This window comes from Macaca thibetana, chromosome 7, assembly GCF_024542745.1.
Source record: "Macaca thibetana thibetana isolate TM-01 chromosome 7, ASM2454274v1, whole genome shotgun sequence".
Taxonomy (NCBI): Eukaryota; Metazoa; Chordata; class Mammalia; order Primates; family Cercopithecidae; genus Macaca; species Macaca thibetana.
In genome coordinates this window covers 166143589-166431946 of record NC_065584.1, presented here as the reverse complement: position 1 = coordinate 166431946, position 288358 = coordinate 166143589, and the positions used below count along the sequence as shown (strand labels likewise).

General features: G+C 42.5%; 5 protein-coding genes across 17 annotated transcripts; 3 read left to right on the top strand and 2 right to left on the bottom strand.

The window, feature by feature from the left end:
• Positions 1 to 24739: 24739 nt before the first annotated feature.
• On the top strand, positions 24740 to 65897 carry TMC3 (transmembrane channel like 3). Its single transcript, XM_050798566.1, has 22 exons — positions 24740 to 24863; positions 26095 to 26241; positions 30463 to 30538; positions 35175 to 35256; positions 38060 to 38166; positions 39039 to 39137; positions 39248 to 39390; positions 40873 to 41020; positions 41702 to 41745; positions 45591 to 45738; positions 47875 to 47984; positions 50977 to 51055; positions 52406 to 52651; positions 53400 to 53528; positions 54087 to 54154; positions 56334 to 56462; positions 58318 to 58428; positions 59041 to 59166; positions 59906 to 59984; positions 61194 to 61236; positions 62816 to 63071; positions 64847 to 65897. The coding sequence occupies exons 1-22, from the start codon at positions 24775 to 24777 to the stop codon at positions 65688 to 65690; spliced, it is 3303 nt and encodes a 1100-aa protein (XP_050654523.1). The 5' UTR covers positions 24740 to 24774; the 3' UTR covers positions 65691 to 65897.
• Positions 65898 to 73728: 7831 nt separating this feature from the next.
• On the top strand, positions 73729 to 84833 carry STARD5 (StAR related lipid transfer domain containing 5). The gene is made up of 6 exons (XM_050798574.1): positions 73729 to 73907; positions 74573 to 74622; positions 74983 to 75115; positions 78078 to 78195; positions 79029 to 79122; positions 84098 to 84833. Exons 1-6 carry the CDS (start codon positions 73809 to 73811, stop codon positions 84243 to 84245), a joined length of 642 nt encoding a protein of 213 aa, XP_050654531.1. The 5' UTR covers positions 73729 to 73808; the 3' UTR covers positions 84246 to 84833.
• A 2449-nt stretch (positions 84834 to 87282) lies between these two features.
• Positions 87283 to 216914, bottom strand: IL16 (interleukin 16). Of its 12 annotated transcripts, XM_050798553.1 has the most exons (20): positions 202327 to 202610; positions 185650 to 185815; positions 175185 to 175597; positions 134803 to 134911; positions 128860 to 129002; positions 126754 to 126864; positions 123232 to 123346; positions 117884 to 117957; positions 116239 to 116455; positions 113239 to 113356; positions 109977 to 110109; positions 104962 to 105049; positions 102459 to 102940; positions 98117 to 98267; positions 94792 to 95884; positions 93741 to 93909; positions 91647 to 91748; positions 90193 to 90451; positions 89814 to 89939; positions 87283 to 87760 (listed from the first exon to the last, which is right to left on the bottom strand). In XM_050798553.1, the coding sequence occupies exons 3-20, from the start codon at positions 175494 to 175496 to the stop codon at positions 87567 to 87569; spliced, it is 3996 nt and encodes a 1331-aa protein (XP_050654510.1). In that variant the 5' UTR covers positions 175497 to 175597; positions 185650 to 185815; positions 202327 to 202610; the 3' UTR covers positions 87283 to 87566. The 12 variants fall into 12 exon arrangements, with proteins under 12 accessions (XP_050654510.1, XP_050654506.1, XP_050654507.1 ...); XM_050798549.1 differs by lacking the exons at positions 185650 to 185815; positions 202327 to 202610 and adding an exon at positions 216465 to 216914; XM_050798550.1 differs by lacking the exons at positions 185650 to 185815; positions 202327 to 202610 and adding an exon at positions 216465 to 216914 and having other exon boundaries at positions 89814 to 89936.
• Positions 216915 to 250819: 33905 nt separating this feature from the next.
• CFAP161 (cilia and flagella associated protein 161) lies at positions 250820 to 265689 on the bottom strand. Of its 2 annotated transcripts, none has more exons than XM_050798570.1 (7): positions 265538 to 265689; positions 264557 to 264646; positions 263823 to 264055; positions 262439 to 262523; positions 256152 to 256310; positions 252062 to 252135; positions 250820 to 251655 (listed from the first exon to the last, which is right to left on the bottom strand). In XM_050798570.1, exons 1-7 carry the CDS (start codon positions 265604 to 265606, stop codon positions 251460 to 251462), a joined length of 906 nt encoding a protein of 301 aa, XP_050654527.1. In that variant the 5' UTR covers positions 265607 to 265689; the 3' UTR covers positions 250820 to 251459. The 2 variants fall into 2 exon arrangements, with proteins under 2 accessions (XP_050654527.1, XP_050654528.1); XM_050798571.1 differs by having other exon boundaries at positions 263823 to 264007; positions 265538 to 265676.
• LOC126959323 (uncharacterized) lies at positions 265670 to 282273 on the top strand. The gene is given in 5 exon segments (XM_050798199.1): positions 265670 to 265700; positions 281188 to 281634; positions 281668 to 281953; positions 281955 to 282101; positions 282103 to 282273. Coding segments are annotated over 5 exon segments (981 nt in total). The 3' UTR covers positions 282173 to 282273.
• The last annotated feature ends 6085 nt before the right edge of the window (positions 282274 to 288358 follow it).

The following is a 288358-nucleotide window of genomic DNA, read 5'->3' as shown; positions in this document are numbered from 1 at the left end:
TTGTGGTTTTCTTCTCTCCCTGTTGCTATTTATCAGGCAGATAACTTATTTAAAATCATTTCACATTGCTGTCTACATTGGCCTATGCATTGCTAACCTCATGAGAGGAGAAAACTCAATTCAAACTAAATAATTCCACCTGTAGCTACCACAGAATGTTCCGCTGGGGTCTTGGGGTGTTTGGGTGAATCAAACATAGTCTTCACCTTCAAGGAGTTCTGAGTTAAATGGATGAGGAAGAGAAGCAAATGAGATGATTGCCTTAAGAGAGGTATACTACTCTTTCTATTAACAGAGAAGAGGAGGATATCCCATTCAACTGGAAACTGGAGATCCTTGGGAAGGAGATGACATTTAGAATAGACCATGAAAGTCAGATGAAATAGTATAAGCCATAAATAAGGTAAAGGAGTGTGTAGATGACAGACAGCTTGGACAAATTATGCAGCCAGGAAAGGAAGTAGAAATTTGGGGAGTAGGAATTCTGTTAATCAGGATATGCTCTGTTATGTAGTTGTAACAGATTACCCCAAATGGTCAGTGGCTTAACTAAGGCTTATTTGTTACTCATGGTCATGTCTAACAAGTGTCGGCAGAGCTTTATTCCACACAGTCACTCAGGGACCCAGGCTGAGTAGGAACCATCATCTTGCAACTCCATTATCTGGTTCACACAACTCAAATTGCCGTAGTAGAGGAAAGAAAACTAAAATATTGCTCATACATTTTTCACTGCGTCTGTCAGAAGGGGCATGTATCACTCACACACATATATTATTGGCCAGAACTAGTTGCATGGCTCTAACTCAACACAAGCCTGGACTATTTGGTGCAAGTTACTTTCTCTGCCACAAGAGTATTCCAAAATTGTCTGTAATTCAGAATATTTATAAGGGAGGAGCTTGGATATTAACGTAGAAAGCCTTTCAAGTTTTGGTGAAAGACTAACAATTTGCCCCAACTCTGAGAATATCAGAACTCTGTTTTAATATAAAGAACATTACATATTTACCAATGAGCCAAGCTTTCCCATAAGTCAAGTAGAGGGAGCAAAGCTTTGCTATTACTGTTCATAAGATTTTTTATTAATTCTGCAAAGGGACCACTGGCAAGAACAGATTCTAAGGACCTCTCATAGCTCCAGGCTACATCAGGACAATCAGATCTGGGAGTTGCCAGTGTCAGTATAACAAAGGAAATACATTCCTGGGTATGGCGATAGAGAGTGGGAGGTAGATTCACCGATATCTTCCAGTGTTTCATGTCTGAGAACCTTCCGAAATAGCTGTCTTTTTCCTGCTTTGACATCTAATGAAGATAAGTATTCAGATGATCACCACAACTTTAAGAGAATCACCCTTGATTTGTGTGATAACATGAAACACACTAAATAGCTGAAGGAATTGGGTAGTTTTGTGCTAGGACACTGGAGCCCTAAATCTGTCCAATCCCATTAAATACTTTGGAATCTGTTTACTATCTATCTCTGTTTATTACTTGGCTTCCCCCCATGACATTGCAGAGAAAAAAAGTACAACCAGGAACTACACCAGAAGAAGGCAGGTACAGAAAGCTTTGTTAACCTCCTATTGAAATGAACTAAATTTGTTTGCAGGCCAAACTGTGCTAGAAAACTTTTGAAAGCGTTGCAATTTGACTAAGGAAAAGGTCTGAAGTCTTTCCAGCTGTCCCAAGATATTTCTCAAATTATCGCTAATGGAATCAGATTATTTGGAAAATATTAATCCATTCAGACTCAGATACTGAGCTAAGGAATTCAAATAGTATTCCTACATGGATCTGGTTAGTGATAAGTTACAGATTCAGGCATGTTCTGGGTGTCACATTGCCCAGGTCATGCCAGGGCTATGGAGAGGACAAACAGGTGTCTGGAAAGGGGCATATTTCTCAGGCAAATAGGAGTCTAGTTAGAGCAGGGCTGGCTAAAAAGTATAAACCAAAGGCGGGCCAAACTCATTCAGGAGTTTGGCATGGACTTGGAGAAATTCAAACCAAGTAGTTCCTTACAGGACAAATGTGGTAGCATCATTCCGTCTCTTTAACAAGGTAACTCAACACCTCCTCATTGTTGGGAAGGATGGGATGGGGGTAAAGAGCTGAGTAGTAGGGCCAACATGCAGGAAAATGACAAGAGCATAACCTTTCTTTCTGGTCTTGAAGGTAATGTCTTCAGGATGGGATTCCCTGAAAGCTGCCATTATTATCTCCAGGTTTCCCTCCTACCCATCCATTGCTGCTGAGTAGGGCAAGGCCTGGGGCCAGTTAATTATCACAGGGAAAGATCTTTCCCAATCAGGGATTGAAAGGGTGGAGGGGAAAATTCTCGCTTCAGTATTCTAAGATGAATCTCTTCAAGTCCAAGATGGCAGCAGTTGTCCTAGTGTGGCCTTGCTCAATTCACTTATCACTGGGTCTCGGAGTCTCAAAAGTAAAATAGGGCTGTGCACGTCACACACACACACACACACACACACACACACACACACTTTAGCATCATATAATGTCATCACTGGTATCCTGGAGTCTTTACTACCTACCTGTATCCTCTTGCCTCCACAAAGTCAATGAAACACCAATCATCCAATGCAGAACTAGAAAAGAAAGGCTGCAGGTACTTGATGGTTACATTGAAAAGCTGAATGGCAAGAAGATGGGCAACTGGTTTAAGTTTAAGATAGAAAGAGTTGAAATGTCCTGCCTTTGGATATCAGGAGCTGGGGAGATTATAGAAGGAAGGGACAAGGTAGATAATAGAGAATAAGAACCAAAGATCTGCAGCAATGAGGGGAGCAGGTATCGTGAGTCACCATCATCTTAGAGTCCAGTTGTATTTCTTTTTGCCATCATGGGGAAACCAAAAGTAGAAAGTGGTCACCACTGTTTTTAAATTGTCCAGAGAAAATAATATTTGTCTATGTCATGCAAATTCACTCAAGCCTCCGTCCAACCCACACCATGTGGATGTCCTCCATTCCGTGGTCCAGGATACATTTTGGCTATGCCAGAAACACAGGATGGACCCTGAACTCCTACAGAATTGTGAGTCTTTGAAGGAAAGTCTTTCATTCAAGGGAATAATTAAGGAACAGGTAGAATTTATGGGGCACAGGGACCCTGTAGATATCTACTAAATATGATGCATACATCGGTGAATTTCATATCTATAATAGGACAAGAACTATCCTGCCCAACTATATAAGGTTGTTCTGAAGTTCACATGTGCTGTATCTGGTTGTCTGGATGTATCATATGCCTGTTCATTTTCTCCAGGTTACATCTTTCTGTGAGACCTAGGAATTGGTGCAGACAGGAAGGTAGAGAAAGGGAGAATAATAATAGTCTATCTGTTCTGCCTTTTTTCTTTCCTTTCCATTTTCAACACATTTTGTCTCTATTTTTCTTTATCTCTGTCTCTTCGTCTTGTTCAAATGCTACCATGGCTGTACTATTTTCATTCCTACCAGTATTGTATGAAAGTTCCAGTGGTTCAGCATCTTCTCCAGCATTTGCAATTGTTTTTTTCCTTTGTTTTAATAAATGTACAGTGTCATCTTGTTGTTGTTTTAGTTTGATTTTAGTGACTAATAATATTGAACTTCTTTTCATGTACTTATTTGCCGTTCATAGACCTTCTTTGGTGAAGTAACTATTCACAGTTTTGGCCCATGTTTAATTGGATGAATTGTTTTCTTATCATTGAATCTTAAGAGTTTTCTGTGTATTCTGGATGCAAGATCTTTCTTAGGTATGTGTTTCACAGATATTTCTCCTAGACTCTGCCTTATCTTTTCATTTTCTTAATGATGTCTTTCAATGGGCAGACATTATCAATTTAAATGAAGCCAAATTTATCAAATTTTTAATTTTATGGAGCATGCTTTTGGGTTTGTATTTAAGAAATCTTTGCCTAACACCACATCACAAGGATTTTCTGTTTTCTTCTAACAGTATTAAATTTTTAGGCTTTATGTTAGGCCTATGATCTATTTTGAATACTTTTTTATAGTGTGTGGTATAGTTCAAGGTTTATCTTTTGCATATGAATGTCCAATTTTTCTAGCACAATGTGCTGGGAAAAAAACCTCTTTCTTTATTGAATTGTCTTTGCACCTTTGTTGAAAATCAATTGACTATATACTATTTCTAGACTCTCTGTTCAGTTCCATTGAACAGAGAGTCCATCATGTGCCTATCATTTGTCTGATATCACATTGTCTTGGTTAGAAAAACTTTATAGTAAATCTTGAAATCATATAGGATGAGTCCTCTGGCTTTGTTTTTCATTTTCAAAGTTATTTTGGCTATTTTTTGCTTTGCCTTTCCATGCAAATTTCAAAATTAGCTTGTCAAGTTATACAAAAGAAATATAGACTGTTGATTGACATTGGGCTGAATACCTGCATTTGAACAAGAATTGCCACTTTTGCAACATCGAGTTTTAAATCCATGAGCATAGCATATCTCTCCATTAATATTTGAGATTTATTTCTTTCATCAGTGTTTTACAGTTTTTAGCCTAAGATAATGGGGTAGATTTTCTATCACTTGAAATAAAGACTATCAATTAATATAGCATACTTGAATGATTTTAAACAGATGTCCAGCAATTCAGGTGTGAGAAGGGCTCAGGCACATGTTAGGATTAATTCTGAATTATGGTTTTGTATGACAAGTGTCCAGAAAGTCAAGAGTGACAGAAGATCAAGAATACTTGTAAAAGGTTAATTTAAGAGATCACTTATGGAGTTCAGTTTGAACAGGAAAGATAATGAGAAAGACAAAAGCTGATATATGAAAAAGTTAACAGTTCAAATGTCTCATTGTGGTTAAAGGATATATGCAAAGAGAGAAATGGTTTGATAACTGGGATAGGCCATTGTATGATCAAAGAGTAGAATATTATTCATAAGTAGAGAAGATAGATGTGTAAAAGGAGATAATAAGAACCAAAGATCTGCAGCAATGAAGGGAGCAGGCATCATGAGTCACCATCATCTTAGAGTCCAATTGTATTTCTTTTTGCCATCATAGGGAATAAGAACCAAAGTAGAGAAGATAGATGTGTAAAGGAACTCAGTGAGGCCTTGGAAGCATGTGACTGACGTGGAAAGGGTGTGAATGTCCATGAGTTCTAATTATGCCTAGTTTCACTGACTTTTGACACCAGTTACCAAGTTGAGCCAAACTTTGCAGGTTAAGGACACAGTTTTCCACAAGACTACGCAAACTAAACACACCGGACACAAGTTCAAAGGCTCACAGGTCACCCTTACACCTGACCAGCTTGCTACAAATTTGGTGGTTCCCATAACCCCATCAGGATTAATAATTCACTAAAATGACTCATGGAACTCAAGAATGTCCTATAAATTACAGTTGTTGTGTTATTACAGCAAAAGGATACACAGCAGAACGAACCAAAGGGAAAGAGATACACACATAATGAGGTCTAGGGGAGTTCAACACAAAGCTTCTGTTGTTCTATCCCCAAAGAGTAAGGATGCATTACCTTCCTGGCATATCAATGTGTGACATTATCAGAATATTAACAACCTGTAAAGCTCAACTGAACTTTGGTGCCCAGAGTTTTTATTGAGGTATCATTACACAATCATGACTGATGGAATCATTGGCCTTGCAGTTGAATTCAATCTCTAGCTTCCCCTGGCTCCCTGGAGACTGAGCTGGTATCACCCAGCTCAAAGGCCCCACCCTTTAATCACATGGTTGGTCTTTCTGGCAGGAGCAGCCAGCTCCTGTCCTGAGTCATCTCTTTAGCACAGACTCTCAAGTTCGATCCCAGGGGTTCACCATGAATAATAAAGACACTCCTACCACTTAAGAAATTCTAAAGGTTTTTATGCTACTTCCCAGAAACCAGGGACAAAGTCAGGCATATTCTTTATTACATATCAGTTAATATGTAAAAGTAACAAGAATAGTGACCAGAATTGGCTGTGGAAGATGCCAGTTTTAAATTTCATATCACTATAATAAGGATAAGGGTTGATGAAGTCAGAGTGTCTAACCATCCAAGGGTCCAGAGGCAGGTGTGGGGAACAGAGGGCTAATGCACAGTAAAGTCTGAAAGTGTGAACAGACATGGAGGAGAATCTGTCTTCTGGTTCAAGAAATTAGAATCTTGAGCTCTTTCAAAAGCTGTCATCTTCTGTGTTCCAGTGTGTCCACCTGGCCTGTACATCCTACATTAGGTCTCTAGCTTCTCTTGAGGCACCTCAGTCCCCAAGTGCTGAGTGTGCCCTACAAATGTACCTTAAAACAGTTATTTGCATATGGGAAAATTCCTTTTCCTATTCCCATTGTGTCAAGGCTAAAGACAATAGGGAAAACCTTTTCTCCACCTGCATTTTATCCTAGGATAGGTCAAAGAAGGGTATTGCTTTTATTCTCGTATTATCAAGCAAAAACTGTAAGAAAAAAAGAAGTTAGTCTATTTACTCTTTATTACAACTTCTCCTTTGAAACCTACAAACTATAGAATTAAGAAAGGGGTTGGGGGTCTGATTTGGAAGGGCCAGAACTCTGCTTCAAACCATCTAATCTTTATTTTCTCACCTAGGTAAATCTCTGACTGGCTTATGTAACCAGCTCTTTCAATATGCCTGGTTATAACTCTATGGTCTGAAGGGACAGATGCATGGGCTGGAGCTAAGTCTTCTGTGGTCTGACGATCCACAGATATTCACTTAGGAGTCAGAATTCTCGTAGGAATTTACAACGGCTCTGTTCCAAAAGATGCTTGGTTGGTATTGACTCATATGTTCATTTGAAATGGGTTTTTCATGATCCTTGTTTTCCAGGAGCTAATGATATCATTGGAACAAATCAGCACTGTAATTTACGGCCTATTTCTTTCTGCTGTAAGTGAAAGACATCGAAGGCTAGCCTGGGGAGACACTTGGCCAGACTCCTACCTATTTATCTGCATCAGGGCTGGCAGATACTGTAATTACATTTGCTTCATTTCCCATACAATTTATAGAAAGATCATTAAGCAGCAGGAAATAACAGAGGTCAGAATACGTGAGATTACACCAAAAGGTTTAGGCTGGCTATTGGGATTAGAAACAACCAGAAAGATCGGCTTCAAGGATTTGCAAAAAGTGTTAAACAAAGCTGTAATCCTTTTGTGATTGTTATTCCTTGGAGCCAATGTTCTTTCAGAGATTTTTTTTTATAAAACTGAGATAAATCATTAATCATATCAATAAAGACTACATAAATATATTATCATTATACAGCATATATTATGCAGTATATATTATGTCTTAGGCCTGTAGGAGACAGCATTGAATTAGGTTCAAGTCGGCATGATCAAGATTAATATCTAGTTCACATCAGATTCCAGTGATGCTACAGGGAAGCTCTCCTCCAGGTGGTGACCTAGAAATCCAGCATACTTCCATCTCGTGGTTCTGCCATCTCAATTCATAGCTTCCATGTTCACTTCCAAAGGAGACAAAACATGTGGATGGGTTATATCAGTTCTTATGGTCTTGGCCTGTACATGACACATTTCATTTTGCCTAACATGTCATTAGAACTAGTCATGGGATGTGGCTTAATCAAAAAGGCGCTGGTTGTGGAGTATCGTTTTCCCATGTGTCCAGGGAGGAGACAGAAATCAGATATGGGTGAACCCTTCTTGTCCTTTCCTTGATGCCTCAACTGTTGTTATCATCAGGGTTATATTAGAGCTGTGCTAGTATAGTTAACAGATATAAATAGCACACAGCAGGTACTCAGTAAATGCTAACTTTTGCTGTTATTATTTATTATATTCCAAGTCATTAAAGTAAACATGTACTTTATACAAAAGAAATATCATAAACCCCAAAAGGGTCTGAGATGATATTTGGAAAGACAGCTGAAAGCTTTTTGTTCATTTTTTTATGTGTTTGACATTATATTTTTGAAATAGTCTTGTATTTAGAATAGTTTTAGATTGACATAAAAATTGTGAAGATAATGTTGGCCAGGCTGGTCTCAAACTCCTGACCTCAGGTGATCCACCCACCTCAGCCTCCCAAAGTGCTGCGATTACAGGCATAAGCCACCGTGCCTGGCTCAGTATGTGGCCATTTGAGACTGGCTTCTTTCACTTATCAGTGGGGATTTGGAATAAAAGGCTCTAAGGTTTTTTCCTAGCCAAAAGACTCTCTAAGCCTATTGGGATGTGGAGAGGAAGCTAGGGTAGAAAAGAAGGGAGTTCCTACTGAAGACATTAGACCACTTCCAGATGTCTGCTTTCAGACAAGATGGTATTGATAATTGATGAAGAAGTGTTCATATATTTTAATAAGATCAAGGAAACTGACGCTCTTCTAACTTCCTCATCCCAATGAGACTTCAAGCTCAACCTCTGGAAAAGACTAAAGACTTTATACTTTCTCCTCTATCCATTATTACAGTAACACCTGGAGATACCTCATCAAAGAGCTTCTGTGTCTGCAGCAATCTTCCTGTGACTCCAGAAATCTTCCAACAGGTAAGGCTGGGACAGGGGTTGACTAGTAAGGCTGAGGTTCTAAGCCTGCATGACTGAAGCAAGTGAAGCCAGAGAAGCAGGAAAGTCAGAAGGAGGGGCAACTCGAGGAGTAACAAGGAGAGAAGAGATGAAGTTATAGACACGGTGTTGGACCTGCTGAGGTTGACAAGTTCAGAGAAGGCTGACGTAGGAGGCATCTCGTGGTTGTGGATGACTTCTGGGGAGAATGCTGAGACCTGGATCAGCAAATAGAAGATGAAAGCATGTTCTGAGGAGGGAGAATCAGACAATGGGGGTGAGGCAGCAGTGAATAGGGCAGCTTCTTTGTAAGGAAGGTCCACACTGCATAGACAGGGAGATGGGTTTGGAGACTCACAGGAGGACAGGTGAAGGCAGTCCTTGAATTCTACACTGAAGATAGAAGTAGGTGCAGTCTTCTTGCAATGATGGGTGGTAGAGGCAGGGGAGGTCACTAAAGTTTTATTAGGAGAAGTGTTAACAGGACATAACAGTGTTATGGCCACTGGTTGATCAGAGCTATGATACAGGGTCCTCAGAAGATCCCAGTACTGGGTGCCTGGGATGGTGTCCCCAGAAACTAGCCAAGGGGCTGGCACATTGTGGGTGTCAGTAAATATTGATCAATTAATGAATTATTGAATGAATGATATTACACTTAATGAATGAATGAGTAGAGCCCACTTCAAGGCTTGATAAAAACTTTCATTTGGCTTTGATCCAGTAATGTCTCCTAGGTCTTAGGGACCCATTTAACCACAAGGCTCTCAGGGTCTGGGCTCCCTGCACTGCCCTAAGCTAAGCCTTGGATTCTGCTTCCTTAGATCTGTGTCTTCTCTGTGTCCAGTATCCAAATGTATGTACCCCATTACCTGCAGCCGCTTCTTTGGCAACTCTCTCCCTTGTGCCCTGCAGGTGAGGCTGGAAGGTACGTGGATAGACTGTTGCAGTTGTGGTTTAGGGCCTGAGTGACTGGAGGAGGGTGGCAGTTCCCACTTGTCCCCACAGGCCATTGCAGCTTTCTGTCTTGAATGGTCCACCTGTACCCCTCAACAGTATACTACTGTAGTTTCAGAACAGTAACTTATCTTTCAAGACCCAAACTAAGCAATACTCCTTCTCTCTCCTCTTCTACCCCTCCCTAGCTCTAAGCAGTCACCCATCACAGCAGTCACTTCACTCTGTTTCAATTCTTGCTTTGTCTGTCATTCCACCAAGCATCAAGTTGCTTTAAGGAGAAGGCCATGTATTTTTTTTTTATTCCATTCCCTAAGGAAGTGCATAGGGTCAGGCACAAACCAGACAGCCAGTAAATGCTTGATGGCAGAATAAATGAAAGAGTGTACAAACTCATTCCTTACCAATTGGGAATATTTACACAGGCTCCTTGTCCCAGCCATGTCAGCTTTTCTCAGAATAGGCCAAGTTCGAGAATTCTACTTTGGTCTTGATTTTAGGATGAATTGGAGGACACAGAGTAGAAAGGCTCTGGGCAGTAGAGGAGGAATAAAAATGTTAAAAAAGAGAGTGGCAAAAGATTTGTGCAGAAAGCTGATGGAAGGGAGAAAGAACGGAAGTGGGTCACACAGCTTTAAAATCAAATGAATCCTAGATTTTAACAAACAAAATCTTGTTAATTTTTTTTCTTCTGCATCTCTGTTGACTGCATCTCTATTTTATGGCCATTTGGAGATCATTTGAAGTCCATCCCATAATTGTTTTCTTGCTAAGCTTCCTTTATGCAGAAAAAAAACGATAATGCAGTTAGGATGCTTTCAAAAGTCCCGGAGGAAATTAATTTGTTTACAGGATTGTGTATCATATGGTTAAACCAACAAAGAGGAACAGACGGTCCTCTTTCTCAGCCGAGCTAAGCCACTGCTGTGTGAAGTCAATAGACAGGGAATGTATGCAGGGTTCCAGTGAGCTCCAAGAGGGGCCATCTAGACGCAGGTCACTGTTCTCAAACCATCCCCACTGAGGAGCCGTTCTCAGTTACAGTAGCTCAGCTCTCTGCTCCTGGATTTTGTTGTTCTTTTGTGGGGCTGATGTGTGCAGCATGGACTGCCACTATTTTGCAGTTCATCCCTGCTGCCTCCCTCTGTGGGTTCTTCAGAAACACAGCCCTCATGATCCTCCTCACTCCGTTTTGCAAACACCCAAGTGGTTTAGCTGGCACTCGGATATTATTTCTGCACTCTGAGCTTTATACTGAAAGTGAACCAGGACAACGCTCAAGCAGATGGCAACTAAGGGTTAAAAATAGATACACAGAATTGAAACAAAATAAACTTAAATCAACAACCGGCCCTAGCATCTAGGGGTGCACCATAATATAAAATTTCCAAGTGTCAGCATTTAATTGCACTTTTTTTGTTCTGTATCATATATGCCAAGTCTGGATTATCACAGTTTCCAAATTAGTAGGGCAGAAATTTAATAAGATCCTATCATAACCAGTGACAGTTTGTCTTCCTTTTTTAATCTCATGAAAGATACCACTTAACAAATTTCATCCTTCCTGCAGTTGGGCTGGGAGCACATGTTCAATTACACAGTGCGTTCACCAATCAGCCAGCTTCCCATGAGCTCTGGGATTAAACCCTGCATCTCTGGGCCTTGGAAGGCTGCTTCTCCCATCCATGGGCAACTACAGTAAATTCAGACACCCTGAGTTAAATTCTATATATGTATTTGGCTACTGTTTGGGCTTGTTTCTTAGACAGGGAGGGCATTTTTAAATTTTTATTTGCATTTGGAGCTGGATTAAAGAGCACACATAGTATGTATGTTATGTCGTTAATCAATATATTGGCAAAATATTTTGTTTGCAGTTCTCTACATGAATCAGGTCAGTTTGCAAAAAATAATTCATCTCAAAGCATTCTCACCAAATTTTAATGCTGATTTTAAAATAATGTCAAGAATGATGATAATAATGGCTATCACATATTTCATATGAAATTACTTAAACCATTCTGGCCATGCCTTCATGGTGGGATTTAAATGACACTACTATCATAGACACAAGAATAAAACATCCCTCTCAGCTTTTAGGTTCCTACTACACCCTATGCACTGTGCTAGGCCTTTCCTATACAATTTTGTTAATCTTTACAACAACGTTGCAAAGTTATTTCTGTTTTACAGATAAGGAAATAATGACTCAGGGACAGTCAGTAAAAGCTTTCACTGTGAAAGTACCCTAGCTAGCAAGCAGTAGAACTCGCATTTGATGCCTGGAGTATTTGACCCCCAAGCCTCTTAAAAATCTAATTTATCAACCAAAAGAATCTACATGGGATGATGCAATGTGTTTATGTGTGCAGCATAGTGTTCATTGCATCACCTCAGGAAGATTATTTTGGTTGATAAATGAGATTCTTAGGAGACACAGAACAAGTGATAGGCTCAGTTTTCATTTATTCACCCAAATAGAGTAAGTTCTGCTTTTTTTAAAAGAAAGATATAATGTGTAAACTGTGTTTTGTTTGTTTGTTTTTTACTTTCATGTAAAAGTATAGTACTGAACAGATAGACTAGCAAGGTGTAAATATGTATATATTTAATATCCAGTGGGGATAAATGCTATAAACAAAAATGAAGCATGATAGGCAGCCAACGAGGGCTGGTGGTTTGCTCTGGTAGGTAGGGGGGCCAAAAAGATCCTCTGAATAAGGCAACATTTGAGAAGAGACTTGAAGGAGGAAAGCGAGCAGGTAACTGAACATACACGGAAAAACATTCCAACCAGGGCAAAAGACACATGTAAAGCCCCCAAGGCCACAGGCCTGCTGTATTTGGGCACAGCAAGGAGGCCAGTGTGGCCAGAGCGAGTAAGCAAGACAGTCAAATTACAGGAGAAGAGCTCCAGGGTGCAGCACGGGGTCCCTCCTGTTGGGCCGTGTAGCTCTGGGTAAGGGTGTGGCTTTTACTCTGACTGAGAAAAGGAGTCACTGGAGGTTTCTAGAAGGGAAGGCACCTGATTTGACTTACATTTTTTACAAAAAAAAAAAAAAAAAAAAAAAAAAACTCTCTGGCTGCTGTGAGGAGAATGGGATGCAGCTGGGAGGGAAATAGTCTTTGGAAGTTGTCAAAAGAAACAGGATAATGATGAGGAGTCCTCTGCGACAGTCCAGGCAAGGTGTGATGGTGGCTTGAACTGGGTAGTAGTCACAGAGGCAGATGGAACACACAGACTCTGATGACTGCATTATTTTAGGTAAAAGGTTATATTTCATTAGCATTCTTGTTACTTCACTTTTGATGTTGGAAATTTGGGTGGCCCAATGTTTTAAATAAACCAATCACAATCAAACATTTTGAACACTTATTACATCAAACACTATTCTGAGCTTTCTACAGGTATTTATTTTCATTCTCACAGAAACACTTCAAAAAGTCCTAGCTTTTCTACATATGGGGTGGACAGCCTTGGAGAGTTGCATCTCTTGAGGTCTTTGACCTGTCTTTTGTAGAATAGGGGATTGAGTCAGGTGACTAGAGCCTTTCTAGCACTACAATTCTATAACTCTGTGCCTTTCTACAGAATGAAGTCTCAATTTCTCAGAGGCCATCTGTGAAGTTTCTATTTTAGATCATTTCAAAACCAATCACATTCTCATCTCCCTTCTCTCACAGGCCCCCGACAGCTGGTTTCATACAGTCCCACACCGCTTCTGGTGTCCCATATACACTGCCTTCTCCTCAGTACCTGGAGCACAAAAAGGAATTTGACCCCAGGGTATCAATCAAACTTGTTTATCTTGGCTTTCTATCTAAGGACTAGAAGGTGGACCATGCCCGACAGCCAGCTTCACACAGTCCCACACCTCTTCCAGTGTCCCATATACAATGCCTTCTCCTCAGTACCTGGAGCACAAAAAGGAATTTGACCCCAGGTAATCAATTAAACTTGTTTATCTTGGCTTTATATCTAAGGACTAGAAGGTGGACCATGCCATGTCTGTCACTGCTGTTTAAAGCATGCTTGCAGAGAAGGGGCTGAGACTTACTAGCCCTACCTCCCTTCATGCCTACAGAAATGAACAGTAAGCTTTCACAAGAATATGGTTTGCTGGAAATGATTTAGTTAAAAAACAGAAGTTAATCCTTTTCTGAAAGACAGTTGGAAAGTTGATCACCGGGTGCAAGGGTTGATTGGAATCTTAGGAAGCAAACCCACAGAGACAACAGGAAGGATGCAGCATCTCTAGTAAGCTTGGAACAAGGCATGCACTTACAGGTTCCCTCTTATTAACCTCGTTTTGGACATAAAGTGGCTGGATTAGTTTCCTGTGGCTGCTGTAACAAATCACCATAAACGTAGTAGTTTAAAATGACAGAAATTTGTTTTCTAGGAGTTTTGAAGGCCAGAAGTCTGAAGTTTGATAGTATCACTGGGCCCAAATAAAGGTGTTGTTGGGGCACTCCCTCTGTAGGTTCTATGGAAGAAGAAGACATTCCTTGCCTCTTTCAGCTTCTGGTGAGAGCAGGCACTCCTTGGCTTGTGGCTGCATCCCTGCAGTCTTCAATGCCAGCATTTTCAGGTCTCTCTCTGCTCCATCTTCACATCACCTTCTCCTCTGTATGCAGTAAAATCTCCTCCTTCATCCCTCTTATAAGGTACACGTGATTACCTGTAGTGCCTACCCAGATAATCTAGGATAATCTCCCTATCTCAGAATACTTAATCACATCTGCAAGGACCTCCCTCCCTTTTTGCCATATCAGGAAATATGCAGAGGTTTCATGGGTTAAGATGTAGATGGATTTGGGGGGATCATTCTTCTGCCTATCTCAATGACACAGAATAGTCTCTGAATTTAAACATTAGCATGCTAATATTCAAATCTCATTAGTAGATGCTAATAAGATCTACTCAAGTGCATCACACCATAAATACTGACTCTCCAGGTCAGACCCATTTTATCTAAATAAGCCTGAACAAGCCTGCTTGGGATTCAGCGAAACTGCCTAGCATTTTTCCAAAACCCATAGACCTTGTCTGGTGAAAATGTTGTAGCATATGATTTAATGCTATAACACAACACAGCACAGGTACTTAGTAAGTATTTATGTAATGAATGAGTGAAAGAATAAACTCGGAGGCCCTCACAAGCAGAGAGAGGAAGGGGAAAGAAAGTGGTGTGGATATGGGAATTCCACCCACCAGAAATGGAGAATATTACATTTATTATTTTTAAATGATTAGGGGCAAATCTGCACCAATTCTAGAAACTAGAAAAAAAGAGCCTGAACTTACTAAATGCTTTGTATTAAGTTCTTTGTATTAATGCTTTGTATTAGTCTGTTCTCATGCTGCTGATAAAGACATACCCAAGACTGGGTAATTTATAAAGAAACAGGGCCGGGTGCAGTGGCTCACACCTGTAATCCCAGCACTTTGGGAGACCGAGGCAGGCAGATCACCTGAGGTCAGAATTTGAGACCAGCCTGCCCAACATGGAAAAACCCTGTCCCTACTAAAAATACAAAAAATTAGCTGGGTGTGGTGGCAGGCACCTGTAGTCCCAGTTACTTGGGAGGCTGAGGCAGGCGAATAACTTGAACCCGGGAGGCGGAGGTTGCAGTGAGCCAAGATCATGCCACTGCACTCCAGCCTGGGCAACAAGAGCCAAACTCTGTCCAAAAAAAAAAAAAGAAAGAAAGAAAAAGAAAAAGAGGTTTAATGGACTGACAGTTCAATGTGACTGGGGAGGCCTCACAATCATGGTGGAAGACAAAAGGCACATTTTACATGGCGGCAGACAAGACAGAATGAGAGCCAAGTGAAAGGGGTTTCCCCTTATAAAACCATCAGATCTCATGAGACTTATTCACTAGCACAAGAACAGTATGGGGGAAACTGCCCCCAGGATTCCATTATCTCCCAAAAGGTCCCTCCCGCAACACATGGGAATTATGGGAGCTACAGTTCAAGATGAGATTTGGATGGGGACACAGCCAAACCATATCATGTTTCAAGAAGTTTCCAGGAGACTTGGTGAAATGGAAGGAGATTAAAGAAAGTTCCCTCAGTCAGAACCCTCATCTACAGAGAATTTGCAGCCCATTTAACAGGAAGTATCTAGAGCCCTACCAACACTACCATTTCAGAGGTGCATGGGCTAGACATGAAGATGGACTGTGGGAGAGATAGGGACCATTTATTGTTCCATGCCTTTTCTTGCTATAGCTTAAAAACATTTAAATGATAAACAAAATGTGGAATATGCCTACAGTGAGATAGTATTCAGCCTTAAAAAGGAAGGAATTTCTGACACATGCCACAACATGAATGGACCTCAAAGACATTATGCTGAGTGAAATCAGCCAGTCACAAAAACAAATACTGTATAACTCCACCCTCATAGGTACCTAGAGTAATCAGCTTCATAGAGACAGAAAGAATGGCAGCTGTCAGGGACTGGAGGGGCAGGGGAAAATGAGGTCTTGTTGTTGAGTGGGTATGGGGGCCTCCATTTAGGAAGATGAATAAAGTCCTGAATATGAATACTGGTGATGATTGCCAAACAATGTGCATGTTCTTAATGCCACTGAACTGGACACTTAAAAACTGTAGCATGTAAGTTTGTGTTATGTGTACTATGCCACCATAAAGAAAAAACATTCAGAATTAGATTGAGGAATCAAAACAAGAGTGGCCGTTCTAAACAAGAAGTCTCCAGGCATGGGTGTTTTTCACTGATTCTGATTCTCTCTGCTGTGGTGAGATCCTGTCCTTGTCGTGGAAAAGTTCTTGAGAGGGACACTAAGCCACATCGAAGACCTGAGGAAGAGGCCATGCTAAACAAAGGAATACAAGAAGTGACCGGCGCGGTTGCTCACGCCTGTAATCCCAGCACTTTGGGAGGCTGAGATGGGCAGATCATTTAAGGGCCAGTTTGAGACCAGTCTGGCCAACATGGTGAAAATCCGGCTGTACTAAAAATACAAAATTATTCGGGTGTTGTGGTGCACACCTGTATTCCCAGCTACTCTGGAGGCTGAGGCAGGAGAATCGCTTGAACCCCGGAGGAGGCAGTTGCAGTGAGCCAGGATGGCACCACTGCACTCCAGCCTGGACAACAGAGCAAGACTTTGTGTCAAAATAAACAAAAAACAAACACACAAACAACACACCAGAAATAAAGGAATACAAGAAGAGAACTGTCATCCTGTATAAGGAGGAAGGAGTCAACAGAAGAAACAGCTAATTCTTCTTTTTAGAGTGCTCCCAGCCTCACCTTTTTCTCCACTCCCTTAGCCTACAAAGTAATCATGCAGCAGCCTCCACCAGTAAGCATATGAAAGGTAAAGTTCCACAGCATTCTTGGGAATAGCAAGGGAAGCCGGACAACACTCACCCACAGGATGGGGGCGCAAACACAGAAATTCTGCAGCATTCTTCAGAAAATGCTAGAGGTGGAGAAAAATGCAGATTTTAGAAAGGAACTTTCTACAGAAAGCAAAATGTAAATTTTAGATGTTTGCTTCTCTCACTCAGTGAAATAAAATGAAATCATTGTCTCTGAAATAAGAGATGCAGATTAAGAGAATAAGAAGAGATAGTGACTTTATAAAGGAAACCGGAAGAGTTAAAAAAAATGTAAGTAGAGATTGACATGGTAAAATGAAAACCTGGATTAGCATAATCCCAAGAAATACGGCAACAGTAATCTAATCCCCTCAGTAGCTTTAAATAAAAGGCTAAGGTCAAGGGCCATAAAAATAAGGGAACACTAAATAACACTGGAGAAAAGGAAGTATGTCATTATATAAGACATTTCAATGAGCTTCTCTAAGATGCAATTCAGACAGACCAAACTACCAACTGCAGTAGGTCATCAATGATTGAATCACAATCCACACTTTACCATTTACGCTTTCTGTTCAGGAAGTCAAACAGTCTTGGCAGAGCAGTATAACCATCTACGAATTCAAGAGATAAAATTTGCAGGCAAGAGTAGCCATGAAGAGCTTTTTCAGTCAGGGTTCAATTGGAGAAACAGAACCAATATATAGAATTTATAACAGGGATTAGGATCTGCACAATGGTGAGACTGGTTGTGAAATCTCTGTAAAGTATTGGTTTTGTATCTGATACTGGGCTGAATTTGTTCTATGTCGCCTGGACTGGGAGTTAGGAAGGATTGGGTGTGAAATTGAGGAAATAGAGGACAAAAGGTATTTTCCCATTTCCCCTCAAAAGGATGAAATAGAGCCCACCTCTCTTTCTTACCACCTCTAACCCAAAAGATGCAGATGACCTACTGGAAAAGTTGGTGGCTTTCACCATGGAGCTGAACACACATCTGGCCCAGGGCTCAGAGGAGCTGAAGGAAGAGATCCAGTGGGAGCTGAAGTTGTACGAGGCTCAGGATACAGCCCCACCCGCAAAGCAAGGCTAGCAAATGACAGACCTGTGTGAGCTGCCACAGCATCTGGTGCCCTTTATCCACCTCAGAGCACACAAAATGGCAGCTCCTTCTCTTCCACCTTCCAAGATTTACACACACAAGTCTCTGTGACTAGTACCACACAGAGAACGGAATATTGGAAAACACATTTCCAGCTTAGCTATGTTAGCCCAGTAAAAAGCACCCCCAGGAGATACGAAGACTGTTTATTTACAATCTCTTTTACCACTCCAGAGCCACAACATTCGTTTATGTCTGCTCCAGGAGATTCAATGCAATGTGTCACTATGAAATAGCAAAAGGGTGGTTGGGCTTCTTTCTGATATACAGGGTTCAACCCCATGAGGGAAGCTCACCTCAACAAAGAAGCACTCAACCTACTCCCTCATGTTTGCAGTGGAAACCCCCAAGCCCCCTCATCCCTCAAAGGCTGCCAGAGGTATCAATAGAAGGGAAGCCAGACAGCCACAGCCATACCCTAGAAGCTGCTGGAATGAAAGTGAGGCTGGAAACAAGAGGTGATGCAGAATGTTGGCAAAAGGAAGAAAAAATAAATTTACTTTCACCTGCTGTTTCTCTGGTTTCAGCTGTTCCTTCGTCAGGCTTTTAAATCTCTAAACAAGCAATATAAAATTATGAGTAATACAAAATTATGAGTAATATAAAATCCCAGATGATTTGTAAAGATCATCATGGCATTCATATATACGATGAGATTTAAGGTGGGAATATAATTTATGCATGAAGACTATTTCTGGATATACACATGCCACAACAGAACTCTCCTTCTTCAAAAATCATCAAATGTAGAGGCAGAAATGCAGTGTCAATTAGACCTATGAAAATATTATTTTTTAAAAAAGGCAAAGTACTAAAAGCGAAAAAAGAGGGCATGAATAGCTTAATTTTTAAAAGACCTTGCCTTGGGGAATTAAATTGGTTTGCACGTGAAGGCAAAGGATTTTGAAAGATCTTTACAAAACAAGAAATGAAAAGATATGTCAAAAATACATGTTAATTAATTTGATTGTGGTAATCATTACAAAACGTATACATATATAAAATCATCACATTGTATACCTCAATCGCTATTTGACCATTAATTATTTTAAAATGAAAACATAAGATGAAAAGAGATGTGAGGAGAAGATGAAGATAATTTTCTAAAAGAAGGGGTTTTAAAATATCACATCAAGAACAAAGCAAAACATGATAAACTTCGTATTTTTGTAGTAGATCAACATATCATAAATACTGTTTTGTCTGGAATCTGCTCTGTTCTGTTGTCTCAGCTGATCCCAGATGCTGTTTGGCTTCCATCTGCTGATGGAGACATAGCATTTCTATAAGGACGTGAAGAAATGCTGAGAGGAGGAGATCATCCCTCCTGAGAGACGTTGGCTATGCTGTCTAATATTCCCCAAATACTTGGGAAAATACAAACGGTCTAAAAATCATTCAAGAAAACTCTCAGCCAATTCCTAAATAGTTGATTGACAAGGAATTCAGCTGCTTTCCTTTACCCCCGTTTTTTAGAAACTTCAATTTTTTCTTTCTCCTAGGACAGATTATGTGTTTAGATATACTCATATATGAAAAGGAATCTCATTCCTTGAGGAAGCTTAACAGCTGATGGGACAGGGCAGCATTATAATTGTATCCCAACTGCAACCTATCTGATGATCCGTTCCTCTTTTTAAAAGATTCTATTGTAGTGATGACAGTCTATCTTCACTTAACGCAAGGGGCCATGTAGCAAAGGACAACACCCCCCACCCCCACCAACCCATCTATGAATCTCAGACTACTTTCTAAAAGTGTAACAGAGTTACAGAGTATCACAGGACCCAAAGGGAAATCTCAGAGGGTCTGCACAGTTTCAAACTTATTTGCCACTAATGATTTCATGTGGAATCCAAAAATAAAAATAAAAATGGTTCTCATGCTTCAACAAATTCAGCTGCTACTCAGATAATTGAAAACAATCTCTTCTTGAGAATCTTCCCTAAAAAATATTCTCCAAACCCAAAACATATTTCTAAACTTCAAGCAAATGCTTTTGGAGTTGCTAAAACAATATAACAGACGTGTAAATATATCCCAGAAATGGGACAGGTTGTCTTGCAAAATCCAGAGCTAAAAATTTGATAACTAAGATAAGAGACCTTGGCTTTGCTGATGGAACACACTGGACTCACACATAAATTTTAGGATGTGGCCAGGGATATTAATTTCTCAGAATAGAATTCACTTAGCAGGAAAACAACTCTTTAATTGATGACGTAGGAAATAAATGTTTTTGTCCCTGTAAGCTAAGCCATTGGATCACTTCTGATTAAACCTTCTGGGATTTATAACTCAATTTTATTGTTGTTTTGTTTTGTTTTTAGAACTGAATGAGATTCATATGTTATACAATTAGGCCTTTACTTGCTATGTCTATCTCTCTCACTATCTTCTTTCTCTCACCCCACGGATCCTGTAAGCAGTGGGTCTAGGAAATGATCATTTTAGCCCATTTTGACACTATTTGGAACCTTTTGATTTTTGGATTTTTAGTCATTTTATCTACATACAAATTCTGGCTTAACTTAAATGTATCCAGCACATCTAAAACCTTTAATCAAATTGTCAGAGGAAGTCAATGCATGTGGAGTAATTAATCTCCTTGCATTCAGAAAGCAACATCCTCTCTATGTTCTCTTTCTGCCTGGCCCTTCAGCATCCAGAGGAGCAGCAGTCTGGAGAGGAAATGGGGAGGGGCATCCAAGTCCCTCCTGCTGGAGAATGAGAGGCTGCAATCACAGCCTCGCCTTGAACACACTGCCCACATGAATGCCTGGGGGTGCTTAGAGGGAGTTTGTAAAAACCAGACCAAGGAAACCGTAAACAGACCATAGACAAATGCGAACGTTTGATTAAAAACTCATTTTACCAATAATAATAAAAGCACACTAAATCAATATAAATGTAAAGGGAGCAACATTCATTTGACAACATTGAATTTTCTTAAATAATATTCTTTTTGATCTAGTAATTTCACTTCTAAAAAACTAATTCTATAGAAATGATGCAAAAAGCAGAAAATATCAATCGCCAAAAAAAAAAAAAAAAAGGTGGGCGGGAGCTAGGTTCACGCCAGTAATCCCAGCACTTTGGGAGACCGAGGTGGGTGGATCACCTGAGGTCAGGAGTTTGAGACCAGCCTGGCCAACATGGTGAAAACCCGTCTGTACTAAAAAAAATTTTAGTGTGGTGTGGTGGTGCACACCTGTAACCCCAGCTACTTGGGAGGCTGAGGCAGGGAATCACTTGAACCTGGGAGGTGGAGTTTGCAGTGAGCCAAAATGGTGCCACTGTACTCCAGCCTGGGTGACAGAGTGAGACTCTGTCTCAAAAAAATAACTGAACAAACAAACAAACAAAAAAGGTACTAGGGAGAACAAAATGGATGTTTGAGAAATGGGGCAGTGTTAAATGCTTCACATCCTAGACAGAATATACTACTTAATTAGCCTATTGGTAAAATATGCCCACAGAAAGTTTTTTAAAAACATGGAAATTGCTTTAAATATAAAATCAATGGAAAAGGTAAGAGAAATACACATATACAGCACAGCCACAAAATATATAAATATAAAGAAAAATATGCACTTCTAAAAAGCTGAAAAGATTAATAGTTAATATCATTGAGCAATATTGTTCTAGGTGGTTTTTGCTATTTCTAATTTTCCTATTGTTTCCATTTTGTTTGATGATTATGCATTAACTTCATAATAAAAATGTTTAGAAATCAACATTTCCTTAAAATCAGGCAAAAAACAAAGACAATTGATTCATATCAAAAGCTGCAATTCTTATTTAGTTATCTCAGTTAATTTATGATTTGGATCCTAAAAATAGAGTTAAATATCTTTTATTCAACCTATCTTCATGTAGGTTCAATAAATTATTTTATTTATTTATTTATTTATTTATTTATTTATTTATTTGAGATGGAGTCTCGCTCTGTTGCCAGGCTGGAGTGCTGTGGTGAGATCTCAGCTCACTGTAACCTCTGACTCCCTGGTTCAAGTGATTCTTCTGCCTCAGCCTCCTGAGTAGCTGGGATTACAGGCACACACCACCGCGTCCAGCTAATTTTTGTATTTTTAGTAGAGACAGAGTTTCACCATGTTAGCCAGAGTGGTCTCAATCTCCTGACCTTGTGATCTGCCTGCCTCGGCCTCCAAAAGTGCTGGGATTACAGGCATGAACCACCGCGCCCCGCTAATAAATTACTTAATTATTAAAATTAATTTAAACTTAATGCTGTTGGAACTTGAAATTATTCTAAGCCTTGAGAAGAATGTGACTTTGCAACCTGAGTCATGTGGCACACAGCTGCAACTTCTGCCTTTTCTTCCCTGTAAATAATTAGAAAGGCCAAATGGCATCAGAGATGAGACCCCTCTACCCAGATCACTACCCCTTCTCACAGAGTAATAAAGTCATCTTCCTTGGAATGCAGTAATCTATAACCACAGGCACTGGTGTCATATAGAAACATATGCACTGGTCTCATATAGAAAATGCAATCCGGCTAAAATTTCTGTCTCTGCCTATATAAGTAAAACCTTAACTTCTCCACTTTGGAATGCTGATCCCATTTATTTGGAGTTGGTGGTTCCCGGGTGGCTACCCTCAAGTTCTGTATTCGAATAAACTCTATTCTTAATCTCTGAATTAATTTTCTGAATCTCATTATTTATTTATTTATCTCGCCTATAGTACCAGAGAGAATTACCTGAATGAATATGAAATTTTAAAAAGATTGATTTTGCTCTAATTTGTTTTAATGAATCCCTGTGTACTGAAAAATTTGCTACTACCTTTCCTTACCTCCCCCTGCAATATGCATGTATATATAACATCAAAAGGAAACAAAAATGCTCAAAATACTTAATTGAATGAGATTAATATAAAATATTTTAAATTTTTGAGTAAATATTTCAAAATAAGGCAGGGGGCTTTGGAAAAAGTAGGATGAAAAAAATCTTTGAAATGTTCAGGAATGATTGAGATAAGTAAAGATCTCTGAAAGAATGCAAAAAATCCCAGTGGGGCTAGCAGTAATCCATATAAACCATTTCTCCATTTGATAAGCACACATTTTATCTAATGTTACCAGATAGAGCATCAGGCCAAATGGCCTCAAGCAAATTGGCAGACAGATGACCTGGTCCCAGAGGCTCCGGATCCATCTCTGACCCAAGGCCAGCTCTGGCACTCAGCCTTCCACTTCGTTCCCATGCTTTCAACCCTAGGTCTGAACACTTGCCTGATGGTCCCTGGACCCCTGCGCTAGGGCTCTTGCTTACATTTGCCAATTTAGTGTGTGGTAAGAGCTTTCCAATTATTTGCTAATGAATTAGTAGAGGATTGAATGGACAAATGAATGAAGTTTCTCTCCAAAGCCCCACATCTGAACTTGCTGATGGATTTTCTTTCTGCTCTGTTGTCTGGTGTCCACTTCAGTTATTTATTCACCCATTTATTGAGTCTTGAGTATGCAGTAGGTAATGTTACACAGAAAGGGTCACGTCTATTCCAGTCCTGCACCTTCCCATTCAGTTAATACAAAGGTGCAATTAACCTCACTGTAGTCAAACCATTTCTTTTGTTACGTAGCAAATAGAGGTTTACACTGTGAAACTGGTCAAGTCTTAGATTTGGGAAAGAGGTTCTTGGCAGAGAATCCCAACACATGGCTAACAGTGAGAGTCTGCAGGTGACAAAGGAACCGGGCTCTATTCTGCTGATGGCTGGGGAAGGAGAGGAGAAGCTGCTGACCTTTGCTGAAGGACTAGGATGAGCTACTCATCCCATTTTACAGCTGGCAACCTATTTTCAGAATATCGAGGTGAGAGTCCAATCTCTATCAAAGTCCTCCTTTCTTACCAAATGCTATAGGAAGTCTTTTCATTTCTTTTAGTCTCAGTCTCAGAGTTATCGTGCTGATTAATATGACCATGTATGGTAAAAGTAAAATGTGTTAAGACGTTAATTTGATTATTATGAATATCATGCTGAAAGTACTTGGGGTTGATGTGTTATTATTTCTGCAATCTACTTTCAAATGGTGTGTGGTGGGGGAAGGATACAAACAGAAATAAAGCAATTGTGGCAAAATGTGGCAGTTGGTAAATCTAGGTTAAGAGTGTACAGATATTCCTGGTATTGTTCCATCAGCATTTCTCAGGGTTTGACTTTTTTCAAAATAGAAACTATGTTGAGAAAAAAGTAAATAAGAAAAAAATAAAATGTGATGGCTGTGCCTCCCTTCAACTCCACTGTGAACACAAGCAAGGTCCTTACTGTCTCTAAGCCTCTTCGATGAGAGTAAAAAACTGGGGAAATTAAGCCTTGCCTTTTGTACTCCCTCAGTGTTTTGTGAACAGCAGCCATGGTCAAAGATGTAAAGTGTTTTGCAAACCATCCAGGATTGTCAGGGCATAAGGGGTTAACGGATGTGATCATTTGTGCCGCACCAAGCGATCTGTAGATCACCAGGTCAAACCTTTGGCTGTCTAGACTCCAGCCAATCTGTGCAGCTACAGCCACCTTAACATTGCATATGCATGACTGGCCTCCTGGATTCTTCCCTACTCAGAGCACCAGCTGCAAGCACACAGTCTTGTTCCTGAGAACCGGCGGGCAGAGGAAACTCCGCTGCTTCTGTTCAGAAACCTCAGAACAGACCCTTGCCTGCTAACTTCCCAGCTCTCTGGCCAGCTTCTGATCGTTAGCAGTCTGTTGACTCCCATGAAAACCTCAAAGGCATCCCAGCGCTATAGAGGCATCCGGAGAAATGCCAGTCAGTGCTACCTCTACCAGGAATCTCTGCTGCTCAGGTGAGCTAGCCCCATTCATCAGCTGGGCAGAGGAGTCAGGTGTGTGAGGAAGGAATGCATGGGTCACCAGAGCCAGGGAAAAAGTCCCTGTCCTGCTCAGTTGTCCTTCAGAATGAACTCAGAATCTCACTTCTTCAGGTTGTGGTACAACTAGGATGGCAACCTCAGCAATGGGCATGGAGGGAAATGGTTCTTCTGGCTGCTTCTTGACCAGGAGGTCAGAATCCGAAAGCTTGCATCCCAACCTGGCTTTATGGCTGGCCAAACCCACAGATATGTTTCCGTGTTTTCTCTATGTTCACTCAATCAGCAACGTCAAGAGAGAGTGGATAATATGTCTATCATGATAAATAAAGTGTTTATTGGAAAAGCCTTCAGGCTAGTTAGAAGTGGATGAGAGTGCTATTCGAATTTGTTAAATATTTATAAAGGTCTAGTACAGCTGCCCTTTAATTTGACGAAATTGAAAAAAAATTCTCCTCTTAATGGGTAAAAACAATATGAATTAGAAAATGACAAAGGAAATCTTTTATTTCTAATAGTCATAGATGAATACTCTTAACTCCTCTCAAAAAGTTGCATTAGGATAAAGCATATTAAGTGTAACTGGGAGTAAATGTTGCTACATGTTGGAAAATTGTTCCTCTTGAGAGTATCTATGTCCCTGAAATATCTCACCCATGTAAATTTATTTAGCTAATCTTTCGCTGGTAGAAAGATTCTGGTTCTGCCTTGGTTATCTCAGGTTTAAAATGAATTGACTGGAAAGGGTGAAGAGGGGTTTCTGAGTGGCAGAAGTTTTGATTGTATTTTATGTTACCTTTAGAATTGGGGAACAGGAGTCCTGCCTCTAAAATTAGCTGATTATTTCAATGAGCCTGAAAAAGAAATTATTTTGCCTACCCGAATTGCTGCTACTCAGGAATCCAAGAGTACATAAGTACCCTCTTGTCTCATCTTGTGTTTTCTGATAATATCATGCACCCTGAGAAATCATTATCTTCTAATGACCCAGTGGAAGTAATTGAATCCAATAAATGTTTCAACAGGCTACTGACACTACCAAATTATCTGTCTCTTTGGGTCCCTCCCTTTACACAAACACACACAATCATGCACAAACACATACACATTTCATACAGATGACCTGAACTTGTGCCCAGGGCAAGATGATCTTTGCTGGAAACAATTCTTCTAATCAGATTTCCTCCTTAATGCCCTGATCATTCAGCAACTTGGATGACAGCTTTAGTGCTGATGAAACAGGGGACAGCAATGATCCGGAACAAATCTTCCAGAATATACAGTTCCAGAAAGATCTCATGGCAAACATTCGCTGCAGACCCTGGACTATGGGACAGAAGCTGAGGGCATTGAGGTAAGGGCCTCAATGGCCATTATTGATCATTACAAGTATGCTTTCCGATAAACCACTTTGCCCTGCCCATGGGAACGAGGATAAAGACTCAGGTGAGAGAGGTGGCTCAGTCACTCTTGACCTGACTTAGCAAAGTCACAAAGGTATCTGAGAGGTCTAGCTGGTCCAGAAGCCAGTTCCTCTGTGTGTGCATGTGTGTTTGTGTGTGACAGACAGAAAGACAGAGAGACGCAGAGAAAGAGAGAGTATAAAGAGTTGTGTGTCTGTGTTGGGTGTGTGTGTGTTGGTGGAGAGTCTTTTATCTTCTGCCTCCTTTCTAAACACTAGATTTTAATATTCTCTCCAAGCTCGTCTCGCTCACTAGAGACAGAGCAGTAAGCCAATATGAAAAGAGATACTCATTTTAGCTGCTTGGCTATTACCACCCTCTGAGTAAAAAAATAATTGAAAAAAAAAAAACCTTTATAGGAAGCCAGATTATTATGATACTTAGAGTCATATTAAACAGTCTGTCTATACAATAAAGTGCTAAAGATTTAAAAACAGATTCCCTGATTCAACTACCTTTACCAATTTCTATCTACGTGACATTAATTTTCTTAATGTCTCTGAATACCAGTTCTTTTCTTTTTTAAAGTTGAAGCGATGGTGAGGAACAGCCATTAACTTCCTGCAGTCCATTTCCAAAAATGTCGACCACTAAGGTCTCCGGGTGTTGTTAAAAACTCAAAATCCCTGATTGCTCTCAGACCTATTGAATCAAACCATGGGAGAGGGTCCTTGTATTTTTAACATGCATTTAGGTTGATACTTTTGCACATTCAAGTTTGAGATCCACTGATAGCAGTTTGTTGAAGGAATACATGGAATGAACTCTGTGAGTGCTTAGCATTGTATCTGGTATATAACAGTCACTCACTAAGAGTGAGTAAGGAATAGTGATTCTGATGCCTGGGGTCACAGCAAAGGGAGTTAGCAGAGTAGCTTTCATGGCCTGTACCACTGAGCTACTGTGACCTGTGCTGTGGAGCTTCCTGGCAAAGCAGACACTACGCCTGATCATCAGACCCCTGCTGTGTAGACAGAATCACTGCCCTATCTTCATCTTCATTGCTCTTTTCTAGATGCCAAGCAGATATCTCTTTACCTCCATATCAACCATGTATTAGGCTTGCATTTCTTTCCCATCAAATCATTTCTTCCTTAGATTTGCATTCCAGGTGATGTTCTTCCAGTCTGACCAGACTGCTCTTCAGGTGACTGTGAAAGATAGCTAAAGTCATCCGTAGTTTTGGTCCTCAGAAGGTTCCAATTAATTCTCCTTCATGTGCCTTTCATGTCTGTTATCAGCTGCTGTTGTTTCCATTTCTTTGAGTAAGGATGGCATTATATCCATTTTTCAGACAACAAAGTTGATACTCAGAGATGTTAAGAGACTAACCCAAGCTACACAGTTTCTGAGTGCTAGAATTAAGCTTTAAATCTAGAATTTCTGATTCCAAGTCCAGTGTTTTCTTGTATTGAAACATAGTAATTTCACCAAAGTAATCATTGGAGCAATTACTCTTTAAAAAGAAAAGATATAGGTTCTTGGCCGGGTGCGGTGGCTCACGCCTGTAATCCCAGAACTGTGGGAGGCTGAGGCAGGCGGATCACAAGGTCAGGAGATTGAGACCAGTCTGGCCAATATGGTGAAACCCTGTCTCCACTAAAAATACAAAAGTTAGTCGGGCGTGGTGGTGGGCACCTGTAGTCCCAGCTACTCGGGAGGCTGAGGCAGGAGAATTGCTTGAACCCGGGAGGCAGAGGTTGCAGTGAGCCGACATTGTGCCACTGCACTCCAGCCTGGGTGACAGAGTGAGACTCTGTCTCAAAAAAAAAAAAAAAAATGACATAGGTTCTATTAGAATTTTGCTAAATCATTCCAAAATGATGATGATCAATTGTTATCTGAATAATAGGTGGTTAAGTCTCTTTAACTTTGAGGGCAGAGCAGAACAAATGGTAACTTTTCTGTCAAGGCACTTCAGAAACCAAAGAATAAGCCAGGCCTTCTGCCATGTTGCTTGGCCCATGTGACACATCCAGAGCCCCAAGATGGCTGACACCGGCCATGTGTTCAGCCAGCAGCCAGGGTCTCAGGGTGCAGCTGGCCCTCTGAGCACCTCCGCTATCTCCTTGCCACACATATCTCCTCTCCATCACCTTGAGAAACTACTGGAGCAACACTTCCCTCATTGGACTTGCTGAGGCTTATCACAGTGCTTTTGTGGAAAGTGCAAAAAAGCACCGAACCCTGTCTGCTTGGGAATCAAGGGAGCGTAGCGGGATGCAGATGAAAACAGAATGAGATAACCCTGAGTCTGGAGCAAGAGCCACCTGTCTAAGAGGATACAGGACATGCTTGTTTCCCCTGTAGGGAAGCAAGTGGTCAGTTCCTATGAAATCAGCATAGGTCTATGACTGGGCCTTGGTTTGGGCTGCCCCTCCCTGCTACCTCCACACCCGATCACCCCTCCCTCTGTTATAGCTCTTGTCACACCCACTCTCCCTCAGTCATTGTCTTTAAAGATCTCTGTCATCCCTATTAGGTAGTGAACTCTTCCAGGGCAGAGACTCTGGTTTTTTGTTGTTGTTTGTTTTGAAACAGGATGTCACTCTCACCCAGGCTGGAGTGCAGTGGCTGGATCACAGCTCACCACAGCCTCAAACTCCTGGGCTCAAGTGATCTTCCCACCATGGCCTTCCAAGTAGCTGGGACTACAGGCATGTGCCACCACACTCAGCTAATTTTTTTATATTTTTGCAGAGATGGGATCTCACTGTGTTGCCCAGGATGGTCTTGAACTCCTAGGCTCAAGTAATCCTCCCACCTCAGCCCCCCAAAGTGCTGAGATTGCAGGTGTGAACCACCCCACCTGACTGAAACTCTGTTTTAGGCAACTCTGTATTCCACTATGCTTGACCCAAAATAGATGTGCATAAAATGTTTAAATGCTTTCAGAAAAAATAAAAAATAAGATATAAAATGAATTGTTACTTGACTTTGATAGGCTTTTACTTTTTAAATACTTGCAGCAGACAGCTCTATTAAGATGACCCCAACATGGTAGTCATGGGACGTCAACCTTGCTCCTGACCTACATTTTGGTTCTGGCCAGAATGAAGTCAATGCATTGGCTGGGCTATTAAGATGAAGATGTTGCAATGGTAGGAAGAGAGATCCAAAACCAAGAACTCTGGTTAGGTAATGTTTTGGAGAGATCATCCTGTCTGTGGATAAAGGAATTGGCTTGTACCCTGTGTTTTCCAAGGAAGGACTCAGACCACTGGGTGTTATTGGGGGTTGCTGTGATGCACAGACCAGAGCACCCTCCCAAGTAAACCTGTCAAACTAGCAAAATGGCTAATTCAGAAGAACTAAGTTCTTCAACACTGAACATAATCAAGCAGAGGGCGTCCAACCATCAGATAATGAGCATCTCTACATGGGGTGGTAAATGATTAGCTTACCTTGACGGTGACATTCATCTCTCTAAGAGCCTTTGGCTTCAGTCTGTCCATGGCACTAACATTTATTTTCTAATCCTGTTGTTCATTTAAGGTGTGAATTTAACTGTCTATCCCAATGAATTTAGTCCATTTTCAGGACTGAATATTTAGGCAGAGATATCAGGTTAATTCAATACAGTGATCAATTAGTGTGTTAGAAGTTTGTTTGGGGTGACTCAGATTGTTCATGTCTATGTAGACATGACTTTTTTGCTCCCATTAATCGGACACCAACCTTTACTTAGGCAGATTCTCTGAAGCCAGGTCTGATTTGCACTTTTAAACAATTGACTGCAAGAGGAAAGTTGCTAAGTGGAGAGGTCGAGATGCAGGTGTCTGCCACCAGGATTTCCAAAGCTCAGAATCCCCAGTCAAGCACCAGAATCAGTGAAGGCCTTTAAGAAATTCAGTTGTAGCTAATTTTGGTATAATTTCATCATTTTCGATTATGCATCCATTTAAATATTAAAGAAAAAAATTTTAAGGCATTTTCTGATTACCAAAAATTAGACCATGAAGTATTTGTGTAACTCCATTCTCTCACGGCATCTCGTGCTGTATCATTTTTCAGGACAAGATGGCAACCTATTCCTGTTGCATTTTTACACATTTTGCAGAAATTGTAAGTATGATAAAATTGTGTTCACCATCAGGTTTTTCTTCTCTTAGACGAGCAAAGGACATTGTACTGAAGTTCGAAGGGAGGCTGACCAGGACCCGAGGCTACCAAGCAGCAGGTGCAGAGGTAAAGAACACACATGTAGCCGGGCGCAGTGGCTCACACCTGTAATCCCAGCACTTTGGGAGGCCAAGGGAGGTGGATCACGAGGTCAGGAGATTGAGACCATCCTGGCTAACACGGTGAAACCCTGTCTCTACTAAAATCACAAAAATTAGCTGGGTGTGGTGGCAGGCTGAGGCAGAAGAATGGCGTGAACCCGGGAGGCGGAGCTTGCAGTGAGCCTAGATCGTGCCACTGCACTCCAGCCTGGGCAACACAGCGAGACTCCGTCTCCAAAAAAAAAGAAAAAAAGCACACACACAGACACAGACACACGTGAACACTGTGGTCTCCAGAGCCAGGAAGTTGTGTTTGCCATCGCACTTGCCATGATACACAGGTTGCGAGTGCCAGTCTATAACACAGCTGTAGATCAGGATAATAGAATTGAAAAGTATGAATTTCCCAAGACTTGAATTTTAGTCCTAGATGCCTTCCCTTCCCAATTGTGTGAAACTGGGTAAGCCTAATTCATCAGGAGAAAGGATAGCAAAAGTGATCTAGCACCTTTCCTGAGTTAATCCCACCCATATTCGTAGGTTTGATTCACTGTGTCCCTGTATACAGCTGTATTTCTTACAATGAGAAAGTTGCAGGTATATGTCAATGCTCATTTTATAATACAATGTTAAGATTTTTGTTTGTTATTTTTCCCATTCAGTTACTTAAAGGAAAAGTATACATTAAAATTATCTGTTTATAAAGTCATTTCATAAATCTGTAGAAAACAAAGAAAAATAACTTATAATATCGTTTTAGAAATTTCACATCAGTCATTGCATAAATGTATTATTTTCATACCATAGTAATTGTAGTGTATATACATTTTGCTTCTTTTTTCACATAGCACCATTATATAATTTTTTTCCATGTTGCTATATAGTTTTTATATTTAATGGTTTTTGATGACTCTGTGGTATTCCATCAGATAAATGTATATTAATTTAATTAGTTATTTGACTGCTGGTGGATATTTAAAATGCTTCTAATTTTTCATTATTATTAATAGTCCTACGAAGAACATCTTTGCACATATAGATTTCTCTGTCGTTTTGAATTTTTTTCTTAGGGTGAATGCCAGAATTGCAATCACTATAGAAAAGACTGTGGTCCATTTTTTGGCTTTTGGTAAATATTTAAAGATTATTTTCTAAAAGCCTTGATGATTTATATTGCCATTATTAGTCTCATAATACCTGCACCAATGTTGATTATAATATTTTTTGTTTGTTATCTTAAGAGACAATAACTGACAGATAGACTCTTTTTAGATTCTCTGAAACAAAAATATTCTTAATATAGCTTAAATAAAAGCAGGTCATAAATTTTACATGTTTGAAAAATTATAAAATATCAAAGAATCCCTAAGGACACATCTTGTCATTCTTTCTTCTTACTCTTCACAAAAATCTTCTTTAAAATTTGAATCTGTTTTTATGACCAAATCACACATGACTCCTTATTCCTGCCATACTATGATGGAATTTATGAAATAAATTATCTTTTTGTAGACATATGAACTACCAAGCTCTTTTGTTTTCTCTAAATAAGCTGAAATGCTACAGGAAATAAAGTATTTCACATGAATTCAAATGACCTATTATATATAACAATGAAAAGCTATTGGGACTTTTAGCAATAGTAAACTCAGTATGAATTAAAGGTATAACTTGATAATGGGCTGAATTATTAGAAGCAGGGTTTTTACATTGAGTAAGGTAATCCAAACTTTTATCTTGCTCCTCTCTCCTCCATCCTCTTCTGTAAAACGCTCAGCTCATGCTAACCCACAGCTTGTACTGGCTGTTCTCCCCTTTTATAAAGCTACTCTTCCCATTTACTTTTAATTTTCCTTTTCATTCAAGTCTCAGCTCAAGTATGACCTCCTCAGCTAGACCTTCCCTAATTGTTGAAAGGGCCTTCTCCCCCAGTCCTAATAGACCGTGTCCCACTGTGGCATGGATTTGCTTGTGGCTGCCTTGTCTCTACCTGAATGCAAACTCCATACCAGCTGACATCTTGCATGTCATGCTCACTATCTGCATTCACAGGAAAACACAACCTAGGTGCTTAATACGTACTACGAATAAATATACTTTTCGTGAACTGTCGTACATATTGTTAGATCTGTATGATACATACATGCATAATGATACATGTATAAATATATATGTATGTATGATACATGCATGTACCACATATCTAACAACATGTATGACAGTTCATGTTGACATGTTGATAAGTCAACACAATCTAGGTGCTTAACACATACTATGAATAAATATACTTTTCATGAACTATCACATATGTTGTTACATATCTTCTGGGTGGATATGTAAGTCTTTCCAAAGATAGAACTTTTTCTTAGCTAGCAAAGCTCAATAATCCAAACCCACAATTAGGATCTATTCTTCCAAGTTTAGTTTTCTTTGTTTTGATTTTGCTTTGTTCTTAAATTTTGAATTATTCCTGTTTCAAGGCTTTTGCCATGGAGATTTGGTATAAATCATCAGAGAAGCATGAAACTTTTTCCCCCATGCCTTACTGAACACGTTATCAACAAATCACCTTTTTCAATCACATTTTCTTTTAAGAAGTTCCTTTGGGCCAACTTGCATAGACTCTTATTCCCAGAATGAGCAAACTTGGGCCATTCAATCCAGTGCTCTCTAACCTGAGTTGGAGGACCCTGGCTCCTCAAGCACTACTGGTGGGGTGGTGGGGGAGATTTTTTACCCCCACCTACAAAAGCTGCCCTACCTTAGGCTGTTACATGTATGAAAATTCTCATACAACTTTAAATTTAAAGAGCATTCTGAATGCCACTAATTGAATCTGACTTCTTATACAGATGGAGAAATGGAACCCAAGGAAAGAAAATAACTTCCCCAGGGACACATAGTGAGATAGATGTGAAACTACAGCTAGAACTCAGGTCTCTGGCTTTCCGCCCCGTGCTTCTTAGTCTTCAGGGATTTAAAGCGAGCCAGAGACTCAAATGCTTTCCAACACCAAACCCTTGCCAAAGGATGATGGAGCACCCCTTCCTCTGGATACTGGGGTAATAAATGATCAGAAAGCCTCCATCTCCCTCTCTAGGCTCTAGGAGACAAGCTAGGCGAACAAAATTAAGGTAATGTAAGGTAGGATATGATAAACATTATGAGAGAGACCAAAAATTATTGCTAGGGGAGTTTACAAATCGGAGAATTTCTTTTCTGGCTACAGAGATTTTGTGTTCATGGGAGTGACTGTATTTGAGTTGGCTCTCAAATCATGAACAGAAGATGAACAACTTCTGATAAACTTCTGATAAAATTCAGATTTTCATTTACAAGCAGCCATTCTGGCCTCAGCAGACATGTCCAGAATGACATTATCATACATGTCTGTACCGGGACCATGTGCAGTCTTATAGCTCAGAATGTCATAATTACATTTGTAATCCCTCTTTCTGCAATGATATCATTTACTTCCAGCACAAACCCAGATTGTGTGTGTGTAAAAATGCACAACCTGCCAACTTTGTTGGAAGCAGAACTAGTGTCAGGGCATGTCTTGTTTTATTCCCCTTTAAGAAATGTTTTTTAAACTTTTGGCAATTTCATCTTAAAAACATAAGACACCTTTTTTTTTTTTCCTTTTTTTGAGACAGTCTCACTCTGTCACCCAGGCTGCAGTGCAGTGGCATGATCTCGGCTCACTGCAACCTCCGCCTCCTGGGTTCAAGCGATTCTTCTGCCTCAGTCTCCTGAGTAGCTAGGTCTACAGGCGCATGGCACCACGCCCGACTAATTTTTGTATTTTTAGTAGAGACTGGGTTTCACTATATTGGCCAGGCTGGTCTTGAACTCCTGATGTCATGATCTGCCCACCTCGGCCTCCCAAAGTGTTAGGATTACAGGCATGAGCCACTGCACCCAGCCAAAACTACAAGACAAATTTTTAGACCTTATCCCCGACAGCTCTATCCAGGAAAGAGGCTGTAGCAGGAGGCAAGTCACACATTAGAGTGGGGCTCATTTTCAGGGTAGGCTCTAGACTCTTGGTCCTTAAACAGGGATGTGCTTGTAATCACCTGGGGAGTTTGTTAGGCATCCAGATTCCTGGGGCACATTCTCAGAACCCCCTTAGGTTTATGGCAAGATCAAGTGGATTTATTCATATATCATTCCTCAAGTAATTTCTACTGTGTGTTGTGGTTTTAAGATGTAATTGCCAAAAGTTACACTTTTTCTTTCCTCAAAGAGCAAGAGATACCCCGCATCAGGAATGGGATGGCTAATGCAAACTGCAACCCTATAGAATACGCACCTCAATACAGATACCACGGACTGGGTGGTGTCTATATTGAGGTGCATATTCTATGGGGCTGCAGCTTGCATTATTTATCCAAAGCCGGTGTCCATTCACCTGGTTAGGAGCACAGAGAAGGGAGCTACTTTGGTTCTAGTGCAGCTTAAAGGCCTATGAAGCCATAATCCATAATTAAAGGGATTACCAGAGGGAGTGTCTGGTATACTACATTTAGGTGCCTAGTACTGCACAATCATTGCCATCTTCATGAATGTGACATCTAATCCTGACCCCTCTTGTCTAGCTCTGGCGGAAATTTGCTCGTCTCGCCTGTAACTTTGTGGTCATCTTCATTCCCTGGGAAATGAGGATAAAGAAAATTGAGAGTAAGTATTTATACTTGGAGAGTGGAGCAGGAATGCAATACTAGTGGCCAATCACAGCCTAAGGAGAGTCTGCTGTGTTCTGGTCCTTATGCTGTGCAGCTGAGGGCACTCTTATAGCAGGGTCACCGGACTCCACATGGGACAACAGATCCAGAAGACAAGATACTTGTCCCCACCACCTGCCAGGATGGGAACAGTCTCGATGTAGGCCTTTCCACATTCCGCTGTGGCTCTGCTGTTCTCTCCCAGTTCATTCCTTCAGTCAGATAAAATGCAAACCCCGAAAGGATCAGGTGATAACCTATGAGAATGAATAAGAGGGTAGCTCAGGGAACTGCAAAACACAAATACAAAAATCTGCATTTTCATAGAGATAATTGTGCCCATTTAGAAAACATGCGCCAATAAATAAATAAATCATGTCCATGATCACACTGACACACACAGTATCTGGAATAGATTTAACAATAAGTCCAAAGTAAAGGAAACTGTAAAATTATACCACAGGATATAAAAGTCTTGTTAAAACACATACAAAGATTTAATATTTGGAAAATGTTAATTTTCCCAGAATTAATTTACAAGTTTGATGCAATCAAATAAAAATCTCAATGTATTGTTTCTAAGTATTTAACAAAATGATCATAAAACTTATAGGAAGAAAAATATCCAAGAGATTAGTTTAAAAAGTATAAAGAAGAATGCAAATGAAGTTGTAAGATCAAGATATTAAAATATATCATAAAGCTACAACAGCTGAAGCAGTATAGCATAGTGTGGGAATTGACTGGCAAATCAAAGGAGTAAGAAAAAATTCAGGAACAGATAGGAATACACTTAGACTTTTAGAATTTTAGCATGCAATAATTATTGAAGTCAGTCTGAATTACTGCATAAATATCACTGGAACAATTGATTCAATTGTTTTAAAGAGTAAGTTTAATTCCTTCACTTGAAATTCCATTACATATTTGAATAGACAATAGATATTATGATTGCAGAATGGAGACATATCTAATCATAAAAGTGAAGGAGGAAAAAGTACTGTTATATTTAATTAGCTAAAAAAATAAAATTTACATACATAAAAAATAAAGCTAAAAGTTAGATGACAAACTGGGAAAAACATGTTGAATATTTAAATGGATCAAACAATTTGATATGCTGGCAGAAATGTAAATTAGGACAGTATTTCTTTTTTAAAAAGTTTTAATATGTACCAAAAGTCTTCAAAATGTTACATACTTCGGTAATATGCTTCCGTTTCCTAAAAACAAAACAATAAAAAAAACAAAAACAGAGAAAACCATAATAAACTAAACAAACAAGGTTGCAGCCACTGCCATTAGTGCTGTACCCAGGTTGCCTTTCCTTGGCTGGTCTACCCTTTCCTCTGCTGCTGAGTATGGACTGCTTGTCACTCAGCTGCTCCCCTTCAGGGAATTGCCCCAGGACTACCTCCTATCACACCAATCCCACACTCACCAGCCGGAGTCTAGAGGCAGTGACCATTAACAGAGCAGGATTCAAGTCTGATCCCTTGCTCCCAGTGGGACCAACTCAGTGGTGCAATTCATGCTGCAGAGCTCCTGATGGGATAGACTCAGCTAGGCTGCAGCTAAGATGGTGCCCTTCCCTGGCTCTTTCCCCTGACCTTCCCTGACTCCTTCACATCTTCTCTATGGAGAGTGCTTCCTCAACAAATCACCTGTAGCCAAATCCCTTTCTCAAGCTCTGCTTCTAGGAAACCTTATCTTAGACAGAAATTATTTATTATAGAACTATTCACCCTGGTGAACAGTTGGAAATGTCCTAAATGTCAAGTCGTGGGGAATAGTTTAAATCAGTTATGGAAAATTCACTTAATGGAACAATAAAATTTATGTTATAGAATAGTATTTTTGGCAAGAGAAAATGCTTGTAATATATTGATAATTGAAGATGTATACTGGAGAGAAATGCCAATCTTATACAAAAACACTATTTGCATAGGATAATTGTGGAAGGTTACACTAAAAGTTTAATAGAAAGTAATTCTAATAGTGATTTTAATTTAGTGATCACAGAATGGGTAATTTTTCTTGTCCTTGTGATGTTTTGTGTTTTGCTACTCATTATGACAAACATAAACTAGATTTGAAATACAAATTTAAGAGTTTTTTTTTTTTTTAATGACATGAAACTACCTACTCCAGAATGTTGTGGAATTGTTGCCTACGTCCTCATCTAAGTTATTCTATGCTCCTGGATTTTCTCAATAGTTATAAATTTGTTTTTACTATGCTTTTTATTTTAGAATAAGTTTAGATGTATAGAAAAGTCGGAAAGAGAGTTCCTTTGTACTCTTCACCCACTGTCCACTATTGTGAGCATCTAGCAAATTGTGTTTTATCTTGAAATTAAGGCAAAAAAACCCTTAGCAAAATCCTTGAAATTCTCAAAATGATGCAAAATAGATAAGAAATATACCAAATTCTTAAAAGATGCTGATACTTGTTAACATACATGAAATATTAGAAATTTGATAAGACCATTTTAGATGAATATGTCATTAGTGAAGTGACTATCAAATAGCATTTTAGGCAAACTAGAGATTTTTCCTGCCTGTAAAACTGATAGATATTCAGGGGCATCTTGATCTGTCTAAGTTAACACTCAGGAAGGAACACCCCGATTGGTACAATAATGGCATTCTTACTCTATCTCCTGTGGATGTAAGAAAAGTTATGGTGTTCTTTTTGTAGGATTTCTTGCACTATGAGGATTTTACTTAAACTGTTCTCATTATCTTGTCTGTCTTTAGGTCATTTTGGATCTGGCGTTGCCTCCTATTTCATATTCTTGAGATGGTTATTTGGAATTAATATTGTGCTCACCATTATGACAGGTGCTTTTATTGTCATTCCAGAGGTAAGGTGTTTCAGGAGAGAAAAAAGTACCACTCGTTAAAAAGAGGAGACATTACAGCAGTCGCATAAAATGGCTCCTCTGGTTGTCATTGTGGGGAGGAACATACATGTGTTTGAGTAAAGCAGGGCTTGGCAAACTTTTTCTGTAAAGGGCCACAGAATAAATACTTTAGGCTTCGTGGGCTATTTGGTCTCCGTCACAATGACTCAAATTTGCCATGTAGCATGAAAGCACCCATAGACAGTATATCAACCAGTGGATGTGGCTGTGTTTCAATAGAATTTGATTTATGAATACTGAAATTTGAATTTTATATAAATTCTTTTGATTTTTTTCCCCAACCACTTAAAAATGCAAAACTATTCTTAGCTCTTGGGCCATACAAAAAGGCCACAGGCTGGACTTGGCCAACCAGCCAGTTTGCCAGTCCAAAGTTGAAATAATATCCAGGCCATGTACATTATTCAGGTTATGGGTACACTAAACCCCAGACGATATAGCACGATATATCCATGTAACAAAACCACACTTGTGCCTCTTACATTTATATAAATTAAAGAAATAAAATCCATTTTCAACTAAACGTTATCCTCAAAAAGTAAATGGGCCATTTCCCAACAGGGGCCTTAATAATCCACCTGTAGAAACCATGTCTAGCTGAGAGAGAGCACACCCAGGTGAGCTCTAGTCAGGCAAAAAGAAAATCTGGCCACCCAAGATTAATTTTTCATTAATGAAAATCAAGCAGAAATCCACCCCCTGGAGATCTCTTATGTGTGGCATTTTCACAAGCACATGGAGATCAATCTCTCATTTTCTCCTGGTCCCCTCCCACCCAGAGGACCACATAACAAGCCTTCTTCTCTCACCAGCTGATTGCAGGCCAGCCCTTTGGAAGCACAGCCAGAAAGACCATCCCCAAGGAGCAGGTTTCATCAGCCCAAGACCTGGACACCGTTTGGTCTCTGGGGGTGAGGTTGATGCTTGGCCACACTCTTGTCTTGAGGGAAGGGGTGGATGGGCCACAGTTCTGAGACCTGGGAATGGGAACCAGAAATGACACTGAGTGTTTTCTTTGCAGGGCTACCTCCAGTACTCAGTCCTCTTCTACGGATACTATGGCAGGGAGAGGAAGATCGGGAGAGCTGGCTACCGGCTGCCCTTGGCGTATTTCCTAGTGGGGATGGCAGTGTTTGCTTACAGCTTCATCATTCTTTTAAAAAAGTATGACTGCTCGATTTCTCAAAATACATATCAAGCATTATGATATGTGTAATGTCATCTAATCTTGTCAATAGCCCTGTAAAGTTAAGACATAGCTGTATCCATTTTACAAATGAGAAGACCAAAGCTAAAAGAGGCATGTTCATTTTAACAAGTACTTATTGAACACTTACTGCTTTGTACTAGGTCCTATATTAGGCCTGGAAATACAAGAATCATATAGATTTACCAGTTCATGTAATTTTAGACAATGCAGTAGCTGCACCAATAGGGACATAAGCAATATGATCTAGGTGGCCAGAGGTTGCAGAAAGCAAAACGTCCTCCTTTGGTTGTATGTTTGTTTGCCTGTGATCTAGCTACAAATTTTGCGAAGGCCAGGCTTGTGTGTGCTGTGATTCAGTTGGCACCTCTAGGTCATCACCGGAGGAGGCAAAATGCAAAAGAAACAATCTGGTGGGGTTAGGAGCCCTGCACCACCCTCACTGTGAAACCTGCAGGAGCTCACCTTCCTTCCCTGGGCCTCATCTGTAAAATGGGCACGTTGGCTCAGAACATCACCAGGTTCCCTTCTGGCTTACCATTCCAAGCTTCCGTGTGGGAGCTAGAGAAATGCAGACTGACAAGGAGGCTCCAAACCCCGGGAAAAGCTGGCCCCACCCACGCTGGCTCACCTGCTGCTTCTGCTTGATTGTGTAACCACCGTTCATCGCCCTACCCACTTGTGGAATGTTAGCAAAATGCAGATAGAAGTGGTTTGGGGTAAAAGAGACAATAAACAAATAAACAATACTTGAGGATGTGCATAATGACCTGGGGGCCTTCAGTTCCCCTGAAGCTTTCCAGGTTAGCTCCTGGTGGCTTCCAGGACCCACATCGAAGACTCGGCCCTTTACTAGACATACAATGTAAGAGACAGATTAGAGCAAACTTGGAAGCAAGAAATATGGATGGAAAGGAGAGCTTATTGCAGGAGAAAGGCTCTGAAAAGTAGGGAGAGTTTCACCTAAGGAGGGTTCATGACTCCTGCCTTCAAATATCTAAAGAAATGTGTGAAAGAGGGACCCAGCATGTTATGTGGAGTCCCATGGGGTAGAGTTCCCATGGGAAGGAGCTCCAAGAAGACTGATTCAAAGGAAATATTTTTATTTCACAATCACAGCTGCACAGAGATGAGAACAGCTGGCTACTGGGGCACACATACCTGCAGTGACCTGCTGGGTACCACAGTGGTGGGACCCCTTGTCAAATGAACTCATACAATAATGGGCCATCACAGTTTTCACGCTGTTCCAAACTGTTGCTGAGGTCACAAGCACAGGCTGAAATCCAGTCGGTGCTGTGCTGTCCAAGCCGTGACCTGAGGAGCTGCGTCCACCCAGAGGGGAGCAGCCTATTCTAATTCACACAGGCTCCGTGGGTGCTAGCTCCAGCCCCCTATTCCTGAGACTCCTATAACCTGTTTGTGCTCCTCTTTGGCAGGATGGCTAAGAACTCCCGCATGAGCCTTGCCAGTGCTTCCAATGAAAACTACACCTTCTGCTGGCGGGTGTTCTGTGCCTGGGATTACCTCATTGGAAACCCAGAGGCTGCAGAGAGCAAAACAGCTGCCATCGTGAACAGCATCAGGGTGAGTGAGTGGGCCTGTGCAGCCTGCGGGGGTGGGCAGCCCGGGGTCAGAGCCAGCCGCCAGTCCTCAGCTGGAAGCCAGAACCATCCTTTTCCCATTGATGTTCATTGTCCAGGGCAGTTGTTTCCAAAGTGAGGTGAACATGCTCCAGGAAATGTACCAAATGACTCAATGAAGGGAGGCAGAAACATTTTGAAACTTCTTTCTTTTTAAATTTTTCCGTTTTATCCTTTTAAAATTTCAGTTTGTATATTTTAGATAATTTACATAATGGATTATTACCATGTTCCATGTATATAACCTGAAAATGAATGAATACATATATGTGAGGGATATAGACTTTTACTTCTAACTTAGAAAATAATGCAATCAAAAATATTCAGAGACTTAGCTCTATTGAACTATACAGACAGCTAAATGGTGCACTATTTTGAGAAAAAAAATTACTTAATTTAAATTATTACAGCCATACTATCTCCCAATCCCTCTTCCCAACCGCCAATATATTTTTTCAATTGATTATTAGATCATTGATATCTAATTCCTTTACATCAATTGAATCCTTCAAAATAAAGTCCTAGACAATGAAGGTATGAGCTAAATTACTGGGTAAATTATTTCTAATGATTTATAATTAATGATGATGCTAAGCTTTTATTGCTGTATGTATTTTTCTTAAAGGAAGCTATACTGGAAGAACAGGAGAAAAAGAAAAGCAAAAACCTGTAGGTATTGAATTCATTGATAAGTTTTGTTTTTAGTTTGGTACAAAAACTACCAGATCATCTATATCTTATTTTGATAATTGTCAGGCAGCTCTTCTTTCTTCCTTTCTCATAATGTGATCTGAGGGAACTGAATGACTTTTTCCTTAGCAATATTTAGGATGACTTCCTCCTTCCATAGATCCTGTAATAAGGGTGAGAGGGTCTGAAATTGACCAGTTTCTTATTTCTTACGCTTTTACTTAGATAATAAAAGAGGTACTTTGAGCACCAACTTATGCTGTTAAGACTAGCTTTATTTAGAAACAAGTCATAAGACACAAATATTATCCAGTTGATGTTCACAAGCCTTTCAAGATGATTTCCTAGGTTCAAGATTCTTCTCGAGATCTTGAGAGCTATGCTGGTGAGGGTGAAGCCCTTCAACCAGAGAACTAATGAAAGGGAAAGCCATTCCCAGGGAAGGGCAATGGCCCTGACTTCATGGAGACAGGTAGATCTGTTCATCCCACATCCTTACTGGTTATTTAGCCCTCATGATTATTTTCTACAGTGCAGAAAGCCCTTTCAGAGGACTTGTAGAAAAGGACATGGGGAATTAAGGAAACACACCCAGCCTCTGGAATAATGACGGAGCTTAGGGAGTGGGAGAGGAGTCGAAAAGGGCTGTCCATAGGGAGTCAGAAGACATGGATTCTAGTCCTGTCTTTGTCATTAATGTCGATGACCTGGGAAATGCTTCTGAACTTCATGAACTGGAAGTTCCTCACCTACAAAATAAAAGTATGGGATTCTGCCATCTGATTCTCCCTCTGTAGTTCTCCGTAATAATAATAACGTACTGTGCCATGTTGTCATTTTTACCAAGCAAAGTGACATTTATCGTCTCATTTGGGAATGTTTCCTCACTGTGCAAATCAAGGGCCAAAACACATGTAGAGGGAGGTGTTATGACCTGCCCAAGGTCCCCAGTGGGTAGAAATTTCATGGAGAAGATGGTATACCTTGGGTGTCCCTTCAAATCCTCTTGGCCATACCTTTCTCCAGCCCTTGCTACTGGGCAGGACTGTGCAGGCTACCACCAGCTGCATGCATGTACCCCTTGCTAGTACCCACTGTTTGGTGCCCCAGGGATCTTCTGAGGCTGCTGTGTAGGGCATCCACAAGATCCCAGTCAACACACATGCACATGCAACCAAGAGGCTGGGTGCAATGCTGGGAGTGAATGCTCATGGAGCTACCCTGGACCGCTGGGAATAGAATAAATGCTTTCCTATTTCGCACTGGGCAGACAGTTCTGTCAGGCATTTCATAAGTCCCTCAGAAGGCCCTGCATTTGCCTCTAGCTGCTGCCAGCCCCACTGCATATCCTTGTACTGATGGCCCCTCTTTCCTGCTCCACTCCAGGACCTGCACTCCTGGTTTCTGGGATCACTTTCCACATAAACTACCTACAAAAAGGCCTGGGATTCCAGGCCTTAGCCAGGCTCAGACAAGCTCCAAAGTTGGCAGAAGAAGGTACCTTCAAAATAGGCCAATCGAAGTCAGACAGGGAGTTGTTCTCCAGTGTTAGAAAAAAAATGGATGTGTTTCAGTTAAAACCAGAAACATGTATGTAAGTACTAGAATCATTACTGATTCACACATCTGCCCTCACTATCAGAGGCATATGAGAAGTGAGACCAAATTAGGAAAGAGATGAGCCCCGTGTCTCCCACTAGTTGCTCCTTTATTTACTTATTCATCTAGCAAATATTTATGAAGCATCCATATATGCTAAGCCTGTTTTAAGAGCTGAAGACAACAGCATTGAAAAAGGCTAAAAAGCTTAGAGCTTTCTTCTAAAGGGAAAAGACAATTAAGAAACTACCAAAGGAATACAGTCAGATGTTGCATAGTGATGGGATTGCATTCTAAGAAACGTGTCTTAACACAATGTTGTCCTTGTGTGAACATCATAAAATGTACTTACACAAACCTAGATGGTATAGCCTACTACACACCTAGGCTATATAGTGTAGCCAATTACTCCTAGGCTGCAAACCTGAACAGCATGCCACTTGTACTAAATACTGTAGGCAATTGTAACACAATGGTATTTGTGTATGTAAACATATCTAGACATAGAAAGGTACAATAAAATGTGGTATAAAAGATTTAAAAATGGTACACCTGTATAGGGCACTTACCATGAATTAGCTTGCAGGACTGGAAGTTGCTCTGAGTGAGTCAGTGAATGAGTGATGAGTGAATGTGAAGGCCCAGGGCACAATTGCATACTAGCGTAGACTTTATAAACACTCTATATTTAGGCTACACTAAATTTATTTCTTAAGGTTTCTTTCTTTAATAGTAAATTAATCTTAGTTTACTGTCACTTGTTTATGAACTCTTAAATTTTAAAAACTGACTCTTTTGTAATACTTAAAACACAAACACATGGTACAGCTGTACAAAAAACATTTTTCTTTGTATCCTTATTCTACAAGCTTTGTCTTATTTTTATTTTTATTTTTTTTTTTACTTTTTACACTTTTTTGTTAAAAACTAAGACCAGGCCAGACATGGTGGTGTGCACCTGTAATCCCAGCACTTTGGGAGGCCGAGGTGGGCAGATCACCTGAGGTCAGGAGTTTTGAGACAAGCCTAACCAACATGGGAAAATCCCGTCTCCACTAAAAATACAAAAATTAGCCAGGCATGGTGGCAAGCGCCTGTAATCCCAGCTACTCAGGAGACTGTATCGCTTGAACCCAGGAGGCAGAGGTTGCAGTGAGCTGAGATTGCACCATCGCGCTCCAGCCTGGGCAACAAGAGCAAAATGCCATCTCAAAACAAAACAAAACAAAACAAAAACAAACAAACAAACAAAAAAACAAAAGACTAACACACACATTAGCCTAGGCCTGCACAGGGTCAGGATAATCAATATCACTGCCTTCCGCCTCCACATCTTGTCCCACTGGAAGGTCTTCAGGGGCAATAACACGCACGGAGGTGTCATCTCTTATGGTAACAGTGCCTTACCCTGGATGCCTCCTGAAGGACCTGCCTGAGGCTGTTTTACAGTTAACATTTTGTTTTAAATAAGTAGAAGTATACCCTAAAATAATGATTTTAAAAAGTATAGTAAATACCTAAGCCAGTAACAGCCACTTAATATCATTATCAAATATGTATTGTACATACTTGCATGTACTATACTTTTATACAACTGGTAGTGCAGTAGGCTTGTTTACACCAGCATCACTACAAACATGTGAGGGCAATGCATTGTGCTACAATATCCTAGGCCGTAGGAGTTTTTCAGCTCCATTATAATCTTATGGAACACCGTCATATAGCATTCCGTCATTGACCAAATTGCCATTGTGCAGCACATGACTGTACAATGTCATATTCATTATATGGGATGACAGGCAGAATCATGTGTCCTCCCTTCCTCTCTTCTTCCCTGCCTTCCTTCCTCCCTCCCTCTGCTGAACACATTTACTTGAATTCCTATATCTTTAATGTGCATACCACAAGACTCCAATTTTAAGTAGCAAAGCTAGAACTGAAACCCAAATAACTCTGTCTCTAAAACCAGAGGCGTTTATTTGTTCGTCTGTTTGTTTCAAGCCCCACTGATGCAGGCTGGTTGAATTTATGACTGGTTGTTGATCTCTTAGGAAATGAGGAATTCTAGGGTATGGGGTGAGGTGGGCTGGAAGAGCACTGATGCTTCAGGGCAGAGAATCCTCTTGGCAGTGGATGTGTTCCAGTCCCCAAGTAGTGTTGTCTTTGCATCGCGGTGCTGTGAGCAGGACCCTGTGTGCTGTCCTCATGCCTGCTTCTCTCCCCAGGGCAGTGACCATCTGCCTGAGGATTATTGCCAACATCCTGGTGCTTCTCTCATTGGCTGGAAGCATTTATCTCATCTACTTTGTGGTGGACCGGTCCCAGAAGCTGGAGCAGTCGAAGAAGGAGCTGACACTTTGGGAAAAGAATGAGGTACCAACTGCCATTACCCGCAGCACCCTAGAAAAGAGACATAGCCAGGCATGGTGGCTCATGCCTGTAATCCCAGCACTTTGGGAGGCAGGTGGATCACTTGAGGTCAGGAGTTCGAGCCCAGCCTGGCCAACATGGTGAAACCCTGTCTCTACTAAAAATACAAAAATCAGCTGGGTGTGGTGGTGCACACCTGTAGTCCCAGCTACTTGGGAGGCTGAGGCAGGAGACTCTCTTGAACCCAGGCGACAGAGGCTGCAGTGAGCCAAGATCATGCCACTGCACTCCAGTGTGGGCAACAGAGTGAGACCGTCTCAAAAAAACAAAAACAAAAATAAAAACACGAGAGAGAGAGACAGAAAAGTAGCCTGCCTCTTTGTTCCTTATGTGGGTTAGGTGGGAATACCTCTAGGAAAAAACTTTAGTCCTCTTGTCCTAGAGCATGGACTATAAGGACTTTGAGCCAGAAGGGCAATTTTATTCATCTCCTTTGGGAAAGAGTTTGATTCAAAAACGCCTTCAAGCATTCACACTGTTCTCTACCTTGAGCCCCACCGACTGTGTTTTGCCTTTTGCACATCTGTTTCTTCACATCCATGTTCCACAGATTGATTCTACCTGCAGATTGGAATTAACAACTGCACATATTCCATCGCATGGATTAAAGTTCACCAGGTGCCATTTGTGAATATTTAGGTAGTTTCTGAATATCTAAATGACAAATAATGCTTCCAGAACCAGCTCTACACAAATGGTTTATTTTTTAAACAATCATCTTCCCCCGACCTCCATTTTGTGAATATTCTCATAAATAGAAAATCACCAAGTGAATGCTTATGAATAATTTTGGAATTCTAAATATTCATTTTAAGACCATTGTCCTGAAAAGTTGGCCCAATTTATCTGTACATATTTGAAAGGCAGAAATAGCACAAAAACCACCTCTCAGATCATTTCTATGAAAATTATTACCCCCTGTTGGGATTTAAAAAGAAAGGTGTGTAAGATGGTCATCAATTTGCCATGTGCATATTTATCAATGTACAGTAATTTATCAAAATCTGAGTCTACTCTACCCTAGGTAACCTTTTCCCATGCCTCTATTTTATGCCAATTGAATTACTGTGTACTTGTATGTTTACAGATAGAAATATGAATAATTTTTTAAAGATATATTCAGAAATTATTTCTTATTTTATCTCAAACATCTGTACCAGCTAAAACTCCTCTTTCTTCTGCTGTAAGTACAGAGAAACAAAAGCCGGGCATAATTCTCTAGATAATTAATCTTCCACGTACAGAAAGAATATTACATTACCTCTCAGGCTTTCCTTTTCTATTGGTAATAGTTGCAGTTATTTCCGTCTTCCATCCAAGGTCAGGGAAGTATAAATACTGTGAGATGGTAATTGGGGAAATTGTGGCAGAAATGTTAGTGAATCCTTTTTGCTTTTTGAGTCAAGGTTTCACTCTGTTGCCCAGGCTGGAGTGCAGTGGTCCAATCACAGCTCACAGCAGCCTCGAACTTCTGGGCTCAAGAAATTCTTCTGCCACAGTTTCCCAACAAGCTGGGACCATAGGCATTTGCCCCCCCCCCCTTTTTTTTTATTGGTAGAGATGGGGTCTTGCTGTGTTGCCCAGGCTAATCTTGAATGCCTAGCCTCAAGCAATTCTCCTGCTTCAGCCTCCCAATGAGTTGGGACCATAGGCATGTGCCAGATTTTTTTCTTTTTTTTTTTTTTTTTTGGTAGAAATGGAATCCTGCTGTGTTGCCCAGGCTGGTCTTCAATGCCTGGCCTCAAGCAATTCTCCTGCAGCCTCACAAGTCTCCCAAAGTGTTGGAATTACAGGTGTGAGCCACCGCACGTGGCCTAGTGAATCCCAAATGGCGTGTATGAGTGTCCTCAGAACATTTAAGGAGAGGTCAAAAAAAAAAAAAAAAAAGGCCATGATAAAGTGGTGGCCGCCTTTTGAAAAAAGCTAATTAGCAGAGATTTGGGGAGATTTTCCATGGAGGATCCAAGGACCCTGTGGATACCCACTGATCCAATATTAGTGAAAGAGATCAAATGCACATGGTGAGGCTTGATCAGGGGTCCTGGGAATGCCTGGCTCTGGCATGTGCTCTCTCAACAGGTCAGTGTGGTGGTCTCCCTCGTCACCATGATAGCACCATCAGCCTTTGACCTCATTGCTGCCTTAGAGATGTACCACCCCAGGACCACGCTGCGCTTCCAGCTTGCAAGGTACAACAGTCCTGCCCAGAAATGCCACCTGTGGCTCACCCATGTGCCCACTCACAGTGGGAATGTAAGTGCCTCAAGAACCAGGGCTTGCTTCTTTTCTCTCAGACACTCAGCACAGAACTTTACGTATGGATGCAACTCAAGAAAAGCATAACCCAAGAGGAGGGATAGGGGAGGAGGCAGGAGAATAGAAGGAGGAAGGGAGGAGGAGGACCAGGATGACAAAGGTAGAAGAAATGGATGAAAAGGAATGAAGAAGAAGAAGAGGATGAGGAGGAGGAGGAGAAAGGAAAGGAAGAAAGGAAGAACAGGCAGAAAAAGAGGACACAAAAGGGAACCAAGGGTTGGGTGCAGTGGCTCACGCCTGTAATCCCAGCACTTTGGGAGGCCAAGGCGCGTGGATCACCTGAGGTCGGGAGTTCAAGACCAGCCTAACCAACATGGAGAAACCCTGTCTCTACTAAAAAAAAAAAAAAATAGCTGGGCGTGGTGGCACATGCCTGTAATCCCAGCTACTCAGGAGGCTGAGGCAAGAGAATCGCTTGAACCCGGAAGGCAGAGGTTGCGGTGAGCCGAGATCACGCCACTGCACTCCAGCCTGGGCAACAAAAGCAAAACTCCAAAACAAACAAACAAACAAATGAACAAAAGGGAACCAAGAAGAGGACTGGCAGTGTGTTTGGTTTTCCTCACTGTTCTGTTTTCTCCGTGGTTTAACTCTGAGTGGTGAGAGGGACGCATGTTGTTTTTCCAGATGCAATAAGAACAGTCAACGCTTTGTGGACAGTTCCCCTAAAGTATAGACTCAAAGAGTTCCTTGTGGATATGCCTGGAAGCTTTGCCAGGATGGTCAGTGGCTGTGACAGCAGGTGGTTGGGGAAGACTGGTGTACCCAAGGGAACGTCCTGGAACACCTTCTGTGGGAGTCGGAACAGCCACACTCATTTTGAGCACTGGCTTTATCAGTATTTTCCTGAAAAATCTGCCTGTCCTCCCTGGAGTATGGTCTCTTCATCTACAAATTCAGCTACTGTAGTAGGGCTGGGTGAGGCATTGTTAAACTGAATGTGGCAGAGGGAGGCAGTGAGAGCCCTTGTTACCTGCTCACACCTTCACCCTGGTCTACACTGGTTTCTCCCCGTTTCCTTTTGTAACACCTAATAACATTCTATAGAACTAATTTTCCACAGACTACTTTGGGAAGATTTGCTCTCATTCAGGAATTGGCAAACATTTCCCAAAAAGAACTAGATAGTAAATATTTGTGGTTTTGTGGGTAAGTCTGTATCACCACTACTCAACTCTAAGGTTCTAGCATGAAAGCAGCCACAGACCATAAGGCGATGAACAGGTGTGGTCGTGTTCCAATACAACTTTACTGACAAAAATAGGCAAGGGTATGGTTTGGCTTGAAAGCCGTAATTTCCAACTCCTGAAATTCAACTGTCATTTCAAAGAGAGAAAACATGACTAGGAAGAGCATGGAGTTGGTCAAACCTTCATGGCCCAGGGCAGATCTGGGATGAGCCTCTCAGCTCCCTGGCTCAGATTCCTTGTTCTTTCTGCTCCATCCAACATGTCTTTTGACCTGCAAGAGAGAAGCTCCTTCCTCACTAGCAAGTATTGGGTGGAATCAATTCCATTATTGCATTTGGTCTAAAGGCAATGCTATTATATAAATTGGCCTCATTATTCATGTTCAAAACTAGAGAAACAGAGGCATCAGAGACTTCCCCCAGACAAATTAGGGCTAATTCTGGTAATAAACATAAGACATATTATTTCAGTTCCATTAACTCACCAGCAGACTGTATTAGCTTCTATCCAAGGCATAGAGTGATGGTAATGCTGAGACAGCAGGAGAGGAAATGCATTCAATCCTTCCTTTGGCCACCACTTACTGAATACACACTGAGGGACTTGCCTTGTACTCAGTACTGTAAGTGCATTGTGCCCACGGGAATCCTTTCTCAATTCAGAGGGAGAGCCGATGTGAGCTACAATGCTACCCCCTGGAGACACCACTTTCCTGTTTCTCTGCCCACTGCCTGCACACGGGTGGTCAACTCTATACTTGAGGAGATGTGGAAGGCCTGGGGAGATGGTTTCAACTTGGAGTCTTTTCCTCAAGATAAAGATGCTTTCCCATCAACTTTCTCAATTGGTTTCATGATTCTCCCATCAATTGGTTTCATTTTTCTCTAAGGGCTACGTGTTGTCTCACTGAAGTGTGTTTAAACCTGTCATTTCCTTTCTCACTTCATTTTCCCAGACAGGTTTCCAGTAAGACCCAAGGCTGCATCCTGGAAATTCCATGATGTGTTTTCAAAACCTTCCAGCACTGGGGAAGCTGACATCAAGTCTTTGATCATTGGCTGATCCAGACTGTTGCTGGCAGATTCCATTCACTCCCAGTGGCTGACAGGGTGTAGCTGTACCCACAGCTTTTCAGTGCTTCTGAGGGGCCCAGCCTGCATTTCAGAAGTGGAGCACTGAGGTCCTGAAATTGCATTCTGCTGCTTTTTAATTGTGTGAACTTGAGCTGGTGACTTAGCTCCCTCTGTGCTTCATACACTTGTACCTTAAGTGGGGATTATTACAGAGCTGTTGTGAGGATCAAGTGAGATAACGCATGGGAAATCAATTCATAAACCAGAAAGCATGACTCATAAACCACATGTTAGGGCCCCACTTCCTAAACTCACACTTTCTGCTACACTAGTGTTTGTAAAGTACAGATCCAAGGATAGGCTATAGCAGAATCAACTGGAAAGGCTGTAAAATGATTTTCAGAGCCCTTCCAGACCTACTAAGGGTGGATTCTGGAATTCTGTCTTTTTAAAAATGCCCTTGAGGTGACTCTAAAGGAAACCAAGTGTGGCAGCCACTGCCTTAATACATCTATGACAGTCTCCAGAACCATATGGGGGCTCTAGAACCGTGGACTTGTGTGTCATGGTCTTGTCTCTCAAGGTGGGCTTGTGGCTTTCAGGGTCCTTGTGCTGTATCTGGGAAATCTCTACAGCCTGATCATTGCTCTCCTGGACAAGGTTAACAGCATGAGCATTGAGGTGAGTGTCCATTCCAGAGAGTTGTCTGCCCCACCTCTGCCCTCTCTGCTACCTCCTCCCAACACCAGGGTCATCATCGTGGAAAGGATCACTGATTGTACTTGTACTCCATAATCATGTGCAAAACTTGACTTTGCTGGAGTCTTCTCAAGGTAAGGAGAGAAAAATTATCCTTGCCTCCCATATAAAGAAATTCAGGCTACAGTGCATGGCTGGTAAGTGATGGTGCTGGGATGAGAACTCCAGAATTTTTGACTCTTTATATCATACTATCCCATTTCTTTGAATCCCATCAGGAAAAGGCTATCAACAGCTATTGCAAATGATCACAGGAAGAGCAGAAGGCCATGAGACTCACTTAGAAAGTCAGGACAGAATAATCATTTCATGGGGAACAGTTCAGAATGGACTTACTATCCCAGCCCAGCAGGAGTATCTGCTCCCAGCCTAGGGAATCTTTGATGTCCACCTTTTTTTTTTTTTTTTTCTTTCTTGAGACAGGGCCTCACTTTGTTGCCCAGGCTGGAGTGCAGTGGCACAAGCACTGCTCACTGCAGCCTCAACCTCCCTGGGCTCAAGTGGTACTCCCATTTTAGCCTCCAGAGTACCTGGGACTAGAGCTGCATGCCACCATATTTGGCTATTTTTTTTTTTAAATTTTTTTATAGAGATGGGGTTTCACCATGTTGCTCAGGCTGGTCTCAGGCTCCTGGACACAAGTGATTCCACTGCCTTGGTCTCCCAAAGTGCTGGGATTACAGGTATGAGGCATCACACCCAACCTGGTGTGCACTTTCAACCTGTCCCACCTATTAGGATATCCTGAATGGTGGAGGAAAGGGAGGAAGAGAGGGGTTGCTCTTTTAGGGTTATATGCCCAAGGCATACCACACTAACATCAAATTTCAAGGCTTATAGGCAGATGAAGCCACAGAGAGTCATTTTTCTGCATTGGGGCTTTGAGGTTACACAGACCTGGGTCTTTACCTGACACTTACTAGCAGCGTGACCTTGAGCATTAGGCTTCAACTCACTGAGTTTCAATCTTATCTGAACATGGGGTAATAATCCTTATCTAAAGCTCTTCTGAGGATAAGTAGAGTTAACATGTGTTACCTGAAACAGTTTCTGACCCTTACTAGGGATGAATAAATACTATCCATTACACCACTGTGTTCCCTTATTGGGGCCAACTCTAGTCAAGTGGTGGTCTAGAAAGAGAAAGAGGATGAATGATTACTCCCAAGCAATGCAATGACACCCTTGGGGTCCATGATGGATTCTCATTTACAAATATGTGGACCGCCATTTTTCTTTCTCACCTCCTTCCCTCTCTCTCTCTCTCCCTAGGAAATGGCTACCAAAAATAACACAAGTCATTGGATAGATTCTACCACCTTCTTTGCAACCAGGACAGCCCCTGAAGAAGAGAAATGGTCCACATCTCGGCCTGGAATGGGGCTCAGGAGAAACAGCACATGGGCCTTGGAAGAGACCAGCATTTCAGCTTACACCATGCCTCTCATAAAGGCGAACAGGACTAGCCTCTACCCTCAGAGTCCACAAGACCAGTGCTGGGAGACATACGTCGGTCAGGTGGTTCTCTTTACCCTTACAAAGTGCTGTCATATCCATCTCATCACTTAACCCCTGCAACTCTCTGAGCTGTCCACCCCTGCAACTCTCTGAGCTGTCCCTGCCCCATCTTATAGAAAAAGAAAGAAAAGTTCAGTGAGGTTTATGATTTTCCAAGTCTCAAAATTAGAAAAGAAAAATAATCAGTGCAAAGACTCAGACAATATTGACCATGTGCTGGGTCCTGTTCCAAATGCTTGGTCCTCATAAGAGTCCTATTATTGTTAACCTTATAGGCACAGATGAGGAAACTGAGGCACAGGTGGTCAAGTACTTGCCCAAGGACACAGATAGTAAAGAGCACAATGAAGTCCTAAGCCCAGGAATTTGCTCCAAAATCTGTACCCTTAACCATGTTGTACAGAAAACCTCAACACCAAGGTATTAGCCCATGGAAATGAGTCACCAGCCTCGAGTCTCCAGCAGCTCAGAACCACAGACCTTATATTCCTTCCTAGTTTCATGTGATGCTGGCCTCAGATATCAAAATTCACATTCAAATTACCCAATGTTTATTGAGCACCGTTTATGTACCAGAAGCCCAGTCCTCTGCCCACTGCAACTTACAAATATGAGAAATGAGAATGCCATTGGAGGGGCCCACTGGCTGGGGCCCACAGCAATGAACAGAGATTAGGAGCACCCCGAAGGAAGAGTGACCATGGGAAGGGTGGGGCATGGTGGCATCCAGGGACACCCTGTGTTTCAGGAGATGCTGAAGCTCTCCATCATTGACATGCTCTTCACCGTGGCGAGCATTCTGCTCATAGACTTCTTCCGAGGACTTTTCGTGCGGTACTTAAGTGACTACTGGTGTTGGGATCTGGAAAACAAGTTTGTAAGTAAAATGCTGTGTCTGTTGGGAAAGTTTATATGGCCAAATCCATCCTTTCTCATGCTGAGGCTGGGAAACAGTCCAGCATAGCTGAAGGGCACACATGGAAAGAGAATACAAGTGGGAAGAGGAGACAGGTGCAGAAAGCTGAGCTTCTACTTCCTTGTTTTTTTTTTGGTTTTTTTTTTTGAGACAGGGTCTTGCTCAAGCGATCCTCCTGCCTCAGCCTCCCAAGTAGCTGGGACTACAGGCATGTGCCACCATGCCCAGCTAGTTTTAAAATTTTTTGTAGAGACGAGGTCTCACTATGTTGCCCAGGTTGGCCTTGAACTCCTGACTTGAACTCCTGCCTCAGCCTCTCGAAGTGCTGGGGTTACAGCACAAGTTACAAGGCCCAGCCCCACCCCTTCTTAACATTTACCATTTGCTGGGAGGGCCCCACAAGCACTGATCTCTAAGTGCTCATAAAAGCAAAGAAGTCTATATAAGTGTCTGTAATAAATGGGTTCATGCAAAGAACTTTGGAACTTGTTTAATACACAAGTTTATTTTCTCTTGCAGCCTGAATATGGAGAATTCAAAATAGCTGAGAATGTGCTACATTTAGTCTACAACCAAGGAATGATTTGGTAGGTATCAAAGTTTCTTCTTGCCTTTGCTTACATCTCATCTGGGCTAAGATTTTAATTTACTTAGTCTGGATGGGGCACGGCCATAATAAACACAGTTATAAGCATTAAGAAAGGATGTTTCCAAGAGAACTATTTCACATGTATATTAATTTTATTGATGATTTCCTAAGAAATTTGCAGGAAGAAATTAAAAAGAAAATAATCCATGTTTAAGCTACTATTGGTCACAGCCAAAAAAAAAAAATCTGCACAGAAACTAGCAGAATACACTCTTAGGGAGGACTAGGGTAAGGCTGGGAGGAGAGGCTGCTTCTCCTTAGTGAGGACTTCAGGAGTGGCTGCGGGGGGACCTTGGCCAGTCTGTCCTCGCTCGCCACCCTCCCTCCATTTTCCTCCTAATTTTCACTTAGACACTGAGCCCAGGAGCACAGCCATCCCCCAGACTGCAGGCCCACCCTTGGGGAGGCAGGAAGTACGGAAGTCTGTTCACCCATGGCACCTCCCAGGCCATGGCAATCCTGTCCTTGAAGACACTGAGGAGCTGAAGGGGTCCTGTGATCCCACCCACACATATGCGTGTGTCTGTGGGCCGCAATGGAGAGCTCCTTAAATGATCCCACCATCTCTGGTTTTACCTGTTGGACCAGAAATAGTGCTATTTGTTAAAACATAAGCAAACAAAAAAGAAGAACCTGGGACGTTCCATATATCCAGAAAACACTCTCTCTCTTCATCATAATTCAGTAAAATACATGGCAATTGAGAGGTATAAAGTAATATGCCTCCTGTCAAATTCTGTGTTCTTATAGTCCGCTGTATTTTGCAAAATATCTTTACAAATACAGTATTAAAAATAATATGTGACATTGGCCGGGCGCAGTGGCTCACACCTGTAATCCCAGCATTTTGGGAGGCTGAGGCGGGTGGATCACGAGGTCAGGAGATTGAGACCATCCTGGCTAACACGCTGAAACCCTGTCTCTATTAAAAAATACAAAAAGTTAGCCAGGCATGATGGCGGGTACCTGTAGTCCCAGCTACTCCGGAGGCTGAGGCAGGAGAATGACATGAACCCGGGAGGCGGAGCTTGCAGTGAGCCGAGATCATGCCACTGCACTCTAGCCTGGGTGACAGAGCAAAACTCCATCTCAATAAATAAATAAATAAAAATAAATAATATGTGACACTTATTTAACAGTGCTAGATATCAAGTACTTTTCTACCTATAGTAACTAATTTAATCCTTATAGTAAACCCTTGAGGTAACTGCCATTACCTTCCCGTTTTTAAAGATGAGAAAACTGAAATGCAGAGAAGCTAAGTGTCTTGCCTAACATCCAACAGATAGTGACAACTGAACATTTCTTGTTAGAAACATTTTACTTATGAACATATTCTTATGTCTACGCTTATTTTCACACCACTAAACCCAAATTCCACAAGTATTAGATTGAATGCATATCCAATATAAACTGATTTAGACTGAAGTCTGAAGACATGGGTTTTGTCGCCTAGTTGACATTTCTTTTCAGGGTGACCATAAGTCCCAGCTTTCCTGGGATCATCTGGTTCTTGCCTGTGGGCTCAGTTATTTCACTCCCCAAGTCTCCCAGGTTTGGATGATACAGGGTCTGGCTTAGCAACATGTCTTTGGTTTCCCCATATCTACCCTTGTTGTCTATCAACTGGATATTTACCTCTTCTATCACTATTGCAGAAGAGTAAACAAACTGAAATATGTGAGGATGCTTAATGCCATATCCAGCAAAACTAGGTGCTCAACATATGTTGATTAAACCTGAAAGTCAGTAATTTACTAACATAGTCCTCATCATAGATAAACAAAACCAGGAGCTGGCCCCAAACAGTAGTTATCCATTATTTGCCTCCTTCCCAGATGAGGATTTTCCTTTGCTCAACTGTGAAAAGAGAGACAAACAGTTGTCCTTTGCAAAGAGAATATTTTTAAATAGGATCAACACCCACCTTCAGTGACTTGTCTTATCTTTAGAAGGTGGAGGGTTGTGGTCTCGGGACTTCAGGGGCTTCTCCAGTTCTTTAAGCATAGGGTGTAAGCCCCAAAGTCTTAGAACCATGTTCCTACATGGGGCTTCCATAGTCCTGGGAGATAGGCTGGAAGAGAACAGATGCAAACTGACCTTCCTCATGGTTCCAGGATGGGGGCCTTCTTCTCCCCATGTCTCCCAGCATTCAACGTTCTCAAACTCATTGGGCTCATGTACCTGAGGAGCTGGGCTGTGCTGACCTGCAATGTGCCCCACCAGCAAGTATTTCGAGCCTCAAGGTGAGTAAGAATAAGATCTGATTATGCAGATATCTGTATACATATAATCCATGTCTGCCTTACCCAGGGGTCCTCTAGCAAGGAGTCCCCCCAACTCTCTTCCTGTCAAAATCCTGCCTGTCCTCCAATTTTATCTCCTCCAAGAGCCATTTCCAATGCCTTACTCTTTCAATGAATCCTCACTCCTCTTGAACTCATGACACTTTTAAAACTTTTTGCCAAAGTTTAATAATCCTTTAGAAAAAAGTATACAAATCATAAATGTTCAGCCTGATGAGTTTTCAAAAACTGAACACAAGGCACTCAGATCAAAAAACAAAACACAAATGGTACCCAGAGCATGCCCACTTGCATGCGATTCCAATCACTGCCAACTTCTAATGGCATAATTAGGCTTGCCTAGCTTTTACTTGATGCAAACGTGATCACACACACACGGTATGTGCTCCTTTGTGCCCAACTGCTTCCACTCAACATTGTGTTTGTGAGATTCACCTCAGTGAGGAAATACACCCCAATTTCTTTATCCTTGGCTCCTGTTGATGGGCATGTAGGTTGCTTCCAGCTGTTAGCCATAATGAGTAATGCTGTCTTGGACATCCTAAGTGTCTTTGTTGCATATATACCTAGGAATGCAATTGCTGGGCCACAGGGCAGGCGTATGTTCACCTTTAGCAAATGGCACCAAAAGGTTTTCTAAAATGATCACCCCAGTTTACATGTCTAGCAGCATTATATGAGAGTTCCAATTGTTCTATAACCTTGCCAACACTTATTCTTTTATCTGTTTTAATTTTAGTCATTTTGGTGAATTCATAACACATTCTAAATACTTTGATTCGGTTATTTTACTTTGACATAATGGTTATGTGTGTCCGTATCAGTGGCTTTCAAACTTTTTGCTCATGACCTACTTGACAATGCATTTACATTTTATCTGGTGACAGCACACATATGTTAATACATTCAGAGATATATGTTTTGATATATTTATATATGTTGTATATATGTATATATATTTATTATATGTATGTATGTATGTGTGTCTGTGGATAGAGAAAGAGAACGAAGTTTCACAACTTACCACTTTCTTACTACATTCTGTGCTCTCTGAAATTTTCTATTCTCTTCTAGTCAAGTCTTTTTCATGAGAGAGAGACAGAGAAACAGACCAACAGAGAGTACTAGCTGAAAGTAACTAGATTGACCCCTCATTCTCTTTTCTGAACTGTGTACAGGGCCTTGCACACCAAACAGGTCTAAGCTGCCCTCAGGGGAGCCCTGGGCATCCAAACTCCCTGACACTAGCTTAGGGCTCAGGGACCAGGACTTAATCAGACATAACACATACCCTGGGCAGCCATGTGCAGAGAAGTTGAGTGCAAATCACACCCAAGTGAGAGAGTCAGGAATCATAAACAAAAGAGCCAAACCATCCCGAGACATAAGAGACAAGTTTAAGCCTGGGAATAGCAGAGGGAACCATTAGGTAAGGACCCAGATGGATGGGCAATGCTTCTAAGATTTTTCCATAAATTGGGTTTACTGTGTGGAACTCCTTGGTGCCAGGGTGAGTTCACCACTCTCATGGTTTGAGGTGAACAGGTGCTCAGCAAATGTTTATTAGATCAACAGGTTGGGTGGGAGAGGTTTGAAGTTCCTTTGAATACTGATTTCTAGGTTTCTAAGCTGCATGTGATCCTATGACAGATCCATTCACAGGTAACCCTGAGAGGAGGATTTTTAGTTTGCAAAGAGTCAGGGCAACCATTTTTGTGGCAGCTCTTTGGGCATATGCAACCCTGGCAACTGGCTATGGAGTGAACTTAATGCATGGCATTTGATTTATCTGCAGATCCAACAACTTCTACTTGTCAATGCTCCTGTTCATGCTGTTTCTGTGCATGCTGCCAACTATTTTTGCTATTGTCCGATACAAGCCATCTCTAAACTGTGGGCCATTCAGGTAAGTTTCGTTCCCAGCTCTGCCCAAAGCGACTGACAGCTATAGGGGAATTAAATCATATTGAACTGAATTGTCCTCCCGGCTGACAGAGCAGGTAAACAGGATAAAAAGATTGCAAACCCACATGTTTTACATTCAAGACCAGTTCTCTTTCCTTAATAGCAGGCTACCTTTAGTATAATCATCTCTGTGCTCATGGTAAAAAATATAATCCATTTAAAGTGAAAAAGAAAAACAGCATGGCTCTGTGCTAGAGGACATTCTACCTGGTCAAAACACAGAATGGTTTTATTAAAACACAGTGCACAGCACTTTTTTTTCTATATTATCCAGCTGTATTCAAGCAAAACCCTCTAGCATCTTCATCTAGCATTCAAGTCAGCTTTGACACATGTATGTAATATTTAGTCTACCTTAGTGTACATGATTAGAACACACACATACATGCAATGTGATTAATGACTCCATCTTCCATCCTCCGTATTAATTAGTATGAAATCATTTGAGGAATGTTATGAATTGGCTTCCAGGCATCCAGCCATTTTCTGATGTCTTGCAGCATCTTTCTGCCAAGAGCAATAAAATCTGGAGTTATGTTTTTCTTTCTCACAGTGGACAAGAGAAAATTTATGACATTGTGTCAGAAACGATTGAGAAAGACTTTCCCGTGTGGTTTGGCTCCGTGGTTGGGCACATCAGTAGCCCCGTGGTCATCCTGCCCGGGGTACTCCTGCTTTTGTGAGTACCACACCTGCCAGCTTTGGAGGGACTTCTGTGTGTTTGGCCAACAAGAAAATGCTGCTTTCCAATAATTATATAAAATTTATTAGTTCATTCAAAAATCACTTAGGCTTAGAGCCTGATGATCTCAACAGGGACTCTGAGTCATACACCAGAGTTACATGAGGCACTGTGCCATGGAGACACAGCCACTGGGTCTCAGTGAGGGGCTGTGAGGGAGCACTCCATTGCTGTCGAGGTGGTTATTGATCCATCAACACCATTTGGTCAATTACTGTGATCACTAGAATGGGGCTGAATGCCATTATTATCATCATCTCATTTTCCAGAAATTTAAATAATCCCGAAAAGGAATTTCACAACTCGGCTGAGTAGCTTTGGCTTGTTTTGGTTTAAAGGAAAAAAATAAAAGTGAGTGGATCCTGTACTCTTAGCTTGATAGACTGCAAAACTTCTCCCCCATTTTCAGGTCTTCCCTATTGCTATCACTAGCACAGAATTCCAGGTCAATGAGGGTGCTGTGGAAAGCCAGGAAAAGAAAACAAAAGCGGCCCCTTCCCAGTGCTCACTGACTTGAGAATTTGCTGATACATTTTGTCCTTAGTGGAGGGTCAGTGGGTAGCCCACATCTGGCCTGGGAGCCTCTCATTCCTGCCAACTATCTGCAGGGAATGTGGTCTGAAAAGCAGAAAAGCGAGTTGCAGTTCACTCACTGTCCTGTGTTGTTCTGTCCCAGCATGCTCATCTATTATCTCCAGAGCATCGCACGGTCGCTAAAGCTCAGCAACCACCAGCTCAAAATGCAGATCCAAAATGCAAGTATTTAATGAACTTTGCTATTATGAATGTGTGTCAACCACATGACTGATGTCCCACCAGCATGGGAATACAAGTGAGGTCACATCTTCAAGGTTCTGTGACTCTTGGCCACCCACTAAGGTGCAAGGCCACCAATCCCCAGAAGTCCAACAGTTATTTCTAAGACTACCCAAGGATGGCTCACCTTTGCTAGGAAGAAGCCTGCTCCTGTTTTTCTTCCTTCTCAAGGGAACTTGCTGCTGCCTCAAGCCTTTCAGTGCCCTCCTGTGACCACCCCAAGCCCTCAGTGTGCCGGGCACTTCTGCGAGCTCTGGTAGATTGGCAAGGGAGAGAAAGGGCCCCTTCCCAATCCTTGTCAACTTGGGCATCTGAGCCCAGCAGCACTGTTTGTCCCTAAAGCCTCACCTCTTTCATATCCTTTCATTGCGGCTGTCATTACCTTCTCTCCGCGGGGCTCAAACCCTCTCTCTCAGAGCAGTCCCAGGGAAACACACATTCCCAAAACTTCCACAATTTCTCTTCCTCCACATACCCCAGGTGTTCCCTTAGTGCCCTGGGTCCTCCAGACCCCCAGGAGGGATCCCAGGACTGGGATGAGGCCAGTGAGGCTCCCAAAGCACCACATTAAAGGAGGCTCTGTAAGTGTAATGCTAACTCTGTCCTTTCACAGCCCTGAAAATAAGTACCTCATGAAATTTGGCGCCCCAGATGCCTCCCTGACCTCACCCATGCAAAAATACTCCTTCCACTTCTATCAGGAAAAAAACAAAAAACAAAAACCAAAAAAACCTCCCACGAACATCAATTCACGCAAAGAAACACAAATTCGCTTCTAATTTGAAATTCATTTGGAGTTACAAAGGCCGTTTTGGTGGAAACATACATCTCCAGTGTTGTTGATCTATATTTTTTTCTTTGTGATTCAGGCAAACTATTACGGGCAGAATCTAAACATGGTCTATTAATTAGCTGTCCCTAAATAAAATTGGCTAGGCATAAAACTTCAGCTCTCAGGTATCTGCATTTATTCACTCAAATAACAGGCCCGAGCCCAGAGCATACTGTCCACAGGGGGCAATAGTAGTACAGTCATGGTCCAAGGTAAGAAGTATGGCATGTAAATCTTTTTTTCTTCCCCCAGGAATAATATTTGTTACTACTTCCTGCTAAAGCCAAAACAAACATGCATATCATTTGCATTTTAGGCAAGATCAGAGGATAAGAAAAAGGTTGCCCAGATGGTAGAAGGTAAGTATTTCTGCTTCTTTTTTTTGTTTGTTTTGTTTTGAGGCAGAGTCTTGCTCTGTCGCCCAGGCTGGAGTGCAGTGGCGTGATCTCGGCTCACTGCAACCTCCATCTTCCAGGTTCAAGTGATTCTCTTGCCTCAGCCTCCTGAGTAGCTGGCATTACAGGTGCATGCCATCATGCCCAGTTAATTTTTATATTTTCACCATAGTTGGTCAGGCTGGTCTCAAACTCCTGACCTCGTGATCCACCCACCTTGGCCTCCCAAAGTGCTGGGGTTACAGGTGTGAGCCACTGTGCCTGTCCTAATTTTTTTTTAAATGCAGAGATCTGCTGTCTCAGTTAGTGGGCATTTAAAAATATAGCCATTTAAGGTAGTTTGCGGTATACTACCAATAAAAATTCCTGATAACCTGTGGTTTTTCACAAGTAACTAGGCACAATAAAATAAAGTCTAGGGATAAAAATGTTGTTCTAAATCTTCAATTTTTATATCATATCCAGGCCCATGAATAATCCCAAAACATGTGTAAAACCAGAAGGAAGTATTGAAGTAGGAGAGGAAAATCAGCACATTCATGTGGATGAAAACCCGAAGAATCTCTTTGGTTCACTTTTGTGTACTTTCTCTCCGTGGCCCATCTCTTCCTTGCAATGTTCCCTCTCAGGTCCCTTCCCTGAGCCTCCTTAGGTTCTGTCCTGTCCCTGCAGAGCAGGGAGAATGGAAGCATGTGGTGTAGAAGTGTGCTGTGGCCTGAAGGGAAGAAAGTGGGCAAGGGCAGCTCGAAGGAGACGAATCTGTTTCTCAGGACCACTAGCAGAGTGCTGTGAGCCAGAAGGCTTATTGGGCACCATTAACATGGCACAGCGTACATGAATGAGAATGGGACCCAGAAGGGCTCTAGGGGCTAGCTCACACAGCTGTTGCAATACTTCACTAATTGGAAGGGACCTATTCCTCTCCAGAAAAATGCCCGAGCAAGAGCCCTAAGGCCTAAGGATTATGCTTGCTTGCTCCATCAGCTTTTCAGAGAGAAGCCTACAATTGATAATGATTACTGAAAGTGGCTGTGGCTCACGCCATAAAATGCCTCTCTAATTGTCATCACTTATTTGCCCATTAAGCATAATTAAATTTAGTTCAGGTCACCTTCAAAAGCCAGAACCCACATAGACTGTTTCAGGATAACAATAGCATTGTCCGGTGTTCATTTTTCAGCTCAAGACCACATCTTTTTTCAGAATGCATGTGAACTGTTTCCAAATAATCGTAATTGTTGTGTAAGCTTTATTATCTCCATTGAATAGATAAGGAACTGGAGCCCCATATCTGTTAAGTACTTGCTTTGCTTCATGGGAGCATCAGATGGAGCACTATAAAGCCCTGTGTTCACTTGATTCCTCCTACACTCCCAGCTCCAACTTTCAGGGATGAAATCATTTGAATTACAGAATGTTTGTTGCCCACTGGTTAGGTGTATTTGTAAGTGAACTCAATTGTTTGTGGACCAACTCTTGGATGTCATAAAACTCTTGCAACTCATGACACCTGTCTTCTCACAATGCCTCCCTCTCCCTGCAGCCCGAATCCAGACCCAGGAAGAAAGCACCAAGAAGCTTCCAAACAACAGTGATCTTACCAGCCAGCTGTCCTCAGCGCACTCGGGCACACCCCAAAACAACGGCAACGTGGTCCATTTTGACTCAGGGAGCAGCAAGGGTGGCAGGATAGAGACAGTCGCACAGTCCATGCCCCAGAGCCCCAGGCCAGGGGACAGGGCTCCTAGCTCACCTCTCCCTGGAGTCTCCAAATCCAGGCTAGAGCATGAAACTAACAGGTGAGGCTCCACTGCAGCACAGATGAAAACCTGGAAAGTGAGAGGTCTGAAGGCCTCAGCAGCTTCAGGAGGCCAAGGCCATTAAATTCTAATTCTCCCAGAAGACATGGGGTCAGGAGACTGTGACAGCTGGTACTGAGAAGAAATGGAGGCGGGCTGGGGGTGTCAAAGTTTATCAAACAGGACAAATTCTTCCTCCTAGGTTATCTGCCATTTAACTTGTAAGCAAACCTTCTAGTCAACCTAGGATAAACATTTGTCTAGGCTAAGAAAATAACTGTTTATTTTTTAGTTCCACACTGGTCGTATTATTGGCAAGATCTTCCATATTTTAGCTCTAGTCTGGTCAAGTTATTGGCAAGACCATTTATGCATTACATGGGGTCAACGAAAGCAGTAGATCCCTTCCTACTTTAATGGAGGTCGGACCCCTGGAAAGATGAAGGGGATAGACCTGCAGTGGCCCAAATTCATTTGATCTGAATGTAGCACAGCGAAAGCAATATAGATAAAATACAGGGGCTCTCTTTTTTTTTTTTTTTTTTTTTTTTGAGACGGAGTCTCGCTCTGTCGCCCAGGCTGGAGTGCAGTGGCCGGATCTCAGCTCACTGCAAGCTCCGCCTCCCGGGTTCACGCCATTCTCCTGGCTCAGCCTCCCGAGTAGCTGGGACTACAGGCGCCCGCCACCTCGCCCGGCTAGTTTTTTTTTTTTTGTATTTTTAGTAGAGACGGGGTTTCACCGTGTTAGCCAGGATGGTCTCGATCTCCTGACCTCGTGATCCACACGTCTCGGCCTCCCAAAGTGCTGGGATTACAGGCTTGAGCCACCGCGCCCGGCCAGGGGCTCTCTTTTTTAAAGATAATGACTAAGTTAGCAAAGAACTTGAAGTCTTCTTATATAAGGAGTTGTCTGCATGTCTCTGTGGGTTCTTGACAAGGAGAAAGGGTTCAAACACTCCTTGGGAGGCCACCAGTGGTCAAGCCACAGCCACCATACAGATCAAGTCTTTATCAGGAAGAACTTCTTTGTTTTTTTTTTTTTGAAAGACAGTTTCGCTCTTGTCACCCAGGTTGGAGTGCAGTGGTGCAATCTCGGCTCACTGCAACCTCCACTTCCCAGGTTCAAGCAATTCTCCTGCCTCAGCCTCCCAAGTAGCTGGGATTACAGGCACCTACCACCACACCCGGCTATTTTTTGTATTTTCAATAGAGACCGGGTTTCACCATCTTGACCAGGCTGGTCTCAAACTCCTGACCTTAAGTGATCCACCTGCCTTGGCCTCCCAAAGTGCTGGGATTGCAAGTGTGAACCACTGTACCTGGCCAGGGAAAAACTGTTTAATATGTACAACTCCCCTCCAGCCACCCGTGGAAACTCAGAGAAGTGCTTGAAAAGTCAGACAGCTGCTTCGCAGAAAGGATGAGAAACTGTGTTCCTAACATGTGCTTCACAGACACTAGTCCCACTATGTGCCTCCTGACACAAAGAGGGCTCTGTGATGAAATACACTAGCACAGTACCCCTCGCTCTGCACTCTTCATGGAGACTCACATGTACCTCACTGATTTAGGGTTCTGAAAATGCCAGTAGTAAACAAAACTGTTTAGCCCAGTCCCCCAAATGTCTCTGTGCTCACAATCCACAGAACACCCACTATCCAGTTGGAACCAGCCTCAGTGAAAATGCTCAGAGAACTGCTGACAGCTCACAGTCCTCAGGTGTGGGGCTCTGAGACCACCAAAGCCACAGCTACTTAACCGCCCCTGTCTTATAGGTATCTGCATGGTCTGTGTGCAAGCACCAGCGACCTTCACAGGAACAGATCGCGCACACCTATGACATTTACAAAGCACATCGAAGATGTACACTCAGAACCTCTTTTCCGAAAAGACTTTCAGCAAATGAACCCACCTCACCGTGGACCAGAGGCCTCGACTTTGGTGACACAGGGTCCCAAGCCCCACACCCCCAGATACTATGTCATTAATGAACGTGACTCTTACAAGAAAAAACATCTAAATGTCTGGCCAGAAAGACATTTCAAGATAGATGCTTCAGGTGACATTGTGGAGCTGTACCCTAGGAACGTGCAACAATATGCATCCTGGGTCCCCCGCCAGCCTCCCTCCCCACAGCTGAGTGAAGAAGAGGAGGAGACGCCAAGGAGAGATTGGATCAAACAGTCTCTTCCCCCACGCTCTCTGATAGACCTCCGTCGGGCTCCTCATTTTTATATTGGGGAGAGGTCCGAAAGTCAGAACCTGGCTCCCAAGCACCAGGGAAGGGTGCACTACAAGTCGTGGAAGGAAGATTTTGAGGGTCACCTTGAGAGGCCAGCCTATGTGCCCAAAAAGCCACGATCCCGGAATTTCCAATACCCACAGCCCCCTCTGAAGCCCAGAGGGAAGCCCAGGTTTGAGCCATCCCTCACGGAATCTGACTCCGTGTCGGCAGCATCCAGCAGTGACCAGCAGAACAGCAGTGCTGACCAGTACCTGCAGGTCACCCACAGCCAGGGCAGGTTCCCGAGGTCCGTGGGCCAGCCCAGCAGGAGGAAGGCCAAGTCGGGGCAGGAGCTGACCATGGATCTGGATGACTTGATTTGTTCAAATGTCTAGGCTTCCTCCAGTGTCCCGTTCCTAGAGGTCAGGCCCCTATTGGAGTGCTGGGCCAGCACATGGCATCTCCCTTTCTGGAAAAAGAGGTGAACACGTGTGTTAGAGACCTGAGGGGCATGGCCAGCCGCTGCTAGCTGAGGCTCTGAGGCTGACAGGGCTACAGGTACCTATTCTACAGCTACTGTTAGCCAAATGTATCCGAGTTAGGTGGTACCAAAGTATGTTACCAGCAGCGAATCATTACGTGTCTGCAGCAACCTCAATACTTGCCTCCTCAGAAGAATTTGGCAGAGGGGCACAAGACAGAAGGAGAGACTGAGGCAACTTTTAGAGCAGGAATGGAAGAACGTGAAATATATTTAGTAGAGGGGCAAGCAGGCGACTTGAGAGATCGAGTGCACCATTTGACCTCTGACTTGGGGTTTTACACGTTGTCATGCTTCCGGTGTCTTGCGTTACTTCTCCCCCATTTTTCCCTTTCTTCCCTTGGGGTGGTCTGTCCGCATGCGCAGTAGTGGCCTGCTAGCGCTTGGGAGGGGAGCATGCGCAGTGTGTTTACTGGCGTTGTGCACATGCTTACTCAAGGTTCTTCCCTTACCACCGGAATGCTCCATTTTGTCTTTTAGTGCGCATCCTTGAGCCCACTCACCCAACTCCTGACATTTCATCTGGAAGCTGCTGACCACCAGTTTCAGGTTTTTTCTGTCTATTGAGAGACTATCTTTCCCTGGTGCCAGCTGTGACCAATTATTATTTTAGAGAGACAACTAACAGCCACCTGACCATCACCTGATGGTCGCCTGACATTCCTGGGGGTTGTGTTGAAGAAGGAATTCATGAATTTTACAAGTATAATCAAAGACAACCAAAATTTTTTACTTTTTCCTTCAAAAGCTAAGTGTAGTGTAGCTCCCCAATAGTATAAGTTAAAGAAGAATACTAACTGCCTGTTTTTCCTTCTGTGCTCAGCAAGCCTTATCTGTACTTGCTAGTTTCACATTCCTTGAGGCTCAGTGAGTTCCTGCGTCACCTCCCTAGTGCAGCTGCAAAATTACAAGGTTGATGCAGAAACATGGCTTCCAAGGGATGTGGAACATGTAGTGTAGATAAACGTAAAAGACTGATCAACTGCCTTTGTTCTCGCTTCTGTAATACGCTTCCTGCCTCATGTAGCTCCTGGCCACTGACTGCTTAAAAGGTGGCTGCTTTCTTTGTCCAGGGCTCAGACTTTCCTGGACAATAGTCCTACTGAGCCAGGTGATCACCTTTTAATAAAGAACTTTCCTGAACTCACTCTGTTCGGTGTCTCCCATCTTTGTCCCACAACATTTCGTTGGCAGGAGCCCCCACTGTCTGCTCATGTCTGACACTACCCACTGCAACACTACCACCCATGCGTGGATTGTTTCCTTGGGGCTCTTTGCATCCAGAAGCACATCAGGCTATCATTTCAATGAAACTCAGTGCTTTGCCTCCTTTTGGGTTGACCACAAATCATAAGCAAGCCAGATATCTCATCCTGCCTGCTGAAGCCTCACCTGGGATATCGGAATGATACGAGTGAACTGTTTGTATTGCAATGCTGTCTTTCAACAGACAAAAGTCATCTTCTCTAATAAGCACCCCAAATCAGGTGGCCACCCTTAAAGATATCACAATGCTTAGTTTGTATGAATAATCAGTTTAGTAATGACAAGAGTAAATAACATTTATTGAGAACTTATTTTACTGTGCTAACTGGGCAGTATATCTGTATTAATAAATCAGGACACTTAGATTGGAAATAATCCATGATTTATCCCTAAGGTTTACTGGTTTGCTTAACTGGGAAGGATGGGAATCAAGTTAGCCTTAGGCCCAACTGGAGCCAGGGCATTAAAGCATCCTCAGGAATCTCTTTTCACCTCTCTGCTCTATTTTGATGTTTGTTGACCTCATTTTCTCCTACTGGCAACAGGCTTCCTCTATGTAGTCAATGGAGAAGGAAATCACAGCCACAGAAAATGCCGGGTTTACACCACCCAGCCAGTAAGTCCAGAGGGAAGAACAGCGCTGTTTCCCCCCACACCCCCTGTCCCCTTCACATCATCTTCACCTTTATGGGCTGATGTCCTTGGATTCTTCTATGGGCATTCTGCAGGGTTTGGGCAGCAGTGTGTTCAATCTGCCATGGTTAACCAGGAGCACACCCTGATTCAAATTTCCAGGATAACTCTCTTCACTCTAAATTGTGTCTTTTAAACATTTGTCTCTTCCACCAGATTGTGTCTTTGCAGCAAGAATGGTGTTGTATTCATTCTGCATTCTCAGTAACTAACACTTATTGTATTCGTTTTCTATTACTCTATAACAAATTTAGTAGGCTTAAAAGAATGCAGACTTAGCATCTCAGTTTCCATGGATCAGGAGTCCAGGCCCAGCTTAGGTGGATCCTGAGCTCAGGGTCTCACCAGGCTATAATCCAGGTGTATGCCAGAGCTGGCATCCCATTTGAGGTTCAGAGTCCTTTTCCAAGCTCAGGTGATTACTGGCAGAATTCATTTCTTTGAGGTCCTAGGACGGAGGCCCTCCACTCCTAGAGGCTGCCCGCAACTCCCTGCCACAAGGCCCTCTCCACAGCATGGCTGTTTGCATCCTCAAAGCCAGAAAGAGAGTGTTTCTTCAGTTTTGAATCTCTTTCCTTCCAGGGAAAGCCTGAACCCACTTTTTAAAAGGGCTCACCTGATTAGGTCAGGCCCACCCAGATACTCTCTTTTGATTAACTCAGAGTTAACTGAGTGGAGATCTCATTACATCTTCAAAATCACTTCACTTTTACTCTATCTGGGAGTAAAATATCATCATATACACAAGTGCCAGCATACTCAAGGGAAGAAGATTATATAGGGCATGTATACTAGGGAGCAGCAATCTTGGAGGCCGACCACAGATAATAAACATCTGTTGAACGTGAATGAGTGAACAAATAAATGAAAGAATTGTCCTGATGAATGAATCACAGGGTTATATTCTAAGATATATCACTAATTCTAAACAGAAAGAAAAGTCCAGTGTAAATACCAGCATTTTAAAAGTACACACAGATTAACACCTCTCCTGAAATTTAGGAAAAGGAGTGGACGTATTTTCAAATATCTTGACATGACAGATCCAAGAGGTTGCAGTCTGCTCAAGATTCAATGTTCTACAATGCCATGGAAATGTGCTTTTGAGATAGAGATGCTCATGGGAGGTTCATGATGATGGTCCCCTTTTCCAGATGCTTGGTCTGGGACTGTGGCCTCAAGCTCCCTGGGACATTAAAACATATTGTGGAAAAGGCTGGCCTTTCCTCCAGACACCTGTGGGAGCACCATTGTCTGTGTGGGAGTGGGGAGGTGCTTCTTTAGGACTTGAGGACAAGCAGGTCCTGAGACATTCCTAAGAAAATTTGAGAGTGGCCAAACAGCCTTGAAAGTATGAGTATCACTCTCCAAGGCACAACACAGCTCACATGCACTCTGGCACTTACTGTTGGGTTAGGTCTTTAATTTAATTAAATTTAAAAGACATAGAATAGTGCAAAGTCTACTGGGACAAGCACCAATATTCCTACTGTCAGGGTCAACAACTGCCAAGATTGGAATTTTATTTCCATTTAGCCATTTTGTTACTATTAATAATACAGAAAATATTACAGATACAGTCAAAGCCTACTCTAATCCCTACACAAAGTCTCATTCCCTTCACACTAGGAAGAGTTTGGAGTACAGCCATTGACCAATCGTTTATAGTTTTATATGTTGTATGTGTGAGTATGTATAAGTATCCATAAACAATGTGTAAGCACATCTTAAGAAAACAGTATTATACTGCATGTATTAATGCACATATTTATATTTTTAGCAAAAAAATAGACCAAACTCATTATGACTGTAGCAAAGTATTTCATCGTGTGAATAAACTACATAATATTGATCCTTTTTTTTTTTTTTACTGATGGACATTGAAATCATTTCTACTTCTTTGCTGCTGAAAATAATGTTGCACTAAACATCTTTTATATGTCCGTCTTCATGTATCTTCTTGGCACACACATGTGCCAGTGTTTACTTAGAAGTGAATATCGGTCCTCCAAAAAGAGAAATCCCTAGCTCATAAGAGATGAGCATGTTCATTTTCACTAGCAGCTCCTTTATTAGTCCTCACAAGTCCAGACGTCTGTGCACACTTCCTCTAGAGCATGAGAGGGCTATTTCCTTATAGCCTCACCAAGGCCTGATACTGTCACACCATCTCATTTTTGCCAATCTGATGAAAAAATTATACCAACTTATTTTAATTAAATTGCACTTTTGATTGTTATCATCTCTTCCTAAGTCAACTGGCCATTTGCATTTCCTCTTCTGAGAACTGATTGCCTAGTCAACACCTTTGTTCATTTTTCTGTAAACATCAACCATCATTGCTGTGAAAGGAGCTCATAAAGCTCCTGACAAAAGCACCACATGATAATCAGTTATCCCTTTCCCTTCCCTGAACTCTAGCCCTTGTCTAAGTTGCAGGAACAGAAAGCCACAAACCTACACTGTCAAAATGCCTTTGCATAACTGTGGTTTCACGACATTGCTTTGTATTTTAGCAACAGTCCACGGGGGTGTACGTTTCTGCCTTTGGTCAAACTATTATTGAGGACATGATCCACAGCATTATTAAAATCTCTCCTAAAAACACCTACATAACAAACTCCTCTCAGGTCTCAAAGATCAGACTATAATATCCATTAAAGAGTGAATTCCTTTCCATAAGAGTAGTTCAGTAAATATCTTAGTAACCTCAGAATGCTTCCTTTAGTCACCCCTTTTGTCTCAGAATTCACGAGTGCCAGGAAAATCAGAGCAAAGTTTTCTGCACATCTCTAAAAGACTAACTTCCCTAGCCTAAGGTAATATTTTCCAGCTACTCTGTGTGTGTGTGTTTTGCTTCTTTTTAGAGTTTGCAGGTTGTTGTTTTATCTTTGCACATTTCACACTTAACACTACATATACTCATAGGATGTAGTAGACAGTAAAGCATATGAGTAAACACGTGGCCTTTAGAAAGAGAAATCGGATGTTTGCCATAGCTCTGCCACTTCCCAGCTGTATGGCCTTGGATACCCTACTACTCCCATTGCAAAATAGTGCTGCGGTATTGTTGTGAAGTTAAATGGCCCAATACAGGTAAAGTGCTTAGGATAGTGGCTAGCAAGAAGTAAGTGCTGAGTAATGATTAGCTGTTGCTGAGTAAACAATAAACATAGACATGCTTACATTTGTAGATTCACATAGCATCTGCCCAAGCTAACTTAGTAAATATGCATGCAATTCTTCATCAGTGTCTAAGTGGAAAGCAGACACTGCACTCTATTCAGGGCCTTGTAAGATTGGAGCATGTGGACACTTGGGCCCATCTCCTCTATAGTTTGTCTGGTGGTGGTGTGAGTTAGAAGCTACTGGACTACCTACCCCCATATACACCTAATAAAAATTCAACTGGGACTTTGATGAAGTCTGGTGGACAACTGGGTGACTCAGAGGCCTCTCAGGACCTTGTGGGAAGGGCTCTGATCAACGGAATCTCCAGAGCTGTCATTCCTCCATCCCCTTCAGCTCCAAACTGCAGCCTCAGACAGACTACAAAATAGATTTCTGTCCCAGGCCCCTGGGAACCAGCTCTCTGTTCCAACCATCTGCTCACGCTGCCCCGTGCCAGCCTCCAGTGATAAAATAGATGAGTGGCCTGCTCCAAGGCTGCCCCAACCTCACCAATCTCCTACTTCCAGTTTGTCACAGGCCTCGGGGACAAACAGTTTGCTTCTCCAAATATTTTGTATATCCAGACGTTCCCATTTCCTAGGAGCAAAATAGTGCTACTATAGTCCTGCAGGGGATCTGCTTCACCCCCACTTTCCACCATCTGTGCTAGGTTATTTTGATGGCTACATAATATTCCACTAAATGGATGTTCTGTAACTTTGTTTAATATACTGTTAAATAGGTTGCTTCCAGTTGCAAGATTAATTTTATACATCTTTGTGCAGGAAGAGTCACTGGATCAAAGAACAAGTAGAGTAAAATTTTAATACATGTTGTTATTCTGTTCCCAGGAGGTTGCATACATTTATACTCTCATCCACAGTGTATAACTATTTCTCCATACCCTCACCAACATAGGGTGTAAACAAACTTCTTCATGTCTGTCCATCAATAGGTTTAAAAAAAGCCTCTCCTTGCTTTAATTTTTAATTCCCTAACAATGAGTGAGGTTCTGCATCTTTTTATAGCTTTGTTAGTCATGTCAATTAATTTTTCCACAAAGTATCTTTCCATGTCTAATGCATTCTTTTTGTCTATGGGGTTGTCTGAAAATTGCTTAATGATTTGTATGAGCCCTTGGTTCAATAAGAAAACTTATGTGTTAAAGTGTGTCCTGATTTTTCCTCATATTATCTAACTTTTTTTGAAATTTTGATGTGCTTAAATTTAATTGGGGTTAATTTACTAGTCTTTTATTTTATGGGTCCTGAGAGTATTCACATGAGTTACTTCCTTTGCTCTTCACAAGGCCATAGGGAACATTTGTTTGTTTGTTTATTTTTATTAATTTTTGAGACAGAGTCTTGCTTTGTGTAGCCCAGGCTGGAGTGCAGTGGTGCAATCACGGTTCACTGCAGCCTCTGCCTCCTGGGTTCAAGCGATCCTCCCACCTCAGTCCCCCAAGTAGATGGGATAACAGCCCCTCGTAACCATGCCTGGCTCATTTTTGTATTTTTAGTAGAGACGGGGGCTCACCATGTTGCCCAGGCTGGTCCCGAACTCCTGGGTTCAAGTGATCTCCTGCTCCGGGCTCCCAAAGTGCTGGGATTACAGGTGTGAGCCACCAGACCCCACGAGGAACATTTATGATGTGTCCCATTTCACCTTGGAGCGAACTGAAGCTCAAAGAATAATGAGTGAAACTGGGTCTAGATCTTGAGCTCCCTAATTCCCCATCCAGGCCTTCTTCACAGCCTGGCTGCCCTTCATATCTTCCAAAAAGGTCTTTCAAGTTGTCATTTTGTTTACACTACTCTTCCAAACATTTATATCCAAAGTTTAAAGGAAACAATAAGTACACAAAAAAGAAAGATAAGAAACAGACCTCAATATTGACCTTTTCAAATATTTAGTTGGTGATAGCGCAGAAGAGGGGAAAAGGGGAAACCGAGGCTGTCCTTGCTATTCACACTGGGAAGACGCGACCCTGGCTCACTCTCCGCAGCTCCAGGGAAGCTGGAAGCAGAGAACTCCCATATCTCTAATAAAGCCGGGCCTCTCGCAGATGTCAGCGCATTGCATTGACTCCTGGACACCTGTACTAGAGGCCCCTCAGGCACCTCCAACTAAATATGCCCAGAACTGAACTCGGCCTATCTCTTCGCCATCTCAGGTAAGCTGCCAGGTGGCCAAGGCTGGGAGTCATGATGCTTTCTCCTTCTGAACATCCACAGTCGGGGGCAGAGACCTTCACCTTCCATCTCCTAAATACTCTACGATGGGTCCTCTTCTCTTCACCGCCACTCCCCGCACCCCTGCCCCACACCTCTCCCACCGTTGCACGCGCCCAGTCTCCACGCGCATTTCCTCTCCCACCCTGCACCTCTAATGCAAATCGCACCACCGTCCCGCAGGCTGAAAGCTTCGGTGCACTCAGGACAAGAGTCCACGCTTCTTAAACAAACAGTCGACATTGTCTGCGACCTGGCCTGGCCCAACGGGTCTCCGTCATTGGCCATCTTAGAGTCCCGGGGCTCCAGAGCTCCTCCCACAACTGGACAAGAAGGAGGCGGATACCGCAGGACCTTACCAGGCACGCCGGAGGCTTCCGGGACCCGCCCAGGCGCTGACGCTAACTGGAGAGCCTGGCCCCGCAGTTTGTGGTGCTGCCAATCTTAGGGAGGCGGGATCCGTCTGAGGGCCTGCACCAATTCGGGCGCGGGGGCGGGGAAAGAGGCGGGGCTACGAGCTCCTCCCAGAGCTCCAGCTTTCAGGCACTCCGGATCCAGCGCCGCGGCTCAAAACACCAGCGACCCCGCGGCCAAGCGCGGTTCCCGGCGCAATGGACCCGACGCTGGCAGCCCAGACGAGCGAAGCTGTGGCCGAGAAGGTGCTCCGGTACCGGCGGGACACAGCAGGCTGGAAGATTTGCCGGGAAGGCGTGAGTGAGGAGCTGGGCGGGAAGGCGTCCCGGAGACCGCTTCGTGGAGCCCGGGTCCCCAGGAGCCCCCAAGCCACTCCTCTCCCCGTTGTTTTCTGCACCCCAATCCCCTGGACCCGATTGAGAGGGATTCCAATGGGGATTGTTTTAAAAAAAGATTGGGCCTGTTATGCTTACAGTGACTTAAGGTGGTATCTGTTCCTTTCACTCAGTGACTTACCCAAGGTCACCTGGCTGTTGAATGCTGTTTAGGACTGGAACCCTAACACCAGCCTCTAAAGCCTTTACTCTGTTCATTACAGCGTGAACCCCTCTCTTTGTCGTTGCCAGAGGGTAGCATGGGGGTAGTTTTGCTTGACACTTCTGACTTTTAACAAGTAGCCCTGGGTTGCTCAAGGAAACAGAATGCATGGTGGCTTTTAGATAATTTGAAAACCACCCACGGCTCTTGGAGTCAGCCAGTTGAGATCTTTTTCTTCATCACATTCTGCTGTGGGGACAGCTTTGCCCAAGACTAGTCCCAGCTTTTCCACGTATGGGTTGCACAGCCTTGGAGAGTCGTATCTCTTGAGGCCTCAGACCCCTCTTCTGTAAAACAGGGGATTAAGCCAGGTGACCAGAGACCTTCTAGCTCTAAAATTCTATGGTTCTGTGCCTTTTGACAGAATGGAGTTTCAGTTTCCTGGAGGCCATCTGTGGAGTTTCCAGGGAACCTGTAAGTGCATGCCTTGTTCAAAGCTTACCAGAGGTGCCGCACCCTTCCTGGTATCTTTATGGGTTTGCCTTTTAAAATATTCAGATCAACCCTACAACCCGTAATCAATTGTCCTCCAGAAAAGCCTTACTGTTTTTAATGAAATCATTTTCAGCAAACTGTATTCTTGTGAAAGCTCACTGTCCATTTCTGCAGGCCTGAAGGGAGGTGGGGCTAGTAAGTTTCAGCCCCTTCTCTGCAAGCCTGTCCCAAAAGAGTAGTGACAGACATGGCATGGTTCACCTCCTAGTCCTTAGATACAATCACAAGATAAACAAATTTGATTGATGCATTGGGGTCAAATTCCTTTTTGTGCTCCAGGTACCGAGGAGAAGGCATTGTATATGGGACACCAGAGGAGGTGTGGGACTGTGTGAAGCCAGCCGTTGGAGGCCTACGAGTGAAGTGGGATGAGAATGTGACCGGTTTTGAAATTATCCAAAGCATCACTGATGTAAATCTTCCCAAGCATGTTATCTCTAGATAGTGTCTGGGCCCTGCTATAGTAACTCCCTCCCATTTCTTCTGGAAGGGGTCCGTGATACCTTTTGTCAGGGGCATATGTCCTGCAAACACAGGCTGCCCACTGCTTGCAGGATTGGAGGCCAGCCTCAGCCCAGTTTCCTGGTGGGAAACGTCATGATTCAGATAGGCAGAGAAGCCCCAAACAGAGTCTCTGGGGGTAGCATACCTGTTCCTTGTGTGGGGCTGCTGCACTAGGCGACACAGGACCCTCAGCCCCTGGCACCCACTTCCCTGAAGCCTGGGCCAGTAGCAGCCCCATGTACCTGCATGACCCCAGTTACCCTCTGGTATGAGGGTCTTCACGCTTTTTGCTTACATGCTTCCAACAGATTTTTGGGAAATTATGCATCATCCTCACACATCCAGTTGACATCTATTAATAACATTTAGTTGACAACTAAATTTTTATAAGTTGCAAAGTGTATCATTTTCGACATGTAAATATCAGTTTTGAACAAAGCAATGACATTCTTTTAGATGTATCTAAATAATATATAAATTTTTATTTAAAATACATGAACAAAGTTTATTAAATAGTCAGAAATTGTATGTAACTGTTTTCCTAGAACTCAAATTTCCATTCCACGTAGCCCTCTGAATTTTATCCTAATTTAATACATGGTTGTTCTTGGAAGTCATCATCTTGCATCATAAATATGCATAGAAATGGAAATTTTTTTAATCATGTATTTCCTGTAATCATGAGACTAATTTTTTTTTTTTTTTTTTTTTTTTTTTTTTTGAGACAGAGTCTCACTCTGTCGCCAAGCTGGAGTGCAGTGGTACGATGTGGGCTCACTGCAGCCTCCGCCTCCCGGGTTCAAGCAATTCTGCCTCATCCTGAGTAGCTGGGACTACAGGGGCACGCCACCATGCCCAGCTAATTTTTGTATTTTTGGTAGAGACGGGGTTTCACCATGTTAGCCAGGATGGTCTTGATCTCTTGACCTCATGATACCCCCATCTCGGCCCCCCAAAGTGCTGGGATTACAGATGTGAGCCACCACACCTGGCCAAGACTAATTGTTTTTTTTTTTAATTGGATTGAGGTACAAGTGTAATTCATTAAAATAACATGATTATATTATAAATTCTGATAAAGAAATATTAAATGTGACAAGTAAAACATTTTGCATCTTTAGCTGAGATGAATGGGAGCTCTTTTTTCTAATTAACTCATAAGTCCATGAAAAGATACAAACTTTTCAATAGACAACTGCAAAGTAGAGGGGAAGCATAGGCTACTGGTGAGCTCAGGTTTACAAAAAAGTGGAGAATTACCAAGTGGTAGCTCTTTATCATTTAGTGAAACAATGAAAATATGGAGAAAGGGCTTTTCCTTGCAGACTGGCATTTTTCAGCATGCTTTTGGCAACTCTCAAATATCCTAATTCTAAAATAGATGATGGATAGATAGGTGGATGGATGGATAGGATACAGGGCCATGCCATGAGTTTGTCGCATTTATGACATGCGCTGCTGCTGTCTTCAAAATTTCTTTCCAAAGTTCTCCTCATCTTGGTTTCCAGACACTATACCTCAGGAATGATGCACCTGGGGGCAATCATCAGAGGTGGAAGCAGTATAATTTTTTTTCAAATTTTTCATCACTTCTGCCATTACTGTTACAGAATACCAGAATTTAGAAATGACAAAATTGCCTTGTTTTTAACACCAAGTTTTGGAATGTGTTTAAGAAAGGGAAAAACATGAAATTCTAACACCAGTGTATACGGCCTTGATTACATATTGCAGCCAGCACTCCTAATTGTCCCTTTGCCACCCTGGAGGATTTTACACACTGGGACAATTCATGATAGGATGATTCTAGATGAATGGGCATATGCTGTGCTTTTCTTCAAATGGGAAAGGAGACCCTGTGTGCAGGTGCAGCCTGTTCCCAGGCAGGTCGTTAAGGGATGAAGAAAACATGGAGTAGAGTCATCTGGAAATTCATCCTCATTGCACCCATTGCAAAGTGCTCAAGTGCCCCCAGGCATCTCACGCCCATTTGAAGATTAATTTCCTGAGGCCAAAAGTGTCCCTGCTGAAAAGTTTCTCAGCAACACGTGGTGCCCCAAGTCTTAATACCTGAGGGGAAAGACAAAGAGATGGAGACCTTTACCAGCCCCACTCACCTCCCCTGAGACTTCTCCCCAGGACTGTTCCATCGCAGACCTGGCCTGTCGTTCTCCATTGTGACCCCGAGAGAGGCTGGGCCCCGCTCTCTTGCAGGATGGGATGAATGGGAGAAAGCCCAGCATCCTTGGTTTATAAAATGGGAGTGTGGACTACTGGGATATGCTGAGATTGAGTGAGGTTCAAGGTATTCCCTCCTGGGGCTGGGACTAGGGTAAACCAAAGAGTTGCCCCAGGCACAACATAGGAGGCTGAGCAAGTGCAGGGTCAGCCCTAAAAAAGAGTGGCCTTTCTTCCCTGTCCCTAGCTCTGGTCCTGTTCAAATCCCATCTCCACCATGAGCTTCGTGCTGAGTTCCTTAGTCTCTCCAAGTGTCAGTTTCCTCACCTGTAGTAGGGATTAATGATACCTGTTTCTAAAGGTAAGGGACAACTGAGAGCTTTGTCCAGCCAGGCTCTTACTAGGTGCTCAATAAATGGTACCTCTTATGGTCACTTGTGAGACATGACTTCAGCATGGCACTGGTCTGCAGCTAGATAGCTGTGGGCAGCCTGTGTCACAGCCCTCATCTTACAAACTGGGTGTATTTCCATGACACCCGGTTCCTGGGAAGATTTGCTCTGGATCTTACTGTTTGTAGTGCCACCCTACTGTCAGTCCTGGTACCTCTCCCAGACCTTGAGGGATGGAGTGGGAGTTGGGAGAAGATGTCCGGCCAGCAGTCACAGCTACATGCTTCTTTGGTTTGGCAGACCCTGTGTGTAAGCAGAACCTCCACCCCCTCAGCTGCCATGAAGCTCATTTCTCCCAGAGATTTTGTGGACTTGGTGCTAGTCAAGAGATATGAGGATGGGACCATCAGTTCCAACGGTGAGTGATGCCCAGAGGAGCTGCCATGCCTTCCTACGATGCTGGGCTTTCTCTTCTGCACCTCACAGTTCCTTAAGGAGAGCCAAGCAACCAGAAATCACCAGAAACTCACACTCTGAGTCCCCTACCTCATCTGGTTGGGTTTGAGGGGATTCAGGGCCATGGGGGTCTGAGGCAAGACAGTCCACATACCAGTAATTCTATGTTTAAGTCACGGTTTTGCCAGTGCCTCCCCTTTTTTTTTTTTCCTGCCGAAGCTTATGGTGTTTGCTGTAGACATGTAGGTTAGTTGGGTGGCAAAAAACTTGTGTGAAAAATCCATGGCCATGTCTTCTTGAGAGTTTGGGTGCTGTCCACTCCCTTAATGTCCAGTGAGGAGCAGGGCTCCTGCCTCTGCACAGCCCCTGCCATTCCTCCAATTCTTCTACATGAGAGAGTTGGATGCATCCATGCCTCTCCTGGCTGGGATTTGAGAGAGGCACGTGCCTCCTCCCACTCCCAAACCTTGTGTTCTAGAATGTTCTTTTCTCTAATATTCTTGACAAGCTTGGGAAAGCTATGTGCGTGTTTATGCGTGAATGCAGATGAGTGTGTGTGAGTGCAAGTGTGTGTGCATGTGTGTGAGTTTGTGTACACGCATGTGAGAGGGTATTTGTATGTGTGAGTGTAAGGGGCAGTAGGGTGGGAGTAGGGGGACCTCACGCCAAAGGGCAGGAGTCCGTCACAGACTCCAGGGCTGCAGGTAGTCCGGTCTGTGTGTTCTATGGCATCCCAGTGGCGGTGGCCTGATCGTCTGAAGTTGTAACTCACTGACATTCTGCACTGTCTTCCAGCCACCCATGTGGAACACCCCTTGTGTCCCCCGAAGCCAGGTTTTGTGAGAGGATTTAACCATCCTTGTGGTTGCTTCTGTGAACCTCTTCCAGGGTAAGGATAATTTCCTGCATTGAGGTACATGGCTCAGACCTAACCGTGCCTTCCCTGTGGACCTTCTCTGAAAAGGGGCACTTTGACTATGATTCAAAAGAAGAAAAATGCCTTACAGCTGTTTAGATTGTGACGATACAAAATACTTTCACACACATCTGCGTAAGCAGAACCTCCTGAGAGTACCTGGCACATGGGCAAGAATTGAGGGGAGGCGTTACTCTTATTTGTGATGCAGGAAATTTTCCCTGCAGCCTCCAGGCTAAACAAATGTCATGGTCCATTTAGCAAATGAGGAAACTGAGGTTTGGGGAGATTCAGTGATGTGTTCTGACTCAAAGGCTAGGAGGTTGGCAGGGCAGGGTCTGTGCTCCGAGTCCTCCCTGAATACCCTCTGCCAGACAGGAGCAGCTTTGAAGATAGCAGTCCCCACCCCACATTTCACTCAGTGATCATCTCTCCTCGGCAAGGAATGTGGCGGAACTCAGGCCTAAAGGGCAGTTCTGAGACCACACTGTAAGTCAGCCTCAGAATTGACCCCGGGGACTCTCTATTCCCATTTGCCACAGGTCATGGCCAGGCTCTTGCCAGGACATTTCTGTGTAATGAATTACCTGTCCCTCATTGATCCTGGGAATCATGCAAGTTGACAGCGAAAGAAACTGCACCTTGCAGGTGTGTCGCAGTGTTCCCTGCAGTCTCCACACAGATGCCTGGAGGGAAGGGGTCCGTGCTTCTACCACATTGTCCCAGGAGGTGGGCCTCGGCGTCATGGGATTATACCAAGCCCAGACCTAGCACCTTTATGTTACCCTCTTTGCTAAGCTGGCTTTTCAGACATCACATGAAGACTTTTCTTAGATGTAACACAATTTTGAGTTTGAAAATAGCACAGCTGTGCTCTGCCACACACAAACATACACACCTGTGCTTAGTTTCAGTTCTCTCAATATATAGGTGCCCTAGATGCCCTGGCCTGGACTCATTTCCTTGTCCTCTCCCACCTAGTAGTCAGATGCTAGGACTCACCTTTCAATGGTGCCGGGTCTGACAGAGAGGAGTTTTCAGAATAAGAGGCAGAGTCATTTCTTCTCAGGGGCTGAATCCCATTGCTGTCTTCTTTTTGGTGGAATGCACAATATAATGGGTAGTATCATGCCCATAGCAAAGGTATCACGTGGATTTTATTTTATTTTATTTTATTTTTGAGACAGAGTTTGGCTGTCACCCAAGCCAGAGTGCAGCGGTGCAGTCTTAGCTCACTCTTGGCAACCTCTGCCTCCCAGGCTCAAGCAATTCTCCTGCCTCAGCCTCCCAAGTAGCTGGGATTACAGGTGCCTGCCACCATGCCTGGCTAATTTTTGTATTTTTAGTAGAGCGGGGGTTTCACCATGTTGTCCAGGCTGGTCTCGAGCTCCTGACCTCAAATGATCCCCCCGTCTTGGCCTCCCAGAGTGCTGTGATTACAGGCATGAGTCACTACGCCTGGCCCAACTGCATGGATTTTGCTGATAGGTTGGTTGGAGTCCCACAAAACCCTGCCTATATGAGGGTTTTAATTCAAGTGTTGACTCTTCCAACTCCTGTCTACTTGATTAAAAACATCATGTGTTCTCAGTAAAACTTTCTTCCAGAGCCTGCTCTGTGCAGTTATTCTCATGAGGCTGTGGATCTGAAATCTGTGACAATGATTATTCTCTTATTATTCTGTGAAGATAGGCCTATTCTGGACGCTAGATTCAGCTGGCATTAATAGCAGCAGCAGCAGCTGCAAACATTTAGACAGCACTACTGTGTCAGCCACTATTCTAAGCACTTTGTATAAATTAACTATTTTTATAACACCCTAAGGCATTGTTGTGATCCTGATTTTTAAGATAAGAATGGTGGGTGCACAGAGAGGTTTAGTAACTTATCCAAGGTCACATAGCCAGCAAGTAAGAGAGCCACAGTCTCATTCTGGCCATCTGGCTCCAGAATCTGGGCTCTTAACGCAGATACTGATGTCTCAAAACAGCTAGAGTATCTCTCCTCTTAGAACTTAGATTCCAATGAAGGCAGGAGGAGACAGACTAAACACAAATGTAAGTAGTTCTGTCTCATGGATGCTTTAGTAAGTATCAGATGTTAAGTGCCTTGGGGAAAACTAAACCCAGATAAAGGTGCCAGGGAAAGGTGTGAGTGGGTCGTCTAGGGGGTTTCCCTAAGAAGACATTTGAACAAAGCACAAATGCAGGGAGTCTTGGGCATGTTGGTGGAGTGAGCATTCTGGCAGGGGTATAAGCAGATGCAAAGTCTCAGAAGTAGGAGCAGGAGCCAGCGCAAAAGCAGCGCCTCTGAGGAACAGCACAGAGGGAGGTGTTGTGTTAGCAAGGGGAGAGGCTAGGACATTCGGCCCATGAGGTAGCAGGGCCCACAGCCTGTTGGGGACTTTCCTCTGAATAAAATGGGAAGCCACTGGGGAGGCCTGAGCAGGACATGCCCTGACTTCAGTCTTAACTGCTGTGATGCCCTGCTTCCCCAAAGAGGGTGAACTCCAAGGGACAGGGACTTCCTTCCATCTCAAAGCCTTAGCATCATCTGCACTGCACCCTCTCCCTCACCCACCAACCTCTGCCCATCCCACCTTTGCTAGGGCCTTCTCTCTCCTCTTGCTCTCTTGAGCAAGAGGCTGTGAGCAAGAGGGCAAGAGGACTCATCAGGGGTGAGGTGGTGTTGAGGCCAGAGGTAGTGGTGGTTGAGCTGCAAGTGACTGTGGGGGATGGGGGAAATGTGTTCTCAAGGTGGAGGAACCTGTATTTGTGGTCAAGGCAGCATTACAGTATCATTTCTGGAGCACTTGCTGGTGCTAAGTGTGCTTCACGCCTACTCTCATTAAATCCTTCTAGCAACCATAGTGGATGCCTTCATCCCAGCCTTTTCTGAGGGGAGACTGGGTGACCCACAACTCCTCTGTGCCCCCTGTTGCCCTTTCTGTTGTTGTTGTCACATAATGGTGTACATACAAGAGCTACCACTCACCAAGGCCACTGTGAGGAAGAGTTTGTCCCATCCCACACGGCCTCTCCCATGTTCCACCCACCACAAAGCCCAGTCCTCACCCAGAGGGAGACATGATCATGGAGTCTCGTTTCTCACTCACCTGTTCATGTTTCTAAAGAGGATGCTGCTGAGAGGTGATGGGGGCCAGAGGAGGCCCAGTGGGAGGAGGAGCAGGGATGAGAGAGAAGGCCCTAGCAAAGGCGGGATGGACAGGGGTTGGTGGGTGAGGGAAAGGTGGAATGTGGATGATGCTAAGGCTTTGATATGGAAGGAAGTCCCTGTCCGCTGGAGTTCACCCTCTTTGGGGAAGCAGGGCACAAGCAGAGGAGAAAAGCCACAGCGCAGAGGAGCACATGCTCTCCCGTCTTATGGATCTGTTGGCCCCCATCCTGCTCCAGGCCCGTCGTCCTTCTATATGACTTGGGGAGTGAGTTTTTTTTTTTTTTTTTTTGAGATGGAGTTTTGCTGTTGTCACTCAGGCTGGAGTGCAAAATGGTGCAATCTCAGGTCACTGCAACACCCACCTCCCAGGTTCAAGCGATTCTCCTGCCTCAGCCTCCCGAGTAGCGGGGATTACAGGCACCCACCACCATGCCCGGCTAATTTGTGTATGTTTAGTAGAGATGGGGTTTCACCATGTTGTCCAGATTGGTCTCGAACTCCTGACCTCAGGTGATACAACCGCTTCGACCTCCCAAAGTGCTAGGATTACAGGTGTGAGCCACCGTGCTTGGCCCTGAGGAGTAGGATTCTAAAAGGTCTCCAGTTCCAAACCTGTAGCCTGCATGATGTCAGGAAACATCTCGTGGGCAGGCATAGAGCTACCTGGGGTTCCTGGTGAGGCTGAGGCTGTGGACAGTTGCATTCAAATAAAATGCCAAATGAGCTCCACAAAGCCCATACTACCTTTGTTGTCCTGGCCGTTGAGAAGTTTGTCACAGTGAAGATTGCTTCATGTCCCTACCAAGTTGTGTTCCGTCTCCACATTGTGTGCCCCTTTGATTCTGGACTTCCAGTCTGCATCTGTGCCACCTGCCGTCCTCTGAGCTTCTGCCCCCCCCTCCCCGGCCAAAATCCCTTCATAAGTGCTCAAATTATTCGCCAGTTCTCTAAATAACGGTTCTCAAAATTTTGGCATAAGGCTTTATTATACCCTTAAATATATTTGAGGGCTTCATAGGGCCTTTGTTCATGGAGGTTATAGCTATCATTATTTGATGTATTGAAATTGTAACTGGGAAATTTGAGAAATGTTAAAAATATTTTAACATAAAAATTCACTACATGTTAAATAACTTTATTTTTTAAAACTGTATTTTTTTAGAAACAAAAAATACCGTGAAAAGAGTGGCATTTTTACATTTTTGCTCATCTCTTTCATGTCAGCTTAACAGAAGCTCATACCTGCTTCTGCATGCAGTCTGTTGCAATATCACACATCATGTAACCTCCAGAAAACTCCACCATATGCACGTGAGAGAAGGCGAATCACGTGTTAGTGTTGTTATGAAAATAATGTTAACATTGCAGACCCCTCGAAAGGGTCCCAGGAACCCCCAGGAGGTTGCAGACCCTAAATAGTGAAGGGCAGCATCTCTTCGTTCCTCTCAGGGCCTGGCACGAAGTGAGTTCTCCGAAAGTATTTGCTGAGTGAATCAGGCAGCAAGGTACTGCCTTTTTGGACTGGGAGTAGGGACTTCTCCCTCCCTGGAGGCTTGGAGAGGCTGTGGAATGCATCCCTGACGGGACGAGATTCCATCCTGAAAATGAGCAGGTCCAGAGAGGACCCCTGGGTAGAGGGCACAGCAAGGGATGAGACGCAATCACTGTATCATGGCCATTTCCACTGGGCTGGGCTCTGCTCACCTGCCTGGTGCTCATCCCCAGCATCTCTGCTGTAGATCGTAACACAGCTCTGCTGTTGCCTTTACAGGGAACCCACCAAGACCAACCTGGTCACATTCTTCCATACCGACCTCAGCGGTTACCTCCCACAGAACGTGGTGGACTCCTTCTTCCCCCGCAGCATGACCCGGTTTTATGCCAACCTTCAGAAAGCAGTGAAGCAGTTCCATGAGTAATGCCATCATTACTTCTTGGCAAAGAACTCCCATGACTCATCGAGGAGCTCCAGCTGTTGGGATACCAAGGAGCCCGGGAGCATGCGGAGGCCTGTGTTCACTCTTTGGAACAAGCTGACGGACTACACATCTCTGAGAATGCCAACCAGAGGCGGCAGCCCACCCTTCCTGCCTCCTGCCCCACTCAGGGTTGGCATGCGATGAGCCATTCATGTGCTCTAAACTCCATCTGCCTGTTACCCAAACATGCCTCTCCTGGCAGGGTAGACCCAGGCCTCTAACCATCTGACAGGGACTCGGGCTGGACACCGTGTGATGCACTCTGGCCCCAAGCCTTTATGTGCCCATCACTCTCAGAGACCGCGTTTCCCTGACTGTCATAGAGAATCATCATCGCCACTGAAAACCAGGCCCTGTTGCCTTTTAATCATCTACAGCTCCCTTAGTCCTGCGCTGCAGACCCTCAAATGTATTTTTCTGATACAGACCTTATATATGGCTTTACTGCCACAAAAGAGTTTTTTTCCTTAAAAAAGGTGTCAACTTGGAAAATAATGGTTTAAAAATGGGATAACCATTAAGGAAAAACACTTTCAATGTATCTTCCATTTGATGAATTTGTTTTTCTCTCTTTATCCCCTCGTGGTGGACTTCCATGCCCTCAATGAAACCAGGCAGTGTGAATCTGTTCCAGCCCAAATCTGCAGCATTAGGGATGAGTTCTTGGCAGTGATTCTGAACTGAGCATGTACTCACGTCTGCATGGGGAACTCTGGGGAGAAGAACCTTCTTTTTCTTTCCCCTGAGCATTTGCCTTTCCTTGTCTTCTTACTGAGGTGGAGGCAGGAGGTCTCTGGGTTCCAGGCCCTGGCCAGGCCATCCTGCCATCAGGAAAGATAGACGAGCATGCCTCCCTCTAGCAACCCTGGCTGGAATCTCCCCTCCAGATCCTGCTGCAAGACTGCACAAACCGACAGGGGCCATGTCCACCCAGGCACATCATCAGAACCAGTGAGCACAGCCTTGCCACCTGGAAGGGGCCGCAGCAGCCATGCAAGTTTCTTTCCCTATCTCCGATCCAGAGAGGGATCCTCTAACGTTCTCTAGCAACCTTATCTGCACCCCCGCCACCTTCCTTGTAAGAAAGACCGCGTGTGTCTGACTAAAATCCCTTCACGTTGCATTTACCCAGGTTACTATTGCGCGTGCAGGATGTTTTCAGTGTTCTCAGCCTTTGCTCCTCCAAATAGAAAACATTTCCCCTGTGTTACTGTTACTTCCCTATTTTTGAGTCCTGGGGTGACTGTCTCTTAAATGTGCCAAGATGTGAGCAAGCTTTAAAACACGACAGCTCAGTGTTAAGGGGGCAGAAAGCTTCCTCTTTCTGTGTTCTATTGCAACTACAGATTCCACAATCATGCCTTAAGATCTTTTAGCTAACACCCTTTTCAAGAAATCATCAGGCTCTTGGATTGACTTAGAATTCATTCATTCATTAAGTGCTTACTGAGTCCCCACTCTGTGGCAAGCACTGTTCTATATCAACTTCTCATGAGCTCAGCCAATTCTAGGTGCACCAGCCAAGGAAACTTCATGCCTGCCCCCTCTGAGCTCCATACTCTGAGGTGGTGGTCTAACCAAGATGGGATCGCCTTGTCCGGCCCTGTGTAGCCAAGTAGAAGGCCAAACAAGTTAACCAGCAGGACGGAAACTGCTCTAAACCCATTATTCCTTGGGATGAATAGAACAGTGAGCTGAATGCCTGCTCTAATGAAGCCATTAAAGGGGTTTACAGTAAGGTTAGGAGCCCAGCTGGGTTTTCTGAGTCTACTGCTGGGAAACAGATTCTTCACTTCCTGTGGACCCTAGAGAAGCCATCGGATTGCATTAACATGGCTCCACTGATGATGGCCTGAGAATTACTACTTTTTGTGTTCCATCTGTTGTCCTTGCCAGGTCTTCCCCCATATCCTTACTTCACAGGATCAGGGGCTGAGAAGAGGCCAATACTCTGGCCCAGGCCTGGTCAAGGGATGCTGGTTGTTGCTGATGCAAAGGCACATTGCCTGGTCCTTAGCTTGGCAATCAGGCACCCAGAGATGACCAGACCAAATATCCCTTTGGCCAGGCACTCAGGTATTCCCTATAATGTTGTGCACTTAAAGCATCTTGGGCTGACAGTCTCTACCGAATCACAGAAGGAAGGACTCAATCTGCCGCATCACTTACCAGCTGGATAATCTATTTACTGTACATTTTTGCCCTCATATCAATACATTGGCACAGAACCATACACTGTAGAAGCTGCTGTGATCACCAAAGGCAGTGTCCGTTTAGCCCTGAGCACAGTGCTTGGCATGTGGTAGGTAAGTAGTAACAATTTTATTTGATACCCTCATATACATGCTGGTTCCTTCTGTCAGCACACCTGTTCACGCTTTGAGCTTGGTGCTTCACCTGGACTCCTGTGTTTACTGGCTCCACCACCATTCCCTAGGATTACTTCTCCAATCCAAACAAAAACAATTTTGCAAATCTTTCATGTGACAAATGGTATATTTCATAAATGACCCCAGCAATATTTCCTCTCCCCTTAAGCCTAGGCAGGTTTGTGTCAGCTCTAACTGATGGAGTATAGTGGAGGTGGTGCTATGCGACATCCAAGGCAAAGGTATAAACAAGATGCAGCTTCTACATGGCTCTTGCACTCCTGAGATGCTCATCCTGGGAATCCAGACACCATGTTGTGAGGAGGCCCAGGCCACAAGGAGAGGCCACCTATAAGCATTCAGGCCACCAGCCCCAGGTGAGTTCCCAGCCAACAGCCAACATCAACGGCCAGATGTATGAGTGAGTAATCTCACATGGTCCCAGCCTTTGCATGACTTCAGCTGACGCCAAGTGAAACAGAGATCAGCTGCCCATTCCAATCTCTGCCCACATTGCAGATTCATGAGAAAAACAAATGTCACTGTCTGGGGGTGAATCATGACACAGTTACAGTACTTGAAACATTTTTCAAAGCCAGGCATGAATTTCATATGAAATCACAATCCATTTTATTTGTGGCACCACAATATTATCATTAAGCTCTCTTTTTACACGGTCTACAATTTGTATCAGCTACCCCAGTGTGACTCTGCCCTTACTTTAGGGACAACCCTTTTGCTGGGTGGTGTCCTAGAAGGTCTGGGCCCGGGCAGCAGCCACTGGGAAGCCCACCTGTGCTTTCCCCCATCTGGGTAGGGCGGCAGCAGAGACCCTGAGAATCAGCAGTTATAGGAGCTATGTGTTACTGGCTTTGGCTTCAGCATGTCCTGCCTAGGAGTCTGCAGCAGCTGTGGTTTCCTTGGGCTGGAGGCTTTTCCTCCTAATTACAATCGTGACAGGTCCATCAGGCAGGGCCTTGATGATGTTCCAGGCTTCAAACCGTGTGAGGCCCTGCATGGCAGTGCCAGCCAGCTGCAAGATTTCATCTCCAGGCTGGATTGTCTCACTTTGTTCTGAGGCTGCTCCTGAAAGGGAGAAGATAATGGGTTCCACAGATGATGGGGAACAAGAAAAGTTGCCTCCTCTCCTTGATCTCCAGGGAGCCAGGATAGCTTGGTAGAGAGTGGGGCATCATCCCGTGGGAGCTTGCTTGTTGGTGGTTCTAAAATGAGGCATCTCTTAAGATGGTGACTCAGAGGTTAGGGAACCAGGCTGCAGCTCTCCATGGCCCTTGGAAAAGGATAGCCCATGCTGTCTCCAGGGGAGGGAATCATCAGGCAGCTCCGCGCCTTAGCCTGGCTGGAGCACCGTCCATAGTTCATAGAAGACTCTGGGGAACTGAGTCCTGCCTAGACCCTGCTTTGGACACTGACCCAATATCCTATCCCCTTCACATTTCTTCTCCGCATCTGATGAGGACATCAGCAATGGGTGGTATGGGAAGAGGGCTAGTGAGACTTTTGTGCAACAATCTTTACAGGGATCTTGCCTCTGAGTGGCATGAAGTCCTCTGTGTCTACGTAAAAAAGGAAACAAACATATATGCCCCCCACTATTTCAAAGCTGCATGTGAAAACAATGCTATTTTACTTGTTTATATTAAAAGATAATTTCCCATCCATTTGACACAGTGGTCTTCACAAATCCTGAATAAGAGTAGAAGACAATACTAATCATAGTAATGAAAACATAGCTAAAGTGTATTGGGCATTTATTTTAAAAGGCATTGTGCTAACGTTTTGCATTTATGACAGTAATCCTATGAGGGATGTATTATTTGTGTTTCCTTTTAACAGTTGAGGAAACCAAGAACTCAAGTAACTGGCCCAGAGCTTCACAGCTGCTAGTGGTAGGCCCTGGGCTGGAACCCAGACTTTCTGGCTCCAGAATCTGCATCTCCCCTCCCACATCACGCTGTAGCTGGCAGTCTCATCCTAAACATTTAAGTAAATGGGTCCATGGTGGTGAAGTGACTTGTCCAAGGTCATGCTACTAAGGTCATGGGGCAGAACTAACACTAGAATCTAGTCCTCTTGACATTGAACCCAATGTTCCTTCTAAATTGACCTTCAAAAATTAGAAATATCTTTCCCAGAATTGGGGTTAACATGGATTCTGGGGGGAATGCCATGTAAGCCTCACTGTACCTTCTGGGTTTCTGCAGCTGCAGCAGAACTTCCTGTAATGAAACCAGTTGGCAACAGGAGCTTATGGTGGGTGAGGGACAGAGCTAAGAGTCCCTTTGGGTCTCAGTCCTAAGAGCCCTCAGATACACACCTGTACCTCTTTACCTCCTTTTATGGATGAGGAGCCTCAGGCCCAGAAGGGAATGGTCACTCAGCATGTTACAGGCAGAGCTGGGACTAGAACCCGGCTCACCTGCCTCCCTCTCCAGTACTCCTCTCTCTACAACCCCTTGCTCTGTGGCTTGGAGACCTCCAATTTGAGGAACACCAAAGAATCAGGGGTGGTTTTACATGGTTGCCACAGTCATTCATGATTTTCACAGGGAAATCCAAGTGACCCCCATATCAGACTGATTTGTACTCCAATCCCTGATGAACCAAATAACAAAATTTTAAATAAAGGCAGGAGCTGATGTGTCGAGTTCTAGGGTAAGGCAAATGAGGCCAAGTGTGCAGTACAAAGTCAGACTGTCTTTAAACTTTGATATTTTGTTCAACATGTTTTTCTAAAATTAACTTTAAAAAAACACACTGCATTAAAATAGTATTGATCTGGGTTACTGCATATTTTGGCACCCCTTTAAAATTTTGCACCGTAGGCCAGTGCCCCACTGCCTCACTCTAGAGTCCTGGCCCTGCCAACCCAAACCAAGCCCAGGACTTAGGTGTTTATGAGGACCCATCAAAACACACCAGGGATTCAGGGGATGTCAGAGCAAAGGAGAAAAAGTAGAAAAAGCAGAATTCAGCCCTAAAAAGACCAGCATGCCTATGAAGAGGACATGGAGTTGTGGGAAACCAACATAGCCCAGAAAGTGCCCAGAAGCCTTTTGGGGGCCTGGCCACATGCCCACAACTGGAGAACCCACAAAGAACCAGACACACCCCACACCTTTGAAAATCCTGTTAATGGTGAGAGGCTTGTCTCCATGCAGGGAGCCCTTCCCTCCTTCCAGGCTGAAGCCCAGCCCTGCAGACATCTTCTCCAGTGTCACCGTGTAGACCGTGGCCTCTGCTGCTAAGAAAAACACAAGGTGTCTGTTAGGGATCCTCTCCTCTCCCAGGCCATAGATGCCCTGGGCATCAAGTGAGCCCGGGGTGATGCTGCCCCCATGTTTGCACACAGGCACATGTAACACAGACATACATCTCAAACAGTATACTAGGCAGGCCACACATTCTTGGGGTCACAAATTACTGAGTAGCCCCATCAGGTCTGGCCACACATGGCCAAAGAGGATGTGGCCCATGTGGGAGTTGGGAGAACTTACAGGATTCTACAGAAACATCACTGGCTGCAGAGGCTGAGGCTGCAGAGTCAGTGGTGGAGTTGAGGTCGGGCATGGACTCTGCAGTCAGCTTCCTTGTGACAATCACAGCTTGCCTGGGCTCTCGAGCTTGGCGGAGAATGGCCAGGGCATCATTGTGCGTGGTCCCCTTGAGAGACTTGCCGTTGATGGAAAGAACCTCATTGCCCTTCTGAATAGTCCCTTCCTGGGAGGCCAGCCCGTTTGGAAACACTTTGTGAACCTGAGCAAACCAAAGGAAGTCAGGACCAGAAATCACTCAAGTCAAGTCCACATACTTGCTGGAGGAGGATTGAACCAGTTAGTCAATGCTAGAGGATTTTTAGGCCAACAAAGATTAAAGATAATTGTGTCCTAGATTGGAGCTGCTGGCACAGAGGCCAGCATTCCCTCCTTCTCCATCCAGAGCAGAGATCACCAGCAATAATGACCAGGTAAGCCCTCAGAATCTATCCCAACACAACGTCCTAAACTGTATCAGCACAATTCTAGTTGGGAGTCCAACTAAAATCTTTTGCCTCACCTGCCGTAGGTCAGAATTCCCCAAAGTAGTTTTATCAAAACACTGATTCGATGACATATTTATGGCTATTGTGTAAGAAAAGGGCTTTTCCTATAATTTTTTAAAAAATAGAGACAGGGTCTCCCAGTGTTGCCCAGGATGGTCTCAAACTCCTGGGCTCAAGCAGTCCTCTCACCTTGGCCCCCCACAGTGCTGGGATTACAGGTGTGAGCCACCCACCCGGCCAAGAAAATTTTTTTTTAAATCAAAGAAACTTGAGGAATACTGGGTTAAACAAAAGCTCTGAAAATGTCTACTTTTAAAAAGCAAAAGGCATTAGGGGGTCTACAGTGCAAATTTGCATGGCAGATTTCTAAGTATTGGCAGGGTATTATGGGGACTCCCAAAATGTTTCAACAAAGAATTCTTTTCTCATAGAGAAATGGTCGGTCTCATTTGGCAGAATGCATTTTGAGAAACACTCTCATAGGCAGTCTAGACATTTTTATAGCTCCTCCCCTAGAAATTCTGACTCTTTACCTCCAATCACTTCTTGGTCCCCTTTCTGCAAGATATGTGGGATAAACAAACACAAAAAAATCTCATGTCTCTGCCTCAGCCTCTTTAATGAGGTCCATTAATAATTAAGAGGACTGAGTGATAGCATGCATGGAAATCACTAAAATGTGGTACCTGTAGTTTTGCTTTTATGATGGGAGCAAAGCTCTTTGCTTCTCTAAATTGTGTTGGTGTTAGAAAAATTCTGTTACATCGTTAGAATCGCCAGGCTGTAAGATCCAAGCATGAAGCAGAACCTCCCCTCTGAACCTCTGGTTCCTCAATGCTAGAGGATTTTTAGGCCAACAAAGATTAAAGTTAATTAAAGGAGGAACCTCAGGTTCACTTGACCACTCACCGTAATCACCTTGTTTTCTAGATCTGCTCCTCCTGCCAAGCTGAACCCAAGACCAGCACCTTCCTCCTTGTGTAAGATGGTGACATGGATGCTGTCTAATTGCTGCAGGAGGAAATACATACATTCAAAAACAATTTTACTGCAAGAGGATAAACAGTTTAACATCAGACTGACATCAGACTGATTTGTTATCTCAAACCCCAGCTTGGCCAGCCTCCAAGTTACATCACCTCCTCAAACCTCAATTTCCTCATCTGTAAAGAATGGACTCTTCAGGAGTCATGGGAAGCTTAGAAGAAAAAAAATGTATGTAAAGCAGCAAGCATAATTATTTTCCTCTCTCATTCACCCCATCCACACCCGGGCAGGGGGCGTTCCATGAATCAGTCAGAAATCATAGCATGTTGGACAGTGTGAGATGAAGTCAGGTTGTAGGACTTCAGGTAAAAAAAAAACAAAACAGGGGTCAGTGCTCTTCTGCAGGAATTGGTTGCTCCTTCTTCCCTTGTACTTCTCCATGGGTCACAGCAGCAGCACTAAGGAAATCCAGCTAACATCTTGCCCCAATGCACAGTGTGCAAATGTGACACACACACACTCACACTACTACAGTACTTCCTAGCCTAGACTAGGACTCACATGGAGCCAGGACATCGTCAGAGAGTCCTATTCCAGTCTAGAGCAGGGGTCTCAAACTCAGATGCCTATAGGAATTAGGCAGGTCCCTAAAATGAGCAAAATGGGCAGATGTGAGTGACAGCAAAGAGCCAAGGAGTACATCTGCTCAAAGGGTCAGCTCTACATAGGAATACAGACCTAGCGCTACCAGATCACTTCCCTAAAAAAAGTCCAGGTTTCAATTCAGGTTTTGTCATATATAGAATTCAGTATTTTTTTAATCACCATGCAGACCAAACAAAATACACCTACAGGCTCTTGGGCCACCTGTTTGTACCTTGGCACTAAGGAGTAAATTTATATCAAAGAATTCACTTGCTCAGGGCCACTAGAGCACCTGACTTGTAGCTGTCCCTATGATCCTAAGACTTGGAGCCCCTAAGACCCAAAAGCATGGAAGGATGAATGTACGTCACTGCACCCTCACCTCCAAGCCCCAACACTAGCCCAAATCTCTCAACTCTTACCCAAGTATCAGGTTACTTGCCTTGTGGAAGGCTCTTCTCAGGTTAGAAAGCAAATACTCTCTCCAGAGCAGCTCAGGCAGAACAGCTCTTCATGTTATTTCATTTGCACTGAGTAAGGTCCTGGGGGATGATGGTCCCAGGTGATGAGTGAAAGCCACAGAGAAAGAATCTCAGCACAGCAGCACCTTGTGCTTACCAGACTCACCCACATTATTGATGTGGAAATTGCAGCTATGAGGCCTCCTTGTATGGAAAACGAGAACCTCCTTATCCTCTCATCCTAGTCTGGATCATTCTAGTGCCAAAAGCCTGCGTAGACCTGGGGCAGCACCTAGAGGGTGCAGGACCTACGAGCCCGAGCTCATCTGACTGCTGGCCCCAGCTCAGCCTGGCCACTTCCTCCCCACACCCCTTTGGGTCATGCTCAGAAAACATATGGGAAGTGAGACTCTCAGAATGACTTGACTGAAGTATGGGGGCCTTGTGAGCCCTGGGATCAGCCACCTCTCCATGCACAGTGGAAATAATGAAAGCTCCAGGTGAGAGCTCTTGTGACCCACATTGTTTACAATGGACAGCATCCCACAACAGACACATGCCAGGACAGCAGCCCATGGTTTGTGGAAACAACATTGAACTTGAACTTGGAGACAGAAAACCTAGGTTTTGTAACCTTGATTGAGCCTTACCTTTCTCATTTATAAAATGACAAAAGAAGATGCAAGAAGTCATTGAACCCTTCTTTTGAAAGCAGTTCACAAGCTAAAAGGCTCTCTTCAAATGGAAAGTCTTACTGTGGCCAAGTGCTACCATATCCAACCATCACAGGACACAACCTGGGTCTGATGTCAGCAGGCTACTCAAGCTACTTCCCCTCTGGCCCAACTAAGGTGGCCACATAGCCATAATAAGCCATTGGTTACTGCAGATGCTTACAAAGGAAACCTACCTTTAATGTTGCTTCATCCAGAACCTTCACCTCCTCGATGAGTTGTTTTAATTCTTCTGAGCTCAGCAGGGAGATAACAGACTGACCAGACTGATGGGAACTGTGGTCCCCATCATCATCTTCCTTGGCTTCCGTGAGACCCTCTGTATATTCTCTCAGCTCTGAAAGGCTTTCATAGGGAGAAACAACACACAGTATGAACAATCCTATTAAAAAGAGATAACAGTAATTGTATAATTAGTCTATCCCAGGTGTGGTGCCAAGCATTTATGTGCATATTATTTGATGCAACAAATCTATGAGTAGATACTAGCATCCCTTCACTCTACAGATATTTCCCAGCAGCATAAGAACAATAAATAAAATTAATAAATGCAGAGCTACTTTGATCAGAGGGAAGACCAAGCCCCAGCCCTACAGCAGGAACCCCATGGCATGCCTGACATCCTCTTGGTTCTGCAAAGAAGGTCTCATTCATCTCCTAATTTGAGCTGATAAGGAATCTGAGGGTGAGCATGGAAAGAACCTGCTCGTAGTCAGACTCAGTGCCTGAGCTGAGACTAGGACCCAGACATCCTAACTCCCTGACCAGGGAGTTGAACCCACGTGCAGAGTACAAGTGGATTCCATTTGGAGAGCAGTAAGAATTCCCAATGGATAATCTGGCCTCATTCTGGTCTTTCTGAGTAACCGCAGGACATTTCAGATGTGCATCAACCTTCCAAATCTCCACAGGTATGCATCAGCCCTCATGAGCAATGCACCAGAGAGCCAGTCCCACCTCCTACCTCCCAGCCTTCCTGAAGCCAGGTGTCGTGAAAACTCCTCCTTAATATGGAAGGCGGAGGTGTAATACCTACAGACAGACACACACACATACACACACACTCAGACATCTGTGCACACACACACGGAAAGAAAGAGGCAGAACAATTCTTTAATCAGTGTATCTGAGAATTTTTTAAATGATATATAGAATTATTTTTAAAAATAAAGATGAGAAAGAAAAAGATGAGAAAGATAGAGAGAAACACCAGGTGTAGAAACTCACTTGAGCGAGAACCCCGTGTCTGAGGCAGACGTTTCAGCAGAACCATTTGCAGCTGAGTCTTCATTGGATGATGATGTTGGAGAGGCCCCTTCCTTGGGGATGCAGGGAGTCTGGGCACAGGAGAGAGAAGACGGAAGGCACAGCAAGGATTTCATGACAGCCGATGACACTTGGCTGCTGATAGAGTAGAGTTTGCTGGTCTTTTCATCAAGTAACTTCGTCTCACAGGACTGGGACCTGGTCAGGGGGAAGCTCCGTGCTCGCTGGCTTGGCATCTTGAGCACTGGACCTTGAGATTTCTCAGTCTGTGTTGGCAGCAGCCTTAGAAGCGGGTCCGAGCCAGTGGGGAGAGTTTTCTGATTGGGCTGCAGCCCTGGGGGAGGGGACTCACACACACCTGGGTCTCTGGCCTCCGTGGCTGCAGGGGACCCCGAGGGCAGCACTTGCTCAGGCTGCTGGGGCACAAGAGTGGGTGCAGCCCCTCGCCCCAAGAGTCCAGAAAACCGTCCTCCCTCATGCTTCCCAAGAGGTTTTGCTGCCTCCCCAGAGGAGGGCTGGAGGCTCAGTCTCTGGGCTCCTTTGTCAGGCAGTTGAGAGGAGCCAAAGGTTTCAAAGGAGCTGATTCTCTGCTTGATGGAGGAGGAGGAGGAGGCCCGGATGTGTGGTCCCAGGTGCTCCCTGGAAGCAGGTGCTGGCTGGGTGGACGAGGCAGGATCAGGGAGCCCTCTTGGGTCTGAAGCACGATTCCTCAAACCTTTCAAGCTTTGGCGAAACCAGGCTGGCTTGGGAGCCACAGGAGGACCCTTCTTCACAGTGCTCCTGTCTGCTGACTTGTAAACTTTGGGAGTGCCATTGGCGGTGTCCAGCTTTGGTGGGTTCCCATCTGGGTGGCCCTGTGTCCCATCTTCTTCACTCAGGCTGGCATTGGGCTGTAGAGGCATGTGGCCAGGGTTCTCACTCATGATGGGGCTAAATAGGTTTTTGATGCAGTCGGAAATCCTAACCCAAGGGTCTTCGGCTGTGGTATCAAAGCTATAGTCCATCCGAGCCTGCCTCTTAAGCAGTGGGTGTTTTATCGGGGATGTTTGGGTCACTACAGTGCAGAAACAAGGCCAAAGCTGTGCATTACATCATACTGTGACTTTTCTTCCTAAATTCTAGTTTCCAAGCTGAACAGCAAGAAGTATTCAAGAGGAGGAGACTAGCAGAAGTGGGGGACACCCAGGTGGGTGAACTCCAGGTGCTATTACCTGACTGAGCTGCCAAAAGGCAGAAGTGAAGAACCAGAAGTAGGAGTTAATCTCACAGTATCGTAGTGTTTTAGGCCTAGAAGGGTGCTCAGAGAATATCTGGGCCGATCTCTGGCATTTTACATTTCAAGAAGGGTAAGGGGCCATCTGATGGCAGTGCTCGGGCAAGACCCCATGTCTCCTGACTTTTGAAGTTCATGTCCTTTCTACTGCACTAAGGAGCCTCCAAGATACTGTATTAAATGTGTAAAAGCCAAAGCAATTCTCTTGCCATTTAAACTTTTAAGACAAAGGTCATGAGTTGACAGCTGTTTGTGCTTTGGCCTACCCATGTCGTTAAAAAGCAAGGTGCCCGTGCACAACTGCCGATGGGGCCCTCCAGCTTCCCAGAGCTCTTCATGCTCCCTCTCACCCAGCCAACATTTCTCATGTATGTACCTGCCTGGCCCTGAAGCCGTGTGTTTGCTGCTCTCCCTCTACACAGGTCATTGATCAGCTTGCTCGGCAAAGGAGTGTTTTCCCTCCCTCAAAAGCTGATGAAAAGGTTCCAGGTAGAAAGAAATCTGTGAAGTAGGATTCTCAACCTTGGCTACACACTGGAATCTGGAGAGCTCTGAAAAATACTGACACCCACCCCTCGGTACTGATTGAAGATACCTGGGATGCAGCCTGGGTGTTGGTAATGTGATCAGCAGGGGATTGCAATGCTCTGTGCCAGCCAGGACCTCAGGCATGCCCTGGAGCACATAGAAGTCTTTCTCAGAAGCCAGCATTGAACCAGCATCATATCTGCATGGGTAAGGGAGACTGTGCCCCGGCTCTCTTTCTGAGGGGCAGAGGAAGGCTGGGCCTGTGTGCTTTTTGGGGATGCTTGCTACTGGAATGCAACCCAGTTTAAGGAACTCTGATCCCTCCTGTCCCTTGTCTCAATGCCAGGTTTCAAAAGAAGTGAATCATGGAGCATTACACCTTGATGATATCAAAGACAAATTCTGCACAATCTAAGAGACTGGCCTTTGGCAAGTGAGCCCAGGCCTCCAGCCTGTTTCTGCATTTTTGAATGGCTTGGCTGTAAGGGGCTGTTGAGAGAATCAGGAGGCACAGGTTCCACAGGCAAGCCCTTTGCAGACTGGAGTGACAACCTCCCATTAGTTAAACACTGAGGCGTTTGCTTTCGCTAGTATGTTCCTCAATTAGGGTGACTAAGGGAGAGGAGCCTCCACCCACAGGTCCTCTGCCCTGGGTGAGATGTGCTAGATCTTTCCAAAATGTCCCTTAGCCCTCCAAAAGTCTTTCATGAACTTTTGCTGTAGTGTTTCTCAAACAGTCATGGTTTATAGCCTATATGTTTATTTCCTGCCACTACTACTTGTTCCTTGGAGGCAGGACCTGACTACCTGGTCTCATCCCTTTCTCTCTCTCCCCAGCATCTAGCACGGGTCCTCACGAAGCCAGCATTCAATGTGCGCTTGCTGAATGCATCCCATGTGAATCTGGGCTCAGAAAGGCAAAGTAGGTTGCTCAGAATCATGCTAATGACAGACAGATCCAGGACTCCCTGACTTCAAGTCCTATGCTCTCTCTAGCAAGCAAATACATATTTGAGTCATGTCTTAGCATTGTCAGGTGTACCATGTGGACACACCCTTGCTATCCACTTCATGGAGGAGATGACCACTGGTAAATGCTATTTATACTTTTCTGGTATTGCATTCTCTGACTCAGAAATCCTGAATGCAGCAGGGCTGTTGCATCTGGAATGTTGGCATCCTAGAAGCAGCTGCCCAGGATGGCTGGGTGGGTGTGTCTTTGGACCTCTTCCAAGGGCTCCATCCTCCCGATTATCCAGAATGGCCTACATTCCTGCTGCCACCCCCACAGCATCACCCGTCCACCCAGGAGGCTCCCCACCCTGGACAGCACCTCCATGGTGCTGCTGCCTGGCACCCAGGACCCTTGACTATTGATCAGCCGGGTCCAGTGGTGGTATCAATGCAGAGCACTCTGATCCTCAGGCCAGTTTGTGCTCTTATCTTATCCCTGTACCCTTTTGGAAGATCTCAATGAAAGCTTACCTGGGCTGGCTCTTCTCCGCCCTGGCTCACCCTCTGTGGAGGACTTGGTCTGTGGGCAGATACCAGGTCCTGGGCAACTGGCAGAGGCACTAGGGCTTCTCCCTGCTGTGTCTTCCTGTGGTAGCAGCAGTGGCAGCAGCTCTCTGGCTTCCTGTGGTGTAAACAGGAAGCGAGACCATGTCAAAACGGTAGCCTCAAGCTGTGAGAAGGCGAGACACGCTTTGATTGGGATGGAAAAACGGATATTGAGCTGCTTGCAATGAGAAGTTCATCAGCAGCCATGTAAAGAGGTTTTTTTATTTTTCCTCCTTGGTGCTGACATGGCAGAGACAGAACCTCCTAGACATGAAGAGCATCCCTTGACTTCCAGCAACCTGGTGTCCAGGTCATGGGCTCATACTGTTGACATACCTGAAGACCCTGGCTCTTTATGATAGGAACAAAAGGCTTTGAGTGTAGAGGGACCAGCATTGCTTCAGTTACAACTGCATCCTGGTGAACTACCCACCCCAGGAGGGTACAGGGCAGTGTAGAAACAAGGCAGCAAAAAACCTGGCAGCTAGTGTTCCCTAAGGTTAGAGCACTCAGAAAAATACTTGTCAATTGCTGTCACTTGTTAAGCACTCTTCAAATATTTAGTAAGTGTTCTGCAAAAGATGACAGATACTCAGCACCTGTGCCATTGCTCCCCTCTGTGGCACCTAGGGTGACACATCATCAATCTGTTGCAGAATTGTTTCCACCACTGAGCATGGATGCAGCCTTGGGGTCCTTCCAGAAACAGTCTAGGGACAAGATGGACTAGGCTCTGAATAGCTATGCAATACTTGAAGAATCTGGATTATCATACAGTGTACTTAAGGTGCTGTCAGGGCCCAGAGGAAACAGAGAGACCAGTTCCATCCCAGAGGTGAAGAAGGCTTCCTAGAGAAGTGCTTTCTGTCTGCTTCATAAACAGAGTAAGAATTTTCCAGGCAGAGAGGCAGAAGAAGAGGGCTCCAGAGACATAGCCCAACCAAATGTAATACCCATCTGGAAAAAAAGATTGAGAAGGCAGACATCATCAAAATGATGCCATCTGTATTTGATCGTCTGCAAGAGAAATGCTGTGTTATACTGCAGTGGTCTCCACGTCCGGTTCATTCCAGATTTGTGTAATGATGGGCCATTTGACATGGCTGCAGGCTTCCTTCCAGAGAGGAAGGAAGGAGGAAGGAACAAATGCATCCTTTGGGACTAAAAAAGAAATGGCAAATATCCATGGCCTGAAATTTAAGATCTACATTGACAATAAACATTTTGGGGGAAGGAAAGGTCTACAAAAGTTAGAAATGTATTCACAGAGCATTGCCTCAGCTCAAGTTCCCTACTGTAGAACTGAGCTGTAGGAAAGCATTATGAAATATTGAGAGGTCAACTAATTTCAAAGGAATCATTGGGCTTCTCAAACTAGCCCTTAAAAAAGTAAGGCTGAGTCATGGCATTAGAAGCTTAAAATACTGGTCTGATGATCTCTAAGACTCTTGTCCACAAGAGAAATGACATGTGGATGAAATTTAATTTCACCCGGTTGTGAGCTGTGTAAGTTGACATCTGCTGACATTCATGAATTGTTAGTGCTTTTACAGGCAGCCACATGTGATACCAACTGCAGTCAACGCAGCTTTACATCTTGGAACAGACACAAACGTGTTTTGTCTTTTCATCAACACATCCAATATTGCATCCTCTTCATGGGAGACTTCAAAATTAGCCCCTGAAATAAATTTGATTTTACACAAATTTTTCTCTTACTAGTGTTTCCTGGAACTGTGCTTGGTGGATGAGGGAGGGAGAAGAGAAAGAAGGAAAGAGGGAGAGAGCTGATTCAGCATAGAAGGGAGAAAGTATGTTTTTGTTTGGTTTTTTGTTTGTTTTCTGAGAGAGGATTCTTAGAAAATCTGGTTGTGTGTTGGAAGTTTTTTTAAGCACAGGTGAGAGTTTAAGCTGATTTTCTATAAGAGAGATGTCAGTTTTTTGTTGAAGAAAATATCCCAAAGTTCATATTGCTTGTGAGAGTTAACTCCCCTTGAATTAGAGTAGATGGGAAAGATTTGGGGGTCATTCATAGCAGCTTGACAACAGTCTTGGGACCCTGTAGAGAAAAGACTGCAGGGAGGGAAGGTGGGGGTGGTGAGACAGTGGACACTGTGGCCACGGAAGAAAACATCCAGTGAGAAATCCCCAGGAACGGTCAAGGGAAGTTTGAGAGTGACCTCAAGCAAATTGCTTCCTGTTTTCTATTGCGTGCCATGATCCTTTCTCTGTGACCCCTGAGTGCCCAATAAAAGTATGTCAGGCTGATTGCGTTTATGGAAATGTTTGTGGGAGAAGGATCTGCTGGCCACGTGGGACAGAGCAGAGCAGACAGAGGAGGGCAGCTGCAGAACGGCCTTTGTCTCCAGGAGACTGTGCTGTTGGGGGTGGGTACAGGAGGGAGCCCTGTATTCTGCCCAGGCACACAGAGCATGAAAGATGACCTGTGGGGAAGTTCCCTGCCTGGGCTTCCCTGAGGACACCCCAGTTCCTTCTCCAGCACCTTACTTGGGAATATTTCCATACCCTATGTGGCTCTGCCGAGGGCATCACTGGGACAGACCTGCTGTGGCAACTGCACTCCTCCTTTTCTGGGCCTCCAGGAGGAAGGCAAAATGACTGACTTCTCAACTGGTTGCTCCTGATTTGCCCTTCTGGACTCGTAGGTCTCAGGCCCAAGGGAAAATGAAATATGGGCTTAAAAGAGGGGGGTGGGAGAACAGATCCATCTGAGAACTCCATCATGTGTTGCTAACCAGCCACATCCTGCCAGCACTCTGCAAAACTGCACTTCCTTTTTAGTAACCTGGCTTCCTCCTCCCTCCTTCACTTTCACCCCTCCTACTCAATATCCAGACTCCACCGCTACCCCTCCTGAAGCTAGCCAACCCTCACTGTAGATTGTTTTAGAGGATTTCCAGAGGCCCCTTCCCACCTCCCTACATTGTGCTTATGGGAAGGGCCAGGGCCCCTGCAGGGCCATTACGCCATGGGGGAGGCAGCTTCTGGGTAAGGATGGAAAACTCAGCGTGGTATAGTCGGTAACCGTGACCCACTAGTGATGTGAACTTGAGAGAGTTTCTCAGTTCCCTCTTTGCACAATTGGGACTCTCACCATCAGGTCGTGGTAAGATTTAATTGACACAATGTACATGAAAGTACTCAGTGTAATTAGCCTGTGCATAAAAATGGCTCAAGACATAGCAGCTGCCTGTCAGTCAGCCTGCCTTTTATGCAAGGGGCGGGAAGGAGGGCTTTAAGGGGCCTGATGGGGAAAGATCATGGCAATGAATGCTAATATGCCTGAGATGCTCTCAGGTACTTGCCTTAAGTGGTTACCTTTAATCCTCACAATAGCCCTTGGAAGGAGCCACTACATGCAGCCCCAATTAACGGATTGGTGGGGTCTCCCCAAGGATCCATGCCTATGGAAGTGAGGAGGCAAAGATAACTGGGGAAGAAATAGGAGCCAGTTTCTCAAAATCATATCAGTCTACTCACTTAAGAAGCAGGGTAAGCAACTCTTGTCCCTTTTTAGTTGTTTTTCGTTTGTTTTGTTTTGTTGTTGTTGTTCTGTTTTGCTTTTGTTTTGTTTTGTTTTGTTTTGTTTTTTGAGATGGAGTCTTGCTCTGTCGCCCAGACTGGAGCGCAGTGGCGCAATCTTGGCTCACTGTAACCTCCGCCTCCTGGGTTTAAGCAATTCCCTGCCTCAGCCTCCCGAGTAGCTGGGATTATAGGCACCCACTACCATGCCCGGCTAATTTTTGTATTGTTAGTAGAGACAGGATTTCACCATCTCGGCCAGGCTGGTTTTGAACTCCTGAGCTCATGATCCACCCAGCTCAGCCACCCAAAGTGCTGGGATTACAGGCATGAGCCACTGTGCCAGGCCCCTTTTTAGTTATTTAAGCCACTATTCTCCCTACAAGCAGGACACTCAAAGATCCACAGGCAAAGACTGTGGCCCTGCAGGGGCCCTGGTGTTTTTCCTTCATGGTGAGTGAAAAATGACAGAGGAAAGGAACCTTAAATTCCAGTGTGTTATGGGTGGGAACCCCGATGCCAGCAAGCAGGACTGGGACTTCAATTATCTGTCAACCTTCAAACCCATCTTTCCATGGTCAGTCCTCAGCTGAGTCCTAAGCAACAGCTTCTTTCTGGTGGAGCAAGAGAAACTTTCATTCTGGCTCTGCTAACACTAACTTGCCCATGCTCAAGATTTGAGTCTGGTCTTGGAAACAGTCCACCTGTGGACCCATCCTCTTACCTGGCCACAGGTGGGTGGGGTGTGCCCAGAAGAGCATGAGGATTTCTCTCTCTCTTCCAGACTCTTCTGAGGGTCACTGTCACTTTTAAAGTATTTTCTGGGTGGAGGCTTGGGCTTGGAGGATGTAGGCTTTCTCACCAATATCTCAAAGGGTTTCTTCAGTCTCAGTGGTGGGTGGCTGTCCTGGCTCTCTGGGACAGGCGGGCTCTCCTGGGGCAGCCTGGAGGATGCTATAGAAAGCACCACTGGCTCCCTTGCCAGGGGCAGGCTGGGGCTGTGTGTGCTGATGTCCACGTCAGAGGATGGCTTCCCAGTGCTGCCACTCCCAGGACTTCCTCCTGGGGACCCAGACATGTAGCTGCTGTCACTGCTGGAGCGGATCATGATCTTCTGAGCCCTGCGATGCGGGGGTGCTGAGTTCTTCTCTCGTTCCTTCTCCAAGGTGGGCCGCCCGTGCCAACTGCTTTCCAGCCTTTTGACACCTGTGTGGGAAGCACAAGGGAATCTTCATAGCTGAGCTTCAGAAAACAAAAGCACCCCCTGGCCTCGCCTGCGACTGCTGCGGGCAGCACGCTGCACACCAGCCATCTGCTTCTGATCTGCGCCACTCTGGATCTGGAGTGTGGCAGTCTTGGTGTTGGTCCCCGGCGAGCTGTATGACTTTGGGTTGGGAAAATCGTTCAAGCTTTCTGAGCCTGTGAGTGATGGATATGGAGATATGCCACCCAGATCACCCACTGAGGAAGGGCTTGATGTTCCAGCTGTGGGGAGTGCTGCTGGCAGACTACTTTCAACTGTGGGTCCCTCCAGGGGCTGCCATAGCTGCGGACAGCTGCCTTGTCCAAGGGGGCAGCCCATCTCCAGGGACTGCTGGAGCTGGGTTACAGGGTCCAGCTATGCTGGTAAACTCGGGACAACTCTAATGTGGACTTTAGTTGCAGAGTTCCAGGGCTTGGCTGAAGCTGTTGGGTGTGCATCTCAGCTCCATCCTCCCTCTGTCTACCCTGCCTGCTCCCCTCCCTGCCACAGGTAGTGATCCCCAGGACACTTCCTAATAAACACGCTGCAGACCAAACTCCATCTTAGAGTCGGCTTCCTGGGGGACCCAAATCCATTTCTGCATCTGTAAAATGAGGATGATAATTTTAAAGTCACTGGGGTTATTTTGAGGCTCAATAACAAAGACAGAGAAACTACCTGTCAAGGCACTTTGAATCTGACACGAAGAAGTCACCATTTCTTTCCAGTTGAGGGTGAGGTGAGGGCAGAAAGCCACTATTTCTTAGCCATTGCACCTTCCTCCCTCCCTCCCCATTAGCCCTTCTTCCTGGTTCTCAGTACCCCCTACCCTGGTTTCCAGCACTAGGGCTACCCACATATCCTTGAGAGGCCCTTCTCTCTAGTGGTAAGCTGTCAAGGGTGCCCCTTTCCTAAAATCACAGCTTGAGGGGGTGGGAGAGGATTGAAATCTAGTCCCTTGCTCAAATTCCAGCTTATTCTGAGAGACTAGGAAAGCCAGAGGAGCCCCATGAGAGAGAACCAAGGCCAGTCAAGCTCCTAACTCACTTTCTCTTTAAATAAAAAGTTTCCTTTTTTTTTTTTTCCCTGGTCATGAAATAATGCATCCTCCTTGGAGAAAACTCAGGCACAAGGAGGAAGGAATGAAAGTAAAAATTCACTTCACCTGTGTTCCTATCAGCCAGAAATAACTACTGTCAAAATTTTGGTGAGTTTCTCTGTCATGCTTTTCTGAGCATATATGCGTGTTGGGTGGGTAGAAATAATAGACCAGAGCTGAAATGAAATGTTGTGTTCTGCTCTTTTCTCTGAACATTTTCCCAGATCATTTAATTTCTTATCAATATCAGTGCCAATGGTTGCATGTTGTTCTGTCACAAGGATGTTCCATGGTAGATGTGATTAATGCCCAATGGCTAAGCATGGGAGTCAAGCCAGCTGGATTTCCATTCCAAAGCCTCTGCGCTCTAGTGGTATGACTTTGAGTAAGAGAGTCTCTGAGGACCTCCCTTTTTCTTACAAAATGTGCATAAAAATTATGTGTGAATGCATGAATTAGCACAGTCTCTGACATTACAAATATTCAATAAATGTCAGAATTATATTCCCAAATGTTAATTTTTCCAATATTCTATTATTATAGACTAGGGGCTGCAAACTCAAATGCCTATGAGGCTATTGTGTGAATGGCAACTTGGTACAGGATAAAGGGAATGGTGGGGACCATAGGGAAGCTGGAGAGAGCCTGGCACATTTGTAGCGATTTAAATTCAGATGCTTTTAAAATCTTGTGTCTTCCAAACAAAGCAAAAATATAAGCTAAATTTAGCTGGTGGCTGCTAGTTTTCAGCCTCTGTCTACATACTATACTGGTCTATGGTAACTGCTATTACTATTCCTTGGATAGAGGATGAGTTAATGGATAAATCCTAAGCTTTCTAAGAAGGCAAAGATATTTTACATCAAAGTTCACCATTTGTCTTACCTTCCAGACTCCACTGATGCCTCTCCTTTCCAAACTTGGTGTTTTCCACAGCCTGGGCCACAGCTTCTTTGAGCTGCTGTTCAGAGACCTAGAAAATATCAATCATCTCCTCAAACAAACAGTGGAAGCTCCTGCATCAGGCTTCCAGCCCTGGACCAGCTCCCAAGCTGGGCCACTGGATTCTGGATTTTTGTCTTTCAACTTACTCTGCAAATAGCTGACAAATTCCATTTCCAGAAATACCCTGGAAATCAATGGTTCCTCAGTATCTTCTAGATAAAGTCCAAAGTCTATCAATGCAGGGGTTCCCAAGGAGGCCCCCTCAACTCTCCACCCTTCTCCCCACTACTTGCTGGAAAATTCTAGGCAAAGTTACCACTTCATGGGTTATCTCTGTGAGCTAGTCCAGTCTTGGCAATGCTGTCATGACATCATCATTATCAACAATGTCATAATCATCACAATCACTGTTATACTGTCTGAGCTGTGACTCACAGTTTATTATCACTTTGGAGTAATAGTCAAGAGTATGAGTCTTAGAGTCAAAAAGGCTTATGTTCTAGTCCCAGTTCCTCTACTGTCTAGGTGTGAACACCTAGACAAGTTACTTAACCTCCTAATCCTCCATTTCTTCCTTCTGTAAAATAATAACAGTAATAAAACCCACTTCAAAATGAGGACAGGTTTTTAAAAAATAAATAATTTGACATCGAAAGTACAGGAAACAAAAAAGTAGATACATTGGACTACGTAAAAATCAAAAACTTCTGTGCATCAAAAGGATATAACCAACAGATTAAAAAGGCAACTTATAGAATTGGAGAAAATATTTGCAAATCATATTTCAGATAAATGGTTGAGTTGCAGAATATATAAAGAACTCCTACAACTCAGCAGCAACAACAACAACAAAGCAACCTGATTAAAAACTGGGCACAGAACCTGAATAGATATTTCTTCAAAGAACATATACAAACAGCCAAAAAGCAAGTGAAAAAATGCTCAACATCACTAATGATCAGTGATGCAAATCACAACCACACCAAGCTACCACCTCACACACATTAGGACATTAGGATGGCTACTGTCAACAAAAAGAAAAGAGGCTGGGCATGGTAGCTCATGCTTCTAATCCCAGCACTTTGGGAGGCTGAGGCAGGCAGATCACTTGAGGTCAGGAGTTCGAGACCAGGCTGACCAACATGGTAGAAACCCCATCTCTACTGAAAATACAAAAATTAGCCAGTGTGTTAGTGCACACCTGCAATCCCAGCTACTAAGGAAGCTGAGGCAGGAGAATCACTTGAACTCAGTGCAGTGAGCCAAGATTGTGCCACTGCACTCAAGCCTGGGTGACAGAGTGAGACTCCTTCTCAAAAAAGAAATGAAAAGAACAAAGTATTGGCAAGGATATGGAGTAATCGGGACCCTGGGACTCTGCTGATAAGAATGTAAAATGGTGTAGTCACTGTGGAAAATAGTTTGAAGGCTCCTCAAAAACTTAAAAATAGAATGACCATATGACCCAGCAATTCCACTTCTGGGTATATATCCCAAAAGAAGGGAAGTCAACATCTCAGAGGAATCTGTACTCCATGTTCATTGTAGCATTATTCACAACAGTCAAAAGGTGGAAACAATGCAAGTACCCACAAACAGATGATAAACAGCATGTGATACACACACATACGCACGCACACACATATACACACTAGAAGATTATTCAACCGTAAAAAGGAAGGAAATTCTGGCACATGCTACAACATAAATGAACCTTGAGGACATTATGCGAAGTCAAATAAGCCAGACACAAAAGGACCAATTTTATATGATTCCACCTTGATGAACATAGAGTAGTCAAAATCACAAAGACAGAAAGTAAAATGGTGGTTCCCAGGACTTGCGGGTGGGAGAACGGAGGGACTTGTTTAATGGGTAGAGTTTAAATTCTGAAAGATGGAAAGAGTTCTGGAGACGGATGGTGGCTATGGTTGTACAACAATGAGAATGTCCTTAATGCCACTGAACTGTACACTTAAAAAACTGTTAAGATGGCCAGGTGCGGTGGCTCAAGCCTGTAATCCCAGCACTTTGGGAGGCCGAGACAGGCAGATCACGAGGTCAGGAGATCGAGACCATCCTGGCTAACACGGTGAAACCCCGTCTCTACTAAAAATACAAAAAACTAGCCGGGTGAGGTGGCGGGCGCCTGTAGTCCCAGCTACTCCGGAGGCTGAGGCAGGAGAATGGCGTAAACCCAGGAGGCGGAGCTTGCAGTGAGCTGAGATCCGGCCACTGCACTCCAGCCTGGGCGACAGAGCGAGACTCCGTCTCAAAAAAAAACAAAAAAACAAAAAAAAAAAATTAAGATGGTAAATTTTATGTTATGTGTATTTTACCACAATAAACAACAATAAATAAATCATTTAAAGTCTTGGGCACAATGCCTGGCAGATGGTAAACTCTTAATAGAGGAAAGTTACCATCCACAACAGTCCTGTAAGGTAAAGACCACTCCCCTTTGTCAGAGTTGAGGAACCAGAGGCTCTTGGAGATTAAATGAGTTGCCCAAGGTCACCATAAGCAAGCAGCAGACTGGACACATACTAGGCATTCTACTGCTGGGCCTGGCTCTCTTCTCTCTGCCCTATGCCTGTGCCCCTGGATCTCCCCTGCCTGTGGTGCCTTTGCCTTTCTGCTGCTCTAAACCTTACCTGTCCTTTCTGACCTGGCTCCCTTATGTGAGCAGCTGGAACTCCAGCTCCCTCACTCTCAAGGCCCTCACCTCTGTGGCCTCTCTGTGTGTGTCCCATCTCTCTGGGAGAATACACATTCCTTAAGCCCAGGGCCACAGCATTTGCCCACAACCTGACCCCTACTCTACTGATTTTCTGCCATAGTCCTAAAAGCAGCAAGAGGAAATGATAAATTAATTGGGACCTCTTTCTTTTCTTGTAGTGTCCAGAGATTTAGGCCAATTATTTGTTTGCCTTAGTTAAGAAGTTTGCTTGTCTCTGGTGTGTTTAGCCCCAGTGTGCAATCCATAGAATGGGGCTGAGTTTGAATTCCACCACACCATTATATATTGATTTTCCTCATTACTCCACTCTGTCCAAGTGCCACTGGGAGTTTGGGAGTCAGTGAGTTCAAAGCACAGGCTTTGCTGGATTTAAACCTTAGCTTCTTTACTTAGTAGTTTTACCATTGGGAAACATATTTGTCCTTTCTAAGCCTCAGTTTCCTCATCTGTGATTTGGGGGGGAGAAATATCACACTGATTTCAGGGGACTGCACAACTAAATGCAGTTGTGTGGGTCACATCTTTGGAAAACATGCCTAGCACACACTAGGATTAAATAATTAGTGGTGGTGATTATTCCAGGTTCCCCAGAGCTCTCACCAGCAGCAGGGATTCAACCCCCAAGTCTAGCTCCAGCCTGGGTCCCTCTTATAGTTGTTATCAGCCCTAAGTCTAACCTGCCTGCTGGGGATCTTTACCTGAACACTCCATGGTACCTCCACCTCACTATGTCCTACACTAAGATCATGCTCTTCTCTCCCTCCCAAACCTGCTACCTTCTCCTCTTCTCTCTTCTGGTGGAAGACCACTGCTCAGTCTTCCAATCTAAAAATATTCAAGATATCCTTGGTTCCTCCCTCTCTTACCCCAGAGCCACTTGCCCAGCAGCTCTTGTTGAGTCTTCCCAAGCATTGCCTAATGTTGCCTAATACGATTTTTCTGTGTCCCCACCCAAATCTCATCTTGAGTTGTAGCTCCCATAATTCCCACATGTTATGGGAGGGACCTGGTGGGAGATCATTGAGTCATAGGGGCAGCTCCCCCCATTCTGTTCTCATGACAGTGAACAAGTCTCACAAGAGCTGATGATTTTATAAGGAGTTTCCCCTTTCACTTGGCTCTCATTCTCTCTTGCCTGCCACCATGTAAGACATGCCTTTCACCTTCTGCTGTGATTGTGAGACCTCCCCAGCCACATGGAACTGTGAGTCCATTAAACCTCTTTTCCTTTATAAACTACCCAGTCTCAGGTATGTCTCTATCAACAGTGTGAGAACAGACTAATACATTGCCCCTTCATTTTTCTCTTCCTATGACTGCTGTGTAGTTCAGTCTCTCACCATCTGCTTCCTTCCTCTTACAAACCCCACACTCCACCCACTCTATCCTGTCTTCTACAGTGCAATCAAAGGTTAAAAAATTAAAATATGAACACGCTCCATCTACAGCTACAGACCTCCCATAGCTCCTCACTATGCAGAATAAAATGGAAACTCTTTAGTAGCCTGTTGAAAGCCCTCTGCAGTGTAACCCCAATGCCCTGCCAACCTCTGTTCTCAGTCACGCCTACCTAGTACCCTACATTCCAGCCCCACAGAACGCACTCCTCTCCTTCATGTCAGGCCCCTTCATGACTCTAACATTAAACTTTGTGTTCCCACTGCCTGGAATGATCTTCCTTATATTCTCTGTCTGGAGAAAACTAACCTCTGGTATTTTTTTACTTTATCAACCATTCCCTGCTATATTCCTGTATTCGCATAGGACTTACCATCTCTGTTTTGCAATTATGTCTATATCAGGCTCTTTACTGATATTATGAGCTTCTGCAGGGCAGGACTACATGCTATGAACTTGTCTCTGTATCTTCAGTACCTATCTCCAGACATTCCCACAGTGGGTACCTACTAGATGCATAAATGAATAAATCTCTTGCATCTACTAGCTGGGACCCTGGGTCTCTATTTTCCTGCCCCAGAGCTGATAACTCAGCTGTAAGAGCTTCCCTAAGTTAATGTCAATTGCCTCTGATATCTAGGAGTTCTTTAATGGACCTCTGCTGCAGACAAATCTAACTACAGAAACTTGGAAGGGATTCTTGGGAATTCAGGTACAAACCCAGCCAGCAACATCTCTATTTTCATCTATTTCTTGTTGCAATTTTGGTGCTGAATGAGTGAGCCTGAGAAGAAGAGGATAACCCAGGGGGTGTTACCTGTGGGTCTGGATGTCGGCTAACAATGATGGGGACTGGACCAGGATCACAGTGACTCAGGATCGTGTAGACTTCATTGAGCGTCAGGCAGTGCACAGGGGAATCACTGATTTCCACAATCTCATCCCCACACCTGTGCAAGCATCAACAAGAAGCCATCAGTAAGTGAATCAATGAGACATTTGAACATTGCCCCAGGGGCCCACTCCTGGCTGGGCTGTTTGATGAGATCTAAAAATCACATGAATAAGTAGACTCTGCTAGTCACCAGACCAAAACTCAGAACAGGGCACACCAAAGTAGCATATCCCACACCCCCTTACTGCACAACCACAAAGCAGCACACATTTCATATTTATGGTGGGTCAATATTAACAAAAGTTCATCTGCAACTTTCCTCCTTGTTTTCACATTTAACTATGCCCATTAAAGACTGAGGGTATGGTTTAGCCAATTCAACTAAATAACCAATTCACCAGGATTTAATCCACCACATCCTCTCCTTGGGCCTCAGTGTTCCCATAAGTAGACTAGTTAGGAGGAAGGATTGGATCTAACATAGCACACACAGGATGTTGAATGTCGGACCTAACATCCCATATGTGCCATAAGGTAGAGAAAAAATAACTCAGCAGGACAGCAGTTGAGATTCTTGCAAAAAGAAATAAGGAGAAAAGGTGATGGCATTCATTCTAGTTGTGAGGTGGGAAGGGAGTTAATAGCAACCTAAACCTTAAAAAAAAAGGTAGGAAAGATGGAGTCACTTAGATACATGGAGGATTTGTATAATCCAGTCCCCTTCCTGATCTAGATAGGGAAATTGAGCTGCAGAGGTTGAATAGATTTCCCTGATCTAGGTCTGCTCAGGAATTGACAAACTTTTTCTGCAAAGGGCCAGAGATTTTTGATGTTGCATGCTTTGCCGTACTGTCTGTAATGAAACTACTCAACTCTGCTGTTATATTAATAGCATGACAGCTGTGGCCATAGACAAGGCATAAACAAATGAGCATGGCTTTGTTCCAATACAATTTTATTAAAACAACAACAACCAAAACCAAAAACAAAACAAAAAACAAAAAAAACCCCAAAACAATGATGGGCCCCAGTTTGCAGACCCCTGGCCTAGCTGTTCATCAGCAGGTCCAGGATTGGAAATCCAACCTCCTGAGCCTGATTTCCGTGTGCCCCCTGCTGTGTTCTGTGACTTCCTTCTGCTGAGTTCATCGTCCTTCACCCTTGCTGGGAGAGTATTCCTTTTTACTGCTGTAACTGAAGACCATGGTCATATAGCACCAGATGCTAAGGAAAGCAGAAGCTTCCAGAACAATCCCTATCCCACTACAGATCTGAGAAGGAGGTACTGTCTGTCTGAGGGTACTAGGACCAAGACAACCACATGGAGCCTGCAGTTATGTCCTACGAACCAGCAGAGCAGCTCAGCTAATCACCTGCCACCCTCCTGCAGATAACAGCAAATCCTTTTCTAATTCAGAAGCTCCATCAAGACAGCATCGTGAGCAGGGATGGCCTTTCCATACACTGCAATTGTAGGAAACCCTTTAAAGGGATAGCAAAACTCTCCTGATTTAGGAAAACCCAAAACCAGTGAGAGAAGATTTGCACTATACATGAATGTTAGAGTGCAAAGTATTGTAACAAATTAAATAGGATATATTTTTAAATCAAGTTCAGATCAGTTATTGAAAAAAATTTAGATTTGAACTTCTCTTAGAAATTATTTATAAAAAATATATCTGGAGTACCCAAAAATATTTTGTTTATGCCAGAAAGAACCTGTATTTCTACTACTCATGTTTTCTCTCTCCCTTTTTTTTTTTTTTTTTTTTTTGACAAGGTCTCGCTCTGTTGCCCAGGCTGGAGTGCAATGGCACGATCTTGGCTTACTGCAACCTTAGCCTCCCTGGCTCAAGTGAGCCTCCTGCCTCAGCCTCCCAAGTAGCTGGGATTATAGGAATGTGCCACCACACTCGGTAATTTTTGTATGTTTAGTAGAGATGGGTTTTGCCATGTTGCCCAGGTTGGTCTTGAACTCCTGAGCTCAGGCCATTCACTTGCCTTGGCCTCCCAAAGTGCTGGGATTATAGGTGTGAGCCATGGTGCCCAGCTTACTAATATTTTTGTCATTAAGCCACCATTTCTATATAGAATTCATAGATTCACCTCATCAAAGCTCCTATTTATGTCATTGTAAATTCGATATTAGTTAAATCTGAATTAAATGTGTTTTCTATGTTGGACTGGCGTTCTCTGAGACGATGTTTTTTTGTTGTTGTTGTTTTTTTTTTGTTTTTGTTTTTGTTTTTTTTTTGAGACGGAGTCTCGCTCTGTCGCCCAAGCTGGAATGCAGTGGCCGGAGTCTCAGCTCACTGCAAGCTCCGCCCCCTGGGTTCACGCCATTCTCCTGCCTCAGCCTCCCAAGTAGCTGGGACTACAGGCACCCGCTGTAACATGCATACACATTCATGGGGATTTTGTTAGAATGCAGGTCCTGGCTCAGCAGGTCCAGGTGGGGCGTCTGAGATCCCACATTTCTAATAAGTTCCCAGTTGATGCTGATTATGCTGGTCCAGACCACACTTTGAGGAACATGGCTCTGAGCTATGCCCAGATCATTCTCTTTTTTTTTTTTTTTCTTTTTTTTTTTTTTGAGACACCTGTGGGACTTTATTAGATAAGCAGACACCAGGTCCAGCCACAGGCTTGAACCCTCCCACGGGGTATGGCCTCAGATATTCCCACCAGGTTCTCTGCCTCCCAGCCCCGCCCTGGGATTTCTCAGGGTCACAAATGTGTGCAGGGTCAGGGGTGTGCTGGCCACAGCGGGATGTGGTATTTAGGCCACCCCACCTCAGTCTGGTCCTGGCAGGACCCACACCTGGCTCTGCTGTGGGAGCTGAGAACAAAGACCCTGCCCACCCGGCTCCTGCTAGCCCCGGGGGCTCAGTCAGCACCCATCCTCCCAGTGGCCTGGACAGGGGCTGGGGTGCAAAGCCTCACTCCCTCCCTGTGAGCCAGACTGCAAATGCATCTCCCAAGAGTGTCCTGAGGGGCAGGAAGGAAGCCTGCCCCTCCCTAGCCAGTGCCCACAACAGGGGGTGTCCTGGTGGGCAGAGTAGCCGACCTCCACCACAAGATCATTCTTTATAGCTCATCTCCAAATCAATCTCCTGACATTCTAAGGTATTTGTTTCCTGGTTGTAAGTCAGGGGTATATTCAAAAACAGAAGTGAGGACATACCGGAGACGTCCATCCAGGTGCGCCACGGATCCTGGTGACAGCGTGTGGACGAAAATGCCGGAGATGCACTGGAAGTAGGGAACGCTGCATAGACCAATGCCCAGGCCCACACCGGCCTCTGGAAGCAGAACAGGACAGGGTGGGGAGACCGGAACTGAGCTTTCCCAGAGGGCCTACCTGTCAATTGGGTGCCACAGACATGGACCCCTGGTTATTACAGCTTTCATCCCACCCGTATTCACGGAGTAGTCGCTGTGTGCAGGCACTGCTCTAGGGTCAGAACAGTGACCAAGGCAGGCAAGGAATAGTGGGGAAAGACTAGTAAGGAAGGAGGGAAGGAGGGAGGAAGGGAAGAAGGGAAGGAGGGCGCTAGATGAGAAGAGAGGACAGTATCTAAGAGTGATAAGTATTATATGGCAAGTGTATGCAGAATGTGCTGGAAAGTGAGGGATGGCTACATCAGGCCTCAGAGGAGACACTAGTTAGGCTAAAATGCAAGTGACAAGAGTTAGGAGTGAAGAGATGGGGCAGAGCATCTCAGAAGCAGAAACAGCCAACGCAAAGACCCAAGGGCAAAAGCAAGCATGCCATGTCATAGGACCAGAAAGGCCAGTGTGGTGGGGACACAGCCTGCATGGGAGAGCAGCACGTGACAGTGAGAGAGCGATCAAGTGCAGATTCAGTGGGGCTTTGCCAACAAGGGCATGTCAGTGAATGGGTTTATTCTCTACTGAGAGCGGATGCCATAGGAGAGCTGTGAACAAGGAAGTGACATGATCTCATTCCTACTTTTATAAACACATCTGGCTACTGTGAAGGGAAAGAACTATGGGTCATGGAGAATGGAAGCAAGGAGACCAGCTAAGAGGCCACTGTTGAGAGAGACAGTGGTGGCCTTGGACTTCACCTCTAGTGAAGAGAAATGGATGCCCATGGAATATATTTTGAAGATAGACTTGCTGATGGATGAAGTATAGAAACTTAGCAGATAAAATCAAAATAACTTGGAGATTTGTTTGCCTTGAGTAACTGGGCGGATGGTGATGTGATTTACCAAAGCAGGGAAGGTTATGGAGGACCGGGGTTGTGAGGGTAAGACTGGGGGGTTCAGCTTTGCCCAAATGACATGTGCAATGTGCTGGAAAGTGAGGAATGGCTGGAAAGTGAGGAATGGCTACCTCTGGCTGCACAGGGAAGGGGGTGCTGTCAGGATGTCTGGTACTATCCCAGGGACGTGTAGAGCAGATGTTTGCACAGATGAAGCCGGAACCCAGAGGAGAAAGCAGGGTGGAAGCTGAAAGTTTGAACATAGCTGCATGTAGGTGGTGTTAGGGCCATGGGACTGGATGGGATCCCCCAGGGTGTGGGAGAGGAGGGCCTGGGGCTCACCAACATAGAAACACCTGGAAAATGAGGAGCTGTCAGCAAGGAGGACCACATGGAGTGAGCACAGAGTAGGGGAAGCCCTTTACAGTTTTCTTTCGACACGTATGATTTACAGAGCACTTTGGCAAATGTTTTCACCTTCTCATGCTGGTTCTCCCAGCAGTCCCATGACGGAGGCCATGGCAATTGTTGGCAATCCCATTTTAAGGATGAAGAATTTGATAAAAGTCAGGGCCCTTCCTACAGCCCAGGTGTCCTGACTAGAGCAGTTTTTCAGTCTAATGGGCGTCCAAATTGCATTAGATACTTGTTTAGAATGTGGATCCCTTGGCCTCACCTCACCCTGTTGAGCAAACACTGTTGAAGCAAAATCTCTGGGGGTAGAGTCTAAGAAGCTGCATTATATAAAATGAGCAAACAAAAATCCTCCCTAAGGTGTTTCTGATGCCAGTGATCAGTGGAAACACCACTCCGAGGCCATGCCTTTCCCATTTTATGCCTGCTCAGCGAATGCACTGAGGGAGCCCTGAATACAGCTGTTGGGATCATGCCAGCACAGACTTATCTGCCCTTAGTCCTTATGCCAAGCATTCTGCCAGGCTTGCAGGCATACAGAGGCGTCTGAGGCCTCAGGGAGCTTCTGTTCTAGCAGGAGAGCTAAGACATCCATCAGGCAAAGCTGTATGCAAGGAATTAACTATGTATGCTTCCCTTCCACTTTGACAATTTATCTCAAGCCCATCCTCTTCTCTCCAAGTCCACTACTCCCAAGCTCTGACCCAAATGGCTGCAAGTGGTTTCTAAGCCTCTACTTTTGTCACACTATGGGCCATTCTCCAAGGAGAACCCTATTAGACATTTTTTGAAGAATAAGCTGTGTCACTCCCCTGCTTAGAAATCTTTAAAGGATTTCCAACTCCAGTTAGAAGAGAATCGAGCTGCAAAGCCCCACAGGGTCTCTCTGCCTCTGCCAAGTACCCTGATGTCAGCTCTCACTCTGCCCAACTAGCTCCAGCCATGCTGGCCTTCATTCTGCTCCTAGAAGACATGCTGGCCCCTGTGCTGCCGGCCAACTCTGTGCCTCGCTGCCTCCTCTTTATCCTCCAGGTCTCAGCTCGGTTGCATTCAGGCAGAGAGGGCTCCAAGCCCTCTGGAGTCAGCAGCCCACCTGGGGTGGCAAAGGGAATGGCTGTCTGTCCCTGAATGTCAGAGGTAGAAAGGACCTCAATTTTCTGCCACAGGTAGGGAAACAGAGGCCCAGAGAAAGGCAGGTGGCCTGCCCAGGGTGTCTTAGCATACTTACTGCTGAGCTACCACTCCTGGCCCATTGTTTCTCTCTCTCTCTCTCTCTCTCGGTATTTTTGTGTTTGAGTTTTTGTTTGCTTTGTTTTGTTTTATTTAAACCACTGACCCAGAACACATTGACTAGGTTCGAATGGTATGTCTTGAGCTTCTATAAACAGAAGACTAGACCTGGCTCCAAGCAATGGCCATAAAATGTGCTAAAAGACAACATTCTGCCCTGCCTCTGCACTGATTCCAAGTGAGGAAAGCCTGGGAGACTCAGCCAGTGCTGGGAGACCCAGGCAGGGGATGCAGCTGCAGCACTCTTACCTTTCTGCAGAGAAACCTCCACCATGATTCTGTAATTGGGCTTGGCAGTGCTGATGGGAGCCGAGGGGCTTTCCAAGGCGAGGGAGCTGCTGTCCTTGGTGATACAAGTGCTGGAGCTCAGGGAGCGGCACAGCGGGGGAGACAGGTGGCTGCACAGGGAAGGGGGTGCCATCAGGCGGGTTCTCACGGTGAGGGTGAGGAGCCCCTTTTTGGCTTGCTGAAAGGAAAGAGAGAGGGCTACAACATCCAGCAGCAATGCAGGGTGAGATGAAGAAATACTGTTTAAGGAAATGCAGCTCTGTGTGTGTGTGTATGTGTATGAAATATAAATGTGTGCACGTATTCATACATGTTACAAATTAAATTATGACATATTTGTATATATACACACAACTACTACATATATCTACATATGCCAGATATATGGATGAATAGATAGATGTAAGGATAGATAGATGGACAAATAGATAGCTAGATGGAAGGATAGATAGATGGATGGATAGATAGATGGATGAATAGAGATAGATAGATAATAGATAGATGGATGGATAGATGGATGAATAGATATAGATAGATAGATAAATAGATAATAGATAGATGGAAGGATAGATAGATGGATGAATAGATGGATGGATAGATAGATGGATGAATAGATAGATAGATGGATGAATAGATGGATGGATAGATGGATGAATAGATAGATAGATGGAAAGACAGATAGATGGATGAATAGATGGATGGAAGGATAGATGGATGAATAGATGGATGGATAGATAGATAGATGAATAGAGATAGATAGATAGATAGATAGATAGATAGATAGATAGATAATAGATGGATGGATAGATAGATGGATGAATAGATAGATAGATGGAAGGATAGATAGATGGATGAATAGATGGATGGATAGATAGATGGATGAATAGATAGATAGATGGAAGGATAGATGGATGGATGAGTAGATGGATGGATAGATAGATGGATGAATAGATAGATGGAAGGATAGACAGATGGATGAATAGACGGATGGATAGATAGATGGATGAATAGATAGATGGAAGGATGAATAGATGGAAGGATAGATGGATGAATAGATAGACAGATGGAAGGATAGATAGATGGATGAGTGGATGGATGGATAGATAGATGGATGAATAGATAGATAGATGGAAGGATAGATAGATGGATGAAGAGATGGATGGATAGATAGATGGATGAATAGATAGACAGATGGAATGATAGATAGATGGATGAATAGACACAGATAGATAGATAGACAGATAGATAGATAATGGATGGATAGACAGAGTCGTGAATTGAACTAACTAGATGGAGACATAAAAATATCTTTTAGCAATTATCTTACAAACTTAAAACAGATTTGTAAATATACCATGATAAATACATGGAGTGTTTTAAAACAATTGTATAAATAGTAAAGGGTTTTAAAATCCCCCACAACAATCCCGATCACACTATGGTTTCCGAGTCAGGTCTTCTTTTAACCCTGCGCCAAGACCCACATCAGTGAGGTGCCTCATGTGAAGGGCCCCACAGTTTGAATTTGCAGGTTTGGACGCTGAGAGCTTGGTTTCTTTGCCTGAAGGCCCCAGAGTTTAGTCACGTGTTGATAAGAAACGGTCACCTTGAATTTCTGCAAAGCATCCTGATGTGTTAGTCCAGCCATTGATTCACCATTGAGCTCCAGAATTTCATCACCTGTTGAGAGAGAGAAAGTGTAGCTAAGAAGAGTGTTGCCCAATCAAAGGGCATTATCATTACCTTGAACTCTAGTCTCCCCACCTGCCCAGCTCTTTGTATGATGCACGAAGCTCTGGAAGAACATTGTCTCATTTGGTGCTCTCCCCTTGCGAGGCAGGCAGGGCAGCAACATGGGCCTTCTCTGGCACCCCCTCTCTTCCAGGGTGAAACCTAGGGCTCTTAGCCAGGCACACAAATCCTGGTTGGATATGGTCCTTGCCCACCTCTTTGCTTCATCTCCTTCCTCCTTGCCTCCCTGACCCTCACACCATTTGCTCCCATGCAGCATTTTCTGATGCAACGCGACCTGCATTTTCCACAATGGTCTGTGCAGTTAAATGCTTGTCCATGCCATTTTCTCAAATAAAATGTACTTCTACTTTCTCCTCCTATTCCTTCTTAATCTTTAGGCCCTGCTACCTTTAGCTCCTTTGTACATTCATGTCACACTGTACCTACTGCACTTGTCACCCTGGGTGGTGATCAACGGCCTGCACCCTAAGTCACTCCCTGGCCAGGCTGGCAGCTTGTTGGGGACAGGGATTTTGTCTTATTAGATGATATATCCCCAGGACCAATGCTGGATGAGGAGTACAGATTGCTCAGTGGATGTGGTTTGGATATGATTTTCCAGAATGCAATGAAGACCCCATTTTACAATATAGAAAAGTGAACTCAGAGAAGTCCCAAATCACATGGTTAAAAAAAAAAAAAAAAAAAAAAAAGGGCTTGGATCTTTTGACTGCAAGTCCTTTTTTCACAACAGTATACTTGTAGGAGAAACATTCTTCCTGTAACCAAAAATCCATCTCTATGTGAATAGAAAACCACTTTCTTCCTTTCTTTCAATTTGTTCAATACACAAACAAGGAGCACGTTCTCTGAATTGTGCCAAGCAACTCAGATATAAATACTATGTTTACACTGACTTCTGGGCCTGGTCATTACTGATGAATCTGTTGTCACCTAATCATGGTTCCATTGTATATAATCCATCCTTTTTCTCTGGTTTCTTTTAAGGTTTCTTTTTCTAGCCAGGCACTGTGGCTCACACCTGTAATCCCAGCACTTTGTGAGGCTGAGATGGGGGCACCCCAGGCAACATGGCAAAACCCTGTCTCTACAAAACGTACAAAAATTAGCTGAATGTGGTGGCATGCACCTGTAGTCCCAGCTACTTCAGAGGCTGAGGTGGGGGAATCACTTGAGCCTGGGAGATCAAGGCTGCAGTGAGCTGTGATTGCACCACTGCACTCCAGCTTGGGCTACAGGGTGAGATCCTGTCTCAAAAAAAAAAAAAGAGAGAAAGAAAGATTTCTTTTTCCTTTGTCTTTGATATTCTGCAGTTTTACTATGATGCGCTAGAGAGAAAGGAAACATTTTGTGTTTCCTCAAGCAGAAATATCATGCCTTAAGTCAATTCTTGAAAATTATAAGCCACTATCGTTTTGCATATTATCTCTCCCCTTTCACTCTATTCTTTCTAAAATTCCTATTAAATGTATTTTGGACCCTTTCAACCCATTCTCCATATTTCTTTAGTGCTCATCTTTTTCTTCTTTGATCTGTGTGGCCTACTGGATAATTTCCAGTTCACTAATTCACCTTACAGCTGCATCTAATCTTCTGTTTAAGCCATCCATTGAGTTATTTATTGAAATAATTGCTTTTTTTGCTCATTTCCAAAAGTTATTTTTTTCACTTCCACTTATCTTTTTTACTGTGTTCTGGTCTTATCTTACAGTTTATATTCCTTTTTTTATCTTTTAAAAATGATTTTAAATATAGATATTCTATAGTCTCTTTTAGATTGTTCTGTAATCTTAAGTTGTTAAGGGCTAACACTCCTCTTTGTTACTTCTGCTGACTTTCCTCAACAGTGGACATTTCCTGATGTATTATAGTATGTAATCTTTATAAACTCATTTTCAGGACATTCTGTTTTTCTATGGGATTCCCATATACCCCAGGTCACTGCCAGTTTTTCCTTTATTTCCATTTGGCACCCCAAGGTTTTCACTGGTTTAGGAGTAGTTTTCAAGTTAATTTCTTACCTTGGCATTACTTTTGCTTTACAGGAACTATAAATGTAACCCGCATGCCTATATATGACACAATTGTGATATTCACTTTTTGGTGAGAGATGTTTTTTGCCCATTGAGGAGCCATGGGTAAACTTAAGTTTCCTTGTTGCTCCCCTGGGGCCTGTTAGCTTTATTGAGGGGAAACTCTTTCATTATCAAGGCTGTATGCAGGTTCTCAGAGCCTCACATGGACCCAAGGCTCTGTCCCCTCTGCCCATGTGGGCATTCAAATCTGAGCTCCAGCCTTTAAGGTCTATAAGCATCCAGCAGCCCTCCCAGCCACATCATCAACCCCTGAGTTTGCCATTCTTAGATTTAAAGTTGTTTCTTTGTTTCTTAGCAGCTGGGCATTTCCATGTCTTTATTTTGATTTTGGATGTGCTATATTATTTCACAAGTCTACGTATTGGAAACAGAGGCTGGAGGCAGGGTGGGGAGAGTATTCAAATTAGTTCCATCTCTTAGATTGCTGGAGCCAAAGTGAAAAATAAAAGGAACCAGTCCTTGTCATTGTGAGACTCCAAGTCTGGGAAGGAAAATAGATACATTTAAAACATCAAAATATAATTACATGTGTGCTGAAGGAAGGATAGACAACAAAAATTCAGGATGTCCATTCTTAATTACCTAAGTGGCTGGACTTCTCTTTAAGTTATTAGAATGTCCCTCTTACTGGGGCCACACAGCCCAACTCTGGGCTTTTTGGAATGTCCTCTCCTTATTTGGCTATATCTGGTAAAAGCTGGTTGATTAGGTTTTGCCAAATAAATCTTACACAGTGGTTTCTTGGAAGGGGAATAAAAGTAAAACATTAGTAGCCTTGATCTGTACACAAAACTTTTGTTAAAATTAATGTATTTGCCCTGAATTCAAGATTCAAATATTTACTTTTAAAAGAAGTTACAAAAGATGATTTGTTCAATGTTTGAGGCTAGAATCAGGGATCATACACTAGCTGAGAGTCTTGACTCATTGAAATCTTCAATTTTTGTGATTGCTGTTAACTAAGGGAGGCAAATGCTCAGAAAAAAATAAAAAGGTTGGCTCAGGCAAGCTCACATTCAGGAAAGAAAGCAAAACACAATATTCTCTTTTCTTGCCACTTCAACCCTTCCCCCACCCTTTGTTTAAACACAGAAAAGTACAAAAGATAATAAAACACACAATGGCACACTCTCCCATTTCTGATCCCACTGTTCTTTTTTCCTTTCTTTGACATTTGCTCTCCACCACCCTCTTGATTTAGCTATTCCCCTAGAACTGCATCTGGGCCCTGCCCTCCCCTCTTCTCGCCCCCCTACATCTGCTCGGTAACTTCAGCTGTTTTTCTCATGTCCATGTTTCCCAAACGTCTGCATTCACTTCTGTCTTCCTGAACGGAGAGAGAACGGATGTCATTCCCCTGCTGGACAGCGCCACCTCGTGGTCATCCAGGGACATCGCTCTCCCTTCTGCCACTCAAACCTACACATGTGGTTTGCCTTCCTTTTCCTCCTCCTCCTCCAGTGCCTCTTCCTCTAGGTAAGGCAATGTCTTTCTCTAGTTTACTAAGACCAGAAACCTTCCAGTTCTCTCTGACCTGACCCGCCCTTTGCGACCTCTGCTCAGGCGCTGTCACTTCTCTCATCTGCTCCCTTCTCCTCCCGGGGTTACTGCCTCTGGGCAGTCCTTGGAGCTGGAGCCTGGGGCTCACAATGGCCCACTTCATCCTACATTCTGCTTCCTGAAGCCTCTGAAAACCCTGGTCACAGTCCCTCCCATAGTATAAAAGCCTTCAGAGGCTCCCCATTGCCCACACCCTAAAATCTGTGTGTGTAATTCTGCATAGTGCTGGGGTTGGTAAACTTTTTCTGCAAAGACCCTGATAGTAAAGGTTTTAATCTTTGTGAGCTGCAACCACTCCACACTGTGCTGTAACATGAAAGCAGCCCTGGATGACGGGTATGTGGATGAGTATGCTTGAGTCCCCAGAAAGCTTTTTTATGGATACTAAAATTTGGATTTCATTTTGTTTCATTTTCACATATCATGAAAGAATCAAAAACACTTTTAAATGTTCAACCATTTAGAAATGTAAAAACCTTTCTTTGTTCATGAGATATTGAAAACAGTGGGTGGGCCAGATTTGGCCCACAGACTGTAGTGTGCCTACTCTGCCCTAAGCAAGTTAGATGATTAAAGGTGGTTAGGCTCCCAGCATAGCTTACAGAAACCGAACTGACAGAGAAGAGTGAAAATGCTGTGAAGTTACTTCTCTTCAGACCTCTGGTGTATGACCCAGTCCTTGGCCTGCGGTGGGTACTCTCTGCCCTGTGACTTCCAGCCCCTGAACTTTGCCTCCTGAGTTGAAACCTGGCAATCTCTTTGGGCCAAACCTGTTGCTCAATAATCCATGCATGACTTTAGGGTGGAGTTGGGGGTGGGGGGGAACCTGACTCTCTAGGACAAGAAGACGGGCAGCTGTTTCCCTGGCCCCTCACTCCCAGGATGGCTGAGGCTTCTGTACTGTGAGGATATGAAATAGTTGAGAGGGGGTGAGTCAATGGGAGAAGGGTGGGTGGGGAGTGGAAGAGAGGGTCCCTGGCTGGCAGATTATGAGCTCTTCAAAGCAGGAATCATGCCTGATTGTTTCTCTCTCTATTCCTAGACCCTAGAATTCAGTAGGCTCCTAGTGAATGTTTATCAGACTCATCTGTTACAAGGGTTGAAAGCATTGAACCTGGTTTCCCTATGGTTGTGGGTTAGGAAGGACAGGAAGAATGAAGGAGAGGGGGTGTTAACGGATCCCAACAACTGAGACAGGATCTTGGATGGAAAAGGAAAGACAGCTGAGAGAATGGGTGAGAGGAGGGGAGGGTCAGAAACAGACCCCTCAGACTTCAGTCCCACCCAGGCTAGCACCACAACCAGCTAAGGGGTAACGGTACCAGGTAACATGTGCAAACATATACAACCAACCTGCCAGTCATAATGAAGAGCCCCTCGGGGGAGCTGTGTCCCCACTGCCCGCAGACCCCAGAATCCATGCCGGCCGTATCCTGACAGCTCAAGACACATTTTGCTTTCCCAACATCTTCTATGGCCCCAGCAATTCTGGATTCTGCTTCTGTTTCCTCCACCATGGTCTGAAAAGGGCTGCGAAGCCTACCTTCCTGTAGCCTTCCATCGGCTGCTGCTGCTCCCCCTGCAAAAATGGTTTTGACGTAAATCCCAATGGGGCCATAAATGCTGTCTTTTCCCCCAACGATGCTGAAGCCCAGACCCTGGGGAAAGAAGAGAAGGTCTGATTTAGGGGTAGTAGTCCATGCTTCTCACTGGGCTGATGCTTTCTGAGGGCCTGCCTCAGCCTTGAACAAAGGGATTGGGAAGGAGAGAAGGTGCCTTTGGTCTCAAAGGTCTGAGGACTTAACAACAACAACAAAAATGGCAAGAGCAGCGGCATGAAGGCCAGCCTGGGCTGGGTAGTGTCTGGAGCTTTTGTGGGAGTCTGATGCTCCCCACACAGAGGGAGGCTGGATGGAGACCAGCACCCTGGCTCTGTCCCTCCAGTTGGCAATCCTGGGCCAATCACTTTCTGCTTCTGAGCCTCAATTTCCCTCCTTTTAAAATAATGATAATATTACCTAATTCACAGGGTTGTGTTTGAAAGTAAAATACCTAGCAACAATCATAAAAATATCAACGAGAGTAATAATAGTAGCAGCTTTACAAGGGTATCCCTTCTCCTACCAAAGGCCTCTTCAATCCCCTTCTCATGGACATCCCTCCAATCATGTGCTCTCTCTCCTGCACCTGCTCTATCTGCCATTGTCCTAGGTGATTCCCATGAGCCAACAAACATATGCTGGGATTGTGCAGGTGACCCTGGGAGGAGAAACTCATAGCTCAGCAGATAGTCCCAGCTGGGGAGAAGCCAGGAGGCAGTAGAGAGAAGGCCAGACAGGAAGAAGTCCAGGGAAAGGTTGAGTGAGCTCTACAGCAGGAAGAGAAGGGAGGGTGGGCACAGCTTCCCCTGCAAATCTGCCAGTGAGTTCACAGAACAGCCTGGCAGACCTGAAAAGCAGCATAGGAAATGCATATGGCTTGCTCAATTTTTTTGAGGACTAAGGTACCCCATGCTGCCCTCAAGGGCATAGCTTGAGTCTAATAAGCAGCTTTCTAGACTATAAGCTCTCTGAAGACAGTAAATGCGTCTTATTTCTGTGTCTGGCATCAGGCAGGCGCTCAAGAAGCACGTATTACAGGATAAAGGCATAACTGCCACCTGGAGGCCAGGTTTTGGGGTCCAACCTACAAGCACGCCAGGCAGTGGCCAGTAGCTTGGCTCCTAGACAGACCCTTTAAAGTGATGGCCACTGCTGTAACAGGCCCATTGCTCATGGGCAATTTACTCTAGGCTATAGCCGCTCTGCTAATTAGGAGCATCAACACGTGCCACAGAGACAGCAGGCTGTCCGCCATCTTCTTGACACTGTAGGGAGTCAGTGGGAGAGCTGTGGGGATGTGCAGCTATTCTAAGCCTCTGGTGAAGGTGGTGTGTGTTCCAGGATGGGCAGGACAAATGGTGTCTGGGAGTAGCACAGGTTTAGGAAAAGGTGAGGTAGGAGCCACTTCAGGGCTCCTCTATGGGCCCCTAGCCTCATCCTGGCTGAGACAGCTGCTCTAGACTCAAAGTCTCACCCACCCTAGGGACCCAGGATGGCATCATGGTTAAGAACAAGGCCCAGGGGTCAGGCAGCCTGGGGTCATTGCCTTGGTTCAGCTGCTCACTAACCAAGTAAACTTGGACGAGCCCTGCAATCTCCCACGTCCTCCATCTCCATATCGATATACAAAATATACACATAGATATTCATTAGAGATCGCGTCTCCCTCTGCTGCCCAGACTGGAGTGCAGTGGCTGTATCACAGCTCACTGTGGCCTCGAATTCCTGGACTCAAGCAATCCTCTCACTTCAGCCTCCTGGGCAGCTGGGACTATAGACATGTGCCACCACACTGGGTTAATTTTTTTTTAATTTTATTTTATTTTATTTTATTTTATTTTACTTTATTTTATTTTTGTAGAGACAGGGTCTTACTCTATTACCCAGGCTGGTCTCCAACTCCAGGACTCAAACAGAAGGCCTCCCAAAGTGCTGGGACTACAGGCGTGAGCCAGTGCACCCGGCTCCACGTCTATAAAAGGAGATAATAGGAGGGTTGTTGTGGGGATTAAAGGAATTACCATTGCAAAGCCCACAGCACAATGCCCGGGTTTCGGTGGTTGGTTTTATTGTGTGATTTGCTTTTGACTCTACCTCAAGCACTTGCTGATTCTTCTGGCTCTAAATCCTCCTCCCCCTGCTTCACTGCTACTTGTCATCCTGTTAGTGACGAGATCTTGGGGTGTAGGTTGTATCGCCAGATAGTGGGAAGCCTGCTTTATTTCTGAACTTATCATCCCTGCTCTGTACATGAGGATGTCTATATCAAATGATTCATCTTCTTCCATCCCCCGGCCTCATAAAAATTACTCATGGAATGCACATTTTGTGCACACCAAGATAACTTAAACCATTTTTGGTCATCTTTGCATGAGTTTTGGTGGCCTTTACCATTTCACCTTCTTTTGGGCACTGCAAACAATTTAAAAGTCAATTTTAAAAAAATTGCTTCTACCTAAATTCAAGGGGAAAAAGCATTGTGATTTACTAACCAGAAAATGGGGTCGTTCAGAGAAAGTCAGCATAGAAGACAGCTACTCCCTTGTGATGAGAGGAGCATTCATCCCAGCATCTCTCATGTCTGTCTTCTGTTTTATTTCCTGCTAAGCTCCCAGGAGACAGAAGGAACAGGAGATGGAGGGAAAGAGGACTGGAGGTGTGTGGTGGGGCCCCTCCCACTGGACAGACCGTAAGAAGCAATTAGGTCCTCCCCTCATACCACACACAAAAAATATATGACATAAAGAAACCGCCCTTTCATTATTTTAGCACCTGGGCTGCTCGGGCTGGCCTGAGAACTTCGCAGTCAACCTCAAGCACAGGGTGGCATGTTCTGGGAGCAGTGCAAACATGTGTACACCCCCTACCTCACCACCACCACCAATGCTTTCGGATCCCCTTTGGACATATCTCAATTGTGAAGCAGAGATCAGTACGATGCTTCATCATCTTGAGAGAGGTAGAGTTAGTTCTGACTCTTCTGGAGGCTCCAATTGACAGCCAAAAGCACTATCAACCACTGAATTTTCCACATGTAATAGGTAGCATATGTTTTTATAAATTAATATATGGGTCCCTGCTTTATTATGCCAACATCTGAATGGCAGAGGCAAACTCAGGATTCAGAAATCTATGTAAACAATTTGGATTTATGTATCAGATAAAATTAAGTCTTGGAAACTTGTGCCAGGAATGAATTAGAGAACAAGCTTTGAAAGTGCTAAGGCAGCTGGCAGGGACTGGCATCCTTTACAAGAAAATGATCACTTTGTCTAGTTAGAAAAATGGGTGCTGCTTGAACTCAGCCAGTTGTGAGTTTTGAAAGACTAGCCGCTCTGTGTTTGTCTCTTCTGATGTGCCAGGACACCCCAGTAGTCCTATTCCCATCCTTTCCTGGACACAGCAGCTCCTTGGAGACTGCTGCCGCTCCCCAGGACTTCTTGTTGGCCACAATCCCTTCTCACCTTAGCCTGGCCCTTCATCAGCACGATGTTGGAGATGACTGAAGCCTGGAGGCCCCCAGATGGCTGCACGAGCTGAGCTGTGCTCAGGGACCGTGTTGGCCTTGAAGTTCCCTGCAACAAGGAACCAGAGTGGGCAGAAGATCAGCCACATAGGACAGTAGCACCCGCCTCACCAGGAAGGGGAAAAGCCCAGCCAAAGAGAGGAACCAAGTCCTCTTTCTTCTAAGGGCAGGCAGCATAATGACCAGAATGTGGTTAGTGGGGTGTGGGCAGGATTCTGGTGGCGAGGGACTTCCTTGGTTCTAGGAGCCTGTTTTGCTGAGCCTAATGTAGATGAGCAGCCAAAAGGCTCACCAACGTTTGTCAAGGAAGTAGGCCCAGGTTAATGTCACAGAACACGCTGCCTCCAGGACAAGTCCTCATAACTGATGTCTCAGGCAGAATCTGGGAAGCCAGCTACCAAGAATGCCCTGAGACGATGTTCAATCCAAGACACCTTTACTGAGAACTCCCCTTGTGCCAGGCAGAAGGTGGTGGGCAAGGGGGCAGAACCCAAAGACTTCAAAACTCAGAATGTAATTTTGGGGTAGGCAGACAGGCAGTTAACTATTTGTGAATGAGAAGCAGAGCTTCAATTCTTTTCAACACAGCCTTCCAGGCAGCTACTACTGGCTGACATTTAGCCCATCCCTGCCGGCCAGGTAGGCTTCCTGTTTCCAAGGACCTGGATCCTAGTGCATGAGGCAGCAAAGACAAGAGGCAGCTTCCCCCAGGAAGTACCCGCTGGGCCAATCCTCAGGGACCCAGCGCTGGCTGCAGATATTGGAGGGCTCCAGTGTACTCCTGTATGACCCCAGATGTGCAGAAAACCAGGGACTGGGAAAGTTCTCAGCTCAGGGTGGCACCAGGGAACCATCTTCTTCTAACACTGGGACACCACACTCCCAGTTTGGGAATGAAAAACATATTGACTCAAGGAAAGGAAGGAAAGAGAGAAATGAAATTCACTGAGCATCTATTATGTACTATGCAGGGAAACATTGCTCAACCATAGAGCCCCCGCTCGGGAGAGTCAGTGGGTGAGATGAAATGCTAACATAAATGACACTCACAAGACAGGCTGCGCGAGCACTGTGAGAGGAGTGCAGCTGCCTCCTGATGGGCATTTGGGAAAATGTGAAGTCCACGCCTTTGGAGGGATCAGGAGCGTTCCCAGGAGAAAGGGAACCTTAGGAAGATTTTTGAAGGCTGGGGCAGTTTCTAGAAATAGAGATCAGAGAAGGAGGGGTGAGATGCTACAGACAGAGGGCGCTGTGTGACCAAAAGTGGCAGGGTGCAGCACAGCGTGCTTTGGCTGGGGCTGAAAGGCAAGCTGCGGGGGACGTGTGTAGGGTACACTGTGCTTTATACCTGCTTAGCTCTCTGCCTGCAAGCTGACACCTGTAGTGGGAAGGTCATGGACTGAGGAGCACACAGGGCAGTTTAAATTCTGGTCCCATAGGTTTTAAGATGCATAAACTCAGCTGCTCACCTTGCCAAGCCTCAGTGTCCTACTATAAAATGGGGCCAACAACATATTCCTTTCTAAGCTTGTTTTAAGAATTAGCGGCAATGTTGGCAAAGCAAGTCACTGTATTACAGGAGTGAAAAGCCTCTTTGCATAGGCTTCAGAGTCGTAAAGATCAGACTTGAAGTCCCAGCCCTGTTTTTCCTCAACAATGTGAACGTACATAAATCCCTTAACTTGTCCAAGCTGTAGCTCCCTCTTCTACCTCTTAGGAGTATGTGCAGATGAAATAAAGCGATCCACGCAAAGCCATAGTTCAGGGTCCCCCCACGTGCCGTGTTCTCTACGTGTTAGCTCTTAATAGCACACACGTGGCAGCAGTTGCAAGTGCCTGGCACAAGGGGGCGCTCAATGGATGACTATTTCTAACGCGGTTCTCGGCCCAGAGATGGTTGTACCTTCTTGTAGCTACCAAGCCAGACCCTCTCCTCTGTAGTTCTGCGGACAAAAAATTACTGGGAAGGCCTCTTCAGCCACTGTTAATGTTGCGCCCCTCCCTTCTCCCCGTCTTCTCCGAGTTTCCCTCCTTGTATTCTTACCGCAGCCTTTCCTGCTGGACAGTCCAGTTGTTGAGAGAGGGACTTCCTGTTACTACAGAGAGAATAAGGCTGCCTGTCTGTGGACGCTGCAGATTTCTTGGTCATTGGAAAATCAATTTCTCTTGTGCAATAGGGATTAACACCTAAACCAGAAGAGGAAAAACAGCAAGAAGTCATTTGTGCTCTCAAAATGCAAAGTTCAACTGAGAACAATATCAGCCCCCACCAACTGCCAGCCCCTCATTAGCCAGGGGCCAGTGTGACTGTAAACCACTTAGCACCCTGTGCCAGGTGCGTGGTGGGGAGAGGTGGCCGTGGAAGACATGAGCAGCATTTTCATGATCTCCACGCATGCTGTCTGTACTGCAGGGTGCAGGCAGAACTCTCACTTCCATTTCCTCCATTCAGTGCAACGAGAGTTGACAGGCATCTCCTGCAAGTCAATCAGTGTGCTGAGCTCTCAGAAACCACAATGCTGCATCAGATCCAGGCCCCGATGTTTTCAATCCCAAGCAAGGAGAGGAGAGAAAGGAGGAAAACACAAAGGTTTCCCAGGACAGGAACAAACAGGCGAGACCCGGCAGGAACAGGGGCAGGGGCGATCCTATCTGACTGCCTCTTACACAGGCACTCACACACAGGGATATACACACATGGAGACAACTCTTGATTCTTTGGATATCTGCAAAAATGCAAAGCGGCAGGCTTCCTCTACTTTGTGGAAACCACAGACTTCCTTTCATCCAACCGGGAACTCTACCCTACTTCTCTACCCTACCACATCCAGCTGGGAAAACCTTCACAGATGATCTGATTTAATGTGTCATTGTCTACAACAGTGCTTCCCAATTGAAATATAATGTCAGCCACCTATGTAATTAAAAAATTTCCTAGTAGCCACATTTGAAAAGTGAAAAGAAACAGGAGAGAGTAATTTTAATAATATATTTTATTTGGTCTGTTATATCTAAACTATTGTTCTTTCAACATAGAAATAATATGTAAAATTATTAGTGAGATATTTTACATCCTTTTCTTCTTGCACTTAGTCTTTGAATCCAGTGGGTCTTTGATACTTTTGGTACATCTCTATTTGAATAAGTCACATGTCAAGTGCTCAAGACTACATGTGGCTAATTGGGCAGTTCCGCTCTAGAGGCCAGGAGAGGGGCGGGGTTTGCCCAGTGTCCTGAGCGACAAGGGAGGCTTGAGTGAACGGACAGGCTTTTGTGAAAAATTCCCCTAGAGGAAAAGTTAAGATTGGTGGTAGTTCAAAGGAAACACAGGATGGAGCAGGGTTGGGTTTGCTTTTATTTTCAGGATGGGAAAGACTTAAGCTTATTTATAGGCTGAAGAGAGGAAGCCACTGCCAGGGAAGCTTGAGAAGAAAAAAGGAGTGGCATCCCTGAGGGTGTGAGATCCCTAAAGGGGGATGAGGAAAGGAAGAAAGACGAGGTGAAGAAGGGAGAGGTTTTAGTCCATCTGGGTCCGAGAGTGGCTAGGGAAATCTGCCCCTGCAAGAACATCTGCTCCCAGCAGCTGCCTCAACTGTAGGTGACCCTCTCTGAGTAGGTGGCCCTCTCTGAGTTACAGGGACCAGTTGCTGCCAGATCCTCCCCGATGGACCAGGAGGGAGAGGAAGCCAAAAGATTCAGAAAACCACACGCTGCAAAGAGACGATTCAGAATCAAGAAAGGGGGTTGAGAGGAGAGGCTAGAGATCCTCTAGTCCTAACTCTGCCTGTGCATTGTATTTATCTGGAGTGTTTAACCCAAAGGTAGATTTCAGTGCTCCACCCAACCTATTGATCCATATCTTCATGGGTCGGGTCTGGGGAAACCTGTATGTTCGTCAACCTGTGCAGGTGATGCAGGCGGCTCATCATTTGTCCTTTGGGAACCCTGCTGGAGTTACTCCTTCCTCTATCAGTGAGGAAATGGAAGCCCAGAGGGTTCCAGATCAGTGAAGAAAGAATCTGAAGATTCCGGCCTCCAGAATCCCAGTCTCCTTGCACTTCCTCCATCCACAGCAGTGCAGGAGTGACCTGTGACTTGAAGGTGAGCTGTGGTACATGGTTTGGGTTCAGAGGGAATGAGGATGAACAAACAGGCTGCCAACTTGGAATGGTTCACAAAGCAGATCAACCTGACCTCAGAGCCATAGGAGAGCCCAGTGCAACTGCTCAGGCCACACCCAGCTCCACTTGTGTGGAGGCTCCAGTTCCCACTAGGCATTCAGATCTGTGGGAATGTGGGCCAGACTCAGGACAGAGTGGGTTCCCCAAAACTCTCCCTGGTCTGGGGTCGATTTCAGTGCCCACTTCTGCCCACTGTTTCTGAACATTGCTTGTTGATGCATTCCAGCCAACTAGGAAATGTATCAAAATTATCATCTCTATTGAGGGAAGTTTAAACCAGTTAAGTGTAGAGTGTTGAGTGAGTTAATTGAAAAGCGGTTATTACAACCTAATGCAAAAAACAAAGCAAAATAGTTTTTGAAAGGGGAGCTATATATGGTCATGATTATATACAAAAAAGCTGTATTTAGAGCTATATATTGTCATGAGTTTATAATTTAAAGTTATGTTGAATTACAAAATGGAAAAATCCATGGAAAAGGGATGAATAATACCAACCTAACTTCGTCATCTTTCATGAGGGGGACAATTTGGAAAATGTTATGTCAGGTATTAATTAATTGATACAACTTAATTGGGTAATTAATTAAAACTTAAAGGAAATCAGCAGTAGAGACAAAAATTAACTAAACCTTTCAAAATCATTATAGCAAGAGGCCAAGAACAAACAAATGACAAGGAACCATCAAAATAAAAAGCATAAAAAGAGGTAAGTAAAAATAAATATGATCTACAGCACTGATTTCAACTATCTGAGCGTCTTTTCTTTTTTTAAAACAGAGTTTCGCTCTTGTTGCCCAGGCTAGAGTGCAGTTGGACAATCTCGGCTCACCACAACCTCTGCCTCCCAGGTTTAAGTGATTCTCCTGCCTCGGCCTCCTGAGTAGCTGGGATTCAGGCATGTGCCACCACGCCCGACTAATTTTGTATTTTCAGTAGAGACAGGGTTTCTCCATGTTGGTCAGGCTGGTCTCGAACTCCTGACTTCAGGTGACCTGTCCACCTAGGCCTCCCAAAGTGCTGAGATTACAGGTGTGAGCCGCCTTGCCCGGCCTCGAGCTTCTCTTCTTAAAAAAATTGCCAAATTTGCTTTCAAGGACCTAACTGCATATCATTTGCATGAGATTAACAAAGCAAACAAAAAAGGCAAAGTAAAAAGAACTGATTATAAGTAAGTGATGCTAGGATCATTCTCTATTCATTTAGAAAAAAAAATCTACCTAGATTCTTACATCATATTAAACACCAAAAATAAATTACAGATAATACAGTAAATTTGAGGGAAAAAAGATAAATCATTTACAAATTAGAAGAATATATAATCATAGACTTCATAGTTATCTGAATGTGGAAGTAACTTTCACATTAGAAAAGAAAAGATCAGGAAACTTGATTACATAAAGATTAAAACCTTAATGTTAAAAAATTAAAATAAAACAACAAACTGGAGAAAGTATTTTCAACAAGTATGATGCCAAATATTAATTTAACCAAGAGGCTTTTTATAAATTAATGATAAAAGATGATTATTCCAATAAAGAACCGGCAAACTCACCAAAAACAAAATAAATAAATGAAGGAATGTTTAACTTCACCTTTATGAAGAGGTACTCTTTTAGGAGGGCAGGACAGGCTCTCACTCTGTTGTCCAGACCACAGTGCAGTGACACAATCATGGCTCACTGCAGCCTCAACCTCCCGTGCTCAAGGGATCCTCCTACCTCAGCCTCCCGAGTAGCTGGGACCTCAGGTATGAGCCATCATGCCTGGTGGGTTTTCTTTTTTAAAAAAAAATTTTGTAGAGGTGTGGTCTCACTATATTGTCCAGGCTGATCTCAAACTCCTGGGTTCAAGCGATCCTCCCGCCTTGTCCTCCCAAAGGGCTAGAATTACAGGCATAAGCTGTGGCACCCAGCCTAGGTACTTTTTGTTCATCTATTTTTATCAGTGCATCAATCAGGGTTTGGGAAGAAACAAAAGGCACACTCAGTTGGGATTCTGAGAATTGGGTAAAGGAGCCAGACACAGAGGGACGGGAAGGGTTAGAAAAATAACAAAGGCCTATTGAGGTACCAGATGCTGTTACCACCCCAGGCTTGAAGGAGTAAGGTGGGGAAATGGTGTTACCAGAGCCCGGTGGGCACTGGAACCGACAGGCCACCCTGACACAATTTATTGTCACAGCACCAAGGTAGGGGGAGCAGGGGAAGAAACACCCTGGTGGCTGTCTGCCCCCTGCCAGTCCTCCATGGATGCCTGTCATTGACTGAGCTCAATCAGAAGCCAGAAAACCAGGGAGCCCTGGGGATGCCAGGGAGCCAGGGAGCTCTAAGGGGGTCAGCTCCCGGGGGGCAAGTGGGCCTGGCTTCAGGGGCACGTGGCCTGCACAGTCACCTGGGGCCCTGTGATTGAAGAATCCCAACTTAGTTCAAAGATTTTCTTCTACTTTTTTGAAATGATTCATATTTTTTAACAGCAATCCTGCATTTTCATTTTACACTGAACCCTACCAATTGTATAGCTGGTCTTGGGTGCAAAACAAAACAGTAAAAAAGCAAAGAATGGGTGAGGAAGAAAGGGAAAGGAGAAATACCTGTAAATCTGTAAATCACTGTAAAGCAAATATTTATTAAAAATCATAATCCTATGTGGGCTGTGATTGAAGAAATAGGTATTCATGTACATTATTGAAAGAATAGTAGCTACAGAAATTTGGCAATACAGATAAAAAGCCTTAAACTACATCTACCGTTTGACCCCAAATTCCATTTCTAGAAAATTATGCTAGAATAAGTAAAAATTTATGATTAAAAAGCAAGTAACTTTTAAAAAATATTTTTATTTCCAAAACTAGGAAATCACTAAGGATGGTGCATCGTACAGCAGAATAATATGAGACTTAGAGATTCTAAGGGACTTGCCCAAGACCACATAGGTCACTAGTTCTGGAAGCAGGACCCAGATCCAACTGCCTTAGCTCCCAAATGTGAGCTCTTAACCAGGCCACTGCCTTCTGTATTTTCTTTGAAAGATCATCACAAACTCAGACAAAATCTCATGTACACATTCATCAACTTGATTAGGCTAGTGAAAACCTGACAATGACTTAAATACCTAATAACAGGGATTTGGTTAAGTAGATTTTATAAATATCTAATAATAGGGAGTTGGTTAACTAGATTTCATAAATTCATACAATAAAATACCATGGATCCACTAAAAAATGGTGTTTTCAAAAGAGTTTCTGATAACATGAAATAGTTATATATAAATAAATGTGTGTGTGTGAAGTTTTTTATAGTATATATAAGCATAGAAGGGAAATAACTGAATATGTTAACATAGATGATCTCTAATATTAGGATTTGGTGTGATTTTAATTTCTTCAGGTTTTTCTATATTCTTGCATTCTTCATATTTTCTTGACTTTGTATTAGCACTCTTCTATTTTCAGCAAATAAAAATCATGAGATCTTCCAACCTCAACCTCCATCATATTGCAGCTGAGAGACAGAAGCCTTCCCAAGACCAAGGAGCATGTCAGGAGACAGAGCAGGAGTAAAGCCCAGTCTCTTCTTCCCCACACCCAGGTCTTTCCAGCATGGTACTTGGAGCCAAGAGGAGAGCTGGCTAGACCACACAGAGCTCTGGCTAGCCAGAGCATGCACACACCATGAAGAAAGTGAGCAGACTCCAATGCCAGTTTAGTCCACCTGGACCAGAAGAGTTCCACCCTCCTCCTGATATTCCTGCTATCCAGGAGCAGCTGAACCCTGTTCCTGAAGACGTGTTGGGGAGACACTTACTGGTTGAGTTGCTGCGTGCCCTTTGGTGGCAGGCTTTAGGAAACAGGAAGTTACTACTTTGTGCTTCTAGTTTTCCAGGCTTTTCTCGAGAGGAAGCTGTGGAAGATTCCTGCAAAACAATTGCCGTCTTTTTATTCAGCAAGTTAGAATAGAAAACTGCTCAGCAAAATTGGATTTTGACACTGATCATAGAAGTACTCAGATTGTCTGTCTCCCCTACTACATGATAAGCACCATAAGAGCCGGGATTTAGAATCACCATCATCCTTTCACTCATAGACATACATTCATTTGTTTAATTACAAATATTGAATTAATAAATTACATTAATAATAAACTAATACGACACAAATTGAATGACTCCATGAGCTATTACATGTCAAATTCTTTGCTAGACATTGTGCATACAGTTGTGACCAAGACAGACAAGGATGTTGATCTTGGGGAAAATGCATTTTAGTGAAAGATGACTGACAATAAACAAGCAAAGTAAAGGTGAAAGATAATTACAGAGAATGATAAGTGCTCTGAAGAAAAGAACTAGAGAGTGATGTGGATAGGGAGCCTGGCAGGTGTGTTTGAGAGAGAAGGATCAAGCAAGTTACATTGTTCTGGCATACCTGGCACATAATAGGCACTTACAAATACTTGTTGAATGAATGTTATATGTTATATAAATGGATTTCTTAATATTGAACTATCCATGCATTATTAAGGGTATTATGATTTTACTATATATATATGTGTGTGTATATATATATATTTATATATCTGTCCTCATCCTGGAATTTTAGGGATGGGTGTAGGGATATGGGCTAATAATGAGGATGATGGTATTAATTATTTTATCTTTCTGAAACAGTTTTCTGATTGATTGTTATTCTATTATATAACTTTGTTATCAACAATGATCTTGACTTAATTCTTGAGTTATATTGGTTTTATTACTCACTACCATAATCCTTGTGTGTGTGTGCGCACATGCTGTGTGTGTATATGCACAAATATATATATATATGGAGAGAAAGAGAGAGAGAGAGAGAGAGAGCGAGCAGGACAGGACAGGGTGGTGCTCTGTTGCCTGGCTGGAGTGCGATGGTATGATCTTGGCTCATTGCAGCCTCGACCTCCTGGGCTCCAGAGATCCTCCCATTCAGCCTCCTGAGTACCTGTTACTACAGATGCATACTAGCATGCTCAGCTAGTTTTTGTATTTGTTTTATAGAGACGGGGTTTCATGATGTTGCCCAGGCTGATCTCAAACTTCTGGGCTCAAGTGATCCTCCCAACTCAGCCCCCCAAAGTGTAAGGATTACAGGCATGAGTCATCACGTCCAGCCAATCAACTTTTCTTTGCTCTCTTTTTATACTAATAATTTAGAAAAATATTTTATAGTATTGAGTACGTAAGCAGTATATTAAACAACATACTTGGACTCATTGCCATACCAGGGTCAGTAAGGAAACAGAAAATATGACTCTCCCTCATCTAAGAAGAGATTTTGAGACAACTTTTACTTTCTTCCCTCTCCTCATCCTGAGATTTTAGGGATGGGTATAGGGATAGAAACTGATAATGAGGATGATGGTATTAATTACTTTATTTCTCTTCCTGAAGCCGTTTTCTGATTACTCCATTTTGTAACTTTGTTAGCCACAATGATCTTCACTTAATTCTTGATTTATATTGGTTTTATTACTCTACCATAATTCTTGCATGTGTGTGCACATGCTGTGTGTGTGTGTCTGTGTGTGTGTGTCTGTGTGTGTGTAGTTTCTTTCAGGAAAGCTCTCTGAATATCTGCATGGCTAGGAATGTCTTTCTGTGGTTGTCAAATGTGAATGATTGGCTGGGTATAGAATCTTTGGATATTGGTTACTCAGCCTGGAAACTAGATGGCTTAAATGCTTTCTGGGACTTAGTGATTCAGGGTACAGTTTGTTGGAGACATGGATGCTCTATTATAACTCTATCCTAACTGACTTAACTTCGTTTCTTAGAAGCCAGGCTTAGCAATGCCTGGTTAATTTCATGTGCCAAGGGTTTGCAGACCCCAGCACCTGGTGCATTTTCCAGAGCAGAGGGAGGATCTATGCTTGCCTTCTTGCTATGTCCCAAATAACCCACCCTCAGCTCCAGCCCCTGCCACTGTGAGCTGGTAGGTATTGAGGGGCTCTGCTGGAATCTGTCTCCCTCATTCCCTTGGCTTTTCTGTCTTATGTGGTCAATGGCAGGCTAATGAGCCCTTCCCTCAATCCAATCTCACCTGCACTTTGTCGTGCAGAAAGTTCTCATGAGTTTCAGAATGTGTGGGCCCTTTTCCATGGTTTCCTGTTTCTGACATGCATTTCTCCCTATTTGTATATTCCTTTTGAATTTTGATAGAACTTTCTAACAGTTGGAGGAGTTAATCAAGTGTACTCTGTCGCCATCTGGAGCCAGAAGTCCACTCAGTGTTTTTGAAAAAGATTGTTTCCAGTTCTGACACAAGGGGATCCTGCAAGAAACCACATGTGAATTCCCTTTTATTTCTTATGCAAGTCAATGTTTAAAACTAGAGAACTTATCCTGAAGGACTCCTTTTCAGCAGCAGATGGTGCTACATTAACTTGGACAAAATTACCTTCTCTAACCAGGCTAACCAGGGAATTCTTTTAAAGGGGAGAAAGCAGTGACTATATAGAAAGTAGTTGAGTTCAGTTGAATTCTTGAGATTCTGTATTGTCAGAATTTAGCATAATGACTAGTTCTCTGAATTCAGTGCTTCATAAAACACAATATTCAAAAGATATTTCTTAGTTACAATAGATTGACAAGTTAATGTCCTGATTCTGATTTCATGACCTCCCTCTGGCATTATTTTCACTTCTTTATGCAATCCAGTGAGACTATGAAAGTAAAAAATAGAATGTGATTTTAACATTTTAGGGTCCATTGAGCATAAGAAAGCCTGGTAAAACAGTCAATTGGTCTACTTATCCATGGGTAGCAAGCCTTATGTGCAAAGGATCTTTGAAATGGATATTTTATCTCAAATATCTAGCCACATGAGCATAAATAAGTAAATGATGTATACACAATACATGCAATACTAAGCACCTTTAAAAATGTTTGTAAACAGGCCGGACATGGTGGCTCACACCTGTAATCCCCACACTTTGGGAGACCAAAGTGGGGGGATCACTGGAGCTCAGGAGTTCAAGGAGTTCAAGACCACCCTGGCCAACATGGCAAAAACCACCCCGTCTCTACTAAAAATATAAACAAACTAGCTAGCATGGTGGTATGCACCTGTAGTCACAGCTACTTGTGAGGCTGAGGCAGGAGAATCGCATAAACCTGGGAGGCAGAGGTTGCAGTGAACCAAGATCCTGCCACTGTATGGATCTGCCTGGGTGAAAGAGCGAGACTCAGTCTCGAAAAAAAAAAAAAAAAAAAAAAATGTAAAGAGTTGTGACATAGATATACCTGTGTTATCAAAGTACGTTAAAAAAAAAAAAAGATACTCTGTAATGATGATGACGACTGACTACAATCATGTAAAATATACATGGGAAAGGGGCTGGAAATAAATATACCAAAACAGTGACACTCATTCATTCAACAAATGTCCATTAAGCGCTTACTCTGTACCAGGCACTGTTCCAAGTACTGAGGATGTGACAGCAGATATTAAACACAAGGTCCTGCTCTCATGAATTAGCAAGAATGTGTTTGGGTGATGGGATTATGGATACTATTATTTTCACATCTTTCTGTATTTTCTATATTTTCCATAGTGAGTATATACTACTTTTAGAATCAAACCAAAAATAAATGATTACTTTTACATTTCTTTCTTTTTTTTTTTATTATACTTTAAGTTCTAGGGTACATGTGCACAACGTGCAGGTTTGTTACATATGTATACATGTGCCATGTTTGTGTGCTGCACCCATTAACTCGTCATTTACATTAGGTATATCTCCTAATGCTATCCCGCCCCCCATCCCCTCCCCACAATAGGACCCGGTGTGTGATGTTCCCCTTCCTGTGTCCAAGTGATCTCATTGTTCATTTCCCACCTATGAGTGAGAACATGTGGTATTTGGTTTTCTGTTCTTGCGATAGTTTGCTGAGAATGATGGTTTCCAGCTGCATCCATGTCCCTACAAAGGACACGAACTCATCCTTTTTCATGGCTGCATAGTATTCCGTCATGTATATGTGCCACATTTTCTTAATCCAGTCTGTTACTCATGGACATTTGGGTTGATTCCAAGTCTTTGCTATTGTGAATAGTGCCGCAGTAAACATATGTGTGCATGTGTCTTTATAGCAGCATGACTTATAATCCCTTGGGTATACACCCAGGAATGGGATGGCTGGGTCAAATGGTATTTCTAGTTCTAGATCCTTGAGAAATTGCCACACTGTCTTCCACAATGGTTGAACTAGTTTACAGTCCCACCAACAGTGTAAAAGTGTTCTTATTTCTCCACATCCTCTCCAGCACCTGTTGTTTCCTGATTTTTTAATGATCGCCATTCTAACTGGTGTGAGATGGTATTTCATTGTGGTTTTGATTTGCATTTCTCTGACGGCGAGTGATGATGAGCATTTTTTCATGTGTCTGTTGGCTGTATGAATGTCTTCTTTTGAGAAGTGTCTGTTCATATAACCTTTGCCCACTTTTTGATGGGGTTGTTTTTTTCTTGTAAATTTGATTGAGTTCTTTGCAGGTTCTGGATATTAGCCCTTTGTCAGATGAATAGATTGCAAAAATTTTCTCCCATTCTGTAGGTTGCCTGTTCACTCTGATGGTAATTTCTTTTGCTGTGCAGAAGCTCTTTAGTTTAATTAGATCCCATTTGTCAATTTTGGCTTTTGTTGCCATTGCTTTTGGTGTTTTAGACATGAAGCTCTTACCCATGCCTATGTCCTGAATGGTATTACCTAAGTTTTCTTCTAGGGTTTTTATGGTTTTAGGTCTAACATTTAAGTCTCTAATCCATCTTGAATTAATTTTCATATAAGGAGTAAGGAAAGGATCCAGTTTCAGCTTTCTACTTATGGCTAACCAATTTTCCCAGCACCATTTATTAAATAGGGAATCCTTTCCCCATTTCTTGTTTTTGTCAGGTTTGTCAAAGATCAGATGGCTGTAGATGTGTGGTATTATTTCTGAGGGCTCTGTTCTGTTCCATTAGTCTATATCTCTATTTTGGTACCAGTACCATGCTGTTTTGGTTACTGTAGCCTTGTAGTATAGTTTGAAGTCAGGTAGCGTGATGCCTCCAGCTTTGTTCTTTTGGCTTAGGATTGTCTTGGCAATGCAGGCTCTTTTTTGGTTCCATATGAATTTTAAAGCAGTTTTTTCCAATTCTGTGAAGACACTCATTGGTAGCTTGATGGGGATGGCATTGAATCTATAAATTACCTTGGGCAGTATGGCCATTTTCACAATATTGATTCTTGGTATCCACGAGCATGGTATGTTCTTCCATTTGTTTGTGTCCTCTATTATTTCACTGAACAGTGGTTCGTAGTTCTCCTTGAAGAGGTCCTTCACATCCCTTGTAAGTTTGATTCCTAGGTATTTTATTTTCTTTGAAGCTATTGTGAATGGTAGTTCATTCATGATTTGGCTCTCTGTTTGTCTGTTACTGGTGTATAAGAATGCTTGTGATTTTTCCACATTGATTTTGTATCCTGAGACTTTGCTGAAGTTGCTTATCAGCTTAAGGAGATTTTGGGCTAAGACAATAGGGTTTTCTAAATATACAATCGTGTCATCTGCAAACAGGGACAATTTGACTTCTTCTTTTCCTAACTGAATACCCTTTATTTCTTTCTCTTGCCTGATTGCCTTAGCCAGAACTTCCAACACTATGTTGACTAGGAGTGGTGAGAGAGGGTATCCCTGTCTTGTGCCAGTTTTCAAAGGCAATGCTTCCAGTTTTTGCCTATTCAGTATGATATTGGCTGTGGGTTTGTCATAAATAGCTTTTATTATTTTGAGATATGTTCCATCAATACCGAATTTATTGAGAGTTTTTAGCATGAAGGGCTGTTGAATTTTGTCAAAGGCCTTTTCTGCATCTATTGAGATCATCGTGTGGTTTTTGTCTTTGGTTCTGTTTATATGCTGGATTACATTTACTGATTTGCATATGTTGAACCAGCCTTGCATCCCAGGGATGAAGCCCACCTTATCATGGTGGATAAGCTTTTTGATGTGCTGCTGGATTCGATTTGCCAGTATTTTATTGAGGATTTTTGCATTTATGTTCATCAGGGATATTGGTCTAAAGTTCTCTTTTTTGTTGTATCTCTGCCAGGCTTTGGTATCAGGATGATGTTGGCCTCGTAAAATGAGTTAGGGAGGATTCCCTCTTTTTCTATGGACTGGAATAGTTTCAGAAGGAATGGTACCAACTCCTCCTCGTACCTCTGGTAGAATTCAGCTGTGAAATTCGTCTGGTCCTGGACTTTTTTTGGTTGGTAGGCTATTAATTATTGCCTCAATTTTAGAGCCTGCTATTGGTCTATTCAGGGATTCAACTTCTTCCTGGTTTAGTCTTGGGAGAGTGTAAGTGTCCAGGAAATTATCCATTTCTTCCAGGTTTTTTAGTTTATTTGCGTAGAGGTGTTTATAGTATTCTCTGATGGTAGTTTGTATTTCTGTGGGGTTGGTGGTGATATCCCCTTTATCATTTTTTATTGCATCTATTTGATTCTTCTCTCTTTTCTTCCTTATTAGTCTTGCTAGTGGTCTATCAATTTTGTTATCTTTTCAAAAAACCAGCTCCCGGATTCATTGGTTTTTTGGTGGGTTTTTTGTGTCTCTATCTCCTTCAGTTCTGCTCTGATCTTAGTTATTTCTTGCCTTCTGCTAGCTTTTGAATGTGTTTGCTCTTGCTTCTCTAGTTCTTTTAATTGTGATGTTAGGGTATCAATTTTAGATCTTTCCTGCTTTCTCTTGTGGGCATTTAGTGCTATAAATTTCCCTCTACACACTGCTTTAAATGTGTCCCAGAGATTCTGGTATGTTGTATCTTTGTTCTCATTGGTTTCAAAGACCATCTTTATTTCTGTCTTCATTTTGTTATGTACCCAGTAGTCATTCAGAAGCAGGTTGTTCAATATCCATGTAGTTGAGTGGTTTTGATTGAGTTTCTTAGTCCTGAGTTCTAGTTTGATTGCACTGTGGTCTGACAGACAGTTTGTTATAATTTCTGTTCTTGTACATTTGCTGAGGAGTGCTTTACTTCCAATTATGTGGTCAATTTTGGAATAAGTGCAATGTGGTGCTAAGAAGAATGTATATTCTGTTGATTTGGGGTGGAGGGTTCTGTAGATGTCTATTAGGTCCACTTGGTGCAGAGTTGAGTTCAATTCCTGGATATCCTTGTTAACTTTCTGTCTTGTTGATCTGTCTAATGTTGACAGTGGAGTGTTGAAGTCTCCCATTATTATTGTATGGGAGTCTAAGTCTCTTTGTAAGTCTCTAAGGACTTGCTTTATGAATCTGGGTGCTCCTGTATTGGGTGCATATATATTTAGGATAGTTAGCTCTTCCTGATGAATTGATCCCTTTACCATTATGTAATGGCCTTCTTTGTCTCTTTTGACCTTTGATGGTTTAAAGTCTGTTTTATCAGAGACCAGGATTGCAATCCCTGCTTTTTTTTTATTTTCCATTTGCTTGATAGATCTTCCTCTATCCCTTTATTTTGAGCCTATGTGTGTCTCTGCATGTGAGATGGGTCTCCTGAACAGCAAACTGATGGGTCTTGACTCTATCCAATTTACCAGTCTGTGTCTTTTAATTGAACCATTTAGTCCATTTACATTTAAGGTTAATATTGTTATGTGTGAACTTGATCCTGTCATTATGATATTAACTGGTTATTTTGCTCATTAGTTGATGCAATTTCTTCCTAGCATCGATGGACTTTACATTTTGGCATGTTTTTGCATGGCTGGTACCTATTGTTCCTTTCCATGTTTAGTGCTTCCTTCAGGATCTCTTGCAGGGCAGGCCGGGTGGTGACAAAATCTCTAAGCATTTACTCGTCTGTAAAGGATTTTATTTCTCCTTCACTTAGGAAACTTAGTTTGGCTGGATATGAAATTCTGGGTTGAAAATTCTTTTCTTTAAGAATGTTGAATATTGGCCCCCACTCTCTTCTGGCTTGGAGCGTTTCTGCCGAGAGATCTGCTGTTAGTCTGATGGGCTTCCCTTTGTGGGTAACCCGACCTTTCTCTCTAGCTGCCCTTAACATTTTTTACTTCATTTCAATTTTGGTTAATCTGACAATTATGTGTCTTGGAGTTGTTCTTCTTGAGGAGTATCTTTGTGGCATTCTCTGTATTTCCTGAATTTGAATGTTGGCCTGCCTTACTAGGTTGGGAAAGTTCTCCTGGATGATATCCTGCAGAGTGTTTTCCAACTTGGTTCCATTTTCCCCTTCACTTTCAGGCACACCAATCAGATGTAGATTTGGTCTTTTCACATAATCCCATATTTCTTGGAGGCTTTGTTCATTTCTTTTTACTCTTTTTTCTCTATACTTCTCTTCTCTCTTCATTTCATTCATTTGATCTTCAATCACTGATACTCTTTCTTCCAGTTGATCAAGTTGGTTACTGAAGCCTGTGCATTTGTCACGTAGTTCTCGTGTTATGGTTTTCATCTCTATCAGTTCTTTTAAGGACTTCTCTACATTGGTTATTCCAGTTAGCCGTTCGTCAAATCTTTTTTCAAGGTTTTTAGTTTCTTTGCACTGGTTACATAGTTCCTCCTTTAGCTCTGAGAAGTTTGATAGACTGAAGCCTTCTTCTCTCAACTCATCAAAGTCATTCTCTGTCCGGCTTTGTTCAGTTGCTGGCAATGAGCTGCTTTCCTTTGGAGGGGGAGATGCACTCTGATTGTTTGAATTTCCAGCTTTTCTGCACTGCTTTTTCCCCATCTTTGTGGTTTTATCTGCCTTTGGTCTTTGATGATGGTGACGTACTGATGGGGTTTTGGTGTGGATGTCCTTTCTATTTGTTAGTTTTCCTTCTAACAGTCAGGGCACTCAGCTGCAGGTCTGTTGGAGTTTGCTTGAGGTTCACTCTAGACCCCGTTTGCCTGGGTCAGCAGCAGAGGCTGCAGAAGATAGAATATTGCTGAACAGTGAGTGTTGCTGTCTGATTCTTGCTCTGGAAGCTTCGTCTCAGGGGTGTACCCAGCCATGTGAGGTGTGAGGTGTCAGTCTGCACCTAGTGGGGGATTTCTCCCAGTTAGGCTACTCAGGGGTCAGGGACCCACTTGAGCAGGCAGTCTGTCTGTTCTCAGATCTCAACCTCCGTGCTGGGAAATTCACTGCTCTCTTCAAAGCTATCAGACAGGGACATTGACCTATGCCGAGGTTTCTGCTGCTTTTTTGTTTAGCTATGCCCTGTCCCCAGAGGTGGAGTCTACAGAGGCAGGCAGGCCTCCTTGAGTTGTGGTGGGCTCCACCCAATTCGAGCTTCCCAGGTGGTTTTGTTTACCTACTTAACCCTCAGCAATGACAGGCGCCCCTCCCCCAGCCTGGCTGCCACTTTGCAGTTTGATCTCACACTGCTGTGCTAGCAGTGAGGAAGGCTCCATGGGCGTGGGACCCTCTGGACCAGGTGTGGGATATAATCTCCTGGTGTGCTGTTTGCTAAGACCCTTGGTAAAGCACAGTATTAAGGTGAGAGTTACCCGATTTTCCAGGTGTTGTGTGTCTCAATTTCCTTTGGCTAGGAAAAGGAATTCCCTTCCCCCTTGTGCTTCCCAGGTGAGGCGATGCCTCACCCTGCTTCAGCTCTCACTGGTCGGGCTGCACCTGCAGACCAGCACCAACTGTCCGACATGCCCCAGTGAGATGAACCCAGTACCTCAGTTGAAAATGCAGAAATCACCCATCTTCTGTGTCGCTCATGCTGGGAGCTGGAGGCTGGAGCTGTTCCTATTCGGCCATCTTGGGCGTGCTCTACATTTATTTCAATTGTCACATTGGTAGACTTAAAGTCTGTTTATTTTTAAATGTCTTTCTTTTAATCCTCTTTGTAAGTCCTGAGTCCAAAGCACAACTTGGAAACTGCTTGGCCTGTAAAGCCAATTGATGCCAGGAGAATCATAGGAAGTGGAGCCTCTCCCTGCCCCGCCCACCCAGATTAGCTGTAAATACTTAATGCTTTCTCTGGGGGTTTCAATGTTGGCTATAGAAGGCCTTAACCAAAAGACACTGAACCAACTGGGTCCCCACTTGAGCCACATTTCAGTGGCTCATTCTCTTCTTTCCATGGCACCTGGGAACAGCAATCTCAGTTTCCACATGCAGGGAGGTGTAGCCTCTTGTGCATGCACAAGGCTATGCAGATGAGTCCTTCTCCTTCCTTCACAAGTCTGTATCCTCCAACCAAAGTCATCTCAGACACAGATGACAGAAGGTTGTTCCCTTCCCACTGCCATGCAGCCAGTCTCTGAAGTAGCTGGAGGCTCCAGTAAGGTGTATCTAACTAGGCTATAATCAAGTTCTTCGATAGTTGTGTGAAATTGATGTGCTTCACTTCAACATGGCTATGGTGTGAAGTGGCTCATTAAATGGCTACTATAGGAGAGAACAGAAATGTACTATCATGACCCAAGATGAGGCCTAAGTAGCAATTTTCTATCAAACACATATAAAACCATATGACTCCTAAAGGTTCTTGAAACAGCGGCAATGCACACATTTTTGGACCTTCTATTTTCTCGACACCAAAAGGGTCTAGTACTCATCTATACTCTGGGAGTATTTCAAGTTATTGTTCAAGCTAAACGGTTTCTTCATCAGAAATGAGCAGTAGAGAAAGGGTCATGAGACCAGCAGCACTAACTCTCTCATGACTCTGAGCTTGTCAATTATCTGGGCTCAGTTTCCTCTTTAGTAAAGCTGGGGGGTGAACTAAACAATCTCCATAATCACTTTTAGCTCTTTACTTTTAATAGTAACTGACGGTTATGTTTAAAGGGCACCTCTCTCAAATGATCACGTGTCAGAACATCTTACATAAGAACAAAGCATCTGGTCTCTCTCTGGCAAGTATGTCCCGGGTGGAGAGGTTTCTCATCAAAGGAGTCTCTGGAGGAGCCCCGCGAACATCTACACAGTGTGACTCCCTCCCAGCACACAGAACAGAACTCTTCTGTTCCTGCTCTCAAGGTGGGGCTGCTCTCAGAGCTGAGGATTTGTCATCGAGGTCAGGGGCTGTCAAAATCATTTCTAAACACATTTTCTCTATTCTCATCAGAGACTGTGGCCCTGAGCAGCAGTTCTGTGGGTGAAACACCCCATAATTACCTGGGTAGTAGTCTCTCCATCTGCCAGTCTCCATGGCGACTGAGTGGGAAATGGGGTCAACTGTCCAGAGAACTCTTTAAATATTTTTTCCAAAGTTAGGATTGGTCATGCAGCTGCTAGGGCTAAACAGTCAACTCCAAGAAATGGGGGAAAAAACAAAAACAGACAAGATGCAACCAGGGAAAGGACCCAGAATGAAGATGGAGAATTCTGGGGCATTGTGTCCTGCAAACAAGGTGATTCCAAAGCCTAAACAACTCCCCGAAGATTAAGACAATTCCATTGCTCTATTAGGAGTGTTTATTTTTCGTGTAGCCAGCCCTGGCTGACATCACTAGCATTACTGACAGAAGCCTGATGCTTCTGGAGTTTGCTGACTGCATTCCCCTTCCATCCAAACCTTACTGTTTTCTCTTTGAACTGAGGTGCCATAGCTGCTCCAGTCTAAGGGAACCACAAAATAGAATTCAACTGTCCTCCTGATTGAGGCTTATTTCCTGTGGTTTAATTGATCATACAGCTAAAGGCTTTGATCCTCAAGTCATGAGAATAAACAAATAGGCCCTAGCAGATTGGTTCTGGGATGGCCGCATGTCATCTGGGATGATGAGGCCACAGACCTCCTGATATGGAGGGGATGGTTGGGAACCAGAAATCTAAAACTTCTCAAGTTCTTACTCTCCGACCCATGCATCACTGTAGTTCCAAAGTCCTTATAATCTCACCTTCTCAACCTTCCCCAGCACACCCATTCCCACTGCTAATGGCATAGCTCAGGATATTTGTTTTAGATTGGACTATTATTAATACAATGCCCTAGGGGTTATAGAAGGACTATTTTAAAAATATATTTGACAAATGGTGCTGGGACAACCAGATATTCACATGCAAAAGAGTGAAGCTGGACTCCTTTCTCACACCATACACAAAAAGGACTTAAAAATATATCATAGATCTGTATGTGAGAGCCAAAACTATAAAAGTCTTAAAGAAAATATAGGAGTAAATCTTGGGTTGGGTTAGGGAGAGGCTTCTTCAATATGATACAAAAAGCACAGATGACAAAACACACATAAATGAGCTTCATCAAAATTTAAAACCTTTGTGCCTCAAAGGACACCATCAAGGAAGTGAAAAAACAACCTACAGAAATAGAGAAAATATTTGCAAATCATATATCTGATAAGGGACTTGTGTATCTAGAATATACCAAGGATGTTTACCACTCAAAAATAAAAAGACAAATAACCTAATTTTTTTTAATAGGCAAAAAATATGAATAGACATTTTTTTCGAATGATATTCAAGAAGACTAGAAGCACATAAAAAGATATTCAACATCATTAGCCATCAAGGAAATGCAAATAAAAACTGCAATGAGATACCACTCGCACGCACTAGGATGGCTATGATCACACCCACTTCATACCTGCTAGTGGAAGGAGGATATGAGAAATTGGAACACTCTTACATTGATGGTGGAAATGTAAAATGGAGCAGGGGGTTTGGAAAACAGTGTCAGCTTTTCAAGAAGTTAAATATAGAGTTACCCTATGATCCAGCAGTTTCATTCCTAGGTATATACCCAAGGGAAATGAAAACATACAACCACATAAAAACTTGTACAAAAAAGTTCAAAGCAGCATAATATTCATGATATCCAAAACATATAAACAACCCGTGTCCATTAGCTGATAAGTGGATGAGTAAAATGTGGTATATCCACATAATGGAAGATTGCCAATTAAAATGAAAGAATTGATACATTAATACATTAAAATTAATGAGCTGATACATGCTACAACATGGATGAGTCTTGAAAACATTAAATGAAACGAAAGAAGCCAGTTACGAAAGACCACATATTGTGTAATTCTATTTATATTATGTCCAGAATAAGCAAATCTATAGACAGAAAGTGGATTAATGGGTAATTAGGGATCGGACAGGAGTGAGGGGTATAAGGAGTAACAGCTAATGGGTAGGAGGTTTCTTTTTTGGCGGACAAAAATGTTCTAAAATTAGACAGTGGTGTGGTTGTACAACTCTGTAAATATACTAAAAACCATTTAACATTACACTTTAAATGGCTTAATTGTGTGGTATGTGAGTTAATATCTTAATAAAGCCATTAAAAAATAGAATATTCACTCATCTATTCCTAATTTTCCTGGCTTTAATATTTTCTCCCTTAAATTCCTCTGCACCTTGTTGCCAGCATAATTTTATAAAAATGCAAATGCTGCCCATGAAACTTTCTGATTAAAACTAATGGCTTTGTCTTTCATGAATTCAAGACCAAATCCAAACCCCTTGGCATGTCATTCAACATCCCTCCTCTTCTGACACTACCCAGAGAGCCCCAAATCTCCACTGCACCTTGTTAGTCCACTTCCTACCAGTGGATCCTGGTATTTCCTGCTCTGTTTGTGTAGTTACCCATCCATTCTCCCCTTCATCCTTCTGGAATCAATTTATAATTGATTTACAGAACCTTTGTAGTGATGTTCCCAGACAAATAGTTGTCTCCTGAAAAAACCATGGACTTCTCCACCAACCAGACCCTAGGAAGGATTAAAATATCCATGGTTGTTTACAGTTGTTTTCAAACCTGATAGGACCAGTTTTTCATTGCTCTTCATCTTGACTCATCTTACATGTTTTTCCAAACACATTACAGAATTATGTTACTTAGTTAAGAAATTATTTCTGTTAATAATTTGGGAGAAGGTCCTCTTAAAAAACACTCTAGGTAATATTAAAATAATTGGCTATTTTTTTTTTTCCAGAAACAGTGCCTATATTTTCATTTACTTAACAGAAATGACCCTCAGTAGAGTTTTCATTATGCTAGTTCCAGTGGGATTTTTGAAAGGAGTAAGCAAAGTAATATATGCAATGACTATCAAGACCCTTAGGAATCTAGTTAGTCTACAAGTAGTGCCAAGCTATTTTCCAAATATTCCTCAGTGCTCTCACTTTCTTTTTATATTCTAGAAATTTATTATAGAAACAAACTGGACAAGGTACACAAAGATGTCTATACAAAGATGTTCATCATCACATTGTTTGTAATAGAAAACATGGAGGGGGACATTCAATTATAGGAGAATGATTAGAGGTGTCATGACAGGAGACTTCCACGTCTGGTAGTATAGCGGATCCTTCTACTAAATAAAAGTAAAAGAGCCAAGGCGGGAGGATTGCTTGAGGCCAGGAGTTCAAGACCAGTCTAGGCAACAAAGTGAGATCCATCTCTACAAAAAGTTTTTAAAAATTCTGCCAGTGTGGTGGTACAAGCCCTTAGTACCAGCTACTTGGGAGGCTGAGGTGGGAGGATCACTTGATCCCAAGAGGTTGAGATTGCAGTGAGGTATAATCACAACACTGCATCCCAGCCTGGTCAACAGTGAGAACTCTGTCTCTAGAAACACAAAAACAAAAACAACAAGTAGAAGTGTTGCATGGGATGCAAATGTATCAACAAAATAGCAAATGGGTAAGGAATACCTGGAGGCCAAAAAGTAAATAAAAGCTGTACCACAGCTTTTCTGAGAAACAAGCAGAGCCCAGAAGCTGGAGGTTGCTCTGAGATAATTTGATGAACTGGTTTAACTTGAACTTTGTCTTTCATAGCCTTATGGGATATTGGGAACAGAAGAGAAATACCAGTTCCTTCCTGGGAAGGAGAGTTTAACAGGATACTTCTCTTGGATAAAAAGGGAGTCCCAAAGGATTGTATCTTTATTTTAAGTTTGAACTGGAAATAAATCAATCCCCTCCCTCAGGAAATGCATGAAAACAATTAATCTGGAAACGACCCTGAATGGAAGGAGGAAAATCTTCCCCTCAGAGGAGTAATAATTACCAGACGGCTTTTGCAAGAGTTGGCAACCCTAATTAATACATATGGACATCTTTTTAAAACCTCTAGATAAGAATTTAGTTTAAAGTGATTCCAGCCTGGTGTGCCCCACTACCTGGCAGAAACAAATTTGAATCTTCTCTGCAGGAATCAGCTTTGATTTCAGTCATAAAACTGCCCCACAAAATGAGCTGTCACAGAAAAAAAAAAATCAAAACAAAACAAAACATAAGATAAAACACACATTCAAACAAAGTCCTAGGTCAAGTGTGGTGGCTCCCATCTGTAATTGTAGCACTTTGAGAGGCTGAGGTGGGCAGATCACTTGAGGCCAAGAGTTTGAGACAACCTGACCAACATGGTGAAGCCCCATCTCTACTTAAAATAAAAAAGAAATAAACTTAGCCGGGTGTGGTGGCTCATGCCTGTAATCCCAGCTACTCATGAGGCTGAGGCATGATACTCACTTGAACTCAGGAGGCAGAGGTTGCAGTGAGCCGAGATCATGCCACTGCACTCCAGCCTGGGTGACAGAGCAAGACTTTGTCTCAAAACAAAAAACAAGGTTCTAAGAGATAGAACTACAAGGAGCAACACACCATAATCAGACCGGTGAACACTTCCAGTTATGGAGTGAGAAGACACAGTATACAAAATAAACATATTTAATATTTTTAAAACAAAAAAAGAAGTGACTGAGAAATTTAAGAAGAGAGAAAATAAGGTTTCCCAGCCAACTTGAAAAAGAAGCACAAAATTAAAAAAAAAAAAAATTATTCATATCAGGCTGGCGCGGTGGCTCATGCCTGTAATCCCAGCACTTTGGGAGGCTGAGGCAGGCGGATCACGAGGTCAGGAGATTGAGACCATCTGGCTAACACGGTGAAACCCTGTCTCTACTAAAAATACCAAAAAAAATTAGCCGGGCATGGTGGCGGGAGCCTGTAGTCCCAGCTACTCAGAAGGCTGAGGCAGCAGAATGGTGTGAACCCAGGAGGCGGAGCTTGCAGTGAGCCGAGATCATGCCACTACACTCCAGCCTGGGAGTGAAACTCTGTCTCAAAAAAAAAAAAAAAAAATTATTCAAAATTAAATAGCTGGATGAAAAGTGTATTAGACAGTGTTAAAAAGAGGATGAAAGAATTGGAATATAGATCTGACAAAATACTCAGATGGCAACATAAAGAAAACATAAAAGAGAGGTAAAGAAACACGTAAGATACAGTGACAAAGCCTAACATCTAATCAGAGTTCCACAAGAAGGGAATAGGAATAATGAGGTAGAAGTATACTTCATGTAATTATTGAAAATCTTTCAGTCCTAAAGAAATGCATCAATTCATGAAAGAAACCCAACAAATTCCAAATAAGATAAATTCAAAAAGCATACCTAGATAGTTCTTAGTGAAGCTGCAAAACACCAAAACATATAGATTTTAAAACAGCAGCCAGAGAGAAAAGACAGATTAACTTCAAAAGGGCAAAACTCAAACTTAAAGCTCACTTCTTAACAGCAATTGTATAAGTCAAATAGCAGTGTAATGATTAGTTCAGTGAAACCATCAACATAGAATTGTATACCAGCTAAAATATCTTCAAAAATGAGTAAAATAAAGGTCTTTACAGACAGGAAAAAAAAAAAAAATCCCAAGGGAGTTTGCCACCAATATACTCTCGCTAAAATAAATTCCAAAAATATTTTTTTCTTTAGAAAGAAGTCACCCAAGATGAAGGCCTGTGAGGCAAAGAATGATGATTAAAAGAAAGAGTTGATATTCAGGTAAATCTAAACAAAAAGTGACTGTCTGAAATAATAATAATACGTTATGGTTTTACAAATAAAAATAGAACAATTTACCTGTTAACAAAAGGATATGAGCCAGGAAAACATACTATTGGGGTGAACATATTCAGTGGTTTTCTGTTATTCAGGAAGAGGGTAAAAGTAAAAATTCATAAATTTTACACTTTGAAAACCTTCATATACATGCCAAATTTTCTGAGTTCACCATAAAATCACAGAAATAGGTGGGGGTGCAGTGACTCATGTCTGTCTGTAATCCCAGCACTTTGGGATGCAGAAGTGGGCAGATCACTTGAGCTCAGGAGTTCAAGACCAGCCTGGGCAACATGGCGAAATCCCAACTCTACTAAAAATACAAAAATTTGCCAGGTGTGGTGGTGGGTGCCTGTAATCCCAGCCACTTGGGAGGCTGAGGCAGGAGAATCGCTTGAACCCAGGGGGTGGAGGTTGCCGTGAATGGAGACTGCACCACTGCACTCCAGCCTGGGCAATAGAGTGAGACTCTTTCTCAAAAAAATGGAAAAAGAAAAAAAAAATCACAGAAATAGAATTAGAAACAGGATCAATAGAAGAGGAGAAAAGGAATGAGAAAATACAATCAATAAAAAGACAAGAAAGCAGAGAATAAAACAGGGAAAATGGAATAAATATTAAACATGAAATAATTTCACATATAATTTAAGAGGTTAAATATAATTTTAAAGATAATTTTCAATAATTTTCAATATAATAATAAAAAATAATTTTAAAGAGATTCATCTAAGAGACAAAGATTGTCAAGATAGATTTACATTGTAAATCCAACCATAAAGCATTTAAGAAATATACAGGTAAAACAAAAGAAGACAAAAAGTTCAAAAACAAAAGTCATTCACATACACATTCAGACATACATACATACATGTGTATGTGTAGTTGAAAACAAAATAATAAAAACTAGATAGAAGTAGATAGATATAGACATAGACAGATAAGTGGGTAGATAGATAGCTCAGACAACTGATAATAAAAATAAAGCTAGTACCATTTTATAGACAAGGTAGATTCAAACAAAAATAATAGAGATAAACTCAGGATATAAATTATAACTGCTTTCAATCATAAAGAATATATAACAACTCTAAATGTGTTCACACCTTATAATATAGCCTCATAATGCTGAAATAACTAAAAGGAAAATCTAGCATTAGATTTTTAACTGACTCCTTAAGAAACTGATAGATCAAGCAGACAAAAAGCAGTAAAGTTAATAGCTGTATACAATGTCTCTTTAAACATAAACAAAATATGAAAATAATCTTATATGGGGTCATCAAATAATTCTCAACAATTCCAAATAACTGGAATGACCCACCCCATGCTTTCTGACAACAACACAATTAATTATAAGGCACTTAAAAATGTTAACTGGGGAGATAGAAAACAGATGAGTTGCTGCTAGAGGTTAAGGATGGTGGGAAGAGGGGTGGGATGTGACTCTGAAGGGTGGCATTAGGGAGATCTTAGTGGTGAGGGAGCACTTTGGTATCTTCGCTGAAGTGGAGGTTACAAGTGATAAAATAGCATAGAACTACACACACACTATAGCAATGTCAAATTTGTGGTTTTGATGTTTTACTATAGTTGTGTAAGATGGAACCAACGGGGAAAACTGGGTGAAGGGTACATGAGACTTCTCTGTACTAGCTCTGCGACTTCTTGTGAATACGTAGTTACTAGAAAAGAAAAAGGTTTTGATTTTTGTCTTCAAGGTAACTGGAAAATAACTACATATTTGAAAATTAAGAAACATACCTCCAAATAACTCATGGGTCAAAGAAGAAATCATACTGGAAATTTAAAAGCATTTAGAACTGAATGATAATAAAATTTTACATATTAAATCTTGTGGAATGCAGCTAAAGATAAAACAGTACTTACAGGAAAAGTTATATCAAGTGCTTATATTAAAAAAGAAGAAAAGCTGAAAATAATGGGCTAATCATCAAAGAAGGTAGAGAAAATGATAAAGATATGGACAAAATGTATTAAATAAAAATACACATATAATAGGGGGGTTGACAAAATTCAAAGCTGGTTCTGTGACAAGATTTTAAAATACTGATGACACTCCAGCAAGGTCACTCAAGACCAAAAAAAAAAAAAAGAAAACACAAATAAAATGAGGGTTGAAAGGGGATACAATTACAGATACAGTAAAGATTAAAAGATGATAAGAAGATATTACAAATAACTGTATAGCATAAATGTGAACAACTGGATGAAATGAGAAAGTTCTGAGAAAAATAAACTGTATCAAAATCAACTCAAGATAGACAAGGAAACTTTTACGGGCCTGTAAAAATTAAAGAAACAGAGTGGTTTTAACTCTTTCCACAAAGAAAACACTGGTACCAGATGGTTTTAAACAGTCAGTTCTATAAATCATTGAAGAAATAAATAATTCCAAACCTAGAATACAGATTCCAGAACGTAGATAATGAGAAACCACACCTCGCATTTTAGAAAGGTGGCAAACTTAGTTACCTGGCAAGGAAAAAGAAAACGTTGATATCAGTAAAAGAGATGAGCATGGTATCAGTGTGAGGTTAGTGTAACCTTGGAACCAGTACAGGAGAAAAATTCCAAGGCCATCACACTCATGAACATAAAAATTACAAATAAAATCATAGTCAACTGAATCCAGGGATTCAAAGATTTGTTGAATACTGGAAAATAAATGAAATCATTTACCACTTTAACAGATTAAGAAGAAAAAATATCTTATAAGTTCACAAAGTATATGAATTCATTTTATACGCTATCTGGAAAAGGCAGAAAAAGAAAGAGAGAGAATAGAAAAGTGGATGCCAGGAGTTAGGGGTAGGGAGATGGTTGGAGTACAAAAGGGAAGCCTAAGTGAACTTTTGAAGGTGACAGAACCAACTCTTCTGTATCCTGATTGTGGTGGTGGTTCCATGACCCTACGTGTGTTAAAACTGATAAAACTCTACACTGAAAAACATAAAAATCATTTTTATAGTATGTTCACTTAAAAATTAAAAAAAATTAAAAGAAAGGGGGTTTGAAGAAACAAAACCATTATTATTCATAGATGATATGATTATATAGAAAATAAAATTTATAGATGAAAGATTTTCAAAGAGCCTGAAGATGCTGAATATAACAACAATGAACAAAAATAAATTGCAGTTCCACTCTGGGAAGATGAAGTAGATAGACTTTTCCCTATTTCTCCCAGTAAGTACAACTAAAAACTTTAGATATTTGACGTTAAACAAACATAAGAAGACTCTGAAAGGTAGAGAAAAGACAGATCAGATAGGAACCTTGTTACCCAAGGAATGACAAGATGACTTCTCTAGGAATACTTTTCTCATGTATTCCAGAGTTGTAGCTGGCAATCTGAAATTGCCAGCAGTACAGAAAAAAAAAAAAGAAAAAAAAAAGCCAAAACAAAAGTCTGATCTCTCTAGCCAAATGACCACGAAGGGACTGCTCAGCAAGACAGAAAACATTAGACAATAACTGCTCCACTCAACCAAAGAAAAAAAGGCCCCTTCCTACCCGTGCCAGCAGTGGCTGAAAGACTTCCATCTTTCCCAGGTGGTAACACCCTACTCCAACCGGGCTGTTGGGGTAGTGTCAGAGAAGGCTGAGTAGAATGATGGGACTTTCATCCCTGCCATAAGGTAAAAAGCCCTTTTCACCCACAATTTTAGTGTAAAGCATATGGAGAACTGTAAGTCACATCTCTATACAACATTAATGAGAAGCCCCTCACCTTGGGTGTCAATGAAGACCAAATGGGGAAGCTGGACTTCTACCTTTACCTGGCAGTAACAAAGTGGTGGCCCCTTCCCCGCACTTGCAAGAACAATGTCAAAGGCAGCTAAAATGGAAGGTTTAAATAAGATCCAGGGCCTCATAACAATTTTTAAAAGTCCAGGATTCAAATGAAAATTACTAATCATACCAAACTCCAGAAATATTTTGAACAGGATAGAAGAAAAACCATCAATAGATGCCAACACTGAGATGACAGAAAATACAGCATTATCTGACAAAGATTTTAAGGCAGCTATCATAAAATGTTTTAAATAAGCAACTGCAAACATGCTCAAAGCAATAAAAAAAGATGGAAAGTCTCAACAAATAAATAGAAGATATGAAGAATCAAGTGGAAATCTTAGCACTAAAAACTATAATTGCTAAAAAAAAAAAAAAAAAAAAGAAACTAAAGGAATAAGCTCAGGGAACAGAGGAAAGAATCAATATATTAGAATATGGAATAACAGAAATTACTCAATGTGAACAAGACAGAGAAAAATAGACTGGGAAAAAAATGAACCAAGTCTCAGGGATCTGTGAGACTATAACAAAAGAGCTAACATTTGTGTCATAGGGTTGTGGAAGGAGAGAGAAAGAAAATGGGATTCGGAAATAATAGCTGAGCATTTCACAAATTTAGGAAAAGATATGAAATTACAGATTCAAGAAGCTTAGAGCATTCCAAGCAATAAATCCAAAGAAATGTACATAAAAGCCCATTATAATTTAACTTTAAAAACTAGACACATATAATTATCTAAAAACAAGCAGAAAGAAATAACACATTAATTATAAAGGAAACTCAATTCAGATGACAGTAGATTTCTTATCTGAAAGAGGACAGAAGGATGTGGTATATTTTTAAGTAATGGAAGAAAAAAATTGTCAGCCCAAGGTCCTTTATCCAGCAAAAATATTTTTTTCTGAAATGAAAGGGAAATCAAGAGATTCTGAGATGAAGGAAAATGAAGAGAATTTGTCACCAGCAGAACTATCCTAAAAAAACAGCTAAAGGACATTCACTAAACAGAAGGAAAACAAACAAACAAACAAAAAGAATCTTAAACATCAGGAAGGAAAAACACATGGCAAACAAAATATGAGTAAATGCAATAGATTTTTCTTCTCCTCTTGAGTTTTCTAAGTTGTGTTTGATGGTTGAAGCAAAAAAAATGTTAATAACGTGATGTGGTTTTAAGTGTATGTAAAGGAAATATTTTAGACAATTATAGTATAAATGAGGGAGGTAAAGGGAAATAAGTTTTCTACACTTGAATTGGTAAAATGATCACTAGTAGACATTATGTAATGAGTTATGTCTATATAATGTAATGCCTACAACAACAACTAAAAAAGATATACAAGATTTTTTATAGAGACAGTGAAACAAACTTCTAGCAAGACTGCAAGATTAATACAACAAAAAATAGAAAAGACACAAATTACTAATATCAGAAATAAAAGAGAAGCTATCACTACAAACCCTGAAGACATCAGAAGGATAGTAATGAAATACTAGAAACAACTCTACACACAAAAATTTGATAACTAAATGAAACAGACCAATTCCTCAAAAAGCACAAACTACCATGACTCTACAAATATGAAAAATATAATTTGAATAGTTCTATAACTATTAAGGACATTGAATTTGTAATTTCAAAACTTCTAAACAATAAACCTCTAAGGTCAGATGGCTTTACCGAAGAATTCTACCAAACATTTAAAGAATTAACATAAATTGTACACAATCTTTTCCAGAAAATGGAGAAAACACATCCCAATTCATCTTATAAAGCTAATATTATCCTGGTACCAAAACCAGACAAAGATTTACAAAAAAAGAAAACTACAAGCCAATAGTCCTCATAAATGTAGATGCATGGCCAGACATGGTGGCTCATGCCTGTAACACCAGCACTTTGGGAGGCAGAGGCATGTGTATTGCTTGAGCTCAGGAGTTTGAAACCAGACTGGGCAACATGGCAAAACCCTACCTCTACAAAAAAAAAAAAAAAAAAAAAAAAAAAAAGAAAAAGTAGCCAGGCATGGTGGCACATGCCTATGGTCCCAGCTATTTGGGAGGCTGAGGTGGGAGGATTGCTTGAGCCTGGGAGGTGGAGATTGCAGTGAGTCATGATTGTGCCACTGCACTCCAGCCTGGGTGACAGAGCAAGATCCTGCCTCAAAAAATATATACAGATAATATATAAACAAAATGTTAGCAAATTGAATTCTTCAATATATGAAAAGAATTATACATGATGACCAAATGGAATTATTCTGGGAATGCAAGGATGGCTCAATATTCAAGAATCAATTGATGTTATTCACCCTACTAATAGGCTAAAGAAGAAGAATCACATGATCATATCAATGAATGCAAAAAATTTTTTGACCAAATTAAATACCCAATCATGATTAAAAGTTGTCAGTACACTAGGACTAGAGGAGAATATCTTCAACCTCATAAAGAACATCTGCAAATATCCTATGGCTAAAAATATAATTAATAATGAAAACCAAATGTTTTCGCTCTAAGACTGGGGACAAGGAAAGAGTGCCCAATCTCAATACTCTTATTCAACATACTACTGGAAGTTCTACTCACTACAATAAGGAAACAAAAGAAAATAAAAAGCATACAGATAAGAAAGGAAGAAATAAAACTGTCCTTGTTTGTGCATGATGTCATTGTCTACACAGAAAAACTCAATGCCTAGAACTAATGAGTTTCAGTAATTCACAGGATATAAAATTACCTTATAAAAATCAACTGTATTTCTATCTACTATCAATGAATATATGGACACCCAAATTAAAATGTGTACCACTTATAATCACTCAAAAGAAAGCAAAATACTTAGGCATAAATCTGACAAAACATGTACAGGACTTGTATGCTACAAACTACAAAGACACTAATGAGAGAAATCAAAGATGATCTAAATAAATACAGAGACATACCATGTTCATAGATTGAAAAACTCAGCATAGTAAAGATCAATTCTTCCCAAACCAATATGCTGGTTTAACGCAATTCCTACCAAAATTTCAGTAAGACTTTTTGTAGATATAGACAAAATTATTCATTAGCTAAAACGACTGAAATAGAAGAATAAAATGGGAGGAATCAGTCTACCCAATTTTAAGACTTAATATATAGCTACAGAATTCAGCACTGTGTGATATTTGGTAAGAGATATACATAGAATAGAGAACCCAGAAACAAGCCTGAAGCATATACCGAACTGATATATGACAAAGATGCAGCAGGAATTCAAAGGAAGAAAGATAGTTTTTTTCAACAAATGGTGCTATAAGTAATTGGATACCCACAGGAGAGGAAAAAAAAGCTTGGTTTAAGTGTCACATTTTACGCAAAAATTAACTCAAAATGGACTTACAAGTATAATGTAAGACTATAAAACTTGTAGAAAAAATAGGAGAAAAGGTGGAGATGGGGTTGGGAGGGAAGTGACTGTGGCTATAAAAAGGTAACTTGAGGGAACCTTGTAATGATGGAAATATTCTATATCCTGGCTGCATCAACATCAGTAATATTCTACTATAATTCTACAAGATGTTACCATTGGGGGAAACTGGATTATATACAGATCTCTCTGTATTGTTTTCTTATGACTTTTGGTGAATCTACCATAATTGCAAAATAAAATGTTTAATTAAAGTAACTATTTAAAAATTGCATTCCATATGCCAGCAAATAGCAGTTCATAAATAGAATTATTAAAAAGATAAGAATTACAATTGTACCAGAAAATAAGGACTGCCTGGGAACTAATCTAATGAAAGATATGTAAGCCCTTGCTGAAGAAAATTATAAAAATTACTGAAATACATTAAATAAGGCCTGAATAATGCAGCAATATATCATGTCTATTTAAATGGTGGGCTTAATAGATGTCAATTCTCTCCCAAATTTATCTACAAATTTAATATAGTATCAAACTTTCAAGTCTTTTTTTTTTTAGATTTAAGCTTATCCTTAAATACTTATCAAGAAGCAAAGGGCCTCAAATAAATAAGTGTATCTAAATAAGCACTAGGAAGGAGATACTTTCATACAAGAGAACAATACTTGTTTTAAAATATAATGATTAAGACAATGGCATATTAGCATAAAAATCTTAAAAACTGACCAAATGGAATAGAATAGAGAGCCTAGAAACAACCCCATGTTCATAAGAGGAAACCTGAATTGTGACAAAACTAATACTTTAGATCTGGGGGGAAAGAGAGACTTTTCAACAGAGGATGCTGGAACAATGGGCTAATTGTATGGAAAAAATGATAATGTACCCCTATACTTCACAGACATCAATTCCAGGTAGACTAAAAACATAAATACAAAAGGCAAAACTCTAAGATGTTTAGAAGACAACAAAAAGAATAGATGTTATAAAATAATGTTTATTACTTTAGGAAATAACAATTTTTAATAAGATACAAAAGCATAAAGTATAAAGGAAAGGATTGATAAATCCCACATTAAAGTTAGGAACTTCTACTCATTAATTAAAAGAGTAAAAATGACAAATTAAAAGCTGGGAGAAAATAGGGAAAACTGGGAAAAGAAGGAAGAAGACCAGCAAGCCAAAAGAAAAATAGAAAAAGGTTTGAATGAGCATATCACATAAAACGTTCTGTAAAATATGAAAAAGCTTTATATATGTACAACATTATTAGTAATCAGGGAAATGCAAGTTACAACTAAAATCAGAAACAATTTCATTGCCCCAAGATTGGAGAAAGTTTAAAATCTGATGTTATCAAGGATTGATGAGGAAGCAAAGGAACAAAGAAACTTACACCTGCTAATGGAAGGGTAGATTGGTATAACCACTTCAGAAAATAATTTGGCATTATCCAGTATAAATGAAAATTCCCATACCCTTTGACTCACCAGTTCCACACCTAGATTTATACTCTACTGAACTTGCACAGATGCCACTGAAGGTATGTACAAGAATGCCCATAGAAGTACAGTCTCTAATTTAAAGTAGGAGAGGGGCAAGGGGAAATATCTCAAATGTCCACCAATAGTAGAATGGATAAATTGAGTGGCTTTCAAACAATGGAAAACTCTAGAGTAGAGAAAAATCAACGAACTACAACAAAATGAAATAATATGAATGAATTCCTGGAACATAATATTGAATAACAGAAACAAATTTACCAAAGAGGAATCACAGTGCAATTACATTTATATCATGTTCACAAATAAGAAGAACTGAGACTTCCAGTTCCAGGACAAGATGGTAGAGACTGACTTTCCTCCTCTTTGCTAAATACAACTAAATACTCTGGAAATTATTTAATAGACAACAATATAAGGATTCTGAAAGTCAGAATGAACTGGTTAGGGACCTCAGGACTTGAGAAACAACAATAGGGTGAGTTCCCTGGATTTTCTTTCTATCTACTATCTACCCCAAACTAGAGACTGGAGAGGCCCGCAACCCAGAACTGCCAATAGGCAAAGCCGAAAACAAACAAACAAATAAGACAAGCCTGTTCTCTCCAGCCTGGCTAAAACACCAGGAAAGGGGGAAGACCAGCAAAGACCTAGTGGGGAATCCCTGCCTCTGTTCCACAACCAGGGTGCCAAGATGTGGTCTGAAATGTCTACTTTAGCAGCAGCAAAATCCTAGGTTAACTCAGCCCCACTCTATCACTGGGGCACTGGCAAGTGGTCCAGTTCATCTTCAGGGGCAGCATCATTTGAGTGCTTCATTTTTTCTGCTCTCCACCTAGTGGGAAAAGAGGTCCAGGTCCTGCAGGTTTTGTCTGTCCCCAAACCTAAGCAGCAGATGGTCACCCAGAGATACCAGGCAGCCCAGGAAAGGTCTTTTCACCCCAGTCGGCAGAACTGCAGGGATTGAGCAAGAGTACTGGTAGTGCCAGATAAATGAAGCATACCAGAATAGCATTGCAAGGGCTCTGAACACTGAAATGTCATTATAACAAAAGCTCATAAGAGTAGGCCAGAATTACATGCTAATCCTAAACAAAGTGGCTGCCTACTAAAACAAAAGATCTAAGTCAGATGAAGAGTCTCCTCACATAATAATCAAAATGTCCAAGATACAATTGAAAGTCACTTATAATGTCAAGAACTGAGAATTCACAAGCAAAATGAGAAAAGACAAACTAAAATAAACCCAAAGAAATCAACACCTAGATACATCATAATTAAACTCCTGAAAACTAAAGACAAAGAAGAAAATTTTTTTAAATAACAAAAAGATGACACATTACCTATAAAGAAAAAAAAAAAAAAAAGAACACCAATTCAAATGACAGCAGATTTCACATCTGAAAACATGAAGGTCAGAAGTCAGGACACATTTTTTTAAGCACAAAAAAATTCGTGTCAACCATAAATCCTATATCTATTGAAACTACCCTTCAGGAATGAGGGAAAATAAAGATATTCTCAGGTAAAAAACAAACAAACAAACAAACCTAAAAGAATTCATTGCTAGCAGGCCTACCCTTAAAGAATGGCTAAAGGAAATTCTTCAAATACAAAGAAAATGATAAAATGTCTGGAACCTTTGGAAAGGAAAGAAGAACAGTAGGGTTAGTAAAACTATAAGTAAACATAATAGATCATCTTTTCCTTTATGAGTTTTTTTACTTATATTTTATGGTTGGGGCAAAAGTCATAACAACACCTAATGAGGTGTTGGATAGATATAGAGAAAGTACTTAAAACAATAATATTTAAGAAATGAGAAGGCAAAGGGATCTAAATATAAGTAAGACTTCTACACTTTACTCGAAGTGGCAATATGTCAGTACCAATAGGCTGTGCAACAAGTTATGTGCATATATGGTAATATATACAGCAACCACTATGAAACTATAAAAAACCACCATGAAAAACTATAAGGAGTGATATACTCAAAAGCATAATAAATAAATCAAAGTGGAACTCTTTAAAATGTTCGAGGATTACACAGGATGGCAAAAGAAAATAAATGGAGAAACAAGAAATAAAGGGAACAAACAGGAAATAAAATGACAGACTTAAGTTCTAACATACAAATTATTACTTTAAATATAAATTGCTTAAATACACCAGTTAAAATACAGAGACTAGGCCAGGCGCAGTGGCTTATGCCTGTAATCCCAGCACTTTGGGAGGCTGAGGTGGGTGGATCACATGGTCAGAAGTTCAAGACCAGCCTGGCCAAGATGGTGAAACCCTGTCTCTACTAAAAATACAAAAGTTAGCCAGGTGTGGTGGCAGGTGCCTGTAATCCCAGCTACTCGGAAGGCTGAGGCTGAGAATTGCTTGAACCCGGGAAGCGGAGGTTGCAGTGAGCCAAGATTGCACCACTGCACTCCAGCCTGGGAGACAGAGCAAGACTCCATCTCAAAATAAATAAATAAATGAAAATAAATAAATAAAATTTTAAAAATAAAATACAGAGACTGGTAGAGTGAATAAAAATTTCTATGACCCAATTATATGCCATCCATAAGAAACTCACTTGAAACATAACAAGTAGGTTGAAAGTAAAAGGATAAAAAATAGACACCATGTAAATGCTGAACAAAAATAAGTGGAACTAAATACTACAACATTCAGATATACAAACAGGTATGATAAAGCATAAAGAAAAGCAAGATAATAATATACCCAAAATTAAGTGGTTACCTTAGAGAGGAGTGAGAATGGAAAGGCATCAGGTAGGAACATTCAAATAATCCCAAAGTTAATGGTAACGTTTGTTTCTTAAACTTGATAATTGACACACAGGTGTACAGGGCATCTTTATTTTTTAGAGTGTGTATACATCTTATAAATTCATTTTTATATGCTCGATATTTAATAAAATATTTTGAAGATCTTAAAATAATAAACTATGATACATGTATGTGATGTGTAGAATCTCATGCAGCCTTAAAACTTTCCTTCAGACATTCTTCTAAACTGGGGGTGGAAACACACATTGATACAGTAAATTCCTCCTACCTGCAGCTAGTTGCCATTCTTCAGTGGGAATATATAAGTTTCTTAATTGTTTGTTGTTTCAAGTAGGGTTGGTGGAAATTAAGGGTGCAGGATAAGAGGAGGATCAGAAAAAGCTTTATGGTGGATGTTCCACTGAAGCTGAGCCTTAGAGGATAACTAAGACTTGGGTTCATAAAGATGAGAGTGAGGAAGATATTCCAAGCAGAGAGAGCCACAAGGGCAAAGGCTTGGAAGCAGTAACCAGTGGGTTGTATGTGAAGAACAGGGAGAAGCCTACATGGGTTGTAATGTACAAATGAAGGGCCATATTGAGAAATAGAGTTGGAAAGGTAGATGGTTTACTACTTCTTCCCAGTTTCTTTTTTTTTTTTCTTTTTTTTTTTTTTTTTTTTTTTTTTTTTTTTTTTTTTTTTTTTTTTTTTTTGAGATGGAGTCTCCCTCTGTCACCCAGGCTGGAGTACAATGGTGCAGTCTCGGCTCACTGCAACCTCCACTTCCCAAGTTCAAGCAATTCTCCCTGCCTCAGCCTCCCAAGTAGCTAGGATTACAGGCGCCCACCACCAGGCCCGGCTAATTTTATGTATTTAGTAGAGACAGGGTTTTGCCATGTTGGCCAGGCTGGTCTCGAACTCCTGACCTCAGATGATCCACCTGACTCAGCCTCCCAAAATGTAATTACATGCAAGAGCCACCGCGCCCGGCCTTATTCTCCTCCTCTTTTCTATCTAACCTCTCTTCACTAACCAAATGATATTCTGCCAGAGCTAATGAAAATCAAAAGGCCAACTCCTAAAGCTAGCTTTCAGGAATAGTACTAAATGTCTTCTGGCAATAGAAACAACAACTAGAAATCACATGGAACTGGGGAGACAGTCAGCAAGTGAAGATTAATCATACCTGTGGGCAGCCCCTCCTTGCTTCCTGCACATGGACCACCCTTGCCTCCCTGCTCATCCTCCCACATACTCAGGGGATACAGCTGGCTCTGTGGGAGTCCTGGAGCCCCAAGCTTCCCTCTCAGTGGCTGCTCTCAGCATCCACAAGTCGCTCTTCTGTGGCAGGAAGAGGCAGGCAGCCAAAAGATTGGGTTTCCCACTTGCCAAGAAGGCCCAGGCCCCACAGGCTGAGTTGCTCATGGGCAGCAAAGCAAAGGATTTTGTCTGCTGAAGGAAGGCCTTGACCACCTTTTCTCCAACCACAGCACATGCCAGAGATTCAGACGACTGATCTGACCTCATCAAATCCTGAGTCATGCTATATGAGTGGTGACACTGTTTGACCAATTACTTTGAATTTTTAAAGCAAGCATGATTTTCCACTCTATGGAGGTCATTCTCATGTGGATAAAGCATTTCACATCTTTTTAGGAAGGCAGCTCTGAAGTGGGGACCTCCCACACTTTTGGTCTCATCTGCTGCTGTCCTTCTTCCTGATCGAGTGCCCTGTAACTCCATATCCCACCCAATGGGAATGCCCAAAGCAATATCCAGTGTAAAGCCGTGTGTTGACTCAGATAAACAAATGCAAGTTTTGGCCATGTGAATAGACTTTCTGCCTTAAGGGTGGTCTCATTATACCCATTTATGCAGCCACTCCTTTCACAGATATTTATAGAGTCATTATTATGTGCCAGTTCCCGGTCTCATTCAGTTCTGTGCTCCACCGTGTCACAAAAAGAGTACCAGCTCCAGAGTGAGTAAACATGGGGTTCCAGGTCTACTTTGTGACCTGTTAACATTCAGCTAGAGAGAAACTGAGAAATGGGAGACATCCGACTCCATCAGGAGAGCTTGTGCCCCTGATACAATTTAGATGTTTGTCTCCTCCAAATCTTATGCTGAAAGGTGATCCCCAGTGTTGGAGGTGGGGCCTAGTGGCAGGTGTTTGGGTCATTGGAGTAGATTCCTCATGAATGGCTTCGTGCTCTTTGCGGTCATGAGTTCACATGAGATCTGGTTGTTAAAAAGAGTCTGGGACCCCCACTCCTCTCGCTCCCTCTCTTGCCATGTGATACAACTGCTCTCCCTTCCTCTTCTATCATGAGTAAAATCTTCCCGAGGCCTCAACAGAAGCCGAGTAGATGCTGGTCCCATACTTGTATAGCTTGCAGAATGATAAGCCAAATAAACCTCTTTTCTTTAAAAATTACCCAGTCTCAGGTGTTCCTTTATAGAAATGCAAAATGGACTAATACAGCCCCCAACCTCATCTTTTCTCTGGGTCTGTGCTATCCATAGATAATTACACCACTGGTATGCACAGTTCAAGGCTGGAGGGGTGCCAGGGTAGCTGTTTACTGGGCATGGGGGCAGTGATTAGAGAACTACAGGTGTTCACATACATGCATCTGTGGTCCCTAGTGGTGATGAACAGTGCTGAGAGTGGTACAAGAAAGAGGATCCTAGCTGGCAGCCAGAGCCATGAAATGACTTTTCCTACACTATCACCTTCCAGTGTAAAACTCTGAGGAGTCCAAGAAGTCAGTTGAACTTGGCCATCCAAGTTCTTGCAAAGGTATATTTGTCAAGGTAGGAAGGTAGAAGGTATATTTTTAATATATTTTACCTTGACTTATAACTTTTTAGACACTTCATATTTAGATCTTATTTGTACTTTCACTCCAGGGCCTACCTGTATTAGAGGCAGCCTGCTGCAGGCAGAAAGGAAGTGATCTTACTGAGAAACACATAAATGCAGCAAGGAATGAAAAGTAATGAAAAAGGTAAACATGTAAATTAATGTACATGAATATTGACTCTATAGAATAATAATGATATAGTCTGGAGTTTAAAATATATGTAGAATTAAAATGCATGACAATAATACCAAAAAGTGGGCAAGTATAAATGGAGTTGTGTGTGCTAAGGTTTTAGCATTATTTGAGAACTAATAAAAAGTACAAGTTTATATAAGACTAATATATTAAGAGTGTATATTGTATATTTTAATGATTAAAAAGGTAAAAAAAATTATAGCTAACAAGCTAATTATAGGGAAAATGGAAGAGTAAAAATTATGTTAGTACAAAAGAGGGCAAGAAGAGAGAGAAAACAGAATATAAAACACTTGAGACAATTAGACACCAAATAATAAGAGAGTATGCACAAATCTAAACACATCTGAAATGATATTAAATGTAAATAGTTTGACTACAATTATAAAGACAAAGATTGAAGGAAGAACAACATAATTATATGATGCTTGCCTGTGATATACGTGTTAAATATGGGAACACAGATTGAAGATAAAGGAGGAAAAAGATATACCATGCAACCACTCACCAAAAGATAGTGGTGAAGCTATACTAGTATCAGAAAATTTTTCAGAAAAAAATCAGCACTAGTCAAAAGAATATTTCAAAATTTTAAGAGCATTCATCAACCAAGAAAACATTAAAAAGTTATAAAGGTCTATTCACATAAAGTATAACTTCAAAATACATAAGGCAAAAACTGCCAGAACTAAAAGGAGAAACAGACAAATCTACAATAATAATGAGAGGCTTTAACATGCTTCTTTCAGTAAATAATTGAAAGCTGGAACTGATAAAGTTAAAAAAGATTGGGAAAATAGCTAACAACCTATTCATAGGGGAAATAGGTAGACAAATATCTTCTCTATTTGTCTATTCACTCAAATTCATGGTTATTGTGGAATTTGACCTAATAGACAAATATAGAAGGTGGCACTCAACAAATATATATGTATATACAGATATGTATGTACACATATACACAGACATATATATATACATATTTGTGTGTGTATATATATTCTCAACAAATTTCCAGAGATTAAAATCATTCACAATACATTCTCTTCTTTAACTATGGAACAATTAATCTAGGACTCAGTCAAGACACACAAACACACACACACAGAGAAAGAGAAGACATATGTATCAATATTAGGAATGAAAAATGAACATCACTATGGTTTTTACCAATGCCTAAAAAATAACAAGTATACACACACATGCAAATCAATGTAAGCAAAGCTGAGAAAATGTGAGTAATATTAATGGTTTGTATCAAAATCAATATGCTGGTTGTGCTACTGTACTAGAGTTATGCAAAATGTTACTTTTGGGGAAAACTGGAAAAAGGTACACAGGATCTTTCTATTATTCTTTGCAACTTTATGTAAATCTACAACTATCTCAAAATTTGAGTAAAAATATAGGATTTTTATTAACTTCATGCTAATAAATTCGGAAATTCAGATGAAACAAATTCTCAGAAGAAAAATGCATCTTACCAAAACTGATATCCAAAGAAGTTGAAAATTTATATAGTCCTATTTCTACTAAATAAATACAATGATAATTTAAAACCTTTCCAAAAAGAAATCTCTAGTCCCAGATGGCTCATAGGTGAATTCTTCAACCATTTTAAAAATCTATAGCACAAATGTAAGTCAAAGTATTCCAGAAAATGGAAAAGAGAAAGTATTTCCTAACTCGTTTCATGAGGTCAAAATACCCATAGTTTGAAAACCAGACCAAAACATTACCAGAAAGGAAATTTTTAGGTTATCTCTCTCATAAACACAAGTGGCAACAATTACTAACAAAATATTAGCATATCAAATCCAGAGTTATATTAAAAGGACAATACATCATAGCTAAATTGAGTTTATTCCAGCAAAGTTGTTTCAACATTCAAAAAAGTCAATTGGTCCAATTCACTCCATTAACAAGTAAAGTATAAAACTCCATATGAGCATCTCAACAAATGTAGAAAAAAATCATTTCACAAAATTCAACAATTCATTTTAGGGGTGGGGGTAGGGGGCAAAATAAAACCTCTGCCAACTGTGAACAGAGGAAACTTCCTTAATCCAATGAAGGGTAGCTACAAAAAAACTACAGCAAACATCATACATACTGACATAATAATAATGAAACTTTTCCCTTGAGATTAGGAATGAGACAAGGATGCCTGTTATCACCACTTCTATTCGACATTGCACTGTAGGCCCTAACCTGTAAAATAAAGGGGAAAAAAGTACAAAAATTGGAAGGGGAGAAATAGAGTTCTGCTTATTCAAAAATGGTAGGTAATGATTGGGTATGCTGAAAAATAAACAACAACAACAGCAACAAATATCCAGTCAAACTTTGCAGAAATATATCATGTAAAGGGATTGGAATATTAAGTACTGTAAAGATGTCAGTCTTCTTCAGATTGATCTGTAAAGCCAATGCAATTCCAATAATTCCAACGGAAAAACCAAGTCTAGTTTTAAGAACAAATGTGGAGGACTTACTGACCAAATATCATAAAGCTTATTAGAAAGCTTCAGTAAATTGAACTGTGCAAAAATAGGAAAAATAAAAGACTAATAGATCAGAATAGAGAAACCACAAATAGACCTATACATATTTGATCCTTGACTTATAAAAGAGATGACACTGCTATGCAGTGGGGTGAGGACAGGATTTCCAAAAAATGGTGTTGACTTCTTTGGATATTCATGTAGGAGAAAAGTTAGCAGCTAACTCACAACATATACAAAAATTTACTTAATGTGAATTAAAGATCCAAATGTGAAAGATAAAACAACAAAGCTTCTAGAAAAAACATGAAAAAATATCTTTATGACCTTGGGGTAGGCTGAGCAGGGTGACTCACTCTTGTAATTCCAGCACTGTGGGAGGCCAAGGTGAGTGGATTGCTTGAGTGCAGAAGTTCGAGACCAGCCTGCACAATATGGTGAAACCCCACCTCTACAAAAAATACAAATATTAGCCAGACATGGTGGCTTGTGCCTGTTGTCCCAACTACTCAGGAGGCTGAAACGGGGGATCACTTGAGCCTGGGAGGTTGAGGTTGTGGTGAGCCCATGTTCATGCCATTGCATCCCAGCCTGGGTGATAAAGCAAGACTCTGTTTTAAGAGACAGAGACAGAGAGAGAGAGAGAGAGAGACCGACGTTGGGGTAATCTCCCCTCCTTTCCCTCCCCTTCCCTGCCCTCCTCTCCTCTCCCTTCCTGCCCGCCTGCTTGCCTTCCTTTTTTCAGAGACAAGGTATTGTTATGTTATGTTGCTATGTTATGTTATTGTTATATTATGTTATATTGTTATGTTGCCCAGGCTGGTCTCAAAACCTCCTTGGGTTCAAGAGATCCACCTACCCCAGCCTCCCAAAATTCTGGGATTACAGGCGTGAGCCACTGTGCCCAGCCAGAAAATGATTTATTTGTGAATCTGGGGCCAGGTTTGACTTCTGAGATGTAGGAGTGATCCCTCTCACTCCTACCTCCAGCTTTCTCTCCTCTTCCTCCACTGTCCCCTTTGCATTTTCACCTCCATCTTCACCTGCACCCCCTGTGCTCTGATGCCCTTTAACTCTCCAGGGAATCCTACCTTTGTCCACCACCCATGTATACTGAGCCTCCTGGAGGAGTGGACAGGAGATAGCTTGACCAGAGCTCATTTGCTCGTTTCTAAGATTGCTTAGATTTCACAGAAGTCTTAGCTGGACCCATTCCTTCTAGGGAAGCTCCATAATGAAGGGTGTAAATCCTACTATTGTGGAATGTTCCAGGGAAATGAGAGGTAACCTAGAAGTCTCTTTGTAGGATATAATTCTTCCATTACTCATTCTCTGGATGAGTCCTTTCCTTAAGAAAACTGAGCAAGGAATGCCATTCAGGTTGGGGAAGACACAAGGGACAGGATTAACTATGCTTACACCTGCCCCCTTCTCTAGACTGCAAGTTTCCTGAGGGTATAATATCAAATCTATTTCTTTATCTCCAGAGGATAGCACATACCAGGTGCCTGCCAATGTCTGAAAAAAAAAGAAAGAAAGAAGGAAGCAAGGAGAAGGAAGAGAGGAAAGAGGAGAGGAAGAGTTTGAGCTTTCATTCCCTCTAACTGAGCTGCCTTCCATTTGGCCTTAACAACCTACTTAAAGGGCATTTAAAAATACTCTTCCCATTTGAAAACAGACAGGGGCTGGAGTAGCCAGTGAGTCCCTGTATTCCTTCTTTCAAAGTTCTAAGTCGGATAAATTGTATTTGTTTTTGTTTGTTAACTTGGGAAGGCTGCCTTTTGACATTCTTCCGTTTGAATTCATCTTCTGGGGTCTAGAAGCTCCCCCAGAGCAAAAAGCCCTAATCAGTACTTTAATGCACAATACAGATTCAAATGAGTAATTAGGTCGAATTCTTCATGTCCATGCCCCACTTTGGCACATCCTGGGGCATTAATTTACCAGTCTTGTCTGGGCCAAATACAACCCATCCAATAAGGCTTAAAAAAAAAAAAAAAGTTGGCTGTTTATATAACTTCCTCTTCTTTAATTTTTATATTAGGCGTTTCCAGAGGAGAGGCTAACGTCACAGAGCCTCATTCCAGATGTTGTTTTGAAATCAGTGTAACCATGGCATTGCTGGAACCTGCAGAGTTCATCTGGGCCAACTGAGTCACGTCTGGGTGCAGGGCCACTCTGACAAGGGGAGGCAGGGAGGGAGGCAGTCAGGGCATGGACTAAAGTGTCCCTGTGAGAAGGGAGAAGTGAGTGGGCTATTGAGTACTCTGAGCTTCTCCAGAAAGGATATGAGGAGACCTGCTGTCGCCTTTGACCTTGCTGACCTGGCACCTTTGATCGCAGGACTTGCTTAGACAACTGAAACCCTCCCTTGCTTAGAATTCACTCTTGGATCTTTAAGGATCACTTGTGCTCCTTAAAAAAAAGAACAAGAGATCTCAGGTTCTGAACCGGACAACGCCCCTCTCTGTTGTCCCAGTTCATCCCTGCCTCAAACTTGACTCCACTGTGCTCATCACCTCTTCCGCCACTCCCGGCAAATTCTTCCAAGCCCCTGTGAGCTCCTACAAGCCCATATCCCTCTGCCCATTCCCACCTCTTACCACCATCCAGACTGGTTTCCTGGAATATCCTGCTTTCAACAGCCACCTCCCCCAGGACGCCCCTCCCCACACTGTCTGCCCTCTCCAGTGTACCCGTGATTTTCCTGACATGTCTGTGCCTGCACTTTGGCCACATCAAAGATAAGAATGATCTGGTTTGTCCCTGTCTCCATCATTATCCTCTAAGCACCATCAACTATAACTCTTGCACACTGTCTAGCACATTGAAGGGACTCCATAAATGTGATTGAATTCACTGAGTGCTTAATTCCTCAGAATTAGTGCCCTCATGCTAAAATAGAAATAATAATCATCATAATATCTATCAAGCAATTACTGTGCGAACTGTTCTGTTTTAGGTGAATTTTCTCAGGTAAGTGCCTATAATATTATCCTTATAAAATCCATATGAGATATATACTATTTTTAACATTCTCCATTTAACAGGTGAGAAAACTGAGGCACAGAGAGGTAAAGCGGATTGCCTAGGATTACACAGCTAGTCACTGAGAAACAACCTAGGCAGTGAGATTAATGAGCCCACACCACTAACCCCTGTGCCATATTGCCCTTCAGAAATAGTAATACTGCTATTATTATATTAGTATATGTATATTTGATAATATGCATCATTAACATATTCTACTACCTTCCTCCCAAGGTTTGGGGGAAAGTAAGACAATGAGATAAGAGTTGTGAAAACATTTTTAAAACCAAAATACGGACCGGGTGTGGTGGCTCATGCCAGTAATCCAAGCACTTTGGGAGGCCAATGCGGGCAGATCACTTGAGGTCAGGAGTTTGAAACCAGCTCAGCCAACATGGTGAAACCCCATCTCTACTAAAAATATTTTTAAAACTTAGCTGGGCATAGTGGCAGGCTCCTGTAGTCCCAGCTACTCTGGAGGCTGAGGCAGGAGAATCGCTTGAATCCAGGAGGCAGAGGTTGCAGTGAGCTGAGATCGCGCCACTGCACTCTAGCCTGGGTGACAGAGCAAGACTCCGTCTCAAAAAAAAAAAAAAAAAAAAAAAAAAAAGTGGTGCACATGTGAATCACAAAGAGATGAAAAGGTGAAGTTTGTTCTTTCCCCTGCCCAGGTCCCTCCCCATGCCCACTGCTTCCCCGTGCCATCTAGCCATTCCCAAGTAACTGGTCTCCTGCCGTGGAATAGGTACAAGGACAGAGTGACAGACGTGCTCACCTGTGCCCAGAGGCCCCAGCATAAGCATTCAGACTTCTCCTCTCCTGTCTTTGCAGACGCATGTCCCTTCACCTGGAATTCTCTCCCATCCACCCCTGCTTAATATAATTGCGCACCCTTAAGAGCACAACTCACCATTCTCCTGACCATTTTTCCAGCCTCTCCTGTTTTGCGGGTTGGGACAGGGCACCTCCTTCCACTACTACCCCCAGGTGCTCAAGTTGAAACTTCTACCCCCAGGTTCTCAGGCTGAAACTTGCAGTTGAAGTTTACTTCTCTCATTCTCTCACATGCTACATCCTTGCATCAACAAATCCCTACCTTGGCCATTCTCAGTGCCTCTACCCACACCACCTCAGTCCAAGTCACATCATTTCTGGCCTGGGTTATTGCTGCAGTCCCCGCAACTGGTTTCACTCCATTCTCCACTCAGTAGTCAGAGTGCTCCTTTTAAAGCACCAATCTGAGCATGTCACTTTCCTACTCAAAATCCTCCAATGGCTTCCCATCCTTCGTAGAATAAAATTCCAAGTCCTTGCCACAGCCCTTGTTCCGGTCCCTGGCTGCCACCTCAACTTGGTCTTCTACCATCCTCCTCTTTCCTCTTTACCCCAGGCATACTGGTCTCCTTGATGCTCCCAAGCACATTCTTGCTTCCTGTCTTTGCACATGCTGTTCCCACTGCCTGGAATGCCCTTCCCCAGGTGGTCATGTGACACACCCCTCCACTTCATTCAGGTCCTTGCCAAAATGTCACATCTTTAGGGAAGGCTTTGTGATTACCTTTTCCAAAAAAAAAAGCAGTAACCCCTCCTCATCACTCTCTATCCCCTTATCCTGCTTAATATTTCTTCATAGTCCTTCAGTATTTAATATAATATTATATATCAAGTTGTTATTATCTGTATCCCCAAATCAGAATAAAAGTTGCAACAGGGCAAGGACTGGGTCTGTTTTGCTCACTCCCATGCCTGGCTTAAGTATTTACTGAATGAAGGAAGGAATGACAGCACCCCCAGAGATGTGCTCCCTTTTTCCTTTGAGCTTCCCACAGCCCTCCTACACCCATTTTGTACTGTATTTTGTACTCTATTTTAAGTAAGTTATTTCAGGGCAGAGACTGGACCCCCACCGTGCCTTGCAGATAATAGGTGCCCAGGAAATACCTATGATATTAAATGGAAGCGTGTGAATAATCCATTCTAGAATTCTGCTGAGGTCTTGAAATAATTTTTGAATTTCATTTAGGTAAGTGCTAATCTAGATACATTCACAATGTCACTAATAAATTTGACTCTCAGTTGGTGGATTGGATTTTTTCACATCATTAATGGCAGCCTGGGAGCCTGGTGAGCCTCCCCCAAACCCACTGGGCTGCTGGCTTCTCCTTCTACCCTATTAAGTGAGTGCAGGACATATTAACAGAAGTCATATCATGGGTTATAGAGCACACTGGGCTGGGTGAGGCCCTTAAGGATGCTGTGCAATCCTTAAGGCCCTTAACAGAAATGTTGTTCATTATGTATATTAAATAGTGATTTCCCTCCTGAAGAAGGCAAGCTGTACAGACGTGACAGACCCCTTTCAAAGGTACTAGAATGCCTTCCCTATTTATATTCATAGCCTGGCAGTAGGCTATAGGAGAAATGTCTCTACGTTGGCTCATCACTGAGTTGGCAGCACTGACCCCATGGTTCAGGGCCATTTGGACCCTTGAGAAATCTCACCTTTCACAGAATGCACAGCACTTGATAGTGAATAGTTTGACATCAAAATCTTTTAATCAGTCTAGATTTCTGCTGTTCTGCAATCTCCATCTCATTATGATGACAAAAATTGAAATACAATATAACAGAAAGGAAAACATTCTGAATTCTGGCAGGTCCCCAAACACTGCTTATTTCCCGCTCCCTTATTGATGGCTACACTTGCCATCTTCAGCATCTACACCTATGTTGAAAATGGGAGCAGGCACCTGGAAAATGTTCACAGTCAGCATTCAGGGAACAAACTCACTCATCTGGCACCCCTTACCTTGCTTGCCAAAAGGCCTCCTCATCTGCCCAGGCCCTGTAAGTCTGTTTCTACAAGTCTACAAGAAAGATGTGATTTGACCTGCCTATGGTATGTTCTATAGTACCTGTCTAGAGATGAGAGCTTCCCAGTGTATTGACTAATGCATCTGGCATTTTCCATCAAGGATCTAGGCTCAGTTTACCTTAGAGTGAAATAGTGCTTCCCTGAACCTCTCAAGCAAGAGTGTTAACTGAGCCTGATTCACTCCCATGCTCATTGTTATAGTTCCAGTGGGCCCTACCTCAACTTTTTCCTTGCTCTCTTTCAGAATTACAACTCTGCAGCTTCCTGATTTTTGAATAAATGGATTCAAATACTTTAATTCACAGCACCAGAAACCAACTGCAGGCTCTTTCAGGCCTGCAAAGCCTAGGCATACCTTCATGAAGAATATCCTCCTACAGGTCTTGCCTCGATCATTCCCAGCTACTTGGAGTTGAGCAGCCTCAGAGGCCAGTGCTAGATCAGGAATGCTGCTGGGCCCAGCCTCCGATGTGTCTGCCAGCTGCGCAGATGAGTGGAAAATTTCCTCCTTGCCCTGGGCCAAGGAAATCTCAAAGGGATCAGGATATTTCTCATCAGGGCTAGAGCCATCATCACTGGTCTTAGCATTACAGAGAATCAGGGACCTGGAGATGGACCGAAATTTTGTGGATTTTCTGCTCTTTCCCGTGCGGCTGTGTGACTCCATCCTCAAAGAGGAAGTGAAGCTGCCTTTCTTCCTTTCCTGGTCTCTGGCCCTTGGTTGACGGGTGGCCACTAGACAGGGCTTAGCTGCCACTTCATGAGTCCCTAGAGGAAAGAGGAAATGGGAAGAAGCAATGTGACTTGCTGCTGACAAGTGGAGCTGCACGAGTCCTGGATCTGAGCCACAGGTTCTTGGTGCCCATGAAGCAGGACAGATGGGCAGATCATCCTTTAAGATCACTGGCCCTTCCAGTGTGCCAGCCAAATGGGGCTCAGTTAACCCAAGCAGTTAACACCCACTCCACTCCCAGTATCATGGAGACCTAGCCCCAGAACTTCTCATTCTACAGATGGGGGAACTGAGGTGCAGAGAGGGGAAGTACCAACACAAGGCACTAGCAGAAGTGCCAGTAATCAGTCACAGGAGACAGTTTAGGGATCATAGAGGCCAGTGCTTTGTGAAGTTTTTAAACTTGGAAGCCATTCTTTAAACAAAAGTGTACAGTGAACTCCAGTCTATAGAGCAGACCAAAGATGGGAAAACCGAAGACTAAGTTCCACTTCCCTGGTCCCCTGGTAACTCCACCCTTGGTAACTCCCATGGCATCTCCAAAGAAACCCCAGAATCCATGGAGGTGAGTCTGAAGACCACTGATGTCTTATGTCCTCCATTGACAGATGAAGAACCCAAGGCTAAGAAGGTTGGAAGTCTTACCTAACACTGACCTGCCAGAGTTGATGTGAGCATAAAAGAAGGTGACACTTGGCAAATGCCTGCCAAAGGGATGAGCACATAACAGGTTCCCAGCAAACATGAGTGCCTTTCTCCAGGCCTAAAGTCAAACACTTGGCCAGAGTCACAGTCAAGCCCAGGGGCTCCTGCTTCATCACCTACCCGCACTGGGTCAAACTCTCACAGCCAGACAGACCAAAGATAGGCTTTCCAGTCAGGCCAAGAGCCCGGCTCAGCTTTGCCAAGAGGAGCCTCCCATGGATTCAATTTCCATGAAGCAGGTGGTGAAAGAGGCCCTGATGCTGTATCCTAAAAAGTTCTGACTCAGGCCCAAGCCACAAAAGAGAGGCTGTCGCCAGAACAACAAATTGTGGGATGCTCTTGGCCCATTGGTACTGCTGTTTGTGCACATCCAGTATTGAATAAGGAATAGCAGAGACCTAATAACATTTCATTACGTCAAAACCCTTTCACATATCCTCCGAAGAGAATTTCTGCCTAACAGTAGACTGTTTTTCAACACTCACATTGCATACATTTATTGTTTTCTGTATTAGCTCTTTGATTTTATCAATTTATTCACCAACCATCCCAGCAATCAATAGCAACAAACAAAAATGAGTGAATGATTGTTGAAAGTCTACAATATATCAGGCACTGTGCTTGATGCTTTAGTATAAATTATTTCAGCGTTGATCCATTTTATTAAGCACCCTCTTATCAACATGCCTAAGTTTTTTACTGTATGTCCTTCCATCTCAAATGATAGTAAAACCCCAATCACAGACAAATCCAAGCCTCTACAGAGTTCATGCCTGACTGTGGGTCTCTAAGCCTTGAAGGAAACACTCTCACTCCTGAACAGATTGGTATCATGAAACATTCACGGCCTCCAACTGGGCCGCCAGCTCTGGTCAACAGTAGTACTGTTTCACTAATCAGCTTGATAACACATTTCCAACAATGTCTGAAAACTTCACTATGGTGTGCCAGGCATTGTTCTCATTGCTTTACTATTTAGTTCTCATAAACTCTATGGTAGGCTCCATCAATATCCTCATTTTACAGAAGAGATACTAAGGCACAGGGAGGTTAGGTGACTTTCTCAAGATCACATAGCTAGGACTCAGTAAAAGCAGGAATCAAACCAGGAAATCTGTCTCTGAAGCCTGTATGCTTTACCCTGGCTCTACCTTCTCATTGACTATTGCCTTTCTCACCTTTAGCCTCAATCACTTCCTCTGTGCTGGATCTTTATCCTCAGGACATAAACACACTCAAACCTTTTCTGTCTTTCAAACACTACATATTAACTCCATGTCCTCCCCTTGTCATTTGCTTTTCCTTTATCCCCTTCATGTCTTCTTGAGCAAATGCTCTGCACTTTGTACTTCCTCCCCTCATGCTTACCTCCTCTTCAAGCCTCAGCCCAGAGTCTGCTTCCTTTCCCTACAGCCACTGAAACTGTTGTGTCAGGTCTGCCTTTTACAAACCCCACAGCCATGAACTGAAGTCCAGAGGTCACAGTCTGTCTGCTTGGTTAAAAAACTTGCTGCATTTTAGAGGATTTGTTAACCAGTATATCAATGCTCAGATCCACTGGCAGAAGACGACATAGGTTTCAAGCTTTTAGAGTAGTTTTCTCTTTTACCTCATTATTGCCTTTAGTTCCAGATGTCGTCTTCCAAATGCAGATTGTGAATGTTCCTCTGCCCCCATCCCCAACCCAAGAGTTTCTCTGCATCCTGCCAATTCCAGTTCCCAAAACTAGTGACTCTCCACACCAATGTCGCTATAAATATTAATATATCCAAACTTCTTTCCATTTTGATCAGTTCCTTAGGAGTTCCCATAGTTCACCAGGGTTTCATGGGGAAAGATGTGTGTGTGTATGTGCGTGTGTGTGTGTGCGTGTGTGTGTGTGTTGGTCACAGCTAACACTGGTCCATTAGGCATTTGGAAATTTGTAAGATAATCATTGCTGTGTTAAAATCCTTCCGGACTTTGCTGGTGCTAAACAGGAAAGATATAAACATGGGGATGCTGAGGTCCACCTTGTAGAGGGGCTGCCTGTGAGTGAAGCCAACACAGAAGGTACAGCACTCATAGAGGTGGGGAGAGAGACAGAGATAAAGAAGGAGGACAGAGAGAAAATCTGAGAGGGACTGAGTTCAGACATGAGCATCCAGATCCAGCCATGTCTGAAACCACATCAACCTATGCAGTTATGCACACAAATAGACTCTTCTTTTTGCTTTTTAAAAAAAAACCCTCCTGGAATAGTGGCTCTTCTCACTGCCATTGCTGGCATAAAGCATGGAAAACAGTGACATCCAAGGGCCAAGAGGATTTTTGAAACTCTCCTATCCCACCCCAAGCCTAGGAGAGAAGCCAGTCATAGCCAGTGAAGGCCTCAACTCTACCCCCTCCATGCCCCAGTGCCAGGCTCTCGTATAACAGCCTCTTGCATTCTTGTCCCACCAAGAATTGCCACAGTCTGCACGGGTTCTTGGAATGCAAACCCGATTCCCTTTCTCTTCTACCTCTTCTTCCAATGTGCAATAACTGTCCCAGCAATAGCGAGGTCACTCACTGGGCATTTTCCAGGACCAAAAAAAATTTGGGGACCTTTGGGGCTAGGTGTAAGGTTGTGTGCTTCACTCAGTGGTGGAATAGTTGGCTGCATGTAGCATTTAAGAGAACAGAGGAATCAAATTCCTTGGTGGAAACTGTGCTAATCCCAATGTACCATTTGCAGGAGTGTCTGATGAGTACCGACAGCTTTGAAAAAATAAGCTATTCTGAAGAGAATCACCACTTTCATAACCTAGGCTCTCATGTGGGATGGCAGGGCCCATGGGATGGGAGATGGCAATGAACCAGGGGGCAAGGAATTAATCCTTTGGTTAAGAGTGAAGGCAGTTTTCAAAATGAGCCTTGTCATTATGGAAATTTTTTTTTTTTAAGGAAGAAGAGAACAATTGCAAAAGAGCTGTAGCGGAGAAGCCAGAATTGGACTTCTGTGGGAGATTGCCTTCCCTCCAGGCCTGGCACCGAGAGAGAGGAAGGGAGAGAGAATAATTGAAAACACAGTGCTGTGGTCACATGGTTCATCTTAGTTTCAGTAATTGAGCTCAGGACATTGGAACCAGCTATTGCTCCCTAAAGGAACCAAATGTCAGCAGAGCTTGGGGGCAAGCCTGTGCCAGTCCTCCAGTCCAGCTGCCTTCAAAAGGTTGGAACTAATGAGCTTTCCCTTATTTTTCCCCAGGCTCTATGACAACTTGTCAAACTCTTGCCAGATTTTCTCTGCCTCTGGTGGACCCTCCACAAGACAGCCTTGTGGGTCTTCTCCAGAGGATTCCAGGGCGTGGGGAGAGGATGCACAATGAAGGTTTCTAACATGGCTAAGCTAATGCGATCAGTTGCTTTTCATTCCCAGCAGAAAAACTGAGAAGTTCTGCAACTCCCTAGAAAACTGCTCTCCAACTCCCTGAAGGCTTTCCCATGTCTCCCCAACTGGGCTAGTGTATTTGCTCTTTAGTTCTATCTTCCACAGAATACTAGATCTGGAAGGGGTCTCCCCATCACATCTTATAAGGGTAAGGACACTGTGCCAAAAAAAAGTGGGACAGGACTGACTCATCATCATAGTTATCAGTATATGTTTTTACCATGGCAGAGCTGTCATTTATTTAGAAAATGCAGAGCCAAAAGGATAGAGCTGAATTGAAAATAAATGGATAGTTCCTCCCCTTTAAAGAAGTTCAAAAAATTGCAGAATATGTGCTGTGAAGCAGGATCAGTTAGTCTGTCCCTCCCTTCCTCCTCCTTCCTTCCTTCCTTCCTTCCTTTATGGGTTTATTTTATTTTATTTTATTTCATTCAGCAAGCACTTGTTGAGAAACTGTCAAGTGCCTGTTTTTGTGCTAGGTAAAGCTAACCCACCGGAGGAACGGCCACAGTATTTCCATCTGGATAAAATACATTTAACTCACTGGAGATCTTTGGGAGGGTAAATACCTATATGGAGAAAGGAGAACTAGCTGGTAAAATGTGTTTCAAATTGCTGAATTCTCCAACAGTGTCCTATATCAAAGGCAATTTTTAAAGTTTGGTCACTCTAGCCCAGGGGATAATTTTTGTCTTTGTCAATTAAAGAATAACTCAATGATAAGGAATGAAGAAATGTATTGTTCTTTCTCTTTCTAAAAGAATATCTTAGGTGGGGTACAGTGGCTCACGCCTGTAATCCCAACACTTTGGGATGCCAAGGCGGGTGATTTGCTTGAGCTCAGGAGTTCAAGGGCAGCCTGGGCAACCTGGTGAAACCCCATCTCTACCAAAAATACAAAAAAACAAAAAAAACAAAAAACAAAACTTAGCCAGCATGGCGGCATGTGCTTGTGGTCCCAGCTACTCAGGAAGCTGAGATGGAGAGATTGCTTGAGCCTGGGAGGCGGAGGTTGCAGTGAGACAAAATCACAGCACTGCACTCCAGCCTGGGCAACAATGAGACCCTGTCTCAAAAAAAAAAAAAGGAGTATCTTTAATAGGATTCCATTGGATCTGCAGCTGGGAGTAGTTCTGTGTATGTCACTATACACCGTACAGAGGACTAGGAAGACAGTGTCTCTGGGCCTCAGTTTCCCAACTGGTAATTTAAGCAAGTTGTGTTGAAGTTAGTTTCATATCTGTCGTCTTTCTTCCTCTATACTGTTACCTCCTAGAGAGGGGAGATAGATATAGTCTCATTAATTTTTGGTCCCCAAAGCTTCGATGGAGGTTGACACAAAGAAGGGGCATTCGGCATGTTCAGTGAATGAATGGCAGACGAGTGTTTCAGAGGCCCTTTCCAACAGACTTTTCCAGGACCAACAACATATGAAGTGTTCTCAAGGAAACCATCTCAACTAGGACAACAGAATGATGGACTCCAGGTAACCAACCAACATCAGAGTGACAAGGAGCCACAGTGGGCTAACCTCAGAGTAGAAGACAAGTCAAGAGTCATCAGGGAAGATTTTCAATGCTGCTCCTCAGAAAAGTCCTTGAGACCCTGGAGAAGCCCCTCACAGGGACCACTGCACTTTCAGCATCCTGGAAGGAGAACCTAACCATCAGTGCACAGGCATGAGTGGGGCATCAGGATGGCCTCAACAAGATCCAGGCCCCTGGGGCACAGGATAAGTCAGAAAAGGGATTTCCCACTCAGTATATATTACCTCCAATATGGTAAAGGCCTGCTATATAGTTAATCTCAAGAAGGAGCTAGATAAATAAAGGCGTTTCCACCCAGATAAATAAGGGTATATCCACCCATCATTGTTCTTGAGAGACTGGCTAAAGCTCATTCCTCATGGAATCCCTGTGCCCAGAGCAGGACTTCACACTTAGGATGCACTCAGTCAATGTCATTGCAGAATGAAATGAGAGGTCAACTGCACAAAGCTACAGTGTTGTTAATTAATAATTGTTAATAATTGGGAGGATGGACAAGCAGGATTATAAACATACTGCTTAAAGGCTTAGGCTCTGAAATTGACCTTGCCCTGTATGCCAGATCTGTTGCTTAGTATCTGGACAACTTAAGCAAAGTATTTAACACCTTTATGGCTTGGAGATAACAATGCTAACAACCGTGAAGGCTAAAGAAAATAATTCTGAGAGATACTTAGCTTATTGCCTTGCACATAGCATGGACTAAAAAAAAAAAAAAAAAAAAAAAAAAAAAAAATGCTACTCAGAAAACAGTAAAAGAGGAGAAAAAAATTCTAAATGTATATGAATGGGAGATTTTGTTAAATATATTATGATACATTTGTATGATGAAATACCATGCAGCCAATCACAAAAATAAAATAGATACATATATAGATTTGGAAATAAGTCTGCAATATATTGTAAAGCTGAAAAACCACAAAATAGCTGGAGTTGAGTTTTATTTACAAATAACTTACTTGCATCAATAAAATCAAACTATTAATAACTTTTTGGGAAGGTACAGCAAGGTGCTAGGGGATGATATTTACAAGGAGTCTTTCCTTTCTGTGTAATTTCCTACACTTGCTTTCTTTTTACAATAATCATGTCACAATTATGATAAGAAAAATAAAGACTTTCTATTTGCAGGAACAAAATAGAAATTTATGCTTAATTTTTTGTCAGCTAGTAATTGTGAAATAATTTTATCAGGTTCTAAAATGTCTGGTGGAAATTTTTATTGGAATTGCTTTGCATTTATAGATGAATTAGGCGAGAAAGTCTTCCCATCCAGGGACTTTTTTTTTTAATTGTTGTTTTGTTTTTATATTCCTTCAATTTTTCTTTTCAGACTTCAATAACATTTTATACTCTTCATTTGGGCTGTAAATATGATTAATTACATTTTTCCTGAACATTTTTTCTATTTTGAATTGAATTATTTGTAAAATATATTTTCTAATTGGTTAGTCTTTACATATACATAAGTGACTTTTGTATATTTACTTCATAACTTGCAAACTTGCAGATCTCATATTAATTCTAATAACCATTCAGTAGTTTATTTTGAATTTTCAATCATGTAACCTCTGAACATTAACAAACTTGCTTCATTTACAAGTATTTGGGTCACTTATTTCATTTTGTTTTCTAATTTTACTGACTAAAGTTTCTAGAACCTTAATAAATCATGATGACAATACAGGATTTTCGTTTCTCTTTCCAGACATTAATGGAAATTCCTGTAGTGTTTTCTGGTATGTAGAATATTGACCAATATATTGAGACATAATTTTTTTATCATATTAAGGAAATACACATTACCAATGATAATTTTGGCAGCATTTTCATCAAGAATGGGTGGTTGTTTATTAAATACTTGTTTAGCTCTTTGTTACTATCAGGTGTCTTTCCTCTTTTGGTTTGTCAAAATGAAGAAATATACTAGTGCCTTTCTTACAATTGAGCTACCTATATTTTGTTATTGTTTTAAGTCCCATTAGATGACAGTATGCATCTCTTTTAATAGATAAGTGGATTGAGTTTGCTAACATTTTATTTAGGACTTTTATATCTATATTCACAAATAGGAATGGTCTGCCATCTCATTTGGGTTGTCTTAGGTTTTATAAAAAGAGCAATGAGAAGCTGGACATTTCTTTTACTTTCTGAAATAGTTTAATAGTTTAAAGTACATCTAGTCCTAAAAGCTTGAAATATTTTTTCATAACATTTTTTTGTCCTGGCATCCCCTTTAGGTAGTTCTTTGAAACTTTTTCCATTACTTCCTTGGTTGGTCTATTTTAATTTCTAAAAAATTTCCTCTGTTAATTTTGATCACTTACATTGTCATAAAAGTACTCTTTCATCCAGATTTTCAGGTTTGTTAGTATAGAGCTGTCTATCACAGACTCACAATTTTAAATATTTTCTAAAATCTGTGCATATGCTCTCCTAACTAGTGTTCTGCATTTCTGTTGGCCTCCCCTTCTGTTTGCCTTGCTTTATCTTCACTGAGGGCTATCTGTTCTATTAGTCCTTTCCAAGGACTCATTCTTAGAAGCAGAGAAAACATCTACTTTTTGGGGTTTGATTTCCAACGTATTTATTTCTGCTTTAGCTACTTTTTTCCTTCTTGCTTTTATTTGTTTTGTTATTTTTTTCTATCTTCAAGAATTGAATATTTAGTTTCCTCAAACTTATTCTCTTTTAGAAATGATAGCATATCATGTAGTGGTTACATGTTGTAGCTTTACAGCCTAAGCAGACCTAGGTGTCAATCCCACTCCAACAATTTACTATACCTGACCTTGAAGAAATCTATTTAGCATGCAGTGGAGAGGAGGGAGGCTGGAAAAGGCTCGGCTGCAAGGCTTTAAGGAGGGCTGCTTGGGGTGCCAGGCACAGTAGACCAATTCAGCAGCCAGGGATGGGAGCAGCTTTGGGTTCTTCCCATAGGAAGTCCTCAGTAGGCAGCCTCATCATTGCTGTCTTCCTTCTCCTGCTGCTACTGCTGCTGCTGCTAAGACAGACAGATGTTGCCCAGCTGGATGGAGGGTGCGCACTCTTCAAAAACAGCAGGAGGGGGAAACAAGATGGCCGACTACATGCAGCCAGGAAGTGCTGCTCCCACTGAGAGAGACCAAACTATCAAGTAAGCCATCACAATTTGGGCAGCTCTTCAAAGAGAAAAAGCCAAGGGTGGGTAGAGGTGATGCTGAAGCTGAGGCTGAAGAGGGAGGAAGCTGGGAACCCTGCAGGGGTACCCAAACGCTGTTAGGGCTAGTTCCTGGCCCAAACAGTTCCCTGGGAAAGGTGTGAGTGAGGGAACTGAAGGATGCCTCACTCTTGCCACTAGCCTCTGGGATTCTAGCTACAGGGGACCCTGAATCACACAAGGATGTGGGAGCTGGAGGGGGATCTCCCCAGTGAACAGGCAAAGACAGGCCTTCAGACAGCCTGGAGCTGAGGAGTTTGTGTGCACTGGACAGGTCCAGCAGAGAGCAGTCATAGGTGGTCATCCCCCAGGACTCTCTATTCCCCTCTGGAAGGCACTGGCCCCAGCTGACCTTCCAGCCAGGAGAGAGCAGGGCTGGCTTCCCTGGGAATGATGCACACCTGTTCTGCAAGACTTCCTACATGCCAGCCATTCCCAGGGCTCATGCCTAGCCACCCTGCAGGAGCAGGTGCACAGCACAGCCTCCTCAGCCCAGCCTGAGTGCATTCCTCCACCTGAGTACTTTCTTGGTGATCTGGAGCACATAGGATCCCCAGTGCAGCCAGAATCCAACAATGGATTCTGACAGAGCCATGGGATGTCCTGGTGCCCCAGGGCTACAGTACAGCAGCTCAGGAATACAAAGCCAAGATCTGTGGTTGGCACTTGAGTGAGGGAGGATCCCCCACCCTCAGAGTGTGGCAAGGGATGAGGTTCAATCCAGAAACGGTAAAGAACATCTTCCTGTTACAACCTTTCCCAGAGGGGGCCCTGCATCCCAAAACACCTAACGAAAGAAACATGGGCACATAACTGGTGATCAAAAGGGTCTCCCCCAAGGCTCATGAGCAGACCTGGTGAAGGGGCCATTTGTCTCCACCCCCGACTGCAGAGCACACCTGTCAACATGAGGAAATACAAAAGAGTAGTGTGACTGGTTATTAGCCTAGCTATTGGCCATCACTCTTCCACATCATCTACTGGATCACAGCCTGAGCTGCAACACCAAAAATTATCTTACTAATATATGCATCTGTGAAACCAAACACAAGAACTCACCCACACATAAAGATCCTGTACAGAGCTCCGACCCTCTGAAAACATCTGGAAACAAAGCCAACTGAGTATAATCAACTTACACCACAGTTAAAGGAACACTAACCCCTGCAGATGAGAAAGAACTAGTTACAACTCTGGCAAATTAAAAAGCCAGTGTCCCCTTACCTCCAAATGAGTCCACTAGTTCCCCAGCAATGGTTTTTTGCTCAGTCTGAAATGACTGAAATGACAGACATAGAATTCAGAATCTGGATAGCAAGGAAGCTCATTGAGATTCATGAGAAAGTTGAAGCCGCATCAATCCAGGAAATCCAGTAAAATGATACAAGAGCTGAAAGACAAAATAGCCATTTTAAGAAAGAACCAAACTGAACTTCTGGAGCTGAAAGACTCACTACAAAAATTTCATACTACAATCAGAAATATCAACAGCAGAATAGATCAAGCTGAGGAAAGACTCTCAGAGCTCTAAGACTGGTTCCTTGAATCAGCTCAATCAGATAAAGGAAAAGAAAAAAGAATTAAGAAAAATGAACAAAATCTCTAAAACATATGAGAGTATGTAAAGAGATCAAATCTACAATTCATTGGTATTTCTGAGAGAAAAGGAGAGAGAATAAGCACCTTGGAAAATATATTTGAGGATATAGTCCACAAAAATTTATCCAATTTTGCTACAGAGGTTGATATGCAAATATGACAAATATAGATAATCCTGGCTAGATACTACACAAGACAACCATCACCAAGACACATAGTCATCAGATTCATCAAGGTCAATGCAAACAAAAAAATATATGTATCTTAAAGGCAAATAGAGAGTAGGGTAAATCATAAACTGAAAGAACCCTATTAGGCAGCAGCAGACCTCTCAGCAGAAACTTTACAAGTCAGAAGAGATTGGGGGCCTATTTTCAGCATTCTCAAAGCAAAGAAATTCCAACCAAGAATTTCATATCCTGCCAAACTAAGCTCCATAAGTGAAGGAAAAATAAAATCATTCTCAGACTAGCAAATGCTGAATGAATTTGTTTAAACTAGACCAGCCTTACAAGAAGTCCTTACGGGAGTGCTAAACATGGAATTAAAAGGATGACACCTGCTACCACAGAAAACACACTTAAGCACATAGCTAACTAAGCTTTATAAGTGAAGCAAACTAGGCTTCATAAGTGAAAGAGAGCTAAAATTCTTCTCAGGCAAGCAAATGCTGATGGAATTTGTTTTAACTAGACCAGCCTTACAAGAGATTCTTAAGGGAATACTAAACATGGAATCAAAAGAACAACACCTACTGCCACAAAACAAAAAGAAAAAGAAAAAAAAAAAAACCAAAAAAACAAAGCACATAGCCCACAGGCACTATAAAGCAACTACACAATCAAATCTATATAACAATCAGCTAACAACATGAGGATGGGATCAAAATCACGCATATCAATACTAACCTTGTAAATGTAAATGGGCTAAATCTTCCCACTTAAAAGGCACAGAGGGGCATGCTGGATAAAAAGACAAGACCCAACCATCTATTACTTCGAAAGACCTATCTCATGTAGCTCCCGTAGACTCAAGATGAAGAAAGATATATTATGCAAATGGAAAACAAAAAAGAACAGGAGTCACTATCTTTAAAACAGACTTTAACCCAATAAAAATTAAGGGGATAATGAAGGGCATTATATAATAATAAAGGATACAATCCAAGAAGAAAAATTAACTATCCTAAATATATACTGCACCCAACATTGGAGCACCCAGATTCATACAACAAGTCCTTCTTGCCTACAAAAAGACTTAGACAACCATACAATAAAAGTGAGAGACAACAGCACCCCACTGACAATGTTAGACAGATCATCAAGGCAGAAAACCAGTAAAGACACTCTGGACTTAAACTCAGCACTTGACCAGTTAGACCTACTAGACATCTATAGAACTCCATATAACAACCATAGAATATATATTCTTCTCCTCCACACGTGAAACATATTCTAACATAGATCACATGTTAATTCCTAAAGCAAGTCTCAATAACTTCAAATAAGTTATTGAACTCATACCAAGCACATTATCAAAGTACAGTGTAATAAAAATATAAATCAATATCAAGAAGATTTCTCAAAACTACATAAATACGTGGAAATTAAACAACTTGCTTCTGAATAACTCCTGGATGAGCACAGAAATTAAGGCAGAAATTTTAAAAACTCTTTTAAATTAATGAAAATAGGGATACAACTTACCAAAATCTCTGGGATGCAGCTAAAGTAGCATTAGGAGGAAAGTTTAGAGCCCTAAACACCTTCATCAAGAAATCAGAAAGATCTTAAATTAACAATCTGACTTTGTACCTAAAGGAATTAGAACAAAAAAAGGAACAAACTAACCCAAACACTAACAGAAGGAAAGATATAACTAAAATTAGAGAAGAACTGAATGAAATTGAGGTGCAAAAATCCATACAAAAGATCAGTGAAACCAAGAATTGTTTTTTCAAGAAAATAAATAAGATTGATAGACAGCTAGCTATATTTAAAAAGAGAAGGGCTGGGCATGGTGGCTCATGCCTGTAATCCTAGCACTTTTGGAGGCTGAAGCAGGCAGATCACTTGAGGTCAGGAGTTTAAGACCTGCCTGGCCAATATAGTGAAAACCCTGTCTCTACTAAAAATACAAAAATTAGCTAGGTGTGGTGGAGGGAGCCTGTAATCCCAGTTACTTGGGAGGCTGAAGTGGGAGAATCACCTGAGCCCAGGGAGTCAAGGCTGCAGTGAGCCAGGATTGCACCACTGCACTCCAGCCTGGGCAAGAGAGTGAGACCCTGTCTCAAAAAATAAATAAATAAAAATAATTTAAAAAAAAAATTTTTTAATTAAAAAAATCTTGACTTACAGTAAGAATTTACATTTTACATCACAGTACATAGATCACATAAACACATAGATCACATATACAGATGTATATGTATATATAAATAAATAAAGATGGCATTATAACTGATCTCAAAGACAAACAAACATTCCTCAGAGAATACTATGAACAAATCTATGCACACATATTAGAAAATCTGGAGGAAATAGAAAAATTCCTGGAAACACACAATCTCCAAAGATTGAATCAGGAAGAGATTGAAACTCTGAATAGACCAATATCAAGCACTGAAATTGAATCAGTAATAAGAAACCTATCAACCAAAAAAAAAAAAAAGCCCTAGACAAGATGGATTCACAGCCAAATTCTACCAGATGTACAAAGAACTGGTATCAATCCTACCAAAACTATTCCAAAAAATTGAGGAGGAGGCACTCCTCCCTAACTTATCCTATGAAGCCAGCATCAGTCTAATACCCAAATCGGGCAGAGACACAATGAAGTAAGAAAACTCCACTCCAATATCCCTAATGAACATAGATGCAAAAATCGTCAACAAACTGAATCCAGCATATCAAAATGTTAATCCACCATGATCAAGTAGGCTTGATTCCTAGGATGCAAGATTGGTTCAATATACTTAAATCAATCAATGTGATTTATCATATAAATAGAATTAAAAGCAAAAACCATAAGATCATCTCAATGGACACAGAAAAAAAAACTTCTGATAAAATTCAACATTGCTTAATAATAATAATAAACACCTAAACATGGCCAAGTGCAGTGGCTCATGCCTGTAATTCTAGCACTTTGGGAAGCCAAGAGGGGCAGATTGCTTAAGCACAGGAGTTAAAGGCCAGCCAACATAGTGAGACTTTGTTTTTACTAAAAATACAAAAACTAGGCCGAGCAAAGTGGCTCATGCTTGTAATCTCAGTGTTTTGGGAGGCTGAGGTGGGTGGATCACCTGAGGTCAGGAGTTTGACACCAGCCTGGCCAACATGGCAAAACCCCGTCTCTACTAAAAACTGCAAAATTAGCTGGGTGTGGTGGTGCATGTCTGTAATCCCAGCTATTTGGGAGGCTGAGGCAGGAGAATAGCCTGAAGCCAGGAAGTAGAGGTTGCAAGCAGCAGAGATTGAGCCACTGCACTCCAGCCTGGGTGACAAGAGTGAAACTCTGTCTAAAAAAAAAAAGAATTCAAAATACAGAAACTAACCAGGCATGGCACATGCCTGTAGTCCCAGCTACTAAGGAGGCTGAGGTGGGAAGACCACTCAGGCCCAGAATGTCAAGGTTGCAGTGAGCAATGATCGCATCTGCACTCCAGCCTGGATGATAGAGTGAGACCCTGTCTATGAAAACAAACAAACAAACAAACAAACAAAAAATCTCTCAACACACTAGGCATCTAAGGAAGATAAACTCAAAATAATAAGAGCCATCTATGACAAACCCATAGCCAATATCTTACTGAATGGGAAAAAGCTGGAACCATTCCCCTTGAGGATTGGAATAAGACAAGGATGCCCACTCTCACCACTCCTATTCAACATAGTACTGGAAGTCCTGGCCAGAGCAATCAGGCAAAAGAAAAATAGGAAAAGAAGAAGTCAAACTATCTCTCTTCGTTGTCAATATGAATCTATACTTAGAAAACCCTAGACTCCAACAAAAGGCTGCTAGAACTGATAAATGATTTTAGCAAGATTTCAGGATACAAAATCAATGTACAAAAATCAGTAGCATTTCTATACGCCCATAATGTCCAGGCTGAGTGTCAAATCAAGAACACAATCCCACTTACAAGAGCCACAAAGAAAATGAATAACGAAGGAGGTGAAAGATCTTTACAAGGAGAACTACAAAATACAGCTGAAAGAAATCAGAAATGAAACAAATAAGTGGAAAAATATTCCATGCTCATGGATTGGAAGAATCAATATTGTTTAAATGACCATACTGCTCAAAGTAATTTAAAGATTCAATGCTATTCCTATCAAACTATCAGTGTCCTTCTTCACAGAATTAGAAAAACTATTCTAAAATTCATACTAAATCAAAAAAGAACCCAAATAGCCAAGGCAATTCTGAGCAAAAAGAACAAACCCAGAGGCATCACATGACCCAATTTCACACTATACTATAAGGCTACAGTAACCAAAACAGCATGGCACTGGTATAGAAAATGACACATAGACCAAAGAAATGAAATACAAAACTCAGAAATAAAACTGTACCCCTACAACCATCGGATCTTCAACAATGCCAACAAAAACCGGTAATGCGGAAAGGACTCCCTATTTAATAAATGTTTCTGGATAAACTGGCTAGCCATATGCTGAAGAATGAAACCAGAACCTTACCTTTCACCATATACAAAAACTAACTCAAGATGGATTAAAGGCTTAAATATAAGATCTCAAACTATAAAAATCCTAGAGGAAAACTTAAGAAGTATCCTTATCAACATCTGCTTTGGCAAATAATTTTTGGCTAAGTCCCCAAAACCAATTGCAACAAAAACAAAACTCGACAATTCCAGATGTTGTTTTGAAATCAGTGTAACTGTGGTATTGCTAGAGGCTGCAGAGTTCATCTGCGCCAATTGAGTCATGCCTGGGTGCAGGGCCACTCTGGCGAGGGTAGGCAGGGAGGGAGGCAGTCAGGGCATGGACTAAAGTGTCCCTGTGAGAAGGGAAAAGTGAGTGGGCTATTGAGTACTCTGAGCTTCTCCAGAAAGGATATGAGGACCTGCTGACCTGGCACCTTTGATCGCAGGACTTGCTTAGACAACTGAAACCCTCCCTTGCTTAGAATTCACTCTTGGATCTTTAAGGATCACTTGTGTTCCTTAAAAAAAAAGAACAAGAGATCTCAGGTTCTGAATTGGACAATGACCCTCTCTGTTGTCCCAGTTCATCCCTGCCTCAAACTTGACTCCACTGTGCTCATCACCTCTTCCGCCACTCCCGGCAAATTCTTCCAAGCCCCTGTGAGCTCCTACAAGCTGCTGCGAGCCCATATCCCTCTGCCCATTCCCACCTCTTACCACCATCCAGACTGGTTTCCTGGAATATCCTGCTTTCAACAGCCACCTCCCCCAGGACGCCCCTCCCCACACTGTCTGCCCTCTCCAGTGTACCCGTGATTTCCCTGACATGTCTGTGCCTGCACTTTGGCCACATCAAAGATAAGAATGATCTGGTTTGTCCCTGTCTCCATCATTATCCTCTAAGCACCATCAACTATAACTCTTGCACACTGTCTAGCACATTGAAGGGACTCCATAAATGTGATTGAATTCACTGAGTGCTTAATTCCTCAGAATTAGTGGCCCCATGCTAAAATAGAGATAATAATCATCATAATATCTATCAAGCAATTACTGTGTGCACTGTTCTGTTTTAGGTGAATTTTCTCATGTAAGTGCCTATAATATTATCCTTATAAAATCTATATGAGATATATACTATTTTTAACATTCTCCATTTAACGGGTGAGAAAATTGAGGCACAGAGAAGTAAAGCGAATTGTCTAGGATTACACAGCTAGTAACTGAGAAAGTCAGACCACAACCTAGGCAGTCAGATTAATGAGCCCACACCCCTAACCCCTGTGCCATATTGCCCTTCAGAAATAGCAATACTCCTATTATTATATTAATATATGTATATTGGATAATATGCATCATTAACGTATTATACTACCTTCCTCCCAAGGTTTGGGGGAAAAGGAGACAACGAGATAAGAGTTGTGAAAACATTTTAAAACCAAAATACAGACCGGGTGCAGTGGGTGGCTCACACCAGTAATCCAAGCACTTTGGGAGGCCAAGGCGGGCAGATCACTTGAGGTAAGGAGTTTGAAACCAGCTCAGCCAACATGGTGAAACCCCATCTCTACTAAAAATATTTTAAAAATTAGCTGGGCATGGTGGTGAGAACCTGTAATCTCAGCTACTCTGGAGGCTGAGGCAGGAGAATCGCTTGAACCTGGGAGGCAGAGGTTACAGTGAGCTGAGATCATGCCACCTAATTAAGCTAATGAGCTTCTGCACAGCAAAAGAAACTATCAACAGAGTAAAAAGACAACCTACAGAATGACAGAAAATATTCACAACCTGTGCATCTGACAAAGTTCTACTATCCAGAAACTATAAGGAACTTAAACAAATCAACAAGCAAAAACCAAATAACCCTATTAAAAATGGGCAAAAGACATGAACACTTTTTGAAAGAAGACATACTAGCAGCCAAGAAATATATGAAAAACTGCTCATCATCAGTAATCATTAGAGAAATTCAAATAAAAATCATGAGATATCATCTCACACCAGTCAGAATGACAATTATTAAAAAGTCAAGACAATAGATGCTGGTGAGGTTGCAGAGAAAAGGGAATGCTTATACACTGTTGATGGGAATGTAAACTAGTTCAGCCACTATGGAAAGCAGCTTGGAGATTTATCAAAGAACGTAAGGCAGAGCTATCATTCGACCCATCAATCCCGTTACTGTATATATACCCAAAGAAAACCAGATCATTATGCCAAAAAAAAAAAAAAAAAAAAAAAAAAGAAACACATGCATTCGTATGTTCATTGCGGCACTATTCACAATAGCAAAGACATGGAATCAACCTAGATACCTGATAACGGTGGAGTAAAGAAAATGTGGTACATATCACCATGAAATACTATGCAGCCATAAAATAGAATGAAATCATGTCCTTTGCAGCAACATGGATGGAGCTAGAGACCACACATAATCCTAAGCAAATTAACATAGAAACAGAAAACCAAATACCTCATGTTCTCAGTTGTAAGTAGGAGCTAAAGATTGGTCACATATTAACATAAACATGGAAACAACAGACACTGTGGGTGGGTGGGTGGTGGGGTGTGGGTTAAAAAAAATACATATGGGGTATTATGCTCACTACCTAGTTGTAATATACCCATGTAACAAACCTGCATATGTACCCACTATATCTAAAATAAAGTTGAAATTTTAAAAAATCTACTTAGTCTTTTTGTGACCCACTTTTTAAATATCTGTAAGATGGGGATGATTAGCCATCTCACAGCAACATTGTGATTATAAATTGAAATATTGGATGTAAATTTCTGGGTGGTTTTTTTTTTTTTTTTTTTTTGAGACAGAGTCTGGCTGGAATGCACTGGCACAATCTCGGCTCACTGCAAGCTCTGCCTCCCGGGTTCACGCCATTCTCCTTCCTCAACCTCCCCAGTAGCTGGGACCATAGGCGCCCGCCACCATGCCTGGCTAATTTTTTGTATTTTTTTTAGTAGAAATGGGGTTTCACTGTGTTAGCCAGGATGGTGTCAATCTCCTGACCTCGTGATCCGCCCGCCTCGGCCTCCCAAAGTGTTGAGATTACAGGCATGAGCCACCACGCCCGGCCTGGATGTAAATTTCTTAGCGGTTTTTATTGTCACCATGTCATCATCATCATCATTATTTAAAGCCAGAAATTCTCTTCTGAACATCCTTTTGGCCACAACCCAGGAATTTTGAAATACAATATTCTAATTGTTATTTTAAGAATGGTCTGTAATTGCAGTTTTGATTCCCAATTTAAACTCAGTTCTTCAGGATATTTTTGTTGTTATTGTTAATTTCATGTGGTTAAATTTCCCAGATTTAGTCTTGCTGTTCTTATCATTCTGTATTAGAAAATTCCAGTTTAATTGCATCGTGCCACAGGATGTGTCTTAGATATTTTTATTTGTTGGAATTCATTGAGGTTTATTTGTTAGCCAGTATATGATGTGATTAAATGTTTTATGTGTTCTGTGCACATTTGAAAAGAATGATTATTCTCTGCTTTGAGTTTCAAATATTTATATTTTCAACTGTGATATTAAAATGCAGTCATTATGGTCAACAAAGAACTGCGTATATGATAGTGGTCCCATAAGATTAAAATACCGTTATTTTTACTGTACCTTTTGTTTACAAATATTCAGATACACAAATACTTAGTACTGTGTTACAATTGCCTGCCATAACATGCTATACAGGTTTGTAGACTAGAAGCGGTAGGCTATACCATATAGCCTTGGGGTGTAGTAGACTATTCCATCCAGGTCTGTTTAAGTACACTATGTAACATTTGTACAACGATGAAATTTCTCAGAACTTATCTCCATTGCCATGCAACACATGACTGCATACATATGTAAGCACATATTCAATCTTGTAAGTCATAGAATTCAAGCTCTTTAGGTACATTTTGTCTAATTAATCTGAAAAAGTCTTACAGTGGTGTACATTGAATTCTAACACTGTATTTGGAGTATATCTCTAATTTTTTTGTTTTACATATTTCAATGCCTTTATGCTTACCCAAAGTTTTCTGATTTTAATGCCTTCATCGAGTGTTCTTTTTATCATTTTGTAAAAAGTAATTCTTGATCTATTTAATAGTTGCCTCAATTTTTATTTTGTCTGAAAAAATTCACACTGACACCTCACTTTCTTTTAATGTGCATTTGCACAGTATTTTCCCATCCCTTTTTTTGTAACTTTATGTGATTAAGTTTTAAATGTGTCTCTTGAAAGTGGGATATAGTTGGACTGGGGAGAGAGAGTTTGTTTCTTTAGGCTTTTCTTCTTTCCCTTTTGTAAACTGAATCTGAGAGTCTCTTTTATTTTAATGTGTAATCTTACTACAGAACTTAATTAATTCATCTTTCTTCTCACATGTTTTGTTTTTCTTATTACGGCTCCTTAATTATTCCTTTTCTTGTTTTCCAGTCAATTTATTCACACTTTCTTTTCCTTCTTAATGAATCATTGGTTTCATTCATTTTATTTGATATTACTGGTGGCTATGTAAAGAATTTTTCAAAGCAATGTTTGAGCCTGTATTTTTCCTCTTCATCGATTGCAAGAATGGCACTATCTAATGCCTCTTCCCTATGCAAGAGGTGAGGTGCTAGGTGCTCTCAGAGCGATTGACTATTTAGGGGACATCATATATCATTATATATCATCTCTCAGTTGTTGTTGTTGTGTTTTTTTTTGTTTGTTTGTTTTTTTGTGACGGAGTCTTGCTCTGTGGCCTAGGCTGGAGTGCAATGGCATGATCTCGGCTCACTGCAACCTCCACCTCCTAGATTCAAGCCATTCTCCTGCCTTAGCCTCCCGAGTATCTGGGATTACAGGCATGTGCCACCATGCCCGGCTAATTTTTGTATTTTTAGTACAGACGGGGTTTCACCAGGTTGGCTAGGCTGGTCTCTAACTCCTGACCTCAAATGATCCACCCATCTTGGCCTCCCAAAGTGCTGGGATTACAAGTGTGAGCCACCACACCCAGCCTAAGATTATTTTTATCATTTGCTTTATTTCAAAATCTTATTAACAACCATCACTGAGACTTAACTTAAAGTTTGTCTTGTTTTGTGACCTGACTGTCAATTTTTTTATCATCATGGTCTGCTCCCCCAACCCCTCCAGGCTCTTGCTCTGCCCTATCTTGAACTGCATTCTAGTACAGCACTAAACCTTTTCAGTCCCCTGAATGTCCCATGCACTCTCTAGCTTCCAGGACTTGGTGCAGGCAGCTTCCAATGCCTTCCAAACTTTCTATAGTCCTTGATGATGCTAAATTTTCATCACTCTTCAAACCCTGTTTTTGGATAATACTTCTTTAAAATGAAACCACATACCAATACAGACCCCCAGTGCTGTCTGTGCTCTGAGAACAGGTTCTTCGGCTACCAAAGCACTCATCTGATGCTACTGCAGTGGCTTCCGTCACCTTTGGTCATGTCTACTGAACTCTAAGCTCCCTGAGGGCAGACTATGTCTGTCATATTTCAAGTTGATCCATGAGGCCTAGCATGGTGAATGGCCTTTATCAATTGCTCAGTAAATCTTTGTTGAATGACTAAGGATGATTACATTTAATGTTTGAAGGTGTTCTCTGGCCAAATAAAATATATAAAATAAGAAAAGACATTTTACATATCGTACAAAACCTTTGCTTGGGCTAACTCTTTGGGGGAGCTAATAGTTCACTTAGTAACACCATCTCTGATTCAAATCTGATGAATTGCCCATGCTTATTTGCCTTATGTTGTAACTGATCATCAAGATATATGGAATACTGTTGAGGCATGGAGAAGAATGAGGTTAAAGATTTTATTTTATAGTAAAGATTAAAATACAAAGTGGCAATATAATAAATTGGTAATAAATTTGTATACACCACTTAACTACAACCTAAAAAGAAAAACAGGGAAAAACAAAAACAAAAACCACGAACTTAAAACAAAGAAACCCAAAATATGATCTGCCTACTGGGAGAAATAGAATAGAAGCCGGAAAGCAGCTCAAAAAGTTGTTCGTGGATGCACAACTAAGATCTCCTTCCTGGGAAACTAAGGGCAGGGGCATTAAATTGACATCTAGTGATCTCTAAATAGAACTGGGAGGAGATTCAAAGAAATGCAAAATAACAGCTATAGAGCATTATAGAGTCTTTGGCCTGAAAGAACTTTTCAGATTTTGATGGTCCAACTGCTGTATGTTGGGGCGGGGGGTGTGGGTATGTGTGCATACATGTGTGTGGGTGTATGTGTGATTGTTTTGGTTTGGGTTTTGGTAAGAAGTTATATATCATTTAAGATTATTTGTAGATATATTTCTCTTTTTCACCACACATACACACACACACACAGAGACACACACACACACTTTTATTTTCTGCTTCTGACAGCTAGCTCAATGCAGGGGACGCATTGTCCAGCCATTGCTTCAGTAAATGTGACAGGTATCCTGTGTTCTCAGCAACTGCTGCAGGATTCTCTGGTATCTGCAGTTTGGCTACAACTACCCTTGGAGAATGAGAAGGAAGGAAGAGAGAGAAGGCACATAAGACTGGGCCACCTGACCACCTTCTCCAACCCTCACCATTGCTCAAGGCTCTCTTAATACATTTATGAGGAGGTAAGTACAGAAAAAAAGAGAGATCAGCTTATGGCTGACTCAGGCCTGAAATCCTTGCCTTGGATAATGGGGAGAAGGCCATCTTTTTGAAAGAGAAGATCAGGAATATTTCAGTTACAATACTCTCCTGACACATTTTCACCATCCCAAACTCCACCCAGTGTTCTACAGAACTATTTATGAAACTTTTAAAATCTTGACCTAGGCTAGGCATGGTGGCTCACGACTTTAATTCCAGCACTTTGGGAGGTTGAGGCAAGCAGATCACTCAAGCTCAAGAGTTTGAGACCAGCCTGGCCAACATGGCAAAAAACCCCATCTCTAATAAAACTACGAAAAATTATCCAGGTGTGGTGGCATATGCCTGTAGTCCCAGCTACTCGGGAGGCTGAAGTGGGAGAATCACCTGAGCCCACAGAGTCAAGGCTGCAGTGAGCTGGAATTGCACCACTGCACTCCAGCCTGGGCAACAAAGTGAGACCCTGTTTCAAAAAATAAATAAATAGAGAAATAAATAAAAATAATTTTTAAAGAATTTTAAAAATTAAAAAAATCTCAACTTACAGTAAGAATTTACATTTTACATCATAGTACATGGATCACATAAACACACATAAGACTTATATGTATACATAAATAAATATATATAACTAAAAAGTTTCATGAAACAATACCTTTACTATGGTATAATAAAAATAATATAAAATACCTTTGCTATGAAAAAGATAATATAAAATATGATTTTGCTAAGAGCCTTATGCAATCTGATATATGCCATTATTTTTTTGTTTTAGAAAAAGGAAGTTGGTTCCAACCCACTAAATTGATTTTTAGTCCTCACTAGTGGGTCATGCTTGAAAATCACTACTTTCAAGTTTTCTCTGATTTTTTATAGCAATTCCATATGGGGTATTTGTTTTGATTCCTCATTTAGCTCCCATCTTTGAGCCAGTGAATCTTTTCATATGTACATTGATTTTGCCGCATTTGCATTTGATCAGCCCTACTCAAGAGGTCAGTGCTTACTCAGATTTGGGAGCTGGGATGGGTTCTGAAATTCCTCATTGGAATCTTTCATATGCTGATGCCAGACTGCAGAAAGGGCTTAGATTTCCTGTGGCTTTTCTTTGGGTGAGAGGTGCAGTGAGCAGCAGGGAAGGTGCACCATTCCCCAGCATCCAAGCTCTCAGGGGAGCCTTGGACCTTTTGAAGGGATGTTTGTAGGTGACTGCCTCCTATTGGCTGAACGAGGTAGCCATGTCTTAACTGCTGTACCTGTCCACTGAAGGAGCATTTCCATCCCAGCTGCACATGCCAAGACTAAGCCAGGGGCAAGACCGATGGAGATCTCCACGCTGAATGGTCCCCAGCATCGGGTCACTGTCCAGCATTACCAGTTGTTCCCACTCAAAGCAAACCCCTCCAGCATCTCCAGATGTGGCAAGAACAGCACCTCCCTGATGATGGGCTCTGCCCTTCCACCCAGCGTCCTGCACATCCACCTGAGACATCCACTGAGACTTCTCAGTGTTTCTGGCATACGCTGAGCAACCCTCTCTAGTTTACAAGACTGACATAGAGTTGTCCTTATTTCAACAGGAATTCAAAAGAAGAACTTGAAGTAAATTCCTAATTTCAAGCTGCCTTCCTAGCTAACCAAAACTCCAAGTTCTTGGAACTATTTGTTTATTTTGCCCCAGTGCCTATTTTCTCCCCATGTTTATGAGCATGTTGCTATTCACAATGAATTGCTTTTTAATAGCAAAATGTAACCTATATATGAAAATGTATTACCAACTCAAATACACAATACAAATGTATACATGCATTTTTTTGAGATGGAGTCTCCCTCTGTCACCCAGGCTGGAGTGCACTGGCATGATCTTGGCTCACTGCAGTCTCCGCCTCCTGGGTTCAAGCGATTCTCCTGCCTCAGCCTCTTGAGTAGCTGGGATTACAGGCACGTGCCACCACACCTGGCTAATTTTCGAATTTTTAGTACAAACAGGGTTTCACCATGTTGGCCAGGCTGATCAGGAACTCCTGACCTCAAGTGATCTGCCCGCCTCGGCCTCTCAAACTGCTGGGATTACAGGCGTGAGCCACTGTGCCCAGCCTGCACAATACAAATTTAAGGTATTACAAGTTGAGTTCCCTGATTCAAAAATCTGACATCCAAAATGCTCCAAAATTTGAAAATTTTTAAGCACCCACATGACACTCAAAGGAGATGCTCACTGGAGACTTTGGATGTTGGATTTTCAGATTGGAGATGCTGAAGCGAGGCTAAGAATATAATGCAAATATTGCAAAATCCATAAAAATGCGAAACCCAAAACACTTCTAGTTCCAAACATTTTGGATAAAAGATATTCAACCTGTATTGCTATTGTTAAAGCTGTTATTGTTGATGTTGTTCATTTATTTATACAATAAACATTTTCTGAGATTTGTTGTGTGCCAGGCACTTATGATACAAAGGATGAAGATAGTCCTTTACAACCTACTGGAGAAGATAGATGTGTAAATGGATAATATTCCTAGTGTGGGAAGTTTCATAAGAAAGGTTTAAATAAAGTACCCCCTTCTAAAGTGACTTTACAAATGGCCACATCAGGAGCTAACTCATGAGCTAGGGCTTGAAAGCTGAATGAGCGTTTTGAGGTGAAGAGACCCTTCTGTATTTGGGTCAAAGCAAATGTCTTCAGGGCAGTGGAGCCTGGAGCATGAGCAGAAAGGAGAGAAATGAATAGCCAATTCAGGCCAATTAGGGAATGAGGACCTTCTCCTACTGGTGAATAGATTTCTTCTCTTTCTTTCTTTCTTTCTCTTTCTTTCTTTCTTTCTTTCTTTCTTTCTTTCTTTCTTTCTTTCTTTCTTTCTTTCTTCCTTTCTTGCTTGCTTGCTTGCTTTCCTTCCTTCCTTCCTCCCTCCCTCCCTCCCTTCCTTCTTTCTTTCTCTGAGAAGAAGTCTGGCGCTGTTGCCCAGGCTAGAGTGCCGTGGCAGGATCTCAGCTCACCACAACCTCCGCCTCCTGGGTTCAAGCGATTCTCCTGCCTCAGCCTCCAGAGTAGCTGGGATTACAGGCACATTCTATCATGCTTGGGTAATTTTTGGTATTTTTAATAGAGACGGGCTTTCACCATGTTAGCCAGGCTGGTCTCAAACTACCTTCCTCAGGTGATCCACACACCTTGGCCTCCCGAAGTGCTGGGATTACAGGCGTGAGCCACTGTGCTGGCCAGTAGATTTCAATTCAAAGTGTACCTCCCTCCCTCTCACTCCTATACCCCTGGGCCACTGCTGGGAAACAGAAAGTTGGAGGGGTTGACAAAAGGGCAGGTCTCAAGGTCCTGGTCTGCCTCTGCCAAAATAATTCTGCCTTAACTGATTATATATGAGTTTTCATGATAGATTTTAATTCTAAAAAGGTTTCCATGAATACAAAAAAATAGAAAATAATAATTCTATAGTTAATTGCATCCAATGGAGATTTTTTTTACCCTATGGATATATGACCATCTTTCTGTTTAGGAAACTTAAAGTATTTATTGAGGCATGCCACAAAGCCAGTAAGAGCATGGATTTTGCAGTCAGACAGCCTGGGTTTGGGTCCTGGGAATGTCTAGCTGAGTGGTCCTGTGCAAGCCTCCTCACCTCTCGGTTTGGGAATATACTCCCTAAGCTCCAGGTTGTTGTAAGGTTTAAATGAAATGAGATACGTGAATATTTTAGCGTGGTGCCTGGGGCATGAAGAGTGGCTAGGAAATGGTTGGGGTACTAAGTTTTATTAAAAAGACTCACTGGAGATTGAATAAATGAATAGTAGGGGCTTCGAGGGTCTGACCCACCTGACGGCTCATGCCCACGCCATATCTGCAGCAGGGGAGGTGCCTTCTACTATGCTCATAAATGTTGACCATCACTTAACTTCGGGGTAAAGAAGGAGAACAGTGAGGAGGAAAAAGACCGAATGGTCTTCTTCTTCCAGGGAAAACTGGAGAAATAGGAAGGGGAGTCACAGAGATGGCAGCTCCCAGGCTGCTTCCAGGAACCCGGTGGGAGCTTGAACTGGCCTCCTGGGACAAAGGGGTTGTCTTTGTGTCGCTCAGCCTGAAGTGGGACGATTTCACCTGACAAGGGCAGGAGGAGCAGATGCTCCCCTGTATTCCCCAGGGAACCTCTATTCTTGTGCTGTTTCCACTATCAGACCTATACCCTTACTACCACAACCCCAAAGATAGCACTTCGTAACCATATATACGTACACATACTTCCCCCGTTTATGTAGCTTAATTTACCTAAAGCAAGACACTGAAAATGCCTAGACCGGTTTGTATAAGCAGACAGGTTTGGTCCTACCTCATTCTCCAGCTATAGAAAGCAAACTTGCTATGGACCAAAAAAGAAAAAAACAAACAAAAAACAAAAAACACCAATCCTGGGACCTACCAATGCAGGAATTAGTCACAGGACCCTTATCAAAAAAGCAAGCAGAATGAACTCTTTTCCCATGGTCAGTCTGCAGAGATGCCCACTCACTGTCCCCACTTTGGAGAAAAGGAGTCTGGCCAGGCAGCAGAGAAGCCTCCATCAGGTGCCCGTGGCCTTTCTCTCTCCCGCTGCCTTCCTTTCCTCCACCTCCTTCACACCCCATTACCAAGGATGAGATTAGGCTGAAAAGTCAGAAATCTCAGGACTAAATGATCCCCATGCTGCAGAGCCAGGTCAAGCAATATCCCTCTGCCCACCCTGGCCTTCTGAAGCTGCTTCCTTCTGTACCTAACTGTGTGACATGGTGACACAGAGATTCCTACCAACACAATCCTGGCTTCTGCTCCTGCCCCTTACCCCAGCACCACTTTCAAATATGAAGTTACATCCTAGCAACCAAGACCCTCCCCATTCAGGTCAGAGAGACCAGCCTCCTCCCTCTGGTAACAGCCACCTGGACAGAGCAGTTGCCTGATAGACATTCACTCACCTGGTGCCCACCTACCTCCCTATGCACTGTCCCCCAGGGCTGCCGCCTCCCTTGCTCCTCTCTCCAGCTGCCCAGCAGGGATTGCAGCACCACTTATTCTCGGACAGCCTGTGGCCCAGGCCTGGGTCAGAGCCGGCAAGGATTGAGAAATGGACGCTCAGTTCTCAGATGGAGGCCAGCCTTTGAGTCAGATCCCAGGCTCCGATAGTTGAGATGCTGTGAGTAGGACACAATATTCACCACCTGCTCTGGACAGATGACTCAGGACAAATGTGTCCCACCTGGCATGGATTTGCTCGAAGACTCCCGATCTGAGCCATCTGACTGCTCCACGTGAAAAGGCTTGATCCAAAAAGGGGGACAGCCAGTGCTGAGAAGCTCAGCCTCGGAACAAGGTCCACCATCTGCTGGGCTGGCCGGCAACACCCAGGAGGCAAACCCAGTGCAGAGCCACAGAACCATAGTGAAGTTCCTTGGTCCAGCCCAGCTGCCCCTGCCTTCTTTGGACAACACAGAAACGACTAGGAGAGCAGAAAGATAGCAAACATGACTCGGTGCCTACAATGTGCCTGGCACACTGCTAGGAGCTTTCCATAAACCTCATCACATGCTGGGAGCTATGGCACATGCCTATAATCCCAGCTACTCAGGAGGCTGAGGCAGAAGGATCAGTTGAGCCGGGAGGTTCAAGACCAGCCTGGGCAAACCATAGCGAGAACCCATCTCAAATTATATAAAAATTTAATAAAAAGAGAAAAAAAAGTCACATACAATCCTGCCATCAATCTGGTAAATATATCACCTACTTTACAGACAAAGCCACTGCACAAACGTTCATTAAACACCTACTGTGTGCCATGCAATTTCCCCAAGGTCACATAGTTAGCAAGTTAGCAAGCCAAAATCCACCTGTCTCCAAAGCCCAGGCATTTTCCATAGCATCTCATTTCCTGTCTGTGCCACCCTTTCCCAAAAGCAACAGACTGGCTCTCAGAAGCTTACGTAAATCAGTGGTCCTCAAGCCAGCTGCATCAGCAGCATCTGCTAGAAATGCAAGCTCTCAGGCCCTGGCCTAGACCTCCTGAAGCAGCACCTCTGGACATGGAGCCCAGCACTCTGTTTTCACAAAGCCTCCAGGTGATTTTGGAGCGTGCTCAAGTGTGACAGCCCATGACCTAATGTATACAGAGCATGTTGAAAATTGCAGCATAAAAGAATGGGGCACTTTTGTGTGTGTCCTGTTGGCATTACTGTCATGAGACTAGAGTGCCTTTCCCCCACGTAGGCCCTTGGAGAATCTAATCGTAGGGTGGCATTTAACCCATCTGCCCCCCAAAGAGCATCCCACACATCTCTCCTAAGCTCAGTCTCTGTGAGCCGTGTGTATGTGCTAGCCTGAGGTTTTTGTATGGACCTCTCTTCTGAAGAATGGAATGTTTCCCAATGCTCAGCACCAAATGTTTCAGGGCTTCCTGGGGGCTTTAATGAGGGTGTAGGTGCAACCTGTAGGAAGCCCTTGAAATTCCATGCAAGGCTGCGAAGATCTAGCCACTGCTGCTGGAGAACCCAGGCCCACGGTCGCAAGGGAAGCATGGGAGGAGGGAGTACTTTATCTGGGGATAAAGCTGCCTTTGTCAGCAGGCACAGGGGACATTGTAGGGCTCAGTCTGGAGTGCAGTGAAGAAATTTCTAAATTGCAAGGAGTTAGCGCCTCTGTCAGTGTCGCCTGCTCAGCTCACACCCACAATCTCTCTCACAATGGCCCGGGTGCGGTGGGGCCAGGACAGACATCGGGTCCCACTTCCATCTTGCTCTGGCAGAGAGGCTGAGGAGCAATTTAGCACCCCAGGGCTACGGAGGCTGGCCTTGCCCTTCTTGGATCCTGAGGCCTGGGAGGGCCCCATAGCCTCCCTCCTCCACTAAGTCTAAGTTCTCTCTTGTCATCGGTACCTGAATCCAGTTCCTGCCTCTCCCTCTTTTTTCAGAAGATCTCTTCTTTCTCACTCTCAGAAGGTAATTATTCCAAAGTAGCTGAGACTTGGCCCTGATTTTTCCTAATACAGGGTGGTTTGTGCTTCAAGGTGGAAATTTTATCACCCCTGTCCCCTTCAGGATATTCTGCAGAAGAAGAAGAGTCTCCACCCTGCCCAGCGCTCCACAGTCCAGCTCACTGCAAGCCAGAAGAGAAAGGGAGGAAGACGCAGCTGAGAGAGCCCCGCCCTGGATAGAACCAGGAAGTTCAAGCACCACTTCAAGCTCAACCAAGAGCTTCCTATGCAATCTTGGTAATTCGCAGCCTTAGTGTGCTACGATCAAAAGTAGATGAAATTAATTTTCCGCCAGAAGAAATAAGAAGCTTCTACTGCACAGTGTTACTGAGAGAATGAGGCAATAGAGGTGGAAGCATGCTGTCAACAGCTAACCAAGCGGAAGCCTGCTCACCTTGTTGGCCTTCCAGCCCACGGAGCGGAGAAATCTGTTGAACAAGTAATTCTGATGCTAGCTAAAGTTCCATAACCAATAACGTGCATTTCCTTCTAATTCTCCTCTTTTTTAATTACAAAATTTTATTTCCAAAAGCAAATTTTTAATTATGTAAATTTTTAATTCCGGAAATTTTAATTACTAAATTAAAATTACAAATTTTAAAAAATTAATTTAAAAATTTTTTATTTTAAAAATTCTAATTTAATTTTTTAAAATTAAAATTACAAGTTTAAATTTAATTTAAAAAATTAAAATTATAAATATTTTTAGTTTCAAAATTTTAATTACAAATGTAATATATATTTGTTGTGGCAGGTAAAAACATTCAGAAGGCAAAAAGAAAGTGTATCCTTAAAACGACATAACAGGGTCATCTCCTATTCTGTTCAAACAATGGCAAAATAAAGAGCTTAGAATCAGAGCAATAAGCCCCAGCTTCTGTACTAAGTGGCTCTGTCAACTGCAAGTCCTTTTACCTTGCTGAGTCTCAGTTTCCACGTCCACAAAATGGAAACAATAACTCAACAATCTGACAGGGTTACTCAGAGGTCTGAGCAAGGAGCTGTCTCGCAGTCTATAAAATGCCTTGGGAATTCTTTATGCCGTACACTTTCGGTCATGCGAACTGTATTATCATGATGCAGAATATAATTTAACAATTTTAACTAGTAACGTAACATCACGACATGATGATAATAAATTCTCTTCGCATTTAGCACTTTCAACTTAGAAAGATGGTTGAGGCTAAAACTTGACGATTTTATTGTATGTCCCCACTTACGGATGCAAACACTGAGACTCAGAGAAGTTACATGTCCAAAAAGTGCGCATCCAAGGCTATGCAGTCAGAAGCCATTGGTCCCTTGATTCCCGCTCCCGGGGTCTCTTCTCCTCTTTCCCTGGCCCACAGCAACGTATAGATTTAAACCAAAGGTTTTAACTTCATACAAAAACTCTAGCTGACTTTCATCTAGGCCATGCTGCCCTCTTTCTGGCCTTTTTTTCTTTCAAACTGTCCAATGGGCTTGCATCCTTTCAAAGTAATATTCCATCACTAAGGTACCATACAACTAAAACAAGCAACTGAAGCCAGCCCACAGGCAAATATACCACACACGTGCCAACAACTCCCAAATTCACTTCTCCAGCCTTGGACTTCTTGAATTCTGACTCTTTTTTCCTACCACTTGCTTAACATCTTCAGCTGGGGTTTAACTTGCATTTCAAAAGTAACACTGCCTGGCTCTTATTCAGTGAGGCAAAAAAAAAAAAAGAAAAGAAAAGAAAAGAAAAAGAAACACTGCCAAATACTACTCTTGATTTCCCCCTAATAAAATGTTTCTTCCCTAAACTTCCACATTTTGGTAGTTGTCACTAGCATCCATCAATTTCCCAAGCCAAAATCCTCAGTATCAAGGTGGGAAGAACATAGACTCTGAAGCCAAAATTCCTGGGTTCATCTCGCAGGTCTATCCCTGCCCAAATGCATGATCATAAGCAAGCAAAGAGGCACATGTCTGTGGACTGTTTTTGTCATCTATAGGATGGCTAGTGCACTAACATCTACCTCACAAGGTTTGTTTAGGACTAAATGTGGTAATACTTGTGAGGTTCTTAGAATAGTTCCTGCCAGAATAAGCCCTCTGTGAGCTTTTATTCATCTTGATCCCTCTGTCTCTCTGACCTTCCGCATCACATCCAATTTATCAGTGATTCTCGTTGGCTCTATCCCCAGAAGCTATCCCACTTTCTTTCTGCTTCTCTCCGTCTTCACTGCTGCCACCCTCCTCTTACCAGTGCCTCTTGCCTGATTATGGCTTTCACCTTCTAACTGGGATTCTGGTTCCTACCTAGACCTTCATAATCCATTTTTCACATAATAGCAGGTAGGCTTTTTGAAAATATAAATTGGATCATGACATTCGCCAGCAAAAAATTTGCAAGGGCTTTGAATTACTTTTAAAAACTGTTTTTTGTTTGTTTGTTTGTTTGTTTGTTTGTTTTTGAGACAGCATCTTGCTCTATGGCCCAGGCTGCAGTGGTAAGATCATAGCTAACTGCAGCCTTAAACTCCTGGCTCAAGCAATCCTCCAGCCTCAGCCTCCCGAGTAGCTAGGATAACAAGCACATGCCACCACATTTGGCTATTTTTTTTTTTCCTGTAGAGACATGGTCTCTCTATGTTGCCCAGACTAGTCTCGAACTCCTGGCCTCAAGCAATCCTCCTTCCTTGGCCTCCCAAAGTGCTGGGATTATAGGCATGAGCCACTGCACCCAACCACTTTTTTAAAAATTTAATAAACTTTACTGTTCTAAGCAGTTTTAGATTTACAGAAACATTGCACAGAAAGTACAGAACTCCCAAATACTGATCTCCCTCTCCACACACACAATTTCCCATACTATTAACATCTTGCATTGGTGTGGTACATTTTTACAATTGATAAACCAATACTGATACATGATTATTAGCTAAAGTTCATGGCTTACATGACGGTTCACCCATTGTCTTGTGCAGTTCTATGTTCTGACAAGTGTATAGCGTTATGGATCTACCACTGTAGTATCATACAGAGGGATGTATTTACTGCCCTGAAAATGCTCTGTGCTCCACCCCTTCCAAAGGTTTTGCATTGTTTTTCAAAAAAATACCCAAATTCCTTACAATGTCCCAAAGGAGCTACATGATCTCACCCTTGTTTATCTCCCAAACTTCAGCTTCCACCTCTGCCTTTCCTACTCGCTGCAACCCAAAGTCACCCTGGCCTTCTGGCTCTTTCTTGAATAAGCCATGCCCATGTCACCCGAAGGTTTCTGCCTTAGTTGTTTTCTCTTACAGGAAAGTTCCACTTCCAGATCTTCATATGGCTGGCTCTTCCGACTCCACATCTTAAGTGGGATCTTTCTTGTCCACTCCTAAACCAGGCACTCACTGTTACCTCTCCTTATTGTATATTCTTCATAGAACTTGCCAGCATTTGAAGCTGTCTTGTTAGTCTGCTTGGGTACCTGCATACCATCCATCCACCCCATCTAGGTCCCACACAGGGACCTCATCAGCCTGTTCACTGTGGGGTCCCCAGCACTAGAGCATGCCTGGCCCATAAAGGGTTGATAAACATTTACTGAGTGAATCAATGCACAAATGAATGAATAAATAAATGACCAATGCCACATAATGAGTTTCTACATTTGGTTGTAGTTTCAAGTTTACAAAGAGCTCTTCCAGACATTTCCTTTGCGTAATTTATGTGATTAGGCCCAGGTTTAAATGGAACTTAAAAAACATATTCACAGTATCTCTCTTAGCTCCTAGAAGCCACAGATTAGGAAACAGAATGTTCTCTCCAAGGGAAGAGAGTTTAGTTCCAAGAGCATTCATGACTCTCTGGACATGACAAGAGGAATCACTTGGTTTAATTCATGACTCCAAAACAAAGAAAAAGTACTTAGAGATACAGAACCTCAGCTGATTAATAACAGCAACAACAAGCATCTGTACAGCACTTGCTGTGGGCCAATGGAGAGGCTGAGGCAACTCCATTTTGGGTGCTAATCCCCCATGTTGGCTTCTGATTAACTCCAGTTCCAGGAAAGTCTCGTAAGATTTCTAGTCTATCTACTGTTCCTTGTATAAGAACATGTACTTATCCTGCCCTTAGGTCAAAACAATCTCAATGTTATTGTACTTACCATAAATTCTGACCTTGAGCAATCTCCCTACCCATTCCTTCTGAAGCACTGTGCCCTTCTCCTATGATATATAAACCCTGGGTCTGGGGTGTAATGGTGGGGATTCACCATCTTGTCTCGCCATCCTAGACACAGACGTGGCTTCTGGTCATAAGTCCCTATTCAACATTTCTTTCTAAGAAACTGGATTTTTCAGCTTCTTTCTTTGGCCCCTCAACTTCCTCAGCCTTTCGGGGTAGATTTGCCTAGGCCTGCTCACCATGGAACATCTAGACACAAGGCTGAGGAGTATCCACATGGTATCTTGCTCCACAATTCACTTGGAGGGTTGGTACCATAATGATTTCCCCTTTTTCTTATGAGAAAGGGAGGAAGAGACATCACAGGGAGTAAAACAACTCAAAGCCCAAAGCACAGAGCCGGGAGGTTAACCCAGGATTATCTGACAACAAAATCCAGTCACTTCTCATCCTTGTAACAAAAGCTGAGTAAGTGAACACTGCCGTGCTGAGCATCTAGAGCTCCCTATCCATCCCCTTCAGCCCCATCACATGGCTGGGCTTAGAAAGGGTTAAACGCCACGGCGGGAGGGAGTGGTCAGTGCCTGCGTGGTGCTATTTTTAAGGCCAAGATTAGGATGGTTTGCACAGCACCACCTGGCAATGAGAAAAGGCCAGGTATTAATGAACGACACACCCAGGGGGAGAAGGGGGAGAATGTTTCCACTCAGCAAGACTTTGGCAGGAACCGTGTGTTCAGTTTGGGGTCTTGCCTTTTACAAGGGTGTGGAGGTAGTTGAGTCCCTCGTCTTTTCTGGCTGTCACAGAATGGCCGAGATGCCCTGGCCCACGCGGCTTCAGACGGGACAAGGGTGGAGTTCGAGGTGGATGGTGCCGGGCTGTGCAAAGCAGTTATTTGTCCCACGCTTTCAGTCTTTCTGCCCACACAAGTATCTGAGGAACGCCGCTTCCTGCCTTGCATCAGAAAGCAACATTTTTAAAGATTAAGAAATCCCTACTTTCTTCTCTTAATTTGTTGTTGTCATGACATGACTGACTCAATAAGTAAAAATTTTAAATCCCTGCCCAAGGACACAGGCTTGTCTCCCCCACGCTTGAAGTTCCTCCAGATGCTTCGTGCGTCCTTCCACCTCCACATGTCAGCACACTCTGTCCTTTCTAAGCAAGGGCCTCAACAAGCCCTGCCTCCAGCGAACTCTCATATGTTTTTCAAGGTTTGGCGCAGAATCACCTCCTCCAGGAAGACTTCCCTGACACCCCCTCCCAACTCACACATTAAATCAGGAGTTGCCTTGACTGGACACAGTGGATCAGACCTGTAATTCTAACTCTTTGGGAGGCTGAGGCAGGAGAATCACTTGAGACCAGGAGTTCAAGACCAGCCTGGGCAAGACCCTGTCTCCACAGCAAGACCCTGTCTCTACAAAAATAAAAATGAAAAGTTAGCTTGGTATGGGCCAGGTGCAGTGGCTCATGCTTGTAATCCCAGCACTTTAGGAGGCCAAGGCAGGTGGATCATATGAGGTCAGGAGTTGGAGACCAACTGGTCAACATGGAGAAACCCTGTCTATACTAAAACTACAAATATTAGCCGGGCATGATGGCGGGTGCCTGTAATCCCAGCTTCTCGGGAAGCTGAGGCAGGAGAATTGCTTGAACCCGGAAGGTGGAGACTGCAGTGAGCCGAGATCGCGCCACTGCATTCCAGCCTGGGTGATGGAGTGAGACTCCGTCTCAAAAAAAAAAAAAAATAGCTTGGCATGGTGGCATGTGCCTGTAGTCCCAGCTACTTAGGAGGCTGAGGCAGGAGGATTGCTTAAGCCCAGGCTTAAGCCAGGAGGTCAAGGCTGCAGTGAGCCTTGATCACACCACTGCACTCCTTGTTTCAATAAATAAGGAACTGCCCTTTGATTTGTCCTCTCAAAGCACTCCATGCTAAGCTCTCTCATCTGTGTGTCTGCCTTATCCAGTAAGAGAACAAAGCCTTGCTGCCAGGGGCTGTGCCATATCTTTCTTTGTAGCCCTGGTATTGAGCATAGTACCTGACACAAACTGGATGCTAAGTAGCTGTGAGAGGAAGGGATGAGAGGAGGAAGAGAAAGAAGGAAAAAAGGCAGGGAGGAAGAAGGGCGGAGGAAGAAGGGCAAAGGAAGGAGGGAGAGAGGGATTCTTTGTGATCAGATGTATAGACACAGAGACAATATAGACACAGCAACACATGGATCTAACCTGTTACAGGCACACGTATGCATGTGCACACCCTAGTCACAAGAGGCAGGGTTTGCATTGAAAAGAGCACTGGTCCAGGAGTCCAACAGGCTGAGTTCCTATCCCCTGGGCTACTGCTGACTAGTGTGTGACCTGAGGGAAGCCAGTCCTCTTTCTGAGCATCAGCTTCCTCATCTGTAAAATGGGTTATTATAAGACTTATATAGAATTATCTCACTGCCTGAAATACAGTGGACGTTCAACAAATACCAGCTCTGCCTTCCCTCAGCTCCATCCCGCCTGCAGTGCCCCACACACCCTCTGAAATGGGAAGAAAAGAGCAGCAGTGTGCAAGAGCCAGAAATGCCTGTGTCTATACCCTCCCCTTTTCCGCCTCATAACATCATAGCGATTCAGACGGTTGAAAGCACATCCGCCCGACACTACCTGCAATCTATTTTGTGCTGTTTTTATATTCATCTTGCCAGCGAAAGGCACATGCATTGCCTCCAATGCTGTTCTAGTCTGGACTGCAGCAGGAAATATGAGGACAACTCTAATGGGAACAGCTTGGCACCCATCACCGGGCCTTAGCGTCCATGGGGGCTCAGGTGAGGCCCTCAGGATAGACAAGGACATACAAAGCCTCAATACAGTGCTCATCACCCATGGGGCCCCTGCTCCATCTCCTCTGCCCTGACCTGTTTCTAACCTCACTGTCAGAACCCAAAACTGCAACCCTAATCCCAAGCCCAGAGATAGCCAGGACCACTCTCTGTACCTTGTTGCCCTTTAGCCCAGAATAACCCACGGCTTGGTGCTGCTTTCTTGTCCCAGAACCCCCAGCCAACGTCTGCACTTGAACTCATCATGAGGTCTGCTCACCACCGTTGGGGGCCTTTACAGGCAAGGGTTTTGCACCCATGGTCAAAGGAGGACAAAGCAAGTGTCATACTTTATTTAATCAGGTCTTGAAAGTTAGCAACAAGTTGTGTATTATCAGCAAAAATTGAAAGCAACTGAGAAGGGCACAAGAGAGCTTTATGGGGTGATGATGATGGTAATTTTTTGGGTGGGGGTGGACAAAGTCTCACTGTCACTCAGGCTGGAATGCAGAGTGATACAATCATAGCTCACTACAGACTCAACCTCCCAGACTCAAGCGACCCTCCTGCCTCAGCCTTCCAAGTACCTGGGATTATAGGTGTGCACCGTCACACCCAGCTAATTTTTAATTTTTGTAGAGACGGGGTCTTGCTATGTTGCACAGACTGGTCTTGAACTCCTGGGCATCAGCCATCCCCCATCTCAGCCTACGAAAGTGTTGGGGTTACAGATGTGAGCCACTGCACCCAGCCTGTGATGATAACATTTTATGCCTTGCTAGGGGTGTGCTTTACACTGGGGATATACACTTTTCACAGTGAACTGAATGGTGCACTTAAGATACATACATTTCACTGTATGTAAATCTTACCTGAAAGAACAATAGTAAACAAATATTGAAAGTTAGATGTATGATGAAGTCAAGTTCCACCCTGGAAGGTTCCCCTGTGTAAGTAAGTGCATACACATAGTCTACCTCCAAAGGGAGACCACCTGTATCCTCATCCTACTTTCTGCTAGAGAAGAAGCCAGCGGGGGCTACTTTGGGCCCTTAGGTACTCTTTATTTAATCCCCAACTTATTTGGAAATGCATTCAAAAAATAAGTCGGATAGCCAGGCATGGTGGCTCACTCTTGTAATCCCAGCACTTTAGGATGCTGAGGCAGGGAGGATCACTTGGGGACAGGAGTTCGAGGCCAGCCTGGGCAACATGATAAGCCTTCATGTCTATATTTAAAAAAGAAAAAAATGAGGAAAAAAAAGACAGACGCATGGATGGACAGAGGGATGGAGAGATGGATAGATGTGACAAAGCAAATATAGTAAAATCTTATTTGTAGAACCTAGATAATGGACATAGGTATGTTGACAACAATTCTTTCCTCTTTTCCATATGTTTGAAAATATTTGTGATGATATTTTGGAAAACATAAAATTGAAAGCAAGCCAAGATGTCCATAATATGGGGAATGGTTAAATAAATTACTGCACAGGCATCTGATCTGATTTTCTGAAGTTGGTAAGACTGGTGGTTCAGATAACTTTGTCGGAACTGAGAAGTTATCCACAACCCAGCGTCGAGTGGAAGCATCAGCATGTGAGCAGTATGGATATGCAGAAGGCTCACTGTGCTTTTTCAGCTGCATACTGCTTGCTAAGAGTACAGGCATTAGAATGTAATAGACTCGCCTGCGTTCAAATCTGTCCTGCCACTCATCACCTGGTTGAACTCCCTGTGTCTCATTTTGGTTCACCTGTGAAGTAAAGACAGCAGCATGTACCCCACAGCACTGTAGGTAAGGTCAAATGAGTCAGTGCTCATGAAGGATGGTCCTAAATCAATGCCTAATGCTGAAAGCACTCAGGAAGAGGGAGCTGCTGCTATTACTGAGGGTTTCCAGGGTTCAGGGCAAGGCCCCTCGTAATGACAGATGCACACTCAGGGATTGGCTGCCAGATCCAGATGTGGAGAACAGAGACAACTGGCTGATACACAGGCAGAACCTTGCCCCACCAGCAAAAAGCTCTTATTCCCTTAGCTAACAGGTCACCATAATTTTTTTAAGATGCTGCAAGAAAAACAGACTGGATGGATGTACCCTTATAAAACTCAGTGTCTAGGTTAAGCTGGTAAGATTTGAAACACGTTTCTTTTCCCATCCCTATTCTACAGTTCGCCTGTTTGCTTCTCCATCCCTGCCCCAGCATAACTCCCACACGCCCTTCAGAAAGCAACTCAAATAGCACCTCCTCAGGGAAGCCCCACACTGATCTGCCAGACTAGACCAGTTCCCCTGGTACAGCCTCCCATAGAACTTAACCCTCTTTGCCGTTATATTTATGTGCGTACAGTTGTTTATTTAATGTGTCCCATTAGATCCCCAGAGCCCAGCACAGTGCTTGAAGCATAGAATATTCTAAATAAATTTATTGTAAATAAATTCCAGGCTGGGCATAGTGGCCCACCAGCCTGAGCAACATAGGAAGACTCCATCTCTACAAAAAAAATAAAATTTAGCCAGGCATAGTGGCACACTCCTGTAGTCTCAGCTACTAAGGAGGCTGAGGTGGGAGAACTCCTTGAACCCAGGAGGTTGAGGCCATAGTAAGCCATGATCACGCCACTGCACTCTAGCCTGGGTGACAGATGAGATCCTGTCTCAAAAAAAGAAAGGGAAAAGAAAAGAAAAAAAGCAATGAAAATGAATTCCAAGTGTTTGGGAAAGTGATTTCACTCTTTGTATATTGAAAAGTAAATAGGAAATTAGGAGGAGACAGAGAGTAATAAAACTACATCCAAGTTTGTCCCGGGCAACATTACATAGCTCTTAACTATCAAAGACATATGGCAGTGTCTCATGTGGTTTTACTTTTTTTGAGGGGGGAGAAATGTTGTGGGAGTGTGGGGGAAGGTGTGCAGCAGAATCCTCCTCAAACCCTATGCCCCACCCTCCAGCCCTACGCAGAGCCTCCCTCTGCTTCCCACAGGCCCAGCCCCTCCTTGCTGACAGCTGGCCAAGTCCCAAGGATCCCCAGGTATCTCGATTCATATTTCCCAGCAGGAGTCAAGGCACCTACGGTGGAGACCACAGGACCCAACTATTATTAAGGACACATCCAACCACCATGGCCACATGCTCAGAATCTGCATATGTGAAATAGCAGAGCTGGAGTGTTGTTAGGAGCCATCTCTAGTCCAACACCCTTCCATCCACTTTATAGACGGGGACACTGAGTCCCAGATATGGAAAGGGGCTTATCCAAAGTCACACTGCTATGCAAGGATTTAACTGGACAGGTGTCCCTGCATGTGAATGCCCAATCTTCTAACAGCCTAACTCAGAGAAAAGAAGGGACTGCATCAAATGTATTGAGTAGATGATGGGGCATCGCCCAGATAAGCTCCTCAACCCTGGACCGAGGCGTTCATTCCCACAGCTGGCATAGGGTTGTCTGTGACAACTCACAACTGAGTCCCTCTCCAGAAACTACCTTCAGCCAAAGACAGCTGCCTCGCCCAAGGTTATGCCTGGGTTCCAGGGGCAGCCCACAAGCAATGACTGGTCACTGCAGGGATACAAAACCCCACAGGATCCCCTGGATCTGCTGAGGCCGGTGTTGCAACTGCATCACAGCCCAACTTCTCCATCTGTCTGATTCTGCCTCCCTCACCCCACACTGGTGTTGTTCCCAGAGCACACACCAATGAACTTCGTATGTGCAAATCTCTGTCTCACCATCTGTTACCAGGGAAACGCAACCAAAGGCGGTGCAGCCAGGGTAGGAAGTGGTAAGACCTCCCCGTGAATCAGAGTGAATAAAATGGTTTCACCAAACACTGAGCACCTAGTAAACACCAGGTCAAGTCCCAGTCTCAAAGATCCCCAGTGGAAGTAAATGCATCCATGTCGTCTGCCTCCAAAGGGAGACCACCTGAATGCTCACCCCACTTTCTGCTACACAAAGAGCCAGGGCTACTTTGGGCCCTCAAGTACTCTTTTCTTCATCCTCAAGCCTGTATATCTATGATGGTTGCTGTTTCAGAACAGGGGAGCAGCCTGCTTAGGAGAGCTGACATGTCCTCTGAATATGTACATGCCATTTGGGTCATTTCACATACTTTATCTTAGTTATTGTTTCTGCCTTCCTGTGAGGTAAGAATTTATGACCACCGTTTTGCAAAGGAGGAAAGTGAGCCTTTGAAAACCTTTTCCCAGATAAAGGAGCCTGTCACCTTCAGAGCCAAGATTCCATCCCAGGTGGCCACGCCCCATGGCCCAGGTTCTTATTCCCTATACCCCACTGCCTTTCTTCAGACTTCAGCAGATGCCTTAATGCAGCCTAAGCAAGTGGATGCCAGAGTTCCAGCCATGTCTTTCTGGAGCTAGAAAAGTCAGAATATGCCTTTGACTTGCTTACTTCTCCTTTTTAAGGAAAACTCTTATGCCAAAGTTGCAACGGACCTGAAGTTTCGCCAGTGTTAACTTTAAAAGTTGGGCAGAAGGGTTAAAACGTTTTGCTCTGATGCCTGTTTATGTTTCCAGAGCAAAGGAAGAAGATCGTAATAAGAAATGCTCTCATCCATTGGGCTGTACCTGCAGGAAGGTAGGGGGTCTGGATGGAGGCCCCTCCCAGCTCTCAGATCTTCTCCAGAGACCTGCGCTCCGTTCACTTCTCCCGGAGCTGAGCAGCTCCCTCTTCCGCTCCGCTTCTGCTGAAACTGGAGCGGAGCTGGTGGGGACCCTGACAGCTACAGCGTTTTAGACACTGATGCCTCTGCCCCATGAAGAGGAAGCCAGGGCACACGGAAAGCCACTGCCCTGGCCAGGGTTCACTCTCATCCCTGGGGGGTCCTGCAATTGCCCTTCCTGAACTCTCTGCCAAGCACATGGTAAGCATTCAGCCAGCCTCTGCAAAGACAGGCATTGTGTCCTACTGCAGCACACATGTGTGCCCCCACACACTTACATGTGAGCACACACACCACTGACACACTCACTCATATACTACACAGTGTGGCCAAAACCATGCTTCCACTCCCCTGGGAGGTCGTCAGGAAGGGTCCACCCCTGCATTCCAACCTCCCCTGAGTCCCCTGCGATAGGAGAAGCAGCTCCACTCACCGTTCTGCCTTCTCGGGAAGACTCTCTTCTGCAAACTCATCACACAGGGTTTGAAGGAGGGAGAGAGAGTTGTCAAAAGTTCCTCCAAACCAGGATCAGGGGTCCATGGGAGGGTCGATGGCAGCTTCTCGACTGGGAGTATTTGAATATGAGTTAAAACTACAAAGTAACTCCTCGTTACAACTGTTTTTTTCCTCGGCAGGGAGGGAGAAAAAAAAAATCCCTTTCCCTCTGCCAGAAAATCTTTAACGTTTCACAACGGTCGTTTCCAACTCCTGCCCTCCTTGAGAAGCAAATGTGTATAAAGGCAATGTTATTTCACTGAATCAAGCCCTCAGATCATAAGCCTTTTCCTGTACCACAAACAGAAATGTAAAACCTCAAACTTTCCTTTGGACTTGGAGTCTGTTGTGAGAGGGCAGAACACAACCCCTTCTGAGGTCTAATGTATGGAAAATGTGCCGCACTGTTTAGATCATCGCAAGCACTTGAATCTCTGCCCCTCTCTTCTACTGTTTTTTTTTTGTTTTTTTTTTTAATGAGTTCTGGTGTGTTTATGTAATTGCATGGGACAAACACAACACCTAAAATCCTTGCCCAAAGTTGAAGTGATTCATTTTCTCCTTCACACACACCACACACAAACACAGTGCCTGTTTAATCCAAGTGAAAACGCCTTTCATAAAATCTGCAAAGAGCTTGGGCAGAGAGACCCATGGTGAATGCAGCCTGTGTCCTGAGAAGGGCAACTGGGCTCGGGGGAAGGTGGAGGCAGACTTTAATCAACACAAACAGAAGGCGCTCTGACTCCTGCCATGCCAGGACAAAAAAGGGATAAATGAAAAAGGGATTTGGGCTCTGGGTAATGGTGCTGTAAAATGTTTTCAGCCTACTCTATCCAATTTCCTCTGCTTGCCTTCTCATACCAGGACATTTTATTTTTGGACTTGGACAAGATGTACTATTATTTAAAATGACCAATTTGACCGCTGGGTTAAATAAATCCTTGGATCACCGTTGGAAAGACCAAAAGAATATACAGTGAGTGGGCAAACAGAACTGAAACCTGAGAAAGTAATATCCACCCCTCTAGTGGAAGAGTGTGATGATTTTCTGGACATAGCAATGTGGGACTGAATGGAAGGGAAAGCCTGCTCTGTTTGATAGAGAGAGAAAAACTTACCAGGAAAGCAAGTGAGACAGATCCTGGTCTAGTCCCTGAGTTATCTGTCACCAGCCAAGGGCCCCAGGTGTTTTTGGGATGGACCCCCTGCCGTGGTGCCTCTGCTACCACTCAGGGCTCCAAAGAATCGTGGCCACTGGCATCACCATCACTCTGCTCAATCCACTGCCGAGACACTGTGACTTTCCTATTCCCTCCGCACCCCTCACCCCCATGCAAACATGCTTTAGATAATCATTTCTCAAGGCAGTGCTACAGGTTGCCAGAGAAACTCTGCTATCAGCACCTGGAGTCAGAACAGCTCCCTGAGAGCCATCATCACCCCTGGGTGAAGGTGGGGACCCCACACTGGCACTTCGTGGCCCTTCCTTACTCTGATTATTGAATGAACTGCCCAGGCTCTGAAACTGCAGGATGCTGCAGCTGTGCCAGGAGCACTGTGAGGGCCAGAAACTGGCCTTGCATGTTAGTGGTACCCAACGGCAGCAACAACAGGCAATAGGCTAGATAAATTCTGGGAATACTCTGCAGATATTAAGATGATGTGAGGCCGGACACCATGGCCCACGTCTGTAATCTCCGCACTTTAGGAGGCCGAGGTGGGTGGATCACCTGAGGTCAGGAGTTCAAGACCAGCCTGGCCAACATGGCGAAACCCCGTTTCTACTAAAAATACATAAATTAGCTTAGTGTGGTGGCGTGTGCCTGTAATCCCAGCAGCGTGGGAGGCTGAAGCAGAAGAATTGCTTGAATCTGGGAGGTGGACATTGCAGTGAGCCGAGATCATGCCACTGCACTCCAGCCTGGGTGACAAAGTGAGACTCTGTCTCAAAAAAAAAAAAGAAAAAAGAAAAACAAGAAAATAAATTAAGATGATGTGATAAAATAAGATGTATTGCCATAGAAAGATGTCTGCATTGTATTATTAAGTGAATAAAACCACTTATAAAAAACATGATGTAAATATGATCCACATACATGCAACAAGATCAGATCTGGAGAATAAAATTGAGGTTTTTTTTTTTATTTTCACCATGAGCTTTTCAATATTCCTTTGGGCTTTTCACTTTCAATTCATACCATCTATACAATTATTTAAAAAAAAATAAGTTAAAGCATTGGCTTTAGAATTCTTAAATAGACTTTGTTAAATCAGTAGCAAAGACTATAATATTGAAAACCATGGCTCATAATGATATGAATCAAGTCTTTGACAAAAGTATGATGGACAGAAAAATGGCTTCTCCAGAGATGTCCACATCCTGAACCAGGGAACCTGTGAATATGTTATGTTACATGGCAAGGGGGGATTAAGATTGCAGATGGAATTAATCTTGCTAATTGGCTGACTTCAAAACAAAAGAATCATCCTGGATGATCCAGGCTGGCCTAGAGTACTCGTAAGTATCCGTAAAAGTGGAAGGATGAACTTGGGTCAGTGGCTCATGCCTGTAATCCTAGCACTTTGAAAGGCCAAGGCAGGCAGATCGCCTGAGGTCAGAAGTTCAAGACCAGCCTGACAAACATGGTGAAACCCCATCTCTACTAAAAATACAAAACTTAGCCAGGCATGATGGCATGGACCTATAATCCCAGCTACTGGGGAGGCTGAGGCAGGAGAATCTCTTGAACCCGGGAAGCAGAGGTTGCAGTGAGCTGGGATCACACCATTGCACTACAGCCTAGGCAACAAGCGTGAAACTCCGTCTCGAAAAAAAAAAAAAAAAAAAAAAAAAAGTGGAAAGATCAGAGAACCAGATGCCTCAGCAGCCAATATAGTGAGCATGGTCCTGGACAAAGGAGAGACTGACAGGCGACATCTGTAGTGAATTCCAGCAGAGAGGCAACTGTGAGTTGTGTGCACCTTCCAAACACAACAACCCAGCAGGGAAAATCCTGAATTGAGTGAGTTGTTGCCCAGAGGAGACTGTGTTTTATATTAACAGTGGAGGGAGGTAGAAGAGGAGGTCAGAAGCAGAGTGAGACTTGAAGATGCTCTTCTGCTGGCTTTAAAGATGCAGGAAGGGGCCATAAGCCAAGGGAATGCAGGTGGCCTCCAAAGGCTGAAAAAGCAAGGAAATGGATTCTCCCTTCCAGTCTCCAGAAAGAAGTGTAATCCTGCTGTCACCTTGATTTTAGCCCAGGAAGACCCATGTTGGGCTTCTGACCTCCAGAACTATAAGCTAATAACTTTGCCTTGTTTAAGCCACTAAACTTGTGTGGCTTATCCAGATAAATACATTTGGATTTGTTTTTATTTTGTTTGTTTCTTTGATGCCAAAAGCTTGGCTTTGACTACAAAGAGAAAAGCCTGGAGGACGCAAAGCACAAAATTTATGTCATAAATCATGAACCTGGGAAAAACATGAGATGTTATCTGGGCAGCTTTTTTCTTATCCAAAAACAGATAAAAGTCTGCCCAGCTGAAGGGAGGGTGACGTTCAAAGGCCACAGGTTGGAGCCTGAGAGGGCCTCTGCCCACTCTGCTCCTTTCCAAGGTCCGCACCAAGAGACAGGGGCCGTCCACACTGGAGAAAAGAGCTCAGAGACCTGTATCCCACTCCCTGCCTGAGATTCTGGGAGAAAAGAGCCTCTTCGAGTGTGAGTCTACACAGGGTAGAAATATTCACCTGGGATACTTAGACAAAGATTCTGGGACACTCTCCTGAGTCTTCCGTTGGGGGTGGGAGTATAGCTGAAAGTTTCCTGTGCCTAGAAGAGGTACCCAGGATTGCCCTGATGTGCCAGCTGCCCCAGGGAGCTCTTGACAGTCAGACGCAGAGGAAGCAGGATGACCTTCACGGATCAGAGAACCAGATGTCTCTGCAGCCCATGTGGTGAGGATGGGACCTCCCTGGACAAAGGAGAGGCTGACAGGTGACATCCTCAGTGAATTCCAGCAGAGAGGCAACTGCGAGTTGTGTGCACCTTCCAAACACCACCATGCTACACAGCAGCCCAGCAGGGAAAACCCTGAATTGAGTGAATAGTTACCCAGAGGAGACTGCGTTTTAACTTAAGAGTGACTAAATTTACTTTGAATTGACAAAATTAACTTTCCATCACCCACAACAATGGAGATTTAAGAGTTAACATTCAATCACTTAGAAATAAATAAGGTTGCATGTTTGTACATAATTTTTTTGTTGTTGTTAATAGCTTATTGACTATATGCCAATGTTTGAACAAAGATTATCTCAGGCTAGTGGGATTATTTACTTTTTCTGTATTTGCTAATTTATTTTCTGCCAAAAGAAACATGTTTGTTTCTTGGCAAAAAGGGAGGAAATAGGGCCAGGTATGATGGCTCATGCCTGTAGTCCCAGCAATTTGGGAGGTGAAGGTGGGAGAATTGCTTGAACCCTGGGGTTCGAGACCAGTCTGGGCAATATAGCAAAACCCCATCTCTTAAAATATATACATATAAAATATATATATACATAATATATATAACATGTAAATAAGCATATATTTATATATAAATATACATAATATATAAAATATATCACATAAATATATATAATATATAAAATATATAATGTGTATATATATTTAAGAAGAGTGGGGAGGGGATATATATTTGTATAAAAATATGGGAAGCCCTAGTCTTTGGGAGGCCAGAACTATGCATACACGAAGAGATTATATTCTCAGTGAGGAAATCTTTGTTTTGTTCACTGATTTATCCCAAGTGCCTAGAACGATGCCTGGCACATAGTAGATGCTCAAGAAATATTTGTTGAATGACATCCTCAACTAATTCACATGCCTCTAAGACAACCTAGATGTCTAGTTTCCAGCGTTGATGACAAGCTTCTATCTTAGTCTGTATGTTCCTAGGGACTTTGGTGGGAAGATCAGGCGGCTACATTGGGAATCACTAGCCAGACACCATGTCTTTTGAAGTTAACATTTCCAAGCTTGCAGCGGTGTTGAAATTAAGCTAGAGCTGTCGGCCCGTTGCTTTTGGCCTCTTGGCTAAGGAATCTCATGCATGTGTGTCTCCGATGAAAGGTCTTTGACACTGACTTCTGAGTTTCTACCCCCAGCCCCAGGAAGAGGCCCCAAAGCACCAGGCTTCTTTGCACAACTCCTTCCTTTCTCGACTATGTCCCTCAACCTGGAAGAATGGTTGGGGGTCAAACGGCACCATCCCAATTATAACCACAAATTAGAAAAGCTGGAAAGCTGGAATGAGCGTTGGGTGGTTGGGGAGAAACCACATTTGGGGAGGTCTTCTCTCTATTTCCTTCATTCTTTCTATGTGACCTCTTACCATACATAAACCCAAATCCTTGCCATCCTTCCCCTGCATAAAAGGAGCTGAGGGAGCAGCTTTGTGTTACACCAAGTGTCTACAACAACGAATGAAAAGTCCTGCCTCTTACCAGTTAAACCACCTTGGGAAAGACATAACTTCAGCCACACATACACATTCCAGTTTCTGTTCCCCTCTTGGCCTTTGACTGTGCCTCCATTACAGCACCCCTTACTGGCCCCTAGCACTGAGAGTTTGTTGGTGTTCCCCATACACTCCACAGTCCCTTGGACTGTTCTCCCTTCAAATGATCGGGTCCCCTTCCTCAGCTACTCCTTGTGGCCCCCAGCCCCTCAGGGCTATGGACACAGATGCTTCCAGTTGCTACTGGGTCCTCCCCAGCCCTGAGCTGATTGTGACTGGGCTGCCAAGATGTTGGGGGGCTCAGAGAGTTTGTCAGGCGAGGCCCACAGTGACCCGCACTGCTGTGGGCATAGGATCTACTGTGCCTGGAATGAGCCCTGAGTCTTCCCAGGTCTCATGTATTGACCTGGTCTGCCTAGCCTGCCTCCCACTGCTGTTGCCTGGCCTGTGCCTTCCCTGGTGGGCCTGAACCCACCCTATACCCTGCCTCTCGGCTGTATGTTCCCTCTTGTTTAGTGGCCTCTAACGTAGAGACTGGCCTGTATAGTCAGCCCCTATTTCATTCTCCCAAAGCCACAAGCTACTGCCCCTACCAGATTCAGCACAGGCCACTTCTGTGGGGCAGACAGCCCAAATCCAGTCCAACTGCACCACTCCCTGTTATATAATGGATTCATAGTGTTCCCGAGGGGTCAGACCTACAGCAGCCCCGGGACCAGTTCCCACAGCTGACTTCCTCCCATTTCCCATTGCCTGGACCTCTGAGTTCCCAGCTGATGCTGTCAAATCACATTTAACACTTAAGGAGCTGAGCCAGTGCCTGCCAGCATCATCCCAAGATCACAGACCTGTAAAACTTGGCTTTTTCATTCTCCATCGAGGCCTTGTGTAGCAAATGGCCTGCAACATCTTCCAGGCCCTGTCATCAGAAGAGCCAGCATTATCTCTCAAACCCTTGGCCACGTCCCACACATTCCCATGGAGAGCTGCCACACTGCATGGAATGACATGTGACAACTTACATGACAGTGACCCCATGGGAGATGGAGCTGGCTCAGAAAATGCCAGTAAACTATTTTTCAGTCTAATGTGTAATCATTAACCCCAATGCCTTCAACTCCACAGATGGTAAGTTCACCTAAAAATCAATGTTCTTATTCAACTAGCTCATTAGTTTTAAAATGTTCACTGCCTTCATCATTTATTTTTGCATTCAGAACATTATAGAGACAGGCCATTATACCAATTTATGGATTTTTAAACAGTTTATTATTTTTCAACATTCACGTGAAGGACAAATTGAGCCTCATTCAACATTCAAAGAAGGGCAAAAGCACAGACTGGTTTTTCTAACCTGGGAGATCTGGAAATCCCAAATCTCAGAAAAAAGTCCTGAAATTTCATCCAGTCATCTGTAATAGTGCTAGAAACCACAAAACCTGCTTAACTATTAACCGCCTAACGATGATGATCAATACTCGTACGCCTCACACATTACAAAGAACTACTCTATCGCCATGACATCGTTTAATCCTCAGAGTTTCCCCATTGCATGGACGTGGAAATATAGGCCCACAGAGGTTGGGAGACTTCCTTGGGGTCACAGATTTAAGAAATGATGGAAGTAGGACTTATGCCCAATATTCTTATGCTAGGACCAGAAAACTACCAATTACAGATTCTCAACCAAGAACTAAGTAGATGCATCAGTGAAAAGGACCTATCTCACCTGTGCCCAGAAGGAAAGGCAATAATCTTTGGTATCCACTCCAAGCCTTGAGTGATCATAGTCATGGAACCATGAAAGTCAGAGCTGGAAGAACTTAGGGATGAGTTGATCCATGTGATTTGCAAACTTTGAAGAGGACCAGATCTCTTTTTACAAATAACATCTCACATGAGACACCAATGACTAAAACGGATAAATGTGAAGTTGTTCTGGTTGAAAGCAAGGTGGCAAGTCTGCTGCCCTGCCCCCAGCCTCCTCTCCTCAGCAGCCCCCTGGAGCTCTGCTGAGCACATTAGGAAAACCCTTGTCCTAAACCAGCCCACTCATCATACACACCGGGACACTGAGGCCTAGAGGGAAGAATGATGTGCTCAAGGACAAAGAATCTCAGAAACAGCGAGAGTCATACAGGCCACCAATGCCAATCGCTCTGCCACCAGCACCCATCTCAACCATCCATGGCGATGGCTGATGAATGAAGAACTCACTTCATCGTCCTGCTGTGACCAGTCTGCTGCATACTAAGACTAGAAAGAGACCCTCTGCTCAAAGTCTCCTTTGTCCACAGCGGCTCCCAAGCAGGCAGACATTTCAGCAAATTACAGATAGGTAGAGCTTGCTTTATCAATTTTTCATGCACTTTGTACTTTTTTTTTTTTTTTGAGACGGAGTCTTGCTGTGTTGCCGAGGCTGGAGTGCAGTGGTGCGATCTTGGCTCACTGCAAACTCCGCCTCCCGGTTCACGCCATTCTCCCGCCTCAGCCTCCGAGTAGCTGGGACTACAGTCACCCGCCACCACTCCCGGCTAGCTTTTTGTATTTTTAGTAGAGACGGGGTTTCACCATGTTAGCCAGGATGGTCTCGATCTCCTGACCTCGTGATCCACCCGCCTCGGCTTCCCAAAGTGCTGGGATTACAGGCTTGAGCCACCGCGCCCAGCCTTTTTTTTTTTTTTTTTTTTTTTTTTTTTTTTTTTTTTTTTTTTTTGTCTTGAGACAGAGTCTTGCTCTGTCGCCCAGGCTGGAGTGCAGTGGCGTGATCTCGGCTCACTGCAAGCTTCACCTCCCAGGTTCAAGCAATTCTCTGCCTCAGCCCCCTAAGCAGCTGGGACTACAGGCACCCGCCACGATGCCCGGTTAATTTTTTTGTATTTTTAGTAGAGGCGGGGTTTCACCGTGTTAGCCAGGATGGTCTCCATCTCCTGACCTCGTGATCCACCTGCCTCGGCCTCCCAAAGTGCTGGGATTACAGGTGTGAGCCACTGCACCGGGCCCACTTTGTACTTTTGAAAGCATATTCATAAATACCCAATCTCATCTTATATTTTTAAGGTATCAGAAAATATTTTCTGTACACTCAAAGCATAAAGTCTCTGTTTATTCTTTTATTCTAGAAGCCTTTTATTGTTTTAATGAAAAAGTTTTATATGTGTGTGTATGTATTTTACATTGTACATATATACTCACATATATACTTATTTATCATTAATTATTCATGGCCAATACACAAAATTCCGCAAATACTATGTTGACTATAAATGTTCCCCAAGAGCAACCTAGAAGCAAGTATAATTCACAGGAGAGAAACTCACCATAGTATCTGTCATCAGGAAGCTAGTTCAATGCACCAAGGACTTCCTTCGCACCTGCACTGAGCCAGGTACCCACTGAGCTGTGGGAGACCAGAATGGGTAAGCCATGTTCCTGCCCTCCAGCAACACTCTCATCTATCCTCACAGGACTGACTCAAGCCCTTGCTCTTTTTCTCCAGCTTCTTCCCAAATCAAGACTGACCACTGGTAGACTAAACCCAGTGACTCCCAGACTTCAGGGCCTATGGCTCTCCTTTCTGGACTACATCTTATCTTTTCTCTCTAGGGATGAAGTGTGCTTATTCTGCTCTAGTAGTCCCCTTCAATTTAATATATCAGCCACCAGCTGCCCTAAGTTCTATATGATAGTATGATACTCTAGACTGGGCCTGAACAGTGAGAGATAAAGAGATGATATGAATAATTGTAATGAACAGCAGTGATAATGGTGATGGTGGGGATGATGGTGATGACAATGACAGTGGTGGCTATACTAGTAATGATGATAATGAGAGCGGTGGTGGTGACAATGATAATGATGATTGTGATGATGATAATGATGGTGAAGATGATGTTGATAAGAATGGTAGTGGTAATCATGATGATGACGGTAGTGGTGGTGATGATGGTGTCATGATGATAGTGATCATAGTGATGGTAGTAGTAGTGATGATGGCAATGATGGTGGTGGTTATGACGATGGTGATCATGGTAGTGGTGAAAATAGTGATGATGGTGGTGGTGGTGGTGGTTATGATGATGAGGATGATAGTGATGATGGTGTGGTGGTGGTTGTTGGTGGTGTTTATGATGGTGATGATGGTGGTGGTGGTGGTGGTGGTGGTTATGATGGTGATGACGGTGATGGTAGTGATGGCAGCTACCATTCCCTGAGCATTTACTCTGTGCCAGGCATTGTGCTAATCACTTCACCTGTATTACCTCTCTGAATTAAGGCATATTGTGGTCAGCATCACATTGTAGAATGCCATCTAAGTTTGGTTATCTCCTCCAAACTAGACAACAGCAGGGAAGAAACTGACAAATATCAATTGATACTTATGGCCACTATCTGGCTGACTGACTGACTATGGAGACTCATCTGGATTGTCTGTTGTAGTAAAGGAAAAAAGTAAAGTGACTCCAATACCAGCCCATATAGGGACCCAAGAAGCAATAGGGGACCCAGAGAGTAACAAATGGCACCCAGGAATGACTTAGAACCAGAACTAACATGAAAGTCCTGGGTTAAGCCCTGGGGCATTATATCTTTGCTCCTCCTTGATGTGGAGATAAGCAAGTAATAAGTACATCATTTGGAAGATGGTAAGTAAGTTCTGCTCTTCCTACCTTAAGTCAGTTTCGTCTTGCAGAAATTACGGAGTTGTACTAGCTAGGAAAACCTGGAGGAGGCAGAGGCTTGGCTGGAATGCTGAGTATTCCAGTTCATGCTGCCGCAGATTGCTAAGCCAGGGGGGACAAAGGACTGTTGTCCGAATTCCACCTCTCCAAGGGAAACTGAATGTGTTTGGATGGATGTCAACCAGAAAGAGGCCAATGGTCCACCCAAGGCCGGGTCTACTCACTGAGGCAGTTTAAAGAGAAGAGAGTTAGCAGAAAAGGCCAGAGCTCTGTTCTCAAGGAAGGCCCCAGAGTCAAGTTGCAAAGATCAGATCTCAGCCCTATGTCCAAAAGTGGTGACTGCAGAACTAAGAACACAGTGTGGGGGTAGACTGGATAACTTAAAGTCCAGGCGTGAGCTCAAGGGAGAGAAGAACTCCAACAATGAGAACACAGACTAGACCTCATAGAGGGGATGACATTAGGCTTAGCCTCAGAGGTATTTCTAGTCCCCCCAGGATGCCTTCTCAACTCCTTCCAGGTCATCCCACCCTTTTCTCTTCCTTTACATTGACCACAGAGCCAGAAGAAATCAGTAGTGAGGCTGCCAAGTTCTGGAGGCTCCCCCAGATCAGCCCCACTGTAAGCTTGGAACTCACTTGGGTTAGTGACTCTATGTTTCCACCATCTGCAGTGGACACACCACCACTGTAGGCTTGAAGCTTATATGGGCTGCTGGCTCCATGCCTGCAACAACTGCAGTGGACACAACACCACTGTTGGCTTAGAACTCACTTGGGTTGCTATCTCCATGCCTGCACCATCTGCTGTGGACACAGTGGACATAGCACCACTGTAGGCTTGGAGCTCACTTGTATTGCTGTCTCCACGTCTGCACAATACACAGTGGACACAGCCCCACTGCAGGCTAGGAGCTCCTACTCAGGTTGCTCTCTCTGTGTCTCCACCATTTCTGCTCCAACAGCTCCACTGTTTCTCTAGAGACATTTTTTCACCTTTCCTCCTCCTTCCACTGTTCCTTCTTCCTCTGCCCCTGAAATTAGCCTGTTCCTGTCCTTGCCCTTTTCAAGAATCTCATTTGCAGCTGACACCCATCCTGCACGGCTAAGGAATCAAGGGAAAGGCTCACCTAGAGCCCTGTGACTGAGCTCTCCTCCTTGGAGCCTCCTATTGTCATCTTGCTGTTTTGACCAGTGCTACTACTTTCCATCAGCCATCCTCCTCCCACCCTGGTCCCTGAAAGGCCTGAGCCCAGATACTTTGCCTCCAGCGTATTGGCCATTCACTCACACACCTAATAGCTTGAGAAGTTGTTATAGCCCCCAATCACACTGTTAGATGGTCATAGAACATGCTGCCTGCATGTTCCTCTTTCCCTGAGACCACACTGGTAACAATTGTCACAAAATCAAAGCTTAGAAGGCCAAAGTAGGCAGACTGTTTGAGTTCAGGAGTTCAAGATAAGCCTGGGTAACATAGTGAGATCCCCACCTCTGAAAAAAATATTAACTGGGCATGGTAGCATGCACCAGTAGTCCCAGCTACTCTGGAGACTGAGGTGGGAGGATGAGCCCAGGAGGTCGAAGCTGTAGTGAGCTGTGATTGTGCCACTGCAATCCAGCCTAGGTGACAGAGTGAGCCCCATCTCAAAAAATAAGAAGAAAGAAAGAAAAATCAAGGCTCAGATGCCATCTATGTTGTCCTCATTTCTCTGACGCATTAGATTTCAATTCTGTAACCAAAAAGAACAACCTTCATTTCTTCCCAAGATGCATGCAGTAGTCAGCAAAGAGCAACTGAATGGCTGCTGGGCTTCTGTCCTCAAAACCTCTCTATTGGAGACTGATGGAGGGGACGGAGGCAAGTACATAACAGTGAGGTGGTTTGGGGGATAAAGCTCAGCCCTGGGAGATGTGGGAGCACAGAAGAAGGCACAGACCCTGCTGAGTTAGGTCAGATAAACGCTGGATAGACGAATGAGTTTACTCTGAACTTTGGGTGAGTTGGCCAGCTGGAAAAGGGTGGTGGGCATGTTTGAGTTACAGGCATCAGTATGCACCATGGTACAGGGACAGGAAACAGGAGGATGAGTTCAAGGAACCACAGTCTAATATATCAAGAATATTTCTGAGTCCCTTGTGCTTTCTCTGCTAGCACCATTACCATATTCCCCATCACCCAACCCAGATAGCTACAATCTATTCCTGACTCCTTTTTTTTTCCTTATCTCAACTTTCAGGTCAAGTCCTGACAGTTACATTTTCTTTATTGCTTTTATTAGTATTATTTGAGACAGTCTTGTGCTTTCACTCAGGCTGGAGTGTGGGGGCTCGAGCTCGGCTCACTGCAACTTTTGCCTCCCAGGTTCAAGTGATTCTGGTGCCTCAGCCTCACTAGTAGCTGGGATTACAGGTGCACACCACCATGACTGGTTAATTTTTCTTGTATTTTTAGTAGAGATGGGTTTGCGCCATGTTGGCCAGGCTGGTCTTGAACTCCTGACCTCAAGCAATCTGCCCACTTCAACTTCCCAAAGTGCTGAGATTACAGGCATGAGCCACTGTTCCTGGCCCCTGACAGTTATATATTCTGAATATCTCTCAGACTCACTGACTTCTCTGCCACTTCCTGGCTTAGAAATTCATACTATTTAGCCAGAATAACCCAAGAGTCTCCTAATTTCTCTTACCTTTATCCAGTCTTACTCTTCTCAAATTCATCCTCTCTCATAACCATAGAAATCTGACCTTTTGGCCAGGCACAGTGGCTCACACCTGTATCCCAACACTTTAAGAGAAGAGACTGGGGTAGGAAGATTGCTTGAGACCAGGAATTCAAGACCAGCCTGGGCAATATAGGGAGACCCTCTCTCAAGAAAGAAGAAGAAGGAAGAGGAAGAGGAGGAGGGGGAGAAATCTCACCTTTATATTTGCCACTGAACACTCCTCTGAGAGACTATATAAACTATCTGAAAAAATCCCAAACCTTCTGAACAAGGCATACAAGCCTTTATATAACTAAGCCCTGCCTACTTGCTTCAAATGCCAGGCTCCAGCAAAGTCGTTTCACTGCTGTCTGTCACCTCCATGCTTTTGTGCATCTGTCCCCTCTCTTCCTTTACCTTTCTCACCCTTTTATTGACAGCTCAGGGATCACCCTTCTAAAATTCTCCTTTGAATGCTCCCCACCACCGATATAATTCATGCCCCTTTCTCACGCTACTAAGATTCTCTGCATATTTCTAATGCTGGGCTTTCTCTGTAATTATTTGTTGATATGTCCATCTTCTCCACTGGGTTGTGAACACATTGAGGCCAAAAACTAGCTCTTATTCATCTTTGTGTTCCCTGATCTAACTCAGTGTCTGGCATCCAGCGAAGACTCAGAATTGCCTAAACTAATTAAATAATGGCATTGGTGACTGATACTTTTAGTTACGAAAATAATGAATGCAGGGAAAACAACAGGAATGATGAGGAAGATGATGAGCTCAGTTTGGACATATGGTTTGGAGCATCTGTGGGCTACAGAGAGTAGAGATGCCCGATGGGCATATGGATGCAGGAACTGGAGAGGTCAGGAGAGAGATCTGGGATGGGGATAGAAATATGAACATCATCAGTGTATAGAAAGTAGTTGAAGTCAAAGGTTCTGATTTAAAATAATATAGAAAGCACAGTAAGAAAAATGGCCTAAGTTCTGATTCAAGCAGCAGAGACAGAATAAAACAAAAATAACAACAATACCAAAAAAAAAATGGACTGAGCATGAAGCCTTATAAAATTTCAACATTGAAGAAACAAGCAATGGAAAAGACATCCCACAGAGATGCAACACCAAGACAGAGAAGAGACTGAAGAAAGATAAAATTAAGAAAGTTTCAACACAGAAGCCAAGGGGAAGGGAGGATATATTTTGCATGTTGCTCAGTCTTTGCTGGCTTTGGAACAAAATAAATAAACCCTAAGAACCTTTGGCAAATTCATTCGGCCTTCCCTCTCTCTTGCAGGAAAGACTAGTATTCAGCACTCCCTTGAATTAAATAGCTGTAATTTCTAGGGTGCTAAGGAAGAATGTTTTGGGGCCAGAGTAGATGGACATAACTGAGAATCTGTTCAGCATTTCCATGGACTTCCCAAGCCTAGTGCTAATTTGTACAGCCCAGAGTCCATTTCCCATAATTTGAAATCCCTGTGTATTTGAATAGAAATATAATCCACATGTTCATGATTCATTTGCACTTTATGTAACCAAATGTTGGCCTGTAGCTGTTTGATGTCCAAGAGACCATCTGAAAAGTCTTTGCAGCCAGAAGTCATGAGTTGCCAAGAAAATTAAGAGGAGAAAAACCTCAGCCAGCCCTATCTATAATCCAAGGCAGTCGGCAGGAAATGAATAGGTACAGTGTGAAAGACAGAGCATTCAAGCTGCCAATTGTTAGATCAGATCCATGTTCTCTGTCTCAAGTTCCAGCCACTTGATGCTAAAGAAGCCACATCAACACACAGGCAATGCCTGGAGATGCATTGTCATTAATGTAACAGATTGGTTACTGTTGGATATTTAGGTCATTTCCAATTTTGATATTATAAATTAAGCTAAAACAAAAATCTTGGTTGATAAATTTTTGCCAACATCTCTTTATTTATCTACTTTTTCAAATAGGGTCTCACTCTGTCACTCAGGTGGGAGTGCAGTTGTGCTGCCTCCATTCACTCCTGGGCTCAAGCAATCCTCCTGCTTCAGCCTCATGAGTAGCTGGGACTACAGGTGTGTTCCACCACACCCGGCTAATTGCCGTCTCTTATTATGCACTGAGTCAGATGTGGCTCCTCGTGGTCGAGGGAACTATCATCATGGAACAGGAGTCACCAAATATTTCCTTAACTGGCCAAAGTGTAAGAATGTAAGGCTTGCAGACTGTAGCATCTCAGTTGCAACTCCTCAACTCTGCCACTATAGCACAAAAAGCAGTCACAGACAGTATGCAAATGATGAGCTTGGCTTTTGTAAATAAATCCAACTTTATTTACAAAAACAGGCAGAAGGGTCCAGGTGCAGTGGTTCATGCCTGTAATCCCAGCACTTTGGGGGGCCAAGGCTGACGGATTGCTGGAGGTCAGGAGTTCAAGACCAGCCTGGCCAAGATAGTGAAACCCTATCTCTATTAAAAATACACACACAAAAAAAATTAGCTAGGTGTGGTGATGCATGCCTGTAGTCCTAGATACTCAGGAGGCTGAGGCATGAGAATCGCTTGAACCTAGGAGGAGACATTGCAGTGAGCTGAGATCGTGCCATTGCACTCCAGCCTGGGTGACAGAGTGAGACCCTGTCTCAAAAAAATAAATAAATAGGCAGAAGGCTGTAGGCTGTATTTGGCCAGTGGCCAATACTTTGTCAACTGCTGATCTGAAAAGTCAAGTTACCTGCCTTCTATGTACCAGTATTCAGTGGTGGAACAGAGACAAGACAATAGCCATAAGGACTCTCATTCAAAGAGAAGAAAAATGGGAGACTCCTGTAGTCGTAGAACCATAGAAATTCTGAAATCCTACTGGACAGCCACTGTGAGGACCTCTGACCTGGAGGATGGGAGATGTTCCCTAGTTAGTCCTTTAGGCTGCTCTCTGGAGGGCACTCCCTTTTTTATTGTCCTCCAAGGACATATTTCAGAAGTTTCTTCCTTTTCCCTTGCCTCCTTGACCTCATCTGAAGTAGGTTTCAGAAAGTGTGTTCTCCTGGGGGGCTGCATAGCTCTCCCAGCCTGTTTGCCTCTTGGAGTCTCAAGAGTGGTTATAGGTCCCAAATAATCACAGGCCTTTTAAGGCCAGAATCATGAGAAGGGAGGTTGCTTTGTTGTGTTGGTGTACTGGTGTACAAGTCTCAAAGTTTAGCAGTCAGTTCCTCTTCCAAGAACCACACCCATTGTTCTTTGAAAGCTTGGTTTCCAGATCTGCTTTATTTCTTCATTCTAGGCACCCCAGCTTCTTTCACTTAATGTGGTAGTGGCTACCTTGAGGCAATTTGGAGCAATAGGTGTCAAGGCCATAGCCTTAATCTAATATTTTCTCTGATACATTTTAGCCAGAGGGAAATTTTAACAATAGTTATGGAACACACCCTTCATTTGACTTTTGCCTTAATTCCAACTGGACAGCACACCCTTAATTTGATATTTGCCTTTGGCCATTTAAAATCTTTCTAAATTCCATTACTTAGCATTTATCATCTAAAGGCAGTTAGCTTTTCAACTTTAATTTCTGACTTTCTCTACTTTCTTTTATTATTCCTAGAAACTAGTCAATTTTTTCTGTGCTTATCTCTTCCTTGTAAATTTCGTTAAGCACAGTAATAACCAGTACATGCTACCAACATTCTATTTTCAACGCCTTCCCCTAGAGCTACAAGTTCATTAGGAAGTGAATAAGCCTTCCAAGTTATTGCAGGCTAGTCTCATAAATATTTTACCACCGTATAGCAGGGGCTGCAGGGTTTTCAGTCTGATTCAGTTTCCTCACTGCTGTTACCTAACCAATCTGTCAATGCACATATTTTAGTTTTGCTGTTGCCTAGCCAATCTGTCAATGTAGCATTCCATTTCTACTACCAATTTCTAAATGAATTAGAACAAGTCAGGAAATATTATCATCACAAATTAATCCCAATATTCAGGGGTTTATACAAGTAATGTGCTTTCTCATAGAAAGCTGATATGAGTCTGATGGCTCTTTATGGCATATAAAATGTATGCTAAGGAGGCACATGAAAAATTAACACTACAGGTACTTATATCCAGTATAAGTATATAGTGAGCATTTATTTAATCCAGTGAGCATTTGTTACTTTTTAATCAGAAGAATTCACAAATATTAAAGTCAATAGGCAATCCAGTTGCTTGGAGGGTATGGTTCCTAACAATTAACTGACTGTCTTCTGAAGTCTAGCCCTCTGAATGGGTCGTTCAAGATTACACATTAGGCCAGGCACAATAGCTCACACCTGTAATCTCAGCACTTTGGGAGGCTGAGGTGTGAGGATTCCTTGAGCCCAGGAGTTAGAGACCAGCCTGGGCAATGTGGTGAAACCCGTGTCTACAAAAAAAAAATACACAAATTAGCTGGATGTGGTGGTGCATACCTGTAATCCCAGTTACTCGGGACACTGAGGTGGGAGGATTGCTTGAGCCCAGGAGGAGGAGGTTGCAGTGAGCTTAGATCATGCCACTGCACTCCAGCCTGGGCAACAGAGCAAGACCCTGTCTCAAAAAGCTAAAGAAGTAAAAAAGTTACACACAGTATATAGGCCCCTCTCTCTACTGGAATGGCCCTTGCTCTGTGAAGTTTTCCCAATTACAAAGCATCCCTGAGTCTCTCCCTCTTCTGTTCTCTCACGTTCCTATCTGTATAATTACAGCATTTGGATATTGTATATTATTTTATAATATAGGAATATGCTTTTCTTTTTGCATTTCTGTTTCCATTCTTTTCCTAGGCAATAGAGGCATACACCTGCCTGGAGATGGGAGAAGAGGCAAGCAAGTACAGACTAGTAGAGTAGGAAGGCAACACAAGTCATTCAGCTTCTGGCATCTGTATAGGATTTTCTGGATCTCCAACCATGCAGTAGTTCTATAAGCTAGATTTATTGAAAGAAAGAAAACCAATTGGTTTTCTTACCCCCATTCCTCTTTGGCTTATTAGGAGGCAGGTCTGGTTGCTAAACTTCACAATTAATTCCATAATAGAAAGCAAATACCTTTGGCTTTGGAGGAGGGAGACAACAGCCTAAGATGCTACCCTAGGGGAGAGGGTATGACATAGAGGAAGTAGAGATTGGAGCTCATACCTCTGGTCTCAAAGAATAATGGACAGAAGGGGAGACTGGTAAGAGAAGGAAAAGGGGGCATAATATTGATACAGGCTCTTTTGTTGACCCCTACATGGGACCTGTGACAGGGGTGTCTTGTTTACTCAGCTCAACCCTTCATGGGAGGGAGCGTGTAGGAAAGCAAGTGCAGGCTGCTTCAGTGCCAGCAGAATCAAACTCCATTTACTTGGGCCCACTGGACCCCACCCTTCATGTGAGGGAGTGCATAGGTGAGCGAGTGCAAGAACCAGCCAGCCACTTTTGTGCAGGCAGGAGCAAACTCCATGCAGGCCCCACAGCCTGGGGGGTGCCTGTGATCCCAAAATCCCAGATGGCATGTTACAGTGCTGTCTTCGCTCTGCTGTCTGCAGACAGCAGTATGCTCTCAGCTCAGTGGCCCCTCTGCCTCATCACGTGTGGCAACTGTCCTCTGCCGGTGAGGGCAAAGGGCCAGTGTGACAGCCTTTTTGGGAACCTACACTTGGTGGGTCCCAAATTCTTGTCCCGTGCCCAAGAAGAATGAGGTCACATGGACAAACTGAAGGATGGTGAATGCAGAGAATTTTATTGAGCAATGAAAGCAGCTCTCAGTGGAAAGGGGAGCTGAAAAGGGGATGGGAAGGGCAGATTGCTTTCCTCCGAAGTCAAGTCACCTTTCTGCCTCTCTCCTCCAAAGTCAGGTTGCCTCTCCTCGACATCCAGCTGCTTCTCCCATCTACTGGCTGAGTCTGGGGTCTTTATAGGCACAGGATAGAGGGTGGGATGGGCTGTAGGTAGTTTTGGAAAAGGCAACATTCAGTTGGTAAAAAGACATTATTCAGAAAGAACCAATTGGGAGAGAGTGGGCAAACAGGGATAGAAGTTATCATTTTGGGCCATGGGTTTCAGGCTTTTCAGCTTGAAGATCAGGCTTTGCCAGGGACCCTCCCCTGCCTGCCTAGAGATTCTCTACTTCCTGTTTCTATCTATATATTAATCTGATATTTTAGGGAAGTTTAGGAAAATGCTTTTGCCCAATTCAAGCTGTAGTCGCCTCTCATGTACAACTATAGGGAAATCATGACTTGCAGAACTTAAAGGGAAACCACATCAAAGTAAACTCATGATTTAGCAGGATCAGGGAGATGGGGCTTGAGTTGAGCACAAATGAGCTGCTTTTCATTCCAGTGTGCTGTGCTCATGACTGAAAAGTTCCAATTTGTGGAAGAAGATAAGCAGAAGTTAGCTGAGGGTTCAGCAGGAGAGTTTACCGGATGATGTCCCCGCTATAGGGACAAAGTGGCCTGTACCTGAAGGCAGTAGGGCAGCCACAGCACCACCGAGAACTGAGGGGGGGTTTGGTCAACCAAGAAGGACCATAAAGTACTGACCAGGCCAGATCACTAATCACTCTAGCCACAGACAACTATGGCCAGTATCAGCAGAGGGAGCTGGTCAGCCTTCAGCAGTCACCAGCCCAGAGCAGTCCAGGTGCCTCATGGCAGAGCTCAGCAAGGACCCTCCAGGACAACTCATGGACTCAAGAACCCGCCTTTTCTCCTGATGCCATGCACAGCTTATAAGCCCTCCACATGCACTACATACCATCTTGAGGTAGGGAAGGATGGTGGGGACAAACCTAAGAGATCAAAAATTTTACCTAAAGGGACTGTTTGAATTATTGTATCAGAATAAGATTTTATGGTTTATTTAAGTCTAATTCGTCTCCTCCCCATCACACCTTTGCCAGGTGGTAGAAATTTGTTAAGAAAATCACATAGCTGTAGAGAATAGGAGTCCTTTGTTTTTCACATTTAAATTGTAGTATGAAGTCTGGCATGGAACATGCCTGTAGTCCTAGGTGCCTGGGAAGCTGAGGCAGCAGGACTTCAAGGTTACAGTGAACTACAATCACACTGCTACACTCTAGGCTGGGTGACAGAGTAAGATCCTATCAAACATAAAAAAAAACCTGTAATCCCCAGCACTTTGGGAGGCCAAGTTAGGCAGATCACGAGGTCAGGAGTTCAAGACCAGCCTGGCCAACACAGTGAAACCCCGGCTCTATTAAAAAATATATATATATTAAAAAATATTAGCCAGGCATGGTGGTGGGTGCCTGTAGTCCCAGCTACTTGGGAGGCTGAGGCAGGAGAATCGCTTGAACCCAGGAGGCAGTGGTTGCAGTGAGCCAAGATCACACCACTGCACTCCAGCCTGGGTGACAGAGTGAGACTCCATCTCAAAAAAAAAAAAAGAATACAGTGTGAGTAAATGTTCCAACTACAACTAAAATGGTGTTGTGTTTGCATATAACCCATGCACATCCTCCTATATATTTTAAATCATATCTAGATTACTTATAATACCCAACACGTCAAGAGATACTTCCTGGAGGAGGAATGCTATATATACAGCATGCTATATATATATATATATGCGCTATATATACAGTTGTCATACTGTGTTGGTTTTTATTTGTATTGTTATTTTTTTCTTTTTTAGAGATGGGGTCGCTCTCTGTTGCCCAGGCAGTGGTGTGATCAAAGCTCACTGCAATACCTCAAACTCCTGGGCTCAAACAATCCTCCTGTTTCAGCCTCCCAAAGAGTTGAGATTACAGACATGAGCCACCATGCCCCGCTTCGTATTATTTTTCATGGTAATATTATTATATTTTATTGTGAGTTTTATTTCCCCTACATTTTCTATTCATAGTTGGTTGAGCCTGTGGTTGGTATTTGAGCCTTCATTCTCTGAATCAACTCTTCAGTTTCTCTCAATAACTCATTTAAAATAAAACAGAGGCTGAGCTGCCATTCGCAAGTCCCACTGCCACAAACTCAGGTTGACAGGTCCCATTCTTCTTTTTTAAATAGTTTTTATTTTATTTTATAGAGAGGTTTGCACCCTGTCCTCCAGGCTGGAGTGCAGTGGCACAATCATACCTCACTGCAGCCTGAAACTCCTGGGCTCACACAATCCTCCCGCCTCAGCCTCCCAAGTCGCTGGGATTACAGGCACGAGCCACTGCATTTGACAAGGCCCAATTATTACCCTCCTCTGTCCCCTGAGTACAATTTGTCTAACACTGGCAGGGAGAGTTGGGGAACTGTATCCAAACTTAGTCACCATCCTCAATAAAGGGTTCCTCTGAAATCTTTGTGCAAAAGACCTGCTCAATCAACACATCCCAGAGGTCCGTCTTGGGCCAGGCTGGCCCAAATTTTAAGAACTCATTCAGTCACTTAACAAACACACACTGAGCACGAGCTAAATATCAGGCACTCAGGTTGCTTGTTAGGAACCTCAAAGTGACCAACATGTGGTCCCTCTTCACTAGATCCCTGCAAGGGACAGATAATAGGGAAAGAGAAAGTTACCCTAGAGTTCATGTATTGTGATGGGTGGGAGTGGGGTATAAAAGGCACTGTGGGGTATTGGGAGGAAAGTACCTCTCTCTACTTGGGAAACATCAAGAGATACTTCCTGGAGGAGGGGGGAATTGGGCTGAGCTTTGATGGATGAGTCTTCTGGTTGGGCAAGAAACGGAAGGTCAGAGGAGCAGCAGCAGTCCTATGAGATATGCTTGCCTCTAAGGTTCCAGGTACCATAATAATGCAAAAGAAATTCCATGATCAAATGAGATTGGGTAAGTCCGCACATTATAGCCCTCTCTTGGAAACATTTACAAAGGAAGTGACCAAAAACTTCGTCTCCTATTAGAGAGGTTTATAAGAGTTAGCAGTTAGAGATGAGAAAAAGGTTTTTTGGAGAAAACTGGTGGTGTTCTGTGTCCTTGCATCATCCCCAAAGACGGATGAGAATATGCCCCCTCCACCTGAAGTTAACAGAAGAGAGCTTCAAGGAGGTCACTCGGGGATATTGATTAGCACCCCCTGCCATTTGAAGGAAACCCAGCACTGGTGCTGACTCCCACCTGGAAAGGATAAAAACAGAGAGAAATTAGGAAATACTGAGTCGCTGCTTTGGTGGCAAGAAGAAAGAGTGGCTTCATGGGGCTGTATCTATGCACCCAGAATTTGTTGGAGCTCAAAGAGTCAGTCCATGGCTGTTTCCTGTGGGCCAGATGTGGGCTATAAGAGAGAGGGAAAGACAGAGAGAGAATGTGGGATCATCCTAGGCTCCGTCTAGGTGGTATCCTTGAAAGAGAAGACAGACCTCAACAAGAAGAACCCAAAAGTATGGGGAATGCCCAGAGGCTGAGAGCAAGCAATGAGTTGGATGACAGACCAATCTGCCTTCCACAGAAACCCTAGGAAAGACCCCGCAGAGTGGGAGATCCCCAAGGAAGTCTCAAAACACTCAAGATAGACAGTGACCTTGGCCATCTGCCAAGACCAGAGAACACAGAAGCTAGATCTCTCAGAACTGGTGTCAAGAAAGAACTTTCCTGATGACCTCATTTATTTTCCTGCCCTCAAACTTCAGCCCCAAAAGGGTCAGAAACTGCAGCTGGCGAGGTGGAGAAGTAAATCTACCAGGGACCTCCTGCCAGCAGTGAGCTGAGCTGGAGGAGGAGGAAAGATTCAACTTTACAATTAAGTCCAGAACCTCATTGTGACATGGAAAAACAACATTGTAATTGCCAGACTGAGCCTGTGTTTGCCAATGTAAAGTGGTCCAAGATCACTTTACCAGCTAAGGTACTAATGGAGCAGTGTTCATCCTGGGAACAGGAAGAAGTATCTCCCTGGGGCGGGACTAAAGGGCCCCTGCTTGGGCAGTAGGAATGAAGGCACTTTACCAATCCATTACTTGCTTGTTCCATGTCTGGGATACATAAGGAAAACAGAGAGGAGAAGCAGGTACATAGGGAAAGAAAGGGTAAGAGAGATAACAGAAAGAGGGAGACAGGAGAAGTGGCAGGAGAGAGACAGGCAGGGGAGGAGAGAGAAGAGATGAACAAGTAACCATGAAGAGTAACAGAAAAAGAAAACACAGGAAAAGAGGAGGGGAGAAATAAGTAATGGGTCCATGCCCCCATCTACCCTTTATCTTTGACCTTTGTTTGCCACTTGTAACAGGAACTGTCCTGTCCTGCCCAAATTTCCTCTGTGGCTTCCTACTGCAAGCACCCAGGGCTCCCATGAGGGCTTTCTCTCAGCCTACTCCCTGCAGCAGGACAAAAAAGCCAAGGAGTTCCCGTCCCCAGAGCAGTCCTCAAGCAAAGACAGATGTGAGATGAGTAGTAAATCTCCCCTCGTGCTCACCCCTCAGGTGGAGTTTTTGCTGAGGCACATCCTGCCTCTCAGGTTCTGTAGTGGGATGGAGTTCCAGCTGCCCCCAGTACTACCTGCTTGGTAAAACGCACCTTTTATTGACTTGCCTCTCTTTCCTGTCTCATATCACCTCACAAATGAGCTGTTTGCACTCACATCCTTGTCTGCTTCCCATCTCTATCCCAGAAGTAGAGGCCACTGCCTCCCCTCTGTCTCCCAGGGGGAACCTAACGTCCTCCTCTTTCCATCTCCAGCCACCTGTGGCAGGCCTCTGTCTGTTGAATGTCCCTAACCCCCAGCACTATCCCTACCCAGAGGGAAGGAAGCCAAGAGGCTTCTCTCACCATTCTTCCACCCTTCCCAAAGGAAGAGACCAGATCTCAGCTCAGGGGATCCCACCAGCCCCAAGCAAGCCAAGCAGTGTCCTGGTGTGGCAGCTCACAGGCCCTGGCAGTGCAGTTCAAGGGTGGTGCTGCTTCCTGCCCGACTGTTTGGGAGCACATTCAGGAGACATGAGCAGATGTTTGGCAAATGTTCAACCTTGTCCATGTCAGCCAACAATAACACAGCGCAGAGACGATGCAGGGATGGAGGAAGGGAGGAGACTTGCTTAGCAGCTAGGGACAACCACAGGAGACACCATCTCCAGCTCCTTCTGGGTGGGAGGGAGGCAGGGTGCTCATGTATGACTTGCGTGCAGTGAGTTAGAGCATGGGATGCATAGTGCCAGTATTCTAGGGTGGAACCCTGGGGGGATCAGCCTGTTTTTCTCAGTTCCCCAGACAAAGCCCACAACCCAGTGCCAGCCTGGCTGCCCAGGGAGGCCTGCAGAAGCTGCAAGAATTTGGGTTTATCAGAAAGGGAGGGCCTGGAGCAGGACCGGCTAAAATGTGGCCCACGATCCCCTCCTGGACACATGATGGCATCTCGAATGCTCTTCCCACAGAGACTGGACATTTCTCTAATCTTTTCCAGCACAGGGCTCCAGAGAGCTACTACCCATTGACAGAGCTGGGAAGATGAGTCCCATGCACTGTCCATCTAGGCTGGAGGGATGTGGCGGGCAACTGAGTATCCAGGGATGCTGAGGCATCTGTGGGTGCTCAGGGAACTAAGCACCATCTTCTTCTTAAGACATTTTTTATTTTAAAATATTTAATTGACAAATAGTGTATATATTCAAAGCATACAACGTGATGACTTGATATACATACACACTGTGTAAGTTTCCCTGAGGGCAGGAAAACTTATCCCAAGTTGTATTCCCAGGGTTAAAATACTATCATTAGCATAGCTAACATTTATTGAGCGTGTACTATATGCCAGACAACCTTCTAAGCACTCTTTTTCATGCATTAGCCAATATAATTCTCATATAACCTATAAGCCAGGTACCATCATTATCTGAGTTGTAGAGAAGCAGAAGCTGAGTCATGGAGAGGTTAACTTACCCAATGTTACACAGTTGGTAAGTAGGAGAGCCAGACAGTCTGAATCTGGGGCCAGAACACTTCACCTGTAACTTAACCTCTCAGGCAGAAATCCTTCATGAATTTTTGTTGGCTAGAATTGAATCAGTGAGATTGGAGATAGAGCAATACTGTAGTGTACATTGGGGAGTGACCCTAGGTGTGCTCAATCAAACCAAATAGCACATCTCTCATCACCCACGTGGCTCTGTACATGAGATCCCTAAGAAGTTGTTCATCGTATAAAGTTTGTATCCTCTGACCAATATCTTCCCATTTCCCTCAGCTCCCAGTCCCTGGGAACCACCATTCTACTCTCTGTTTCTGAGAGTTTGACTCTTTCAGATTCCATATGTGAGTGAGATCATGCAGTGTTTATGTTTCTGTGTCTGGCTTATTTCACTTAATGTCCTCCAGATTCATCCATGCCATTGCAAACAACTGTGGTCCCACCATAGACTCATGGCAGGGATGGGGGGATGCCCAGCTCCCAGGCTTCCTCCATAGTCCTCACCACTGCTATCTGCTCCCCCCGACTGGATGGTGCCTGAGCTGAGCGGTTCCCCTGGCACCTTGCCTCCTGTTCACTCCTCCCCTCCCACTCACTCAGACATGGTTCTGCAGAACATTCTCCCTGCAGACATGGTTCTTCCTGTCACCCTTGGATGGTATATTTGAAGCAGATCTCAACATAGAACTTGAAGGCACACCTAGGGTCACTCCCCAATGTACACTACAGTATTGCTCTATCTCCAATCTCACTGATTCAATTCTAGCCAACAAAAATTCATGAAGGATTTCTGCCTGAGAGGTTAAGTTACAGGTGAAGTGTTCTGGCCCCAGATTCAGACTGTCTGGCTCTCCTACTTACCAACTGTGTAACATTGGGTAAGTTAACCTCTCCATGTGTCAGTTTCTGCTCCAATAAAAGTCAGATAATGATGGTACCTGGCTTACAGGTTATATGTGAGAATTACATTGGTTAATGCATGAAAAAGAGTGCTTAGAAGGATGTCTGGCACATAGTACATTCTCAATAAATGTTAGCTATGCTAAAGACAGTATTTTAACCCAGGGGACCCAACTTGGGGTAAGTTTTCCTGCCCTCAAGGAGCTTATGGTCAAGCATGGTAGACAGAGGTAAACACACCATATAATTCAGAGTGACAAGTGCTGTAATAGAAGAAGTACTAACTCATGTGTAACACTGGACAAATCAGTCCACCTCTCCAAGCTTTCATTTACCTATAAAATGAGGGAGAAGGAAGAACTGCCATTTAGCAGTATGAGCCAAGCCCTGGGCTGAACATGGGGGATGTGGATATTAAAATCAGCTGTGTATACCCACAGCATCTGTATTTGAGGGGCTCATGGTTAAGTGGAGAAGAGACAAATATTTAAAAATTAGAATGCAGCAATGCAAGGCAGAGATACATTCAAGAGACCCAAGTAGTCATGAGAATTATTATTCTTATTGACATAGTTCTAGACAGGATGCTCAATGCTTAACCACATTAACTCCACTTAATCTGCACAGGAAACCTAAGAGATGGGTAATATTTTAGCTCTCTTTTTAACCTGTGAATGAATGGAGGCCCAAAGAGGTGCAATGACCTTCCAAAGACATGCAGCTGGGAAGCGGACAGTGTCCGCACTGAGTTGTCTGATCCCAGAGCCAGCGCTCAGAACCATGATCTCCTCCTGCTTCTCTCAAATACATTGTCTCGTTCTATTTAATCTTCTCAACAACTCTAAGAGGGAGCTAGTAATCCTATAGAGAAAACTGAGGCTCGATGAGGGCAAAGTGACTTAGCTGAGGATGGTAAGTAGCAGCGAGGGCTTTGAAATCACTATTTGGCACATCACACAGGAACCCTGGACCTAGGGATTAGGATACAATTTCTTGGAGGGAACTCCAGGCTCCAGATGTAATGTTAATAAAAAGTCCCAAAGGGGCTATATGCTAACCTGAACTTCCTTTGTTTTGTCACAAACCCTCAGAATGCTGTTTTAGGCAGGTTTTACATGTGTCTAATACAGTTTTCTTTATAAAGTTTTTTTTTTCTTTTTAAATTGAACTGATACTCTGACCACACTGTTTTTATGATTTTTCCTCTCTTAAAATGTACATTTTGAAAACTGAAAACTCCCTCGTATTTTGCAATAAGCTCAATATTTGAGCAATTCCAAGTGTTGACTTGTTAGCATTATTAACATTGACATCTCGTGGCCACTTTGGAAAACTGCAAGATCAAGTTGGCAGGACAGAAACCAGGCCTCCTTCCAGGTGGCAAAACCTCTTCAAGGTTCATCAGTCCTGACTTCTCAGCAGCCACTGTCATCAGAGGGGGATCTGTTCAGAATTTGCCTCTGTCTAACCCCTGGGTTTAGGTGTGTCCCTTCCCCTATCTGGGCCTATCTTCCTTACCTGTAAAATGACCAGGGGAAGCCAAATCACTTGGTCCTTGTAGGTTCTGACACTCTATGGTTCTGCCATTGCCATCCAATCAGATGACAGGAACATGGCATCTCATTGCTGTCTTCATCTGAACATGTTTTGAAATGTTTATTGGATCCTCAAATTACTTCTTTTAGAGTTGCCAGTTTAAGCCTTTGCCTTATTTTTCTAACGGGGTGTTTACAGTTTTCTCTTGCATTTGTAGGAGTTCCTTATATATTAACCAATTGACTTCCCTACGACATCATCTCCCCATAGGAATTGAACCCAGTAATTTAGTCAGGCTCTCCTTATGCCAAGTCTTCAAGATAACTGAATTTATATTGAATTATTATCAAATATAGAAATGCTTCTAAATAGTTGCTCTTTTTTATTTTTCTTTTGAGACAGGATCTTGCTCTGTTGTCCAGGGTGGAGTTTGGTGTCATTACCATAGCTCACTGTAACCTCTAACTCCTGGGCACAAGTGATCCTCCCGCCTCAGCCTCCCAAGTAGCTAGAACTACAGGCATGTGCCGCCACACCTGGCTCATTTTTTAATTTTTATTTTTCGTAAAGAAGGGTTCTCTCTGTTGCACAGACTGGTTTCAAACTCCCAAGCACTAGGAGCACAGGCATGAGCTACACCGGGGCCTACACAGTAGCTCTTAAAAACAAAGTTATTTTCTTTTGAAACAGCTACAGACAAATAAGGAGATGTTGAGTGTATTTACTAATGGAAAAAACAATGTCTCTATTGTTTTTTGCCTTTGAAGGGATATTGGGGAAAAAAATATCTGCCAAAACCCATTAATCAGACTTCAGCTTTGTTCTCCTCAGGTTTAAGCCTTTGGGGGCTTTCACCAACTATAATTTGAGACTCATAAATGACCTCCTTCAACTACCTTGTACCCCTCACTCCCAGACTAACTGTCCTTTCTTGTCCTCTCTCCCCTGCTCAAAAATATATGGTGTCTCCCAAATGCTCCATATATTAATATAGACTGCCACGCTCTGACCCCTCTACTTCCTTCAATGTCTCATCTCCTTTCTGACCCTCTCTGCAGTTGAAGCCTTGAAGGTAGCAACACATTTATTCCCCACTGGACCCCCAGTGTCTAGCTCAAGACCTGGTATAAAACAGCCAATGATGTCTGCTGGATCTGGTTGAATGCAAAAAGGTCTACTGTATACGGGAAAGGAGTCGAGTCCTCCTCCAGGTATGGAACCAAGTGTGATCAAGATGAACTCACTTACTGACTGGGATGTACACATACTAAAGTCATAGGAAGGCGGAGGGGGAGCAACAGAGGCCCTTTCACACATGGGCACCTGCTTTTGCATAGCCAACATATCCAGTCCTCTCAGAAGCCCTCAAAGGTGAAGTTCTTGGAGCTAGGACATGGCGAACCCTAGCCACTGGGCTCGTTGGTTTCTTCCTTGCTCCTGCTGGCAGGATGCTAAAGGCGCTCCTCAATCCCAAAGTTGTATTTGCTATCAGTTATCCAGGACTTATGTGAGTGTGATAGAGACAAACAGCCTAGCAGATGACAGCACTGTAGGTGGGCTGCAGCTATATCCACACAAAAACAACCTCCACTCAGGAGCCAGACATTCCCAGGTAACCGCTTCACCTTTCCTGTGCACTTGCTTTTCCTCCTGCGTTTGAATCTCAGGGAGGGGCATGTGCCCCAAATCTGAGTGCCCACCTTCTCCTTCTCTCCTGGCCTTAACCCACCAAGCTATAGAGTCCCATCTCTCTCTTCCTGGCCTCTCTCTAACCCATACCCTTTTCCCAGTGCTTCCAGACATTGCCTTAGTTCATAGCCACATCAGCTCATCCTCCTGTGCCTCCATAATCTCTTCCTAAAGTAAAATCATGACACTTTCCTCCTCAAAGCCTTTCACAGGCTGACTATCACCTTCAAGATCAAATTCAAGTTCAATAATTGATACGTGAAGCCAAGAGTGATATTCAAAATAGTTAACCACCTCTATAGTTTTTCCTGAGTATCTCTGGACATCAGCCAAATAAAACAAACTCCAGGCACCATGCTGGGGTAGGGTCTTGGAGGCCCCACCACTGGGCTGAACATTAACCCTTTAGTTGCTGGTTGTAGGGAAGTCCAAGGGTCCCCAGGGAGGTGCCAGAGTTACAGGGGGCACTTCAGGGGCTTGAGTCAGTAGCTATTTTTCAACCAGGATGGAGGCATTATGGTATTTTAACAGCCAGTATAGCCATGCTGATTGTACCAGCACACAGCCCATTTCGAATGTCTCTTGCCAGTCCCCACTTCTCCCCAGGAGAGGTGTTGGCCCTTTGCAAACGCAGTCTCCTTTGCCTAGAATGCTCTTCCCATGCGTGTCCTTTCCAGCTCAAGTGTCATCTGAAGGCAGGCTTCCCTGACCTCTGGGTATAAGTAATGTGGTCCTTACACTGGGATTGCAGCATGCCCCGTAAGTAATCACACAGATGGTCTCCTCTTCCCTCTCTCTTGCATTTGCGGAGTCCTTACCTTGTTCCTCACTGTCAAATAATTCATAAACATTTGTTCAATTGAAAGAAAGTGGACCTTAGAGCTGGGAGGAGCCCATTGTCCATGACTCAGGACAAAGCTGTGCAGGCATCATTGCAGCAACAGTGACTCAGTGGCATTTTCTGTATAATGAATGACTGCACACTGTACACAGCACACAGGATGCTCTCCACAATTTGTGATTGTGCACCCTTCCCAATAAGCAATCCTTTTGGGTATTTGCTACCCACATACACTTATATGTAATTCTATTAAGAAATTTTACTCATGTCCATTAAGCTAAAATGTCATGTACATTTAAAAACTAACATTTTGTCTCAAGAAAAGAAAAAAAAAACCTAATATTTTGTCAAGTTGAAGTGTAAAAACAAAAAGATAAACTTTTTTTAAAGGTAAAAAATAAAAACTATTCTGGATAGTATAAAGCACACACACATTAATGCACTTTAAATGATAAAATAATGATATATGCAGAGTTGTAAACTCTTCACATCTCAACGAGCATCTTTGTGCCCCACACTGGAGGTTGCTGCAGAGGTGCTGCGTGCCAAAGTCACCGTACACAGGTCCATACAGTGGCTGCATCCTAGACAGCTAGTCTCCACCTGCCAGTATTCTCAGTTTCCATCAAAGTCCAGCTCAATGCTAAAAGCAGATTATTAATACATCTGGAAGTCATGTTAGAGACCACATATTCTCATCTCCATAGGACGCAAAAAAAAAAAAAAAAGAAGAAAGAAAAGGAAGGAAAGAGAGAGAGAGATAAATACCCATTTTACAGCATCCTTTATAAATGGTGAACAAAAAACAGCTAGAAGTAGGTCTAGATCATTGGTCCTCAAATAGCAGACCCCTTCCAGGGACATTTAGCAATATTAGAGGCACTTTTTGTTGTCATGAGTGGAGGGGGCCTACTTCATCTAGTGAACAGAGGCCAGGGATGCTGCCAAACATCTTATAAATGCACAGGACGGCAACCACAACAAAGAATTATCTGGACAAAAAAAATTAGATTAGAAAGCCCTTGTCCAGAAGAAGGGATAGAATCTGACTTGGTCCTGCCCCAGCTATACTGTTTAGGAGCTGTGTCCCTGAACAAATCTCTAAGTCTGGCTCCTCTGTAAAAGTTATGGATCCATTCATCTGCTGATTCATTCATTCATTCATTCACTTAACAGATACTTTCCAGGAAATGGAGAGAAACAGCAAAGAACAAGACCTGATCTAACCCCAGAGAGTAGTGAAAATTAAATAAGAAAATTGGTATAAAAGCCCTTTATAATTTTGAGGTGCACAACAGACCCAAGATAGAAATACTGATTTGTAAATAACACGAGGTGATGCATATAAGTGCTCACTTTCTAGCTATTTATTGTCTTTCATCTATTCTGAGAAGTACAGACTTTTCTTTTTCATATTTTAATATCTCTAAACTCAGTATGCATACATTAAAATGAAGTGCTTCACAATCACCGTCAGCCAGGCGGCAGTCACGCCCCCAGCAGTCACTGTAGTCAGTCACTGATTACCTGAGTGCAAACTTGGTCAGTGGCACTAATTCCTGGTGGCACTAAAACTGAGACAGAATAGGGAATTAGGGTAACCAAGGGTTAGGGCATGGGCTCAGCAACGTGGACTTCCACTCACCAAGGCTGACCTGGCTACAACCACTGCCGAGTGCCCAATTTACCAGCAGCAGAGACCAACACTGAGCCCTTGATATGGCACCATTCCTTGGTTCTTGGCAAGATTAGGCAGCATAGAGGCCACATCCTCACTCCTGTGATAACAAGACAGAAGTTTCTATTTCAGCCTCTAATTGGCTGCGGGCAGTCTCCACTTCAGCCTCTGATTGGTCATGGGCCAAGTCTGCACTTCAGCCTCTGATTGGTCGTGGGCCAATTATTCATAAGGTGTAACCCTCCGAAGGGCACCTACGGGTGTTACCAAAATTCTTCTAGCTTAACTTAAACCCTAAAAGACACATGCACACGTATGTTTATTGCGGCACTATTCACAATAGCAAAGACTTGGAATCAACCCAAATGTCCATCAGTGGCAGACTGGATTAACAAAATGTGGCACATATACACCATGGAATACTATGCAGCCATAAAAAAGGATGAGTTTGTGTCCTTTGTAGGGGCATGGATGCAGCTGGAAACCATCATTCTCAGCAAACTATCACAAGAACAGAAAACCAAACACCACATGTTCTCACTTATAGGTGGGAACTGAACAATGAGATCACTTGGACTCGGGAAGGGGAACATCACACACCGGGGCCTATCACGGGGAGGGGGGAAGGGGGAGGGATTGCATTGGGAGTTATACCTGATGTAAATGACGAGTTGATGGGTGCTGACGAGTTGATGGGTGCAGCACACCAACATGGCACAAGTATACATATGTAACAAACCTGCACGTTATGCACATGTACCCTAGAACTTAAAGTATAATAAAAAAAAAAGAAAGAAAGAAAAGAAAAAGAAACACTTAACTATTCAATGACTACAGAAAGGTTATATGAACTTGATCTATATTATATTTGTAATGAAATAATTTTTCATCTTTAGAGAATCAGGTTGTTGTCACAACAAAAATGTTGTATAATACACTGTATTAATAATAGCACACTAAATGGAAAAAAAAATTGTAATTGCGGCTCTTGAGCCTCTTGCCCAGCCTGTTTGTGCTCTGTAGAGTGTACTTTCACTTAAATAAATCTGTGCTTGTATTGCTTACAGCGTTGTTTCATTCTTTTGTTGCTTTCTGCGTTTTGTGTTGCTCTGTTCGTACACTTTGTTCAATTCTTTGTTCAACGTGCCAAAAACCTGGAAAACTCACAGTCAAGACTTTCCATCTGGTGGAAACCTCTCAGTGTTCAGTCAAGGAGCCATCAGAAGATCACTTAGGAAAGGATCAAGAGCCCTGATGTTGTTTGAAGCTTTCCATGGATATCTTATGGTAGGAGCAAGAATGCACTGAAATTGGTTTAGATACTTTCAGGTGGCTCACACTGTTAAAGAATGTCTTTCCCCAGCTGGAGCCCAAACCCACCTGGTCTCACCCCTTGGAGACACACAGGCAGACCTACCTCTCAGCTAAGCCAGAGGTTCTCAACCCAGACCGCACATTAAAATAAATTAGCAAGTTTTTACATCACATGTTCTCACTTATTTGTGGGATCTAAAAATCAAAACGATTGAACTCACGGACATAGAGAGCAGAAGGATGGTTACCACTGGCTGGAAAGGGCACTAGGGACCTGAGAGGGAGGTGGGGTTGGTTAATGGGCACACAAAAAAAAATAGTTACAAAGAATGATTAAGACCTACTATTTGTTAGCACAACAGGTGACTATAGTCAATAATAACTTAATTGTACATTTAAAAATAACTGAAAGAATGTAATTGGATTGTTTGTTAACACACAGGATAAATGCTTGAGGGAACAGATACCCCATTCTCCATAATGTGATTATTTCACATTGCATGCCTGTATCAAAACATCTCATGGCCAGGCGCAGTGGTTCACGCCTGTAATCCCGGCACTTTGGGAGGCAGGCGGATTACCTGAGGTCGGGAGTTCAAGACCAGCCTGACCAACATGGAGAAATCCCATCTCTACTAAAAATACCAAATTAGTCTGACATGGTTGTGCATGCTTGTAATTCCAGCTATTCGGGAGGCTGAGGCAGAAGAATCGCTTGAATCCAGGAGGGGGATGTTGCAGTGAGCAGAGATCGTGCCATTGCACTCCACCCTGGGCAACAAGAGCGAAATTCCATCTCAAAAAAAAAAAAAAAAAAAAAAAAAAAACAGAACAAATCTCATGTACTGTATAATATATACAACTACTACATACCCACAAAAATTAAAAATTTAGTGAGTTTTTAAAAATACTAATACGTGGGTTCCAAATCAAGTAAGAAGCTCTGGGGTGGGCCCAAGCATCTGTATTTTTTAATGTCCCACCCTAGAAATTCTGATTGAATGGTCCAGAGTGCAGCCTGGGCCGTGGGCTTTTTCAGTATTCTTCAGGAGATTCTAACATGCAGCCAGAGTGAGACTTGCTGAGGAAAGCCTTCTCTGACCGCCCGTAAGGAACCACTGCTTCCTTCTCCACCTCCTAACACAGTGGGTCTCTGCCGTGGCTGCACATGGGAACCATCTAAAGAACACTGACAAAGCCCAATGCCTAGGCTGTACCCCAGACCATTCAATCAGAATTTCTGGGCTCAGACCAGGAATCAGTAATTGTTACAGTTCCCAGAGTGAATGCAATGCATAGCCAAGGCTGGAAGCACTGCCCTAAATCCCGCAGTATACTTGATGGAAAATGCCTGCCTTCTTGAAGAGGGTCAACCTGCATTGACTGAAACTGCATCTATTTAAAACACATTTACATCCCACATTCTACCTCTCAGTATACATATTTGTGAACCAGCCTAATAGTTTATCTGTATCCACAAGACTTGGAAACTCTATATCCCTTTATAATACCCTACACATCACAGGTACTCAATGAAGAATGAACAGATGAACAAATAAATGGAAGGACATACATTTACTTTGTCAGGAATTATCTAATCACATGGGTGTCACAACTAATGTGCCAGTTTCAAAGGCAAGGCAGAGATTTTGTAGTTTAAAAATCATTACAAAATAGTAGGTTACTGATCAGGTAGAGGTCCTGACCTCGAAAGCCAAAGGTAGAAACAAAAATAGGATGTTTTACAAAGATATAAATGTTTAATTCCAAGGTAAGGCCACAGCTCACAGCTGTCAGTTTTTTGTGTTTTAGTACATTTAAGAGGGAAAATGTGGTACTAAAAATTCAGTATAGTTCCAACAGCTTAATTACATAGACATAACTTTGAAAAGTAATGCATTGTCCTTGTAGACAATGAAGGATATAAGTAGAGGAAGCTGAGTTCTTCAGAATTTGTTTGTCAACAAAGGGCCATTGTTTGTCACTTTCCAATACTATTTATTCTCCAGAGCTGTTTTTTTCAGCCCTAGACTGTCACCACAAATTCAATAATCTTAATGTAATCTTTGTTTTAATATAGTGCTCAGAGAGTTCCACATCTGATTCAAAAATAGCTTGAGGCATGACCAAGTTTGTTAATTTCTTTTAAAGCTACATTGATGAGAGCGGGACCAGGGAAAACATGCACGTGCTTGGCGCGTTACTGCGTGTCAAGGCCCATGGCCTGCTCCATGGCTCGAGTGTCCTCTGCGGGCGGTTTGGGCAGATCCAACATGGTGGAAGAGGCATCCCTGGGATTCCCAGTAACCAACATCCAGTGGTTCCTTGGTTTTTCAACTCTGTGTGAATCCAGGTATGTGTGAGCTACAACCTCAGCCTCCTTTCCAAAATAGGTGCTGTAGCAAGAGAGAATCAATTGTGGTTTGAAACTGAATAACAACTCTCAATAAGCTGTTATTAATAATTTAATCTCAAAAGTACCTTAAGAAGTGGATTGCTGGATAAAGCCCTAGGGAATCTCTAAAATGGGATATGTTTGCAGGGAGGTTGCACCCTATTTGGGCAAGGATTAGGCCGGTGGGACCCCATTAGAACTAAAATCCTCTTGTAGGGGAAGAACTTGTATAAAAGAAGGGGCTCTAATATAATTTTTCACACCATCGAAGTTCTATGTGGCAGTATTTCATCAGCAAAGGACATTTTTTGTATGTGCAGCCATATACTGTCAATTGAGCTTCTTTGCTTATATTCACAGCCCCCAGCCCCAATCACAGCATTTTGTTGTGCCCTGAAATACAATACCTTAAGAAAAGATGCCGGTGGGCTGCCAGTCCCCGATTTGTGTGACAGTGATTGATGAGAATTTTAGCATTTGCCTTAACAGATAAAGAAAATGTGTTATTAGCATTCTAAATTTTTTTTTTTTTGCTTTTGCTTTTAGGGAAGCAAAAAATTTGAAATTACACTATACATTATTCAATTATATAAATTATATATATTCACAGGAAAAAATTACATATATTCACAGTCATGTGCCACTTCATGACATTTCAGTTAGCAAAGGACCACCTATGCGACCACATGTACGACCATAAGACCTTATTTTTACTGTACCTTTTCTGTGTTTAGATGCACAAATACTTACCATTGTGTTACAGTTACCTACAGTATTCAGTATAGTAACATGGGGCACAGGTTTGTAGCCTAGGAACACGAAGCTATCCCATGTAGCTTTGGTGTATAGTAGGCTATGCCATCTAGGTTTCTGTAAGTATATTTACGATGTGTAAATCAAAGAAAATTATTGAGGCGAGTCTCAATTATTTTAAGAGGTTTATTTGCCAAGGTCAAGGACACGCCCACCAAAAAGAACACAGAACAACAGGAAAACTTGGTGGTCCATGGTTTTTCCCAAAGAGGGTCTGGGGACCTCAATATTTAAAGTGAAAAGAGCAGGTACTGGGGGGAAGAGGAAGAAAGGAAAAAACAACAACAACAACAAAAAGAAGGGTAAATAAAAGAGGCAAGCAGTTGCGTTCTTTTGAGTTTTCTGTCAGTGTTCTCCAAATACACATTTTACATGTGAGAGGGGGGTAGAGGAATAGTTACTTATGCATTCCTCTTGGGCTCAGTGAATCTGCATTTTTACATAAGATGAAATAAACATGGGGCAGAGGGAGCATTCATACATGCCTTTGTCTCAGGTGAGCAGAAGGATGCCTTTTAATTCTGTCCTTTGTCCCATACTGTGAAGAGAAGCTATTGCTTTACATTGTAAATGGGTAACATTCCACATAACTGTTTTAAGGTAAACATCTGGGGACCCTCGAGGAATTTCCTAGTGGGCAAATTGTGAGGGATGTATGTAGCTTTAAAATATATATATGTATATATATTATATATATGTATATATATTATATATATGTATATATATTATATATGTGTGTGTGTGTGTGTGTGTGTGTATTTAGCTATCCTATTTAAGAGCAAAATGGGAGGCAGGTTTGTGTGACCCCATTCCCAGCTTGACTTTTGCTTTGACGTAGTGAGTTTAGGTCCCAAGATTGATTTTCCCTTCACAATGTCCACACAATGACAAAATCATTGTCAGGTGACCACGATTGCCTAATGATGCATTTTTCAGAACTTATTCCCATCGTTGAGTGACACAGGACTGTACATATATTTATACAGACACAGAAAAATGTAGATGCCAAACCATAATGGATGGATGAAATGCATTATTGTAGATATCTGTATGATGAAATCATCACTCAAAGTTATACTGGAGAAGACCTTTGCCACACAAGATATGGTCAATGGTGTTATTCAGTGGAAAAAAAGAAGTATCTTCATGATGTCCTATCTTGTAAAAAGAAATGATAAGCAATGGCTTTCTCTGGAAGTGGAACTACTGGTAATTTTCATATTATTTTTGTGCTTTCTTGACTTTTCATAAGTGAACATATGTTTATAATCAGGAAAAATATATACTATTTCAAAATCCTGACTCATGTAAGCTAAAAGCTGTGTAAGAAAGAAAAAGCAGCCCTGCCATACAGGGGTTGGCCTGGCACTCACAAGTAGGCCTTAGTGTTCTCCTGGAAACAGAATCAACTTCACAGAATGTCCACATCAGACAAGGCCACTCTGTGATCATGAGGGGTCAAAACAAAAACAAGAACACTCTATAATCATATCTGAACACACATAAAACACAAACATTGGCTAAGCCACTAAATACCAAATACCAGCCTCTCCCAGCTAATATGAGCGACTGACTGCTGCTTCTTTACTAATGACAGCTTTGTCCTCACTCTAGTCTGGCCCTCCCTAGAGATAAGATTTATTGCAATAAATAATCATAGAATTACCCCGACTTCCTTATAGCATCCAGTCCAGAGCGAAGCCTTACTTCTTGGGATTCTCTCTAACACCATCCAACCAAAGCCCAAATTCTATAAGCATCCTAACACCCTCTTACATGCTTCCCCAGGGTGTGTGTTCTCCCTCACTGCAATAAGTAATCCACCTAACCTGTTAAAACACAGTTGTTGCTGGTGGTCTTTCTAGCCAGAGATCCTTGACATGTGCAAAGTAGCTCAGACAGCTTTGGGTTTCCCATTTGCAGATGTGTAACCATGTCTCAGTGAGGCTTGGGGAAACTTTCCTCAAGTCATAAGGTGAATCAGTAATGGAGAAAAGAACTCCTGGTGCTTGGAACACTGACTGCTCCCTTAACCTCTAAAAAAACTGGCAGCAATAACAATATAACAACAGTCATGACAACAAGAAACACTTGTGGGTGCCTTCTATGAGCCAGGCACTTTTCGAATTAACACTCTAAATGTACTAACCATTTAGTCTTCACAAAACCTCAGAAGGTAGGTACTATTAACACCACAAATTTAGATAGGGAAACTGAAGCACTGACAGTTTAAATTGTGGAACTAGAAGGTAATTCTCAGAAGAGCAAAGCTTAGCAAAGGACAGCTAAAGAGAAAAATTTGTAAAGCCTGTTTCATTGTAGATAATATATATGTCCTCCATGCTTGGAGAAAGAACTTTGTGAAGTCAGGGTGCACTTGGCAGAGGTGAGGGACAGGCATGCTGCGTCAGGTGGACTCAGTGGCCTGCAACCATGGCCACTTCCTGGTCGGTAGCAAGCAAACCCTGGACATGCTTGCTACTAATTCCATACTCAACGCAGTGGCTGCCAACACATCTTCATTCTGTTTGTTGGATGCCTCATGAGCAGGAAAGCCTCTGGCCCTTGAAATAGGGAGGCCTACTCTGTGCCCACAAGACCCCCTGACCTTCTCATCAGGACCATGCTTCAGGTTCCAGTCCCATGGGCCCCAGCATCCGGAGAAAATGTCGCACAGTGACAATGAGAATGATGCTGTCCTGCAGGACCACTGCATTGATTGTGTGGCTACCCTGCTGTCTCCTTGGCTTCTCCAAACTCCATTTTTTTTTTTTTTTTTTTTTTTTTTTTTGAGACAAGGTCTCACTGTTGATCAGAGTGGAGTCCAGTGGCACAATCAGGGCTCACAGCAGCCTCAACCTCCCAGGTTCGGGTAATCCTCCCACCTCAGCCTCTCAAGTAGCTGGGACTACAGGCGCTCACCACTATACCTGGCTAATATTTATTCATTTATTCATTTGTTCATTTATTTTAAGACAGAGTCTCACTTTGTCACCCAGGCTAGAGTGCAATGGTGCAATCTTGGCTCACTGCAACCTCCGCTTCCTGGGTTCAAGAGATTCTCATGCCTCAGGCACCTGAGTAGCTTTGATTACAGGTGTGTGCCACCACATCTGACTAATTTTTATATTTTTTGTAGAGACAGGGGTTTCGCCATGTTGCCCAGGCTGGTCTTGAACTCCTGGCCTCAAGAGATCCGCCTGCCTTAGCCTCCCAAAGTGCTGGGATTGCAGGTGTGATCCACCACACCTGGCCTCAAACTCCTTAAAAATTAGGACTTACCAGAGGCCTTAGTGAAAACAGTGCAAAGGAAGCAGTGTCACAACCCTTACAGTCGCACATCAGTGGTTCTTAACCTGATATCAGGGGCAGGGTCTGAGCTTTTTAGCTCCTGAAGTGATTCTCATGTGCAGCCAGAGCTGAGAAACTCTAATGCACGATGCTGCCATGAGGTAAATTGGTGCCTTCCAAACTTGTGTAATAAATGGAAAAGAGAGAGAAAGTCATAAGGCATTTGAGCTGTAAGTCTGTGTGTTATGCATGGAAAATAAAAAAGACAGAAAAGAGAGAGAAAGTCATAAGGCATTTGAGGTATTTGAGCTATAAGTCTGTGTTTTATAGACAGGAGTAAATTGCATTCATTTCATAGCATAGGCACCCATGTCTTCCCGATGCTGCACTCACCGGGACGGGGAAGCCTTCATATTCCAGGCGTAACTGGGGGTCAGGGATGGCAGCCTGCCAGCAGTTCATATGGGAGACCTCATCTGTTAGGTACACTTCCTGGAGCCAAGACCTCTTAGACGATTTCAGGAGGGTCCTGTGGTCACTTGATAAATACAACTGAAAATGACAGCAAGCAGATGCTCTACATCAGAGCTCTGTTAAAAGCTGGGGAATAAAGAAGCAATTGACTGGCTGGACGGCAAGCACATTCAAAGCAATTCCCAAAAACTGTGTTCTTACTGATTGTATGAGAAAGCACAATTTTCCTCTACCTTAGGTATGCCATCTGGCATGCTGAGACCAAGACACACACATACACACACTCACATCTCCAACTACTTTTCCTTCCTCTGAATACCAAACTCAATCTTCCTCTCTCCTTCCTACTCCCTGTCCCCTGTAACCCTTCAGGATATAGGAACTGGATCAATGGGGTTTTTTGTTTTGTTTTGTTTTGTTTTTGTTTTGAGACAGGGTCTCATTCTGTTGCCCAGGTGGGAGCACAGCGGCAATCACGGTTCACTGCAGCCTCCAACTCCTGGGCTCAAGCAATCCTCCCACCTCAGCCTCCCGAGTAGCTGGGACTGCAGGTGCACATCGCCATGCCAAGCTAATTTTTTTTATTTTTTGTAGAGATAGGATCCCACTGTTTCCCGAGCTGGTCTTGAACTCTTGGTCTCAAGAAATCCTCCTACCTTGGCCTCCCAAAGTGCTCGGTTTATAGGTGTGAACGACCATGCCCAGCCATGGACTAATATTTTATTTAATATAAATGATGGTGCATTAAACTCATCACATGAAATGAATTATTCTTCAAATCAATATCCTCACAGTTGATATTCATTTGTGAGCCTCCAAGGTGACCCACACCCCTCTGGAATTGATGTCCATGCTGGAAATTTATGTTGGCTATCTGGCTGCCTGTAACCTTGCCAAGAAACTACCCCCATCCTGCTGAAAAGTCCAAAATCTTAGTTCTTTGCTAGTTCTTCACTGGTTAAGCCCCACCCTGAATGTGGCAGTAGTTTCTGCATATTTTGATGGGTTTCCAATAAGCACCTTTCCCATGCAAGGCTGTGCTGTAAGGCACTGTGGGCAAGGCAGAGGTGAGTTACTATCCTCATAGGTTCTCCACCTAGCAGAAGAGGTGATTGAGCACAGAAATGGGAAGCACCTGCATGTACCTTTCTGGTTAGGGAGGTCCAGCAGATTTGCAATGAGCTGGGGGAGGCAGAGGTAGGAGTATAGTACTTTCCTGGGGGATCAAAAGAGGCTCTGAGGAGGAAGCTGGAAAGCCAGAGCGGGTGAGCACAGAGAGGGTGAGGATGTATTACAGAGGGCCTCGGATGCCACAGCAAACAGCCAGAATTTCATTCAAAGGGCAATGGGGAGCCACTGCTGACTCCAGTGAGGATGGGCGGTGACCAGACCTGTGCTTGTAAAAGATCAACCTGAAAAATGAAAAATAATAATAATAAATTTTTTTTTTTTTTTTTTTTTTTTTTGAGACGGAGTCTCGCTCTGTCGCCCAGGCTGGAGTGCAGTGGCCAGATCTCAGCTCACTACAAGCTCCGCCTCCCGGGTTTACGCCATTCTCCTGCCTCAGCCTCCCGAGTAGCTGGGACTACAGGCGCCCGCCACCTCGCCCGGCTGGTTTTTTGTACTTTTTAGTAGAGACGGGGTTTCACCGGGTTAGCCAGGATGGTCTCGATCTCCTGACCTCGTGATCCGCCCGTCTTGGCCTCCCAAAGTGCTGGGATTACAGGCTTGAGCCACCGCGCCCGGCCAATAATAAATTTTAAAAATTTAAATTTAAATTTAAAAAAAAAAGGTCAACCTGGCAGCACCCTGTCTAGTATGGTCTGAAGTCAGGATAGACTAAAAGGGCAAAACAGTGGGACCTGGGCTGCTGAGGGGCTGCACTGGGCATAAGAAACAGGCCAAAGTGCAGTATGAAGGGAGAACAGTGCCTAGGAATGGAGGAAGAGACCTGGTAATCAGCTGGACGTGGGTGGGGAAGGGAGATGAGCCTAAAGTAGATTCGCCATTGGCCCTGGATGATGGTGCCTTTCAGAGCAACAAGAAAACCAGAACTTAAAAAGGCAAATAAGGTCAGGCACAGTGGCTCATGCCTGTAATCTCAGCATTTTGGGAGGCTGAGGCAGGAGGATCACTTGAGGTCAGGAGTTCAAGACAGTCTGGCCAACATGGTGAAACCCTGTCTCTACTAAAAATAGAAAACTTAGCCAGGTGTGGTAGCAGGCGCCTATAATCCCAGCTACGCAGGAAGCTGAGGCATGAGAATTGCTTGAACCCTGAAGGCAGATGCTGCAGTGAGCCGAGATTGCACCACTGCTCTCCAGCCTAGGCGACAGAGTGAGACTCCAACTTAAAAAAAAAAAAAAGGCAAATAATATCTGTCTCACATCACAAACTCCTTTGTTCACCTAAAGTAACACAATAATAAAATCAGGAGCTAACCCAGAAGGGCCACTCTTTCACCAATGCTTCTATGAATGCCCAGAAGGGCTTGCTAATTCAAAGACAAGAAACCAAAATTTGGGGTATAAGAATTGGAGAAGAGAGAAAATTGTCATCATTTGAAGATTAAATGACTGTCTACCTAGAAAACATAAAAGAATCAACTGAAGAAACTATAGAATTAATAAGAGTAAGTTATTTCATCAAAGGTGAATATAAAAATCAATAGCCTTCTTATATTTTTATAAGATAAATTATCCTTTATTCTATAAAATGTTCTATCCTTACTCTATCAAAAGGACCTCTCCACAATAGCATCTGAAAATACAAGGTACCAAGGAAAACCCCTTAACAAAATCGTTGTCAAATCCATGTAAAGGAAAACACAAAATCTTACTTGGGTGATAGAAAATCTTGCTGAGAGAATAAATGGAGAGACATCCCAGAAGAATAAATATGGCAAAGTTACTAAATATGTGAATTTACTTCATTTTACAATGCCAATCAAAATATAATACCAAGTAATATTTTCCCCACAGTGGCAGAGGGACTTGGAAAAAATAAACATTACATTTAACTGAGAAACTAATTCCTAACATAATTCAGACAAAGAAGTGTAATGAGAGGCAACTAGCCCTATGAGCTGTGAAGGTCACAGGGCTATGAGCCCTATCATAAAGCTCTAATAATTAAGACACTATAGTCCTAGAATAAAAATAGACAAGTGGGCTGGGTGCAGTGGCTCACGCCTGTAATCCCAGCACTTTGGGAGGTGGAGGCAGGAGGATCACTGGAACTCGAGTTCAAGACCATGGCCAATAATATCTGTTATTGCAGAGATGGCGAAACTCCGTCTCTAAAATAAATAAATAAATAAATAAATAAATAAATCATGTATTTTAAAAACTTAGCCAGGTATAATGGTGTGCACCTGTGGTCCCAGCTACTCGGGAGGCTGAGGCAGGAGAATTGCTTGAGCCTGGGAGGTGGAAGCTGCAGTGAACCATGTTCGTGACACTACTCCAGCCTAAGTGAGAGAGTGAGATCCTGTCTCAAAAAAAAAAAAAAAAAAAAGAAAGAAGTAGACAACTAGAGTTTAATGGATCCAAATAGAAAGCTCAGAAGGAGAGGGTAGTATATACAGTAATTTAATGTATGCTAAGGGAAATGTCATGCATCTGTAGAGAAAGGAATAATCATTCAAGAGATAATGGATATAATTGATCAGTAATCTGGGACAAAATGAGATATTCACATAAAACCCTTTATCAAAATAAATCCCAAGTTGATTAAATAATAAATGTAAGCAAAAGTCAAATTGCAAACATCTAGAAGCTAATTCAAGTTTTTATTTTTATCCGATCTCTAAAGCAGTCTTTAAAACTTAAAAGCAATGGAAGGAATTACAGAGAAAAACACTGATACATTTTACTCAAAAATATAATATTAGAACAACTATAACTTAAAAGCCAAGCAGCAAATGGAAATCTTAGCAACACATATGACAAAATTTAGTAATCAATGGTATATAAACCCAAATCAACACAAAGGCAAAAAACGAATGATTTGCAGGAGAGAGGAGAGGGAGGGAGAAAGAAAAAAGAAGCAAGAGAGAAAGGAAGAGATAAGGGAAAGAGAACAAACTTAAAATACAGGAGAAATTACAAGTAGTACAACCTTTACATATCATTTTTTCTTTTCATTTTGTTTGCTTTTCAAATTAGCAAAATTTTAAATTATGATATTTAATACAATCAGTGAAGCAGTAGATGATCATTCTTATTGTTGCTGAGAGTGCAAATTGGTACAGCCCATTACAAAAAGAACTCTTTATATGTATCAATACTTTTAAATGTGTTCATATTCTTTGACTTAGTAATTCTCTTCCCAAAAATCTATCCTAAATGTAGAATTCCTAACTTGAAGTTTGAGAGGGGAAGCTTTAAGCATTTATACACAAATGCACACTGGAATTTTACATATAAGACAGAAATATTGGACCAAACCCAACTGCCCAAAAGTAGAAGAAAGGCTAGGTAAATAATGATACTGCCACACAATTATATATTATGCTCTCATTAAATGCATTTGTCATTTTAAAAAGCTTTAAAAATGCTATTTCAGAAAGAATAACCTATCTGTATATTTATCTAAGTTTTAACAAAATACATAGGAAAGTAAAAATAAGCCAAAATGTTAATGGTGCTAATCTCTGGTTAATAAATGGTAATTTACTCCCTTTTTTCAATAAGTCAATACTTATCAGGCTGCAACTTACCATCTGTGGGGTGTCAAAGCTTAATTGGTAGCATTGTTTCTTCTTCTTCTTCTTCCTCCTCCTCCTCCTCCTCCTACTCTTCTTCTTCTTCTTCTTCTTCTTCTTCTTCTTTTTGACACAGGGTCTCTTCTTCTTCTTCTTCTTCTTCTTCTTCTTCTTCTTCTTCTTCTTCTTCTTCTTCTTCTTCTTCTTCTTCTTCTTCTTCTTCTTCTTCTTCCTCTTCTTCTTCTTCTTCCTCTTTTCCTCTTCCTCTTTCTTCCTCTTTCTCCTCCTCCTCTTCCTCCTTATCTTCCTCCTCCTCCTCCTCCTTCTTCTTCTTGTTTTGACACAGGGTCTCTTTTTGTCACCCAGGCTGGGGTACAGTGGTGCAAACTCTACAGTTTCTACCTTCTGGCTTAAGCAATCCCCCCACCTCAGCCTCATGAGTGTCTGGGACTACAGGAGCTCACCACCATACCTGGCCAATGTTTTTAAAATTTTTTGTTGAGATGAGGTCTCGCTATGTTGCCAAGGCTGGTCTACAATTCCTGGCCTCGAATGATCCTCTTGCCTTGGTCTCCCAAAGTGCTGAGATTACAGGCATGAGCCACTGCACCCAGCAGGCAGCATTGTGTTTTCTTAGTGGTATCAAAAATAATAATATTAATAACGCTACATTATATAGTAAATGAATTTTTAATTCAATAAAAAATGTGATATAGTACTAGCTCTGCTACTTGCTAACTGAGTGACTTGAGTCAGAAATCACTTAACCTCTTAGTGCCTCAGTGTTTCCACCAGTAAATTAAAGGTAAAATAGTCCCTACCTCAAAGGCATGTTTGGAGGATTAGGAAAGTTAAAATATGTGAAGCATTTACAACACTGCCTGGCATGTAGTAAGGTAGACTAATACTCACCATCTTATAGATGAGAAACAGGCTCAAAAGGCATTAAATAACTTACCCCAATTCCCATCCCATAGGTACACATCTGAAGTTCAAACCCAAATCTCTCTGGTTCTATTATACTTCCTAATCCTCAAGGCTCCCTGATTTATGCAAATTTAAGCAACTCAAATTGTCCTTACTCCCATACTAGGCAAAAGTCTGATCATCAAAAGTTTAAATAAAAAAGTTGGCAGATAATATGCCTTGCTAGCATTGGCAACATTTGACAGGTATCAGATGGCTATTAATGAATTCAATCATTTAATTTACAGGTGGAAGTGATATAAACTTTTGCTTTTTGCCAGCTGCATTGTGAAATGGCTTTCCCCCCTTACACGTTAGCTTTTAAGGGTATAGTTTTTGTAATTTGGGAAGTTAAAAGGAAAGACTGGCTTGGCCCGAAACTGCCTGTGAAAAGCTGCAAGCTGAAACCGTAGTGAAGTCAGGGATGGAGCCCATGTCTCTAGAGTTCTCTGTCCACTTGAGTAGATAGTTATGGTCCCATTTTGGTGCAACAGAAAGGACTGATCCAAAGTAGATATGCAAAGTGATAACTCACCATTTTGTTGTCAAATCCTCCTGTTATCCCCAGGCAAAAGTCCTGCCCATATCTAAGGACTTGACCAGTGGCATCTCCGTGTACACTGTCCACGGACAATAAGTATAATGTAAATGTAAACTCTCTGTATTAGAATCATTCTATGACTCTATGTTTATGCATGCAATTTTGTTTATAATCAGTTTTTTCGATAATTTATATTCACATACTGTAACTGAATTAAATAATTAAATAAAAGGTGTTTTCTTTTGGTCTCAAAATCCAGCTAGCACCCTACTCCCTACCCTGCACCATAGCTAGAACACAAAGCATCCCCACTTTGTGAGCCTCTGGTTAGAGTAAACTAAGCACGTCTTGCTAATGTATACTAAGGAATTCTGGTCAAGTGCTTTGACATCTTCAGAGAGAACCAAGGTAACACACTTGTAGACATTTAATACAGTTTCCTCTTAATCCTTCAGGAAACAGAGGTTGTGATCCATTTTTAGTTGTCTTAACATATGTATTCAAAAGAAATCTAAATTAGAACTTGAAGAACTGTCTATATATTCTTTTTTTCCCCCAGGCTGGTGTTTGGTGGTACAATCTTGGCTCACTGCAACCTCCACCTCCCAGGTTCAAGTGATTATTATGCTTCACTGACACAAGTAGCTAGAATTACAGGAGCCTGCCACCATGCCCAGCTCATTTTTGTATTTTTCGTAGAGATGGGGTTTCGACATGTTGGCCAGTCTGGTCTCGAACTCTTGACCTCAGGTGATCTGCCCACCTTGACTTCCCAAAGTGTTGGGATTATAGGCAGGAGCCACTGCACCTGGTCCGGGTCTATATATTCTTGCAATGCTTACATTGCTGTTATATGAATTAGTAATAGTTTTTCATTGTGATCATATATCTATTTCTTCCCTAAGGATTTAATTGTTCATTTTCAAAATCTCTGCAAGTACATTTTTAATGGACAGTTAACTTTAAAAGAGCAAATCCCATCTAGTGCCACCTTGTATTAAACTATACATTTTTATTGTAAAAAATAACGTAGCCATATTAAGAACAATGAAAACACTCAAATGAGCTCAAAGAGTTCCAAAACGTTGTAGGGAAAAGCCACTTTGCTTCCAGGCAGAATATGAATTTAATTCCCTGGATCCAATACTCATGATTTAAGCATTTTGAATTGAACACAATTATCCTGCTGTCTAAGATAAAAAGGGATTGTAAAGTTCCCTTAACAATAACTCTCAAAGTAAGCAAAGCAAGATGAAAATCACGGAAAATGTTCACAAAACCTTTCCCTCCACTCAGCGGCTCCAATACCTAGGAATCTTTAAGCTGCAAGTGAAACATATTTATGATGAAAATGAAATGCAAATTAAAGTCTCTTTACCTCAAAATGATAAAAGTGTTTCTGCCAATTGGGGTCTTGGCTTGAACTGCGCTCAGGCCACAGGGTACCTCTAATTCATCTCTCAGATGGGACTGAATTTCATCTGGAGTCATACACAGGCTCAGGTCCCCACCCAGAAACACATCAGCTTCTGTGTCAGGATCATCAGGATTCACAAGCATCACCTTGTCACCGTAATGAACATAACCATCTTCAGTCATGGAAAGTTGCATCTACAATTTTAATAGTAGTTTATTACATAAACCATGCAATTCCTCAACAGTCACGGCCAAGGCAATTTTCTTCCTTCTCAGACTAGTACCCATTTCATTCAGGATTTCACTTGAACCTTAGTTCCTTCTTCCTTTCCCTTTGCCTTTGCCAAGGCAAAGCTCCCAGTAATCCCAAATGAAGCCAAATGAAGCTGGTGAAAATCACATGGATTTCCTCATTATTCTAGAAATTCAACATTCATTGAAAAAGTTGTCGATTACCAACTAAAGGGCATTTTACTTATTTATATATTAACTCATTTATTTCTTTATTTGTAAAATGCAGGTAAACATGATTTAGGGCAGACTTCCTTTATGTTTCTAAGATCTTAGAAGAATTTAAACATTGCAAAATTTGTTTTTAAAAACTGTTATTTTCCAAATGGTAACTCGGTTATGAAATTTTTTTCTTTACATATACTCACACAGAATTTGAAAACAATTGTTTGAATTTAAAGTTACCGGTCTCAAAAGATTCTGTTTTAGTCTTCTACGTCTCTGTATGAGAAGTTTCCCCTTGTCTCTCTTCTCTAAGAAGTCTTTCATAAGCTCCTAGTTAAAGAGAAAATCAACAACAGTAGCCCTGAATAATACAGATGTTAGTATTAACAACTTTTAGGTCAGAAGCTCTTCCAAGTTGAAAACTCAAAATTTGAGGACAAAAAAAAGGAATGTGAGCATAATGGGAATGATGGAACATTTTTAGCATTACTTTAATATTTTTACTACATTATAGAATGTTTAGAAAAATGAGAAAGGCAAAACAAAGAAAAAGAAACATCACCAGTAATTACTCCAGCCAGATACCATCTTGAGTGACATTTGGAGGCCATGTCTTCCCTGCTGAGGTTTCCCTCGACTGTATGATGACTGACACTAGAAAGTCCACCCCTCCCCAACCTGACCCATACACGAATGGCTCAGAGCCTTGTTAAGACCACCTTGGGGGAATATAAGGCAGAGAGTACAATGTCAGTAAAAGGAACACTCAGGGTCATTCAAGAGGGCAAGTGTGGCAGGGTTGGAGTGGGGAGGGATATTATTTCTGCCTAGAGCCTGTGTTCTCACCTGGCCCACAGCCTGAGGCTGTCAGACTGTAAGGAATACGGGGGACTTAGTGGGACTCTAGGCTAAGCGGGAGACACAGGCCAGGGGCTTAAGAGTCAAGGTGCCCGACTTTGGGAGGCCAAGGGACCCGCAGAAAGAAAAGTCAGGGTGCTCGGAGTAGAGGTCAGTGAGACCTGGATTTGTTGGGCAGGTAGGATTCCTAGGGAGTTTAGAGATTGGGTGAGGGGGAGGGGCGGAGGGGCGGGGATTTTAGAGGTATTCACTGTATGCTGGGTGAGAGAGGAGGCTTGAGGCGCTCAAAGCAGGGGACTGAACTTAGAGGAGGGTCTGGGAGTTCCTGAGCTGCGGGTCCGCGCCCGGCCACACCCTGCGTACCTCCTCCAGGTAGACGTCCTCGTTCCAGTTGCCTATCCGGACTCCCGGACCATACAAGTTCTGCGCCATCGCGCCTTGCCTTTCAGCAAGTGGGCCTCCCTCCGCCACCAGGTGTTAGCGTGGCCCGTCGCCATGACGACCCGGTCCGAGGCGATTGGTCAAGGTCCGGGACCCTACTGACCAATAAGTGACAGCGCGCAGCCTCGCCCCGGGGCGGGAGAGGGGGCGTCTGGGTCAGCGGCTGTCTGTGGCCCTCCAGCCCGCCCCACCTTCCACCTCTTAGATTTCCTTAACTGCAGGGCAGGCAAGAGGGAAAACCCTGGCTGACAAAGTGCTTGGAGAGAGAAATTTAAAACTTTCTTTCTTTTTATTAGAATCTAACCGAAAAGTGCTATCCAGTACCCCTTGCTTGTCGAGGCAGCAAACAAGAGCTTTTAAATGGAAACACAGCTTGCTTGCAGCCTATTGTTTGTAATCAGCAGCAGCAGCAGCAGCAACAGCAATTTCGCCCTAATAATACCTGTTCAATGTAGACTTTTGGAAACCAAAATCGCATAGAAAGAAGAAGGGAGAATTAAAAATTTCAAGGCCTTAAAAGTAAGGCCCTGTTAGTATATTTCTGTTGATAGGTTTCTGAGGTTGTCCATATTTTTGCGGACTTGACAGCATTCTCCCTCCCTCCCTCCCTGGGTCTCAAAGTGAAAGGACGAGCCTGTGATTTGCATGAACTCTTAAGAAAAACCAGACTCTGCTGTAGCCAGCATTATTAAAACAAAATATTATTTTATGGGGAGGGGAGGGATACTAGTTACCGTAGGACTACCGGAGGCTTGATGCTGATTGAATGCATTCAGTAATTTACCTGTATTTAGGGTCTAGTAAGACATGACTGAAATGGAAGACTTCGCTCCCTTCAGCAAACCCAGTCTAAAAAAAAAAAAAGATAATTCATGAAAACTAATTACTTCAGGAAAACTGTGAAAAGTGCAATTAAAGATGTGCTGATGGGCTGGCGTGGTGGTTCAAGCCTATAATCCAGCACTTTGGGAAGCCGAGGCAGGAGAATCACTGGAGCCCAGGAGTTCTAGACCAGCCGGGGCAACATAGTGAGACTCCATCTCCAATAAATATATATATACTGATGAAGGGCCATGGAGTTGAAGTATCCTTTCTGCCTTGAGGAACTGTGAGAATGGGAATTGGATGGCCTTTGAGTGGTGGGAGAGGGGCTGCTTTGGAGCTGAACTGGGAAGGATTTGAACTGGCAGGCTGAAGTGTAGAATAAAAATAGGTGCATTCCCCATATTGGTGAATCCACTAGCTTTGTCAATACATCACCACATTCGAGAATACTTCTGAAGGACACATAGGACAAAGCAGTTAGATCAGATAGTATACCACTAACTGCATTTGATAAATTCAGAAATAGACTCAAAGAAGCTAGCAGTCTAAATTCAAACTGCTAAAAGTTGCTCGAAGAAAGGACTCAATCCAAACTTTCTGACTCCACAGTCATGTTTGTTTGTTTTTCCTTTTAAGTATTTTCATATTCCCCATAAAATCCAGAATAAAACAAGGCCGCTCTAGACTCTACATTTTTTAACAAGGTTCTAATGATTGGGTCATTCAGTAAGTCCTTACAGTGATACAGCTTTGCTCCCACCTACTTCCTTAATGCTATTTTTGACAAGTATATTACATTTCTATACATAATAGACCCAACAATACAATTATACATAGTGTTTTATACAATTGCTTTAAATCACTTAGGAGAAGAAATATCTTTATTGGTGCTCTTTGGTATTTTTCTGTGAATACAAATTACTGCTTGGTGTTGTTTTCAACCTGAATAACTTCCTTTGATATTTCTTATAAATCAGGTCTGCTAGCAATACATTCTCTTGGTTTTTGCTTACCTTAATTTTTGTAAGATGCTTTTTCTAGATATATGATTCTTGGTTGATAGTGTTTCTTTCTTTCTTTCAATATTTTAAATATGCCATCCTACTACCTCTGGAATCCATTATTTCTTTTTCTTCCAAGACAGAGTCTCACTCTATAAACCAGGCTGGAGTGCAGTGGCACAATCTCGGCTCACTGCAACATCTGCCTCCCGGGTTCAAGTGATTCTCATGCCTCAGCCTCCCGAGTAGCTGGGACTACAGGCATGTGACACCATGCTCAGGTAATTTTTGTATTTTTAGTAGAGATGGAGTTTTACCAGGTTGGTCATGCTGGTCTTGAACTCCTGACCTCAAGCGATTGGCCCTCCTCAGCCTTCCAAAGTGCTGGGATTACAGGCATGAGGCACCGTGCCCAACCATGGCCTCCATTATTTCTGATGAGAAATCAGCTATTAATCTTATTTTGCTTCCCTTACACATACTCTTGCTGCTTTCAATTTTTTTTTTGCCTTTGTCTTTTAACATTTTAACTAGATATATTTGGATATTGATCTCTTTTCTTTTATCCTGCTTGAGCTGCCTGAATATGTAAATTAATGCTCTTTTCATCAAATTTGGAGAATTTTCAGACCTTATTGTTTGGAATATTTTTTCTGATCCTTTGTCTCTCTGATGTCTTTATGAAACTCCCATCACGTGTATACTAATGCACTTACTGATACTCTACACTCCTCCGAGATGCTATTTGTTTTTCTTCATTTTTTCTCTCTGTTCTTCAGATGGCATAATTTCTATTGATTTATCTTCAAGTTTGTAAATTTTTGTTTTGCCGGCTCAAACTTACTGCTGTATTCCGCTAGTGAATTTTTTATTTTGGTTATGGTACTTTTCAACTACAGAATTTATACTTGGTTATATTTTATAATTTCTCTCTATTGATATTTTATGCTTCATAATGAAACACTATCATCATATCTTCCTTTAATTATTTAATCATGGTATTCCTTAGTTTTTTTAAACATATTTATAATGGCTGCTTTGAAGTCTTTGTCTGCTAAGTCCAACATTTGGGCTCTGTCAAAGGCAGTTTATGTGGGTCACATTTTTCTGTTTCTTTGCAGGTCTCATAATTTTTTTTGTTGAAAACTAGACATTTTAGATACAGGCATACATCATTTGATTGCAATTCACTTTACTGCACTTTGCAGATACTGATTTTTTTTTTTACAAATTGAAGGTTTTTGGCAAGCCGTATCAAGCAAGTCTGTTGGAGCCATTTTTCCAACAGCATGTGCTCGCTTCGTGTCTCTGTGTCACATTCTGGTAATGCTCAAGATCTTTCAAACATTTTATTATATCTATAATGGTGATCTGGGATCAGTGATCTTTGATGTTGCCATTGTAGTTGTTTGGGGTACCATGAACCATGGCCATATAAGATAGCAAATCTAATTAATAAATGTTATGTGTGCTGACTGCTCCACCTACCAGCCATGTCCCCATCTCTCTCCCTCTCCTCAGGCCTTCCCAGTCCCTGAGACACAACAATACATAAATTAGGACAATTAATAACCCTACAATGGCCACTAAGTGTTCAAGTGAAAGGAAGAGCCAAATGTCTGTCTTCTTTTTTTTTTTTTTTTTTTTTTTTTGAGATGGAGTCTCACTCTGTCGTCCAGGCTGGAGTGCGGTGGCACGATCTTGGCTCACTGCAACCTCTGCCTCCCAGGGTCAAGCGATTCTCCTGCCTGAGCCTCCCAAGTAGCTGGGACTACAGGCATAGGCCACCACATTCAGCTAATTTTTGTATTTTTAGTAGAGACGGGGTTTCACCTTGTTAGCCAGGATGGTCTCGCTCTCCTGACCTCATGATCCACCTGCCTCAGTCTCCCAAAGTGCTAGGATTACAGGCGTGAACCATGTCTGTCTCTTAAATTAAAAGCTTGATATGATTAAACTGAGTAAGGAAAACATGTCGAAAGCCAAGATAGGCTGAAAGCTGGGCTTCTTGCATAAAGCAGTTAGCTAAGTTGTGAATGCAAAGGAGAAGTTCTTGAAGGAAATTAAAAGTGCTACTCTGGTGAACACACAAATGATAAGAAAGTAAAACAGCCGGTTGCTGATATAAAAAAGTTTTAGTGGTCTAGATAAAAGGTCAGACCAGCCACCACATTCCCTTGAACCAAAGCCTAATCCAGAACAAGGCTCTAATGCTTTTCAAGTCTATAAAGACTGAGAGAAGTGAAGAAGCTACAGCAGAAAAGTTTGAAGCTAGCCAATGTTGGTTCAAGGAAAGAAGGTTTAAGGAAAAAGCCATCTTCATAACATAAAACTGCAAAGTGAAGCATCAAGTGCTGATGTAAAAGCTGAAGCAAGCTATCCAGAGGATCTGGCTAACATCATTGATGAAGGTGGCTGCAGTAAAAAACAGAGTTTCAATGTAGGCAAAAAAAGCCTTACATTAGAAGATGTCATCTAGGACTCTCATAGAGAAAAAAGTTAATGCCTGTCTTCAAAGCTTCAGAGAACGGAATGATTATCTTGTTAGTGGCTAATGCAGCCCATGCTCATTTACTGTTCTGAAAATCCTAGGTGATATGGTTTGGCTGTATCCCCACCCAAATCTCATCTCAAACTGTAGCTCCCATAATTCCCACATGTTGTGGGAGGGACCCAGTGGCAGATATTTGAATCATGGGGGTGGTTTTCCCCATACTGTTCTCGTGGTAGTGAATAAGTCTCACGAGATCTGATGGTTTTTTTAAGAGGTTTCCCCTTTAATTTAGCTCTTTTCTCTCTTGTCTGCCACCATGTGAGATGTGCCTTTCACCTTCCACCATGATTGTGAGGACCCCCCCAGCCATGTGGAACTTTGAGTCCATTAACCTCTTTTTCTTTATAAATCACCCAGTCTCAGGTATGTCTTATCAGCAGCATGAAAACAGAATAATACACTAGGTCCCTTAAGAATTATGCTAAATCTGCTTTTCCTGTGCTCCACAACTGGAACAAGAAAGCCTGGATGACAGCACATCTGTTTGCAGCTTTGTTCACTGACTATTTTAAGCCCACTGTTGAGACCTACTGCTTAGGAAAAAAAAGATTTATTTCAAATATTACTGTTTATTGACAATGCACCTAGTCACCCAAGAGCTCTGATGGAGAGGTACAAGGAGATTAATATTGTTTTCATGATTGCTAACATAAATATCCATTCTTCAGCCCATGGATCAAGAAGTAATTTCAACTTTCAAGTCTTATTATTTAAGAATTATTTATTTATTTATTTTTGAGACAGAGTCCCACTCTGTTGTCCAGGCTGGAGTGCAGTGGTGTGATCTTGGCTCACTGCAACCTCTGCCTCCCAGGTTCAAGCCATTCTCCTGCCAAAGTGCTGAGATTATAGGCATAAGCCATCACACCCAGCCAAGAAATACATTTTTAAGGCCATAGCTGCCAAAGATAGTGATTTCTCTGACAAATCTGGGTGAAGTAAATTGAAAACTTTCTGAAAAGGATTTGCCATTCTAGATGCCATTAAGAACATTTGTGATTCATGGGAGGAGTTCGAAATATCAACATTAATGAGAGTCTGGAAGAAACTGATTTCAATCCTTGTGGATGACTTTGAGGGGTTCAATATTTTAATGGAGGAGATAATTGCAGATGTCACGTACATAACAAGAAAACTAGAATTAAAAATGGAGCCTGAAGATGTGACAGAGTTGCTGCAGTCTTGAGGAGGAGTTGCTGCTTATGGATGAACAAGTAAAGTAGTTTCTGGAGGTGAAATCTACTCCTGGTGAAGATACTATGAACGTTGCTGAAATGACAACAAAGGATTTAGACTACTACATAAACTTATTTGACAAGGCAGCAGCAGGATTTGAGAGGATTGACTCCAATTTCGGAAGAAGTTCTACTGCGGGTGAAATGCTATCAAACATCATCACATGCTACAGAGAAATTTTTCATGTATGAAAATTGTCAGAATTAAAACAGAGTCACTAATGGTAAGAGAATTCTGATAAATAGAGCTGGGAAAGGCCATAAAGAGAAGGTTCTCACACTCCTATGCTTGATAACAAAAAGATTCTACAAAAACCACAGCCTTACACAAAGGTCATTACCACCTTATACAAAAAACACTTCTACAAGGTCATCTACCCAACAATTGTCTATACAACCTTGGATTGTATCACCTTGTTATTGATCTTTGTAACCAACGAAAATTATTTAAAAACAACTATGTAGTCCTAATCTTTTCCTTTAAAAACCTTTATCTTTCTTTACCTCCCTGAATACACACATAGTTTACTATGGCATGCATAGTCCCATTGCAATGCTCTATCCCCAAGTAAGTGTCTTTTCTTTTAGAGAGCCTCTTTCCATTTGTTATTTAGGGTGACATATACGGTGTCAAAAGTGGGATCTGAAAAAGATCACGCTTGGGAAGAATCAGTGATTCTTGGAACCAGTGTGTGGTACTCACTTCAGCCCTTTGAGTTCTCTGCTTCCATTGCTCACCTTTTCTGCCCTGGTGAGTTTTCTCTCAGGTTGAGTCTCTCTTCTTTTGGTAGAGGCTTTTTAAATATTATTTGGGATCTGGTTTAGATAAGGCCACCTTAATAAAAAAAAAAAAAAAAAAACATACATCATTATTGGGATGAAAAAAGACTTTTTGTCTTTTCTGATATGTCCTTTCTGGTATAAAGACAAATGTTTTTTTCCAGATTGAGTACTCTTGGTTTCCACAGAATTTACATTCTGTCTCTGAGGCATATCTTCTGGTGAATTTGCTTTTGGTCTAGCTTGCATACCCAGTTTAATATTTTGTATGATCTGTACACCTAGGTTAAAATGTTTGTGAACATTCTTATCTGGGTTTTTTTTTTTTTTTTTTTTGACTTTTCCCCTTACTTGTTTCTGAAAATCTTCTGAGAATAAAAATAAACACTCTGGATGGTGGGTGCAGGACAACTAATTAAAAGCCACAGGGCAATCACCATCATCTAAAACACTGGTCTAAATTCCTGATGTTCTCTGACACGATTTTTGGATTTTCCTCGCTCTTGAGAGATTAATAAGAAACAGAATAGGATTCACAAACATTAAGGCATGCCAGGTTTTCTGGGACTCCAGCCAGCTATATATTATGGCCTGTTCTTGTGTACATTTTCAAACTGATAGGCAAATTCCATCAAGGAAAATTCAGAGTTCAAACGGTCTTTATTCAAAAAACTTGCAACTATAGAGTTAAAATGGAGAGTCTTAACATGTTCTCTCTCTATTTTTTTCTACCTACTTTGAATTTGTTGACTTTTCCACTGGTGTTATGGCATTCAAGCAAAGATTTTTAAAAGTCTTTAAGAACTTTCAAATCAATGGTTTTGCAAATTTCAATAAGTTCCATGGTAACCAACAACCCTGATATATTTTAGAAATATAAAATAGGTTTGCCTAACAATTGTGTGCAATGATAAAATACTTAACTCACAAATTAATAATCTAAAGTAAAAAAAAAAGATAAATATTTCTAAAAATTAGGCTCTCAGATCAAACAAGTCAAAATCTTGAGCTCAGAGCAGTAACATAAGGTATATCTGTCCAGCATAAAAATTTTACTTTTTGGCTACACCAAGGCCAAAAGGAAAAAGCTGAGAAAAAGAGAAAAATAAACTGCTTAAATTCTTCCCTGTCCACATTTGTTAATGAAGTAAACCAGATCAGCAAATAGATTTGTTACTCGTTCGAGGCTACCTGGAGATTTTATTTTTCTTATACAATTCAGCCAATCCTAGATAAAATGTAAATATTGAAATTTTAACCTTGAACTCACTTGAAGCTAAAAAAAATAAGATGAAGGAAGTTTTTCACAATCAAACTGACATGGAAACTGTTTTACCCAAAATTTCGATCTTCAGCCTTCATTCGATTACCTATCAGGGCAAATAAAGTTTAGTAATGTGAACAAATCTCAATTTTGTTAGAAATATAATTTGGATCTAACTTTCTTTTATACATCAGTGAGTTGGCCAGGCACAGTGGCTCACACCTGTAATCCCAGCACTTTGGGAGGCCGAGCTGGGTGGATCACCTGATGTCGGGAGTTTGAGACCAGCTTGCCAATATGGTGAAACCCCAGCTCTACTAAAAATACAAAACTTAGCTGGGCGTGCTGGTGCGCGTCTGTAATCCCAGCTACTCCAGAGGCTGAGGCAGGAGAATCACTTGAACCTGGGAGACGGAGGTTGCAGTGAGCCGAGATTGTGCACTGCACGCCAGCCTGGGCAACAGAGCGAAACTCTATTTCAAAAATAATTAATTAATTAATTAAAAAAACAAAGCAAAAAAACAAACAACAAAACAGTGAGTGGTCATACTAGCTCATGACTAAAATACTAAAATGAAAGCTATAAGATTTTTATTTGAGCGTGTGTATGTTTAGATGTGTTATGGATATGTACATTTATAATGTTGTATTCTGTACTTACATAGTAAAATCTGATGTCGTTGGCCAGAAATCCTCTAAGAATAAATGAGTACTCATATAAAATATAATATGTATATAGCCATTAACCCAGATACCTTTTAGTTCACATGACTAAAGTAGATCTTTAGTAAATAAACTGGTTTTTAAGTTACTGATAAAATAAAAATAAAAATGTCTTCAAAATTGTCAGTATGCATTTTTGCTTAAGTTTACTGGTCAGTTTTATATTGTCTCTTCTAGATATTTTAAGGAATCTGGGTTTGACACAATGGTTACGAAACTATAAATCTAGCCTAAAACAGAATTATCTGTTTGTGTAATTTTTTGACAAATAAGACTTTAATATTGTCAGTTTAATGAAAACAGGTGAATATTCTGATACATTTTGCTGAATATTTACCAGCAAAATATCCACATATTTAACTTTAAGATTTTTACTGAAATACCTAACACAGGCTATTAAAATGATTAATAGGGAAATAACTTGAAATGGTGATGGGCTTTGTCTACTTTTCAGTTCTCACAAGTAGTCTAGGTAAACTTTATAAAAATTCAAGTAAATGTAAATCAAATAAATGCTTATAAATGAACCTTTTATGGTTTTCTTCTTTTTTACTTTTCTTTTAAATAAACTTTTTCTGTAATTGGAAACCTTAAAGTTACGTTATGTTAAATTAAATAATAGATACTCTGGTATCTATGCCTGGGCCATTTCCAAATAAAAAAAAATTTTAACTGAAACACATTGCCGAACATAAATATAAGCTTGTTCTTGGCTTCTTAAGTTTTATAGAAAGACTAAAGTATATGAGTCTATTAATATACAATAAAAATTATGTTATGCACAATCAGAAATGATAAGGGGAATACTACCACTGACCCCACAGAAATACAAACAACCATCAGAGAATATTATAAACACCTCTATGCACATAAACTAGAAAATCTGGAAGAAATGGATAAATTCCTAGACATATACACCCTCCCAAGACTCAACCAGGAAGAAATTGAATCTCTGAATACACCAATAACGAGTTCTGAAATTGAGGCAGTAATTAGCCTTTGAACCAAAAAAAGCCCAGGAGCAGCTGGATTCACAGCTAACTTCTACCAGAGGTACAAAGAAGAGCTGGTACTATACTGAAACTATTCCAAAAAATTAAAAAGGAGGGACTCATCTCTAACTCATTCTATGAGACCAGCATCATCCTGATACCAAAACCTGGCAGAAATAAAACAAAAAAAAGGAAACTTCATGCCAGTATCCTTGGTAAACATCAATGCAAAAATCCTCAACAAAATACTGACAAACTGAATCCAGCAGCACATCAAAAGTCTTATCTACCATGATAAAGTAGGCTTCATCCCCAGGATGTAAGGTTGGTTTAACATATGCAAATCAATAAGTGTGATTCATCACACAAACAGAACTAACGACAAAAACCACATGATTATCTCAATAGATGCAGAAAAAGCTTTCAATAAAATTCAATATCCCTGGTATTGAAGGAACATACCCCAAAATAGTAAGAGCCATATATGACAAACCCACAGCCAATATCATACTGAATGGGGAATACTGGAAGCATTCCCTTTTAAAACTGGCACAAGACAAGGATGTCCTCTCTCACCACTGCTGTTCAACATAGTATTGGAAGTTCTGGCCAGGGCAATCAGGCAAGAGAAAGAAATAAAAGGCATTCAAATAGGAATAAAGAAAGTCAAACTATCCCTGTTTGTAGATGACATGATCCTACATCTAGAAAACCCCATCGTCTCAGCCCAAAACCCTCTTAAGCTTATAATCAACTTCAACAAAGTCTCAGGATACAAAATCAATGTGCAAAAATTGCTAGCAATCCTATATACCAACAACAGTCAATCTGAGAGCCGAATCAAGAAGACAATTCCATTCACAATTGTCACAAAAAGAATAAAATACTTAGGAACACAGCTAACAAGGGAAGTGAAGGATCTCTACAAGGAGAACTACAAACCACTGCTCAAAAAATCAGAGATGACACAACAAATGGAAAAACATTCTATGCTCATGGGTAGGAAGAATCAATGTCATCAAAATGGCCATACTGCCTAAAGTAGCTTATAGATTCAATGTTATTCCCATTAAACTACCATTGACATTCTTCATAGAACTAGAAAAAAACTATTTTAAAATTCATATGAAACCAAAAAAGAGCCCAAATAACCAAGGCAATCCTAGGCAAAAAGAACAAAGTTGGAGGCATCACACTACCCAACTTCAAACTATACTACAAGGCTACAGTGACTAAAACAGCATGATACTGGTACAAAAACAGACACATGGACCAATGGAACAGAATAGAGAACCCAGAAATAAGACCACACACCTACAACTATCTGATCTTCAACAAACCTGACAAAAACAAGCAATGGGGGGTGCCCATTTAATAAATGATGCTGGGATAACTAACTGGCTAGCCGTATGTGGAAGATTGAAACTGGACCCCTTCCTCACATCACATACAAAAATTAAGATGGATTAAAGACTTAAATGTAAAACCCAAAACTATAAAAATCCTAGAAGAAAAATGAGGTAATATCATTCAGGACATTGGCATGGGCAAAGATTTCATGATGAAGATGCCAAAAGCAATTGCAACAAAAGTAAAAATTGACAAATGGGATCTAATTAAACTAAAAAGCTCTGCACAGCAAAAGAAACTATCAATAGAGTAAACAGACAACCTATGGAATGGGAAAAAAACTGCAAACTATGTATCCAAGAAAGGTCTAATATCCAGCATCTATAAGGAACTTAATCGAGAACTTACAAGAAAAAACAAACAGCCCCATTAAAAAGTGTGCAAAAGACATGAGCAGACACTTATCAAAAGAAGATATACATCAGGCCAACAATCATATAAAAAAAAAAAATCATGATCGTCCAGGCTTGGTGGCTCATACCTGTAATCCCAGCACTTTGGGAGGGTGAGGCAGGCAGATCCCTTGAGGTAAGGAGTTTGAAACCAGCCTGGTCAACGTAGTGAAACTCTGTCTCTATTAAAAATACAAAAAATAGCTGGGTAAGGTGGTGTGTGCCTGTAATCCCAGCTACAAGGGAGGCTAAGGCAGGTGAATCGCTTGAACCTGGCAGGCAGAGGTTGCAGTGAGCTGAGATCACACCACTGCACTCCAGCCTGGGCAACAAGAGTGAAATTCCATCTTAAAAAACAAAAAAAAGAAAGAAAGAAAGAAAGAAAAGAAAAAAATCAACATCACTGACCATTAGAGAAATGCAAATCAACACCACAATGAGATACCATCTCATACCAGTCAGAATGGTTATTACTAAAAAGTCAAAAAATAGCAGATGCTGGTGAGGTTGTAGAGAAAAGGGAATGCTTTTATACTGTTGGTGGGAGTGTAAATTAGTTCAACCATTGTAGAAGGCAGTGTGGCCATTCCTCAAAGACCTAAAGACAGAAATACTATTTGACCCAGAAATCCCATTACTGGGTACACTCAAAGGAATACAAATCATTCTATTATAAAGACACATGCACACGTATGTTCATTACAGCACTATTCACAATAGCAAAGACATGGAATCAACCTAAGTGCCCATCAGTGATAGACTGGATAAAGAAAAGTTGGTAAATACACACAATGGAATACTATGCAGCCATAAAAAGAATGAGATCATGTCCTCTGCAGGGACATGGGTGGAGCTGGAGGCCATTATCCTTAGCAAACTAATGCAGGAACAGAAAACCAAATACCACATGTTCTCACTTATAAGTGGGGGCTAAATTATGAGAACACATGGACACATAGAGGGGAATAACACACGCTTCTCAGAGGGTGGAAGGTGGGAGGAGGGAGAGGATCAGGAAGAATAACTAATGGATACTAGGCTTAATATCTGGGTGATGAAACAGTCTGTACAACAAACCCCCATGATACATGTTTACCTATGTAACAAACCTGCATATCCTGCACATGTACCCCTGAACTTAAAATAACAGTTAAAAAAATATGTTATGGGGAAACATATTTCTAAAACTTATAAAATAGTTCTGATCTCTAAAATACTGATATGTAACAGACAAATCAAGATTTCTTGCTTCCCAGGCTCTTGCTAAAAATTTAAGGTTGCTAAGAGTTAAAAATTCACATTAATATATTCAACTTTGTATTTAAAATATACCAAAAAAGTCAGATGTGTTTTTGATGAAAAAAATTATAAGAACAGTATGCAAATATGCTCTTTGTTGAGAAAGAAAGAATAATTTTGTCTAATTCAGAGGTTATTTGAAGATTGTTTTAAAATATGGATTTATGAAGGAAATAGAAATAAAATAAAATGGAACCAGCAAGTAGGAGAGAGAAATGTAAAGAAAAGTTATAAACATGAAAATGTGTTTTTGGTAAAAAACATGAAAAAGAAAAGAGAATAATTTTAAATAAGAAAGAATCTTGCATGGTAAATTTTGTCCTACAGTAAAGTAATTCATTATTTAAGATAGAGGAAGTATAGGAAAATGCAGAAAGCCCAAGTATGTCATCAGTGGTCTGAGTAGGTTGCAGTAAGTTTCATCAAAAATAATTTATAGAAGGAATTGTTTGTATGATCAAATTGGCTATAATTGGAAGGAAATTATTTAAAAGTAGTTCTAAAGATTGAAATTGGACCTTAAAAATGCATTAATCCAAAATGTTAAAATATGGTTCTCTGTGTAAAAACAAGATTTTCTTAAAGTATTGATTTGCTCTTAGTAGAATTGCAAGAGGTTTTGATTTTTAATTCTGAAACCCATTTATTTAATAGCCATCTTCTAAACTACAGACAGTTTCTATTTCATCCAGATATCTAATTAGTTTATCTAGTTTCAGGTTAGAAAATGCTGTGTTTTTTATTCAGAATGGTAACTTCATTTCTTGAGGTAAAATTTTCCTTTTTGAAACTTCTCAGACTTGTATGTTAGAAGTTCAACTTTTGCTATACCTCACCACATATGATTTGTAGGACATACATCATTGCCTTCTGCTCTTTCTTCGCTTGAAAAGGTGTATCATTTTGCTTGGCTCTGGTGATAACTCTCTCCTTCAACCTTTTTGTCAACTGCTGTAACTTGTGTGTGTGTGTGGAGACAAGGTCTTACTATGTTGCCAGAGCTGGTCTTGAACTCCTGGCCTCAAGTGATCCTCTGACCTCAGTGTTCCAGAATTCCAGGATTACAGGTGGGAAACACTGGGCCTGGCCAACTGCTGTAACATTTTCTTCAGTTTTAACTCCGTTGTTATGACCTGATGCTGACATTTTATTTTGGAGGTCTAGAAAAGCAATGTTTTCCTCCAATATAATTTGATTCCATACTCTTGGCTTTTCTTGATGTGTCTGAATTGTTCCATGAAACCAGGAAGCTTGTCATGCTATTACTAAGAGCCAAGAATTCTCCTGGTCAAGGTACTAGTTCTCTTGTTTACATTCCTCTATAAATAGCATACAGTCATAATCTGGGATATACCCTTCATGTGTCTGATTAATTTGAGTTCCAGGTTATCTAAATGGGCTTCACCTAAGGAGGAGCAATCACACTACAGGAGATTTTTCTTTACCTTTTTGGTAATTGGCCTTAAAATATATATATATATATTTTACATTATATGAAGATAATACCTCCATTGTCTTTATTAAGTTTTGATTATTTAGGAAAACTGGGCCTTAAAGAGGTTAAGATTTTAATATCCATGCAACTTTCTGTGCTGCTTTTGAGTCTTTTATCACTCTGAATAATGAATAACTTATTTTATAGTGACTGGTGATTCTGTTTTTTAAAATTATTTTTATTTGTTAAAATTTTTTGTAAAGACAGGATTTTGCTATGCTGCCCAGGCTGGTGTTGAACTTCTGGCCTCCTGCATTGACCTCCCAAAATATTGGGATTACAAGCATGAACCACCATGGGGGCTGGGGCCTGTGATTCTCTTTTGATCAACTGTTTTGAACCTTTTAATATCTTTGGCAGTTTTCCCCAGAATCAATATTCTAAATTATCTCTTTTTGACCTAAAATTAACTGGGATTTTCTGGGTGGGCCTCCAGAGAGCCTCAAAAAATGTCTCTCTATCTTGCAGAGATACTAAATGATTAGACTTAGGTAAATTGTATGGGAGGCATTGCCAAATGGTAAGTGATGCTGGATCTTCTTTCAGTTACAATTAGAGGTATGCTATTAATATAAAGTTTCAAAAATTATTTAATGTTATTAAAATCTGTTAATTTATCAAAAGCCATAATTTTATTGCTATGTTGAAGGTTTTCTAAAGCTGTATTTGTGTGGCTATCTTATTAAAGTGAGTATTCTAAGGATTATATAAAATTTATAAAAGATTATAAAAAATTTATAAAAGTCCTGATGTGACACTGTCAATCATGATTCTGGTTGTTATCGTAAAATACTGCAGTAGTATAAATAAATAAATTTCTTTGTCAACTGAGAGCTTTCATCAGATTTTAATCATGGCTATTCTAAGTTTTTGTCATCTGTAATTACTGTTGTGAATTCTTCTTTAAAAGTATTGCAATCAGCTATAGTCTAAAATTGCTTTTCATGGAAAACGCTCTAACAAGGGCTCTTGAACACAGATATCTGATAACTTTAAGATCAACGGACTCGGCCGGGCGCGGTGGCTCAAGCCTGTAATCCCAGCACTTTGGGAGGCCGAGACGGGCGGATCACGAGGTCAGGAGATCGAGACCATCCTGGCCAACACGGTGAAACCCCGTCTCTACTAAAAAATACAAAAAACTAGCCGGGCGCGGTGGCGGGCGCCTGTAGTCCCAACTACTCGGGAGGCTGAGGCAGGAGAATGGCGTGAACCCGGGAGGCGGAGCTTGCAGTGAGCTGAGATCCGGCCACTGCACTCCAGCCTGGGCGGCAGAGCGAGACTCCGTCTCAAAAAAAAAAAAAAAAAAAAAGATCAACGGACTCAATCAAAATTTCCAGAGCCCTAATTAAAAAACCAGTGGGTTCATAAAACTGCTAATTAACATCAAGCAAAACAAAACAAAATCATGAAACTAAGCAATTGATAAAAATAATGTTCTTACGACTCTTACTTAAAACCTTATTGGTTCTTTACTTAAATGTTTTCCAGATTTCAGGAAATTTTATCTCATAAGCTATCTATAGTTTATAACAATTTGGTAACGCATACAAAAATAGAAGCAACGGCTTCTTCTCCCTACTTGATTCTTCCAAAATTCAGAAATTATTCATGAGTATTTTTATTCACATAAGTTCAATAAAAATACATTCTCTCTTGGGGATTTGGGGCGGACCTCAGCTAGGCTCCGCTCGCGGGTCCTGCAGCCTCTGGCCTCACTAGTGCAGCCCGGTGCTGCCCTCGTGAGGCGCGGCTGCGTGTGCGCTGGTCCGGCCTGGAGGAAGCGCCCCTTTGGTCTCCCGGGGTTTAGCGCGACTGCCCGCAGCCGGAAATCCCTCATGGACCTGCGCCGGGCCAGATGGCGCTGCGGGCGGACGCCCCCGCGGGTGAGTGGCTTTCCCGCTGAGGGCGGGCCCGCGTGGCCCCCGCACCCGCTTCCAGTCCCGCGAGCAGCCGGGTTTCGTGCCCTCAGGTGGCTGTGGTTAACAAGTCGCGAACTTGTGGGAATTCGTCCATCAGGGTTTACCTGGTGTGCTCGACGTTTTTCAAGTGAGAGGTAAGAGTGTTTAAAGAGGGTTGGAGAACATGTCTTGGACAACTGCAAATCAAATGACTGGAAAATTGAGAGCTTAACAGCTGAATTTGTGAACTTAGAGTTCCTCCGTTTAATAAATGTAGGCTTGATTTCAATTTCAAATCTCCCCAAGCTGCCTAAATTGAAAAAGTTTGTACTCAGTGAAAATAGAATCTTTGGAGGTCTGAATATGTTTGCAGAAAAACTTCCAAATCTCACACATCTAAACTTAAGTGGAAATAAACTGAAAGATATCAGCACCTTGGAACCTTTGAAAAAGTTACAATGGCTAGAAAGGAGAAGATGAGAAAGACGAGGAGGATGAGGATGGTGAAGAAGAGGAGTTGGATGAAGAGGAAGATGAAGAAGATGTAGAAGGGGATGATGACAAAGATGAAGTCAGTGAGGAGGAAGAAGAATTTGGACTTGATGAAGATGAAGATGGATGAGGATGAAGAGGAGGAAGAAAGTGGAAAATGTGAAAAGAGGAAAGAGGAAGATAGAAACAGATGATGAAGAAGATGGTTAAGACCCCAGACCACCAGCAGAAACAGAACTGTTCAGTATTGTTTGGACTACTCATGGATTTGGTAGCTGTTTAAAAAAAAAAAAAAGTAGCTGTGATACAAACCCCAGGACATCCACCCACCCAAAGAGCCAAAGAATAGGTTCTGTGACATTCTGCCTTCCTCCATTTAGTCCCTCTTGGTAATCTACCACCGAGTTTAGGGACTTCACCCCAACAAAATTGTAAGCGTTGTTAGCTTTTTGTGTAAGATTCTTGCTGTAGCATGGATAGCTGTGATTGGTGAGTCAACCATCTGTGGCTACCAATTACACCGAGATTGTGACAGCATTTTTACTTTTTGTACAACAAAAAAGCTTTGAAAATAAAATCTTAACATTGAATATATATGTGTGTGTATATATATATGTATAATCTCTTTATAAGTAGGATACAAGTGGAAACCTTGGTTATATTACCAAAATTTCGACTAAAATATCACATTTAAGAATGTGCAGAAAATACCTGGCTTCCAGAGTTCCCAGCCTCACAGTGAGTAAAAATTGTCACTTCCTAGCAGGTCCAAGAACCTTAAAACTGTATGTAAAATCTAAAGTTTGCCTTCTTATGGGTTCCTAGCCCCAAAAGGTTTTTAAATATGAGATTCCTAAGTGATCAGTACAGAGAGAAAAAGTAATTTTTCCAAAACCAACATTGTAATCCATCTGTTTTGGACTGTAGCCTTGTGTATTATTTTCAAGTTCTCATTATCTACCTATAGACTAGACTAGACCCTGAATTCTCCTAATTTTCTCTACTATTTGGTTACAACTCTCCAACTAAAAACAAAAGTTGCCCCATTCCTAAAGCCCTACAAGCTGAAACTAGACAAATTTTAAGAAAGAAGTCTCATGCTCAGTGTATTAACCACACAAAAAACTCACCATGCCACCCAATGTCATGACCAGAGATGCTCATCAACTACAAACCAGGATAAAAAGTTGGTGTTTTCACACCATAAACAGCTTTTCCCAAGATGTTGAAATAAGACTCCCGGCCAGGCATGATAGCTCACACCTGTAATCCCAGCACTTTGGGAGGCTGAGGCGGGCGAATCACTTGAAGTCGGGAGTTTGAGACCAGCCTGGCCAACATGGTGAAACCCCGTCTCTACCAAAAACACAAAAAAATTAGCTGGGCATGGCGGTGTGCGCCTGTAGTACCAGTTACTTGGGAGATTGAGGCAGGAGAATCGCTTGAACCCAGGAGGCAGAGGCTGCAGTGAGCCGAGAATGTGGCACTGCACTCCAGCCTGGGCAATGGAGGAAGAATCCACCTCAAAAAAATTGTTTTGTTAATAAAATAAAAATTTTAAAAAAGAAATAAGACTCCATAACATAATGAGACCTTCCTTAATGTTACCTTTTTCACTTGGCAAGTGAAATGGTGTAACCGAAATTTCACAGTTAATAGCTGCTAACCTAACAGAATCTACCCTAAGAAATCCTTTAGTAACCACTGGTTAAATAAGAAAATGTCTGTACTATTGCTAATACTACATGCTGTACGTAGACACATCTTCTCTGGAAAAGTTCAGACCCATGTTTACAATATAAGAAAACAGGCCACATGATTACAACAGGTCTCACTTAATTCCCTATAGTCATTTGATTTATTCAATGAGTTGTCTTTAAGCCTAGATTCTGGTTGAGGTGGGAGTATTGCTTGAGCCCAGGAGCTCGCAATCTGCCTGGGCAACATAGTGAAACCCTGTCAAAAAAAAAAAAAAAAAGTTTCAATTAGCTAGGCACAGTGGTACCTGCTGGAGTCCCAGCTACTTGGGAGGCTGACCATAAGAGGATCACTTGAGCTTGAGAGATTGAGGTTGCAGTGAGAGGCAATGACTCCACTGCATTCCAGCTGCAGTGACAGAGTGAGCCCCATCTCAAAACAAATGAAAAACAAAAGCCTAGGTTCTAGCTGAAAACCATTATGCAAACTAGAATTTGGTCATATGATTATTAATTTTACTTTGTATTTTCCCTTTTTAAACTTTGGATCTGTTATTTATTAAATGTTTGCAGAAGTATGAAACAATGCTGGCTCAGCACTTTGACATAATTGCAAAATTGAGCTTAATAATGGATTCTGGTAGACTTGACTTAAAGCCACTTCCTCCAACCTTCTTTGTTGCGCAAATGTAGCTAAAAGGGTTTTGACACTGACTGCTAGTCACCAATTACCCCCCTCCACTGCTCCCAGTGTGACACAAGACCAGCCACTGGAACAGGTTCATCCCAGTGTCGAGAGACATCAAAACCTAACTACAGGTTGATTGATCAGTGATGCTTTTGGAAAAAGATCTTCATCAAAAACGGGAAATGCGAAAGTTATCAGAATCAAAATGGAGTCACTAATGCTAAAAAAAAAAAAACAAAACCCTGACAAGTAGAGCCAGAAAAGGCCATGAAGAAAGAATTCTCAAGCTTGTATGCCTGATAACAAAAAGACGGCACAAACCACAACCTTGCACAAAAGTCATCACAAACTTATACACAAAATCCTTCTGCAAAAACATCTTCCCAAGAACTGCCTGTCCCACCTTGGTCTGGGCATCATCACCCTTGTTATTGGTCTTTGTAACCAAGGATAATTGTTTCAAAACAATTATGCAACCCTCCTCATTTTTTTTTATTTTTATTTTAAAAGCCCTTGTCAGCTGGGCGCGGTGGCTCACACCTGTAATCCCAGCACTTTGGGAGGCTGAGGCAGGCAGATCACGAGGTCAGGAGATCGAGACCATCCTGGCTAACACAGTGAAACCCCATCTCTACTAAAAATACAAAAAAATTAGCTGGGCGTGGTGGCAGGCGCCTGTAGTCCCAGCTACTCGGGAGGCTGAGGCAGCAGACTGACATGAACCCAGGAGACGGAGCTTGCAGTGAGCCGAGATCACACCACTGCACTCCAGCCTGGGCAACAGAGCGAGACTCTGTCTCAAAAAAAAAAAAAACCCAAAAACTCTTGTCTTCCTCTACCTCCCTGAATATTCACTTAGTTTACTATGACATGCATATTCCCATTGCAATGGTCTGTCCCCAAACATACATCTTTTCTTTCAGAGAGCCTCTCTCTGTTTGTTCAGACTGACATGTGAAAGAAGAGTCAATTGATGTGGCAAACTTCATTGTTGTATTATTTTAAGAAATGCCATAGCCACCCTAATCAACCCCCACCCTCATCAGTCAGCAACCATCAACAGCATGGCAAGATCCTCCACCATCATAAAGATTACAACTCACTGAAAGCCCAGATGGCTCTAAGCACTTTTTAGCAGTAAACTATTTTTAAATTAAGATATGTACACTTTTTAGACATAAAGCCATTGAACACTTAATAGACCACAGTATAGTGTAAGCATAAATGTTTATATGCACTGGGAAAACAAAAATTTGTGTGACTCACTTTAATGCAATATATGCTTTAGTGCAGTAGTCTGGAAACAAACCCGCATTAGCTCTGAGGTATGCCTGTGTGTTGTAGCAACTCTGTCTATTGTTTCTCCATGCCCAGGGCTCATTGTTTTTGTTTGCTTGTTTGCTAGTATATTTGTTTGGCAACTGTGGTATTATAAGAAACATATTTGGGTTTTGTTCTTTGTTCATGGCACAGAGCTCCTAAAACTCTTGGAATTTCCTGAATGATGAGAATGTCTTTTGTTATTCATAATAAGCTCCTTTTGATCACACTGAATTTATACTAATAAGGTGACTTAAGGTGGAGCCCTTAGATAGTCTGGTGATGGGGCTGACCACCGGAAGAACCAAGTGATTCTAGAGTGGAGACATTTAGCTCCACTCACCCAGCTCCAAGAAGAAAGGTGAGGGGCTGGAGATTAAACTCTGAGAGAACTCTTGAACAATAAATGTTGATATACTTCTGGACTGGTGAACACATGGAGGTGCTGGGAAGGTGGCACCCCGAAAAGTCATGGAACCTCTGCACCCCTTTCCTTACTCCTTACCCTATGCATCTCTTCCATTTGGCTGTTCCTGAGTTGTATCCTTTATAACATCTTTCGTAATAAATCAGTAAATACAGAGTGCTTTTCCAGCTCTATGAGTCATTCTATCAGATTATTCAACTTGAGGAGGGGGTCATGGGAACTACCAATTTTACAGCCAGAAGTATGGGTGGCCCAGGACTTGCATTTGGCATCTGAAGTGAGGGCAGTCTTGTAAAACCAAACCCTGTTAGCCTGTGAAATCTGACACTAACTCCAGGTAGTTAATGTCAGAATGGAATTTAATTGTTGGACACCCAGTTGGTGTCTGGAGAATCAATAGTTGGTTGTTAGTGTTGGAAAACACTCCAGTGACCTTGGCTACACTAGTTTGTTGAAGTCTATTTCCTGGACACTGTGCAGTCTCTGGTGTTACTTATTAGAGGGCACAGCCTTGGGCATGAGCAGAGTCCCTTGACTCCCCAGATGAATCTTAACAAGATAAACAAAGTAACATAAAGAATCATCTCACAACTTACAACAAAGATGGATTTAAAAACCAAGTGATAATAAAATAATAAACAAATATGCAAGGGATTTTTAAAATTATCTTTTTATTACTTTTTACTCTTTTTTATCATAAAATATTCATTTTATATGTGATTATATAAAGTTCTAAATTTACATTCCTCAAAAACTCTCAAAGCCAAAATTAAAACAGAAATGCACTCATACATTATGGGGTGCTGTGCAATTTACTCAGTATAACTTAGCAATAAATATCCCCTTAAAATCAGGCCACCACTCCCCTCACTTTATAAGTATTATTATTTTGACATAAACTAGCTATATACTAGAAAACTTAATTTGCTACTGTTTTCTTTTTCTATGACTTACGTATTTATTTTAGGGTCTCAGGTACATTAAGTTGGATTAATTGTGACACACTCTCAGCAGAGGTCCTCTAGTTATTTAGCCAGTTATTTTACATAATGTAATAAGCACCTGTAAACCTATAACCCCAAAGTAAAAGCTAAGATTTTGATAATAGTTTACATCTAAATATAAGAGTCTTTCGTTCCCCATGCCTCCCTCCCCCCAGCCAAGGTAACCGTCTCCTAAATCCTGTGTTCATTGTCTCCTTGCTTTTCTTTTTATATAGTTTTATTATACCTATATGTAAACTCAAAATTATACGTTTTAATTTTATTTTTAAGTTCATAAACATATACCATGCTCTATGTATTATTTTCATTATTTCATGAAGTTCTTGGGAAAATTTAATTGGAGCCTCTCATTACTTGTAAAATATCTGGCAGGAAAGAAAAGTGAAAGAAAAACTTGGAAATAATCATTTTTAGAAAAGAGAAGTGGGACAAAATTCAGATATTAGGAAACAGAAATACAGGCTATTATCTTACTTTCCATAGCTTGGAAAGTTTAAAAGTTCTTGTTGGATGACAAATGTAAGTCATCACAGTGTAGTAAAGAAAAAAAAAAAAAACTAGATTGAAGCTCCCTTCACTTGGCTTGTGCAAGTATTTTTGTCTCTGAGCCTCAGCATCTTAATCATTAAAAACAGATTAAAGATATTACCGGTAACTCTTGGAAAAGTATTTCCAAAATAATCTGCAATATGTTAATAGGTATGAAAGGGGAAAGGGTTCTATGGTCAAATAAATTTGAGAAATGCTGAGTTAAACAGGCTTCTTGATTGCAGGCCTTCTCAGATCTGTGAATTAATGGCCTGCACTATAAATCTACAAAAGGGCAATAATCCATACAACACTTCCTAGGCTAATTTCAACATCAAATCCTTTTCTTAAGAATCACCTTTTAAAACTGCTATTTAAGGAACGCTGACTCAGAGACTTTTTGAAACTTAAATGACATAATAATAGAAATGATGAGTAGGATTTGGACATGCAGATGCAAGAACAGAGGTAAGCACTTTCCAGGCAGAGGAAGGAGGATGAGGGATGAGACCAAGCACAGAAGCAAGAAAGCAAGGGCCAGGAGGGAACACAGGGTGATGAGAGGCAGAGAGGAGATGATGGGAAAGCACCTTCAGCAATTGAGGCAAGAGTTGGTGGTTTTCTTCTGCAAGTAATGGAGAGCCCCTGAAACTTTCAGAAGAGGAAATTGACAAGGGACAGAGAATAGAGCTTTTAGAAGGATGCTGGGGCTACAG

Bases quoted from the DNA above. Each gene is read 5' to 3' on its own strand.
- IL16 (XM_050798549.1), bottom strand. From the start codon at position 216,504: ATGAGTTTGCAGAAGAGAGTCTTCCCGAGAAGGCAGAACG. The intron at 105,050-109,976 runs GTAACACCCCCT...GATATTTTCTAG, and splicing joins GCCGACATCCAGACCCACAG to GTCTCTGAACAGCAGCTCAA. The intron at 98,268-102,458 runs GTAAGAGGATGG...TTTACACCACAG, and splicing joins CCCCACCCACCTGTGGCCAG to GAAGCCAGAGAGCTGCTGCC.
- CFAP161 (XM_050798570.1), bottom strand. From the start codon at position 265,606: ATGGCGCAGAACTTGTATGGTCCGGGAGTCCGGATAGGCAACTGGAAC. The intron at 262,524-263,822 runs GTAAAGAGACTT...GTCCGTGGACAG, and splicing joins AACACTTTTATCATTTTGAG to TGTACACGGAGATGCCACTG. The intron at 251,656-252,061 runs GTATTGTATTTC...CTCTTGCTACAG, and splicing joins CACCGGCATCTTTTCTTAAG to CACCTATTTTGGAAAGGAGG.
- TMC3 (XM_050798566.1), top strand. From the start codon at position 24,775: ATGAAAACCTCAAAGGCATCCCAGCGCTATAGAGGCATCCGGAGAAAT. The intron at 35,257-38,059 runs GTAAGTATTTAT...GTCTGTCTTTAG, and splicing joins GAGGATAAAGAAAATTGAGA to GTCATTTTGGATCTGGCGTT. The intron at 38,167-39,038 runs GTAAGGTGTTTC...TTCTCTCACCAG, and splicing joins CTTTTATTGTCATTCCAGAG to CTGATTGCAGGCCAGCCCTT.
- STARD5 (XM_050798574.1), top strand. From the start codon at position 73,809: ATGGACCCGACGCTGGCAGCCCAGACGAGCGAAGCTGTGGCCGAGAAG. The intron at 75,116-78,077 runs GTAAATCTTCCC...TTGGTTTGGCAG, and splicing joins TTATCCAAAGCATCACTGAT to ACCCTGTGTGTAAGCAGAAC. The intron at 78,196-79,028 runs GTGAGTGATGCC...ACTGTCTTCCAG, and splicing joins TGGGACCATCAGTTCCAACG to CCACCCATGTGGAACACCCC.